This window comes from Python bivittatus, unplaced genomic scaffold (assembly GCF_059951505.1).
Source record: "Python bivittatus isolate LINGU-HERP-01145 unplaced genomic scaffold, Pbiv_v1 ctg000200_np1212, whole genome shotgun sequence".
Lineage (NCBI taxonomy): Eukaryota > Metazoa > Chordata > Lepidosauria > Squamata > Pythonidae > Python > Python bivittatus.
This window is the reverse complement of record NW_028277040.1, coordinates 9,135,462-9,401,140: the sequence shown is the minus strand read 5'-3', so window position 1 is coordinate 9,401,140 and position 265,679 is coordinate 9,135,462. Positions and strand designations below refer to the sequence as shown.

The 265,679-nt window shown below is 39.0% G+C and overlaps 1 protein-coding gene across 2 annotated transcripts; it reads left to right on the top strand.

Annotated features, from left to right (window-relative positions):
- The first annotated feature begins 30,625 nt into the window (after positions 1-30,625).
- PLCL1 (phospholipase C like 1 (inactive)) lies at positions 30,626-251,477 on the top strand. Of its 2 annotated transcripts, none has more exons than XM_088135674.1 (6): positions 30,626-33,483; positions 201,522-203,984; positions 213,034-213,237; positions 221,206-221,281; positions 225,978-226,087; positions 249,118-251,477. In XM_088135674.1, exons 1-6 carry the CDS (start codon positions 33,208-33,210, stop codon positions 249,298-249,300), a joined length of 3,312 nt encoding a protein of 1,103 aa, XP_087991800.1. In that variant the 5' UTR covers positions 30,626-33,207; the 3' UTR covers positions 249,301-251,477. The 2 variants fall into 2 exon arrangements, with proteins under 2 accessions (XP_087991800.1, XP_087991801.1); XM_088135675.1 differs by lacking the exon at positions 30,626-33,483 and adding an exon at positions 122,198-122,271.
- The last annotated feature ends 14,202 nt before the right edge of the window (positions 251,478-265,679 follow it).

Here is a 265,679-nt window from a genome sequence, read left to right as displayed (position 1 = left end):
CTATTAACTATGATACCTTTCTAGTTAAGCTGTTTTACCTATATACATTATTGTACGGTGCTTCTGTTCCTACTTGGACAGCAGATTGCAGAAAGGGTGGTTACTCTGTGGCAGTTACCTATCAGAATTCCTATGGTTCCATTTTATCCCCTGAGCTAATTAACATCTATAGGAACCATGGGGTAATGGTATACAGGAAAATGAGTGAAGATTTAATCAATATCCAACAAAATCCATGACATGACATGATATATAGGACTTCCTGCATCAGAGCTTGAGCAGAGTAATTAACTGGATAAGGACCAGTAACTACTCAGTCCTGACAAGACAGCAGCATAGTCATTAAGTGGTCAGTTTCTCCAGCTCGGATATTTGGTTTGGAGGTGGCTGCCTCTCCTGAACAATCAAATAAGCCAGAAGCAACCCTATCTGGAAAGAGAGAACCTGGCATAATTAAGTCATGTTCTTGCTCCCAGTAGGTAACTATATCATGTGATATATGGGGCAACATTTGAAAATGTACTGGAAACGTCCAGTAGTCTATATGATAGTGCTTTGACAGCTAAATTTAGACCAGAATATCTAAAAAGCAATCTCCCTGAACACGATGCCCTTCATAAATTCTGGACTCTTATAACTATTAGCCACCATGGCCAAAAGCCAAATTTCAATATACATGAAAAGCACCAGACTGCAAAAGCTCCCAACTCCATGCAGCTGCCCAGAGCCTAAGATCATCTTCAGAGGCTTTTCTCCAGGATTCTTGCTGAATGAAGCTTGTTGGGTAACATCAGAAAAAACAGTTTTTTAAGGTGTAATCCTTTTAAAATGCCCACTCTCATTCACATACAATGAAGACTATGCAGTGATACACAAAAAATCCATCTTCTGTCAGTCATTTTAACTCCCATATTTTATAGTTCAGACTTGTGAATTTTAAATACCTGTACTATATTATTGGAATGTTTTATACATTTTACATTTTATTTTTATTCCTTGAGGTATTTATTTATTTATCCAATTTATATGGCTGTCCATCTCAACAAGTGACTCTGGGCAGCGAACAAAGTTAAAATAAAAAATTTTTTTACTATGGTTGGTAATGGGTTCCTTGTTTTAATTTTGTTCAATCTTATGAATTTGCTCAGGAAACGTCTTGCAACTGGAAGTATTAAAAATACAATATATAACATCCAGTAAAAGTTAAGCACTTTTAAGGATTATTCAGTTCAATGGCAGACATTAAACAAATGTTTACATTATGACTAAAGTGTGTTTCTTTGATTTGATCTTGCTTCCTTTATAAAAGTGCATGCTTATATCTTTTAACCAATTTCCTAACAAAATAAATTATTTTTGAGTATCAAAATGTTTTAAAAATTAGCTGTAAAAACAAATAGGGGAAAAGGAGAGAAAGAGACAAGATATAAAAATTATTGTTCATATTTCCTGTTTTTTTGGGGGGTAGTTTTTCATGTATTTGTTTCCTTTTTTGTATTTTGTAATTTTTCTATTTCTTCCTGTAAAGCTTAAGAAATAATAAATTTTCTGCATCTACAATAGTAAGGTACAACTATTTGACTTTAGAAAGTTCTTCTATTTTTTAACTGCACATTAACAATACAGAATTATCCTACAATAATATAAATGATAAAGTGTTTGTAATTTTATATCTGCAAAATATTTTTGGTTTCCCCTATTACTGTGTCTGAGAAATACTTTTAGTGTCCTCCTGAAGACTTTTAAATCAAGCCATTCTTGGTTCGTCTATGTTTATATTCAAATTACAAACGAAAATTCAAACCATTATACAGTATGTCAACTTTGGGGGCAGGCACGTGGATATACACATAAAATCACCAGAGTCAAGCTCAAATCAAAGGAGAATTTGCCTTCACCTACCTCATTAGGAAAAATTGCTCAGCCCCCTAATAAAGAGTTAACACGGCCGGCACTTCTAATGATATCGAGAGTATTGACCTCATGATCATCTTCGACAGAAGAATAAAAGGATGGTTGCAAAAGCAAAGCGAAAGCCAAGCGGCTCCAACCACAGGGAACGGAAAAGGGCAAGGAACGGCAGGAGCCTCGCCGCTCCGCCGCCCGACGGAACCGCGACTCCCCCCTCCCCAACCGCCCTTCGCTGCCGTTAGGGGGCGCGCGCCCAGGAGCGCCGTTACTTTTGCCGGAGCTGGAGACCCCTCCCACTTCGCGGGGGGGGAGGAGAAGCACCTCGAGCAAGAATGGCGGGGAGGGGAGACGAAACGGGGAGGAGGGGCGCGGCGTCTCGCTTGGGAGCGCCAGGGAGGAGGAGCAGCGGCAGCCTTCCTGAGCTCTTGCCTATTTTGGCGGGAAAGCGACGTCAAAGTCATTCGTGGCGTTGGGTCTGAAGCGATTTCTCGCCCTCTCCCCATCCCCTCTCCCCGCGCCATAAACTTTCCACCCCAACGAAGACAGCTCCTCACCGCCCTGTCCATTCCAAGGGCCCCTCTCAGGCCTAGGGGCGCCTTTCCCTCAGGAACCCCCCATCGGCCAATCCCCGCCCTAGGCGGCGCGAACTCTGTTCGATGATGTCGGGGTATCCCTTGAACTCCGCGAGGCTTCGTACTAACCGAAGAATCAGGCTCCATCTTTCGCTTCACACGTACATATACAGCGCGCCTCAAGTTCTGGGGAGCACGTTTCCCGCACGCAGCTCGCCTTCTCACGCAGCTGCCGCGCCTCCGTTACCAAGGGGCAAGGCACGATAAACGGGGTGGGCGGGCGCGACAAGCTCGCTACAGGTGGAGTGGCCCCTTGCTGGGCCAAGAGGTGGGGCTGAGGGAAAAGGCTTGTAGCTACGTTTGGGCTAGCATCCGGAACCCTAAAAGTGAGGTGGGCGGGAGGTTTAATGCCTCTCTGTTATCGATCCCTTCCTGCGTAGAATGCGTCTTTGGACCTCTTGAATTATTTCAAGAATTCTGTTGGCGTAGGAACAGAGATATTTAAGACCGTAACTTTTATTTTTTGTTTTAAATCTGTGTTAAACAATAGCTATGCAAATTGGTGGTGGCAGTAAGGTCTAGGAGACGACTTATTGGAGCATGAGTTGACTTCCCAATTTTATTATGCATGCTTTACGCAACTCTTAATTACAGCAAATTCACATTTTTTGAACGTATTTCAAATTCACATCTGAACCGTTGGGAGTAGAGCGGCATAGATATGTTATAAATACTGTAAACAAATTATTCTTTTCATTTTGCCTTCAAGGATTCCTCCTATCCTATTAGCTGGAGAAATAAATAAATTATCTGTATTAATAAATCTGATTAACTGGTAATTTATGTCTATTGCCACTGTCACGCTTACTCTCCTCACACATCCATGGTCCATGCACCAGGATTCAACTGCTGTCTTACACTGATATCATAAACTGATTGGTTCAGCTACCATTATCAGTGCGTATTTCTCCTCCCAGTTTGGAACTGCAGGATCCATTTGAAGGTGTTCTTTCATTATGGACTATTAAGGGAAAACGCTGGTAAATTTTCAAAGGGAGCTTCTACCCTGCATGTTGTGAGACAGGAGATGAAGCCCAATGCTATAGTGAGGTTTTGGGTAAATAATGCCATGTTTTCAAATCAAACTATCCAATGTAAACTAATTCCTTCCTGGTGTCTTGCAATAATTCTTAGCCAATCTTTTTGCTGTTTTAAATCTCAGTCCAGAGTTGTCCAAAAGCATGCCTTGAACGTTCCCTCCCATCCATCCATGACCCCTCCTTACTTCCTTTATGCTTGGAGGAGGCCAGTGAGACACCGAGTCTTGCTTTTGCTTATCACCGGGCTTGAATCTCCATTATAGTGCCGGACAGAAGAGGTTGGTGCTTGAGACACAAAATTGCCAGTCCTTGTCCCTGTTGCTGCTGTCACTCTCCCTGCTATACCAGCACTTCTGAGACAGAAAACAGTCAACTTTCAAGAGCTGCCCAGACCCCAGTTACAGCCCTCCGCATTCAAAAGTGCAGAGGGAGGGAAGAGCTACTCACCTCTGTGCAAGGCAAAGTATTATACCTTAGTAACAAGGATAATATCTTATTCACAAGCCTGAAGCAGTAAGAGCAACATCTGTGTTGGTTGCAGTTCCATGTGCTGCTTCTTGGCTTTCTAGCAGATACATTCCTCCTCCCCTTCTTGAGTATCATTTTGCTAGCAGTTCCCTACTGTCTGCATGCACACATATCCACATTACAGTACTGAATTCAGCCTAGTTGACAGGTCTGAATGGGAATCACAGCAGTAAAGAATGGTCCCACCTTGATAAGGGTGGTTCTCTTAATTGAGGGTAGCATATAGCAATTTTTAAAAACAGAACAGTGCCAAGAGAAAAAATTGTAATCATTTCATAAGAAGCAGTGTAATCAGCAATATACTGGGTTTTGATCAAATATATCCCCAAAGATTATTCAAAAGATCAGTTATTCCTTATTTGAGTTCATTCAATATACTGTAATCTGATTCCCATCCTTTTACTATGATATTCAAATAAGCAGTAATTTAGCAGCAGAAAGATATATATAGCCATTTGCTCATTTGTCCATTTGTAGGTTTAGTGGAGTGTAATTATTCAACTTACAGCTTCTCAGAATTTATTATCAAATGCTAAATCAAGCAAGTCAGTTTTATATGTGCAGTAAAATGCAATGCACAAAATACTCTTTTAATAAGGTGATATTTGTCTCACTTTACTTTATAGTCCCATTAGTAAATAAAAGTATATTTTCTACAAAAGCAAAGCTGTAGATTCAAATTTATATACTGATGATCATGTTGCTAGTTAGTAAATTTAACTACAATATCAAATAACCTCAAAGTGAGTGTTTCAGAAAAGCAGGACTTTAACAGCACCATCAACAGAAATTGTTGGACTTAGACAAAAGGTTTCAGGCAATCTCAGAAGGACTCAACAAATACAACTGGTTTTTAATACATTACAATTGTTAATTGATAAGGTACTTGTAATCTGCCTCACATGTAAACTGCATCTGCATAGCCAACCTGTCTTCCCTTCCCCTCTTGCCTCACCCCAACTGAAATCCCACATCAGCCTACCCACTCTATGCATTGGATGAAGTGAGATGCAGCTCAGAAAAATTTATGCTTTTTCATAAAATTTGTTAGTTGAAAAAGGTGGTCCCTGACTCCTGACTTTTTGCCACCATAGACTAACACAGCTCTCTTCCTACAATGCCATAATGTGACATGCATACTATTATGTATATGTTGGGACCAGAGAAGCTATTATTGTACCTGCGTATATGGATGTGGCTATGGGAGTATTTTCCTCTTTGTATAGTTTTAATCCTCTCATTCGTTTTAATGGAAGAGGGATTAAGTGCACTAGCTCTTAGAGGGTGTCCTTGAGATGCTCAGCCTTGCTTTGTTTAGATGGAATGGATCCAAGATTGCCAACTTACTGAGAGACAGCCCTATTTGAAGTCTCTCAACAGCAGGAAACATCCTTGTGGTTTGAGACCTGCCCATTGGAGGAAAAGGAGACATTGGGATACGCTGCTCCCTTACCCTTCCAAAAATGCTACTGTCTACTGGCAGGGGGTTATTTCTGCCCCATCTTACCCCTCAGAGTGAGTAATGGTGGGGAATACATTTATTTATTTATTTGTACCAAAAAATGTCTATCCTATAGTCATGACAGTTTAAAACCACAATACTGTACAATGTAGGATTCTTATCTCACACCAGAGAGAGAGATTGAGAAAAGGATGGGCCAAAGAAGAAATAGCTGTAGAATAAACAGCAGATTGAGTGGAAGGAGTAGAAGAGAAAGATGTAATTTGAATCCCAATAAAATGTATTTAATTATGGTCAATAATATATTTAATTACTAGCAAATAAAAAAAAACGAGAAGCAATGACCAACTACAACAAAGACTGTGTTACAAGTCATCTAAAATCTAAAAACTAGAGAAAGGAAAAAATTGAATAAAATTCAGTAAAACAATGAAGAAGAAATCTAGATAGAAATCAAATGAAATAAAATACAATAAAATAAAATAAAAGAGAAAAGATAGACTTTATAATGTTATCACTCCAAGGTTGGGACAACTTATGCCTTATGAAAATCACTGTAGACAGAAACTTAGCAACTGTATTGGTAATGGTAGGGTTGAATCCCTGTAGAAAAAGAATCCCAGAACAACCTGACAGATTATGAAGAGGGACACCTTAAATTATAAAAATGAAATGTGGCACATGTTAAAAATAATAACATATTATGAAAATACAAAAGGAAACACTGAAAGTACAATAAATAACAGTTGGAACTTAGAATAACATACAGAATGTGTCATCCGCTATAAAGGGATTTTAATAAAATTAAAATTGGTGATAGAAATAAGAGGAAAAGAAGAAACAGCAGATTCAAGATACTCTTTTGATTAGGAACTAAAGTGAGAAAGAAGGAAAAATACAATTCAGAAGTAAATACCTGGAAGAAAAATTATAAAAGCCAGAAAATCAATAAACACAGCAACAATCAAAATTAAAAAGGGGAAATAAAGTCTAATTTCATAATTATTATAATATCCAGGATAAGGTAAGTGTGATGAATACTACCATAAACATCTATGAACTACAAGAATCTCAATATTCAAAGGTAACCAAGTATCTGTGAAAGAGAAGGTAAGAAATCATGCTTCAAAAGAAAATTAAAGTTGACAGCTCCAACAGAGCAGCAGTTAAAAGGAGCACTTAAAAACAGATGGGCTGTAAGAAGAGGCAAGAAATCAACTGAAATCAGAATGAGAAATCAGTTTAGGAATGATCACCATTTTCAAAAGATTACCAGAGACTGAGCAGTTAGTGCAGTGTTGTTCACATAAAAAAGGACAAAAATTATGGCTTAATAAATACTGTAGTAAGAAGCTCAGATAGATATCAGCCATGAACAGTAGCACAGTTAACTCTGAAGTAAATCCTACTGAATTCAGTGGGACTTACTTCCAGGTTAGCGCATATCAGATTGCAATACTTTTCATACAGAAGAATCTAGCAGATCTTTATATGCTTCAGATTATCCAGGGCACTACTCTCTTTCCTCTGTTACTTAATATCTACATGAAACCTCTGGGCAAGGTCATCCATTGATATCAGATTAGGTATCATCTATACCCCAATGATACCTGCTTATACATCTAGGCTGCCCAGTGATGGTGTCAGGGTCCTTTTCCAGTGTCTGGAGGCTGTGAGGATCCTGATGGGTTGTGGGTTTTGGGATCCCCTGAGTTTGGGGATTCTCCACCTTTGGCCCTGGATACTTCCCCAGATAGAACTGGTGCACAGTTTGGGAATCCTCTTGGACTTTGTGGACCAGTATAACATCTCTGCTTTGTGAGTTGCAGTAGTTCCCTATAAACTTCTGGATGCAATTCAAAGTGTTGGGTATCTCCTATAAAGCCCTATAAAGATCCCTGAAAGAGAAACCTGTTGAGAAACCTGACCTTGGCTTCTTCTGTTGTTCTTGTTATTTCTGTTATTTCATTATCCTGATGTTTTTATGTTCTGATGGTTTATTATTTGCACTGCATTTTATTTTTAATTCCTTGTCATGTTTCTTCAGATAGTAAATCATCTAGAGTTGCTCCTGCAAACTGGGTGACCATATAAATCGAATGTAAAGAAATAAATACAGCAAGCAATCAAGCATGGCTCAACAACTGCAAGTGAGTCTCACCAGATTTGAATCTAGATCACTTTTTTTATATAATTTAGATTAGTAAAACATGTTAGCATTTGTAAAACAGTAAAGTTAATAGAGTGTAAAGGATTAAGAAAACTTAATTATACCCAAATAAAGTTGGGAAAATAGAAGTTAACTGAAGATCACTGGTGTTTCTGTGATAATCTATATCATAGGAACACCAGTGATCTTCAGTTGACTTCTATTTTCATGCATATGCAGGCACTGAGCATAAGACTGACATTTAACAGTTTCTTGTTCCCCATTAGATTTTAGAAGAATAGATCTTAAGAATATAGGATTTCTTGCAGAACAAAGCAAACTCTCTACTCATTCAGTTTTAATTCTAGCATATACCTTCTTTATTCATTCTGGCTATTTACAGGCTTCCCTTTCCCTGCCTCTTGACTACTGGATCCTATCCCTTCTTGGGCCGTTGAACCACAGTCATGGCTATCAACTGTTGTTTTATTTATTTTATGTATTTATTTGTCATATTTATATGGCCGCCCATCTCACAAACAAGTGACTCTTGGTGGCATACAACCAAGCTAAAAACAATAAATATATACAAATAATAATAATAATTATTATTATTAAAAAACTTTAAAATTATAAAAGGCATCAGCTAAAAAGAAAAATAAAAAATATTAGGTGAAGAGCAGATATTAATTATACTGGAGCCATCTCAGTATTTCACCAATCCCCTGGGTTCCCCAAGCCTGCTGCCACAACTAGGTCTTGAGGGACTTCTGGAAAATTACCTCACTTCGGGGGGAAAAATGTTCTATAAAGCAGAGGCCACAGCAGAAAAGACCTGTCACTTAGGACCCACCAAGTGTAGCTCCCTAGCTGACGGGATCCGCAGCATGCCATATCTGATGGATCTGGTAGGATGGGCAGATGTCACTGGGTAGAGGTGGTCTCTCAAATGACCCAGTCCCATGCCATGAAGGGCTTTAAAGGCCAAAACCAGCACCTTGAATTGGACCCAGAAACAGACTGGCAACTAACGTAGCTCTCAGAGCAGAGGTGTAATGTGTGTCTTCTAGAAACACACATACCTGTAACTACCCGCGCCACTGCATTCTGAACCAGCTGAAGCTTCTGGGTATGCCTCAAGGGCAGCCCCATGTAGAGCACATTACAGTAACCATGACTGCCACCTGCTTCTCATGCAGGAGTTGTGAGTCTAGGAGAACCCCCAGATTGCGCACAGAGTCTGTTTGGGGCAGTGCAACTCCATCCAGCACCAGAGTTGGTATGGTCCTAGAACTGGTGGGCCCCAAAATCCAAAGCCACTCAGTCTTGCCAGGGTTCAGTTGAAGCCTCTTGTTTCTCTTTCAGACCCTCATAGCCTCCAGGCACCAGGATAAGATGCTGACCGAACCTGACATACCACCCCCCTGAAAACAAATCCCCCCCCTGACTTTATTTCGGTTTCCCGGGGTATTTGTTGTAAAAGTCCCGCACTAGGTTCGGCGCTCTTATGTGGGTTTTGCTTACCCATTCGCTGTGGGACTTGGGAAAATGTTTCCATTGCACTAGGAGCTGGACCTGCCCCTTGTGCCTCCTGGCGTCCAGTATCTGGTTGATCTCGAAATGCTGCTCCCCACCGACCATGAGGGGTGGTGGCACCCCCTCTGCCTTGTGCCAGGCGTTCCCCGGCTGGTGCAGCTTTAGCAGGCTGCAGTGGAACACCGGGTGGATCTTCCCGAGGCTTTTTGGGAGCGTCAGCCTGACGGTTACTGGATTGATGACCTCTGCAATGGGGAACGGCCCCACAAACCTCGGGCTGAGTTTCTTTGATGTCTGGTGTGTCTTTAGGTTTTTGGTTGACAAATACACCTGGTCCCCCACTTTCCATTGCCCCTCGGGGAGTCTCTTGCGGTCCGTGTGTTTTTTGTAGTCGGCTTTGGCTCTTTGCAATGCCGCGTGCGCCGCTCGCCGGGTGGCGTCGATTTGGGCGAACCAGGCATCCAGGGAGTTGATTTGGGATTCCGGCTGAGGCAACTCCGGCATGGGGACGAAGTCTCTCCCGGTGGCTACTTTGAATGGAGAAAAGCCGGTACTTTTGTGGACGGCGTTATTGTATGCTACTTCCGCGAATGGCAGTAGCTCCACCCAATCGTCCTGTTGGTGTCCCACGTAGCAGCGCAGGTACTGTTCGAGCCCCCCGTTCAAGCGTTCCGTGGCTCCGTCCGTCTGCGGGTGCGCCGCGGAGGAAAGGGCTTGCTTCGTCCCCACCCACTTCAGGAACTCCCTCCAGAACCGCGCGATGAAGTTGCCGCCCTGATTGCTGACGGCCCGTCGGGGCGCGTCGTGCAGCCGGTAAACATGCTGCACGAACAGCCTCGCCAACCTCTCTGCCGTGGGGACTCGCCAGCATGCTACAAAGTGCGCTTGTTTGGAGAATAAGTCCATAACCACCCAAATGGCGGTCTTCCCCTTACTCTCCGGGAGCTCCACTATGAAGTCCATGGCGATCTCTTGGCATGGGCCGTCGGGGTCTGCTACCGACTGGAGTAACCCCCTAGGGTTGCCTTTGGCCCCTTTCGCCGTCACGCACACCGGGCAACCCCCCGAGTATGCCTCCACGTCCTTCCGGAGCGTTGGCCACCAGAACTGCCATCGAATTAAGTGGAGCGTCTTCACGAAGCCGTAATGCCCCGCGTTCCGGCTGTCGTGGGCTTTTTCCATGACCCCCCGTCGGCACCCCTCGGGCACATACAACTTCCCTTCGTGCCACCACAAACCCTCTTGGCTGGTTAGCATTTCTCGGTTTTGCTTGAGCCAAGCGTCCCGCTCCGCCGCCTCCGCAAACCCTTGCTTTACCTCAGGCGCCGCGTCCCGTCGCTCCCCCTTGGTCTGGCTCTGGGTCACCGCCTTTGCAGCCAGCCTGCTGGCAGGGATGATGGAGTCCACGATCTCCTCTCGTAGGCTGGCGTGCTGGGGCATGCGAGACAACCCGTCTGCTAGGAAGTTGCGCTTCCCGGGGATGTGTTTTAGGGTGAACCTGAACCTCCCGAAGTATTGGGACCACCGCGCCTGTTTGGGGGATAGCTTACGCGGGGCCTTCAGGGCCTCGAGGTTCTTGTTGTCCGTCCACACCTTGAATGGTTCAGCTGCCCCCTCCAATAGATGCCTCCACGTGGCTAGCGCCCACTTGACCGCGTACGCCTCTTTCTCCCACACCATCCACCTTCTCTCTGTCTCCGTGAATTTGTGGGAGGCGTAGGCGCATGGGTGGATGGCCCCCTCCGGCCTGGGCTGGAGCAGGACCGCCCCCGTTGCCACGTCTGACGCATCTACTTGTATGATAAACTGCCGATCTGGGTCGGGATGGCGCAGGATCGGCTCCGCTGTAAACCGCCGTTTTAGCTCCTCAAACACCCCCTGGCATTCCGCAGTCCACGCGAGTGCCATGCTGGGCTTGGGGGGCTTTCCGCTGCCCTTGGTTTTTAGTAAGTCTGTCAGGGGAAGGGCGATTTGGGCGAAGTTCGGGATGAACTGTCTGTAGAAGTTCGCAAACCCCAAGAAGCTTTGAAGTTGCCTCCGGGTTCGTGGCGCTTCCCAGCCCAGAACATCTTTTACTTTCGCCGGGTCCATCTCAATTCCCCGACTGGATATCCGATAGCCGAGGTAGTCCAGCTGCTCTCGATGAAACTCACATTTTGATAGCTTTGCGTACTGCTGCGCCTTCAGCAGTCTCTGGAGCATCATGCGTACCAGGCTCACGTGCTCTGCCAGGGTTTCGGTGTAGATGAGGATGTTGTCCAGGTAGACCAGGACGCCCCGGTAGAGTAGATCGTGCACACCTCGTTTATTAGCTGCATAAAAAACCCCGGGGCCCCTTTTAACCCGAACGGCATCACGGAAAATTGGTAGCTTCCGAGCGGCGTGTTGAACGCCGTCTTCCACTCATCTTTTGCGCGGATCCTGACCCTAAAGTAAGCTTCGCGCAAGTCCAGTTTTGTGAACACCCTCCCCTTGGATAGGTGCGACATTAGGTCCTTCATCAGGGGGAGGGGGTATTTGTATTCGGTGCTGATTGCGTTCAGCCCCCGGTAGTCCACGCACATCTGGAGCGAGCCATCCTTCTTCTCCCGGAATAGTACCGGGGCCGCTAATGGTGACTTCGCGGGTTGGATGAATCCCCGCGCTAGGTTCTTGTCTATGAACTCCTGCAGAGCCCTTATCTCCCTCATTGACAGGGAGTACATTTTCGGTTTGGGCAGCTTTGCCCCTGGCTCTAGCTCGATGGCGCAGTCACTGGGTCGGTGTGGAGGGAGCTGGTCGGACTCCTTCTCCCCGAACGCCGCCGTCAGGTCTCGATATTGCCTCGGGATTCCGCCGCTCGTCATGGGTTCCCCGGACTCTGGCCCTCGTCTTGCAGTTGTCCCGCTAGTCGCTGCTGCCTTCCCACGCCTCGGGATCGTTGCGAGTCTTCGGGTCTCCGGCGCTGCTGTTGCTGCTGTCGCCGCCCGGGTCTCGAGCTTCGTCTGCTCTCGCCTCGTCTCCCCGTGCCTCGGATCCTCCACTTGCCCGTCTGTGGTTGCGGTCGCGTCCGTCGCCACGGACCGATCTCACCTGCTCTCGCGCTCTGCCGGCCCCTCGACCCCGAATCGCACCGCCTCTGCCGTCCAGTCGACCCGTGGGTTCCGTCGCCGCAGCCACGCCAAGCCGAGTACCACCGCGTAGTTGGCCACCGGGACCACCACAAATCTTAGTTCTTCCCGGTGACTCCCGATCATCATCTGGACCAGCTTGGTGTAATACTGAGCTGGTCCCCCCCCGCCAGCGAGCTGTCTAGCTGGCTGAATGCAATGGGTTCCCGGAGGCGCCTCAGCTGTATGCCGAGTCCCGAGACCACAGCTGGGTGCATCAAGCAGTGGGTGCAGCCTGAATCCAGCAGCGCTCGCAGCTGTGCCTCCCCTCCGGATCTCACCCCCCGGATGTGTATCCTCACCCGGAACGGAGGGCAGTCCTCATCCCTGATTGGGTCCGCGTGCCTCGGTTCCCCTGCTTGCACTGGGACGCCGTTCAGTGCGAGCGCGCCTCGTTTCCCGCTGGCTCCGAATCCTCTCCGGAGGACGCCATCTCCGGGGTCGACCACCCCATCCATCCTCTTTCGGTCACCGCCGCCACTGCACTCTTCCGCGGTCGGTCGCCGGCCCTTTTTCCGGTAGGACGCGGGGGCTTGACTTCGGGCTGTGGTGAGGCTCCTTCCCGCTCGGTCGGGCACTGCGCCGCTCGGTGTCCTCTGCCTCCGCACCGGAAGCACAGGTTCGGGGTTTGGGTTGCCTCTCGCCCCCCGGTGGACTGCTGCTGACTGCTCCGCCTCTCCACTGGGGGTTTCTCCCTCGGCCGGTCCCTCGTCTGGTCCCGTCGCCTCGCGCTTTGTTGAATCTGCCGCCACACCGATTCCACCGTTCCGGCCAGCCAGATCCAATCTTTCACTGTGGACGGGTCATCCCGCCCCAGTGCCCGCTCCAGGATCTCCGGATTGAGCCCCCTCTTAAAATACTTCACCCTCAGGGACTCCGGCCAGTCTGTGAGCTTCTCTACTAACCTCCGGAACTCCAGGGCATACTCCGACACCGACTTGTCCCGCTGTCTGAACTGCAGGATGTCGTCCTCAGCCCGCTTGGCACTCAATGTGTCCTCGAATCTGTCCCGGAGCGCCTGCATGAAGTCCGGGAAACTCCGCAGTTCTGCCGCGTTGGCGTCGTACAGTCCGATCACCCAGCTAGCCGCTTGGCCGTCTAACAGCTCGGCCATGTAGGATACTCTATCCTCGTCCCTAGCAAATAGGTGACCACCCCTCTGCATGAAACCCCTGGCATGCGTCAAGAAGTGCGGCAGCTGTTCAGGATCCCCTGAGAACTTCCTGGTGATGCCTCGAAGTCTCAGGGCGTCCGCCGCCCGTTGATCCACCAGCCAGGGCATTGTGGGCGGTGCCAGCTGGGGTGCCGGGCTGCCACCCCTGTTGCTCGTGCCATCGCTCACCGCCGATGGCCCCACCCTCCGTAGCAAGGTCTGGAGCATCGCCTCCACAGCGTCTAGGCGCCGCTCGATCCTCTCTAGTCGGGCAAACTTTTCGTCCCTCTCGCGGTTCCGGGCCCCCGAATCCCGGGTCATCGTGACCCCTGAGCTGTCTGGCCCTTGGTTCACACACATCGACCACCTCTCCGTTGGAGGGTCCCCGGCCCTGGCCGCTGCCCCGTCGCTCCCGGGTGGCTCTGACCGTCCCTCCTTGAGTCCGGGTTCCTCGTGCTCCAGCTGACCAACGGATTCCTCATCGCTGGTCATGCCTGTATTAGAAAGGGAAACGCTCCTCGGTGGCACCGGGTAGTGCTAACGGTGAGTCCTGGCTTTATGTAAGGTTTGCCCCGTTCGACAGAGAAACTCCCGTGACACGTGTGGTTCACAAAAGAGGTTTACTCATGCGTAACGTAGCAGTCACAAGCAAAGCCAGGACTGGCTTGGTACAATTGCATCACTCGTTATATTCCCTCCTTCCTGCGCTTTTTTCGCCCCGCGATCGCGTTACCGCTGCAGATTATCGGCCCCCCAATAATCCCTCTTAATTGTCCATGATGGCAGGTTCGGTCAGGGTCCATTGTCCTTGATTGACAGTCCCCCCCCGGCTTGGGTTGGTCCCCCCCCGTTACGTGCAAGCCCGAGGGTTCTGCGTTGCGCGGCGATCTTGTTTCGCTGCCTGCGGCCCCGTTCATTGTTGGCTCACGCCGTTATCAGTGTAGAGTTAAAACTTCCGCTGCGGTTTTCCTGTTTGGCTGGGCGCAGGTGGCCCATTAATTAGCGGCGCTTTCAGTTCCTCTTTCCCTCGCTAGCTGCCACCGGTGGAGTTCGCGTGGTCTGGCTGCAAGCTTCCCCGAAGCCCCGTGCTGACCGAACCTGACACTAAGGACCCTGTCCACTTCATCAGGCCCAACGGGTTCAAATTGTTCCTAGATAACCAGGCAAGACTCCTCTCCAGGCATCTCCTCCGGACCTGCAACAAGACCAGCATCCAACTGAGTGAATTTGAATGACTTTGACAGATGCTGAACAAATTCTGCATGCCCCTGCAGGGAATTCTCCGAACCTCCTCTACCCAGGAGGGGACGTGTCACCTGAAACAGGGCTGCAGGATGGCTATCCACAGATGCAATAAAGGCAGAGAAGTACTGATACTTCGCACCCTTACCACCACAAAGTAGGCCTTAATAACGGCTCTAACCCGTGTCAGGTCAAGTTCGTCCTCTGTAGAACACCAGTGACATTCTAGATGTCTCTTCTCTCATTTCATCTCCCTTAACTCCTTCATGCACCACAGGGAGTGACAGGATCCCCAAGAGGGGAGAGGTCGCATAGGCACGATCCAATCCAAAGCCTTAGCTGCCCTCTTATTCCAAGTGGCGACCAAGGCTTCAGGTGGACCATGCAGCAGACCAGCAGGAACAACTCCCAGCTCCCTCTGAAACCCATCAGGGTCCATCAGTCACCAGGGGGAGACCAATCTAATGTTTCCAGCCTCCCTGCAGTGGATGATGGCACCAGAGAATCCCATGGTAATCAGGGTATGATCTGACCATGACAAGGGGGACATCAGAAGTTCCACCAATTTCAGATCATATAGCTACTGCTCCAACAGGAACACCAGATCCGGTGTGTGACCACTGTCCCATGTCAGGCTCTGGATGACCTGGGATAGGCCCATGAACTCCTGAGCCACTGCAGACCCCACTCCCAGAGAAGGCAAATTGAAGTCCCCCAGGACCATAAGTCTGGGGAACTCCACTGGCAACTCAGAGATGAAGTCAAGGAGCTCAGGCAGGAAGGTTGCTATGTAGCAGGGAGGCTGGTACAACAGCAACAATCCTAACTGATCCCTAGAGCCCAACTTAATGAACAGTGTCTCATATCCAGTGACATATGGTGTAGTGCCCCTGAAAGTCATAAGTGACTCCCAGATGATAATTGCCACACCTCCACCCCTGCCCTGGGGTTTTGGATGATGTCGCAACCAAAATCCAGCTGTGCATATCTCCGAAAGGGCCAACCCCCCCCCGCCCTTCCAGGACCAGCCAGGTCTCGGTAATACATGCCTGGTCAGCCCTCTCATCAACGTTTAAATCACAGATGAGGGAGGCCTTATTACAGACTGACCTGGCATTTAAAAGCAGCAGCTGAAAGCCAGTTTTGTCAGATTTTAAGAGACTTTGTCTCAGGACAGCAAACCAAAACCTTTACTCACAGAAATCTTTGTTTCTTAGGGATTCTGTGGGCACTTTTCCCTGAGTTAATGTGTTCAATATGTGTTAGACTATACATTTTATGGAGTTTCTCTGCAGACTGGTAAATAGTAACAGTTATTGTGGGCTCATTTTGACCTACTCTAAGCCCATAACAAAATCTAGAACAGATGTTCCAGAAAATCATAACACAGACAGAAATTTCAGAACATATTTCACTTCAACATAAAGATGATTTTTAAATCTATAGTTAATCTACATAATTAAAATTGTATTATTTAATGCAGAATGACAGATATTGCACAAAACATAAAGCACACTTTGTATTCTTAGGGATATATTTATATTTTCAGTAAAGCTGAATAAAGAGTATAAATGTCTACATAGATAAAAATTGCTCTTAAAATAATTGCAGTGTATTTTCATAGAAAAATAGACCTTTCTGCCCTCATAAGTGCCCCAGAAAAGAATGCTCTTGGGAACCTAGGTCTAGTCACAATCACTCATCACAGAAAGATTCCTTTCAATGACAGTAATATGCTTTAAATTCTAGGGTTCCTCCTTGTGAGTCAATAATTTTGAAATAAATGTGTCAAAAGTGAAAAATATTTGATAGCTAAAATTGGGTTTCAGCAGAGATCCATTCTACTTATTTTCTGCTATCACTGGAACTTAGTGGAAGCCCTATGTTCCTTCTGGGGCCCATGGATAGTTTGTAAAGAATTAAATAATTAAAATCAATCTTGCCAAAGAAAGGCAATAAGCTTGCTCAGTTACAATAATGAAAAGAAGAAGAAGAAGCAAGGCAGCCTTCCCCAAACCTTGCCCTCCTGATGTGTTAGACTTCAACACTCTCAGACTCTTTGAAAATTATAAGGATTGAAGTCTAGTACATATAAGAGTCACAAGACTGGGGAATGGTATAAAGGAATCATGCCCAATATATGGAATTTCAGTAAAGAGAACCCATTCATGTGACTGAGTTTATCCTTGGACTGATTGTACAAAAGTAAATGCAACTTGGAGGAAAAGATCCAGGGCCCCATTATGTATGATTAAGAATGGCATTTTATATGTCTGAAAAAGGGCCTATCTACTAAAGCTACCCTCTTTTTTTTCCCAAAAGGAGCTAATCCCAGGAAATTCGCAGAAAATCCTTATTGATAGGATACCTGATTGTGTACAAAAAATCTTTTATCTGAAACTGTTGAGCCAGTGCTGATTGGCATAGATATTACTGAGTTAGAAGGATTGATCAGTTGAGTGGGCATAAGGCAGCATTCTATTTTTATTGGAGTTATTGTCTACTCTCCTGGTGTGATTGGTATGTGACAATGTAGTTGATTACAATTCTGGTTTTAAGCATTTTGAGAGGCTGGGTTCTGATTATGACGTTTAGCATCTGTTTTGTCTCATTTCTAGTTTCACTCAAAGAAGAATTTAAAGCAGCATTTAAAAGCACAGAACTTGCCACAGAGACCCAAGAAAACATAAGCCTGACAATCATACCACAGAGCAGAAGAACACAGAATCAGAACCAACTCAAAGCAAGGGAGAGAGCAGCCCTCCAAAACCTAAAGAAAGACCAAACCATCATCATCCTCCCAGCAGATAAAGGGCAAACCATGGTTGTCATGGACAAATCACAATACATACAAAAAGCTGAAGAATTACTGGAGGACAATAAAACCTACATACCAGTAAACACCAACCCAGTACAGAAACTAGACAACTTGATCAAGAGAACCCTTAATGACCTACCCAAGAAAAGTCAAATCACAAAAGAAGAACAGTGGCGGATGAAAAGCAGTGGACCCATCCTCTCAAGCTTCTATGGACACCCCAAAATACACAAGCCTGACATACCTCTTCGTCTAATTGTATTGTTACTAGGGACCCCAACATTCAACATGTTGAAAGAACTTACAAAAAAGCTTGGACATTTCACAGAGGGGAGTGAATATTCTATCAACTCCCCACTGCAGTGCCTCTAGAAAATCAAGACCTAAAAATAGATGAAGATGAAATTATGGTTTCATTTGATGTCACAGCACTCTTTACATCCATAGACCCAGAACTAGCTAAAGAATCCATGGCAGCAGTACTACACAACACCCTCGACCTAACCAAATACATTAAGACTGAAATACCCCAAATCATGAACCTCATCAACCTCTGCCTCACTACCTACTTTCAGTTTGATGGACAAATATACCAACAAATCAGAGGAACACCCATGGGATCACCACTCTCAGGACTCATAGCAAAGATTGTAATGCAGCGTATAGAAACTGTATACCACTTCCACGCATACAACCAAAAGTATGGATCCAGTATGTAGATGACACCTTTGTCATAATAATAAAGAAGGAACTAAAAAAGACACATGAAAGAATCAACAACATCTTCAAAGGAATAAGGTTCACAAGGGAAGAAGAAAACAACAACACACTATCCTTCCTGCATATCCACATCAGCAGAGGAAATTATGGCAAATTAGAAACACAGGTCTATCAAAAAACAACACACACAAACCAAGTGCTCCACTACCAAAGTAATAACCCAACCTCCCACAAAAGGAACTGTGTAAGAACATTGTTCAGACGAGCACAAATGCACTGCAGTAACTCAGAACACCGGAAAAAGGAAACAAACTGCCTATACAACACCTTCCAACAAAATGGATACCCATGCAACTTTACCAAAAAGTACCTGACCACTCAACCCACTACAGCACAACCAACACAAGCTATGAAGAGGATAACACTGCCATACATCAGAAACATCTCAGAAACAACCAACAGATTATTACAACCACACAGCATCACCATAGCACACAAACCAACTAAAGCCCTCCGAAACATCTTAAGAACACCAAAAGACCCAGTTGCACAAGAAGAGAAAAAACAGGAGTCATCTACAACATACAGTGTAAGGACTGTAACAGCCACTATGTAGGACAGACAGGCAGAAGACTAGCAGAGCGCATCCATGAACACCAACTAGCAGTCAGAAGACACAATGAAAACTCCTTAATCTCACAACATATGGACAGACTCAACCATAGTTTCAACTGGGAAACTGTGAGCATCCTAGGCCAAGCTAAATCAAAAAATGCTAGGGAATTCCTGGAAGCTTGGCACTCAGACACATTAGCCACCAATAGACACATAGAGATAAACCACATTTACACACCATTCAAAAGAGACAATAAAAAAGCTGAGAAGGAAACAGAAAGACCAGAATACATCCTCTCCAGCAGCCAACATCCAAATAAGCAGGGATTAACACCAAAGAAATAATCAAGCAGAAAACAATACCCTAATCAAGGAACTATCAAGGAGAAAACCACACTCCCACCAACATTGGCAGAGCAAGCTACTGTATATAAACAGGGAGCAAACCCCACACTCACTAGCACTGATGATGTCACCTAATTGGGTAATGAAACGTCTGCAAGTAAACAACCAAACTCAGAGAGCACCAAGAATTGCACAGTTTAACCCTGAGCTACATATATTCTCTTCTATTGGTAGTTCAGAGATACCTGGAAGACTTGGATCTTTAAGAGATACTGTATTGGAAATAAAACCAACAATTCAGTATACATGAAATGTAGAAGAAGAAACTGAGGTATCCTGTTTCTGAAAAATCTATGGGTCCAAGTTTAAAGAAATATGAGATATACTTTTCATGATCTAAGAATGAATTAGAAAAATTGGTTGCATGTTTATTGGACTCCTCAACACATGTTTTAAAAAGGCTGGTATCAGATTTCTGATGTTGTCATTGTTAGAAATTTGAGGGCTCTCTGACTCACATAATTTATTTCATGTTTAGCATGCAAGGGTCATTTTTGGTTTCAAGTTATAACATATATTAATATAGTTCTGGGGAAAAGTATAATAGTTAAAGATGTAAATGTAATACTGAATTATTCTCCCAAAATATGAAATTTTGACATTTTATGTAGAACTGTGGCTTGCCAAAGATTTCCTTCCTTCCTTCCTTCCTTCCTTCCTTCCTTCCTTCCTTCCTTCCTTCCTTCCTTCCTTCCTTCCTTCCTTCCTTCCTTTCCATTTCATTTTTATCCTACCACTATCTCATGATTCGTGGTGGTTTTTTATGTAGAAGGAAAGAAATCTGCATTCCTAATTTTATAATGTTATATTATATGGACCCTTTTCCCTTAGTCTCCCCCTTTATATTTATTTTATTTTAATTACTGTAATGTGCATAGTTTTTTTATTTTAATATCACAGATATATTTTATATTTTTTGCTATACTTCACTACTGTACTGTGATAACATTGATTAAAAAAATAAAATATAAAAGACTGTGATTCTGTGGTAACTAACATTCTTTTGTGCACCAGTCTTATGTACTAGGCTTATGTTTTTAATTTTGTTTTTGAGTGGAATAAGAATCCCAGTGTCATTCAGCAGTGTAAGCTCCAGTAGACAAATTTCAATGGATGAATGGGACTGCCCATCATGATTTGTGGTTTTTTAAAGCCTCTTTCACAAGGCTGTTAATTGTTGGAATGTTAGTATTTATTAATTGTAACCTGTATTTTTAATTCTTTGTATCTTGTTTTTGAATCTCACTGAGTGCTTGATAGGGCAAAAAGGTAGAATATCTAAATAATTAACAAATAAATAAATAGTATATCTATTCTATATGTAAAAGGACATATGTTATGATAAACCCAATGTACCTTTGATTTCTGAGACTGAATATTAAGGAATTTTTTTTTACTCTTATTAGGAGCTTCCAGGAGGGATCTGGCAAGTCAGTTGAGAGTACTGTAGTACTCTCTTGGTCTGATTTAGAAAGGCCATTCTTAAGGACTCAACATAAATTTAAACATTTTTTGAGACAATGCCATTCTCTATTTGATTGATTGATTGATTGATTGACTGATTATGTGCCATCAAGTCATTGTGGACTCTTAGCGACCACATAGATAGGTGTTCTCCATGACAATCTGTCCCTAACCTGGTCTTTCAGGTCTTCCAAATGATGTACTCAATGCCACTGTAACTGAGTCAACATTTCATACTGTAATGTTTTAGCATGCAGAGGAAAGAATGCCTTTCAAGGAACAGGTTGTTTCTGTACTGTTGTAGAAGAAAGACTGATCTAACTTCAGTTAGTAGTAATATGGGTAGTTTTAATTATTATTACTATTATTAATTAAATTTATATGCCACCCCAATACTCTGGGTGGTTTACAAATGAATTAAAACATGAAAAATATGACAGGAAAAACAACAACAACAAAAGGGTAGAGATAACAACTGGGTGGAAACAAAAGAAATCAACATAGATTAAAAGGAGGCTTCAGTCATCCCCACCAAAGGCTTGGGCGATGAGCCAGGTCTTCAGGGTCCTTTGAAACACCAGCAGGATGGGGGCTATCTGGATCTTGGGGGAAACCTCATTCCAGAGGGCAAGTACTGTGGCAGCATTGCTTAACTGAACGAACATGGAGTGCACCAACCCTGCCAGGCAGGGCAGATACTATCGGCCTCAAGTAACCAGATCCTATGCCATGGATTAATTCATTAGGTTAAATTAAATTAAATTCCATTCTTATTGGTTGGGCAACATACAAGTTTAATATATTACTATTATTGGTCGCACAGTCAGCCAGATGTTTAGACTGGATTTGGCATTTTTATCCACCTATGGAGTCCTTCCCAAGGAGCTGGGATAGGCAGATGTTGTTTGATGGCATTAAAGGTATCGTCGCAGGATGTAAGCTGTTCCAAGTAAAGCTGCCTTTTGCAATTGACTGATGGTGATTGTGTCAATGGTCTTCAAGTGGTGCTCCAGATGTTTTGGGATTGCACCCAAAGCACCTAGTACTATTGGTACTATGTTTGCTTTCTTTTGTCACAGTTGTTCTATTTCTATTTGCAGGTCTTGATTGGAGGAATATACCTGTGCTGAATGGTAATAATCAGCAGAGTTGCAACCATGATTGTTGAGAGACAATTAAATACCATGGCAGATGCTATCCTACCAGTAGCTTTTAAGATTGGACTGGGGCCACCTGCTGGAAGGAAGATATATGGAAAGTTTGTCCTTCGGATTAGGATCAGTGGAGCCTTGGTGACCCCAGCAATTTAAAGTGAAGTGAACTGGACTGAATTTAGATATTTCCCTGGCTGTATTGACATCTCTTGGACTGAACCAGAAAATATCTAACATGGTGGTGTATGGCTCGTATATTCTCTGGGATCTACTGTAGTGGAAAGAGATCTATTACTGCAGTTTCAAGATACTGTATCCTAGATGCTTTTTCCTATCCCTTTTTGTTTTTCCTGTCTTAAATTTCATAATGTACATAATTAATTGACATTATATGTTAATATACCTTTATAATTGCAAGTGTGTGGAACATTTTAGTGTATTTAATGTATTTACGCACATATTAATCCAGGTTGCACATTTATATGCTTTGTTAAATTTCTTGAGGGATATTAGTTAAAATTACCTATATTCCAAATAGCATAGATATTGATGTATTAGTAAGGTACCATAGAAATAAAGTTATTGCTAATTAAAATCTTGTCTTTGGATAACAGGTTCATATAGTTTTCTTGGCAACCATGCCTTCTTCTAGGATTTTTTAAAAATAATATTTCCCAGTCTAGATGCAACTCTTGTATTTCCTTACTTTTCCAGAAATTTTTAGAAACAACCAATGGATTCTTCTTGTTACATATAGATGTGGTTGTGATCTTCCAAATGGCTGAAGTTCACAGTTAAGAGACCAGTGTGAGCCTAAGAATTGTTCATGAATCATTCTAGAAGATTGAAAAGGTCTGAGACAATTCGTTATTTTTTATTAGTAAGATCTTGTCGGACCACTTTGTGGAATCTCACTGTACTTGAGGTAGCCCCGAAAACAGGGTTGGAGCCGTGTATCGAAAAGTGCTGCTGACTCTTCAGAAGCTCATGACCTACTGACCACAAGGGGGCAGTGGAGTGTAGGGTCGCGACTGTGATTGAGGTGGCCTGTAAGATCAACTAAATACATGGAGAGGTAAGGGTTTAGCCCTCTTTATCTACCATTCAGCCTCTTTTTTGTCTAAGATTACTAATCTCAGGTCACTTCCTTCTGTCCTTTTTTCCCCAGGCACACATGCCCAGAGCATATGCTCCTTGACTCTCCATATAGGATGTTGTCAGTTAGTGCTAAGTTCTGCCTTCCCATTAATGCATTTGCTATAAATACATCCCCTTTCTGTTGTACAGTAGTTATAAAATCTGCTTCACTAATCATTGCTCAGGTCAGATTCTTGCTCTTGGGAATTCCCCCCACCCCACATTCAAGCTAAAACAACAGAAACTTTCATTTATAGCACAGATTATAAATCTGAAATATCTATACTGGCTGCAGGATAAGTTAAGTGCGTATTTTTATCTGAAGCTTTAAATGTCTTACATCCGGTGTACTTTAAGGAGGGTCTTTTCATAAACCTGCTCAGAAAATAGTCGAGTTTGAGAGACATTTCTGTCATGGTGCTTTGTTTTGATAGGATCTTTCCGTGGAGCCTTCTTGGATATCAATTTTGGTGTTTTTTCTTTACCAAGTGAAGTGTTTATCTGCATAGGATTTATTTCTTTGCTATATGGTATGATTTTCTTATTTATTTTTTATTTGCTGTAAACTGTTTAGTCTTAAAAGGTGCTACCAGAGTCTTTCTGATTTTTGACTACCATAGAATAACATGGCACTCCTTTTCATACAATGAAAAGAATAGGTCCATGTATGACTTTGTGTGCATTGCAGGCCAGGATCCTAATTACAAAAAAGACCCCTCTGCCGATGCAAAGATCTGGAGGCATCAGTTAGTGAAATGGGAAGTTTGGATTTCCCTTCTACACTGAAGCCCTTGCAAAGAGTTGAAGGAAGCTCTGAAGGAATACCCAAGGAAGTAATGCAGAGGGTGGAAACAAGTGGTGAAAATTGCCTCCCTACTCATCTAGCTGACCAAAGATACTGCTGGAGCAAACAACATGAAAGGAAATCACTGGATTCAACCATAAGGCATCTGCTAGACTAGCTGAACGCATGAACTTATTGTTTGACCAGGCTATTCAGATGCCACATCACAAACTATTTTTTAAAATGCCAGTCAGCTTCCTTTAAATTTGGGGTGATGTGAAGAGAGTTTAAAGAAGAGTGTCCATGAGCAGGTCAACAGTGTCAAAATAGTGGGTGCGACTGGGTGACTGAAGTCCCAGCTGTTTTTTAGCTGCTTTGCATGCATAAAATTATCAGGGCTAATTGCCCCAATTTTGCCTGCTACTCTGACATTGTTGACCACCTCCTATGGATGCTCCTAACTAACTGAGTTTGGCTAACTCAGATAATAATAATAATAATAATAATAATAATAATAATAATAATAATATGCTAAATTTATATGCCGCCTGACTCCCAGCAACTCTGGGCGACTTATAATTGTTAAAAACATTTAATAACAAAAATCAATATAAAAAACACAAAAAACAACAGAAGACAGAACAATGATGGCAAAGAAAACAAACCCAGAGGGGCATAGAAAAGAAGAAAGGGGCGTCAGTCATCCTTGCCAAAGGCCTGGGTGAAGAGCCAGGTCTTTAAGTCTCTTCAAAACATCAGCAGGGTGTTTTGCTGTTCAAATCTCAGGGGAAACCTCATTCCAGAGGGCAGGCATGCTACAGAGAAAGCATGCTTCCAGGATCCCGACAGATGGCATTGTTTAATCGATGGAACCCGGAAGACAGCAACCCTGCTAGATTGAACTGGCCAGGCAGATACTATGGGAGGCAGGTGGTCCCTCAAGTAACCAGGCCCTATGCCATGGCATGCTATTGTATGTCTTACCTTTTTCAATCCTCGTGTTGGCGTGTTATATTTGATCTTTGCCTTCGATCCTTGCCTCCATGAGAAATCCCTCCTGGATTTTTACTTGGAGAAAGAAATTGAGATATTTAAGATAGCACATGAATGTACAAAAATAGTTAAATATAAATCTCCAAACTATTAGATCAAAAGTGCAATCCTATAATATTTCTCTTCAGACATCTGAAATGATACCTAGTCCTAGGCTAGTTACAGTCCATATGTTCTTAACATTTAACATCAATAACATTTATTTTTGACATGTCTCATGGTTTCAAGATTCATTGCATAATAACAATAGGCAAATCTGAGAATATAAGAACTGAAAGTGACATTCTTTTTGAGCAACATGAATGTGCTAATTTTTTGTGAATCAAAGCTAGAGGGCAATCTTGCTCCTGACAGATTTCCTTTTATGTGAACTCTCTTACATTGTGCAAACCCTTCAAACTTTTTCTTACTGGCCTTCAAAGTATCAAAGTACTAAAACACTGACATTTTTGGCTGGTTAATGAGGTTCAACAACAGCTCTATATGGCTTTTCTTCTTGTGTTTGAATGCAATAAAGATGAGCTGAACCACATGTTCTTTGTTTGCATAGATATATCCAGAAGAGGCTTTTATTTTGCAGTCTTTTCCCTCATTTTGTTGAGGGGAGGCAGATTATATGATCTGGAGAGTTCCTACTGCTTCCTCCATCTTTCCACCTTGATCAATCAATCAATCAATCAATCAATCAATCAAATCCATTAAGGAGAAAAAGATGGAAGAGCTGCATCATCATCATTATCATAATCATCATCAATATTGGCAATGCTAAGATCATTCTATCTGGAAACCCTCTAAATCTCACTGTGTTAGAGATTTTTTACTCAATAAGTGTTTAGATTCCTAAAACCTTCACTCATTTGGTTTATATTGTCTCATACAGTATATTGCTGTTTTGAAAAATAATCTAGAATGCTAAGTTGGCTGAATGGTGCTTCTTTTCTGGATGTATAATTCGAATACTTGAGCTCCTTGCATCTTGTAACTAGGGCCGGGACATGACTGGAATTGTGGTTCAACCATGTTTGGAAGGCACCACATTGAAAAATGCTGGCTTATTTTTCCTGAATAATTCTTCATGGCTGGCGGGAACTCTGAACATGAGCAGCCTAGTACATACAGCGCAACATTGACTAGGTCCTACTTGTAATGCATTTGGTTTACTTGCATTCTTATCCTGTTCAGGATATCTTGTCTTGTAAGTGATTTGCATCAGTTAAAAAATCCAGCCAGGTCCTGCCTTCACGCTACAATTTAAAAATCAAAATATGTAATATATACAAGAGAAAAGAGCATAAGTAAAATGGAGAAGAATGGGATTCAGGGCCAATAAGAAATGATAAGCAATAGTTGCATTAATATATACAGTTCTGGTAGGTGATCTTTCTCTGTGAAGGTTTTGTTTGAATAGCAGTTTATGGCCTTTGTGGCTGAGTAGGGCCAGAATTTATTTGGCTGATAAACTTGGCTATTGCTCATATGTTCCAAGTAGTTTAGCTGGGAAGGAGGAGCAAAGCAAATTCCCTTCAACTGTTCTTCTCTGGCCACCATGAGGATCCTGGTTGTGTCTTGTGGCTATAACGTTCTTCCTGAGTAAAGCCACCCAGTGGTCCACAGGATATAATGACAAGGGCAATCCAACCTGGTGCCATTGATTGTTAAATGGGGTAAAGTAAAACGTTCTTAACATTCTACCAATTAAAAATAATAGAATGTAACATTAATGTTGTTAGGAATATATCCTATGAAAGGGCACTTTGGAATCTCCATATGAAGCTTCCTGTTCTCTTTTTTGGCCAGTGAATGTCACAAGAGGAAAAAAAGTGAAGCTAGTTCAGTGTAGATACGTCATACCTAGCAAACCAATAAGTGCTTACAAAAATGTAATTATAATTAAGCTATCTGCCTGCATGTTCTCTCTCTCTCTCTCACCCAATTGAACTGTCATTACAAAACTCTAGCAAAGTCGGTGGTTTCCTCTATTGTTAGATTTGATGTGTAACATTGCTGACAATCCATTTTTATAGCTAGGTAAAACTTGAGAGTTACCAACTCTTTCCCCTTCATCTGCATATATCAGTAAATGATGAATTATAACCAAACTCTGTCTTTTTCCCAGAAACAAAGCAGCAGCAGGGGGCTCATTTCCCCAGGAAAAACATTGTTTGAATGATCAGTTGCTTGCTGAGGTAAGGGAAAGTGCATGTTGTATTCTCCCACTGGTCATTGGACTAAGAGCTGGTTGTCCCTCCGCCTCTCAGGAAGAGCATCATAGCAAGGGGCAGATGAGCCCAATTCCAACCATAACTAGTGAAGAAAAAGGTTGAGGGCAGAGGCTGAAACTGATATAAAGACCGTATCTTTGTAAACGGTTTTGAAAACATGTTTTTAGCTGAAGAATAAGGGATGATGATTGATGATGATGATGATGATGATGATGATGATGATGATGATGATGATGAACTTTTTCTGTGGGAAATGGTGGCTGGAAACTTGACATATTAGGTATGATTTAGAACATTTAAGAACCATCTTGAATAGCACAAGATATTTATATTGATTTGGAATGCTATAATTGCAATAGCAAAAAATAATAATCAGAAAAATCATTTCATTTCTTGACTGTACTATTTTAAAGCTGTTTAGTGTAATAGCCATTAGAGATTGTCAGTTACAATGCTCTCCATGAATTATTATTAGTATTTTTTCTCCTCCTTATGTTCTAACATCTCTTAGTCAAAGTCTGGCCTAAAATGTATCCTCAGAGAGTAATATTACTGATTTGATTACATCTATGTCTGGTGGTTGGATACATTCTGAATGCATGCTGTCAGGAATGTTTCATCACTGCTATTCCTGTTCTGGAAAATCAATAAACAAGAAGCATTAGAAATCTAGGATGTCTGTTATGGGATCACCCATAGAAAAAATATGTTGCCGCGTGCCCAGTTCTCCAAATGATAAAATGTCTTTTTCACAAGCTGTTATGTTGACACTTCATTTCAGAGTAGATATTTAACCTTTAAAATGCGTATTCCACGAGAGACAGGCCAGGATCAATACATGAATTTTATTCAGAGAAGAATGAAAAATAGCAAGCTAAGTAACGTCTAATTTAAATGTATTTCGTTTTTTTAAAACTGTTTTTGCCCAAATATTCTCAAACGTTCATCTCCTAGGTGTTGTTGGAAAGTAGTTATTAAAAAGCTGAACTAATGCCATTTAGAATGGAAGTTAGTGTCTCACCATTATAGAGAGCTGAGAGGGTCATGCAGACAGATAAGAAAGGAATGAGAAGAAACTGTTATGCTTCTAGCAACAGAGATAAAGCGTGTCAATTAGAAAGTGAGAAATCAGGCTATACCTTATTTGGAAAGTTAAACTTGGGAATTCTAGAATTAGGCATGCGCAAAGTAGTTTTTTTTTTTAAATCCGCACTCAATCGTTACTGATTCTGTGGTGACTGCCTGGATGAGTCCCTGCAGTTTTCAAGGCAAGGTGTTTCGGAAGCTGTTTGCCAGTGCCTCCTTCCTAGAGCAGAGCCCAGCTGGTGAGCGCAGGAGGCGGGGTTTCCATTGCTTCGCGCCTTTTTTGGGTGTGCGCGGCTTCCGCGTTACCGGCAACTGCTCCGGTCTTCTTTGCAAGGTGCCGCCAGCATTTTTCCTCCCACCGGGGTGAGAGTGCCCATTTATCTACTCACGTAAGTTTTCGAGCTGCTGGGTTGGCAGGAGCTGGGGAGGAAGCAGGAGCTCAGTCTGCTGCGCGAAAGCTGGGCTCCAACCGCTGAAGTATCGACCATTTCTGGCCAGCAACTTTCAGCGTCATTAAGCCGCTGCGCCACCGCGTCCCCTCCCAAAATAGTTGTTTATACCTGACTAAAAAAAAGGGCGTTGCACCCCTTGCACGGGGCCGGCTGCGCTCAGTGCTCAATTCGCTTGCCTTTTGTGATATACTGTGTGTGTGTGTGTGTATACTGTATATAAATATATATTGTATATTTTATATACAGTGTGTGTGTGTGTATGTGTGTGTGTATACACATACTGTATATAAAAGCTCTGAACTATGGCATCTGGTGTTTGACCTGAGCAATGAATGAACCATAGGGAAGAAATTCTTCCAACAATGTATTCCTTTACCTAAGAATCTAAATCTCCTATACTGAAGTCACCAACTAACTGATATCCCAACTGCTGGGTTTCTCCCCATCCTTCTAAAGCAGAGTTTACCAACTCTTTTTGTAGCCTGATTGTATCATTGCATTTTATTTATAATTATTGCTAAAAATGTGCAAAATTGATATGGTTCCACCACTTTAAGGTAGAAAGTCTGAAAACAGTAGAATAAACTCTATAGTAAGTATACTATGTTTAAAAATGAAGACTTTATCCAGAATCAAGAAAAAAGAAGAACATTGCTCTATGTGATTAATTTGGTCTTGCCTATTTCTCATAACTACCTAGCCCATTTTGGTCCCCATTACTTTCCGCTGCCCCCACCCTCCAGCAATCATTAAGCGCATCCTTCTAGTCCAGAATATACATCCTCTACAGTCAGAGGTATTCCATTTCTGGGATTGCAAATTAATGGAAAAATATAAATGCAAAAATACAAATCAGGCTGAGTGAAGTTTTACTCAGTAACATGCTCTGCAGCGTATGGTAATCCTATTCTCGTCTATAAAGTTTTGTACTGCATGCTTATTTAACATACCAATTCTTCATTAGCCTAAAATGTATTAATAGGAGATTATAATTGACTCAGTAATATTGGTCTGATTTATGTTATAGTTGCTATCTTGTACCTAGTCATGCCCAAGTCAATCCAAATCAGATCAACCAGATATACTTGTAAGGGTACTTGCATTGCCATGCTGCTAATGGATGACATCCAGACTAATATCACATTCCTATGGCTGTGTTTGCACAACACACTAAGGCTCAAAAGCCAGATTAATATGTGCCATCATTATCCCCCTTCCCCCCATCATATGAAGCTGTTAAAGTAGGTTTACTGTGTTATCTGAACCCAGAGTAGCCACTATTTTGGATTTACAGGAATTGAAATTTGTAATCCATGACAAGAATTTGTTGAAGTCAGAGAGAATTTTAATTTTCTTCTCTCAGGGATTTTTTATAGAACATTTTAATTTTATTTGTGTATTTATTAAACATAGTTCTACTCTGCCGCAATCAAAATGACCCTCAGTGGCTTATAGTCTATATAACCAACATTTAAAACATCCATGGTTAGATTACTGTAAAACCATTCCAAAACATAATGACAAAATATATTTTAAGTACCAACATTTTGCTAGATATTATTTTATAAGTTTTATATTTATTAATGTTTTGTTCATTAAATGTATTTGTATATATTACATTTATTAATGTATTATTTTGACAGTCTTACTGTTTTAAATAACTTTGTAAACTGCTTGGAGAATTCTAGTTATTAGCATAATTAAACTAAACAACGAAAACACAATGTCTGAATCATGTTTTAGCACTAACGCACAACTAACAGGTTAAACTGAAGCTGTAACTGTATTTCCTAAGTTATATGTTGCTTCTTCTTTCTATCTCACAAAAATAGAATGAAATAACTTGCAGTGGTCCATACCCAGAAAGCTAAGAGCACATTATTTTGACAATGTCACATTTCAACATACTTTAATATGTCCCATTCTTCTACTGCTGCTGAATATAAAATTATTATCAGAGATTTGAGAGTAGACTGTGCTTTGGTAAATGAAGGCTGCTGACAGCGGGTGTAGTTTTATGGAACTTGAGCAGTGAGATCTGCTCTGTCTAAAATAATAAAAGAGTCTTGGGGTACCTTACAGCTTTGAGTTTTTCAGCTGCCACAGCAGTCACTGGTTGCAACAGACTAACATGGCTACCCTTCTGAATATACAGTTAATGATGATATCTGCCTGTGGTTTAGAGCCCATGTTTACAGTTCTGATGTGATAACTTTGGTCAAATAATTCTGATCATCTGATCATAATAATTTGCCTCCTGCTCATCTGCTGAAAAGATGACGCGGAAAAAAACTGACAGATCTACAATATTGATGACTTTGCAGTGTGGACTGAGCCCTCACATGATATCCTGTCCCCTCATACCACCATAATTATTCTTAAAGTATAGCATAACTAATCTGTGGGCTTCTGCACGTTCCTAAATGTGGCTTTCTTTTCAACGTATTATTATGTATACTTCACAGTTATTCCATCTATTCTATAGCTGATTTCTATGTGTGGTTTTGTGAACAGATAGGGCAAAGGTTCACATACAATCCACACACAAATATATAGCTTTGGATCATTTTCCTGAATAAATCAATGCACCAGTATAATTTTTTGTCTCATTTGTTTAAATGGGTTCTCTTTACCTAGTTTTAGGACTTGTGTGGAGAACAGATCACATTTTAGGTGATATTTATGCAGAAATATTGAAAATTCAAAAGGTTTCACAAACCTTTAAGCACCACTGTACCTCTAATACAGCACAATTCAAAATATTGGTTCTGTGCTTTGAAGCCATAGGTCCTTTGGTACTTAAGGCTACCTATAAAGATGGTTCTATTAGTTGATACATTTAAGCATAATACTGATTTTTATGGTTTTTTATTGATTTTATGCATGATCATAATTTTATTTCTTTTATTATTGTGTATTATATATTACCCTATTTTAGTACAAAAACCTCTGCAAAGTCACATGAATCAGCAGCATAGCAATCCATAAGTCCCTGAAGGCTATTTTTATACTGTAGTTCCGTTCTGATATTTCTGGCAATGATTATTATACCAAAGTGTGTAACAAATCTGCATTAAGCAAAGTCTAGGAATAAAACGGATATTGTAGTATGTACCAAGCAGCATCTCATTCTGGAAAAGAAAGAAAGAAAATGTACAGGCATGTCTTCCCCCCATCATTTTAAATTCAGCTTTGCCAAGGGTTTGGGTGGCTGTCCGTTACACTAACCTTTTCCGATCTCGTACCAGACAGATGCATGTTGTGTTGACAGGAGACAGAGGGAGGTGCTGTCTAACTTTGCTGGAGTGTAACCGGTTGGAAAAGACCTAGGGGGGAGAATCACCTGATGAAAACTTGAAATTCATCATTGTATTTGGATTGTATTTTAAGTCATTGTGGAAGGATTTGTATCTTTAAAAGCTAAAGACAGCGAGGTACAGTGGGTAGGTACAAGAACGACTTTTCCGTGAGGGCAACCTGTGTGTAGAACGCCCTCGCCAAAGAGGATAATCTGACACTTACTCCGTTCAGTATGCCACCTGTTTCATTGCATGTCACGTTTATTTATTGCTATTATTCTATCGTGCCTTTCAGAATAACAGTTCCTCAAAGGAGCTCGCAAGCAGTATAAATGACGATAAATAAAACCATTGCAAACGAACGCTGAACTACTGAGAACCGCTCTCGATGAAGAACCCATTGCACTTTTTCTATCGTACACGCGCGCCTGTGCGCGCGCGCGCACACACATACGCGCGCACGTGCTTTGGCCACGCCCCGCGGGGCAACGATAGGCCGCGCTGGGTTTGGTCAAAACGCTTCTCCTGCGATTACTGGCCCTGGCTGACGTCTATCAGTCTCGTCTGTCAAAACAAGTCTGGTTCTGTCACAGGCGAGAAGAGTAAGAACGGCGGCACTTCCTGCTGGTTGGCGGGCTTCTCGTTGCTCGGAGCGTCTTCCTTGGCGCGTACTTGCGATCAGTGCGTGTATCTCTCTGTATTTACCTATATATCTCATATATATCTATCTATATATATATATATCCTTTCTATATAGCTATTATTTATATATATATAATATATATATTATATATATATAAATATAAATATAAATATATATATATGTAAATAATTTGAGATGCGCGTAGCGATCTCAGACGACAAGAAAGAAGGTCTCCGTTTGGATGGGCGTGTGAGAGGGATGGCTGTTGCCCTGTAATTCTCTGCGGCTGGAAAACTCCCTCATTGACCAAGTTTAGCGCCTTCCTGCCCCTCCTCTGCCACTGCCACCGCCGCTCTCACACAGCCGCGCCTGGACAACTAGCCTTCGGCTAACCGAGCCAGCCGGGGATTTTGAACCGCGCGACCCCAATGACTCTTCCGGAGAAACTTGGTGTGGCCGCTGCACTGCAGTGAGAGGGTCTGGCCCCCGCCGCTCCCTTTGTCGGAGTGGCCTTCGCCAAGTTGGAACTCCGCTGTGTGGAGCGGGACCCGCCATGGCCCACGGCTCGGGGAGTCGAGAGCCTCCGTCCCTGGCTGCTCCCAAGGGCGAGGAGGACGCGGAGACGTCTTCGGAACCCGCAGCCTTGGAGATGTCCGCGGCGTCTCTGGGGAGGAGAAGGGAACGGAGGACCGGAGTCTCGCTAGCCGGGGTCGCCGCCGCCGCCGCCGCCGCCGCCTGCGAGCGCCTTCCCAGCACCCTGGCAACCGACTCAGACGCCGGGCTCCTTGACGCGGCCCGGGCGACCCCTCGGAGGAGCAGCATTATCAAGGTACACTGCGGGGGCTTCGCCGTGCACAATGCGCCGCGATCCGAGGACGCGCCCAGGGCTGCCCCGACCTGGGCAGAGGTAGCGGCTGCTAGTCCGGCAGCCAGGAGATGCGCGCTGGGCGCTGTGCTCGACCGCGGGGGGAGGCGGATCGTACCGCCGAGCCCCGGAGGGTGTCCTCGCCTTGGAAGCGAGCAAAGGGGAGTGCAGGAGGGCGGTGGGTGGGGAAGGAAGGAAGGAAGGAAGGAACGTCAAACGGCGAAGCCGAGGCCGCGTGTTTTTCCGCGGGAGCGCTGCGGCTGCTGCCCAAGAAGAAAAGGAAACTAGGAGTTTATTTCAAGCCAGGTGGATATTGAGGAATGGAGGCTGAAAGGACGCCAGCTAGAAGCCTCTTAGGAGGCAGCGGCTCTTTAAAGTTTTCACTTGATATTCAGCTCGGTTTGGGAGATGCTGTTTAGGAGAAGGAGAAGAGGCGCTAGTTCCATTCCAGAGAGGGGTGATGGGGGGAACTATCCGAGGTGAACCTCATCACCTCTTCTGCAGATGGCCTCTGATACGGAGATCAGCGTAGGCTCTGGGCCGCTTTGTTTCCAATAAAATTATATGGGATTGTTAAAAAGAGAAAGAAAGAAAGAAAGAAAGAAAGAAAGAAAGAAAGAAAGAAAGAAAGAAAGAAAGAAAGAAAGAAAGAAAAGGAATCTGCCCATGAAACAGAGTCCATCCCTTTCAGTAGAATCTGTCCCTACGGGTCTGTTTTCTTTCTAGGATTGAACAACTAGAACCAGCTTCTCCAAATAAATATCATCCAAATGGGTTGGATTTTAACTTCCAGAATTTCCCACCCAATGCACACCCAATGGCTGGAGGACTGGGGGTGCTGGGGTTGCAAGCCAACACACGGTAGTCCTTAGGAATCCCTAAGTCAGTACAGGGATCCTGAATGTGAGATTCTTACTCTTTAATTATGAGAGTCTATGTGTTACGGCTTTTCATAACACCTTAAAGTAAAGGGGTGAGTGAGAAGAGAATTCTGTGGAGTAAAAGTTTTAAGTTTGCTTTAAGTTTATTGTGGTTCTTGCCTTTATTTCTCTTTTTGCAGTGGTATGCTGTCCTCTTTATTAGTGCTTTAAACAACTGGGGAACAGATCACATTAAACTATTCTGTCTAAGGAAGTGACAGTTATTCCAAATCCTGCATCTGTCCACTTGTATGATGCTGTCCTTTTATTACTTGTTGTTTTAAAGAATTAAGAACATCTGGTACACAGACAGTACTTACAACTTATTTTAAAACCTTTTTAAAACCTTAAACTAGATTTAAGCTTATCATTTTTGAAGCAAGTAGAATCATATCAGAGGTGTTCTACCACTAGTAGATCCACCCATATTCATTACTGGTGTTGCAAAAAAACTAAATGGTGAAATCAATATGGGGATGATCAAACACAAGGATCTTGATAAAATACAGAGAACTAAAATAGTTAAAAAAAAAAAGAAGCAAAGTGGGTGTATAAGTACATGTGTGAAAGACTGTAGAGTAATGAGGAGGCAGAAACAGGTAGAGGTGAAACCATTTGTGTCCTCACTCTACTATAACCTGCACACAGACTCAAGATTCACCCATTTTTCATTATGCACAATCAACCACCAGCTCTTTGGTGAAATCAATTCTCTCATGCAATCTAAATCAGCTAAGGTTACCTTTAAAATAAAGCATGCATTAAAGACTTTATTGATTTAAATATTTTGAAATGTATATTTCACTGAAAATCACTGGAGAGATTAGTGTTGGGAGAAAATGACACCATTTAAAAAGGGGCAATTGGCTGTTACAAATGCTTGAAAACAAAATCTTAAAAATTAATGTATTTTACAAATTATTTTAAAGACAAGTTCAGAAATGCTGGGACATTTCCTTTAATTATTAATAATTTAGAAAAGAAGATTAAAAAAAACATTTTAAAACACTGAATTCAGGTTTTTCTTCTTAATCTATCCAGCCAGTCTGTCTTTCTGCTATATAAAAATAGGGGGTTGTTTCACAAGGGTTTTAGAAGGATTAATTCTTATACTTCCTCACCTTTTTTTCTGAAAAATAATTTGAATCAAGGGACAGTGGATGAAATATTAGATGGGGAGATTCTAGATGAGCAAAGTTGCAGTCCTATGTATATTGACTTGGGAGCAAGAATGACTGAATTCACCTCACATTAATTCTGAGCATCATGCGCTGGATTGCACTATATTTCCCATGCATTGAAGAGTAAGGAGCTAGCCTTCTCCAACAGCCATATTGGTTAAGAAGGTTGAGAGCTGTAGTTTCAACACATCTGAAAAATACTAGTTTGGAGAAAGCTGGCAGAATCACTAGGGAAGAAGGTTTAACAAAGAAATTTAGGAAAATGAATATCTCTTTATCACTTTTCCATACAGTATATGGGGTAGTTTGCTTGCCTGAGAGATCTGCTCATTTGTTTTCCAATATTTGCAGCTAGCGTTAGGTTAGAGTGATTTGGTTCTGCTACAATTCAGATCCTGGTTGAGCCCTGAAATGGTTGACCATAAGAGTCCTTGGTGAACTTAATCATTTTCAGCATAGTAAGAATTTCTATGTTTGCCACCTTGAGTCGTTTATAAAAAATAATAAAGGCAGGATAAAAAATCATATCTATATCTATATCTGGAATAAATTAATGAAGTGTTTAGAACCAATTGCCATGAGGCCTGGTTCTAAGCATTTCATTAATTTATTCCATATATATATATATGGAATCACATATATGATTTTTTATCCCGCCTTTATTATTTTTTATAAACAACTGAAGGCAGCAAACATACCTAATACTCTTTCCTCCTCCTATTTTCCCCACAACAACAACCCTGTGAGGTGAGTTGGGCTGAGACGGAGTGATTGCATTTTGGATGGTATGTACGTATGTATGCATGCATGCATCCATCTGCTTGTCTGTCTGTCTGTCTACCTACCTGCCTACCTACCTATCTAAGCATGGCTCTAATTCCTTACTCCTGGAAAAAGAGCCTGCCTTGAAAAGATTTTGGTGTGGAAATTTTGAATATACAAACCCGCATCCTGTAATACAGCACATGTCATTATAAATATGTACCTGGATCCCATAGGAGCAGGAAAACAGCATGAGGTGATTGTGAATAAAATGAACAACTTCTCACTTACTATATTTGCATTCATTCTCTGCTTCCCAATTTTGGCTTTGTTATTCTTGCATAGAACAGTTTATTTCTGATAACTTATATGAATGATACCAAATCATTGGGATGTTTAGCAGGAAACCCATTCAATTTTCAGTAGCTGGAAGGGATTTTCTGTTTAGGAAAGCAATTTAAGTGTTTTTAATAGACTATTTTGCTTCAAGAAGTTGTATTAATCTCACTGACATTCTTACCTTTAAAAGCTGTTGCTAAAATAAAATTTAATGTTTGATATCATTCTGTTTGCACTATAAGATATTGTGACAGGTCATTAAGAAATTTATGATACCTGGTTTGAAATACAATGAAGCCAGAAAAAAAGCTTATAATGGTCAAGTGTTTTAAAATTTTCTTTTCAATTAAACAAACTAAAATCAAAACACTATGCATACTTGTTGGCAATAGACCCCACTAATTTAAGTAAGACTTCAGAGTAAATATGCTCTGGTTAGATTACATGATGTTGACTGTTGCACCTCATCAATTTATTTGCATATTGCTTTTGTGTGTGCTTGATTCGGCTTAAAACATTTAAGATTTCAGATAATTTGCTAATAGTTGCAAGGCAACAAAATTCAAACAGTTATGTTATGCTTTCCTACGCCAAGTAGAAATGTGTCTGACAGAGGGCCAAGGACCAGATCTTTCAAGACTCTCAGACACATAGTCATCTCAAAATTATCTTTGTAACATAAATGAAAGGCTGGTGACTTTTTTGGGAGGCAACTATCTGCAGCCTTAATATATATTTATTTGAAAATGTTTTATTTTCCCTTTGAGAACATGTTATCTTCAGAAGTTTTAACATGCATCTTTATGAATTTCAACTTGAATTATTGTATGAATTTAAAAATATTAATTTTAGACTATGACCAGCAAAGAATATTTGAGTGAATTATTAATTCAATTATTAATCAAACAGATTGGAATAAAAATCCCCTAAAAGTTTTCTTTGAAAACCAGTAATGATTGATGCATTTCCAAAACTTCAATTTTGACTGGGATAGCTCAATACTGTCCCACCAGCCAATGTCGTAGCTGTTATTGATCAGTCAAATATTGATCTTCATGTTTTGATGGGCTCTTACACATGTAAGCAGTCCTGCAGATAGCATGGACCAAGCTAGTTTAGAAGTTAAAGGCCAAACCCAGTGCCTTGAATTGAATGCAGATTCTGAATAGGTACTCAACATAATCTGTACAGAATAGGTGCAATATACTATGAAATAGCCTAGCTCCTCAAGCATTCTTGCTGCTAGATATTCTATTACTGTATATAATTGCAGTTTTGAACTCTCTGCAAAGGTAGCCCCTTGTACAGAGCATCATAGTAAGAAAAGACTCCTATGTGATGTTAGGAGTTTTTCAGTTTATTATTCCTTATTTGAGCTAATAGATGCTGCTAAAACTGGTGTTGTAGACAGAATGGTTATGGCTTCTGCGTGCCCATTCATCTCCTACTTCAGTGTGATTTACATTCTTTTTGAGAGATGGTGATGTGGCCAAAGTTTAAATGAATTGCTTAGTCCAGTTCACCTCTTTTGAATTAGTCCATCCTGATCTTCTTCATGACTAATCAGTTCTGCAGGGCTTCATTAATCTTTTTTTTTCCACTCAAAAAGCTCTTTAATTCTTCCAATAAGCCAACAGTCTACTCCACATTAAGTCTGTTTCCTCTGATGCCTCATATATCTTGAACCCCCTTCTTCAAACCACTTATCCTTCCAGCATAGTTCCAAACAAAATGAAGTCCTAGCCCATACCACGCTTGCAAAGCAACAAAGGCGTCTTGAAAAACAGTGATACAGTGAAATCTTATGAGTTACTTGGAAGTGTTTATAACTTTAGTTGCTCATCTCCATGCCGCCTTGTATTTACTTTCTTTTTCTTTCCTTCCTCCTGCATCTATCTTCACAACATTTAAGTCTCTAATGTGCTTGAAACAGTGGCAGTACTAAATAAGTATAAAGAGTGTTATAGCTCTTTAAAAAGTAATATATTTAGTGTGACAGAAACTTTTTTGACTAGACTACAGCATATTTGCTTGTAGTATTTTTCCCCCAAGACAGTTTCCTGTTCTCTAGTTTGTCTTGATGTTATTTTCACATATTTATAGAATTAAAAATAGGTTCCAGCTCTGAGGTTGTGTTCTGGGAATATAAAGCATGAATTCTGTATGGCTGAGAGTTTGAGAGAGAAAGAGAGAGATTGTGCATTCCTGGATTTAATAAGCTATTACTCCTCAGAGTTGATACTATAAACTTAATAGTGTGGCACAATCATGTGCTGTGATATAATATAGATCTGGTAATCAATATGGCTTAGTTATCAGAGTGTCAGCTTGTTCCAAATACAAAAGCTGTACTAGTTTGAGACTGGCACTGCACTCTTATTTCACGAGTGCATGCTATGGGTTTGTGGAGAACTTCTCAAAGTGAACCAATTAACTTCTGTCTCAGCTGTTTGCGAAGGAACAGTCCAAAGACAGTTTTGCATTATTTCTTTTGGAGATACCGGGCAAACAGTCCCACCTCATCAAAGTTTCCTCCTCCCTCCTGAGATTGTGGTGTTTTTTCACATGCCACTATACCCACATCCTTCCCAGTCAGTTTGAGTGGTAGTTTTGCCTCTACACCCTTGCTCCTTCCCCCATTTGAAAACACACACGGTGAAGAAAGAACAAGGATAGATGGGGGCAAAGCACAGACTGAAATATTATATTTTGTACAGTCCCATTGATCAACTGGAAAAAATCCTGGTCATGTCAGGAAGTTTACATAGCATCAAGGAGAGAACATTTGTGATGCAGCATGTCTGCATTTGTGAGGTTTGGGAAGCAATGTAGCTATTCACTGAGGCTACAGTTGGGAGCTTCAAATTCGGATCCAAATATAGTAATGTACCTTATTGAGTGAACTTGAATCTTCCACTGTTTCTTAGTTAAAATGCTTCACAAGATTGTTGTGAGATGTAACAACCTAGGTACCCTCATAATGATGGCTGGGGAATTTAGGGAATTAGTCATACAGAGGGGGAGGGCACCAGGTTGGTGAAATCTAGTTGAAAATATTGTCGTATGCGATGTTACCATATATGTCTGAAATTTTTCTGCTTATTTCAGAAAGGTTTTTTTCCTGCAATATAATGTTGAATATGAAACAAGCTCTAGTAAGTACCAAAATGAAAAACTGCACAAGATACCATCACTGTTTTTTCCTTTAAATGGCAATTTTATGATTCCTTGTGCTTTCCACTAACTGACAAAAAGCATAGTGAATATTTCCTATGTGATATTCTTATTAAAAAAACCAAAGTCTTCACACTTATCTGAGAGTGCTCAAGTGGGCTTTTATACATGGAATAATTCCAAGTCCTAAAAAGATATAATTTCATTCTGATCCATCAAAACCTTGGAGATCTGAAGCTATGCAATTCACATGTATTATATCCATGTGGGGAAAAAAATTGATGAAAGCATCCGTGAAGGGTTTTGTTTTGTTTCGGTTTTTTGCTTCAGTTTAAAGTGCTCTTTGAAGTGCCATATAGGAAAATCCCGAAGTCTGAACAAAACAAAACAAAATCAGTGCATGTCCTGGAAGAACAATGCCAGAACAATGCTTTTTCTCTGTACTGCTCACTGCATGACTAATAGTCACATTGATTTCATTTGGAAGACAAATCTATGGGCTACTTTGAGTTTGATTTAGAAGAAAGTGCGTGCATTTTCTTACCTTGTGCCTTGTTCGTGTGGATCTTGCCTTAGTCTTGTTTCTAACCTGATTTTGAAGCTGAGTTGCTATAGATTTGGCTAGCCCTTCCCAGACTGCTTACCAGATGTATCAAACTGTGGAATATCTGGACTGGCATTGAGAAAGACTGGTCTAGATTTCCTCTGTTTTTAATCCTGATTTATGCTTGTTCTGTTAGATTCTTCTCCACTGTCACTGGAATCTTTACTGAAGCAGCGCCTGGCGTAATGGGATATTGATGATGTATTTTTCTTATAGCGGAAGGCAAACTAATAAAGAAATACTATGAGAACGCCATTTTGGGGCTATACCATATGTGCTGCAGAGAAGAGTTGAGTGCTTTCCTTGAAGGAGAAACTTTGTTTCTGAGTATGACAAGGAATAGGTCTACCCCTTATCTGGTCTGTTTCTCCCTTTGATTTGCTAGCTTTCTAAATGCAAGAGTTTCTTTTTTTCCTTTGAATGTTTTTGCTCCATAGAGAAGAATTAGAGTTATTTATTTATCAAATTTATATGGCCACCTATCTCACACAAGGTGACTCTGGGCAGTGTACAATAAAACCAAGAGTTAAAACAGTATACAAAACCCAATTAAAACAAATATCAATTAAAAAAAAACCAAGGTGGCAAAAGGAAACACATCAAGTTATTAAACATAATGTAACCAACGCTGGGCCTCCCTGTTGGCAGGGGATCCCCAGCCTTGCTGAAAAGGCCACATTTTAAGGGATTTCCAGAAGGTTACAAGGGTCGGAGCCAACTTTGCCTTGGGGGGTGGGGGGTGGGGGGTTGATATTAATATCATACGATATCTTCTGTCTGATATTGATTCCACATTATATTCCTGAATGTGTAGTTTGCTTCTTAGGATTTTGCAATATCCAGGATTAAATAGTGCTGATGAACACAATAGAATAAGTTTATGCAAGAGATGCTTAATACTCAGATATGAAATCTTCATTTTCAAATTAAGTCCTCTCTTCCATCCCATATCAGCAGTACTCTAGACAAAACAGCATTTTATTACAATTTGCACCAACTCTTTGCACCTATGACAATTAGGGCAAAAGTTGAGAAAGAGATGGGAAGAAGGGTCCTCACACTCCTCGGTTTGATTCTTATCTCTCCTATTGTTAGTTAAATGAATGTCTGTATGTAAGAGGGAACTTTATGTGTCTCTCTCTTGGGCTTTAGACTTCATCAACCTTTCCTCTCTTCAAAATGCAAATAAGATAGAAATGAAGTTTTCTTCATCATGTATTTGTTTATAACTTTGACTTCAAATAGATTAAATATCTGTTAGCTGTCATGGATAGCTAGGTTAAGCCTCAAGACTGCACCCAAGACAGCTATACTCTTTTGGTTTTTAGCACTTTTTAAAATAGGATCCTCTGCTACAATTACTTGGTATTCTTTCAACTTTGCTTATGTTTGGGAACATATCCCCTAACAAGGGCTCCTGCTGAATTCAATGTCTCAAAAAAATTCTTAATTCTAACTTTAAAAATATTGAGGAAATATTAATGCACCGTGATAAAGTCAAAGCAATATGATTCTTAATGAAGTTTCTGACTAACATTGTATTATAATTTTTATGGCTATCAGCTACTATAAAAAAGAAAAATATGTGCTCTAGGATGGGGGAAAGGGGAAATACTTTCTCATTAGCATAGAACTGCTACATGATATTAAAGATAATAAATAATATACAGACATAAGAATTGGAAAACTATTTAAAGTCATTATTTAGTATGATTTTGATTATTTCAAACATCAGTTTGATGTAGCTCCTTAGATATTTTATCATAACAGAAACCTCAGATACATGGGTTTCTCTCGATAGGAACACTAGAATATTTTTCCTGTAGAAAGAAAGCACGTCTTTCTTCTGAGTTGAAATTTCTGAATGGATAGTGCAAACCTAAGCATTGTTGAAAGGACAGTAATAAAAAGAAGCATAATTAATCATTAGATACAAATAGCATTACACTGAATAGTGAAACAGTTTACATATGAAAATATGTGAGTAGTAACCCTGATGACTATTTAATAATAGTAATATAGATGAAATCAATGCCAGATTTTTATTATATCAGTGGAAATGAATGCCATCAAAGTCATACTTTTTTTTTTTTTGGTATATATGTGGTAGTAATGGCAGTACAAATATGAAAAGGCAAAGCTTGCCTTGTGATGTCATGGTACGTATTTTGTCATTTTGATATCATTGTGTTTAGGAATGGATGCCTCTGTCAGCAATGGATAAATGATATTTCAGCCCTCATAAAGAGAAATTTAATAAAGGATTACACTTTTAGATTTATTTTAATGTAGAAAATTCACACTGTTCATTTGCTTCAATCCTCAATTACATTATACTGGGAAAATCCTTAACTGAAATATCAGAGTAAGAAAAAGCACAGGATACTATTGTGAAGGAATGGCACAGAATAATCTTTCAGTTCATTACAAACAGGAACTTTCCAAAGAAAAGTGGATGTCCACTTTTATCTACCAATTCTGCAGTTTACATACCACTGTCATCTCATCCAGTCCAGGTCATCTCCATCCATTCTATGGTCTTCCCTATTGTTTTCAAATGCACATGGGCACAAGTTGCAGATGCTGCCCATACTACAGTACTAAACTCTCCTATAGTCTCTATATTTCTTGACACCTCTGCTGCAAATTCAAAGATGAAGGAAACTAAAATTTGCCAACAGAAGCAAACACTCTAGGCATTCCCCTCCCCTCCCTTACCTTCTTTACATTTCTAAGTCAATTGCCAGAGGTTTTTGTATAAAATCCAGGAATTTGTGATATATGCTGCTGTTTTAAAATAGAGTGCAAGCTTATATTTCCAATATATGCATGCCTAATTACTGAGCTCACTGGCTGTGTGGAAAGAAGATTGGAATAGAGAACATAAAGTGCTCCTTTTCCCATAAGAAAAGAGTAAAACGAAACAAAGGTTGAAGCTGCATCAGGGATGGAAAGAGATAGAATATCAAAGATTCAGGAAAGAAGAAGCTCATCCGCTCTAAATCTTTATCCTAATACTATAACATCTGGCTTACATATGTGGCACATAATGCATATCACAACCCATTCACCTGATCTGGCTTTTCTTTCAATATTCTACAGTTTCCCAAACAATTGTTATGATTGTTTTGTCCTGCAATTATTACTTCTGTATGCTTCTGAATGACATGGGCATAGAGCTGCTATATTGACTTCAGTTGATGCAGAAGAGGAAGATGGTTGCTTAATAACGTTTGTCCAAAGAAAAGGAGGGAAAAAGGAAAAGTAAAGAAAACTATGGTTGAGTTCACACACCACATTAAACTAAAATATGGTTTGTTTGCTTTTGGCTTTATATGTCAGATTAATTCAGCCATTTTTGTTTATGGCTTAATTCTATGTATGAACCCAGCCTACTGTGTTTTATTTAGAAAACCAGGATTTAAGCATAATAAGTAGGTCCAGCATACTCTTTATCCAGCAACATGTCAGGAGCCCCAACGGGTTACATTCTAGAGAAGAGAATCAGAATTTCAAGGAGGCCAGGTAATATTTTGAGCTTACTAAGGGAGGATAGATTTATGGGCAGGAAATGTGTATGTGTGTATTAGTTCGATTTATATCTTACTCTCACTTCTTTAGGAGCCTAAAGTAGTGTATATAGCACTGTCTTCTCCATTTTTTCCCCCAACAATAACTTGGTCAGGTATGTTGATGTGAAAGAGAATGGCTGTTCCAAAGTTACTCAGTGAGCTTCCATGGCTGAAAGTAGACTTGACCATGGATCTCCCTGATCCTAGACAAACACCTTCACTACTACACTATACTGATTACTTAGGGTGGGTATTTTTCACTGGGAACTGCACTGCTGTGAGCACCATGATTTATTCTTAAATCCATATTCCTGCACATCTGCAGAGGCACACATGCAGTTATTAAACTTCCCTTAAAAAATAATCTGAAACAGCAATAAGATCTCTTTCTCCTCCCACAGTTGCAGTGCTATAGATGTTTGTGTAATACTATATGGTTGCACTATAAACACAGGTGGTAACATGTATATGACTTTTCAGTTCTTCCTATCTAATAACAATAGTTCTAGGAACTGAAGGGTTCCAGAAATTTATTTTATAACTTTTATAAATCTATCTCATACCGTTATGTATTCATTACTATGGGGGTCCAAAACATGATACCGCTGCGTCCCAATGTTCTTACAGATCTCTTCTTTGGCATCCTCCAGGATCCATGCCCTACTTCATTGTTTTTGTTTTGTGAATGGCCATGCTACAATGGTGGTCATTTGGTGAACGGACAAGACCCAAGAACATGTTGTGGATGTCATTGCTCTTGCATTGGAGCAATGACATCCACAACACGTTCTCAGCATTCCAAATGTGCCCATTGGCCAAAGAAGTTGGAGAGCAGTGCATATATGCTTTTAATTAGAGGTGTAGATTTAAAAAAAATGAAGAAACACAAACCAAGCAACAGCAAAAAGCAAGTAAGATTGTTTGGAAGGAAAAACTGTAACATCAGAAAATACTCAAATATATACACTACTTTTTAAAAATACTCTAAATAAATAAATGGATGCTACCCACTCCCCATACTTTAAGGCATAGTGAAAGATAGGATCTTCACTTGTCCTTAGACAAACCTCTAAATCAAAAGTCAAGAACAAGAAGAAGCAGGACCATGAGAAAGAAGGCCTGACTCTTTCTTTTGTGAAAATATCAGTGGCTTCTGTAGGAAGAAATGCATTCATTTCCTTGCATTTGGGAATACAGCTTGTCCTCTGCCTACAGGTATTCTAATACAGGTAGTCCCCAGTTTAAGAATGAGTTCCATTCCCAAGGTCTGTCCTTAAGCTGAATTTGTATGTAAGCTGGAACAATATTATTGTATAATACTGTATAAGTAGTATTGGGTAATGAACTCGAACCATTGGGTATTTAACTTGAATCATTGTGTATTTAACTCAAATTTTGCTACAGTAGGCTCCATTCTTAACTATGAGTGTAAACCAGGCATTCTTAACCCAGGAACTACCTGTATTGTAATTATTCTTCCTATTACACAGGTTTAAAAATCTTTGGGGAAGTAAAGGCTGGGTAGCAATATGAACACTTTTCTAACTATTGTATGTATCATTTAAAATGTTAGAAAATATTTCATACTCCATTTTTCCTTTTTTGGAAAAAAAAAATCTCAGAATAAAACCTCAGCAAAAGCAATTGTCCCTGTTTCTTTTCCACCTGTGCTTTCACTCGTAGCCTGGCAGTTGAAAGGATAAAAACGTATCATGGGTGTATGTCCAAGGAAAAAGGCTCTTGTGTAAATCCTGTCAAAGCTTATTTGTCTAGTAAGTTTCAATGTAGACTTCTTCAGAAGCACTACAAATGAGATCAATGAGCATTTATAAATTGTACGATAATTAAATAAGTCTTTAATGTATTAAAATTGAAGAAAATCTTTAAAATGAATGAAAAAAGGAGACAAATATCTTTATTTTTTATATAAAATATCCATGAGTCTTAATCTAAATAAGCTTAAATGCTAGCTAATACAAATAGAATACGCAGGTACCTTTTCAGACACAGTATATTTTTTTAGTCTGCTCTAAAAAACAGATGAATTCAACTTATGACTATGTGTGATGAAGGCTTTGCCAAATACTGCTTCCAGCAATAGCCCCGTATACTATGTCTAGCGGGAACATAAAGCTTTGGCAAGAGTAACTGACAACCTTGCTACCTCTAGATTGGATTACTGCATCCTGCTCTACCTTGCGCTGGTGTTGAAAACTTCAGAAACTGCAATTAGCATAGTATGCAATGGCATGCATACTGATGGCGAGAATTGGTTAGAAATATGACACCTGAGATAGGCTTCTCAGTACAATTGAGAGTGCTGGCATAGGGCTGTATAGCCCTATAGGGCTTGGGTCTAGGATCTTTTCATCTTTAGGAAAACTGTTTAGAAAAACCTTTTCTGAAAGTTTTTGGAAATCCGTGTTCTTGCATTTAGTGTTGTTGGTTTCAATTCTAATTCTAATTTTAAGATTATTTTTAATCTATTGGATTTAGGAGGTTGTATCACATCTTAATTTATTATGCTTTTGAATTGCTTAATTTGGGCAGTAGATAAATATTGGAGATAAATGAATACAAACCTGGTTCATATTAAGTCAGACCAATAGTATGTTTACTCCTAGCTTGGCAATTGAAAGGATAAATACTGGCCCACACTGATTGACAGAGGCATTCCTGGTGTTCAGACAGGAGTTCCTGATTATTCTTGGAGATGCCAGGAATTGAAAGTAGAGCTTTCTGCATTGAAAGCACTTGTTCTGCCATTGAGCTACAATCCTCTGAAAATAGAGAATACACATGTACACTTTCTTCATGGCAGCTTTTTAGTAAACCGTAGCTTAACACACTCTGTGAACCCGATCTCTTCACCTCAGAGCTCCAGAATTAGCTTAATTCTTTTACTCTTCCTCATAGGCTGTGTTCATACTACATGTTGATTCTTGGTTAACTAAACCATAGTTTATTGAACTAATCCAATTGCCTAAGTCTGCAGAATACACTGAACTATAAACTAGTCACATTGGCTGGATTCCTAGAACAACCTGAGCCACAAATTAGCCAACCATATTTTAACTTAGTGTAATATGTCATCTGGTTGGCTGGATATCTCTTAAATCTTAATAGTTTATTCTTAAGTGGGGAGGGGTAACTTTTCAAAGAGGTACCCAACCAGTTTTCTAGAATAATTGTGAACATGACTCAAAAAAGCTGTTTATGCTCAGAATAGAAAATATAAACCACAGTGAAAATTCAGTTGCAGAAAGATGAAGGTCATGTGAAAAAATTTCCTTAATAGTTTGAAACATCTGATTCTTTATGTAGCGATAGGATGAACGTGGGAACTTTTGGTGAAGATGGTATTGATAATCCAGATGATCACTAAATGGCAGCTAAGTGTTACAGAAAACCAACTGTTTCCTGCTATTTAGTAATCATCTGGATTTTTGCAGGCCAGATCAGGTAGCTGTACAATACATCAGCATTGAATAGTTCTTCATAGAGTCCTTGGACTCTGTTAAACTACAGCTAAACAGACATGTGGGAGGGTAAATAAAGAACTGTGGTAAGTAAAAAAAGCAACCATTTAGGACAAACCATCTTGAAGCCTGCCAGATGTTTTGGACCGCAACTCATTGTGAGTCATTATGAGTTGGGCAGCTTTATAAATTTGTTTTGTAAATAAATAAATAAAAACTCCCAGCTTCCCAATCTACCATTTGCTTTGGGAAGGCTGGTATTGAAAACTATTCAGTCTGTTGTGTAGTGGTAAGCAGATGTTGTTATGGTGTCTGTGCACAATAAAGGCTAGAATCATACCTTGTTACCGGATATATGTATAAATAAAACACATGGGGCTGGAAATACATGTTGTCATATTGTCATTTTATAGAAATGTTTTGTATTTTGTATTGGGAGATAGGTTTCAGATCTACCTGAGCGGAGCACTTCTCTGTTATTCATTAAAGTAGCTCAATGTTAAGGTGCTACTCCTTTAAGGAATTTACTCATTAAAGTTAATGTGAATCTTAATTTGCAAAAATGCCTTACTTCATGCTAGTTCATGATTACTTGGAAATGAATTCCACTATGCTGGTAGGCTTATTTCTAGTAAATATATTGGATTGCAGTGTAAGGATTTCCATATACAGAGCTTTTATTAATCCTAATTGAAAGATACTGCATAGTTACCCAATTTCTATTCATATTTTTTGTTTTGTGAGGAAAAGGAATAGAGAAGCAGGGGGCAATTGATGGGAGCTGATGACCTCTGGAATGTCATAAATTTGGTGAATGGTGTAGGGTAATTTACGATACAAACCTTATATGGATGCAGTTTTGGTTGGAGTGGTGGGATCACAAACTACTAGCTCAAGGTAGTTCACAATTTTGGCTTGGGGTGCCATGTTGACAGTACATGATGAATCAAAACTTTACAATCTAAAAGGGTTAGTGTTAGGGTGGATAGGAAAGAGGTAAGGCCAGAATTGTGAGTTGGATAGCCTTATACATTTGACTTATACATTAATAAATAAGACATAAGCACTGTTGCTCAAAGAGATTGGGCAAGACCTACATTGGACCTACAGACATCTTTCATGTATGAAGAGCTGAAGTGGCAGTAGCTTTTCAGAACACAATTCTTGTGCAGGTGGCATGTGATATGTAACATTAACATGCTGTTTTTAGAATATGAGCACAAGGCACACACCATGTAACTTCAGGAGAAGTAGGAAGTGTTTGGATGGTCATGCAAGTTTGGTAACTGATGGCACTGCAGTTGTATGCTCTAGAAGCTGCCATAATCACTCTTTTAAAAAAATTATATGTTCCACCTGCAAATGTGGGTAGGTTCAAACAATTATCTTTCATTCTTGCATGTTTGATTTAATGTTTATCTTTTTAAAGAAATCAATCATTTCCTGCCCACTAACCCCTTAGGGGAAACAAAGATGGGGGTAACCCTTCCTTCCCATTCCAATAGATGCCTACTTTGGAGTGCAGATCACATGGAAGCTTTCATTCCTCAAAAATGATCAAGAAAATTTATTTTAGAGGGAAAATAACATCAGGAAGATGGATTGGTACATGCATTGCATTGCATTTTTATTTTATTTTATTTATTTATTTAAAAAATTTTTATATGGCTGCCCATCTTAGAACACAACTCTGGGTGTCTCACAACAATAAGTATTCCATGAGAAAGACAGTTGTAGCACTGCTGAAGTATAATGCCTATATACTGTAGATCCAGGCCAGATTGGCTGATTATTGTAAAAGGGAAAAACTGAGGATAAACTGACAAAGCAAAGGTAGTGGTCATTGGCACAGATACCCAATAAATAAAGCAATGTTCCTCCTTCAAATATCTAAGCACTTCCTTTCATAAGTCCCTTGCATGGAGGACATGTATCCATTGCTTTAGTAACTGATCAACATACAGTAAGGGCTATCCTGAATAATTTTTTTATACTCCAAAGAGCAGCAGTTAGTAGTCCCTGTGGTTTGAATGTTTCAGAATACGATAGGTCATATATTGTTTGGGGCTGAGATCTGGGGGTGGGATGTCAAAACTACTATCCAGTTGGAAGAAGTCCAGAACAATTTCCTAAGGAAGATTCTGGCCATCCTTGGGGCACTTCTGCTGCCCATCTAAGGATGGAGGTAGGGCTACCCTCAATCACCATTAGGGTCCACTTTGCATTTCCAAGGTACGATACCACACCTAGTTAAATTTTGTTACGTGTAATATATGGATGGGAATACATGGACCAAACATTTGTCTCATATCCTACAACTGTACTCCCCACCTCCCCATGGGAAAACTTCTTTCTTGGAACAGAGAAAACATTTGAGATTGGCTCCTTCAATGGGATGCCAGTAGAGAACCTGCAGCCCTCTAGATGTTGCTGAATCATCCAACATATGACCAGTGATGAAGGATGTTGGGAGTTATATCTCGCCAACAGTTAGAATTCTTCAGCTGTAACCTGAGACAATCTGGCCTTCCACAAGCCAAAGGTAGGGGAATGTATAGCTACGGGACCAAATGTATTAATATGTGTTTTAATATATAAATTGTCTGTTGATTTGGATTATCTGATTTATCCATATGAACTTTTACTGTATATTTGCTGCACAAAATGGCATGTACAAAATATGCTGATCCCAATATGGTGCTAAAATTTTGGCACCTGTTTTGCTTTTTTGGTATACTTCGTAGTTTACTGTCCAGAAATGTGTTAATTTGATCAGCATTATGGGTATCAGAATGGTTAAAGCTGCAATCCCATCCCCATTTAACTGGATGTGAGCTCCACTGAACTCAGCAGGGATTATTTCCAAGTAGAAATGTGTAAGATTATATTTGAAAATGAGTTTTTTTTAATAGCCTTCTCAAACTTCAGAGCTGTATCCTCTAGGTCTTTCTGCCAACACACTATGGAAATTAAGTCTGTTGGTGATGATGAGGATTGAATCAGGCCCAATGTGATAACTGGCTATGATTTGCATTGCAGCCATCTATGTATTAATATCAGTTAAGGAAAGTCCTGTTCACCCTATCTATACAAAAAGCTAGAGGTTGGGAGAGAGTAATTTTGCATAATGTAATGCCATGATTTTAATTTCTGGTTCTGATGTTAATTTTGGGGTAGTATTCAGGTACTTCCCACGTTGTTTCTAAACACAAAGTTCCCCAGGCAGCCTGTACTGTGTTTAGCCATACGTGCTTTAATGTCCCCTTGATTAAAATGACAGTTGGCTATTGGAATACAATGACTTTCCCCAATGAGTTTGATCAGTGCCAATAACCTTGATTTCTGCAGAGCAGCAAAAACCTATGAACTACAGCTGACTTATGTTCTTTTCCCCATAATGCACGAAAAGACTTCTGTTTATTCTTCAGAATTACTGCATTAAACCTTAAATGTGGTATAATATTAGTTATTGTCTGATAGTGCCAGCAAGACATTATGCATGACTATTAGGGAGTAAGCATATATTAGCTAATGAGACATGGAGTCAAGCTGAAGAATAAGGATCATATTGCTAACTTGCAGATAATCTGCATATGTAAGTAGGAACCATTTGTGCGCATGTACAGTTAGCAAATGAGCCTATAAATAGACTGGAAGAAAGATAGAACACTCATATGTTATGACACATTTGCTAGGCTTTTTGAGGAGCATTCATATCTAGTCTGGTTACAGAGAGTATTGGTGAACCATTTGTACAGATACAGAGATGCTAGAGTATTGCTGGTTCAGTATTAGATAAAAGTCAGTTCTTACCTGAGGATGTTGATAAATGGCTAGAGAACTCTGATCAAGCTTGAATGCTTAGCTCTTTCCTACTCTCTCTCTTAAATTAAGCTAAAGATTGACTGAGTGCCTTTAGAAGATTTCTGTGCCTTCTTGAGAGAACAAGTGGCCCTGAATCTTAGATAACTTCTTAAAAACTTTTCACTGAATCCAGAAGGCATAGCATTCAGAAGGTGTAGGACCCAGGAGCATTGATTGATTATTTGCCATCAAGTTGGTGTCAACTCTTAACCACCACATAGATTTTCTCCAGAATGATCTGTCCCCAACCTGATCTTTCAGGTCTTCCAATGGTGCACCCATCTTTCCTGTAATTGAGCCCATGCACCTTCCTGCTTTTCTCTTTCCTTCTACCTTTCCAGCATTAGAGGCTTCTCCAGAGAGCTGGGTCTTTGCATTGTTGTTACTGTTTTATTAAATTTGCATGCTGCCCAACTCCCGATTCTAGGAGGTTTATAAGTAAAAAATATTAAAACCAAACAAAAATACAATAATAGACAAAAAAGAAGAATAAAATATGGCAAGGATAACATAAACCAGACATGAACAAAAAAGAAACAAACCCACACAATCCAAAGGGGCTTCACTCACCCTTGCCAAAGGCCTGGGAGAAGAGTCAGGTCTTCAAGGTCCTTTGAAACACCAGCAGGGTGGGGGCCATCTGGATCTCAGGGGGAGCCTCATTCCAGAGGGCAGGTGCTACTATAGAGAAGGCTTGTTTCCAGGCCAGATAGATGGCATTGTTTAATCAAAGGAATCAGAAGTGTCCCAATCCTGCCAATCGAAGTGGCTGAGCAGATACTGTGGGATATAAGCAACCCCTCAATTAACCTGGTCCTAATATATCCAAAGTATGATAATTTGAGTCTTTTGTGCCTCAAGTGAGAACTCTAGCTTGATTTGTTTGATAATCCATTTATTTGTTTTGTGGGCTATCCATGGTCTTCCCCAACACAAAGCTCAAAATGATCATTGTTCTTTCCACCCTGCGTCTTCAACTTTTGCTTCCATATAGAGTCACAGGGAAAACCATTGCATGCACGATTTTAATCTTTGTAGGTATACACATCATGGCATCAAATCTTTTCCAAGGCCTTCATTGCTAGTCTACCAAGTGCTAATCTGCAGCATGTTTCTTCACTGCTGGTTCCTTTGCTATTGATTGTTGATCGTAAAAGGCAGAAGCTGTCTACTACTTCAGTATCTTCATTGTCAGTTCTAAAGCTGGTTGCTGTAATTGTTGTCATTAGTTTGGTCTTCTTTATATTTAATTGTAGTCCTGTTTTTTCACTGTGCTCTTTGACTTTCATTGTGAGAGCTTGCAGATCTTTTGCATTTACAGCAATTGGAGTAGTGTCCTTAGCATAGCACAGATTATTGATGTTTCTTCCTTCAGTTTTAAAACCACACTTGTCTTCTTCGAATCCAGCTTCCCTCAATGTATATTCAGCATATAGATTGAATAAATAAGGAGAGAATATTAAACCTTGTGTCACTATCTTGCCAACCTGGAGCCAGTCTGTTTTGCCGTGTTCCATTCGGACTGTGGCTTCTGATCTTTGTATAGCTTTTACATAAGGACAATGAAATGTTCTAGGATTCCTGTTTTTCTAAGCATATTCCGTAGCTTGATATGAATGACACAATCCAAGGTCTTTCTGTAATCAATGAAACACATACTGATTTCTTTTTGGTATTCCCTGGTGGCAGAGCATCCCCTTTTTGGGCAAAGTGTATGGGAGGATGGTGCCAATTTAGCACAGTTACATCCAAATAAAATTAACTGTCTGGTCCCATTTCAGTTGGGGTTTAATCTGAGGTATTGCAGTGAAATGTGAGCTCTAGGTTAGAAGACAATAAGCCTGGTAATGTCTCTTAGCTGCTTTTGATGCCTTTAACCATGGTATCTTGCTGTGCTGACTGTATGACCTAGAGTGATCCGATAGTTTCACTTGTAGGGAGATTTTATACAGGGATTTAGCTTGATCTTATGGCAGTTGAGCTTTATGGTCGTCAAGGTTTCATCTCGTTTCCAGTGCTATTTAATATCTTTATCAAACAATTGAGGCCATTTTGGAATTTGGAGCAAGTTGTCCTCAATATGGCAATAAGCTAACTCATTTTTCCTAACTATTTTAACCCAGTGAAACTTTGAAGATACTGAAAACTAGTCAGCTGAAAGTGGATCTAGGTAAGACAGAGGTTAGGAGATTCCTATATGTGTTTAATGGAGGTTATCTCCTAATAAATGTTTTAGGATTGCATAGTTAGTCCTTTTGAATCCATTGGGATTTGAGGTCCTTTATTTGTGAGAAGATGAAAGCCATTCACGTTTTGTTTTACTCTAGCATCATACTATTATCTAGAAAGTCTTCAACCAGATTTATTTAGTAACAAACTTGTTTTCGCATTCTGATTATCTGTGAGGCTAAGACAGTCCATGCTCTACTCAAATGGCTCTTTTATGCTACTGGAGTGAATGCAGTTCTCAGTTTTGTATGCAGTTTTGCTATGCAGGCCTTTTGTCTGACTCAAGGGTATATGACTGGGCTCTATTTATGCGGTTAGGTGCAAAAAAAGGGATGAATAAATAGTTGGTCTGTAGGAAATGTTAGCACATGGATTAATGCCCATGTGTGAGTTTGCATTCACAGAGGGGGAGGGGGAGTTTGCATTCAACATTGCAGTCACAGAGGGGGAGGAGACATGGAATGGTCCTGCCCTTAGATTCAGTGTAGGCTGGACTAAGTTCAGGTTGGTAGGCCTTTGAATGGTATGCCTGGTCTCCCTCTCTGAGTGGGGTTGTTTTCTCCTTTCTACTGCAACTTCTGTTCAGTTCTTTGCCATATATCTCCAACAGATGCCTAAAGTGGGACACAAGTGAAGGAAATTGCTCCATCTCTTCACTTTTGTTTTCATGGTTGGAGAAGCCAGGCACTATGCTTTTAACAAGTGGCAGAAAAGGAATATCTTTGCCAGTATGATACAGACAGTAAGTTTCTTCAGACATTTCTGTCTTTGATCCTCATATTAAAAAGAACTTCATGGTAACAAAAGCTTCAGTCATGAAGTATTGCTTTGAAAAGATAGGCCTGTTGACTGAGTACATTTTGAAAATGTCGTTATGTGTTTCACTAGAGTGCAGTAAATCATACACTGAGTTTAAATTGATTATGTTTTCTGGCATTAAACAAGCACAAGTGAGATGTAAAAATTTCTACTAATAGAAATTTTATTGTGGGAAGTCAGTATTACTTGGCAATAGAAATCTGAAATGGACTCCTGTGCCCAACAATGACTGTCTAGTTCTGTTGAAACAACTAGGCTTCAGCACAGAAACCTAAAGAAAGTTAACCAGAATACCCCCACACACATGATTTTCAATTAGTTATTATTGGACACTTAAGTAATAGTACACTGATACAGAATCAATGTGGTATAATGGTTAAGGACAAGGAGACAGGGAGTTCTGGGTTAAAGTTCTCAGCCAAGGAAGCTCATTGCATGAAATTGGACTAGTACTATCTAAACTATCTTTTAGCCCATCTTACTCACAAGTTTGTTATTGCTGGAAAAATTGGAGTGCTATATATGCTATCTTGAGATCCTGGATGAAGGGTAGAATATAAATAAATAAGTGTAAAATAAGCAGTTTTTTGCTTGCCTTGGTGAACACACACTCACTTTGAAATTGCATACAGCTTTTTTCTGATAAAATGAAAATGAAGAACTCTAATTCCATGCAGGCATCCTCTTGTTTGCTGTCTTCACCCACATGAAGCCTGATGTTCTTTGTAGAACAAGTAGGGACAAATATTCCTGATTGTTCCAGAATGCTCCTCTTCTGCTCTTTGCACACACACTTTTTTTTCTTCTCTGCACCTTCAACGTTTCATGATTCAACTGCCTTCTGTTAGAGACTTAAGTTCTAGGCTTGCAGAATCTACTTTTATGTACTCCTCCGAGGCAAAAGTGAGAGCTACTTAATAGAGACCCAGGATTATTGAAACTTTTCTCTAAGTATTTTTGCCTTCGACATTCTGAAGACCACAGAAATATTTGGATCCTGGAAACAAATTGGGCTGTTTTTGAATTTTTTTAAAAAAACTTTTAACTTGCAGTGTTTCTGTACATGTTCCCTGAAAATATGTAGACAGACTTACTTTCTCTTCCAACTGATAGGTGTGCAAGCACTATGGGAAGGAATATGAACAACATTTTTTTGTGTGTGTGCCTTCAAGTCAGCTTTTTTGACTCCTGGTGACTTCCTGGACTAGTCCCTGCAGTTTTCTTGGCAAGGTTTTTCAGGAGTGGTTTGCCCTTGCCTGCTTCTTAGGGCTGAGAGAGAAGGACTGGCCCAAGGTCACCCAGCTGGCTTTGTGCCTCAGGTGGGACTAGAACTCATGGTCTCCTGGTTTCTAGCCTGATGCTTTAACCACTACATCAAACTGACTCTTTATGGACAACATTGCTTGGTGAGAAATAGCTGACTGGCTTTTTAAATTCTATATCAGAAAATGTTCCTACTGAAGTCTTAATATATGCAAATCCTCACTTCCAAAAATGATATAGAAAAGAAAAAGAAACCAGAGGGTATATGCACAAAGAAGCACCTGGTACTGCCTACTCTTTCTTTTTGACACAAAATGCATCATTCTACCAATATGAAATGGCTCATTTTTATACACTAAGGGCTCTGTGTTAGTATTTTATTGAGACCCTTCTGTTCTACATTGTATTTTTTGTACTGCTACTGACAAAACACTTTATGTAAGCCAAGTGTATGTTTAACATAATCTAACTACAAATGCTTGGCTTATGAAGTCCAGTCATGATGATGTAATGTGCCCTCAGAAATGCTCTTGCAAATTCTGTTGCTTGTATAATGTAAATTGACATAAAATGAGATGGTCCAATCCATAGTTTGCCTTTTCTCATTGCTTCTGTTGCCTAGTACAGTAACAAATAAAATGAAATGGTTTGGAAGTTTAATTAACTCAGTTTAGTATCTGAACTTATTCCTGAGAATTATATGAATTGAGCTATTGCTCTGCCTGGCTTTGTATCCTCCTTTGGGCTGCGCATCTTGCTTAGACAAGGAATGAGAAGAGCTTCGATGTAACTATGTGCAAGCGTTATGCATAGCACCTCAGTGGAATGGTTTTGTTTCTCTTTTAGGATCACAAAGAAGAGAGGAAGTAACTTGCATGTTGTATATTTATACTTATCTACCAGCAGTATCTCTATCTGAACTTTTTGAGAGTATCAGTATGAGCTTCAGGCTTGGAGACCATAGCTCAGAAATTTGTGCATATACTGTGAATATTGATTGGTTGATTTTGTGTCATCAAGTTGTTTTCGACTCCTAGCAACCACATAGATTTTCTCCATGATGATCTATCCCTAACCTGTTCTTTTGGGTCTCCCAGTGGTATACTCATTGCCTCTAACTGAATCTATCCACCTTGATGCTGGTCATCTTCTTCCTTTTCTTTCCATCTTTCCCAGAATTAGAACTGTTTCCAGAGAGTAGGTCTTTGCATAATGTGTCTGAAGTAGGATAAGCCTGGTAATTTGTGCCTCAAGTGAAAAATCAGGGTTGATTTGTTCAATGATCCACTGGTTTGTTTTCTTGGCTGTCCACAGTATTCTCAGGAGTCTTCTCCAACACCAAAGTTCAAAGGCATCAATACTCTTCCTATTCTGTTTCTGTGTGCTGTGAATATGCAGAATATACAGTATATATGAGGTGAATATACAGAGGATACAGCTTCTATATACTGTGAATATATAGACAGCTAATTCATATATCCAATCAGGACATTTTTCTTCCTCTAAACTAACCTTAGGAAGTCTAAAGTAAAGACTCAAGAAATGTTGCTGTGTTAAGTAAAGCAAGAAAAGTTGTGCCTATCTTGACAGGGCATTTTGGCAGAAAATTCCTTCTTTCCTCAGCAATAAATATATATCCGTATTAGGGTTACCAGATATCTGAACAGGCAAAGGAGGACATGGACAATTGGAAGGGGGGGAAAGGAGGACACATTAACTGTTTAACTTCCTTGGCATTCGCGACAAAAATTATAGCGCAAAACTGCAAAAAAATGTACTTAGGCCTACATGTACATGAAATTACTTTTTCTAGCATCGGAAAGACTAGTTTTTCAATTGCAATATTTTTCCAAAAAAATCTTTATTTTCAAGAACATATGGTGCAATAATATAGAATTGACAATGATGCACTTTTCAAATTTCACTGTAGAAATGTATGACAAGTCATGTGATCTACAGACTACAGTGATCATAGATTTGAAGGAGTTGGACTGAACCCAATTGCTGGAATCAGGAAATAAATTAAATAATGGAAATGTAGGTTGTCGAGCCTGTCGATGGATGAGGGAAAGAAAGAAGCAGATAATTTACAAGGTCACAGTACCCGAGAGTTTGAATGACTACTGTTATGAAAACAGGCCAAAATAAATTTTTTTAAAAATCCAAGATGCTAAAAAAGCTGGACAATATTTGCTATGCCTGCTGGAAAGAGGACATGATGACAAAAAGGAGGACATGTCCTCCTTTTGCCGGATATCTGGTAACCCTAATCCATACATAACTGAAATAGCTTCTCAGAATTCTCCATATTATTTGCAGGTAGTAAAAGGTGGCAGTCACTTAGCTGAATTTCTTGTAGAATAAAGCTGATGGTGGTGAAAAAAAATCGAAGAAATTTCCGCTTGGCAAATTTTAAATTAAATGATATTGTTAATACATACTGGTGAAAGAAATGATGCAGCTTGCAAAAACAGGATTAGGAGTAGAGGCCAAGTGTATTGCTTTCTTCACTATTAAAATCATATTAAACAAGTTTAATACACTGTCAACCACATGTGAAATTCTATACCTGTTCAGAGACAGAATTAGGGAGAATGCTTTGCTGAAAATTGTCCAAGGGAGGACTGAAATTTTTCAATGAATTACAAGAGCTTGAAAAACAATTCCCTCTTCCTCAACTGCCCAAAAATGATCATTTCTTGTCCTATATTATGATTGGACAGTTAATGGATCACATGTATCCCCTCTTTTTTTTGGCCTATGGAATCCTCCCTAATTGGAACACCAACTTGTGATGGAAAAATTCAGCAATATAATTTTGGGGATGCAGCTGTGGAAATAAGAAGCAGAAAAGGTGTATTAGGCCTCCGCTGTTTTTGAAAAAAAACACACAATGCCAAATTGGTACTACCCCTTCTGATGACATCATCATGCCACTATTCTCTCTTTGGAGACTTAAAAAAAAGATAATTGTGGTTTCTCACTGCAAAAATGTAATGTGTCTGCCTTAGATGGTTATATTGAATGTGAGAGTGGATTCCTACACTGATAAAATTATTAGTATCTATTATGAAAGCAGTGTCTAGGTGCAGTCCAGCCTGCTCAGAAGAAATAGGCTACTTCCCAACTGTACTGAAGACATGGAAGAAAGCTAGGGAGAAACTGACTGCTTTAAATTCCATGTATACAGTATAAATTTCACCTTTGAAAGCAAAAGGCTCAATGGAATTCTTGTATTGTCACCTTAATTTTTGTCTTAATAAATCTTATTAATCAAAATTCAGAAAGTCTTGTCTCTTGATTGTTCATTTCCAGTCCTGATTTCTGCTAGAGGGTCCTAACATTGAGAAACAGTAGGGTATTCTAGCATGTACAAAATTAAAGAGAAGAAAACCCCAGTGGTTATTTTTGCTTTTGTATATTCATTTTCCTTTACTATTTCTTCCTGCATCTCTCCTTCCTCTACCTCTGCTCAGGGAAAATTCTACCTCAATAGTATTTCAGCAGCTCCTGAAAATATTTTGATTTCAGACTTGGCTCATATCTTTTTTTTTTTTTTTTTGGTAACATACTCTTTTGCTTCTTTTTTATTCTTTTTTATTTTATAGTTACTGTTCAGTTTGATTTGAATCTTTTAGATGGAATTTCTTGAATATTAAGCTGAAAAGGGGGAGATAGATAAAGATCCAGTGATAGCCCAGCTTATGTTGCAGGAAATGTATAAAGAAAGAAAATGGGTAATTTTTTTGTAAGTGGATTGTCCCCCAAGATTTAGGGACGTATATCATCTTTGCTTACAGGGTAGAAAGGCTGTCACTCTTGAACATTTGCCAAAATCTGAGGAGGAGCAGCAATCTGATTCAACATCTTGAATCATTAATTATCTTTCCACCATAATTTAGCCACGATTCTGTGAAAATGCATGACAAAACATTATGCACATGGCTGCCTTCAATAATTTCTCTAATAAAAAAGCATCCATAAAAGGATCTAATTCTGAGGTAGCACAAATAGCATGTCTCATCTTTAAGAGGATTCCTTGTTTAAATAAGCAGTGATTATTTGAGGGCTTGATGCAAAAGATTGGATCCTTTCATTGGAATATTCCATTGAAGCCCATGTTTCTAAAGCCCAAGTTGTTGCTTCTCCAGTCTTGTAAAATGTGAGCGTGTTGCTTATGGCTCAAATCATCCATTCATCAGTGGTATGATTAATCATTCCATTAATTGCACATTTATATTTTGAAATGTTATTATAGGACTTCACTCCTTTTGTTCATGTATGGGGTGGGGATTGGTATAATTGTCTTCAGGATTGTAGTAAGGGAGCATTACATTTCCCAGTGTTTGAATAGCCAAATTAGGCAGCTATTGCTAAGGGCTTTTCCTCATGGCTGCGTTAAAGGGCTGTAACACCAGTCTTTGAGTTAGAAGACAACTGTACTGGCTTAAAAGTGGATGCCTCCACTGGCAATCCTTATCATCCCTTCCCTTCTACTAGATGTCACTAACCAGTGGGAAAACATCTTCCTTAACATAGCCTGGGGCTTAGACAATAAATGACAGGCACAGAGAAGATTGTGCCATGACAGAACAGAGAGAGAATGACAGTGAGTGAGTGCTGCCTGCTTTCCCCGCTGCAGCCCCTGCTGCTCCCCCACTACACAAAACAGAATGACTCTGCACGGTGCCTAGGGATCCAGAGGGGAGGGGGCACATGCAGAGCAGCGTAAAGTGGCCAATAGGTGCCAGGTTGCTTGCACCCTCTTCACCCCCCCGCCAGGAGTCATCTGATTGCACCAATGAGAGAACAGTTGGTGAAGTCTATCAGGTTGCATCCAAGACAAAGCTTGTTTTGAGATAAGTGAGGAAACACTACTTTAACATCAGTATCGCTAAAGATGATGTAAAGCTCCTTCAGGTATGGTCTGGAGATCAGGTAAAGGCAATGTCCTGAGGAAGGAACAGAAAAAAAGAGGCAGGTTTGTGCTGCAGTTAGATGCAAATAAAGAGGCTGTTTAATGAGTATCTAGTTAATTCTGATAGGTGATCGTTCCATTTAGGTTTTCTATAGTACCATCTGGGGCAGTAAATTTAAGCCATTAACACACAGTGAAGAACATTATGCTTCATCTTTTGCTGCAGAAGATCTGTGGGCTAGTTCTTTGTCTTTCAGCTTAATACTGTATGCAAGTACTGAAAAATCCCCAGACCTAAGATATCTATTTAACTCTGCTCATTTTGGGATACAGAATTAAGAGACCATTTTGTGTACATAAAGACTGCAAAGTTATTTCAGTTTGTTTTATTTTTTACATGCCCACCCAATTATTTCTTCCTTTTTATATACCTTTCTCTCTGTATAAACAATTAAGGTAGCTTTGTATTTACATTGTTGTTAGCTTGCATTATAAGGTACTTTTGTGTCAATGTATCAAAAGCAATATATAATTAAACAATTAAAATAGCAAAATAACATTGTGGTATAGTTCTCACAAGCAGATTGGTGGCCTCTACAGGATCTGAGAATCATTCTGCCTGGACTTCTTTTACACCTTCCCTTCAGAGCTCTTAGGTATGAATTAAAGTGGACTGTGAAGCGTACTTAATGTGGTCATAGCTGGAGAAGTGTCATGCTGTCCCCTGCTGATTTCTGTCCATTTGGGGAAAGAAATTGAAGGCTCTGCAGACTTTCAGTTCTTCTCATAATGTGTATGGGATGATGCTAAAGCTCAGAGGAGTCATAGGTGGACTTGCATGGGGATTTGCTTCAGAAAACTCCTTATCTTTAGACAGAATATTGGATGTAGAAGTCTGGTTTGTCACATGGCTTGGCTTTCACATAATGTTAAGCTAATATTTATATAGCTTAACTATGCCTTGATTTTTTTGAATCCTCACCAGTCAAAAAACCCTAGTTTGTTTTAGGACACCAGATACCTGTTTTTTCATCAAAGGTTGAAGGTGGTCTTTGAATCCCAGTTTGCTTAAATTGTGGTTGATATCATTGGATCTGTAACTGAAGCTTTATTTATTTCTGTGCCCCATGATGCCCCTCCCCAATTCGCAGATATGAGTAGTTTAAAAATAATTGCTTCTCACATTTAATTGCTCTTGTTTGTCTTTCTATTCTCTCCAAATCTCTCTCAGTTGTTCACAGCCAGCTCCACACTGAACCCAGCACAGAGATGGGGTTCAGACTCCAGATGCTATAACATTTATTTGTCTCCACAAAACACAATAGAATCCCAACTTCAAAGAAAGAAAACTGCAACGTTTAGGTAATATTCTTACCCATCTGTTGGTGATGATAGTGCTTGCATATTATCTAGGACTGGGGATGAGAATATTATTAACAGACATGTTGTTAGATTGGAAAGAAAAAATCACAAGAGAGACCAGAGATGGAGGAAAAAAGATACACCCATAATATAACTAATTTAGTATTTATATTTAATGTATTTGGTAGGGCAAAGTAGTTCATCCAGTTATAAGAGGAAATGCATTTTTTTCTTTTAAAACTATTTTTTTACAGTAACTTCTGGAAAGATAGCTATCCCAAATGTTTTAGGAAAAAGAGTGAACTGTGATATCTTAAATATTATAAATATCAATGCTTATAATGGATTGCTGTTTCTGTAAGGAGGCATGTCATGTACAGTATCGTAACAAGATATATAAATATTGTCCTGAGGTCAAGATTTTGGCTAGGTTCACTCATACTAAGCACTATTTCCTAATCAAAGGATGTTGAATAAATTACAGCTATTTTCTAAATTGAAATAACTTAGTTATATACTGTGTACTGAATGGATGCCATAATGGAGTGGATATAGATTAAAAAACACTAAATATCTAACAGATATCTAAAGAAACATAATGGCTCACCTTCACTGTACCAAGTAATAAATCAAGGCTGTGGTTTGAGGTTGCTCTGTTAGTCAAAAGGTCCACTTGTGATATTCTCAAATTCTGATCCCAATACCTACAAAGTATTACATTATGCAAAATGATATTTAAAATAATATTTTCAGTCCAATGATATAAAGGGTTGGATTCATGCATGCATTAAGCAATAAACCAGGGCTTACAAAGCACAGCACGCTAAGCCTAAATCAGACAAATTTCATTATGACTTAGCATGATGTGTGTATGAAGGGATATTGTTTGTTATCGGAAGCCTGCAGTTTTCAGATAGTAGTTTCCAGATATCTCCAATCAGCAAGACAACAGAATGTGTATGATGGCATTTGTAATCCAAAGCATCCAGAAGGCATCAGGTTGATAAGCCTACTTTATTTTACAGTTATGCAGAAAAATATTAACGTGTGACTACCAAAGAGAATGAACCACAAAAGTATGTATTTTTATGTTATGTTAAAAATCCCTGATAGTGGTTTTACACAGCGACCTCATTCACACATCCTAAATTAAGTTTTCCTTAATTGTGGCTTATTAATTGGCTGAGTTTACACAGCTTGCCTTTGTGTTTGATTTACAAATTGCAAAGCCTGGTTTAACAAAAACACATTAAGCCACAAACACATTTTGGTATAGCATGACATAGATATCCAGCTAGTGAGCTTCTTTAGTAGTGTCATGTTTTCTTGATGTGTTAACTCAGATAACTGAATTGAAGACCTGGCTCTTCACCCAGGCATATGGTGAGGGAGAGTGAAGATCATTTGCTTCATTCTTGTCTGATTTGTCATTCTTGCCATCTTTTATTTTTTACTGGTTAATATTATGTTTCTGTTGTTCTAGTTGTGAGCTGCCCAGAGTCACTGGGAGTCAGATGGCATACAAATTTCATAAATAAATAAATAAAGATAACTTATAAACTGAGGGAAGGGAAAGCATGGATATGAAGGTTCCATAACTTTGCTGTGCAAGTCCTGAATGCATAAAGCATTATATCATCTTGTTGTGAAAGAACAAGTTTGCTGCATTTCCTCAGTCTAGATGGGACCTAGTTTGACCTTGATTAGGATTCTGCCAATCCATTCATGTGTAACGTAGGCCAAGGCGAATTTCACTTTTCTTAAGTGTCAGATGTCTATATTTAGATAGTACAAAATTGAAATATAGTAGGATTTGCCACTCTCTTGAACAGCATGGACTGAGTCAGAGAGCAATTATAATTAACAGTTTTGTTCAGATAACGCTACCAATATGTGGATGCTGTGGAGAGTGAGAACAACTGGTTTCGGATATTATCACAAGGAACAAAGATTGATGAAAATTATCGGTGCTTCCATTTGGCTGTACTAGTGGCTGTTAAAAGAAGAAATAGACTTTGTGGTTGGAAGTAAATGGAGAGGATTGGAGATAAGCATCTCATACAATGTTAGCCAAGCCAGGCACTTTTCTCCTTTATTTTATCCTGAGAATTCAACACACAAGCACAAAAAAGGCTCTAGAAAGCAACTGCTCAATGCAATGTTTCTTCAAGTATGTGTCTTGAAGCCATATTATTGCACAGCATAGTAATTAAATTCATTAATTAAATACATTTTGGGACACTGATGCTTAAGATGGAAATACATGAGGAGAATTAGCATATTGATCTACTTGGTGCTAACTGAGATCAGACCAATCCAAAATAAGCTTCTGCTGTATTGTTTTTTTTTTTTTTGCATCATAAATGTACTGAACCTGATTCCAATATGGCTGTCGCAAAATTGAATTTTAATTATAGTTAATTGTAAATTTCATCTGAGTTATATATAGGCAGTGGATGCCATAACGGAGTGGCTTTAGGTGAAAGGAAGCTAAATATCTAAAGGATATCTAACGAAACATAACAGGTCACCATCACTGAACCAAATTATAAATGAGATTGCTATGTTATTCAAAAGGCCCACTTGCAGTATTCTTAAATTTTGATCTCAAAACCTAGAAAATATTCAGCAAAATGCTCTTTAAAATATTGTTTTCTTTTCTACACTGAATCAGAATGTGGTTTGCTTGTTTGTGACTTAGAATATTGGATAAACACAGTTACCATGGTCTATAAATCATGGTTCATGGCTTAGTTTGATGTGTAAACCCAGCCTGTGGTAGTTAAACAGAGTTAAGTTATGGTTCAGTGCTTCATGCTGATTGAATCTGTATGTGTATATTGAAGGACAGCTAAGAGCCAGGAAATGAGCCCGTCTTAGCCCTACATGTGTTTACTGGAAATTCTAGAACATGTGCTAGAGGCCAGTCTTTGGAGAAGTTGTACAGCTGGAGGACAACTGGGAAAGGCTGCTCTGTAGTGTTTGGCTTTCTATGCTTATGTGTCAAATTCTTCACAGTCTGTCTTTCTACCCTTGTTTTCTATTATGTCCCTGCCATTACCTCTGCTTCTCTAATCCCATCATTCTCAGTCTCCTACAACTCTCTTGTTGCTTTTTTAGCACATATTTTGGCGCGTTTGTAGATTATGACATTAATGCCTTACAGCCATAGATATCTGCAAAGGGGACTAAATGATGAAACATGTGTTACACCTGACTGATATTTGCATCCAACATCATTGAACAATTATGAAACAATACTCATTTCAATGTCATTTTTTCACTCTGGTTTATGCTGGATGCATGTGTAACTTCTCCATATGTGGTTTGAATGAAATCTGCAAAGGTTTTGCCTGCAAAAATTTATTTTGTTACAACTACAATATATAAGAAGTCAGCAACCAAAGTTAGGCGCATGTGATCTAAATTAATCTAGACAGTTCAAACCAAATATCCTTCTGTGTCCAAAGGGGAAAAAAAAAATGCAGTTCTGCTTTTCAACTTGGAAATCAGCCTGTCCAATTGTTCAACTCAGTTCCAAATAAAAACATTCACGACAACTGTTAAGCTACAGTTTGTAGCTTGAAAAAAATAATAGATTTGAAGTTAACAGTACAAATAATTTTTTTTTTGTTTTCTAATTTATTCCTGCTTACAGTTTATCTATGCACATCTGTCAATTTAGTTATTTAAGGTGATAGGTATCCGTAAGTATCACGCTGCTTTCTAACAATCAGCTTCTCAGCAAACTTGCATCAGTAAAATTGATGGCTGACTTGTCTGAATACCAGGCTTCCAGGAATTCTTTATCTCTATGTGTCTATTGATGGCTAATGTGTCTGAGTGCCAAGCTTCCAGGAATTCCCTAGCATTTTTTGATTTAGCTTGGCCTAGGATGCTCACAGTTTCCCAGTTGAAACTATGGTTGAGTCTGTCCATGTGTTGTGAGATTAAGGAGTTTTCATTGTGTCTTCTGACTGCTAGTTGGTGTTCATGGATGCGCTCTGCTAGTCTTCTGCCTGTCTACCCTACATAGTGGCTGTTACAGTCCTTACACTGTATGTTGTAGATGACTCCTGTTTTTTCTCTTCTTGTGCAACTGGGTCTTTTGGTGTTCTTAAGATGTTTCGGAGGGCTTTAGTTGGTTTGTGTGCTATGGTGATGCTGTGTGGTTGTAATAATCTGTTAGTTGTTTCTGAGATGTTTCTGATGTATGGCAGTGTTATCCTCTTCATAGCTTGTGTTGGTTGTGCTGTAGTGGGTTGAGTGGTCAGGTACTTTTTGGTAAAGTTGCATGGGTATCCATTTTGTTGGAAGGTGTTGTATAGGCAGTTTGTTTCCTTTTTCCGGTGTTCTGAGTTACTGCAGTGCATTTGTGCTCGTCTGAACAATGTTCTTACACAGTTCCTTTTGTGGGAGGTTGGGTTATTACTTTGGTAGTGGAGCACTTGGTTTGTGTGTGTTGTTTTTTGATAGACCTGTGTTTCTAATTTGCCATAATTTCCTCTGCTGATGTGGATATGCAGGAAGGATAGTGTGTTGTTGTTTTCTTCTTCCCTTGTGAACCTTATTCCTTTGAAGATGTTGTTGATTCTTTCATGTGTCTTTTTTAGTTCCTTCTTTATTATTATGACAAAGGTGTCATCTACATACTGGATCCATACTTTTGGTTGTATGCGTGGAAGTGGTATACAGTTTCTATACGCTGCATTACAATCTTTGCTATGAATCCTGAGAGTGGTGATCCCATGGGTGTTCCTCTGATTTGTTGGTATATTTGTCCATCAAACTGAAAATAGGTAGTGAGGCAGAGGTTGATGAGGTTCATGACTGTGGGGATTTCAGTCTTAGTGTATTTGGTTAGGTTGAGTGTTGTGTAGTACTGCTGCCATGGATTTTTTGCTAGTTCTGCGTCTATGGATGTAAATAGTGCTGTGACATCAAAAGACCAAGCTAAAGACCAAGCTTAATCCAAAAACAGGAGGAAATTCCTGGAAGCAGACAAATCAGCCATAGACTGACACAATAGAGGTAAACAACATTTACACACCATTCAAAAGAGACAATAAAAAGCTAAAAAAGGAAACAAAAAGACCTGAACACCTCCTTGCCAGCAGTCAACACCCAGATAAGCAGGGATTAACATCAGGTTTAACACCAATCAAGCAGTAAACAACAGCCTAATCTAGGAACTACCAAGGAAAAAAAACAACAGGGCAAGCTATTGTACATAAACAGAGAGCAAACCCCACTCCTTTCTAGCACTGAAGATGTTACCTAGTTGGGTAATAAAATGTTTGCAAGAAAACAACCAAGCTCAGAGAACTCCAAGTACTCTACAGTTCAACTCTGAGCTACATATATTCTTTTCTATTTTTACCCTGAAAAAAAAGATGTGGCTGTTTTAAGGAGGTGCTGAATTCCTCCCACACACTCTGAAATGATTCTTCTGAATAATTTTCAAAGCATACATAGCCCAACTGCATTCCATAAGTGGGCACAGCTGAATCTGATAGTTGGTGGGATCTAGGCTAGCTGTAGGCTATTCATTTTCTTTGTACAGTATATAATCTTTACCTTTCCCTCTTCTATATATATTTTCCCTTTCCTTATCTGCTGAAAATCTCCAGGGTATATTTAGGTCCTATTTCAAATGAGTAGGATTTTTTGTGCAGGTTATGTGAAGATATTGTTGAGAAGTAGATAATTTTTAGTATCATTTGGCAAGATTTGTAGAATGGTTTGAGACTTATGAGGAGGAATGCAGGGCTATGGGTTGCAGGCTTTCACCTTTAATTTAAAGAATTTTTCACTAAGAGTAGGATTTGTTGTATGACTTCAGAATATTATGGATTTATCTGACTACTAAAACAGTTTATAACAGGAATTGATTGTCTCAATTTGTCTCCTCAGATATTGCATTCACAGCATCTATCTTGCCACATGGTATAAGCCTTTGCCTAGATATGTTTGTGGTTGTCATGGCACTGATTCTTGAGTGGATTATTCAATTATTGGATTCAATTGCTCGCTGCACTTCTCTGTACAGAGAAATTGGTTGAATTCTTGCATAATCAGCCTTGAAAATGCACATCTTAGTCCTTTCAGTTGATTTTCTTATGATATTGCTTTAGACAATAGCATTTTCATAGTACTGTTGTGGATCTACAAATGGCATTTCATCAGAAGTCTGCTGGAAATTGGAATGGTGTGATATTCAGCAAAAATATTTTAAAAGCACAGTTTCCTCAGAATATTAGTTGGATTTTTTCTTAGACTTCCATGTCTGTCTGGGCTTCAATTATTGAAGGAGATTTACTAGGAATATGGGAAAATCTTGCTATAGCTGCATTGGTCTTATAAAAATCTGTAAATTAAAAAAATAGTGATTATTACAACACTTTTAAAAAGATCACTGAGGCTAGCTTATTTTTATGAGCAAAACAGGCACAACTCAGCATACTGCCTTCTGCCATCTGAATATTACCAAAATAAGTACATATCAGTGAAAAAGTATCACTGTATTTGTGATGGTATATAGTAGTTCCAAACACTGGTTTTACTTTGAAGATATAACGTGCATATACTTTTGCCACACACCAATATGTAGCTTTGGATCATTTTCCTCAATAAATAAATGAACAAGTATAATGTTTTTGGCTCATTTGTTTAATTGGGTTTTCTTTATCTAGTTTTATGATCTGTGTGGAGAATAGATCATGTTTGAGGTCCTATTTATGCAGAAATATTGAAAATTCAAAACTTTTAAGCACCACTGTATGCAGTTCAAAACATGGCAGTGATTTTTGTTCCTTATTTTTAGAATTTCAAGTCTGCAAAAATGAGGAGCAAGCTGCTTTTGAGGAAGTGAGGGGAGAAAATGAGGTCAGTGTGGAAATGCCTTAAGGATAGGTCATGTAGGAGGAGGGCCTACATAAGCGTTCTCTAAGTCTTATGAGACTTTGCCAGAGGCATGGGAAAAACTCATGAGATGTGGGACAGCTTTACAAAGTCCTGCCATTAAAAAGCAGCAGATTATGGGGTGGAGGCAGCAGCCTCAATGGAAAAAAAGACTTAGGCTGTCATGGACTATTTAACTGCGTGTCTCTAGGACAGTGTTTCTCAATGTTGGCCACTTGAAGATGTGTGGACTTCAACTCCCAAAATTGAAGCAGCATGGCTGGCTAGGGAATTCTGAGAGTTGAAGTCCATACATCTTCAAGCGGCCAAGGTTGAGAAACACTGCTCTAGACTTTCCCTGCTTTTGAGGCAGTGCTGTCCACTCATCATTTAATTGGTGGAAGAGCATACTTGCTGTAATTTGCTGTCCTCATTTCTGACCTCTGCACTGCTTTGATTGCCTCTCTTTCAAGTCACTGCTAATCCCCTGACTTCCTCCCAAGGTAATGCGGGACAGCTTAACAGAGTCAACACTTAGGTGGTATTAAATAAGTGGGAAAATGGTACTTTATTGCTGATACAACTAAGGGTGATGTGAACCAGCCTCACTCATGGGCTGGAGAGAGAGAAAGAGAGGGAGAGGGAGAGAAACCCTGTTAAGGTATGTTTGTATCCTGGGTAAATCCAAGTGGGAATGGTGCTTGGAACAGTTCTACTCCAAAGTCAAGCTACAATCTCTGCATATTATTTTTATTTCCTTGTCAAGTAACTTAAAAGATTTACCTGCAGTGTGTTATATTTTTTCTCTTTATGGATTAAATGTGTAATGTGACTTTTTAACTGGATACTCCTTTTAACTCTCAGAATTAATTTAGACTTGTTTTGATTTGCTTCTGGATTTTTTGTTGATGTTTTAGGATAGAGGGAGACAAGAAATTATGGATAAAGAAAAAAATCAACTTGGGATACTACTCATAAATGATGCTTGGGGCTTTTCTGTGTCAAGAAAAATTATGCATAGTAAACTGCCTCATTGAGGGTTGTGTAGGCAAAACATCAAGGATTGCTGCAACCAGATATTAAAGAAAAAAAAACATGCTAGTTATTACAGTCCAAATATAAAGGTCCAGAAAATTTATTTTATGTGTTTTACTAAATGTGTGCAGTTTGAAAGCTGATTTATATATTAGACAAATGTATTTGGAATATGGCTGTGAAAAACTATTGTTGGAAAATGCTGATATGGAAATGGTTTCTATGTAACTCAAAAAAGCAAGATGGCAAAGAGAAGGATTCCCACCCTTTGTTTTTCCCTTTCTGTGGAAAACCTTTAATAATAGATCATCCAGACTCTACTTAGACTAAAGTTATAAGAGGACAGTCCCACATGCTTATATTTGAAAAACATTAACAGACCAAGCCAAAATGTTGTCATGAAAACTCACAACTGACAATAAACATCCACCTCTTTCCCCTAAATCCACTTACATGGACGACATCAGAGGTTATACAGAAAATACCTGTTTTCTTTTGATAAGTCCCATTCCTCATGTGATGAGCCAAACCAAAGTCTTTATGGACTATCTAAGGGGATTATTCCTCATTGTTCTCAAATATGCAGAAAACTAAGTGCTGCTTATGCACAATAAGACAATTCATGTAATCTTTCCAAGGAAATCCTTATTAGGGAAGTTCTATGCCCAAATGTGTGTTAATTTCTGTGTTATCTCAAACTACCCTGCCTAGCATAGATTGCCCCAATCCTAGTTGTAGCTATTAAATCCTAAATCTTCTTAATTAAGTCTGAATGTATCCTGATCCAGAAGAGATCCCAGAATCTTGTACCAGACATCCTGGGATCCTCTGTTATGTATTTATTTATTTTAGAGGCCACTCAACTCCAAATGACTTTTTATTTTGTTGTTGTTCAGTTGTTAAGTCGTGTCCGACTCTTCGTGACCCCATGAACCATATTGTGCCAGGCCTTCCTGTCCTTCACTGCCTCCCTGAGTTTGCTCAGTTTCATGCTCAGACTTTTTATAATTTATAGTTATAATTAAAATAGGAAAGAACCATAAAACCAAGCAAAAAGAACCATGCACATCCAGAAAACATATAATGAAAACAACCAACAAAGGCTTGGAACCCGCCCTAGCCCCAGGACTGGAGAACAGCCAGGTTTTCAAAGATTTTGGAATGTCATCAGGATGGGAGCCATTTGGATCTTGGGGGGCGGGGGGATGGTGTTCCAGATGCAGGTGCTGTGACAGAGAATTGATAATTGAGATGTGATCAGCAGCTGTCTATGTTAGCTAAACAACAAACACTTTTTACCTTGTCATTCTGTATATTCATACAATTTATCCATTTCACCACTTCAGTTCTCTCTGTAACTAGTACCTGCCTTCAAACTGAAAGGTTCTTTATTTTACATTTCTATTTTACAAAAGCTGAATACCTTCATCTTGAATTTCCTATAATGAATAAAATTATTTTTGGACTCTAAAAATATACTGGAAGGATATGAATTAATGCTATCTGAATAGTGAGATTCCGTATTTCAGATCTACATTCTTGCAAGGTCAGAATTAGAAATACATTTTTGTTCCTTTGCATTTTTCTTCAGACAGGCATAGAGAAGATGAATTATGATTAATAGGGATGAAAGAAATCTTTCAGATCTGTGTAACTGAGACACATGTTGCCTTCTCTTTAGCTAAATCTTTGCTTTAACTAATCATGTGGAGGCTGACACCAGTAAAGTTGTAGTATTAAGTACATGCAGTGCCCAATTCTAGTTTAGAATAAGGGTGGGTTTTTAAGAAGCAACAGTTAGAACCGGTCATGGAACAACTGATTGGTTCAAAATAGGGAAAGGTGTACGACAAGGCTGTATACTGTCACCCTGCTTATTTCACCTATATGCAGAGTACATCATGAGAAATGCCAGGCTGGAAGAATCACAAGCCAGAATTAAGATTGCAGGGAGAATCATCAACAACCTCAGATATGCAGACGATACCACCCTAATGGCAGAAAGTGAAGAAGAACTAAAGAGCCTCTTGATGAGGGTGAAAGAGGAGAGTGCGAAAGCTGGCTTGAAACTCAACATTAAAAAAACTAAGATCATGGCATCTGGACCCATCAATTCCTGGCAAATAGAAGGGGTAGAAATGGAAGTAGTAACAGACTTCATTTATTTGGGCTCCAAGATCACCGCAGACAGAGACTGCAGCCATGAAATTAAAAGACGCTTGCTCCTTGGGAGGAAAGCTATGGCAAGCCTAGATAGCATATTAAAAAGCAGAGATGTCACCTTGCCGACAAAGATCCACATAGTCAAAGCTATGGTTTTTCCAGTAGTAATGTATGGCTGTGAGAGCTGGACCATAAAGAAGGCTGAGCGCCGAAGAATTGATGCCTTTGAACTGTGGTGCTGGAGAAGACTCTTGAGAGTCCCCTGGACTGCTAGGAGGTCAAACCAGTCAATCTTAAAGGAAATCAACCCTGATTGCTCATTGGAAGGATCGATAATGAAGCTCAAGCTCAGATACTTTGGTCACCTAATGCGAAGAGAGATATCTTTGGAGAAGACCCTGATGCTGGGAAAGATTGAAGGCAAAAGGAGAAGAGGATGGCAGAGGATGAGGTGGTTAGATAGCATCACTGAAGCAATGAGCATGAAACTGAGCAAACTCAGGGAGGCAGTGAAGGACAGGAAGGCCTGGCGCAATATGATTCATGGGGTCACGAAGAGTCGGACACGACTTAACGACTAAACAACAACAACAACTGATACTGAAGTTCCCTTCCACATCACAGATTACACACAGGTGCACTTGCATATAGAAACTGTCATATGAACAAATCTGGTGTGACAGTAGTGCAATGGCTCTCAAGAAAGCTTGCTTAATAGCTGACATTGCTCTGGCAAATGTAAGAAAGCATATTTTGGCAGCAATTACACTGTCTTTATGTTTTGTGAAACATAGGTACATGGCTCTTTAAGATGGAGACTTGCCATTCTTAAAACCCCATGTAGTATTTTCTACAAGACAATCTGCTTTAATGCAATGCACTTTGGAAGCAATTTGTCTCATTCACTTGAACAGGTCAGATGTGGACTTTCTTCTTTCCCACTCTTCATTGTGTTTTATCTGAGTTTTTCTTTTGCCATTGTTTAATATTGTTGTACCCTATCTCTGCCAAGAAACATTTTCTTCTTCAAGCGATGCTTGTAAACATGATAGCATTTCTTTGCAGCAAACCAATAAGCTTTGGACTCCAAATTACCAGCGGACTGCTGAAATATTTTACTTTTTCTGAAACTATGAAGTTAAGATCATTTGGAACCATTCAGCATCTCTTGTGAAACTTTGCTTTTGCTCTTTTTTGCTTCTGTGACTTTAAACTTCATTTTATTGTTCTAGGAGAAAGGCTCTTCACAGGATGAAAATAGCCAACTTTGTTCTGTGGCTTTTCTTGGGAAGCTGAAGCAAGCCATCAATCAATGTTGTATAGACAGGAAGATAAAAACAAATGAGGCTATACTGCCATCAATTCCAAGAAAACATTTTCTACACAACGGGTCAGGATTTCTTAGCTATGCTTCTGATACAATATCACGTTAAGGAAGTTCTGAATTGTGCCTTGAAAATCTAATGTACCTTGAGTTAGTATTCATTAATTTATTAATGATATATCTATATTGCTTCCCATTGAAAGACCTCAAAGAGGTTAACAATCAAAAGTTATAGTTAAAAACACTGGGTTAAAACAAAAACATCCATTAAGACATTTTAAAAATATAAGACAAAATACCAAGTCAAGTCTCCTCCTGGGAAGATAACATGGCTGATGAGCTCAGGGACATGAAGTAGCAAAAGAAACGCCTTGAACATCCCTAGAGGGAGAATTATCTCAAGTCTGACTGGACACTGTTAAGACCTCATGTTCGAGCCTTCACAGTGTCATTTCAAGTGCGTAAGGGAAATATTTTGCTGCTGTTATTGTTTGTGGTGAGTGCCACCCAGCATCCTTTTTAAGGGAACAATCACCAAAAAATCTGAAGGGCTGCTGTGAAGAATTTTTGCAGCATTCGGTGGATAAAGCTACTCAGATTTGAATGGAGGACTCTAGCTGGACATTGCCAATGAAGATAATTGAGGCTTCAGCCTGAGAAGTAATCTGGGATCATTTAGAGTCTGTGAGTTCTGAGGAACAGAACTCTCAGTTGGATTAGCTTCACCACTTCTTAGTTGGATCACTGCCTTCATGGTTCTTTAAGGCCTCTTGTGAGGTTGGAGGAGGTTGGGTTTGATGGTGTTTTATTGAGGTCTTATCTCTGAAAGAGCGGTGGTGCACCTCCAGCTCAAGAAGCCTTCATTGAATCTGACTATTTAGGATAATTTTACATTTGCTAACAACATCCCCTTTTAAAGGAAGGTTGTATAAAACATGGTGGCCCTGCAACTCTAGAGGTCCTTAGAAGAAATTGATTATTTGGACCTTTAGCTGCTGGGTTTCAGGCCAGTGTACTGCACAGAAACTACATTGGTCACACTTGGGAATGACCTTTGGAGAGACAGGAATTGATGAATTGCAGTCCTCCTGGTCCTCCTTGATCTCTCAGCAGCCTTCAGTACCATTGACCATAGTATCCTTTTGGACTGCCTCTGCAGAGTGGGAGTACTGTTTTGCAGTGGTTTTCCTTTCTGAGGGGCTGGCAGTCAGTGATAGATCTGCCTAGAGACCTATTTTGTGGAGGGATTTAAGCTGTATACTCTCTCCCCTTCTTTTAACATCTACATGAAACCACTGGGAAAGGTCATCTGTCGGCATCAATATGCTGATGACATCTTGGTATACATCTCAGCCCCAGGCCAAAGAGGTAATGCAGTGGAAGTGCTGACCCAGGGTTTGAATGTGGAGGAACAAACTAAATCCCTCCAAGATAGAGTAGCTTTGGGTTTGTGGGCCACGTTATTGCAGGGAAGTACCATCTTTGACTTTGAATGGAGTTGTGCTCCCCCATTCAGATGTGACTTGCAATTTGGGAAACTTCCTGGACTCACAGTTCCTGCTGGAGGAGCAGGTGGCACCTGGGGCCAGGAGGTCTCTTGAACATGTTGTGCACTTGTAGCCATTCCTGGATTAGGGGGCCTTGTTCACAGTCATTCATGCCTTAGTTACCTCCCACTTAGTTTACATTCTACATGGGGCTGCCCTTGGAAAGCTTTCCAAACAAAATGTGGCAGCCTGGCCAGTGATGGGTGTACACAATATACCTGGTGACCTCACTGCCTTGGGAGCTGCATTAGTTGCTTGTTGGCTTTTGATTGCGATTCAAGGTGCTGTTTGTCACCTTTAATGTCTTACATGTTTTCATACTGGTTATATGGGAGACCACCTTCTCCCATGTTCATCTGCCTGTCCAAACAGTTTAAATAGGGTCATCAATCTCCTGTTCTCATCTATACAAGAACATTTTTGATCACCACTCCCATCCTCTGCAGTTCTCTCTCCAAACATTTGGAGCCCAATGATTTTTCTGGTGTGTTTGGGCAAATGGATAAATACTAACACATATGAAGTTAGCAGCTGTTTTCACATGATTGTAACAGGGCAAGGTGAGGCAGCCTGACTTAGTCCATTGGCTTGGCCAGGGTAAATTGTTTCTGCTCTCTTATTCTTGTGTATGAGTCTTGAGAAATGGGGGTGTATTTTTCTTAATCTTTGTATGGCACTTAAAAAACTCCAGGTTTGTTTTTGGTGGGCCTAAGGGCCACAGTAGGCAGATGTTGATACAAAGTGAGCAGGGCTGTATTTCACATGCAGGCAGAACTGGGAACCCCCCCCCTCCCCAATTTAGTGGATAATTTGGTTTTTCCTTTGTTTGGGACTTTTTTTTTTTATGCTGCCTTCAATTTACTTGAGGGCTTGCGCTATACCACTGGCATCTTAGAAAACTGTTTTGTTCGTTTTCAGTAATTGGGCTGCTGGAATTTGATGACATGCTTGGTTGCAGTTTTGGGGGCACAAAAAAGGAGTTGGGGTGCACCAGCCATTGGACTGAAAATTATTCATCCCTGGTGTAAACACTAACCATGTTAGATAGGCCAATTGTCTGGCCAGTATAAGATAGCTGCTTCATGGCCAAAAACCAGGAAAACAAAATGTTGCATTGTATATACTGGGATGTAAGTGGACATACAGCCTTTACATCTGTACATCTGATGTAAATACTTCCTCCGTTCTCAACTTTTGTAAGCGCTGCCCCTTGTCTATCTTACTTATTAGACCAGTGTTTCTAAACCACTGCATTAGACTGTAATTACACTGCACAATTGATCCATGCTATTAGGTTCCGAACTCATTGCTCCATAGCTGTCTGCAATTCAAAACAAATTACTAACCTGCTATTCAGAAATGAATTGCTCCATGGTAGGTTGCTCTGAAGCAGCCCTGATTATACAAGCAAAATAGATGACATGACTGGATTGCTATTTCTGAGTGCTCCTTTACCTTAAACTATGGCATCTATTCTCACACCAGCTTCCAGTCATCTATTGGCAATCTTCCTCCCTCTCCCTCTGGTGTGGATTTCAATCTGTTGAAACTAGAAATTTTGGCACGGAATGCTGAAGTTGCTTCACTTTGCATAAAATGAATAAAGTAGCAACAGTACCAAACATTTATGAGGGGAGCTCATAAACTATGAAGTGGAAATATTAGAATAAATTCTATGCCCTTCATACAGTATATTCTTTACTTTCATGGAGCTTTTATCCATAAATCTGGTTCTGAGTAAAACCACAAAGAGTTGATGATTACTAGATCAATGGAAAAAGCAGGGTGATAAAACCTGTTTTAATGCCACCATGAGGACAGAATGCTGAAATTTACCTTCCCCATCAATGCTAGACTGTTGTTTTCTTTACAAGTGCTTGTGGGTGTGTGAGTGGGTGTGGGTGGTAGCAGTGTACATATACGTTTCTTGCAACTTGGCACAGAAAAGCAACATAAACTGATAGCAGGCATGTTTATGGCTTAAGGATGATTGCAGCACTGGGTCTCTAAACCCTCTGGAGGTGCCTGAAACATTCTGAAGTACAGCTCAGTTAAGTACCACATCAAATAGCCAGGTATAACTTATAGTCCATAGGAACTACCACACATTGGATAGTAAGCCAATATTTAATATCTTCCTGCTGTCAGTACTGATCATCTGGAAAATCCAGATGTCCTTTTCTAATTAATAGCAGAAGGTGTTTTGAAAACAGAAGAAAAGAAGCTGTTTATAAAATCTAGCAGTCTTTTTCAAAAGCTGATGATATACCTGTGCTTGCTAGGATTGCCTTTGGGTGTGCGTGTCTGAATATATAAGGACATGTCTGCATAGCTTGAACTAAACTAACCTACTCTTAATTGGCCCAGTCCATCCATACACTCCCTATTTGGCTTGCTCAGCCCTGCTGGCTATGATGGCGGCACTAGCAAGAGCAGGGAGGGCTAAGCTTCTGTGTTAGTTGTTCTGTCCATGCTTGGTAGAAGGATTAGGCCTGTACAAGCCTGCTGTCAGCTTCTTATTCACTTGTTTTGCCCTACTGCTCATATGCTTGTATGATTATCCTGGTAGCACTCAAGTCCAGCAAGGGGGTGAGGAGGAGAGATGTCAAAAGTTGCAACCCAGGTGAACAATAGAAATGGTCAGGTCAAAATATATATTCTTGACTGAAGCAGCTTAGAAATTTATAAATAAATTCATAAATAAATGTATATTTTTTTAAAATGTGTGCACAAAAAACTAATTCTGCAAATTTGTGTGTTTGGACATCCTTTGTTTATCAATTTATTGCATGAAAATCTGTGAGTGTTTATGGAAGGAAAGGATGTGGTTTGGGGGGGCTGATTCTTAAAAAGAGGTAAATGTCTATAATGTATATTGTTCCCTCATGTAAATGTGATTTGGCCTGCGTTTCTTTGGTTTATTGTCAATAAAGGTTAGTCTGCACTTCCACCTAGACAGACATATTTTAAAGTTAAATAAATAAAATTTCCATTTCTAAATTGTGTTAATACTTTCTCAAATCAAATCCAGTAACAAACTCCCTTTTCTGAGATCAGCTCTTATCATAGACAAGCCAGCCATTCATTCATAACTGGGAGATAACATCAGGCTTGGGGAACCTCACCGTTTGTAGAACTATAAAAAATGTTCATGGGGAAGTGGAGGCAGGAGGATCCCTGGGCTACCCCAACAAGGATTGATTATCCTCAATTGGCAGAGAATCCTGACTGGCTAGGTCAGAAAAATCAAAATTGGGATGGCAGCCAATTGAAAGTTTCAGTTTGACAAAAGATGTTCTATTATCAAATTAATTTATTTGTCCATGTTTTAAAGTGCATTTCCCAACATGCTATTCAGAGACCAATTGCAGCTGAGTGTGAAAAATGCAGCCTGGAACACAGGAATTTGAATAGAAGGTTTCTACCCTGCATCATTATGTTGCTTATTTCATATGCTTTTGTGTGATTCTTTTAATAAACAGAAGAGAACAAATTCCTCACTGCACCCATAGGGAAGAGGCATTCAGGCAGTGGGTCAGAATACTGCCAAATGCTCATTCTAAGCTCCCCATCCCTCCTTCTAACATGTTAAGTGTAATGGAGCATATGCACCTCACCCTGTGTTTCCCAGTCTGCACATTCAGTAAAACACAAACACAACACAAGAGAAGAGCAGAAACGCGCACACACACAGACATATAGCCAGGTCAACACATTTGCACCCACCCAGATTTGACCCTCACAGACACACAAACAACATGTAAACACACACACCTGAGTATACTGTCTCTGTCTCTCTCTCATACACACAAGACACAGACATATAGGTAATATGTATGCATACACTATGATTAGTTATAGAAAGTGTAAACACACAAAGAGACAACATGTTACTTCATTATACAGAAGAAAATGCATATACCACCTACGGCCACTGTTAGTAAAAAGGTTAGAAAGAATTCCAGATGCCCTAATGGCTTCTTACTTTCTTTATTTTATGCTGCCTGTGTGTAACTTGACCAGAGTATGTTGGCCCATTTTCTTGAGCTCTACACTGTACCCCTTTTTCTCCTTTCCAGTTTTGAACTGGATGGTCATATGCGTGAGTCTGGAACACTTGGAGCTGTGGAAAATCAAGTACAGTAATGGGAAGAAGATGGAAAGGTGGAACATTAACTAAAAATGCAACTTATGCATTGGGCCCTGCTCAATCAAGGCTCTATCCTGAATTAAACATGTTCCACTATGCCCCATTTTAGTGGTTCAAAATTCCTTTTTTGTCCCAACTGTAGTTCTCTTTCTGGTTCATGTTAATTTCTAATTCATCCAGTTCAGTTCTGCCTTTTGAGGATTTCAGAGAGATTCTTCTATTATTATTTTGACATTATCTTTGCAGAGAAGTTAGAACAGGGATGGGCAATCTTTTGGTCGCCAATGGCTGCAATTCTAACAGTTTGGAAAGCCAAGGGTTGTAAAATCATATGTTTGTGGGACAGGCATCAGGGAGAAGTTTTGGGGTGGTGGTCCTTGGTGGTTTTTGTTTGTTTTTGTTTTTAGTATACCTTTCTTTTAGGCCTTAGGATATTTTTTTCTGGGCTTCCCATCCCCAAATACCAAGAAACTATGCTGTCAGTATTCAACTATCATGATTACAGTAGGCATCAAAGATCACACAATGGCGGCTCAGGAGCTGGAGATTGCTCATCCTGGGACTAAATATTTAATACAAAACAAGATCATGAGCTTTTGATTGTTGGATGTTCTAAAAAAGTGCTGCTAGCTACAGTAATTTGGTTGCTGACATATTTTGTTGTATAGTATCAAGAAAAGTTTATACAATTTTCTATAGATAATGGAGGGAATATTAGAGCCCTTCTTCTCATCCTATACTTTGCCCCCTCCTCCCTTGTTAGGGGTGATTTCACGATGTTCATTTTTGTATTTTCCAGTAGACATTGTCCTTCCTCTCTGAAACTGGTGGCATATAAACTAGTGATGATAAATGAGAATTTAAACTTCCTTCCACATGGCTGTGCAGGAGATTTGGGGCTTAATGCACCAAGCCATGAGCACGGATAGTACGTGATGCTTGTCTCTGCATGGGGCAGCCTTCCCTTTCACCTGCTGCTGCCACCGCTGCTGCTGCGGCCAGCTCTCCCACCTTTGCACGGGGGATTAAAGGGGAGAGCTGCTGCCACATTTGAAATGCTAATCATAAGTGAATAGTTAAATACAGTAGGTGTTCCTGTCACAATACACAACCATTGCCATAACATTCCTGTCTGATATTTACGGAGTCAGTGTGCTGAAATGGGAGATAATATTTTGTAGAAGTGAATGAACTTGATTGTGATTGTTTTGCTAACCAAAGATTTTGCTTTTCTGTTTCACCACTATTCAGCCTTTAACAGCTCTTAGCCTGCTTTTCATTAAAAATAATTCCAAAGCCAGGCACAATAAAACCAGTGAAGTCACACAAAATTACAAATGTTAAAATTATAAAGCAGGTCTGTGACAGTAACAGCAGAAATATAAACTCTGAAATAGGCCTGGACAATTGTGGTGCTGAACTAAGAAGTATTTTTCTCAGGATTTCTTTTTCTCTCTATCTTTGGATAAAGACAATATATATTATTCCTAAACAGGTTGTATTCAAATAGTTTAAAAAGGTATTTTTATCTTTATCAGACAGCAAAGCATGTGTCCAAACCCTGTCTGGAAGGCTTTGTTCAATTTTTTAAAAGCAAGTGTAAAATCATTCTGGCCAGTTTTCAAATTATTCAGCATCACTACTATTTCTTTCCCATTCATCATGGAGCTGAAATATGTGATTGATTACAGTACTCTTAATCTGGCTGTTTCTGATGGTAATTTCTGGAATTTCAAAGTAACCAATGCTTTTGATTTCCAACAGTAAAAGTCATGGTGAATTCTAGTTTTAAACCTAATCTTCAATTTTTAAAAAATAAAACAGCTGTTTGAATCAACCTGTATTTTTGAATATCTGTTTCTGAGCATATAATTATACTACTTGAGAAAGATAAAATCCAAGTGTGTGTGTGTGTGTAAGTGCTTGTGTGCTTAGCACATACTTTCTTAGTGTAATGTAACTGCTTCTCCGTGTATAGTTAGATGCAACAAAGACAATAGTAAACCTGGAGTTAAATTTGCTGTAATGGAATGATTAAGTGAAATGGTTAAATAAGACACCCATTTTAAATGTGCAAACTATCAATATTCTTTTCATGTTATTAACAACATAAATATTCATATGATAATTCTGCGTAATTTAATTCAGAAATAAGATATTCCGATCCATAGGCATGTGGGGAGGGGCAAAGGGGGCAAGTGGCAAAACATTGGAAAGCAAATACAAAGGGCTAAGGTTTACATTGTGAAGTTGTGATGCACATTGCATGATGTTTTCATTACTGAGGTTTGTAGCAAATGCATATATTCTTTGTCAGACTTTGTAAGTTCAGTGAATGTAGTGGTGATCTCTCATTCATACTCAAATCAGTCTTTCTTTGCAAAATTGTGGTATTTTTATTTAAAGTATACTTCATTTCAATCTAGGATTAAGAGACAGAATTAAACAAAGCCATTCTGATCCCAGGTCTACCATTGTCACTACTGTAATGTGTAATATTTGAAGAATAGGAGAGAACTAAACAACCAGTATTGTACTTAGCAGTATTGAGATTCCTGGCTTGGAATTAAGTCAATGAAAAATAATTTTTTGCTAGGGAATGGGACAATGTCCTTAGCTACCATAAAGCTGTGTAACCATATCTGCTGCTCTTGGTAGATTTAAGAAACGCTTTGAGATCTTCCTTTGCTGTATATGCACATACTGTATGCATATTTGTGAATAAGGATAAGAAAGCAGAAGGGAGCCACATTTTAAGATAAATATACAATTTAATCAATGTATGGTTTGCATTTGATGCCTGTGAACATGCAAATGTGCAAAATGATGCCTGTGAAGATGTTCAGATAACCAGTTACTTTGGTTTTGGACAGAACATGAGCAGAAGTGATTTTGGAGAGTACAGTCAGGAATTTAGCTGTTCAGTCTTGGATTTATTGTGTAGCAATTTACTGATAGATTAATGTTAGCAATGTTCTTAAAAAGTTAAAAATGTGCCTGAAGCTCATTATTCTTTAGCTGTAACTAGAAAGAACAGTGTTACAAAGTTGTTGACGTCCAGGGTTGCAGTTGGTGCCAGTTTTCTTTGCAACAAGTTTAGTTGGGAATAAAAGGCGAGGAAATGCCCTTGACAAAATGGCAATGATCAAAAGCATGTTTAAGCTTCAGTGCTTGGCCTCTGCAGTTCAAATGTTCTGATACTCATTTGCGGACTCTTATACAACAATTGTTTCATTATCTTGTCTGTTTTGTGATATTGTAAATGGGAACACTGATAAAATACACTTAGAATGATGTAAAAAATAACCCACAAACAGTTTACCTGTTTTTAATAATGTTTAGAGGTATATTTTGGAAATAAGTTTGGATTCTTCATTCATCATAAGATTCTTCTCTGTCGCTCTTTTAATTAATATAGCTGCATGGGGAAAATGCCCCAATTGAATGAATGAAAAACAAAATCATTTAATTCTCACACCTTTGTAAAAATTAGTCCATTAATACAGTAAAAGACTAAACTAGTGATGGGTAAATACAGATCTGGAAACCTTTAATCTTCTGGAAAGAAGAACTTTGTCAGGTTGTTTTTATTTTTGGTAAAACTGTGTTTGGTAATTTCTGCAGCCAGCTCATACCTTCTGGCTTACACCCTAGAATTGCTTTTGAATAAACATGCTATAAGGCAGGGTATGGATCTGATGGCTTGAGTTTATTATAGTTTGTATCTTGCACCTGCATTCTAGAGGAAAGAGATTTATTTCAGTGGGAAAGATCTAAATCTGTGTCTGCCTTTTATATTGAAATCATGTTATGCTCTTAAAAACAACAGTAACAGATTGAATTTAATACATTTTAAAAACATAATATTTTTCAGTAAGGTCACCTCCTCTCCCCTCACCGCCCCCCCTTTCTTTTAGTACATTGTTTGAAATCAGACATAAACAGGCAAGGCTTCTCTTGGTAACTGCAAGGTATTCATGATAATAGTTATTTGCCTTGACATTTTAACACAGACTGTGAAGCATGATAAAGGTTGCAGTATGTGGGAACAGCAAGCAGATAAGCTGGCATCAGGGCTTCTGTTCATCAGGCATCTATGAGAATGACGGTGCTCCTTGGTTCAGTGCCTGTCCTTGAAGATGTACTACTCTCTTGCCTCCTACTGTTTTATCTCTGTCTGCAGGTGGAGTGTGAAGGAAATGAAATGCTGATTGATAATATTCATTCTGTTGTGCATATTTTAGCAGGCTCACCTGGATTACTATGTCTTTTCCTTCTCATATTTGTTGATCGCAAGCTGGTGACTAAGGTCGTGTGTTGGAAGTCTCTGGTTCAAAGTTCACATTGATCCTGAATGCTTTAGTTTTATTTATTTATTTAAAAGATTTGTATGGCTGCCTACCTTAGAGCACAACTTTGGGAAGCCCACAAAAACAATTGTGAGAAGTTGTTGCTCTCCTCTTTTCAGAACTACCTTACAAAGTTCTAAATATCAGTGAAGTAAGTTATGTTTATTAGTATCCCAGGTTTGCCTGTCTTGATGCTTGCTGCAGATGTGTTAGACTACAGCTCCTGTTACCTTCCAACCTGCATATTGGGAAAAGCTGATATATAATGATAGAATTATATTGTGCCTTTCCTTCTGCTGGTATATATCCCTCCTTCAGTTTTAACTCCATTTGTGAGATTAATTGATAATAAACCCAGATCTGAGGATGTTCCATCTTTGTCCATGTATGGGATAGCACTTCCCCTTCAAGGTTGGTGTGCAATCTGGGGGTCTTCCTGGACTTGCAACTCCTACTTAAAGAGCAGGTGGCAGCTGTGGCCAGGAAGGCCTCTGCACAATTTCATCTGGGTGCATCAGTTGTGCCCTTTCCTACATTGAGGGGCCCCTCATGCCCTAGTCACCTCATGGTTTGACTACTGCAACACATTGTATACGGGGCTGCCCTTGAAGACCATCTGGAAGCTTCAACTTGTCCAGAGTGCAGCAGGGCAAGCAGTGATGGGCAAGCCTCATTATGCCCATGTAACACCTCTGCTCCGCGAGCTGCACTGGTTGCCAATTTGCTTTCAGATGCGATTCAAAGTGTTAGTTGTTACCTATAAAGCCCTACATGGCATAGGGCCTGTTACTTGAGGAACCGTCTGTCTCCCATAGTATCTGTCCAACCACTTCAATCTTGCAGGGTTGGTGGGTTCTGGTTCCTTTGATTAAACAATGTCATCTATTGTGACCTCAGTAGCGCACCTTCTCTGTAGCAGTGCCTGCCCTCTGGAATGAGGTTCCCCCTGAGATCTGGATGGCCTCCACTTTGCTGTTGTCCAGAAGAGTGGTAAAGACCTGGTTCTTCACCCAGGCCTTTGGTAAGGGAGATTGAAATCCCTCGCTTCATTCCATCCAGTTGTCATGTTTTGTCTTTTATGACTGAGAGAGGCATCAGAAATCTGTCTAAGTAGCTTTCCGTGTTCTTTTCTGACACAATTTTTAGAGTGCTGCTGAAAGCAGATTTTCACAGAGCCCTGAGTACATGGAAAAATATGTTCATGTGCATAGTTTTGTCACAATTTAAATACTGTGATTTTAACCCCCAGATTTCTGAAAATGATCTTGGGACTTTCTCAATAGAGCATCCATTTTGGGGACCATTCCAACCTGATTTTATAAAGTGGCATTGATTTATTTTAAGAAATACATTCAAGGAATTATGATCTAGATATTGTAGTGCACATGTTTCTCATTTTCTATGATTATATAACAGAGTATAAGAAACATTTGAATAATAGAATGTAAGTTTCTTGGAGATGATCTAGTCCAACCCCCCTCCCCCAGTATGGGAATCCAATACTGTAGCATCCCTGAGAGATGGCCGTCAAGGCTCTGCTAAAATGCTTCCAGTTAGGGAAAGTCTACCACTCTCTGAGGCAGTCTGTTTCATTGTAGGACAGCTCTTACTATTAGGAATTTTTTTGTGATGTCCACCAAAAACCTACTTTGTAATTAAAACCCATTGTTTTCTTCTGTCTTCTGGAACAACTCTGATCAATTCTCCCCCATCTTCTACATGACAGCCCTTCAGAGACTTCAACAGTTATCACATCTCCCTGTTATCTTTTCTTCAAACTAGAAGTGCTCAGTACCTCCAGGCATTCCTCATACAGTTTTCTTTTCAGATCCCTTATCATCTTGGTTGCTCTCCTCTGGACACACTGGACACACAGCGTCTTTCCTAAAATGTGATAACCAGAACTGGATGCAATATTCTAGATACAGCATGCACATAAAATTCAGAATAGAGAGGAATTGATATTGATACCATACTTCTGTTGATGCAGCCTAGGACTGTATTTGGGTTTTTTTTGGCAGATGCATCACAAAGTTGGCTCACATTCAGCTTTTGACCAAAATACCAAGATCCTTTTCACATGTACTGTTGCCCACATAGTTTCTTCCATCATATACTCAAGCCTTTGATTTTTCCTATCCAAATATATATCTTTATATTTGTTCCTGTTGAAATTCATCTTGCTGGTTTCTGCCCATTGTTCCAGCTTGACATAATCCTCCTGAATTTTGGCACTATCCTTTAGGTGTTTGCTATTCTCCCTCTCTTTGTGTCATCTTCAGATTTAATAATCATATATACCAACCCATTACTGAAGTTATTTATAAATATGTCAAACAGCACAATGCCTAGAACAGAACTCTACAGTATTCAATACTTCTCTCCAACTTGATATGGAGTGATTGATGTACCTTCACTGGGTATGTTTATTCTGTACCCATCCAGTAGTAACATAGTCCGGCCTGCATTTTGCCACCTTCTCTATTATAATCACATTGGAGACTTTGTCAGATGCTTCGTTGAAGTCAAGGTACATTATGTCTACCACATTCCCATGGACAACCAAACTAATTATTCTGTCTGGAGATCAGTTTGGATTTGCATGATATAGACTTAGGAAATGTATGCTGGCTACTGCAAAGCAGTACATTATTTTATAAATTATGAAGATAGATATTATTTTATAAATTATGAAGATTGCCCTTCTCCAATCCTCTTGTAAGAGCTGGTTCCCAGACTGATAAAGGCTCAAGAGCAAACTTCCCTGTTATCAGTGAAGAGACCATTTCCTTGTCACTTCATAGGAAATCTGTGGAAAAGTATCTTTCTCTCTGCCCTAATGTACACATATATTGGTTCTAAATGGGAAAATATTTCACTTGCTGAAATTCTTGTATCCTTTACCACTTTAATCTCAGTAGATATAGTTAACTCTATGGGAATTTTATTTGGAAAAAAATCACTTTTGCCTTTGAGCAATTGACCAGGAGCCTGATACCTCTGGCCGATGCCCATCCTTCATTATTTCTTACAGAAAGGGACTCAGAGATCCACAAGTTCCATCCAGACTTTCAGAGGTAATATGTCTGGTCCTGGAGACTTAAACTCATTCATGGTAGTCAGGTATTTCTCTCACCATTTCTTTACTTAGCTTGGATTGCCACTCCCTTCTTTCATCAGTAGTTTTGCTCAGGTCTGTTTGAACCCAGTTTCCTTTTGAGAAAAAAGAATGAAGCCAAGTAGAGACTGAGGAGCCCTTTTTTTTCCCCCCAGTCCCATGTTACTAACTTACCATCCTCTCCTTTTTCTATTGACATAGCCACTAGTTGTTCTCCTAAAGATCATGCCTCAAAAAGGTCTGAAGGGAAGAGACAAAAAGAAAATGCAGCAGCTGCCCCTCTCTTTCCTCCTTCAGCTCTTCACCCAGTCTTTTCCTACTTGTTCATAATGAAGTAAATAGCAGAGTTACTGTCCTGCTTTCCATAGCAGATGGAAAAAAAATCTTGTCTATAAATGCTCTAAATATACTAAAAATCTGTTTGCGTGTTTCAACAAATTCACCATTCTACTTCTGAACAGATTTTTCTGTGCATTTCCCATCATATACCCAATAGCAATAAATATAAACAGTAAATCTCCGAGGAAGGATCAGTCTTCTTAAAATCAAACACTGCTCTCCCTTTGTTAATGCAGTTGGGGGAATGCAAGTAAGTTTTGCTTCATTGTGGTAGAATAATAAGTTAGGTCATACAGCTTTTAAAGTGATGCACCCCTTCTCTAAAGCCTGTTTGGAGCACTATAATAGTGCATAAGATTCACCTCACTGCTTCTTCGTTTCAAGCGAATAAAAGCATTCAAATGATATAAGTGCTAATGACTCTGGTGTAAGATTATAGGGATTTTGTATTTATTTGTGCTTCCTGGTTGTTTAGTTGCTGTATAATGTGTTTTTAGGATGTTATATTGAATGATATACCATATAGCAAATCCAATTTCTGATGTTGGATGGGAATTACATTTATAGTATCTATTTTGCCCTGAGGTTTGCAATTACTCCACTGCAGTTTCACAAGTTTCTCTGGAGTGAAGCAATAACTGTCTGTGAAGTAACTTGTTAAGTACATATGCAGAGAATGGTTTATGTGAATTTAGTATTTTTTTTGGATCCAAGGCATAAACCCGCTGCAGATTCCCATTTTATTTTTTGCGTAATATTCATACTGTAGCCACATTGGTTTTCTTTGTTTACCTTAACTGTTTTAATGCCAGAAGTAAAGAAATAATTGGATTTGAAAGCATATGTTAGTATATTGCATATCTCATTGAATCTACAAAAAAGAGAACTGAATAGCTTTGTTTTTCACCAGGAGTAGTAATTTACCTGGAAAAGAAGCTTTAGTGAATAGGATACATAACAGCAGTATTAAAAAAGACTTAAAACCAACATTTACAATTATAAAAAGAAGAATGTTGAAACCATTTCTATTCTGGTAAGCTCACTTCAGCTCCCATGTGTATATTGCATTGATTTCAGTGGAGCCTTGTCAATTCAATCCTTGATTTCTAATCTTTTCAGTGGATCCAATTATTTTCAATATCCATGGATATTATTTTTCTTTAAAGTACATCTCCATACACAAATCTATGCTGTTCAGAAATTAACATAGTTTACTGTCAAATTCTTGAGATTTGAGCTGCTGAGTGTTTTGTAGCTTTGAACCTCGGACAACTTATCAAAACACATAACAGCATTTTAGAAGTTTTAAAGTTTAAAATCTCCCCAAACTGAGTCTAATCCTAAATGTGTTTCTTGGCTTTAGTGATGATACATAATATTCTGAATACTGTATCTCTTGGTATGCCAAATGCCAAGTGCTGGTTTATCTTCTGTAATAAATAACAGCTTGAAAAGACAGTGCTAACATAAAAATGTTCAATAATTAACAAGTTGCAAATGACATTTTCCATCTTCTCAATTCATTCTGCATCTCATTACATAAGCCCTAGGACAGCAGGAGGAATGCAAAACTGTTAGCCATCTAAGACTTCACTCAGTGCAAAGAGGATGCATGTTTATTGGCTGTTCAAAGTTTACTAATTTATTCACTTGACTAATTCATTTTAGATAGATTGATAGGTCGATAGATAGGATTATGGAATCTTGGATAAGAATGTGTTTTTCTACATGCTCCTAGCAGCCACCAGGATTGTTATCTAGAGGAGGAACAATCAATTGGATTAGGTAGACCAATTGTATGTGTAGTAGAATCACTGAACTCCAAGCTTGAGCTGGAACCTGTCAATTAGAGCTTGCTCTTCACCTGGGATCTCTTACAACAACACTCCTGGGCTAGGTTCCCTTTTGGATGGTCCCCTTTTACACCAGGTAGCTTCTCTTTCCAAGCATCAACTCATCAGTGTTCAAGGAGGAGGCTGAGTGAATGGTGACCAAGTGCTATGCTCAGGTCATAAATTTACCACTCTAAGTATCCATATTCTTTAGGAAGGGGTGGTACTTTGAAAGAGAGATTTTGCTGGAGCAAATTTTATGTCTGGAGCTATTAAGATCTTGTAGTCCATTTGCCTAAGCTGCCCAAAAGTTTGTTATACCCAGGAGCTCCTGCTTCTGTTAGGACAGGATATGTGTGTATAAGGTGTTTGAGAAGGAAGGAACATAGAAATATTCATCAAGTTGTGTAACTCTACTCCAACATAGAACATTAACCTTCTGTATAAAGTTTTGTTATAATTGCTATTTATAATTTTAAAAAAATTGTTATTACAAATGAATACATGCTAGGTATTGTAGTGAGCCACCAGATATTGAAACTGGCATGGATTTTAAAAAGTGTTATAGCTTCTCCATATTTCAAAATGGGTAAAATGTGCAAAAAGTAAAATGAAAGGGCACCATACTTTTCCTCTTCTGGTATGGCTGATATGCACTGCCCTTATACGTTATTGTTTTAAGTCCTGCTTCTAGAATTCTTTTGTTTCTTTCTATTAAAAACAAAGGAAACGAGGAGCCACTGTACTAATCCTATTGCACTTTGTGTAGTTGCACAATAGTCATCTTTCTTTTTAAAAAAATTCAGTTGTGCAGAGTTATGGAACTAAGTCCGGCTGACAGATTAACGTACAATGAAGAGAAAAAGCAGGGAGCCTAGCATGCACATTGTTAAGTTCAAGGTCTGGATTTATTTTTCCTGCTTTTTTAGTTTTTGTGCTCTTATCCTTTAGTTAGATGAAAGGGGGCTGAGCTGAAAGAAGTTCTAACAGTCATTTGGGGTGCCTTCAGTGGCAGTATTTCTCTACCGCTGGCCCGGTTACCAGCATGACTGAATTTGTGTCATGCGTATCCTGAACTATTACACTTAAGCCAAAAACTATTCAGTTTTCAGTCTGAGCTTTATTGAAACATTATTATTAACATGTGTTCTAGATCAAGCCGTTTTTGCAAAGTATCCAGAAATTAAAATTGGGTCAGAAGGTGAATACATTTTACTGGGGAAACCTGCCTGAAATATAATGTCCAGCCAGTTTCTGAAGCTATTGGAACATTCTGATTTTTTAATGCTTTAAATCAGTGATGATTAACTCTTAGGCGTTAGGTTTCTCCTTAAAAGATCTAAGCAGTCCTGTCTTAGAGCATTTTTGTGCAGCTCCAGTTCCATTCCCCAGTTCCTGCAAACCATTTTAAAGTTTGATGCATGATCATCTTGACTCCTGCTAGCTTGGAAATGCAGTGAACATGAAGAGATCAGCACAAACCAATCAGTGCTCCCCTTCAAGTGACCAATAGAAGAATGCAAAAAACCACAATTTAGCACTGCATCTTGAATGAATGTAGGTCTGCCATAACAATAGTCCCTTTGCCAAAACATCACAATACTATAAGTAAATTTAACAATAACTAATGCGAACACCCTACATGTTTTGGAACAGATGTGCATTTGTGTGGTGTAAATAAAAATGCCTGCATGTGATGCTGTTATTCTTCCTGCTTTAAAGTCCCATTGACCTGAGCTGATGAACTGACAAGGACAAGGATGAAGTGCAGGGAATACTTGCATCTCCCTCCCCTCCTCTCACCCTGGGTGTCATGTTGTCACTCTTCCTGTATTTAAAGCCCCATTGGGAGCTATGAGGATAAAACCTAATTCTCATCAGCAGGGGGTTAAGGCAGTGGTGGGAGGGGGTTAAAACTTACTAGAGCTGCAGAGTTACCACTGTTGCCGAAGATTCAGCTGTGAATGTATTCCAAGCAGGCTTAGCCATAATGGCTGGCTTGTACCCAGGAGCTGGGAGAAGCAATGAGATGAGTACAATGCCAATAGGAAAATGGGCTGCCCACAAGTCCTAGCTCTGCAGAGAAAAATAGAAAAGATCCAGCTTTAAACTCTGGTTTCAAAGAATAGAGCTGAAATATAGCTGACTCAGTTCTAAGCGTGCCAATATCATGTGAAGTGATAGGGCAAAGATGCTGTGTGGAGATACTGTGCAGATTCTGTGTGGTGGTACTGAAGCCGTGTACCTTAGGAGTTTCCTTAGTCTCTCCTTTTTTGATGTCAAGCCAAAATTCCTTTCTTCTGGAATCCTCTTGTGTTTCTGTGACTATCTTAATAAATGAATATTGCTTTTCCAGAGAAAACCTGTTACCTGTTTTCACAGCTATAAGATTTCAAACCATGTTAAGAGCAGTGGCTTCATGTGAGGTATCCTTCTATACCATGGGTGCAAGAATGCTGAATAAGTGGCCGATTGCAAGCTGAAGATCTGCCTCAGTATTTGCTTCTAAAGTACAGTCTCCTTCAAGTCAGGCTTGGCTCCTGCTCATGTCAGAGATATGTCTATATAGGGTTTGTTGGCAGCAATACAGAAGTGGTTTGCCATTTTCTTTTCCTGGGATGTTTTTTCGTCTTCTCGGTCTGCTGTTGTTCTTGGAGGGCAGTCTTCCATCCAAATACCAACCCAGGTCTGACCCTGCTTAGCTTGTCGAAGTGGCTTTTGGCTATAATAGGCACCTCTGTAGGAAAACAAAAAAAAACTTTAGTCAGGTATTTCTCTTCTGTCAGATAGATTCCAGATTCAGTTTATTGTTATGATTAAAAGGCCAGCTAGATTTGTATGAGAATGAGGTCATTTTCATGTTATCAGTTGAGGATGCCCAGATCTCCCTATGTATATCTTTTGCTGAATCAGCCTTAGGGTTACAGTTGTGGATATCAGCTTTACAGGGGATATCCTTAACTAATACGGAGACCATTCTTTATTAATTTGGTAATCTGGTAAAAACATGGTACAGGTAATTGCATCTTATTATCTGTATATTCTGTGTAATGGTCTACAGCGTATTGCTTATGCTACATTTGACATCTCAGGTTTAAGGCGAAAAACCTTGCCCAGACCAAGTTCCAATTTAACACTTTTTAAATATTAAGTAATTTTTGAATCCTATCTTATGCATCTTATTATCTGTATATTTTGTGTAATGGTCTACAGCGTATTGCTTATGCTACATTTGACATCTCAGGTTTAAGGCGAAAAACCTTGCCCAGACCAAGTTCCAATTTAACACTTTTTAAATATTAAGTAATTTTTGAATCCCTGACATTAAAATAGGATATAGCAATGTTTCATATTTATTGTTCTCTGTTAGTTAGGTGTTGCTTCAGTAAATTGTCTAATTGGTAATTAGCAGTAGAAGAAGACATTTTGCTCAGTCTCCTGATTCAAGACATTGTTCCTGATGTAATTATGGACAAGAGGAAAAATGAGTTTCATCATACATTGTAGGGTTGAAATGACTATAAAATGCAATTCAAGGTTCTGGTGGTCACCTTTAAAGCCCTTCATGGCTTGGGGCCAGATTATTTACAGGACTGTCTTTCCCAGTTGTTTCTACCTGTCCCAGCTGGCCAGGCACCACGGAGTATTGGCTGGAGGAGCCCAGGAGAAGAGCCTTTTCTGTTATGGTGCCCACCCTTTCGAATATCATCCCTCCAGAGATCCAGTTGGCCCTGTTCCTGTTGGCCTTCCGGAAGGCCCTGAAGGTGTGGTTCTGTGCTGAAACCTGGGGTCCTGCATGTATGAAGGAGCCTGTCTCCTGGTTAGGTTGATTGTTCTTTATGGTTTATTATTCTCAGCTGCTGTGGATTTTATGTTTTTATAAGTTTTCATTGTTCTAATGTAAGTGCCCAGAGTCATTTATTTGAGATAGGCAGCTCTATAAATCTATGAAATAAGTCAGTCAGTAAGTAAATTAACACTGGAAGCTGGAAGCATAGATGAAGAAACAAAAAAAAAAAAAAAAAGGGTAAAATTCAAGGCAATAGGAACCTGCAAGGAGGCTGCTCCAGGAAATGAAATATTTCTTGACTTTAGATTTATTTATTATGTCAATAATTTATATGGACGCCCATCTTGCTGCACTGACTGTAGTCAACTAACTTAAAGTTCATAATAATAATAATACACATAATGGCAGCCAAGGACAACACCAACAATCACAAATAACAATTCATCTCATGAGCCCCATTAGTCTCCTGACCCCCCATGACTGGAAAAATAGTCACAGGTAGTCCTTGAGCTACAACCATTCATTCAATGACCATTCAAAATTACAATGGCACTGAACGAGGGAGACTTATGACGGCACCTCAAGAGTTCCAGCCATTGCAGCGTCCCTGTGGTCCCATGATTGTGATCCTAGAGCTCGGCACCTGGCTCACTATTATAATGTTGCAGTGAGCCTTGGTCACATGATCACAATTTCTGATGTTCCCTGCTGGCTTCCCACAAGCAAAGCCAGTGGGGAAGCTGGCAGGAAGTTGGAAGTCACAGTCACGTGAGATCCTTGCTTAACGACCCACACAGTCCTTGTTTAATAATGGCAACCAGGACTGCTGGAATTGCCATCACTAAGCAATGCGGTCAAGTGATGTTGCACTTTATGACTGTTTCACTTAGCGATGGAGTTCCCAGTCCCAGTTGCCATTGTAACCTGAGGACCACCTGTATATTTTTAAAGCTTTGTGAAATGCCAGCAAGGTTGAGACCAATTGGATCTTGGGGGGTATGGTGTTCCAGAGGGCAGGCGCTGCAACAGAAAAAGTTGATTCAATATGAAAGGTTTTAAATCTTGTCTGCTCTTGAACCCAGCAAACTCCTTGCTGTTCATACATTTTATCAGAACAGCCATATTGATAAAGCTGTGTGGAAGCATTTTATTAGAAATTCTTATAAGATTTTTGTACTGCTTGTTTATGCAATTTCCCTTTCAAAGACATTTCAGTGATAGACACATCATCTGTACTTTTTTACATTAAATCATACATTTTTAATTCCCTACTACTGCACCTGAATATATGTAAATAAATACAGCAAGTATCTGCACAAATGAATATATGGTTCTGAGTCTACATGGAAATTCTGCTTTCCCTAGGTTTAATGTAATTAAGAGTGTTCAGGAAGTGAACTCCTAAGAAGGATTATTGTATCCCAAACGTACCTGGCTTGCCCTGTAAATGGTTTGTTGTTGTTGTTCAGTCGTTAAGTCGTGTCCGACTCTTCACGACCCCATGAACCATATCGCGCCAGGCCTCCCTGTCCTTCACTGCTTCCCTCAGTTTGCTCAGTTTCATGCTCATTGCTTCAGTGCTGTAAATGGTAGATCATGTCTAAGTGCCCCATTTTGGGACACTTTTAGTAACTATGACAGCCTGAATACCAGTTACTATTGTTCATTTCCTATATTAAGGAAGAGATGTACAAATGCATAGTCTTTAAGTTTTCCTTGTTTATATTGCCTTTTTTAGATATTCTACTTAAAATGCTACCAAATTTAGAGATCTAGATTAAATGCTACCAAAAAAGCCTAAAATCAGTTTTCTGGCAGTTTTCTTTTGGGAAAATGTTTCAGGCAGTGGAAGAGGGAGAAGGCAACTGAGAAAGTGCTGCAGTGGGAAGGGACGATTTTCTTCTCCCTGTTCTGCTGACAGAGATAATTCTGTCAGTGCAAGTCCTATGCTGTATTTTCTACTTAATTTTCTACTTAAAATCAATATTTGAAAGCCTACTTAAAAAAAAAAAAGGCTGTACAATAAGTGGCTCCAAAATTATATGGCTCCCCCCTTTTGGGGGGGCTCTAAAGACTTGCAAAATTGCACTGTTAATACGGCAATGACAAATACTGATTTTCAGTTGAGTGATTTTTTCCCCCAGCAGTATAATTTATTTACTTATTTACTACCATTGCAATAAAATAGGTGTGTTAAATACCTCCTAGTCTTAATGCGCCCATTTGGGGTTGGAAGAAAATAACAAGAAGCCCCCCCGCAGAGTACAGAGCTGGGAATGTTAGGTTTCCCCCCGACACCCGTACCCTAGTGAGGTCATTGGCCACATCATCTGCAGCTCTTGGCCAAAAATAAATGAAAAAGAAAAAAGAAAGCTCCCCCCCCCCCCAGAAGTAAAAGCACACTCTACAGCTGCAAAAAGGTTGCCTGCTGCTGTTGAAATCTGTTCTTCAATTACCTGGTGAGGTCTGCCTTGCTTATTGTTCCCCTGGGATTCTTTCTTGCATGGTTACTCACAATATACTGAGAGTTAGCTTACTTAAAATATAGCATCTGTGAGTGGTGAACATATTGTTCACATGTATTTACATCCATTCTTACTTTGAATATTGCAGGATTGGGGATTATGTGTGTTTTTCTAATGCCAGTATAAACTTAGTATAGAATTACCCTGTATTTATCAGTTTATCAGTGGTATTCTTGATGTTTGGGGAAATCTTTTATGGTTCTGCTCACTGTTTCTCATGAGCATTATCTGGCAGATAGTTAGTGGTGTTTCTTTGGAAGACATGATGTTTTTGATCTAGCTGTGGACAAGAACACATGACCTCAGTGAAGCTGTTGTCTCACAATATGAATTTACCTTGATTTATAATGGGGAAAAATATATTTTCCCTCTTTTATTAGGCAAATCTTTTATTCTACATTTGTCAGTATCACGGTGCAGCCTTTCTTCAACCCTTTGATGTTACCAATTCCCAGCTGTGCATATTCATACTGTATTAATATCAATATCTCTTTTCAGAGACTCCTCTGGGTTCCCTCAGTACTGATGTGCCTTCTGGAATACCATACCCTCTGAGATTCATGGAGCCCTAACCCTGCTAACATTTTGTAGGTCCCTGAAGACCTGGGTAATTCCTCATTGCTGTGATTTTATGTTTTTCATTATCTCAGTTGGGTTTGTCCCTAGCCGCCATTGTTTCATTATTGTTTTTGTTTGGTTTTATGTGTACCACCCAGAGTTGCAGTTGTGCTATATAAACTGATATCACGGTAACTATAATATAGTTGTGCAGTTGGAAGATTTACAGATTGGAGGGCCAGAGCAGCAAGCATCAGCCACTAAAATACTGAGATGCTATGAGATTCAGGACAGGCAAAAGGAGCAAAGAAGATCACACTAAACAGTGAGTATCTGAATGAGAGTGGCCTGTATTATTACAGGTCCATTTTCACAGTATTTCACAATATTCATTTGCTTGTTAGAGTTCTTACGAATTGAGGATTTATAAGATAAAAATTAGAGGACAAAAATCACTTTTAAATTTTCTGACCTAATTCAAATTGAAATTATTGTACTCTCTTCTTAAATATTACAGCGACATCCTTGCACTTCTATTTTCAGCCTCTTTTTCTCCACTGTGGTAGCAAATCCCTGCATTATTTACTTTTTTACAATATGGTTTGTCATATCGGGGCTTGTGGCTTATTTTTCTAAGTAGCTCCCTCCTTGGTCATTGGTGGCTCAAGTGGGGAGATTGCTTTAAATAAAGTCTGCTTATGAAAATATTTTTTATTTCCAATTAAGTAAAATGGAATCACTTGAATATCTTTATTGCAATTTTACATGAGAGCAAAAAAAAATGTATCTCTCACTTAATAAAGATACTTTTAGTAGGTTAGTAGCTTGCCTTCCTATCAATGTCATTTCATCGCTAGCTGCTTTCTTAAACTTCATTCTATTAAGCACGTCTTCCTCAAATGGGTCCCCTCCAAATGTGTGGATCAACTGCCAGTATTCCTTGGCCTTTGCTGAAAATGCTAGGACTTGAAATTTAGAGGGTGTAAAGTTGGGAAAGTTTGTACTAGTGTTCAGTAGATATAATTGTTCCTAACCATGTTAGATCTATTTTTTCTATTATTGGCTTTCATTTGGAAGGTGACATAGTTGGTTGACCAATAAATCTTGATTAATTGAAAATTCAGTGGCAATATAAGTACTAAGTACTAGAAATATGAATACAGCATAAGAAGGGAAGCTGTGGAATCTAAACACCTGTGTCTTTGTTCTTTGGATTAGTTAGTAGTTTGGGCATTTGCCTTTAAATATTTGAGACATCCTCGAGCAATCAAGTGCTTCAAGGATCCCTGAATAGTTGGCTGAGCACCATCTCTTGATAGCCTCATGAATCCATCCATTTTTAAACAGAACATCTGGAGATAAAACAACTGGATGATAAACAATCAGGTGATAGGAAATATATTTTGGAAGATATATTTCATATTTGTCATGGCATAAAGGATGTATATTGTTTAACCACGGAATTTTTGAAGAAAATCTCCCGAGACATTCTCTTCCCCCCACAGTAGTCAAGCACAACAATATTGTCAGAGGTTCCATTATATTGTAAATCTGCACAGTCCTACTGAGGGTCATGCTGTTTTCCTCTAAATGTAGAGGGGAATTGTTGAAGGACAGTTGAGACATTACCCTCATAAGGAAAATTCACATATATGAGAGCCTGCTTATTTGAAATTCTGAAAATCCTCCCTCCCCACAAAAAACAACCCTCAGAGAAAGCTATTTTCAGAATAGAATTTTCAGTTCTAAGCAGCTAATTTTCTGAAGTATTGATGTGGGATGAAGATTGGGGAAAATTACCTATTCAAAAGAAAGAAATACCCTGTTTTCACTGCCTGCAGATAGTATTCTAAACAGACTTTTGATGGAAAAACCTGAAGTAAACCTTGTTCTGGATCATATTACTTCAGACTTAGTTCTGCATTTCTGTAATGGTGGAAGGGGGTGTTTCTCCATATAGAAAAGAGATGGCCAACTAGTTTGTCATGTGAAGCATACCTTGAAGTCTGTTATTCAAAGCATATGCTTTATAATCTCTATGAAGAAAAAGGAAATTATTCAGATGTTTCCATTCTAAAGCAGTGGCCATGATCCAGGAAAAATGAAAGGCATCTAGGTTTTTGTTTTTTCCAAAGGGGCTCCCTCCTGCTTCAGACAAGCTTTCACAACTTGCTTGGGATCTGGGGTAAATCTAAAGTCTTTTAGTTTGGAAACATATAAATTGCTGTTAAAAATCTTACATCAGAAAAGTTATAATATCAGTCTTACTTGCATTTCAGTGCTCCATAAAAATAAAAGTTATTAGAATCCTTAACATATGTTAAATGTACAGAAACTCATGTGTTAAAGGCATTATGATTATAGAGCCAGAAACTAAAATACAGTCACTAAAATTTGAGTTCTCTGTTCCTCCTTGATTTAGATACCTATTTAAAGCGAATTATTAATTGGTTTTTAATATTTTTATTTGAAGTCAGCATGTCTTAAGAGGTTGAAAATGAAGATAGAAGTTTGCAATAAATGAAATATTTGTGAAAAATGCTCTGTGCTTGGTTATGATTGCTGTCTATTTTTTTATTTACTCCTTTGGATGGGCTGAAATGGTTAAAAATAAATAAGCTGCTGTGCACAAGAATACAATGAAGGTTATGACATCAACCCATCTTTTGCCAATATTAATACATTTGTTTGTTTGTTTGTTTATTAAGTTTATATGGCTGCCCGTCTTGAGGCGTATAACTCTGGGTGGCTAACATCATCAGTAAAAATACGAACAGTAAGAACAGTGCAACAAAAAATCAAGAAAAACCAGGTTCCCAATCCCTCAACCGCACCCATTCATCTGTGCAATCCCCCAGCTCCAACCTTACTATCCCAGCACCTGGGGGAAAGGCCAGGTCTTCATGCTTTCTAGAAGGTTAAAAGGGTGGGCGCCTGCTGGATCTCAAGGGAAGATTCCACAGGCAGAGGCATACAGAAAAGTAACAGAAAAGGCATACTTCCTAGGTGCTGGGGATCCCTGAGAAGGAAAGAGGATTCATTGCTACCTTGTGGAGAGCCATGAGGAGAAGAGAAGGAAAATGAGGGAAACAGGAAAAAAAAAAAAAAGGCGGGCTCCAAGCCCCTCCCACACAAAGCAGCAAAGCTAGGCCGCAGCGAAGCCGCCCCTCCCTTTGTGCTTGTGTGAGACAGGCTTGGTTGAAACCCCATATTTTCTAACTCTAGATCCCACTTGTTGTTGTTGTTTAGTCGTTAAGTCGTGTCCGACTCTTCGTGACCCCATGAACCATATTGCGCCAGGCCTTCCTGTCCTTCACTGCCTCCCTGAGTTTGCTCAGTTTCATGCTCATTGCTTCAGTGATGCTATCTAACCATCTCATCCTCTGCCGTCCTCTTCTCCTTTTGCCTTCAATCTTTCCCAGCATCAGGGTCTTCTCCAAAGAGATCTCTCTTCGCATTAGGTGACCAAAATATCTGAGCTTGAGCTTCATTATTGATCCTTCCAATGAGCAATCAGGGTTGATTTCCTTTAAGATTGACTGGTTTGACCTCCTAGCAGTCCAGGGGACTCTCAAGAGTCTTCTCCAGCACCACAGTTCAAAGGCATCAATTCTTCGGCGCTCGGCCTTTTTTATGGTCCAGCTCTCACAGCCATACATTACTACTGGAAAAACCATAGCTTTGACTATGCGGATCTTTGTCGGCAAGGTGACGTCTCTGCTTTTTAATATGCTATCTAGGCTTGCCATAGCTTTCCTCCCAAGAAGCAAGTGTCTTTTAATTTCATGGCTGCAGTCTCCGTCTGCGGTGATCTTGGAGCCCAAATAAATGAAGTCTGTTACTGCTTCCATTTCTACCCCTTCTATTTGCCAGGAATTGATGGGTCCAGATGCCATGATCTTAGTTTTTTTAATGTTGAGTTTCAAGCCAGCTTTTGCACTCTCCTCTTTCACCCTCATCAAGAGGCTCTTTAGTTCTTCTTCACTTTCTGCCATTAGGGTGGTATCGTCCGCATATCTGAGGTTGTTGATGATTCTCCCTGCAATCTTAATTCCGGCTTGTGATTCTTCCAGCCTGGCATTTCTCATGATGTACTCTGCATATAGGTTAAATAAGCAGGGTGACAGTATACAGCCTTGTCGTACACCTTTCCCTATTTTGAACCAATCGGTTGTTCCATGACTGGTTCTGACTGTTGCTTCTTGGCCCGCATACAGATTTCTCAGGAGACAGGTAAGGTGGTCTGGTACTCCCATCTCTTTAAGAATTTGCCACAGTTTGTTGTGATCCACACAATCAAAGGCTTTTGCATAGTCAATGAAGCAGAAGTAGATATTTTTCTGGAACTCTCGTGCTTTCTCCATGATCCAGCGAATGTTGGCGATTTGATCTCTAGTTCCTCTGCCTCTTCGAAACCCAGCTTGTACATCCGGTAGTTCTCGGTTCATGTATTGCTGAAGCCTAGCTTGTAGGATTTTGAGCATAACCTTGCTAGCATGTGAAATGAGTGCAATTGTGTGATAGTTTGAGCATTCTTTGGCGTTGCCCTTCTTTGGAATTGGAACATAAACTGACCTTTTCCAATCCCGTGGCCACTGTTGCGTTTTCCAAACTTGCTGGCATATTGAGTGCAGCACTTTAACACCATCATCTTTTAGTATTTTAAATAACTCAGCTGGAATACTGTCATCTCCACTAGCTTTGTTGTTAGCAATGCTTCCTAAGGCCCACTTGACTTCACTCTCTAGGATGTCTGGCTCAAGGTCAGTGATCACACCAGCGTGGACATCAGGGACATTAAGATCTTTCTTGTATAGTTCTTCTGTGTATTCTTGCCACCTCTTCTTAATCTCTTCTGCTTCTGTTAGGTCCCTGCCTTTTTTGTCCTTTATCATGCCCATCTTTGCACTAAACGTTCCTTTCATATCTCCAATTTTCTTGTAGAGATCTCTAGTCTTCCCCATTCTATTGTTTTCCTCGATTTCTTTGCATTGTTCATTTAAGAAGGCCTTCTTATCTCTCCTTGCTATTCTCTGGAGATCTGCATTCAATTGCTTATATCTTTCCCTTTCACCCTTGCTTTTCGCATTCCTTCTTTCCACAGCTATTTGTAAAGCCTCATCAGACAGCCATTTTGCTTTCTTGCATTTCTTTTTCTTTGGGATGGTTTTAGTTGCTGCCTCCTGTACAATGTTACGGACCTCCGTCCATAGTTCTTCAGGCACTCTGTCTACCAAATCTAATCCTCTAAATCTATTCATCACCTTCACTGTGTACTCACAAGGAATATGATCTAAGTCATACCTGAGTGGTCTAGTGGTTTTCCCTACATTCTTCAATTTAAGCCTAAATTTTGCAGTAAGAAGCTCATGATCTGAGCCACAGTCAGCTCCTGGTCTTGTTTTTGCTGTCTGTATAGAGCTTCTCCATCTTTGGCTGCAAAGTATATAATCAATCTGGTTTCGGTATTGACCATCTGGTGATGTCCATGTGTAGAGTCGTCTCTTGTGTTGTTGGAAAAGAGTGTTTGCTATGACTAGCTTGTTCTCTTGACAGAACTCTATTAGCCTTTGCCCTGCTTCATTTTGTACTCCAAGGCCAAACTTGCCTGTTATTCCGATTACTCCTTGACTTCCTACTTTAGCATTCCAGTCCCCTATGATGAAAAGGACATCTTTTTGGTGCTAGTTCTAGAAGGTGTTGTAGGTCTTCATAGAAGCAGTCAACTTCAGCTTCTTCAGCATCAGTGGTTGGGGCATAGACTTGGATGACTGTGATATTGAATGGTTTGCCTTGGATACGCACTGAGATCATTCTGTCGTTTTTGAGGTTGTACCCCATTACTGCCTTTCCCACTCTCTTATTGACTATGAGTGCAACTCCATTTCTTCTAAGGGTTTCTTGCCCACAGTAGTAGATATAATGGTCACCTGAATTAAATTCACCCATTCCCGTCCATTTCAGTTCGCTGATTCCCAAGATGTCGATGTTCAATCTTGTCATCTCATGTTTGACCACATCCAGCTTGCCTTGGTTCATAGATCTTACATTCCAGGTACCTATACAATATTGTTCTTTACAGCATCGGACCTTCTTTTCGCTTCCAGATACATCCACAGCTGAACGTCCTTTCGGCTTTGGCCCAGCCGCTTCACTCTTTCTGGAGCTACTTGGAATTGCCCTCCGCTCTTCCCCAGTAGCATATTGGACACCTTCTGACCTGAGGGGCTCATCTTCCGGCGTCATATCTTTTAGCCTTTTAACATTGTCCATGGGGTTTTCTTGGCAAGGATACTGGAGTGGGTTGCCATTTCCTTCTCCAGTGGACCACATTTTGTCAGAACTCTCTGTCATGACCTGTCCGTCTTGGGTGGCCCTGCACGGTATAGCTCATGGCTTCACTGAGTTACACAAGCCCCTTCGCCACGACAAGGCAGTGATCCATGAAGGGGAGATCCCACTAGGTTGCAATATTTAAGGGAAAGGAGCTAGAATGTGGCCACTCCATCCAATCTAGTGGAACAGACAGATACCCTCAGGGAGAGGCAGCATGCAAATAACCTGACCCTGTGCCATGTAGACCTTTAAAGGTGATAACTAGCACCTTGAACTGCACCAGGAAGAAACTGGAAGCTAATGCAAACTGAAGGGTGCCGGTACTGCACAAGCTGCCATGTTCTGGACCAGTAGTAACTTCTGGGTGGTCTTCAAAGGTAACCCCATGTTCAGCATGTTGCAGTAGTTCAGCCAGGAAGTGATCAAGGCTAATTAAAGAAAAATTATCACTGAAAAGAAAACAGTAACTATTTCTGAGTTATAAAAGTGAGGCATTTTTGACTATTCAGCCATTTATATTGTAGATTTTATCTGGTTAGTGGAGAAATAATTATTTGTCTTCCTCTGTATAATAAATGGTTTTTTGCTTATCCTCCTCCAATAAGCATGATTTCTTCTTAATAGAACTTTGTTGTTCTCTGAGTAATTCTTCATTCTGTCAGAAAAAAGAACTAAAATGCAACTGTAAGCATGTAGATTGGCCATTACCCATAATTCTTTTCTTTAGTAAATGTCTCTTTCTTAATTATGCTCTTTTTTCCCTAGTGATAAATTTCTCAATAATCCTGCAGGCCTTTATGTACTGAAAAGAACTGGGTATCTCATGAAATTATCTTTCAAGTTGAGGTTTTGATGGTGGCATTAGTCATGAAATGGCTTTATTTGAAAAGAGATAGTAACAGAGAACATGACAATAAGTTAACCTTCGCAACCTGATGTCTTTCAGATAACTGCAACTTCCAGAATGCCAACCTGCATTGTTAAAGTATTGGTGTTGAGGTTTCTGAAAACCACAGTCCTACTTATCTGGATGGAATCAGGTTGGAAAAGCCTGACCAACTGGCCAAGTTCATAGGAGAATTGTTGCAGTTTCATCCAGAGTAAAAGTTTAATGTCTGTTTGCAAGATAATTTACTAAATTTAAACTCCCCGTGAGTGACAATATTGGCTGTCTGCATTTACAGTGGTACCTTGGTTCACGAACTTAATTCGTTCCGCGACTCTGGTCGCGACCCAAATTGGTCGTGACCTGAATCAAATTTTCCCATAAGGTTCAATGTAAATACGGTTAATCTGTTCTGACCCGTCCAAATTTGGTCGCAACCTGATTTTGGTTGTGTCCGGAATCAAATTTTCCCATAAGGTTCAATGTAATTACAGTTAATCCGTTCTGAACCATATGTATTTTTTTTAAAAAACCACAAAAATATGAAACAAAATACAATACAAAGAGAGAGAACGCTAACTTTGCTCGACGCGACTCCTGGCGTGGAGGACAGGAAGGCGGGTGGAGAGGCGGTTATTGCTTGGAGGGAGAGTCCCCCTCCCTACAAGAAGCCACGACCACGTGTCACGGGAGGGAAAATGGCCACGGATCCTGTTCGTCACCCGATCCGTGAACGGAAGCAAAATTTTGCGAACGGTGCTGTTCGTGACCCAAATTGGTTGTGAACAGAAGCTTCGTGACCTGAGGTACCACTGTAGTGGTAGGATATTGTAACTTACACCATAAATGCATATCTGGATTAGAAAGATAGTCAATAAAAGATACCAGCTATAAGCTGTTCAACCATTCCAAAGCTGATGGTGCACTGTTCTAATATATACCCTTAGCACCCATATCAGTATGGTGCTAAGAATTGGGAGGACTTTTTTGTGAATCAGCTGCAACTAGCATTAGCTTATTGTCTTCACAAATTTCTTAATGAAAATACATTTATAAGCAGCGCTGTAGTCCAAACAGGTCTTTAATGTACTGCTGCTGCTGCCAGTCACAGCTTTGCCACAGCCAGTTGAGTGAATAGAAGGAAGAAATTGAATTACTGTTACCAGGTAAACTGCCATTCTTTTTAACCAAGTTTGGATAGACTGGGGGATAGAGCAGAGGAAAACATTAACCAGGGGGATAGAGGAACAGAGAGACTCAAGATCTGTGGATTGTGCAGGGGATGCATGTAGCTTGAGTTAATTGTGAGAGGAAAAATGCCATTTACAAGGCTCGTATTGCACTTTTCCTCTCTGTTAATGTAGGTGAAACATTCTGAAACAATCCAAATATTAGATGGCATTAGGAGGATATCTGAGTTTAAAAAATGAATGATTGACTAAAATCATGCTAACCTTTGCTTGCTACCTCACTTGGGATTCATTTTAACACCACTGACCATTTTTTAAAACAGTCCCCCAGGTCTGTGAGGTAATGGGACGGGCAGTTTTTTTCATAGTTGCAGGCCCTGTATTATGGGATACTTTGCCCTCTGGAAATTACGCTGGTGCCATCATTGTTGACCTTCCAGAAACTGTAGAAGACACAGCTGTTCTGGCAGAACTTTGGGTAGTGAATGTCACCATTGTGCCTATCATATTATGGCAGATTTGTGTTTTATCTTGGTTTTAGGTTTTTATGATGTTTTCTGTTTTTAGGATATAAACCACTGAGTTATTTTTTTGAGTCTGGCAATATACAAATGCAATAAACAAATAAATAAAAGGGGGTATTTGTAGAAATATACAACAGAGACTACAGTATTGTACAAAAGAAATGTGCAAAGAAGTTGAGAAAAGTGTGACTTCTGTAATATGATACAAAATAAATGTATAGTATAAAACTTAATATTGTTTTAATAAAACTTAATATTGTTTCCCATATCTCAAAATAGGATTTTGCTTTGATCCTTTTTATTGAGCAAAGCTGTTTAGCAGACTTAGCTAAACAAAATTATGGAAAACCTTTTCAGTTTCTTTTTCAATGATGTTTGAATCTGGATCTATGACTTGTTCCTTTTTTTTAAAGTACATATCAGAGGCCATGTTTTGTTCTTGGCTTTTGATTTCTGCCTTCTTTTGAAAAGGCAAACAAGAAATTCTGGTTGACACATCATTGATAAATTGATTGGTAAAATGACTGCATAATATAGTGGAGGTGGTGCTGTGAAATACTCAGAAAACAACAAAATTAGCCAAGCTATGTGATTCTTTAAGATTGAAAAACAAATCATTAAAAAAGTGCTATCAATGGAACAGCTGCTAGTTGTTAGGCACATAATAAATATTGGCTAGGATCCAAAAAAGCACACTGTTGGTTTTTGTTTTATTGTTTTACTGTTTTATGATTGTTTTATAGTTACTGGTTTTATTGTTGTTGTGAGCTGCCTAGGGGTACTTAAGATAGGTGGCCATATAAATCTTATAAATAAATAAACAAACAAACAAACAAACAAATAAATAAATAAAACATGATAAGCAAACCAACTAAAGAGTCTCCATGGTTTACCTAATCACTCCTCTGGGAGGAATAAGTAAAAAAAAAAACTTACTTATCTTATTTATTTCAGTTTTATCTCAGTCTTTTCCCACAAGAGGGCATGTATTCCATCAAGCAATTGTGAAGAGCAGGATTAAGTGACAGCATTGAAGCTAGAAACTGATACATATATTATTTTATACATTAGTTAGAGAATATATAATTATTAATTAATTTCAATTTTCAAATTCAGATGAAATGCCCTCTAGGGTACTGAAGGAATTTGATGATGGGCTGGTTGAAGATGTATTATCTTTGCAAAATCCCAGAATGCCATGTGAATGGAAGAAGGGAAATATTATCCCTATCTTCAAAAAAAACCCTGGAAAATTAATATCTAGAAGCAGTCTATGGTCAACAATATCTTGCTTTTTAAGGAGATAATAAGGTAGTTTGTAAAGCAATGCAATAAATATCAGAAGCCAGCATGAATTTGCCAAGAACAAGTCTTGTCAGACCATATGGTCATATTTTGTGATTGGACACCTTCTTTAGTAGATTGTAGGAATCCTTTAGATGAAATATTAGCCAAAGCATTTGATAAGGTACTCCATGACATTATAATTAGAAAGTTAGTGAAATATGGGCTGTGTGATAAATAAATGGATATAGTTTTTTCATACTCAGAGTACTCATCAATGATTCCTCATCAAATTAGAGTGAGGTATTAAGTAATGTGGTATTAATGAGGTATTAAGTAACATCTAAATATGATTTAGACTTAGATTTTGTATTCTTCAATATTTTTATTGATGGCCCAGATGAAGTGGTGGAGGGCTGCTTATCAGATCTGAGGAAGACACAAAATTGATTGGAGATTTTCAAGACAGAATTAAAATTCAAGACAGTCTTGATAAGTTACAGAAATGGGCTGAAACCCAAGGAAGATGGGGATACCTGGTTTATCAATAGCGCCCATGAGAAAAATCTTGAAATAGTAGTTAATTTTAAACCGAACTTAAAGTGCAACTTAAAAAGTGAATTGAGAAAAGCTGAACTTGACAAATTCACAAAAATAAGAAACTAAGGGAAATCAAAACTGATTCATCCTTGACTACCTTTCATCTCTTCTTACCTGGTCTCTATACTCATGTCCTGCTGATGCCAGTTAAATCAGGTTTATAATTAAATTATATGCATATGATTTTGTTGACTTTTCAGTTAAAAATTCATTAAAGAATGAATTGAGAAAAGCTGAACTTGACAAAAATAAGAAACTAAGAGAAATCAAAACTGAACCACATTTACTTTAGCACATAAATAGCCTTTAGCCTTCCGCTCTGGAATACCTAAGTCCCTTTGAAATGGATGTAACAACCTCAAGTACATTAAACATGCATTTACTCAGCTCCTATGTAAATCATGACTGGGCAGGGCTAGTCTTCTCACAAAAGGGAGTGCATGGTAAGGGAGAGCAAATTTTACCCCACTCTCCTTATCACACCTCACTATTTTTAAACAATATTTCCTCATCTGTCTCTAACTTCAGAAATGAGACAGGCAAAGAAAAAAAAGTGCTAAAAGCTAGAAGGGAGAAACAGACAGCTATCTTGCTTGTATTACAACCCTCATAAACTAAGCCCAGGTACTTTCTGGCCACTGCAGTTTTGGAACTTCATGAAAACATACTCTTTCTTCTCATAGTTCAGTGGCTGAAAGCAGTATATACTCATGTTTTAGAGTTCAGAGGTCATATAAAACAAAGCCTCATGCAGCCCCTTTCTCATATCTCCGTATTTTGAATATGTCTGTGATGTGTAGTTTTCACTTTTGAAGTAAGTGAGTCACAAGGATCACCTCCAGGTTTGGCCTCCAGGTTTTGGCGTCTGTTGTGATCATGTGGATGAACAGCCTTGTCTTTCCAACATGCAAATAAGTAGCAGCCGCCATTTTCTCGGGCATTGCCAATACATTTTATGACACTGGTAGCAATAGGAGTTGTTATTGTTGTTGGTAGTATTTGCATTAATGGTATTTATTTATTTAGGCTGAATGCCAGGTTTCCAGATAAATGTAAAAAAATCCAACTCCTTTCAGTTGAAATGAGTATTTTGCTTTAAATGACGCTGTCACTTATGAACCTTCTGGCAGAGCTCTTGGCAGGCTGAGTGCTCTTTCTTGGGCAGTCTGTGCGTGAACTTAGCTGCTTGGGTTTTTCTCCTTTTTTTTCTTGCTGACAATCATTGTGAGGAAAAGTACTGAGTTGTGCTTCCTGTGGTTAATACAAACTATTATTGGCATGGAGCATTTTTTTCCTGACCTCATTAATCAGGAAAAGAGAGGGGAAAAAGAGAAAAGAATAAAGAAGCGTAAACACTGTGCTAAATTGGGTCTGAGAATTGGACGCTCTTAATTAGTTGGAAAGGTGCTGTGCATACATGTTGATGTTACTGCCAAACAGGCAATTTATAGCACTGTTAACATGTTTAATGGATAATTATTCTTCCCTTATTTCAGGAGGGCTGTTTGGTTCTCTGTCTCTCCCCCACTCCCCAGGGCTGTTATCCTTTTAGTAAATTAATCATAATAATACCCATTACTGTTGGCAGTTGAATTTTGTGCTCTGGGCCTGGAACTAATTCAAAGTTTGGGTCAGGTTTGTAATATAGAAATATACTGCCTCAGAACATTGATGGAAGTCTCCTCTCTCCCCCCAGATATTCACCTACAACTCCCATTATCCTCAAGCAGCGTGGCCAGATATAAACAGGCATGTCTTTGCTGATGCCTACTAGCAAGCTGGGATTTGAAATGCATTCTGTAAAATGGAGCCAAATCAGAGAAAGCCTTTTTAAAAAAAGTGTAGAGTCCCTGGAAGAAAGTAACAGCAAACCACTTTCATATTGTTGCCAAAAACAAGCAGCATGGGTGTGCCCAGATAATCACCAGGAATTGAGCTCAAGTGGAAAGGTGCTTTACAGTAGCAGTAGCCACCACAATGACATTGTAGAAATGACAGGTACATGGGACTGAAGTTTATTTGATGAGATTTTTTACTGAGTATTCTTAGAAGTAATTATCTTAGATTAAGAGAAGTCTACTACAATATGTATTAAGTGTCTAGAACTTCTTGGAACTTCAGTACTGGCCTTTTGTATAGTACAGAATGACACTTTGTCCATTGAGTGAGGTACTTTCTGTTTCAAAAAGCTGAACTTTTAGAACAACCTGAAGTTGTTATAGAAGGCACCTACAGATTAGGATTTAAAATGTTATGGTTTAGCATTTGAGTACATGACTTTAAGAGAGCCTTGATAGAGCTAAAGCAACTGATCCTTGATGATGACATCAAGAAAGATCACAGTACTTTCCCCATTTTGTATGGGGTGGGTCTGTTTGAAAGACTTCTGTACTATCTAGCCAGTACCTTAATGGATAGGAGAGTCTTCACATTCGCTAATTTCTGTATTCTGCTGCTTTAATTACTGGAAGGAAGATTCAGCAATATTCCTGTGCAAATTTATTTTTTTATTTATTAAACTTGTATGCTGCCTGACTCTCAAAGACTGAAATGTGACTATGTTCCTGCCCACTGGAGGATATAAAATCAATCTCACACATACTTTGGTGCTACATTTTCTTTTAGGTTAGGTAAACAGGCTAAATGAATACCCCTCGTAATTTACAGTCATGTTAGCTCAGAGAAGGAGAATATTCTCTTAGCTGAGAAGTCATCTGTGATGTTTAGAAAGGTTGCAAAATTTTGCTCAGTTACTGTTCAACATTTAATAGTATAAGTTACCTTGATAAACTTATTCACAGATTGTACATCTTTTCATGTATTCAGTCTGTAATATTTAGTTAACTGTAAACATTTTTCTTTTTTTCCTTTTTGGTTTTTGGTAGTAAAACAGATAAACTGACTGACTCTCCAGTTGCTACTAAGGTTGGCAATTCTTTTTAAAAAATCTTGGCACTTCCAGTTGAGGATTATCTTTTCTCACTGCCTGGAAAATATGTTTATTCTAGGCATGTGCAGATATTTTTTTTCTCCTTTTGGAAAAAAACAATTTAATTTTTTTTTAAAAGGGTGAACATATGCAAAATGATTACTGAAGGATATTATTTAAAATATGGTATCACTTAACACTCTTGGATGTATTTGCTAACACAAAGTATTGCTGAACCAACAAAGATTTATATATGCATGAGAGAAATTTAGAGAGATTGGGTACAATTTGTGCATAACCAGAATAATATTTTTAATGGTAGGATATCATTGTTTATATACATAAGTGTGAGGGGTGGGCTTTTTAGATCTTTAGTGATGATATGTGCATATTTATTTGTTTAGTTATTTATCATATTTATATAGCCGCCCATCTCATACATGATTTTGCTCTGGTCCTTGGACAAAAACAAAACAAACAGGAAAGCATGTTAACGTTGAGATCACTAATAACCTACTCCTCATGCCTGAATACAGTTTGACAATGTTTTTAGTGAGATATAGGCAAACTATGAAGACATACTATCTTTTTAAGGTCGAGAGAATGGAAGAAAAGGAAAAAAAATGTTCTGCCAGTGCAGTTTGGGAAAATGAGACAAAGAAAATTACAGATTTCTGGATGACAAAAAGGATCCATCAGCATTTACGTATTTATTTCTCTGTATTTGTCATTGATTGTCCCAAGTGGAAGAGGCATTTCTATGAACATCTTCCAAGATCCTTTTATCATAAAGCTGGTTAATTGTTCCACATTTTACTTGTCTCAATAAAAAATTAATTCAATTCATTTACACCCATTCACCAGTACTGTCAATACAGACAGACATGTAAAAGAATAAAATAATAACAGCCATTATGATCTAAGTAAGCAAAAAAGATTGTTGCATGGCCCTTTCAACAAAACTTGCTCAATGTATATGGCAGTTGAACAAAATTTAGCTGCCTCTTATATAACCTTTGAACAAGAGTAATATTGTAAATGGTAATAAATGTTCTATCTTTTTTGCCCAGGAACTTTTCTTAATAGGGGAAATTAAATCTGCTTCAGATCCTTATAAAAATTGCAATACAATAGGACAGGGATCATATTCCCCTGCTATCTTCACAACACAAGGGCAATGAACCTCTATACGGAACTGTTTTGAATCTTCCTCCTTATAGCAGAAGGTGAGGCATCATACTAGTTCACAATAAAGGCCCTCTGATATTTAGGTATTGCTAAGGATTTGTAATAATCTGCTGAATTGGAGTAAAGTGCTTACCTCCAGGCTCCAGTATATTGTAAGCCTGTACTCATCTCTTTTTGTGGGGGGGGGGGGGTTGTACCAACAAAATCTTAAAGGTTATTTATTTCCCAAACAATTTTGGATCAAAATCTGCCCCCTCTGTTCAAATAACTCCTTGTTTTAGCACAGTATCTTTAGGAAGTACATAGTCTAAAAATTGTAGTCTGGCTAGATTTCTCTTTCATAAAAAGAATAAGAGTAAGTAGTGGAGTAAGAGTAAGACGGCTTCATCAGTCAGGAAGAAACACAGACTGAAAGTAAAAAGAAAAATGAATGGCTCTACTATTTTTTACCAACTTTGTGAAGTGCCATCTTAGCATTTAAATGTCTGAACTTTTTTCGGATCAAAGGACTAATTCACAGTTATTTAAAAGTGGCCTGTTATGAGTAATGATAGATTATGTTGAATTGTGTAACAATAGAATGACTCAAGTTTAATAAATTACATCCATATGGTAGGCTTGTTTGGAAAAGCAATTTGGAAATAATATAGGCAAGAAAATATGCTTCCTCCTCTCTCTTAACATTTTATTCCAAGGCAAAGAACACTTTAAATACTGTACAGAGTCGTCTTTTGTTTTTGTTTAAGAGTGGATACATAACCTGAAAGTACAAAAACAAGACATTCTTTTTAATGAACTATACATCTTAGTGTTGTGTCCTGGATTATAAATAGCTTTGAAGCTATAAACTAATATTGAAAATATCACTCTTGATTAAAGAGAAAGTTTAAAACTGCCTTAATTAGATGGGCAAAAATAATCCCCCCAAATTGAGTAAGAGAACATTCTTTCATTAACAAAACATAATGGTTCCCTCCTCTAGTGATTTTAGGTTCTTGTGCAGAGATATGAAGTAGTACAAAGCAAGATAGATGCTAGATGAAAATCTGAGGTTTGCAGAAGTAGCAAAAGAAAACCCAAAGATTCCCCCCCACAAACTTTACTTCAGTAAGGACTGGCAGATGGAATAGCATATAATTTTGAGTGTTAGCTGTTTATTTGAATCTGATTTGTGGCCATTTTCCACCACAAAAAAGATGAAAATCTTAATGTAGACGTAACTATAAATAATTTTCATGTAAATAAACTCTCATCAGGAAGATACAAACAATGTTTGACTAAGTGTAGATGGGTCATGTATTTGGTCCTTTGTTGAGATATCATATGATTGGTTTTTTGAATTATCTAAGAAATTCAGGGTTCTGCATTTTTCAAAATTCAAAATTCAGTGACCTTTTCTCCAAACTGTTTTTGGGATAGCTATTTCTATTTTTTAAAATTCTTGGATCTTCCTTTTGTATTTGTTGTCTTCAAAGGTTATGTTTTTTAAGCATTGTTCAGTACTTTTTTCAGTACTATTTTTTTTTAATATGTTCCCATATTTATTTATTTTAATAAATTTACAGTACATGGCTGCCCATCTTGCAACAGCAGTCCCGAGGGCCTAAGAATTTTAAAAAAATTTTTTATTAAATTATTTGAAAAGTAAATACATATAGTCACAAAAAAAAAGAAGGAAGGGAAGGGAAGGGAAGGTACTGATATGCAAGAAAAAAGGAGAAAAAAACCTCTTTGGTTACAAATTATATCTTCCCTAGTAAAGTTAAAACTTAATAAAACAACCAAGGACAATAATAACAACTATACATATACAGTGGTAGTTGAAGACAACAACAGTCACAATAACACCTGTCTTATGGGCCCTATTAACCTCCCAACTCTTATGCTTAGGAAAATAGGTATGTTTTTAAGGCTTTCCAGAATACCATCAGAGTTGGGGCTGGGTGGATTTTGGGGGGTATGGTGTTCCAGAGAACAGGTACTGCAACAGAAAGTTTGCTTCCTAGGTCCCATCAGATGTCATTCCCTGACAGATAGGACCTGGAGCATGCCCCTTTTGTTGGACCTAGTAGGGTAAGTAAAAATAATTGGAGTGGCAGTTCTACAAATAATATAGTCCCATGCCATCTCCTATGCATCTTGTCTTGCAAGTTGGCAACGTATATCCAATAAATGGCACAGTGTTGCTGTTCTTCATCTTTTGGGGCTACAGTACTTTTTTCAGACATTTTTGTATTGTGTTTTGATTTGTGGTGTCTAAATGAATTTTGTTCTTTTGGTAAATGCTGGTGTAGTGGCTGTCACAGTGTATATTGGTTTGTTATTTTTAGGTTTTGGTGCTTTCATTCCCTTTTGGGATTGTTCCTGAAGGCTTCTTTTGTATTTTTCCTGTGCCTCATCTTCCATTTTAGTATGCATGGTTTCTTCCCTTAGCTTAATACCTCTTATTATCTCAGCCATCTTTCTGGGTATCTGAGTGGTAATTGAAGTATTGATTGGTGAGGGTTGGCTTTTGTAAACCTCAGTGATTGGTTATAGTTGTTGTTTAATGGTGACATTCAGGAATGGTAGGATATTGTTTTGTTTTTTGTAAACTTTATTGCTGAATTTTGTTGATTTAAGTGGTACAGAAGCTCTTCTAGAACTGTTTTTCTTCCTACTACTCTTAATTCAAGAAAAGCTTAAGTTATAAACAAAATTCCAGCTCACCACCCACATTTATGGTGGGATTAACTACAGACTTAGCTCAAATACTTCAGCCAGTATTCAGGAGAAGGTTCCTCTCTTTTTCCATAGCATTCCCTCCAAAAGGTGTTTTCTGATCTCTCTCAACCATTACTTGGACCATCATTAGGGAACTTTTTCATGCCACTGGCTTCTCATTCTCTGGCAGTGGTGGCAAGAAGGGAAGCACATGTGAAAGGGCACATCCTTTCCCACTGCTGGGCTCTCCCAGTCACTCATTGGTGGGAAGCAGTGGGGAGAACCCAGTGGTGCAGAAGGAGGTATTCCACACCAATGTCCTTTTTTCCTTGGGTAAATACTCTAGAGGAAGATTTTCATCATTCTGCTCCAGAGCTGGTCAGCCTAGGAAACCCCTTGGCCAGTACAGCAGAAGGTTCCTCTCAGCCTTCTCCATAGCATCTGCTGAAGAAAAGATCTTTTCAGCCTTTTCCTGTAATGCAAACTTTCTGAAACAGACCCCAGTGAAGTCAAATTTCATTTTAGAAGAGAGAAACCATTATTTCTCCGGGAAGCTGCTTTGTTGAAGGGAAGCACTCCTTTGAAGCTTTGCACAGTCCTATAGCACATAGCTAGGGAGTTGCAGCTAATTTCTATGGTTGAACTCAAATAACTAAACAGAGTCAGACCTGGTTAGTATTTGGATAAGAGGCTACCAGGAAATCTCAAGATTGTAAACTAGACTGGGAAGTTAAAAGAACATTTCAGAAGAAGCAGTGGCACTTCATATTCTTACCAAGAAAACTACACAGATGTGTCAATGAAGTAACCATGCTTGAGTTTGACTCAACACCTGGACACATATGGGGTTGTAAGCATTGCTGAGGATGTTTGTTTTCCAATCAGTTTCCTTTATCCATATCCTTTTTAATTAGTTCCATAATACTAATATAGATTTCTTCTTTTTTTTAAAGATGTTCAGATCTAAATTGGTTCCACCATGCATAAATTAAGGAGGATTAGACCTTCTCTACTTCTGAATAGGCTGTGTGCCTGATCTCTTCTGCAGCCCAAGCCAAAATGGTCATGGATGGCAATCCCAAGAAACTATAGGGGAGGATATAGTGACCAATAGGAGCTAGGCAGATCTCACCCCTGACCTTAGCAACCATTACATTGTTGAAAAAGTATGTTAGTTTGTATTCATGACAAAAACTGTGTCAAGAGAAGAGGGGTCAGGAGAAGAAGGAAAACACAAGCCTAACCAGCTAAAGATGCCTTTATGTTGCCTCATCTGTGGGCTGGGAACAAGATGAAAGCAATGTCATGAAGACATGTCATATGAAATGGTTTCTGGGACATGCTGATGTCATGGATGGGAGGATGTGTGAGAATGAGCTTTGGCAATCGGGGGTCTCTCTGCCTGATGTTTCTTCCTGGAATGGGTCCAAGGGATTGCTTGGATGTTCACCTATGCAAATTGGCGATTAAATCCTGGGCTAAAACCAACTGGCTTTCTAATATTGAACTGCTCTTGGAATAAAAGCCATTTCTCATTTGCTTAATGTTTAAGGAGGAGAGGAATAATAACAGATGGAAAGTTTGCTGCTTATCTGTTTCTATTTAACAATACAATTTAAATGCAGGACACACATAGCAATAATAGCATAATGCAAAATGCTTTACTGGCAATCTTCTTTTAGTAACTGATGAGAATGCTACATAGAAGTAGCGTGGGTCAGCTTTGACTCTCATTTCCTGTGTACTCTTGCACAGGCGTGGGAGGTCTAAATATAGGTCACCTTCTTGGATCCTTGGGATTTTTATCCACCGTAGCGAGCAATATGAAATATATTAGGTATTGTGTAGCTCTTTTGTCTCTTTCTTTTCAGTGTTTTTTTCTCTAGATGGAAAGCTGATGGAACAAGTAGTTGAGGTATGACATCCTTTGGAGGTTTGTTTGTTTTTTTTCAGTTCCATGTGACTGCACCAAGCCTGGAAGCACCATGTACTTCAAAGGATCTCTTTACTCACATAGGGAAAAACTAAACAATCTTGTGTTAGCATGAGAATTGGTAATGAATGTCTGCTGCACCACTAGATGGTACCCACTGACCATAACAACAACAACAACAGCAACAACAACAACAGAAAATCACAAAATATAAAGACCTGCAAATAGAAGTAGAATGACTGTGGCAAAATATCCTGCAACAATACCTTTAACACCATCGAACCACACCATCTGCCTGTCTCAGCTCCTTGGCATTTTTATCCACTTGATAGGTGGATAAAAATGCCAAATCCAGTCTAAACATCTGGCTGACTGTGCGACCAATCATCATCATCATCATCATCATCATCATCATCATCATCATCATCATTATTTACCCCCAGTGAGGCACTACCTTGACGTGGTTGTGGGGCTTGCATGCTCCGAGGAGAATGAGAGCTATGCCAGAGGTTCAACCATACTGGACAGGTCTCATCAGAGGAGCTAGATGAAGAGTGTCTGTCCCATAGACAATATGGTGGGACATAATTTACAGAAACCTATACCGGATCAGCCATTGCCCGGGTCAACAAGGACCGCACTAGGTGTTCTAGTTCCTGGATATCTGCTGACAAATGGGCTACAGGACTCAGGACTGTTGATTGAGCAACCAGGGCCAGCAGCTGCAACTGGAAGAAAAGTTGTTTACCGGTCACAAATATACAAAGACTGAAAACAAAGAAATAATGATCTGCTATTACAAATCAAGTCCAATGAGAAGAGGATATCTGAAAAGAAAGCACCAGTTCTGGAAAGAACAATATCCGGAATCAGAAATAACAGAACAGAGGCTAGCAGGTCAATGTTGATTTATGATATGAAATAAAATATTCATAGAAGTAGAATTGGAAGAACTACAAAGGTCTACCCAGGGCAAAGAAATTGAAGCCTTGCCAGAAGTAGCTCAGACTGTAGAGGCAAACCAGGGGAGTTGGCAGTAGAGGAAGCCAGCATAGCAATTGAATCATTTTCATTCCCAAACCAGGCACCCTCTCCTCTCCCTTCTCATCAGAAAGAACAAAGCCCTCTAACTAAAAAATGAAAGGAATTGAAACAAAGAATAACTGAGCATCTAGAACAGCACAAAAAGGACAGAATAAAGTTGTCTGCATTGAAGCTTGTTACAAAGAAACAGCACAAGTATTAAAAGATGCCAATACTGTAATATCAAATATAAGCACCAGCCCACTTCAAGAAACAAACCAACTAATGTACAGCATGGCTGCAGTTATAACTGATTTTGGGTGCAAAATCAACAAACTAGAAAAAAAGCCAAACAGTGCACCACCAAAATGGAAGATGGGGTTGGAAAATAAGATCAGAATGCTAAAATCAGATGCAAGCAAGCTAGAATAGATGAAAGAAAAGAAGCTGAAGAACAAGAAGTCCAAAGAACATCTGATCAAGAAATATCAATAGAAACAAGGAAGATCAAAGAAGCACTGGAAATAATAAAGCAGTAAATAACAGCCATAGCCAAGAAAATCAGCAGATACGAAGCTCAAATTGCACAGTATAGGCAGAATCTCCAATTTCAGTCGAATCAGAAATGTTTCTACCAATCCATCAATGGAGAGACTGCAATGAACCTGACAAAGAAGAAACAGTGCAGTTCTCGGCGTAGCTATGGGACAACCCAAAGAAATACAACAAGAATGCAGCTTGGATAAAGGAGGTAAGTAAAAAAGAAGCTGAAATGAAAGAACTTGTAATAACAGCAGAAATGGTGGAGAAAAGGGCAAAGAAGATCAAGTATTGGTCAGCACCAGGTGAAGACGAACTGCATAGCTTTTGGTTGAAATGTCTGACTGGTCTGCACCCACTCATTGCCAAGCAGTTTAACAACATACTGCAAGGAAGTGAAATTGAAGATTGGTTAACATCTGGCAACCTATCTGATAATGAAAGATCCAACAAAAGGGGCAGCACCAGGCAACTACAGGCCAATTACCTGCTTACCAACAACTTTCAAATTGCTAACTGGTGTAGTAGCTGATGCAGTCCAGCAGCATCTAGTTGAAAACAAGCTCTTTCCATCTGAGCAGAAAGGAAACTGCCCAAACAACAGAGGAACAAATGATCAGCTCCTAATTGACAAGATGATTTTGGAAAACTGCAAGAGAACTAAGACCAACTTGAACATAGCTTGGATTGATTACAAGAGGACATTCGACTCCCTGCCACATGACTGGATAATCAAGTGCCTAGAAATAACAGGAGTCAGTAGAAACATCAGAAGCTTTGTGCAAAGATCAATGGCACAATGGAAGACACAGTTGCTGGTCAATGGTGATAGACTGGGAGAGGTTAACATCAAGAGAGGAATCTTTCAAGGAGACTGACTATCACCATGACTGTTTGTCATTGCATTGATTCCTCTATCAACAATACTGAACAAGAAAGGCCATGGCTATCAAACATCAAAAACATCTGCCAGGCAATCCCACCTCCTTTACATGGACGATCTGAAGCTGTATGGAAAAACACCATCTGAAATAGAATCACTGCTCAACACTGTCCGAATATATAGCCAAGATATTGCAATGGAGTTTGGACTGGACAAATGTGCCACCCTTACTATCAACAGGGGAAAAATAGTGAAAACTGAAGATGCCCTATGGAAATAACATCACGTGTCTGGATGAAGAAGATCACTATAAATACCTGGGCATCCTTCAAGCTGACAACATCAAACACACTGAAGTCAGGAAGAAGATTAGTAGTGAATACATCATGAGAGTGAAGAAGATCTTAAAGTCCAAACTCAGTGGAGGAAATACTATCAAGGCGATTAACACCTGGGCAATTCTAGTCATTAGAATCACAGCTGGAATAGTGGATTGGACTCGAGCAGAACTAGAAGCCCTGGATAGGAAGACCAGAAAAATAATGACAGTGAATCATGCCCTTCATTCACGCAGCGACGTTGACAGACTCTACTTACCAAGGACCATAGGTGGATGTGGAATGTTGCAAGTACATCAGACAGTTGGAGAAGAAAAAAGGGCATTAGAAGAATATCTGAAGGACAGTGAAGAAGATGCACTGAAACTAGTACACTATGAAGGCTTACTGAATGCTGAAGAGACCAAACTGGCTTACAAGAAAGACCAAATAAAGAATAGAAAAGAGACATGGCAAGGCAAAGTATTACATGGCCAGTACACAAAAAAACAAACAAAAAACAAAAACAAAAACAAAACAAACAAGCAGGCAAAGCAGATAACAAGAACTGTCAGTGGCTAAGAGCAGGAAAGTTCAAGAAAGAGACAGAGGGGCTAATTCTGGCTGCACAAGACCAAGCCTTAAGAACAAATGCATACAAAGCCAGATTTGAGAAGACAGCAACAGACAGCAAATGTTGCCTCTGCAAAGAAGCTGAAGAAACAGTGGACCACCTAGTTAGCTGCTGCAAGAAGATCGCACAGACTGACTACAGACAGCAGCATGACAAAGTAGCAACAATGGTGCATTGGAATATCTGCAAGAAATACCATTTGCCTGCAAGCAAGAACTGGTGGGAGCACAAAACAAAGTAATAGAAAATGAAGAAGTTAAAGTGTCTGGGACTTTAGAATTCAAACAGACAAGCAACTGCCATATAACACCCCAGAATTAACAATTCTTGATAAGAAAGACAAAAATGTCTGGATAGTGGACATTGCAATACCTGGAGACAACAGAATAGAAGAGAAAGAACTGGAGAAAATCACAAGATACAAAGACCTGCAAATAGAAATAGAACGACTGTGGCAAAAGAAAGCAAAAATAGTACTAATAGTTATAAGCACCTTAGGTGCAATCCCAAAACATCTGGAGCACCACTTGAGCACCATCGGCATTGACAGAATCACCATCAGTTAATTGTGAAAGGCAGCTTTACTTGGAACAGCTTATATCCTGCAACGATGCCTCTAACACCATCAAACAACATCTGCCTATCCCAGGTCCTTGGGAAGGACTCAATAGGTGGATAAAAATGCCAAATCCCATCTAAACATCTGGCTAACTGTGTAACCAACAATAATAATTTAAAATACCTGAAATCTATGAGATAGCCAAGTTTCTCAAGCTTTCAGTGTTCTTACTTGAGATCTCATCATATTTTGGGTGAGACCGAGAGTCCTTTCTTTTGTTGAGGGGCAACTTCTATATTGGAGTCTAAAATAGCAAGGGGAGCAGCAGGGGCCTCACTCATCAACACAGCATTTGGGCAGCAGCAGACTGAGCAGGTACCCAGGTCACTTGGTCAGTTTTTCCTGCTGTGAGATAAGCATATTTCTATTCAAATTATAATAATAAACAGTAATTTACAAGTATACATATACATTACATAGATTAATTTTAAATAGTTCTGTCTTCTTTTGACCATCTCCATTCTGGAGATTTTGAAGAGGTTATCCCAAGTAAGATTAAGAAAGCACGGATAGACTTTCAGTGCCAGAGAAGGGAACAGGAACAATGGGAAGTTAAACAGTGAAATCTGCATGATGTATACACTGGATGCTTCCTAAAGACATGCAGGAAAAGTCAGGGACCAGGTTTCATTACAAGAGATGTAACGGTACAGCCAAACTTATATGGGTATCTATAAAAGACAGTTGCTAGGGTCACTGAACTTCAGCTAAACAAATCCATCTGCTGTACTGCAGATTTGATGTTAATGTAACTTATAGAGGATCATGATTATCTACATATGTGAACAGTTGGGTCATGTTCTTAAATAGATTGTGCTGTTAACTAAATTCTCCCAAGATACTCAAAACATAGATTATTCTTTGGACCAAACAAGTGAAGCAAAAATGAGGTGAACTGTTTTGTGTCCTTCTAGCCCTCCAAAAGATCAAGAGAAATAAGATTAATTTGGCAAGGCCCAAGTGACATGTTTGGAAATCATTCTTGTTTAAATCTATTTTAGAAGGAATATCTCCTCTTGACTGGTCTAGAGTGATACCATTCAAGAAAGATGTACATATTGTTCGCCAATGGTACGCCCTTGAATAAAGATCCTTTCTGATGAGCAGTCAGAGGCATGTAGAGGATTTCCTGCATGAAACTTGGCATGAGATAATAAATTGCCCTGTATTTTGCAGCAGCTGCAAGAAACACAAATAGGAGTATATGGACATCTCTTACCATGGAGTGGCTTTTTTAAAGCAACATCCAATGATAAATGTAAGTCCTAAGTTAAACAGTTTATTCAAGAACTTTCTTTATATTGTCCTGATTCTTGTATATTTCTGTGTTTTTGTTTAGTTCCTTTCATGACTAGAACATTATTCTTGGCTCTAACAACCTAAATACGCCACTGTTTAGCCCTTGTTGTCAAAGTGTTATATTGAAGCATACATCATTCTGGCAGATACTCGAAAGCATGACTAAAAAAAAAAGTGGTGTGTGTGTGTAAAAGTACCATAGTCTAAACCTTTCATACAGCTTGCTTTGTTTGAGCCCAATATCCAAGAAATGCATTGTGGTCTTGGAAACTTGTAAACAGTCCACCAAAACAATGAAACCCTGGCTAAGGGAACAATGAAAGCCTGGAAGGGATTTATTTTATGAACGTCATTCTCAAGGTTTTCTTCATTTATGCATGTTTATAACTTAGTGACTACAGTAACAATTACAATTTGTGCTTGTGAATGAATTGTCATGGGTTTAAAACCTCCACATCACTCTTTCATTGCTTCAGAGACAATGCATTTCAATGTAGTTTGCCTGTTAGAAGTGAAGACTATGGAAATTCAATGATATATATTCTTACATGAACCAACTCTAAAAAGCAAGTGTAATTAAGATGGGCTGCTATACTTTGTACAGGCTCCCATATGCAAAACTAATTAAGAGACTTTTTTGGGATGGGAGGGATGAAACTATGTATGATTTAAGTTAATAATTAGAAGAAGAAACTTCAAAAGTGTACACGTGTGCTAAACCTTTCAGATTGCATCTTCCACATAAGCATAAATCATATTGTGCCGATTGATCTTTTTCTGCTATTTTAGTCTCCTAAAAGATGAAGTTTAGCACACTTATTTATACCTTAATCCTTTGAACCCATAAAGGGAGGAAAAGGTCTGAAAATTCTCCCCCTTCCCTAATAGTATCATTGCATCACTGGCCAAACTTATATTGTCCTCCCCAGTAGCAAAGAAGTTATATATTCCCATTACAGGTGGAATCAAAAGCTATTCTTCAGGTATTTGTCTATCTCATCAGAACAAATCTATGATCCACCAACATAATCTGGCACAACTGAAAAGGAAATAGTTTGCAAGACCAGGACGCTCTCATGAGATTCAGTGATAACAGGAAGGGAGTGTTCCTCTGCCTCCTGACATCTTAATATGAATAACTTCCTCAGAATGGAGGCAGCTTGTTGATCCAATGTGAAAATAAAGTCACAGTGCTTTCCCCTTCACATCTTTGTTTTCTGTTACTTTCTCTATTCTGTGATGATTATCTAACCTTGGCTGTGATTCTAAACACATTTTGTTCCAGCTGTAAATGCTATACAGCTTGCACAATGTAAACATATACCACACACAGTCTCTTTCATGTGTCATCAAAGTGTTGTGCATGTGCATGCTAATATTGATTCTATATCCTCAGAGTATGAAGCTCAACAGATTGGCGGCATAATCTTAAAAAAAAAAAAAGTTTTTTGAAGATTGCAGCAGAACTCCTGTTTTGGTTATGCAAAATCTTAGTGCACTGAGTCACTTAATACCAAAATACTGGTTTGATAAACTGCTGAAATATTAAAATACTCAAGCCATGACCCTGTTAATCCATTAATAAATCTCTTAATTACACACCAGTAATAATATTTAAATTATCATCAGTGTAATATGCTAAATCAAATAAACTGTATCTCATTAATTTCCTTACAGTATAACCATGTCACCTTTAGCATGTTGCTGGACGAAATTTCACTACTTGCTACATTATTCTCTGCAAACAGGTATTTGACGTACATACAATCTAGAGCTATGAGACTGGGTGGGGGAGGGGGAACAGGAGGCTATCGGACTTCACCTAAACAGGTGACGCTACAAGAGGAATGGGCTTTTGGCTAAGAGCAAGAAAGCTAGTCACCAAATACTTGGTCACTAATTTTGGTAGCCTGATCTTAGAGGTTTGCAACTGATGAAAAAGGATTTGGAGGTTGTCTGCTGCCTCAAGGCCACAGCTCCCTTGCCCTAGATTCAGTATTGTAAGCAAAAGGGAATTTTCTGGCAGTAATAGCCCAGATATCCTGACTAGACCTCTTGCAGACATTCTTCCTCTTTCAGTTTTTTTTCCAAGATGCAGTTTGGCAGTTTTGGATAGGGTCAGCTCTTGCATACTATGGTGCAGCTTCTTTGGCGTAGGTGAGGTAAATAAAGTTGATTGATTCACATATAACTGAAAGATCCCTCTCTTTGCCAATAACTTTTCACATTTTTTCCTAAAAAATATTGGTCGGAAGAGATGGATAGTTATGGAGACTGCAGTAGATATGTAGGCAAAACTGCTTCATGCTGTAATTTGAAGAAAATTCCCATAAATAAAGGATTGTTCCTACGTGGATACAGTAGTACATTCAGAGGAGCTGTTCTTCTCAGGATTGTGCAGGGGAAGAAAGAGTTAAGTTTCCCTTCAAATCTACTGCAATCTGTAAAATTATCTAGTCTTCCAAATTGATGTTACTTGCATTTTAAAAAATCCTGCTAAATGCAAATATGCCTTTAATGTTATGTCTAGTTCAGTTCTTATTTACAGCTTATCAAAAATTGGTATGCAAGTAGTCTGGGGCACAGGATATTTATTATTCTCTGTCAAAATCCGAACATTGGAACAGTTTGGATGATATAATCCTCCTACCTTTCTGTATACTGAGGTCAGAAACAAGTCTCACATGCTTCTTTTCTTTTTCTGTATTGACATACGAAGAGGTTGAGCTTCATTTCCAGACAAACAAAATGACTGCATTAGAACTAGGAATGCTGATGAATATTGCTCCTCCCCTTTCTGAGTGAACCTGTCACTCATACTTCTTACACCAGTATATAGATCTGAATGCAGATATTTCTTAGATTATGCACTATTCCAAAGTTTGCAATACAGTATTGTTCTTTGCTCTTTTAGGATAAAATGTATATGAAAGCAATATTTTAGGATAAAATGGATTTAAAAATATTTAAGTATTCTGCTAAGGATAAGAATTTACATGAAACAGTAAGTGGTTTTTGAAAGTAACTGCAAATTGATATGACTTAGCAATGAAAATTTCACTCACTTATCTTTTAGGTAGCTTTTCCTACATTCTGTGTCCAAGCATCTTAGTTAACTGGGAAACTGCCAGCAAACTTTCTTTTAGTTGCCACTAGAATGAATGAGCAAGGTACTCTATCTTGTTTCTTAGTTTGTCCAAATCTGACTTTTGAAATAAACAGTTTCTGTTACAAGGTAAATATTAGGGTAATCTAAAATAACCAGCCACCTCTGGTGTTCTGAAACAAAAAGTGTTGCTTAAACAACAGCAACAACAACCAAAAAAGGAGGAGTGGGGGTGGGGGAACCAGGATAAAATAAAATACAAATTTAATGCCTAGGTAAAACTTCACTAGAATGGACTAAAATACATACCGACATAGTAGGACATGCACTTTTCTTCAATAAAGTACAGATGAAAGCAGAACTATTGAGACTCATAGTCTCAAAACTGTTGAGATTTCTACTTTTATCCTAAAGACAGAAGAATGCATCAGTGGCAGCTTGGAATTGCTCAGCTAATAGGAAGGTAAGTATGAGAAAGCTCACCTACTGTACAAAAAGAAAAGAAAAGAAAAGAAAAGAAAATTGTAGTAAGGTGGAATGGGTAGCCTGTAGCTCCAGGAGAACAAATATCCCTGAAGCTCTTTTTTGTGACCCTGTAACTCTAACTGATGGATTTTTTTTGAGATAGAAGCAGAGAAAACTACATGCATGATGTAAAATAGGGTTAGTGTATTGTAGCAATTACAGCTTCATTCATTTGGGAAGAGTTAGGATTCTTCGCTGATTCTTGGGATTCTTGGCCCTAATTTAACTTTCTTCAACCTGATTTGATGCCATTCAGCACTATTTGATGGAAACTGTACTTTTAATACAGTGGAGGATTACAAGGTCAAGGAAGTCTAAGTTAAACCATTTAATTTTATGGAGCTTTAATAAATAGACTTCTTGGTCTAAGAAACTTTTAAAGAGGCAAGCTCACTTAGGCCCCAAGGGCCACTGAGCTATCCTGGTAGGCTGGAGGTTCCTCATTGTCTTCGTAAGCCCTTTGTGATAGATATAGACTGGAAAGAAAGATATTTTTTACCCCTACTTATGACAGTGGTCTCCTTTATGCCCCATCAAACAAGATGTATAGGTGTGCTAGAATGTAGAAGAGTTGCCCTTTTCCATCCTTGAAGTAGTTGGTGGAAATTGGCAGTGACAATTAGAACACATGCCTAAATGGTGAACATACTGTATGTATTAAAAGTTTTCATAGTTTTGGTTTGGGACAGAAGAAGATTTTTAGTGTCAGTTATGCCCCAAGAATGCAAATATATTCCCAAGTATTAGGTGGCTGTTCCAATTTCTCACCATCTCCCTCCCTTCCTTGCTTCCACCCACTCTCTCCTTCAATTTTCACAGAATGGTAGCAGCGAACTACATTGGTTCAATTCTTAGCTGGCTGATTTTATAAACACTATTTTATAGTAGCTCATATCAAGTAGCTGTCTACAAATGGATAAACAATTCCAAACAAATAATAAAAAGAGCTTAGAAGCTGTGTTTATATAAATTGATGTAAATATTGTTGGTGAGAACTGCCCTGCATTTTCAGTTCCTTCTTTGTGACTTCTCTGTGTGAAAGTTTTAGTGTCTTGGCTGTCTTCATTTAAAAGGAGGGATTTCGAAGGTCAGTATTTTTTTTTAATATTGTTCTGGATCTCTGGCTCCCCTTATAGGTAGTCTACTGCAATTGGGACTCGGCTTGCCATCACTAAATGATGCAATCATAAAGCACCACTTCATGTGACTACATCGCTTAGCAATGGCAATCCAGGCAGTCCTGGTTGTTGTTGTAACCCAAGATGCATGTGTCCTTAACCAGGAAGCAGAGGGAGTCCCAGGTAAGGAGTTCCGGGGTGCCATGTGGGGGGAGGCCCTGGGAAGCCTGGTTGAGGCTAGGTGTGAGTTGGGGGAGGGGGTGCTCAATGTGGCGTGAGCTCAGAAGGGCCAGGGAATGAGGACGTGGGATGCATGCAGTCACAAGGAGGCCAAGGAAAGAGGGCACGGGATATGTGTGTGTATGTGTGATTGCAGGGATGCCATGGAAAGAGGGCATGAGGTGTGTGTGAGGGAAGAGGGGAAGGAGAGTGCAGTGGGTGCAAGTGAAGAAAGGCTGGTTGGAGGAGATTTACCCCAATAAACATGTGACCTTCCTTGCTGGGCTTCCCATTGACTTTGCTTGAAGCTGGCAGGGAAGGGTGCAGATGGTGATCACGTGACTGTGGGATGCTGCAACTGGTCATAAGTATGAGTTGGTTGCCAGGCCCCTGAATTTTGTTCATGTGACTGCAGGGGAGCTGCAATGGCCGGAACTTCGAGGACTGGCTGTAAGTCCCTTCGTTCAGCGCTGTTGTAACTTTGAATAGTCACTGAACGAATGATTGTAACTCAAGGACTACCTGTACTTAGAATACGGAATATCAGAGAACATTTCTTTTGTAGCTAAATGACTGTCAAGTCTGATGGGCATGGCAAAGCAAGGACAAGAGGATTCTAGTGCTTGTCCAACAATTGTATTTCTCTATCCCCTTCAGCCAACCCTCATTAAGGTCTATAATACTTTGCCATAGAGAACCCAGGGATAGCTACTGAAAATTAGTCACAACAATCTTACTTAATAGAGCAAAACCCTATTCAAGGGCTGTCTGCTCCAAGTCCCATTTAAAGATAAAAATTGTTTTAAAAAGTAAGGAGGAGGAGTGTACAAATTTCCCAGTTGGATGTAAGCAGAGTCATAAATCATCCAGTTATACTTTTCCCTATATTGATAAAATATATAGTTTTACTTATTTAAATTATAATAATTCTTTCTATCATAGCTGAATCTTATGCAGGTCTTTCCCCTTTTTCCTTTTTTCCAGCAAAATATTTTCCTTAAAACTAATCCAGAATCTCATTGTCTCAGCATATTTTTCCTGTTTCCTAACTAGTGGCATCCAAAAGGGGCTTGTAAAAAGCTGGTGGTCGTGACATTGTGATCCAAGCCTTGCCCCTCTTGTGTGCACTGATGTCATACCCACCATCTAGGAGTTTTTGACAACCCCTCAATGGATACCCTGTTCCTAACACATATCATGGTGGATGGTGCTGAACATAGGATGGGTGGAAACATGTATTCTATCTTTAATGTCTGGCAAAATGCAGTTTGGTCCTGTGTTCTTATTTATTTTTGGCTAGTCCTTTATCAATGGCTTCAGAATGGTTAGAATTTTAAAAAATACAGTAATACAGTTCCATTTTAAAAAATACATTTTTATTCTGGCTTTTACCCATCAGGAAAGGCAAGGGAGTTCCCGTGGGCTACCCATGGGGTTTCTTATCAAGACTGGACAAGTTGTTTAGCCTCAGAAGGTGGCTAAATCATGATTTACCATGAGACTGTGATCTCATTGTTCATTCTGGTATGGGAAGAGTTCAGCTTGTATTTTGCCAGTTTGGGTGCAGCAGAGAGTTGTGAGTTGCTAGAAGAACTAGCGAATATGGAAGGATGGAAGCATGAAGCAAACCTTTACAGTGCCACACTGAGCTGATTATGTTGGATGGTGACCAAAGTTTTTTGGCAACTCAGTTGGTCGGGCAAGCTATTATGATTCCAGAATATATTCTAACAACCTGATTCAAATAGATAGTAGATTTCTCAAAGGAAGACATATTTACAAATCATTAGAATTTTGATTAAAGGAACTGGTTTGCTTCTCTGCCAACAGAAGCTCCTCTAGAGGGGCTAATTGCATCTTTGGTGTGTAATTTTCATTAAATCATAGTATATGGAGAAAGGGTTAATATAATCTGCTCTGATCTTGCTGGAACATTGCAACTGATATTTGTGGTGCAATTACCATGCATGTTAATTGTATTCCATACCCCTAGCATCACATCTAGTTTGACCCTTTTATATTCTCTTTCTTGATAGTTGCTTTCTTTTCCTTTTTAATTCATGGCATTCTATTTCAGATGTAAATCTAGATTACTTGTACCCTGCTTGAAGTATAATTGAACAACTGATTTGTTTATGAGCATTTCAACAACAGAAGACAGCAACAGCCCTCCAGTTGATTCTATTCTGAATCTAATAATGGAGAAATTACAGACTCATGATGCTTAGTAATATTCTGATCCTTAAGCAGTCATTTTAGAACAAGCACCATTTTTTCTTTCCCAGCTAATAGGCACATGGCAGATCCTGAACAATTGCGCCAATCAACCAGAACTTTATTACACATAGTACATATTATATAATAGTACTTTTGACTAGATACATTTGAATTTGTCATTTAGAGGATATGTAATTCTCATGCATGATACATCTGACGAAAAAGTTCAACCCCATACTGATGGCTAAATTATAGCATCTGAGAGGTTCATGCCATCATAGAATATGTGAGGTAAGAACATGGAGATTTTTAACATTGACTTGTAGAAAAAAGAACAAAGGTTTTGAAAAAGTAATCCTGGTCAAGTCAGCTTCCTTTCATTGTTCCTAAATGTAAACCACTACATGAAATCTGATAATTTAGATGATAAGATTGCAGTTCAGTAACAAGGCACTTACTTGCATTGAAGTAAATCTGATATATTCAGTCCTTAATAAAGAGCTATTTCTTGGTGTGCAAGCTGGGGAATTTCCTGCGTGAGACTCTGAAAACCCATTCCACCTGGTGTGGAATTGGCTGGCACTTTTTGATTGCTCAGAGAACCAGTAGGCAGAGTTCACAAATGTACCCAACGATGGGGTTGTTACAAGATCAAGGTATGGAAGCTGGAGGACAGACGTTATTCCTGTAACAGATAACGTGAAACTATCTGTTTCTCAGAGAGGCCCTTCTCTTCTGACAATTGTCTGATGTTAGTTCTTCCTAAGGCTCGGTGGATATTCAGCTTATTTCCTCAAAGTGAAGAGAGGGATTTCCATATCTCAGAGCCACAGGTCTAAGAAGTTTCCTTGAGTATTCCTTAGCCCTAGCCTTCCTAGGATCAAAATGCTCTGAAGTGGAGTCCTCTTGAGGAGGAGTGATGTGATATATTGCTGATCTCAGCTGACAGTACTGGGCTAAATCAACACAAGCTTTAAAACACACACTTAAGATGCTTCCAGAATCAGATTTTTCATTGTGCCATTTCTTTACCTAATTCATGGAATTATATAATGTTTTAACTATGTCAGCTTCTACTCACAATCCTCCTGGATTTCCACACCACATTTGTCTTTTTCTTACCAAAAAATAAAAAGAAACTCAATTTAGAAGAGAAGAAGATAATAATTGTGCAGGACCTTTTCAGTGATAGCTTCAGGAGTGGCTGTCTGACAGGACTCAAAGAAGGAAGCCTTCTGAATGCCATGGGGATGGAAGTCCAGAAACAAAACTGGGCGTGAGATTCTGCTGCCAATTACTAGCTTGCTATGTAGCAGCTTCATATGTTCATGTGCTGTTTGTACCCAGCCAAGGGACACACTGAAATTCATTGACATTGAGAATTATCATTCTATCCTTAGAACTACTGGACCTGTCTATTTGTCATTTCTGGAGGAAATGGATCATTAACCAGTTGCCTGGGCATTCTTTAAGCTGTAGAAGTGGGCCAAGTTCTGAATCTAGCAATGGTGAATCATCTCGTTACAAGCTTAATCAAAACCAGTTTCCGGGAACAAGTGAGAACTGAGTATGGAAGTTGAAGGAGGAATGGTTGACCTTTTGACAGTTGTGTTCAAAAAAGAGATCCCATGAGATATTCATGAACTGATGAATATAGACAGAGAAGCATTATTTTAAAATATCTGCTACTGGAAATGAAAGTTAAGCAATAGTGGATAAATGCATTAATTTAATTTATTCTCCATTGGGCAGAAGGAGGATAATAAGGATTAATATATTTATTAAGGTTTTAAATTTTGTTACAAGCTATTCTGAGTCCAGTATCATGAAAAAATATTCATCAGCTGGAAAATAGTCTAGAAATGCAGTCGAGTAAGAGGCTATACAAACTTTATGATGACAAGAAAACAGCTATGTAGGGAAAGGTGAGACAGAAGGAAAAGAAATTTTAAAAAAGAACTTTCTCATAATACAACAGTTTGTTTCATTCATGTCATTTTGAAGTATATTTTTATTACTTATTGATAATAGAATTTCCTTGGAAAAATAATTTTATTCAAAACATGCTGGGAAAAGAAGGCAATTGCTTCTTTTTCTGCAGAAATTGCTGCCTTTCCTATATAATTTTTGTAGGTCTTACGGCTGTTTTTATTGCCTCCTTGCTTACCTTGAATTATTATTCCCCTAGAGCATATCTAAGTGACCTTTCCAGGCACACAGGCATTTGATTGGGGAGCAGAGACCCCACATTCTTGCACACTGTCACATGTGCGCATGACACATTGCTCTCCACATTTGGAAGGCTGCTGGAGAAGTGTGTTGGTAAGAGCATGGCAGAGACACCATGATTACCAAAAGGCTGTATTGTAAGAAAGCAATCTAGAACTGAGTGGAAAAAGAGTTTTCTGTTAGAAAGAAGAATCAGGGGTGCAAGGTACCATTGCTTTGGGAAGATTGAAGCTGATTTGGAAACCATATTTCCGACATCAACGCTTCTCTAATCCCCATCTGCTCTGCCTGTGCCTTCATAAATAAACAAGTTTGTTATGTAAGTCTCCAGCACTCTCTCCTCCCAAAGAACCACCTGCTTATCAGGAAAGTAGGAAGTGCAAAACAATATTGATCATATTTTAACAGTGTTGTTTCTATATGGTAATGGGATGAGCATACTTACATTACATGACTGATTTAAAGAAAAGTCATTAAGGGGTTACTTAGTTAAGACGAAATGGCTTTTCCTCTTCACTAGTGAACAAAGTGAAAAGAGGCACTGAAGGTAATCTCTAGGGATACCTCTATTTTTGTGATTTGCCTTGCCTTTTCTGAGAATGCATCACAACACACACTGCTATTGTAATCCGTTATCCTACCTTTGGAAATTTCCATCTGGGCAAGACATTTCAATTTATTTATTAAATTTGCAACCCTCTTCCCTTAATTATCCTTTTTAGATGGAAAAATTCCCACTGTTTGCTCTACAAGCTGCTGTCATTAGTATTTACTGTACCACAAGCTCAGCTCAGCTCCTATTTTTTCCAGATTCTTGAACTACTTGCATAGTAGTAAGTAAGAAACTTACTTGCTTGTTGAACAATAATTTTAAAATACTAATATAAATAATAAATTGTGATTGAGAAAGTAATTTTAGAAGGACTTGGTGCATACAGATGGACTTTGTTCAGAAAGAATATGTGCGTACAGTGAGAGTAAAATACACCCATGGCTGTGGGTATAGAACTGGAGATGAGATCTTTATTTTATTTATTACAATGATTTGTATGCCATCACGTCCAGACTTGCTGGAGCTGACCATTTAAGTTGCTTTTGAGTAGGGAAAAAGAACTAGTCTGCTCTCTTACTGTCTGTCTGTGGAAAGTATTATGTATTATGTCCTGGGTATATGTGTTTACAGACAAAAGCATGATAGCAATTCATGCTGCATGCTTGCAATGTCTGCTCTTTCAAAGGAGGCTGCAGTGTAAATGATGGCATGAAGCATGAGAACAGACTCTCCAGGTGGCTTGGGAGATAAATCTGAAAGAGTTGCATCAAGAGATATGCTACTGCCAGTATGATGCTTGAGAATTTCTAAGGAATGACAATAACATATTGTTAATGAAGTGATTTTTTTTATAGTCTCCGCAACCTAGTGCCTGCCAGATGTTTTTCAGCTCTCATAATCTCTAGACAGATGATTATGGTAGTTGATCCAATTCATTTGGAGGGCACTGAATTGGGGGAGGCTTTTTCTTGCATTGACTAAAGCAGAGAGAGCTCTCTGATTTTCTATAATCTGTTTGATGATCAACAGTAATATTTTATTAAAGATCATCAAGAAAGATATTTGAAGCTACACATATTTGTATGGTAAAGCTGGATGAACAGATTGCTGGAGATGACCAGAGGAAGAGAGAGGGAGGGACGAAGCTCCCTTTTTAAATGAAGAGGTGCTGCTGATGTTATTGGAATTGTTTCAACCAGGGCTAGTCCATTTTAGCTTCTCTATGTATTTACTTGTTGCTACCTATTCAATTTGTATATTTGCAAATTAACAGTTTATTGCACAGGGCATTAAACTCCAATGCTTCCAAATCCAAAAAGAAACTGATGGAAAAGAAAAGCTGGGACTTCCTTATAGAAAGCTATGGCAAACATGGAACCATGCTTGTATAAAACAAATGACCATGTTCAGTTCTTGCAGTGAGAGTTAAGCAGCATGTATTAATACAAAACTTCCTTAAAAGGAAGTTGGTACTGAGAGGTAGGAGATAATCCATCATAGTTTATTTCCCCTGATTACACAAGCAGAGAAACTAAGATTCTTTCTCTAGTTTCATATCCCCAGACGTATCAAAGAAAAACATAATTAAGGGTAGATAGCAGTTACATTCATGGAAACATTTGTTTTCCTTGTACCAGTGGTCAGTGTACACTGATTATTTATTTTAGAATGTTCCATCCAAACAAATTAAAGTGCAGCATAGAGAAGACATACTCTTATTAATCTATATGTATGGAATACAAAGCATATTCTTTATAACTAATTGCAGCTTTTTTTGGCAAAATAGTAAGCAGAACTTCTTAACAGAATTGGTGAGGCCCCCTTTTTTTTTTGAAGTAGTTAAGCAATAGCTGGACAATCATCTATCAGGAATGTTGTAAGCAGCATTCTGCATGGCCCATCTGACTTTGAACAGAGATCTGGACTAAAAGATCAACTTTGTAACATGGAAGGCTCAGGCTGGCTTTGGTCCATGTGAATGTTGCTTGTACTCATGTATTTTAGGGAAAATGTACAAGTAGTCCTCGTTTAATGACCATCCGTTCAGCAACCATTCTAAGTTATGATGGCACTGAATGAATGGTAGTTATGACTGGTCCTCGAAGTTACAGCTGTTGCAGTACACCTGCAGTCAAATGATCAAAATTCAGGCGCTTGGCAACCAGCCCGCATTTCTGACTGCAGCATGCACTTCAGCTTCCCCACCTGCCTATCTCCCCCCCATCTCCGTCTTTTCAGCTGCCCTGTGCTCTGCTGCTGCTGCCTACCCCTGCTGCTCCCTGCCGCTTATCTTCGCCATCTTCTTCCGCTTGCTGCTGGCCTGGGATTCAGGTGCTGGGTGAGGGTGTGGCCATGAGATGTGCGTGGCAAGTGCAGCAGGGTGGAGGAGCCTTGTCTGCCAAAGGGAGCTTGCCAGGCCTGGCTGGGGAGGAGGCAGTGGGATGGAGCTGACAGAGGCAGGGCGGCGGTGTGGGTGGTGACTCCCCAGGTGAAGGTGGTAGCTACCAGCACTGGCACAGCACTGCCACTGCACTACTGCCCTGCCTCTGCCAGCTCCATCCCACTGGGCAGGGATAGTCAGTGGTGGTGGAGTGCAGGACAGCCAAAAGGGTAGAGGCGGGTGGGAGATAGGCAGGTGGGGGGAGTTGAAGCAGAGATGAGTGCAGCAGGGCGGCAGAGCCTTGTTTGCTGAAGGAAGCTGGCCAGGCCAGACTGGGGAGAAAGCAGCAGGATGGAGCCAGCAGTTTGTGCAGGGCAGGAGAAGTGTGAGCTCCTTGCTGAATGGCACAGTCCTTGCCTAACTACCACAACCGGGAATACCAGAACTGCCTTCACTAAGCAGCATGGTCATGTGATGTTTCACCTAATGACTGTTTTGCTTAGCAACAGAAATTTTGATCCCAATTAGGTTCATTAAGTGAGGACTGCCTGCATGGTTTTTTTCACCCAAAACTTAATTGAAATTTATCTATTTTTAAGAAAGAGATACCTTAGAATTGGTAAACTGTAGTCAGTGCTCGCTTCCCTAAGAATAAGTCCCTTAAAGATAGAGTGACATATGCTTGCATGTATAAACTTGCACACACACACACACACACACACACACAAGTTTATATTATTTATGCAAATTTGGATTTCTCTGCACTTGGCTGAAGTGGATATACATAGTGGCTGTACACAGGTCTTGTACACCTGAGCTATAATGTGGTTTGTTTGTTTATTTGGTTTACAGAACAAACCATATTTAGAAAGTTCTGGCTAAGCATTATATTGAATGTATCTCTTCAAGGTGACCCAGTCCTTGCTGGGGAGGGACAGATCACAGGACTGTTTGCAGGACCACCAGGAGGAATATTTGCTATTTGGCAGATAAAGTTGCTCAGAACTGCTCAGAGGTATCATCAATATGCTGATGATAACCAATTATGCATCTTGATCCCAGGCTGACCAAGTGATGCTTTTGAAGTCCTGACCCAGTGTCTGGAGGCTCTGGAGGCTGGGATGGCAGACTCAAGCTCAATCCTGACTTGACTGAGTGGCTTTGTTTGATTGACCCCCCCTGGTTCTGGGGACCTTCCATCTTTAGTCTTTAGTAGGGTTGCATTTCCCCTTGCAAGACTGGTGCACAATCTGGGTGTCCTCTTGGACTCACAGCTCCTGCTCAAAGAGCAGGTGACAGCTGTGGCCAAGAGGGCCTTTGTGCAGGTTCAGCCTGTGTGCCAGTTGCGCCTGTTCCTGGACTGCGAGGCCCTTCAGAAGTTGCTCATGCCTTGGTTGCCTCTCAATTGGATTACTGTAATGCATTTTACATGGGTCTGCCCTTGAAGTCCATTGGAAGCTACAGTTGGTCCAGAATGCAGTGGTGCAGGAATTGACGGGCATGTTACAATATGCACATGTCCCTGCTGCCTGTCCAATAAGATCATCTAGAGTGGGCACACTCCGGGTCCCATTAATTAGGCAGTGTCATCTTGTGGGACCTAGGAAGCTTGTCTTCTCAGTGAGGGCTCCTGTCCTGTGGAATGATATCACCATGGAGATTTGTATTGCTCCCACCCTTTTGACTTTTCAAAAATTGCTAAAGACCTTGTTGTTCTCCCAGACCTTGGGCTAGGATGGTGTTTAAGCCCCTTTGGTTTGTTTTTTACTTTTGCAGTTTGTTTTTTGGTTCTGTCTTCTGGTCAGTTGTCTTCTTTTTTCTTGATACTTCTTTTCCTTTAAAATTTTACATGTAAGCCTCCCAGTCATTATGCAGTGGGAGGTGGGGTGGTCAAAATTGAGTAAATAAATAAATGTAGGAAAAACAGATTTTTATGGTGATTGTGAATAGGAGTGGAGATCGATTTTTCTGAGATATATCAAAATCAGGAACAAAAGGATTAATGAGCAATAGATAGGCCGTATGCAATCTGAAGACTATTCTCAGCCCAAGAGATCTGTTCTAGTGCTACTGTATAGTGGCATACTTCTGAGATTGTGAGTTTTCATAGAGATACAGCTGAAAATCTCAAAATTTATAAACTTTAGACTATTTAAGTTTTAGGCCTCCTAATGGATATAAATAATAAGAGCTTCAGCCATATGGTGTTGTGTTTTGTTATGAAATCCTTCTTTTCTTAATGACCCCATAGTGATTACAATTTTTGCCATCTGGTTAGATAAACATTTCACATACAAGTTAGTTTGTGTATTATCTGTCATCTATGTACCCATAAAATGCCAGCAGTTTAAGCAGTGTGACAAAATGTCTAGGCTTATTGGTCTGAAAAACAGTGATAACCAGCATGGAATTTGGGGTACATGTTGAGTGCTACTTTTGTACTCCTAACACTACATATCACGATCCAGAGAATTGGTTTTGGTATGTAACAGATATCACTGCGTCCTTTTCAGATAGGCCATCTGCCTTTTTCCCTGACACTCTTCATAATTTTGTAGTTCCATCAAGGACATTTTCTATTATTCTGAGGCGCGTTGCCTTTGATTTTATTTGAGTGATAAGAATAGAGATGAAGGAGTAAGAAGGGAAAGAGGTAAAAGGCTCTTCCAGATCGCTGCATGAAAGTGCTGTCTTCTAGTCCTTGAGCTGGCAGAAAAGTATGCTGGTATTAATTGTGCTGCCCCAATAGCAGATCCCTGTTTTAGATTTTGTTTTAGATTTTTGTTTTAGATTTATTTTTTATTCTGCCTTTATTATTTTTATAAATAAGGTGGTGATCATACCTAATACTCCTTCTTCCTCCTCCTATTTTCTCCACAACAACAATCCTGTGAGGTGTTGGGCTGAGAGATACCCAGCTGGGTGACTTTGGGCCAGTCACTTTCATGCCTAAGGTGGGACTAGAACTCATAATCTCCTGCTTTCTAGCCTGATGCCTACTGCTCATCACAGTAACAAGGCCAGTTAATGGACCTTACTGGTTTAAAAAAGGCCAAGTTAAAGAGGGCGATTGGTGAAGTGTCCTGCTTCATTTCTTTTCCTGCTGGATGTCACCTGCTGGCTAGAAAAACCACCACTCTCTTTAATGTTTGATGGGGTGAGATTGGATGATTATAGGTGGATAGTTGGAAGAGCAGTTTTAGTGACCTGTCAAGTTGCATGACTAACAGAGGGTAAGTACTGGAGGGGTGTGTGGGGTGAAATTGGAGAGAGGTCTCTCAGTGCTCCTGCTTCTGAGGGAGTACTAAACATGTTCAAAAAGAGACCACCTGACAGGTAAGAGTTATGAAGATGGGTGGTAAGTGAAGTGGGAATGAGTAGTTGACAATGAATGAGTTCTGCCATTGATTACTGGAACAAGGGAAGGACAGGACAGGGCTTGCGGTAAGTGGTAATTTTGATCTTGTGGCTGGCAGGATGCAGAAGTAGCTGGTAGGTAGCCAGAGAGATCACGCAACTGTTGTAGCAGATTCTGTAAGGAGGGTTTAAATTAGAGCAACAGAGAGAACTGTTATGTCAACATAGACCAGGCACCTCTCATGCCCAGCAAGAGAATGGACAAATATCCATTGATTCAGAAAGGGAGCAGGAAAAGGCCTAAAATGTAACTCTTGGAACACAGAGCTATATATAGGTTTTGATTCCTGTACACTACAGTAGGCAGTTTTTCTATGTATATACGATTTCAGCCTTGTCTGTAATAGAGAAACCATCTGTATGCCTTCTGCCAGTAAACCAATTCCTGAGTAAGGGGTTGGTGTCTGGAGAGCTACAAAGAGATGGCTGGCTACTAACAGAAAGATTTCAAGCATTGGTTCCTTGGAGAACTTGGTTCCTCTTCTCATTTGACTCTAGCATTTTAGCATATAAAACAACAGTACTAACATTTTATGTATTATTTTATTTGTCATGTACTCACTGGTAGTAAAACTAACAAGCTGGCAGAACATGGCTACCCTTTCTGGTTTGACTTGACTTGCTGGGCAGCACAGGACTAGCATTGTCTCAAAACACGCTCATAGAATGTCTTTTTGGCCATAAGGGTTATTATTGCCCCTGTAATGGCCCCATCCCTGTGGAATGTGGAGAACTTTCTCCTGAAACCATCGTTGTTTGAGAGCTTTGGAGATGAGGTGTCAGAAGTACTTTTTCTCTGTTGCTTTGGATTATGTGAGAGCAGGTTTTTGTTTAAACTTCTGTACTAACTGACAACACAAGCAAACTGTTAAATTGTGAAAACCTTGGTAATCTGAGTGATCTACTTGATCACTTAGGGATGATTTATGCCTTAATAGAACTGGTGGATTTGAGCAAGAACCCCTAAACAAAACAGTACCATTTGACAGTATATTTATGAACTGCTCCATTAGAGTAAGCTAAAAGTGGGCATCAGAACAGATGAAAAGAAAAGGGCAGTGTGTGTTGAAAGGAACAGATTTACATTAATGATGCCTGTAGGAGTACCTTGATTGCCATTTTGTTAATGACAGAATTGCAAATATATCTCAACTAGCATGTGGGAGACTGAAGAGTTGTTAAGAGTAAACAACACCTGCTTATATAAGACTGGTTCCTTCCCCCTTTTGGGAACTGTGTAGGAGTAAGTAATAGGGCAATCAGGATTAGAATACAGCATTGATTGCTGAGAGGTTCCTCTGGCAATGATGGGATACTAATGGCTTGCAAGGTAGTTGCCTGTGCAAAATCCTCAGTTGGGCCACAATTCATTCCTCACCATCCCCTCTGACAATTTGGCTGTAATTGCACTGCAGAATGGCCTTTTGGGTCCCTCCCCCCCCAGTCTGGGGAGGGAAGGGTTCACTTTCTCTGTACTGTGACCCTCCAGTTTCCAGTGGAGTAATTACAATTGAATTCCCCCTCCCTTGAATGTATATGTATGAGATTGAGAATAGGAGGAGTATGTTTTGATCAGAAATAAGGAACAAGCCAGATATTCCCATCTTTGAAGACCCCCGATCCCAGGGAAATTTTGATCAGTCTCCAAATTGAAGTAATGAGAATAACTATGTGAAAAGTTCTGCATTTTGTGGTTTTAACTATGTTAGGTTGAAGAACAAAAATAGCTTGTATTTTGAGGCAAAAACCACAGGAAATGTTTCTAAGAGCTATGAGCATCTTTTTTTTCCTGTTTGTAAAATGATAGAGAACAAAAGTTGATTGTTGTTGTAATTTTGTTTTGTTTGGGTGAAAAATACTCTACATACGCACTGATGATTTTCTAACTTAGCAATGAATAATTAGAAGTGCTTAGGCTGATAAGAAATTCCATATAACTGTAAAAGGACTTATGCTTGACTACTAAATTAGCTTTCTAATTAAGCTTCTTTAGAAAGAGGAGAAATAATATATTGGCTTTGGCAATATAGGCTTTTAATTCATTTTAATATTTGCATGATCTGTTTGATATGCTCTGATTTTTTGTAGTTTTTACAGCCTTATCTTATATTCTGAATAAGATGAAAAGAGTAAGCTTCTCTGACTTTTCCTTTCACTTAATAATAATAATAGTAATAATTTATTAAACTTGTATGCCGCCCAACTCCCAATGTCTCTGGGTGGCTCACAACAATCAAACAGAGAAATTACAATCAAATCAATAAAGCATAAAAGATAAAGATAAAAGATGCCAAGCCCAACAGACCAGATGGAATGAAGCAAGGAGTCTCACTCTCCCTCACTGAAGGCCTGGATGAAGAGCCAGGTCTTCACGGCTCTTCTAAACAGCAGCAAAATGGGGGGGCCATTCAGATCTCGGGATTAACTTCATTCCAAAGGGCAGGCGCTGCTATAGAGAAGGCATGCTTCCAGGGTCCCAACAGATGACATTGCTTAATTGAAGGTACCCAGATGCACCCACCCTGCAAGATTGAATTGGCTGGACAGATACAATGGAAGACAGGTGGTCCCTCAAATAACCAGGCCCTTTGCTACATAGGGCTTTATAGGTGATGACCAGAACCTGAATCGCACCCAGAAGCAAACTGGCAAGCCATGCAGCTCACGAAGCAGAGATGTTATATGGGCATACTGAGGCATGCCCATTACTGCGCTCACCACTGCATTCTGGACCAGTTGAAGCTTCTGGGGGGTCTTCAAGAGCAGTCCCATATAGAGTGCATTGTAGTAGTGACTAGAGTATGAATGACTATCTGAAGGGGCCCCCAATCTAAAAAAGGGTACAATTGGTGCACAAGGTAGAGTTGGGCAAAGGCCTTCTTGGCCACAGCTGCCGTCTGCTCTGCAAGCAGGAGTTGCAAGTCCAGGAAGTCCCTCAGATTGCACATCAACCTTGAAGAAGGAAGTGCTATCCCATCCAAGGTCAAAGATGGAATATTCCCAGATCTGGATAACCCAAACACCCACAGCCACTTGGTCTTGGTAGGATTGAGTCAGAGATAGTTCTTCCCCATCCAAACCTAAACAGCCTCCAGGCACTGGGACAGAACCTGAACAGCCTCACTTGGCCGGCCCAGAGTTGAAAAATGTAATTGGGTATCATCAGCAAACTGATGATACTGAACTGGAAACTGGCAGATGACCTCATCTAGCAGTTTCATGTAGATGTTGAAAAGGAGGGGAGAAAAGGTAGAACCTTGTGGCACCCCACACAGAATGGGCCTAGGGAGTGATCTCTCCCCCCCAACTAACACCAACTGGAACCAGCCCCAGAGAAAGGAAGAGAATCACCAGAAAACGGTGCCCTAATCCCCAACCCACAGAGCTGGTATTTGTCAAAAACTGTTGGGTCCTTTCAAGGCAGGAGGTACCACCCCCCCCTTCTTTAGAGAGACCAGTAGCACAACCTGGACCCAACCACGGGTCACCTCCCTGACAGATTTTGTGACCCAGGAGAGGCCCAGATGCAGTCACCAGCTCATCCCAGATCCCATCTCCAGACTATGCCCCAGTCACTTTAGCTGCCCTGCCCAGTCAGAGGCCATGTCAGAGTGAACGTAAGTGACTTAATCCATCAGATAGCCTGAATAATCCTCACAGTGGCCCAATAGATGTTCGAAGAGGTCCTCCCTACCCAATAAGGACTGGGTCACTGTAAACAGAGCTGCTGTGTAGCTATCAGTGGACACAATAAGGGTGGAGAAAAATTAACATTTTGCTCCCCTTATCACCATGAGGTGATTTCTGATATGGGCTCTTACCCGTGTCCAGTCATACTTACTTCGAGTCTCCCTCCAACAGTGCTCCAGGTATCTCTTCTGGAGTTCCATCTCCCAGAGCCCCTTGAAAAACTAAGGATTTACTGATTGTTCGAAGTGAAGATCAGATAGACTGTTCTTAATGTGGGGACTATTTTGGGAGTGATTATCTTTACTCAGCAAATCTTGGAGTATAAATCCCAAACACATTTGGGTAAGATTTAAATTTCCTGGAAAAGATGAGGCCTTCATCTGCATTGCTTTATGCATCTGGATGGGTGAAAGAGATGTGCCCTTGGCTCTCCCCGACACTCCCCAGGGAATCTAACTCTTCAGGTGAAAAATGTTGCCAGGGCATCTTTCCTCCCTTTCCAGTCTGGAAGCAGCTGCTTGTGAAAGAGCGGCAGAGAATATAAATCCCAATTCAGTAACTCTAGTTGCCTCTTTCTATATCTTTTTTATTTATTACCCATTAGAATCAGTGAGCACAGGACAAAAATAGAAAAGATCCTACTCACAACTAGAAGACAAACTGTGTTAGATGACAGAGACCTTAACAGAGGAAGAGTAAATAAAGGTGAGGATAGTTCAGTAAATGAGTATAAATGCAGTTACAAGAGTTGCAGTTGGAATTGAGATGGAAGGGAACAAAGCCAGAGGCTTCACAGAAAAGGGATCCTATGAAGTAGGTCACATATGTATACAAGTTATGGGCTGGGAGAAGGAATACTTTCTGATAAGTCCAAATACTATCTCTGAATGAGCAGGGCATATAGATGGTGGCTCTCCATATCTATGGGAGCATGGAAAATGATACTCCCAAATTCCGAATGGCTACTAATCTGTGAAATGAAGCATATTACTTATATATTCATCATGCTGTTCCTGTATGGGATTGCCAATAGAGTACAGAAAAAGAATAAGAAGTAGTAGGCCAAAGAAATTAAAGTCCTGAGATAAGAAAAATTAAATGAAATATAGTTAAATCTAGTTTACACCAACACAATTCAGTATTTTTATTTATTTATCAAATTTATATAGCCGCCCATTTCATGTGACTCTGGGTGGTGTGCAATAAAATAAAACAATTAAAAATAACACTTTAAAAACCATTAAACAATTAAAATATAAATATAATTAAAACCATGGGTGAGTGCCTTCAAGATCTTACATATAATATAGCTATTTCCTGGGGTCCCCACTTCCATAGGACCCCCAAGCCTGCTGACAAAACCAAGTTTTAGTTCTGGAAAATTAGTAGGGTTGGGGCCAATCTCATCTCAGGTGGGAGATGATATTCCACAGGGTGGGTGCCATGACAGAGAAAGCTCACCTCCTGGGTCCTGTCAGATGGAACTCCTTAGCAGATGGGACCCATAACATGCCCCTCCTACCAGACCTGATGGGATGGGTAGATGTAACGGTAGAAGTGGTCTCTCAAATAATCTGGCGCCATGCCTCATAGGACTTTAAAGGACAAAAACAGCACCTTGAATTGAACCTGGAAGCAAACTGGCAACCAATGCTTTCTATACTTTCTATACCTTTCTGTCACTGCAAACCATTTTTGCTTCCACTATTTCTGTACACTGCCTTTTGTTCTTTCATCTTCTCACCTCTTTCTTTTTGAGGTTCTCATGAACTTCCTCTAACCACAGCATCGTTGGTCTTCTTCTTCCTCTACACCCATTAATTCTTACTTCACATATTTATTTTATGATTTCATTCTATCTGTATGAATCCACCTCAACAGACTTGTTTCATACTGGTTACTCACTTTTGTTTTTATTGTCATTCATTCATTCATTCATTCATTCATTCATTCATTCATTCATTCATTCTTGACCCTACCTCTTCTTTTACTCTCTCCATATATCTAAGTATCCCAATCCCACTGCATTCAGCTAACTTTTATGTTTCATCTGACATGTCTGATTCTTAGTTCCATACAACAAAGTAGGTAGAAGTGCGCTCTTATATACAGCCATTTTTTTCTTCTTGTGACAGAAATTCTTTCCTAATGACAGTACGCATATTGCCTACTACCTTTCTACCAACTTTTGCACTCCTATCATTCCCATACAAATTTCTAGATTATCATGAGCATGCTTGGGGCAAAACCTGGCTTTAGTCGTGTTTGTAGCATAGTAGCAAAAATGTGCCTAAATTGGAAGGGAATGCTGCATATGGCAGAGTAACCTAGACTGTACCTTCTCTATGTCACTAACAAGCATCAGAAGTTAAGTCCAGAGCGTATTCGGTATATATACCTGAACATACAGACATATACTTGAGAGTATGAAATTTTTGCTGTTTATATTTCAGTTGAGAACCATTTCCAAATAAATCTTGATCCAATGAACCCTAATCTTGAAATGTTTTAGAACTGGCTATGACATATTATGTCATAATGTGAACATATTAGTTTGTGGGGCATAAAAATGAGTAACCTATAGGTCAACACTATTTCATACAGAAAACATGAGGTTCCTGGAAAAAGATTTTAATTAAGATGTCAGTTTAACAATTGGGTCATTTAGAACATTAAAAGATTTCCCCATAACTGTTTATGTCTGTTAAAATATTATTGTAAAAAGATGTCACTAATTCACAAGATCAAATCATAGGAGTCAATACCCCTCAAATTTTCTACATTGCCAACAAAGAAAATCTGATATCATCCTTTCAAATACTTTTCTTGGAGTATCCAGTAGTCTCAAAATAAAATCTTTTGATAAATCAATTTTAGCCTTAAATCCATTTAAACAAATTTGATATTTTTTATGATCTGCAACCATTGTCATTCTATTATTGGGTGTTTTATTGTATCTAGGGTTTATGAGACTCCCCAAAGAATGTATCTGAAAGGATGGACATCAATACATTTATTTTTTTTCTTAGTTTGTATTCTTAGTTTGTACTTTTAATATTTGAAAAAAAATAAAATTTTAAAAAATATTAGATGTTCTACTTGTTTAATCCATGATCCAAAAATATCATTAATATAAACTTTAAAAATATTCTTTAGTTTTGGATACAAATACAATGTGGGTTCATCGTACAATTCTTCCTACCACTTCAGATGATTCACCTTGGTTTTCAGAAAGATATGAAATTCCTCAGTTAGTAGAGCATCAGAATATGCTTCTCAGTAGGCATGATAACTTTTGTCTTGTTAGTTGTTTCTTCTTTCTTTACTTAATAACAACCAAGTGTAAATTACTCAACTTTTTCCTCTAGAGCATGATTCTATAGCCAAATATTTGCATAATCCTACAAAATGAGAGGTATCCTGTCAAAACCTGGTAACTCTCTGTATGAATTTCCCCTGGTTCAGTGTGGTAGAACTTGGCAAGCTGTCAAATCTGCTGTTGTGTGTTGGCTTTATCATATCCCACAAGAGCAAAATGAGATTGGACAGGCATTTTATTGGAAATTTTGAAGTTAAGTGTGCTCCTAGAAGCCACAAGGTAAAAAGCAAATAGAAAATTAGCCACCATAGAAAAGGCCAAGAATATTTGTTTGTTTGTTTGTTTACTGTTCCAGTTGTCCCATTGTTTTTTGGCATTGGGCCTGATTCATCAGTCCAATTGCATGAAATCTATTTTCTTGGGTGCCTGCTTTCTGTAAGACCTCCAGCCAAGACTCTTACAGAGAAGAAAGAGAAATTCCCTCGCCCCAAACCTCCTGAGAGAGGACTGATTTTATTTTGAGAATAATTAAAAGTCCCTTAATCAGCTAACAGGCTACTCAAAATTAAGAATTCCCAATCCACAACACATTTCAAACATCTTATTAAATTAATTTAATATGAGCATAGTCAGAAACATGAAACCATTAGTGAGGTTTTCTAAATATGTCTTCCTTTTGATCTGAAAAATTATTTCCAGAGACTATGTTTAATGAGATGATAGCTGTTGAAAAACAGCAGGCAATAAAATGCATCTAGAGGAAATGTTGAAAGGAAGAAATCTCAGATATATACTGCTTGCCTCTTTTTGTATTTTTTTTTCTATTGCATGTACTTCTTCAGTAGAGCTGGTTTGTTTTACAAGGACATTGGGACATGCTAGCACACACAGGGAGATTTCTAGGGTGTGGGACAAGAAAATATTGGTTAGACAACAAGTAGATAGCATCAGTCTGAGCTCCATTCATGGAATGCAGCATACTGTATTGGACATTGCCTCCTGGGAGGGCCAGAAGGACTCTTTTGGTCATACATTATTTTAATAGAAGAATGTTTTGTTTCAGAAGCCCTTGAAATTTCTTAGCCATGTGTTCAGTTGTGTATATTGATGGGAATTAATTTGAAACCCTTGGTAGCTGTTGTTTAAAAGAACAGTTGAAAGATATCAGTGGAAGCAGGCTACTAATCCTTAGTTTTCTAAATAACTTATCCAATGTTCCTTACATTGCCGAAGATTATTCTCCCTGTATTTGCATGACATGCAAATAAGAACAACAACAATATGTTCTTATTTTATGAATCTGGCAGCAGGCAAGTGCTTATGTTTTAATCCTGAAATACATGAGAAGTTGGCATTTTGGAGTAACCCAGACTTGAAAATGACAGGGAAGATGTTTTATTGTAATGCCTAGTCAAACAAGGGGTCACTACTTTGAATCATGGTTGCTTTAAAGATTTGAAGAGATTGTCTTTTGAATTTAATTTGCCCTCAACATGTTTGGCAACGTATATAACTGAAGCACATATTAACCAAAGAGTATGGCCGGGATGCTTTAGCAGCTCCCGAGTATATGCTTTTAGCTTCTTTAAGAGATGCTGAGTTTGAATGGAAACCAACATGATATTAAAAAGTAAAATGAAAGTTAGTATAAATTTTATATTTGATCTGTGGTAACAAGAATTGGAATATCCAATTTTAGAAAATGAAAAAGTCCAGGCATTAAAATATGAAATATACTTGTAATGATTAAAAAAATGAAACTAGTTCATAAGAAGTATTCTTTTGGGTCTACTGGACCCCTCAAAGAATGTTTAAAAAGGGATGGACATTAAACTTTTCATGTTGGCCATGTAAGAAATCTGAAGATTTTTTTTAACTCACATGATACAGTCTGTTAGAGTTTTGTTTTATTTTCAAATTAATATGTATGTTAACTTAATTTGGGGAAGAAATATATTTAAGGATCTCAATGTGATGTTGAATTATATTCCTAAAATATGGGAATTCGTCATCTTATGAACAGTTTTGGATGTATCTGGGTGGAGTAGAGCAAAGAGGATTATTTTACATAGCTGGAAACAAAAGTCACTCTCCTGATTTTAAGGAATGGATCCAGAATATGAGTTTCTTATTTATTTTTAAAGAGATCCTGTGCTCTAAAAATGAAAATGTGACATATTAAGCTGCTATATGGTCCAGATTAAATAGGGTTAAGGATAGAATTAATTTTATATCGATCTGTATAGATACTATATAGACTTCATGTATAAGCGCCATTTATTTATTTATTTATTCTCTGTTGGCACTTTTTTTAATTTAATTTTTTTTTAATTCATGATTAAAAATAAAATAAAAAAAATAAACTATCTGGTACCAAGTACTTATGAATTACATCTTCTTAGGAAAAGGAGAGATGAGATAGAATATGCAAGAAGTTTGCTTCTCCTTTCCCAAGGGCTGGGTCTTGTTATGCGGTCATGGGATAGCGAGCCTAAAATTCACTTCTCAGTCTGGAGACATGCCACTGCTATTAGAGAAACAGAATGAATGAATGAATGACTCCCACCCTACCATTTTTAGAAATATATTATTGTATTATTTTTGTCTGATAGAGGAATTCATAGTTCCATAGTAAAACTAGATCCAGTTCACATACAAGAAGTAGTTTCAAGCTGATTAATACCAGAAATTTCCACAACAACTTCTTGGGAGATTGCTGTTACAAGAATTTCTTGCAAGAAGATATGATATTAGCTCTGTGAAATCTGAGCTATAATTTTCCAGTAGCAACTGCAGACTTTTACTATAACTTTAGAAGTACTGAGCAGAATCTTAATTGTGATGTCAACAGGTACAAAGAGGAGAACCTGGTGCCTTCCTGAAGAATAAGAACAACAACTTTCAGAATTCCCAGTCATTATGATCAGAAGCCACACTAGTCACAAATACTGGGTTTTGTAGTCCCAGTGTATCTGGAGGTCAAGAAAGGAAGCTATAACATGAAATGTTGGTTAGAGGAGCAATGGCTGATGGACACTGTCCCTTTCACAAAAAGTTTGGGAAAGAACAGTCTGAGTCAGGACAATAAATATTGGGAGCACCATTCAGACCGCACTATGTTTATTTCCCCTGACTTTTTACATTGCTGTACTGTATATTTTCCTATGTGAATGAGAAAGCAAAAGGGTGAATATTTTGACAAAGGGAAAGGCTTAAGGAGCCCTTTTGCCAATGTTCCTCTCCTGCTGATTGTCTCCAAAACCATTTTTCAGTTTAAAACTTAAAGACAGGGAAAAGAAACATGCAACTCACATGTAGCAACCCACCTATATATTGGGAATAGACTGATTTGGATTGTACTCACAGAATATTTGGAAAAAATCCATTTCAAAGATCCTCCTTTCTTTCTATTTTTTTCTGAAATAAAATGCTATTTAGATGAACTAGTAATGAATGTGGAAATGAATAAACAGATTACAAAAATATATAAAATATCAAACCAGTAGAGAATGTGCACATCTTGTTGATCAGAAAGCTGTGCCACTATAAGAGAATTGGTCCATCATCAGAGCCATGACTTATGACTCCCACCCATGTCCAAAGAAAACAAAGCAGAAAATAGAACTGCACTAGAAATAATAAAACTTGAAGTGCAAGTGATTCATTATTCAAAAAAGAGATAACATGTTTTATGGAATATTCAGGCTGGATTATAATTGCTGTTTTCTGGTTTTTGAAACCTATGGCTCCACATCCATTAACAGTTTTAAACATAAAGAGCACACTGTAACTGAAATCTAGCTTCTTGCTACACTGAGAAAAAAGGGGAAAGCTTTGGTAAAAAGTCCTTGAAAAGAATTCCGCATGGCACTGTTTTTAGCAGACTAAATGGTACCTGAGGAATGGGAAGCAGTAAAAAGGGATAAGCTAAAAATATGTTTTAGACCTTTGCAGCTAATTTAGGCTTCTGATTTTGATCATACCTCTTCCTAACCTCTTCATTCTAAACAACTAGTATGTTATTTAAAAGCATTATAGTTGTCATCACAGTCTTTATTTTTTTACTTTGACACATATGAAAGTGTATTGGTATACTCCCCTGATGAGGTATCCCAAATAATGTTTCAATAAGTGTATACTAAAATACTCTGAAGTGCATTTTAGCTTGGCTGAAGAGTCCATACATCTTTACGGCATGAATAAACATGAAACTAGTCAGCCTTATTATTATTATTTTTTTTAAGTTCCATTGCTCCTTATACTAGTTGGTTTCCAGACTCAAGATATGCCTTTGATGCAAGCTTTGTATGATTAACATAGTCATTCCATTGCTTCTTTCATGGAACTTTTAGACTGTAGTTTTTTTGAGAAATAGAGAAATAGAGTCAGGCTGGCTTAAAACCAGGGCTTTGGAGTATCTTTTCTCTCCTCCAACAGCTCAGTTCCAGACTGGTGAGTTGATGGAAACCAGTGCCGCAATGGTGTCAGAAACGGTCGATGGAATCCATCCAATTTTGCTAAATCATGCTACACCACTTCCCATGATGCCTCTGGTTGGATTCAGATGTATTGAGGGATAGGATTTGTTTGCTTTATGCCTGGATCTGTCTGCCCACAAACCAGATTCTGAAACCACAGTGGAGGTGGCTACAATTGCCTTTCTAACAGCTGTGCTTTGTGGTTATGTCTGAATTCACAAATCATAGACAAACCTTAGTGAGGGTTGTTCACTGGTTCTGAACAGATGGGAGGCAAAAGCAGACAAGCATCTAGCTGTGCTTCATCCACTAAATGACTGGAAGTTTAGATTTTGGTGTGGCTTCTTTGCCAGATAATACAAATCATGGTCATGTCAGATCATTGCCAGTATCTGATAGAATATGAATCTGGAAGGAAAGAAAACATTAATTCCAAGATATCTTGGCAGGATTTTAAACCATGATTCTTCTCCTTGAGATACAGAAATGACAAGGGCATTTTAGAACACATGGATGGGGCAAAAGTACTGAATGCCACTTTCAGATACTCCTGATTCTATCACCATATACTGTGCCTGCTGTGGATCACTCCAATGCCTGTTTAGTCCAACAAAGTCTCCCTTGATTATGGGTAATTATTTGTTCCCAGTAGCAGGCTATTCAAAAATGTCCAGACAGTTTAAGGCAGAATGGAAATTGAAATAAGAAAAATAAGTACATCTTTGAATGTGAGAATTTCATGAGTGATTTGTATTTTGAGAAACACAACAGCCAAGAACTGTTGTTGTCGGTATTGTTGAAAACCTTTTAAATTGGAACAGCTGAAAAGTTGACTTTTCAGTGGGATTTTCAGGTTCAAATGAGAACTTCACTGTAAGGAATGTTATTGCTGTCCTTAGATCCTTATTTTGTGGCCTGCCTTTCACTAGAAATGTTAACAAGTATGCCTTTCTCCAACTGCAATAAAATGTCAAAGAGTTGGAAAAGATCAGACAACCTCTTCAAGACACTGAAGGCTGGAGGCAAACATCTCAGAACATTTAGCAGTAGACTGTGAAAATGCACACACACACACATCCCGGAAGGACTAGTACTAGCGCCGATATGTTAAAATAGTGTTCGATACAGTGATACAGTGACACTTGGCAAGTAAGTTGGTGTAATTAGCATTTCAGAATTAGATCTGGAAGAGGGAAAAGATTTTAACACAGCAGTCGGAGCACTCCTGTACATTCTTTTTATATTTGTATTACATTAGTATCTGGTTTTATTTAAAAGATTTTTCACACAAACATACAAGCGAAAACTGTGGTGTAGTGGCTAGAATTTTGTCCTTAAAAAAGAGATGACTCTTCGTGTTGTCATTCAGCCAAGAACATCATGTGGAAAAACAAAACAAAATGAAGATAGTCATGCTGATCCATGAGGAAAAAAAATACAAAATCCATAGTTGGGCTAAATCATTATTAGGACAAGTCAGAATACTACAAAACAGTGTGCAAGTTTTTGACTTTTCCAGAACTCTTCAGCAGGCTAAGTGGGATGAAAAGCAGAGGGATGGAAGAAACTGAAAAGATGCAAATGTCATTTTCAGTCTTGGCCCAACTTATGACCACATGTGGACCATCTTTATTGTCTGCCTTTATGAAGTGTCTTGAAGAACAGAAAAGTTTGCATACAATTTATAACATTTTTGTAGGTTATAATAAGGGATTACATAAGCATATGTTCTAGCTAATGTAGGAAAAATCCTTGAAAATAATTCCAGGAAATTTTAGAGAGCCAGTTTGGTCTAGTGGTTAAGGCTCCAGGCTAGAAACCAGGAGACCGGGAGTTCTAGTCCCACCTTAGGCATGAAAGCCAGCTGGGTGACTTTGGGCCAGTCCCTCTCTCAGCCCAACCCATCCCACGGGGTTGTTGTTATGGGGAAAATAGGAGGAGGAAGGAGTAATGGATTAGGTATGTTTGCCACCTTGAGTTATTTATTAAAAATAATAATAATAAAGGTGGAATAAAAAATCACTAATAATAATAATAATAATAATAAAAAAAATAGTTCTGCCACTCCTCAGCCTTTCCTGCTTCAGATAAAATTGGGGTGAGAGGAAATCATGGATGCCAGTGGCATAGTGCAACAGAGTTTCTGGAAGAAAGGATGAGAAAAACAAGAAATTATGCGATTTGCTTGGTTTTATCCAGGACTTGCGACAGTGGTGGCTGATTTGGGGCAGGGATACACTTAGAATTATAAAATTAAGTGTTTTGCACATATTCAGCCCATTAAATTGAATTTAATACTACAACGAACTCACAGTCCTTTTATATAAAACCCCTCCTGGTCTTTCCACTCCTCTTAGCTTTCTTGCTTTCATCAGACTAATTTAAGGCTATTTAAAGCAAAGAAGAAAAAAAAAAAGCAGCAGTCAGAAAGCCTTGCTGATTTACTGCAGCTGCCCCAAAGATCTATCATGGAGCCCAGTGTACCTGCAAAAGTTCATTTTATTCTGTCACCTTCTGCTTCTCTTCCTAATAGTGAACTTCAAAGGCAATAATCATCAAAGAACGTGCTGACCTCTATGTTGGTCAGCTTTAAATAATCACCATGCTTTTCATAAGAGTACAGGAGATTGGAACATAAGTGTTCAAACTGCTGTACATTTATTATGTCCCTAATCTCAATAAGCTGGGGAGTTCTTGGCTCACAGCTATGCTTTTGAGCCCCACGAGTTTGCCAGACAAAATAATAAAGTTAGAAGGCTTTAAAGAAGTCGGCACATCATCACTTTTGAACTAGGGAATTCAAAATAGCAAAGGACATGACCCAGACATAGTTAAGCCCTTAAAACTTAACAATTTCAGTAGGAGAGACTGAGACAAATCACTGTTTGGTGTCTTCCCTTTCCCTTAGCTTGGGGGAACATTGAATCCTGAGAAACTGTAGAAAGAAGAGAGAGAGAGTTTTCAAGTTATTACATGTTAATTCTAGGTCTTTATATAAACTTTTCAAACGTGATGGCCTCCACAGGTAATAGGCTGCTCTTCTCTTAATTCCTAGCACTTACCACTCTCATAATGCTAGTGTAAGAGAGTTGCTATACAATACAACTGGAGACCCGTAGGTTAAGAGCAGGTGATATAAAACAACAAAAACAATTATGTCTTTTTTAAAAAAATCCTTTCATATATCACTTAGGTATTCTTCATGTAATTATTGTTCATTCTGTTTTTTGCTATTTGTAGTAGTAGTATTACTAATTACTAATAATTATAATCTGATTCTTAATAGGCTTAATCAGATAGGAATTCAGTAGGTGCTTAGCCTTTTGGGTATTAAGAAAAGAATGGGATTTGCACAGTTCTTAGGATGGAAAAGGAGAAGGTGAGATTGTACAGGGGTCAGGAATTGTGTGGAATGTTGCAAAACATTTACTAGTTGATCTGGTTTGGCAGTGAGAACTGGGATTGGCATTCCTGGCTTCCTCTCCATTCCCTTTCTGGACAGAGTATGTATTGATGATGAAAGGGAGCTGTGATCTTCTCTGATCCATAGGTATGGAGAATTAATCCTAGTAAACTTAACTGGAGTTTTAAGAGCCTTCCCTTCATCCGATACCCAGGCCATACTTGAGGAAGCCTTAAGTCATCTTTAGCTGTACTATTATAGTGTCTTCCCCCTTATCCCAACACAGTTTTGCTGTGGATGCAATCTGAAGTGTTTCACTGAGCCTTCTGGAATTTTTCCCACCCTTGGAGAGCAGCAAGTTCAACATTCACAACAAAATAATTTTCATAAGAGAAATAGAGTAGAATAGAGTCCATCACAAATTAATTGAAGGCCATTACAATGGGTGGCTTGAAAGCTTGTGATGTGTAAGATTTCAGCCCTAGAATGTTTAATATGGAAAACATACCTATTTCCCATTTGTATGTATGTATGGGAAGAATTGTGATTCTGATGGAGCAACACTGTCATTAATTCATAAGTCCAGACCAGGTAGCATTTCTTGCAGAATGTTTGAATTTTTCTCCTTTCCTATTGACCATCTAGGCATCTGGTTGTGTGTATTGGGCTTAATGTGGCCACACAAGTAGCAGATATGGAGCATGTACCCTCTTTTGCACTTCAAAAATAATATATGCAGCTTTGACATGTATAGGACAAAGTCCAGTATCACTCTTTATTATATAGTACTTAGAAGTTTCAGATCTTTTTCTTTCAACTCCCTTTCCTTGTGCAGCAAATATATAATCTCCTATCCTTTCTCAAATCCTTGCAGAGTGGCTGACTATGTACCATCCTTGTCACTTGGGCTACCATTTGTCAGCTGTTTTGAGGGAGGCCTGAGGGCCACACTGGGCAGGGCATATATTCCAAGTAGGGGGAACTAATTTTTTGGGGTAAGTTGGGCAGAGGGGGTCTTAGTTTTAAAAACCTGTTAAGCCTTTTATAGGACTTGCTTTATCATTTAAAGTGTTTCTTGCCCCAAAATGGTTAGAAACTATGCAATCAATTTTCAACAGTAGAGATGAACAAAAGACTTCAGGGACCTTCAAAGAAGAGGCTTCAGCCAGTTGTGACCTTGGGGCCACAGATTGCCAGTCTCTGCAAGAGATGATGATAATCGTACTAATAGTGAACTAGAGTACATATATCCCTGTAATAAGGATATATTGTGGGAAAGTGAATTCTAAAAACATTCCATATAATTAAATGTTAAATGCCTGTTGCAGTAATCATTAACAAATGAGATAGGAGGTTTGAATTGGCCAGAGCAACAGTGTTGGATCTGGCAGATTCAGCCATTTTCTCAGACTGTATTTCTTTTAAAATCTACTTTGATAGGCTCCCAGAAATTTTCCCTTCCCTTGGTGAAATCTCTGTACTTTGGGGGGAAGAATGACAGAAAATGATGAGCAGAATCCTGTGAAGGGTGGCAGTTCTCCAAGATTACATGTGAGGTTGAATGGGAGGAGGTGTCTCTATACCATCTCAGCTTTATATGCAACATTGTCCCTTGAATGAACCTACTGACCTTTTGGGAAGAACTTCTATTTGACAGAAATAACCAGCCTAATTATAAGTCTAGAATAGTGACTCTGACCATATATTGTAGTCCTTAATTAACACAGCGGCTTAATGATGCTGAAAGTTGCCGGCCAGAAATGGTTGACGCTTCAGCGGTTTGAGCCCAGCCTTCGCGCAGCAGAGTGAGCTCCTGCCTCCTCCCCCAGCTCCTGTCAACCCAACAGGTCGAAAACTCACGTGAGTAGATAAATGGGGACTCTCACTCCGATGGGAGGAAAAATGCTGGTGGCGCCTTGCAAAAAGGAGTTGGGAGCAGTTGCCAGTAAGCGCGAAACCGTGCTCGCCCGAAAAAGGGCGCGAAGCAATGGAAACCCCGCCTCCTGCGCTCCCCAGCTGGGCTCTGCCCTAGGAAGGAGGCTCTGGCAAACCACTTCCAAAACAATTGCCTTGAAAACTGCAAGGACTGAGGGCGGAGCTGGTGTCGCGGCGATACAGCAGGCGATTCTGGGCTCCCAGGATCGCAGCCGATATCTCCCCCCCCGGATGGTCCCGATGGACCTAAGCCGTCCCGTAGAGACGGTGATTGCAAAGGGCGCGTCCTGCGGATCTCAGGGACACCACAAGTCCCAGATTGATCCCAGGAGAAGCTCTTGAAGCCGGCGGAGGAGAGGCAGCCATTTAATGACTGCGAAAGCCGGGACAGCTCCAAAGGAAGAAGGAGAGGGGTGTCAACCGGGTGAGATGGACGTTTACTATTCAACTATTCTTAGAGAACACCTTAAGTAACATAAAGAGATTTTTAAAAGTGAAGAAAAGTGGATTAAGCGGCGAGATTGAGCCTTATAAAAAAAAAGTGGAAAAAAATCTTTGTTTTTTAACTTTCCCTTTTTAGTGGAATTGGCAAGATGTTTTTCTTTTAAAAAATATATTTTTAACTGGACTGGCTTTTTCTTTTCAATACTCAATAATCTTTTATCTCAAGCTTTTTTTTTTATTAAGATTTTTTTTATTGTTATAAGAAACCTATATTTTTTGTTTTGGAAATGGGGAAAGTGGAGTTAAGAGAAAGTAAATGAAAGAAAATTGCACTGCCATCTAGAGGCTTGATATAGTGTCTTTTTTTTTCATTGTGACATATACTCAAGGACTTTGGGCTTTCTAAAAAGATAGTGGGATGTGCATGTTTATACAGGTGCCATCCAAATAACTATAAATAAGAAAGCGGAGTTGAAAGCGATTTTGCAAATATTCAAGATGGAAGTTTGAGTTAGTCACAAGAGCCTTGTTTAGTGGCAGTAGCTCTTCTTTCTGGTAGAAGCTTTGCTTTGCTCTCTATTCCCCCCCCCAGTTGGACTTTTAAAGAGACCTAGCCTTTCCCCTCCTCTTCTTCTTCTTTTTTTTTCTCTTTTTTCTTTTCTTTCTCTTGGCAAGAACAAAGATAAAGAATCCTTTGACTTAATGAAGGTCTATACAAGGGGTTTGATAATAGACTATACGAGAAGCACAATGCAGAAAAAGATTTTTAAACTATCAAGGATGACTATAAAAAACTGGAGGAAGAGCTGCAGAAATTCCCGCAAGAAAAAAAAAAAGACATCAAAGCTAAAATGGACTTAATTAAACATAAAACGGGATCAATGGAAAAGGAAGAAATAGCACAAGAAATCAGAAACACTAAACAGAACTATTTTGAGGCTTATAAACTGAGAATCAAAAAGGGTTAATCAATTGATAAATGAAGAGGGACAGACTTGTTCTTGGTAATGAGGGTGAGAAAAAGATTATACAAGATTATAATGGAAAATTGTACTAAGAGAATACTTAAAAAGAAGAAGTAAAACAATATTGAAAGAAACTACTCCAGATGCCTAAAGAAAAAACGAGGGGAATACAACAATGATGGAACTGACAGAAGCTTCAAAAAGCAGAATGTTTGAAAGGACATTTATTATTGCTTTCTCTTATCCAATAATATAGAAAAAGGAATAAACAGCTAGATATTTTGGGATATTGAATGAAAAGGGTGAACTTAAAACTATGCAAGCGTTTGAATAAGGTATAAAATTGAGATATATAGTAAAGAATTGTATTTGATTGTAAATGTTTTAAGATATTAGACTAAAATTTATACATGGTTGGTCATAGTAACATATAGATTTTAAACTAGAGATATTCTTGTTGAAACATGTAGTGAAGAATGAAGTATGTTTTGATAGTGGTTAGAACTGTAACTGTAACTTTTAAGAAATGGAAGAATGAAAAAGTACCTATGCAGGAGGAAGTTATTGAAAATTATGGAATGTGCAGAGATGAGTTAAATTGATATTTGAAATTAGAGCAAGAAGATAAGCAATTTTATATGACACGGGATTTGTTTTATTAATGGTTAGATGAGAAAATATAGTAATGTAATGGATTAGGAAATTTTATAATAGAAATTTGATATTAATTACTATATATATATACATATATAATCGATGGATAAAAATGTATTACTAATCCTATAATGAAAGCTAAAATTTCTTGTAATAAATGATTTTATAGACTGGCTACAAATGATTAATAATTGATAATTGATAAGTATACAAGTATATTTTGAATAGATGATATGAGAATTTATATAAATGAGTGAAGATTATGAAAGGGGCACCAACGATTTGGTAACTGGTTGACACATGGTATAAAATGGAAGATGTTTTCTTTTTATGCCTTTGTATGTTCTTGTTTGTTTATGTATGTTTAGTGTTTGTTGTAAAGAATAAAAAATTTTATTAAAAAAAAAAAAAAGAAAACTGCAAGGACTTGTCCAAGCAGTCACTGCAGAGTCGGTAACGACTGAGCGCAGACCAAAAAAAAAAATTTTTTTTTAGATGACATTCTGTAAGTCTTGCAGTATAAGGTATGCTTTGAACAGCCCATTCAATATTTTTTCAACCACATGTGTCAACTCTGTGTCCACCAGGGGTAGGGCATTGCTATGGATCTCTGTAGGTGGAAAAATCCTTTTGCACAAAGAAATGGTTTTTATCTGTAGGGAAAATGGTGGATGGAAATCTGCCCTGTAATTGACTTTCCTTTATAATCTCCTTCACATCTACCATATCATGAAGTAGGTACAGTATCAGTCATTTTTGGAGTGAATCACCACAGAAAGCCCAGCTATGGTGGCTGAGATCTGCTTTAACATTTAGATGCCCAGCACCAGTTATGGGGGGCAGGTTAAAACAGGTCCTGTAATCTATTGATATCCTGGAGGGTCACATTTATAGCATATTTGGCATATTTTTATTGTGACAAGGGCTGTATTTCATACTATGGTGGTTTCCAACATGTGTTCTGTAAACCACCAGTGCAGTTTTCTTTCTCTTCTGCCTCCTTCAGATACTTCATCACATCAAAAGTCTTCTAAAACTTGTCTGTAAAATATTGTAATATGCATAATTTCTCAAAGGGCCACAAGGATCTTGGGAATTCTTAAAACTTAAACGTGGAAGTATCACTCATGGATGGAATGTATGTGTCCTTAACAAAGATGAGGTATGCATTCTGAGAGAATCTGTTGACTGTGACTTTGGGAAGTTTGTAGAGCGAGAGGCAGGTTTAGATAATTGGTTTACTTCCAATCAGCATTACTTTCACAGGTGCTGATACACAAATCTATGCTATCTGGTTTCCACATTAATCTGCATATCTAAATTACAGTAAATGTAAACATGCATTTTGAGACATAGATAGCATTTTGATTTTAATATATTTGATATAGCTGTTGAGGGAAGAACTGTTTTCCTACAAATTCAGTTCTTGGCCTGAATGGTGTAAATCACGCCTATTCATAATGAAATTCAGAAAATAATTGAATTCCTTAAACATCTTTATATTCAGAGGCAGAATGTTTTATAATGATTCTGTGGAAGTGAGGTTGGTTTGGTTTAATTACTTGGCCAGGCATTTCTGGCTTTTCATTTGTGGTACCGGAGAAATGAGCAAGTGTTGCATAGTGGCGATAAGACTTCAAATTCACTTGTTTAAAGCATGCCTTTGCCATGAAACCAGTAGGCAGTCTTACCCAAATTTGTCTCAGTTTCATTTCCCATCTTGAGAATGAGGGTTAATATTGTCATGTGTAGTTTGACCATTTGAAAGAACTGCATAAATCTCCTCTCCTGCTCCTGCTCCTGCTCCTCCTCCTCCTCCTGTTGTTGTTATTAAATTTCAGTCCAGCCATGTATTTGAATATGAAAAATTCAGCCTCAGTTTTAGAAGTGTTTTTCTTCTCCACCGTAAATGTACTAGCAAGTTAGAAAATGGCAGAACAGCAGGAAAGTGTAAGAAAACAAGAGAGGTGCCTCTTTGCACTTTCAAGTAAGGGAAAAAAGAGTTTGTCTTCACAGGTGAGTTGAAAGCATCATGGGCTGTGGAGGAAATAGAGAAAGAGCAGCCAGACATCTGTCTTTCTCCAGAGCAGTTTCAAAATAATAAGCAAAACATTTTCCTGACAGCTGTTTTGCAGAGGGCTGACACAAAAGAATGTTGTGAAGCAGCAAGTTCTGAGAAACACCATTAAAGAACTAGAACTATATTTTCTGTTTATTGGTCCAAAACAGAAATGAATGCCTTTGGTTAGTAAGTGTAATATGCTTATATCCCTTCATAGGAACCAAGGGCTTGGTGTGGAAACTGATTTCAAAGAGATTGGTTCAATTAAAACAACACTTCACTGGATTTTTTTTGAGGTTCTGGCACTCTCTTGATGATTGAAAATTGGCCAAAAATAGACAGATCCATGCATGCATGCATGCATGCTTTTTTTGGTATTAATGACCATCAGTTGCATGTGACTCAAGTAAGAAGAGATAAAAACTTTGCCTATTGAGATACAGCTTTAATGGGCCATTCATACATGAAATCCCTTCTCAGGTTTTTCATTACTTTAGTTTGCCTGAGACTATTCAGAATGAGGAACGGGGTTTGACACTAAGCAAAATTTAGGAAGGAGGAATGCAAGGTTTGAGAATTAGGATATAATGGTGAAAGAAATCCAAAAAATGGTGTTGGGGAAAAAGGGGGATCTTGAATATTCTCTAGATTTCCTGCAGTTAAGCAGTGTTTGGCAGTATCAAAAAGAGAAAAGGGAAAGTAATTCACTCTCATCTCAAAGGGATTGGGTTAAAAGTGTGAGGAAGCTCCACTTTGGAGACAGAACTGTCCCTGGATACAGAAGAGCAGGTTCAACAGATTACTTTTCCTAAGGATCCTTTTGGTCATTTTGAAAGTAAATGGAGAGCAGCGGTGACCTGAAACTTGGACATGTGATAAGAAAGAGTTCAACATGAAATGACTGCAGCACTCTGAAACCTTTCCTTTCCTTCCTTGGCTGGGACCTCACTGCTCTAATGTGCTTTTGGACCATAGGCCTCAAGAAGCTTCTCTTCAATTCTGCTTACTCCTTTTGGGAGAGGCACAAAGATTTAACCTTTTGGAGCAGGAGGCACATATTACTCTATTTGGGAAAAACAAATACTGGTTTTACAGATATCTATCTCCCTGTGGACATCAAACCTTCCACAAAAGCAGTGGTTTGGAGCTTCAGGTTACAGTCTTTCTGGGTTTCTGTGAAAGAATGGGGAAAGGGGGTACTTTAGGACAGTCACATCTACTTGGCTAAGAATATTGGTTTGCCCACATATAGTAAATGGATGAGTGCCAAGTTATTGATCTTGGGATGCTGCAGACTAAGAAGAAAAGGGGAGGAAGACCTGGAATGCACATGGTTTGGATTTACCCCCCAAAAAGAAAGGATGGTGATGAGGTGGAGGCAGAAGAAGAAGAAGAAGAAGAAGAAGAAGAAGAAGAAGAAGAAGAAGAAGAAGAAGAAGAAGAAGAAGAAGAAGAAGAAGAAGAAGAAGAAGAAGAAGAAGAAGAAGAAGAAGAAGAGGAGGAGGAGGAGGAGGAGGAGGAGGAGGAGGAGGAGGAGGAGGAGGATGATCATCGTCATCATCATCATCATCATCATCATCATCATCATCATCATGATAAAGGTTAAATATCTTTCATACTTAACCTTAACTGAATTGGCCCATTAGCTTCTCTTGACTGAATTAAAACATGACTAAGAATATCAGTAAGGCTGACCTAATGAGCCTCCAGGTGCTCCCCTGGAGGTACATTTGCTTCAGCAACATGCAGAGATTGAATTAAGGTTTAGGTTTATTTGTTTCTTTCCCAGAAAGAACATTTAAACATTTCTTTAGAAATGATAACAAGATGACACTCTTTACACTAAGTACATCTCCTAATTCTTTGAAGTCAGTCAGAATGATCTTTTTACATTTTAACAGCCCTTTTCAGTAGGAAGAACTTTTAAAAATCCAAGGTGCATACTGAAATTCAGTACTTTGTGCAAATATACAGTGTTGTCTTAAGAACAGGGTACTCTACCATAGCTGAAGACTTCCACAGCCAAATAGGGCTGTCTTGCAAGTACTGGTGGACAATAACTATTATTATTAATAATTATAATGTTACTAAACCAAGCCTTAAGAACAAATGCATACAAAGCCAGTACTGAGAAAACAGCAACAGATAGCAAATGCTGCCTCTGCAAAGAAGCTGAAGAAACAATGGACCACGTAGTTAGCTGCTGCAAGAAGATCGCACAGACTGACTACAAACAATGACAAAGTAGCAACAATGGTGCATTGGAATATCTGCAAGAAATATGTACCACTTGCCTGCAAGCAAGAATTGGTCAGAGCACAAAACAGACAAAGTAGTAGAAAATGAAGAAGCTAAAGTGCTCTGGGACTTTAGAATTCAAACAGACAAGCACCTGCCACATAACACCCCAGACTTAACCATTGTTGATAAGAAAGACAAAAAAGTCTGGATAGTGGACATTGCAATACCCGGAGACAGCAGAATAGAAGAGAAAGAACTGGAGAAAATCACAAAATACAAAGACCTCCAAATAGAAATACAACAACTGTGGCAAAAGAAGCAAAGATAGTACCAATAATAACAGGTGCCTTGGGTGTAATCTCAAAACATCTGGAGCACCACTTGAACACCATCACCATTGACAAAATCACCATCAGTCAATTGCAAAAGGCAGCTTTCCTTGGAACAGCTTACATCCTGTGACAATACCTTTAACACCATCAAACAACATCTGCCTATCCCAGGTCCTTGGGAAGGACTCAATAGGTGGACAAAAATGTCAAATCCAGTCTAAACATCTGGTTGACTGTGTGACCAACAATAATTTATTAAACCTATATGCTGCCTGACTCTCGACAACTCTGGGCAGCTCAACAACAATCAGACAAAGAAATTACAATAAAACATAAAATTTAAAGAAAAAAGATGGCAAGCATGATGAAATGAGAAGTCTCACTCTCCCTCACCAAAGGTCTGGGTGAAGAGCCAGTTATATCACTGGCCCAGACCATAAATCAGGGCATACTCTTGATTTCATATTTGCAGCATGGGTGAAGAGGATGATTTGAAAGTGAAGAGGGTTGTCATGTTCAATCATTTCCTATTGAGGTCAGTACTGAGAATCATCATACCTACCCAGTGGTGTGCTGCTAAATGCTTAAGAACTGGCTCTGCCAGCTCTATTGCCATAGCTGCGCCTTGCAGCTAGCCTTGAACAGCTGATTGGCACACTAGGTGATCTAGACTCATCTCTGCTGTCAGCTGGCTCACAAAATTCCAGAAAATGTAACAATTGTCACTCTTGAGCTGGTGTAAACTGCTTCCCTGACACCACTTTTCCTACCTGTAAATGATCTTGTTGATTCTTCTTGATTTCTCAGCAGCTTCAGATATCACTGAACTCAGTATTCTTCTAGAACGGCTCTGTAGATTGAGAATTGGGGAAGCAGTATTACAGTAGTTCTGCAAGCCCACATTCAAAGAACAGCATTGGGTATGGCTTCATAGCAGTAAAGCTGTGGAATTCCACAGATCAGTTCTCTTGATGTAAGAATTAATAAGGCCACTTCATCTGGATACTGTTGTATACGTTCTGAAGGAGCAGCTGTATAACCTGGGTGGTGCTCCTAGAGCCATCACTAGTAGTGGACATACAACTAGCTTCTCTGGAAATGAGAGCTTTTTCCTAGTTTGGTCTGGTATGCCAACTGCAGCCATTCCTGGATAGAGATAACCTGGCTACCATGATCTAAGCATTGGTCATCTCAAGACTGGATTATTGCAATGTGTTTTGTATGAAGTTCCATTCTGGAAGTATACTTCATACAAAAATGCATTTAGCTCATTGTAAAATGTAGATGGCTCAAGGATACAGCCTACCATGATGATACAGTATGATATCTGTTTTGAAAGCATTGTGGTGGTTGCTAGTTTGTATTGGCTCAAACTCAATGTACATGTAGTGATGCAGTATTAAAAAGTTTAGAATGTAGATATCTAATGGAAGATCTGCTGCTGAATGTGTCCAACTACATTTAGTGAGGGTGCCCTTCTGGGAGTGATGCATCAGCTAGCAGTTTACTATGCAACAAACTGAGAGAGAGCAGCCCTAAACAAGCACCGTAATTGTGGTTGGTGCCAACTTAAGAAGGATCTGTACATAGGTGTTGGCTCAACCTGTGTTGCTATTCCTTTGGGTCAAATTTCTTATGAATGTCCTTGTGTTCTGTTGTCGTGTTGGCACTGTTATGCTTTTAAATATGACTTTTTAAAGGGGAATTTTATTGGACATATTCATAATAAAAACCTTTAAAATTGTTTTAAGTTTTTGGTAAATACTGTTGTCTTCTATTATGATATTGTTTGAATAGATGTGTTACTGCCACAGTTGTGTAAATAAATATGTGCAATTCTGAAATCATTTACAATTGTCAGGTTCAGCCCAAAGAACTCCATGAGACAGTGCAAATACAGTTCTGTTGCGTTTATTAGCTTCCACCTCAAGACAGAAATCTCTCCAGACTGAACCTAAGTTCCCAAGCCAGCAAGCCACAACACTGTGAATTCCTTAGGGTGGTGCCAGTCTCATCTTCTTAAACTTCCCACGCTCCTGTTGAGGGTTAAGGAAACGCCTATCTCCCTGAGCGTGGCCTTCATAACACCATTCCATCACACAATAGCTATAAATGGTATTTGCAACTTAATCTGTAGGGAGGATTTTCTACTTGATGGTGGGAGATGGGCTCCAGAAATGTCTGCAGAAGTCAGAAATGGGCATTATGCATCTTGCTTAAATATCACTGCTCTACCTTCAGCAAAATATAGGAGTAGTAGACAAGAAAGTTAAACTAATATGGTCATGTCTACAGCATAAAAGGGTGACTTGTGGATGTGAACCATCACAGACTCAGAACGTTTGGGTGTATAATTACACTACTGGAAGTTGTAGTTGCTTTTGTTTTTGATGTACCTCAGCTTCGTACAGTTTTGTCACCATGGCAGCTAGACTTTAAAGAACGAGATGTCAGTGATTTTACTGCACAAGGGTTAAATTTTTTTGGGACCAAATAAGAATTGTGCATGAATAACTGCATAGCTATAAACAAAGTACTCCAAGACTCTTGCTTGATTTATAGATGCTTTTCTATATAGTTAATATCCTGTACTCCTTTGTTTTGTTTTAGATTCTGGCTGTACGGTTATTATAAACAGCTAATGTCCCACTGTTACCATTCTTTCCCCTTGATCATCTTTTTTCCCTCCCTTTCTGTAAGTGACTTAACTTCTCCAAGTTTTTTCCTCTCTGTATGTGTGCATGAATGCACAGAGGCACCATCACACCCATCCACACCACATGCTAGTGTATATGAAAGATTTAGATCATCCTCTGAAAATGAACACAATGAAATTACGCCAAAAAAGTTTGAGGAAAGGGGCATTTGTTACCCACCTTCCCTGCCTTCCCTTATGGCACCAGAGGGCTGTGTAATTTTGGCAGTGATTAGAAAAAGACTAGACTCTATTGCTTTGGCAGCTGCTCAGTATTGCTCCTAACTTAGACCTAATGCCTCTCAAAAGACGGTCCCTCTCTGCGGTCATATGAGGTTCCTGCTGGCTGGAGGGAAGCAGAGGAGGAGACTGGGAACAGTGTACCCTTTTCTGGTATGCCACTGCAGTATGTTCTCTTTAGGTTGTTGCTGAGGGTGCCAGGTCAAAAATTCACATGCAGGAGGTGCAGTGAAAGCCCAGTTTTTGTTTTTGTTTTTGTTTTTTAATGTGGAGAGCTTTACTTCTTGAGATAAGGGACAGTCACTGAAGTCTCTTGTGATTTATTAAAAAGTATCCTGCCAAGGAATAAGCTGTTTTTTAAAACATTGATTACTTACTTCTTCCAAGGTCTAACCAAAACCCAGTCTGAATGGTCCAAAGAAGTCTCAACAAACTTCATCTCTCCCCCTGCCCCAAAGAGTATATTATCCTTGTCAATCTCCTTTCTCCCCCACCTGGCTTTATTTTAATTTACTTTTTCTATTGAGCTTCTTCATCCTGATGTACCTGGTCTTTAGTCAGAGGAAGGATTAGGATCAGGATCATCAAGGGAGGACAGGAAATTGGGAGTTGTCATGTATATGCTTTTAAAAAAGGAGTTAATGTTTATGAAAACTCTAAAAGGCTAAGCAGTTAACATATGTTAACATATTTCCTAATCTCAGTGCTGAAGATACTTAAGTGGAAATGAGATCATTTCTCTCATGTGATCGTTTCTCACAATATACTTTTTTCTGTTATCTTGAATGGTGGACTTATAAAGTAGTATATTTCAGTGTGGAAAAGCTGTCTCAGCAGATAGCTCAGATTAAAAAAACTGACAAAATACTCCACATTTGGAACCGTATCCATTTGACAGCAATTCTGAAAAAGCTCTTCATTGGACTCAGATCAGATCATCCTCAGAATCCATGCTAGCTGGGAGATTCTGGGAGTAGAAATTTAATATGTCTGGAGGACATCTGCTTGGGGAAGCTCTGGGCCTTTTGCTCTCCTGCTTGTCACAGTTTGAAGATGTGGACTGCACTGAAATGAACTGCTCAGCTTCCATTTATTTTATTGAAAATATATAGGTGACATTTTCAGTCTCTCAGGATGTGGAAATCCCATAATTTTTTCTTTAGAGTATATGGCCTAAACTCGAGCCAGAGAAGCTGAAATAGCTCTTGAATGTGTTTATTTACAAGGCCAGCTTTCTTCATTGGCGATAACAAGCTACCACCTATTTACTCCAGGCTGTAATTTTCAATAATTAGTTGCTTTGTTGAACACAGTTTTTAATTTTACCTTCATGCCCAGCACTGTATGAATAAACAGAAATCCCAGGAATCTCTAAATTGCACAAGCAAGGCTTAGAGAGCAGCATTTTTGTTTTGCCCTTTGAGTGAGAATGCTCATGACAGTAAGAATCATAACCTGCATATTAGAGTCATTATAGTACTGATGAATAAAATGTCAGAAAAACAAAACATCATTACTTTTCTTGTGTGGAGCTAGCTAAACACAGAGAAACTATTTAGCAGACAATCTCATGGAATGGTTTGGTTAATGTTCCTGATTGAAATTGAATTGGGATTTGAGCTGTATAAGGTGAAGCCTTCTTATAAGGAATAAATAAATAATAAGTTGTCAACTTTCCAGGGCCTCAGCTGGTTAAGTTGTACTATAACCGAATATATTGGACTTTTAAATATATACCCTTCTTCTCTGAAATGAACTGAATAGCTGGGAAGAATTATAACATTAAAAGGGAGCACCAACAAACATATGCTGAGGCTATTCCTATGTTATTTTAATGTAGATCTTATTACTCACTTTTGACCAAAGCTAAAAACAACCACCACCACCTGCTTTTCACTTTGCAGTTGTGCTGCAAAGGGCCAAACCACTTCAGTGTACAGTTTAATCACTTACATGGATTTTTTTTTAATTTCGTTTTTGGTGGGACTGAAACAGAACAAAGAATGGATCACTGAAACAAAAAATCAATCAGATGTACAAAAAAGATCAGAGCATTTACTGATCGCCGCATCTCCCTTCAAGCTCTGCAAGTATGAGGTAGAACAGGAAGTACTTAAAACAAACCAGTTTCCTGCATTTTTGTTATTTTTTAGGAACCCTTCAGAACCTTATCCTTTTTGGGTTTTTTGATAGGCAAGTCTCATATGAATTCACCATGAACGCTTCTATATTGGTTTTTGAGAAGATGCATTCTGAACTTTGTCACTCAATAAAACAATAAGAATGATCTTAAGTAAACTTCAGAATTAATTCTGTTGAGATATCACACTAGAGTGTGCAGCTAGGACTAAGCTATAGCATTTTGTTAACCTGAGGTTTTCTTGGCTGAATACCTCTTTCTTCTAATCTGTTAGAAAAACCTCTGCACCTGCTTTGTCTCACCATTAATCATCCCATTTCATTTGGATATTTCTATGCAGATACATCTTGGAATAAATTAGTTTTCCTTATTTTTTCATTTCTTTTCATAGATAATATGCCATTAAGCTGGCATACCATTTTCAAGGGATTTCAGTGATTTAGAAATTGCTGATGTGTGTAATGGTAATATCTAATCTCTGCCTGTTTCTCTTGTCCACATTTTTCCTTCTCTTTCTGACCATCCAACTGGGCCTTCTTTTATTAACCCTTCCACAACCACAGCTCAAGTTCAAGACTGCTGTAGCTTTTATGAATAAATTTCAATATCTAGTATCTGGTATTCCTACACTGTGGATGAGATGGTGAACAGAAGTTTTTTTTTTTTTAAAGGAAAAATTATTCATATATTATATCTATCTAATTATCCATGTTGCTAAGATATGCAACAGTAGTTTAACATTTGCTTAACATTCTGCTGGGATCAGACACTGTTAACTCTAATTTTGTGGTTCAGATGTAATGGGAAATCTGAACTGAAGTGCTTCTAGCTCGTTTGCTCATTCTTCTGAAGGGAGGAGAAAAATATTTGCCTAAGAGTACATGAAGTTCTTTCAGAATGTATTGCCTGAATGCATAGATTGTTTGGTCAGAAACTAATAATCAAGGAACTATTAAATGTAAAGCCTTAGGAACAGCATCTGCAGAAGATTATTAACTACCACCTCTCATAAGACTGACTTAGAGAAATCAATTAAATTCTTGCAATGAATCCTCCCAATATATCATAAGCTACTGTCCCTACTTTTCCTATTCTATGTTGACAACATTATGACCAAAATGTAAGTAATATATAAGAGTTATAGTTGCTGATGGGAATTTTGTACCACAAATTCATGAGAGGCAAACCCCTCTCTTTGTCTCAGTTTCCCAACAGCAATATGCATATACAGTAACAAAACTAGCCCATCTTTTAGGGTTGATGCAGTTTGGTAACTATAGAAATATGAAAAATGATGATCCAGAGACTTGGCAAAAATTGGCCACAGCTTGGGTTGCATGTACTTCACAAGGACTGAATAACATGCTTTCCTTAATACTTTTCTGCTTAAGAGTTGGGCTTATCACTTGAGGGATTCTCTGGATCTGTGTAATATTTGCTTCAGGCGTGCCAAGTCATGCTGTAATGCTGCCCATCGGTCCAAGTCCTACATTGTCCATTACACTGAAGCTCTGAGGACATTTCTGCTTGGAGAGTGGCAGAGAGTTGAATCACATTGGTATTCTTGCAGCTTGATAGCATCCCTTATCAAGATAAAGTTCTGGATAAATGTATTGCTGAATAGTCTGTTAGCAGAGATTTGGAAAAGTTCCAGAGGACAAAAGAAAGAGCAAAAGTCAGTATGTTCTCAAGAATCCATTAAATAGATCTCAAGCTTATTGTATTATTCTGGATGAAAAACAATACTTTGACATTCCAGTTATTTGAACTGTAGTTTTGTTGCCTTTTATTCTTTGTAGCAAGTCCCCATCATGCATTAATTGTACAGAGGGGTTCTGCCAAGTCACCAGCAGTAGGGCCATAATCATACCACTGGCATCAGTCATACCACTGCCACCTGGCCATTTTTATTTTGGTACTCATATGATTATTGCTTGAAAAGAACTACGGAGCAATGGAATATACTATTATTTAGCCTTGCAAAACTTTGTCCTGTCCAATCAATTCTTTAGGGAAAAAATGCCAGTAATAAAGTTTGTGAACATAAGTTTGTTTTCCTTCAAATGTAAAAGATGACACAATCATTTCATAACTGCTGATATGTCTCAACAGGTGTCAGCAGGCTTGGTCAGTAATTGGATGGGAGACCACCAAGGAATCCTAGGGCAATAGAGTGACTGGGAATTTGAAAAAAACATCCTACAAGAAGGCAGTGGTGAATTACATCAATATTGTTGCCAAGAAAACTGCATGGATGTGTTGTTACAATCACATGAAAGTTGAGCCATGCTTTTAGACCTCATATATATTCCCTCTGCATCGCATTGAATCAACATACTTCATGTGGTCATGTATCTTTTAGGGAAAACTGGTTTGAAAATCTTTGTGCTCTTTTGTGTAAATATTCATTTAAAATGGATGAATAACTTAGCACTTGTCTTTGGCTTCCATGAATGGTGGTATGATTTAAAATATGAGCTTTCCCCAGATAAACATATTTGCTGTGAGATTTCCAAAAGCTGTGTTCATTAGCAGTATCCGGCCAGTGAAAAATCATTTTGGGTGATTTGTTGGTACAATAAAGTTGTCACCTAGTGAAGTTCAGTTACTTTCATTAATCACACTGAAAAGGAGATCCAAGTGGAGGAGGAAGCCCCATGCAATTCTTAGCACGTTATATCTGACCAAATAAAAATGAGATATATTTTGAATTTTGCAAGATTTACATGTTCAGTAGCAAAACATCTACAGGAGTTGCATTCTGAAAACAGTTGAACCTAAGAACTAGAAATATTAAGAAGTATTTTTGTTTTTATTCTTGCCATTTCACCAGAATTTTGGAAATTGATTATGTAAAGGGGGTTGGATGCTGTCCGTCAGTAGGATTAACTTTGAAATCGAACAGACAGGACTAAAAAAATTAAGTTTGAAATTAGCAAGATCTGGCTAGCGGCTACAGAGAAAAATATCCAGAAAGAATTTCTCCGGTGCATCCCTATGCAAGTGGTAGTTAGGCAGTGGCTCAAAATATTTTTGTTTACTCCATGGTAAGCCCCTCTGCTGTGTCTTGGTTGTGTGATTCAGTATGGAGTGCATGCAGCTCACCAGTGCACACTCATTGCAGAGGCAACACATGTCACCCATCCTGATTAGATTCTCAGACACGTATGCAACATATCCAGATAATTTGATTAGTCCCTGGGGAGAATGTGAGGGTGCATGCAAACATTACTACATTACAGAGAAGAAAATAAAGGTTCAGGTAAAAGAGTTAGAAAAAATGCCAAAGGCCATTGATCTACATGCTTTTCCTAGCTTGCTTGCCCTAAATAACTTCATATTGAAAGCAAATACTGAAATTTGAATTTGGGAGGAGATGACTTTTACTTATTTGTTCGATTTATATCCTGCCTTTTCTCAAGATAGCTTTTATGGAGAGTTTCCTTCATTTTATCCCTACAATAAGAGTCCTTTAAGGCAGGCTGAGCTAGGAGAGACAGACTCGCCCAGTATCCAGTAAGCTTCCGTGACTGGGAGTAGATTTGAACCTTGCCTTCCCGGTCCTAGTCCAACACTTAACCATTGCACCATCCTGTCTGTCTACTTGTATATCCTGCTTGCAGTTGATCTCTCTTATTCCAATCAGTGGGATGTTCCTAGTCCTGTTACTGAAGATGCCAAGATGCATTTGTTTGTTCCATGATGATAAAAGAGTAACCCACAATGAAGAGACCTATATGCCACTGAATCTAATACCTCAAGTAAAGAATGACTCAGTGAAAAGAGCTACCAGTAGATTATAAACAAATACGAGAATGTATTCTTTTAGTGTGTATTCTCATTAATACTGTATTATTCCCACGCTTGTGTGTAAAGAACTTGATGAACTCCTTTCTGAAGAAGTGGCAATGGTTGCTAATTTTAGATGTCTTCAAGAAGGATTCAGCAAACAAATGGCTTTTAGCTGTAGTCTGTGTGAAGCTACAGATCAAAGGCAATTTTATCAAACATCCCTTTTTGGAATTTTTCAACTGAATCAGTTCTTCTCTGTTTTTGAAAAAAACCGTAGCAGCCCATTAATTCGAAAGAAAATGACATAAGATGACCCCCCTCTCTCAAAGGAGGTTTAAACAGAAAAAAATGTCTGCCTTCATGCTAAATTGTTTGGGGAGAAAGTATCTTCTTTTGGAATAAATCCATGATCTGCACAGTGTATTCAGGGTCATAGGTAGCATGGATTCAAGGGTTGCCTGCTTGTTAGTAAAAAATAAATAATTCCCTGGGAAGCAGTGGTGGGGAGGGGAAACAATAATGTGCAATAACGGAAAAATTAGAATATTTTGCAAATGTTTGTAAGGTTAGGGGAAGAGACAGTCTCTTCCTAGATACACGTGAATAAATTTCCAAATTACAGACTGTTCTCTTCAAGCTTTTAAAGCTTTTATTTACTTGATTGTGGTATCCCTTGCCTCCACATACTCTTTTTTCTGTACTTTCAGTGTTCTTTCTGCATTCTCCCACACTGCTGCTTGTGAGCTTTTCTCACTGCTGAATTAAAGTGCTACCCCTTGCCCTTGAGTTAGCAGAAAAGCACATGAGCATAACATTTGCTGCCTCTGTGCTGATTCCTACCTGCCTGTATTGTCTGTGCTGACTTGCCACCAAGGGGTTATCATGTGCATGGCTTGTTAAGTAACACTCTTGGAAGGCCCCTCTAACTTTGTTTCCCACTTCACTTATCCCAAATATCATCAGTCAGGGGGAAAATATCCGCCAGTCATGACAGCCATGTGTGGATGAGGTGAGATCTGATGGCTTTGGCAGAGTACTCTGGATACATTGGGACTTTGAACAAATTTATTGGGAACTATGGAAGTTATACTTTAAATACCCTTTGAGGTTGGGGAAGACTACTACACATAATCAACAAATTACTCTTGTTGAAAAAAATCCATTAATTGATACTTAATACATGATGGGGCTTCAGGTAAGGGAATTACTCTTTATACATTGCATGCAAATAGAAACACCTTCCATCTCTGCCCAGATGATGGGACAATAGGGGCCAAGCTCATGTCACTATCTCATGTGGGGCTCCCAGTATTCAAGAGGAAAAGGCACTCTGCATATCTTTAAATATGGTTTCCTTCTGTACTACTTCATGAATAATGGACTTTAACATTAAATATAATGCCAAGTTAAGCTTTATCAAATTCCAGCTTCCTGAAGATTGATGTGGAGCTGGCACAGTTTTCAGTGGACCTGTGGAGATACAGAGTTGAGAAAAATGGCTAGACCCACACTTCCCACTTTACTGCATTCTCAGGTAGGATTATCAGACATCTGGCAAAAGGAGGACATGTCCTCCTTTTTGGCCTCACGTCCTCTGTCTGGCAGGCATAGCCTTAAAATCAAATATTGTCCAGCTTTTTGAGTGTCTAGGTGCTTTTTTTCAGTCATGTGTTGTGACCTTGTAAATTGTCTCCTTTCTTTCTTTCCCTCATCCATCAACAAACTCAACAGCCTAGATTTATGCTACTTAATTTATTTCCTGATTTCAGCAATCGGCTTCAATCCAGTCCCTTCAAATCTATGATGACTGTAGTCAGTAGATCACTTGACTTATTGTTATCAGTAAAAGGTAGGCATAAAATACAATCACATAATACAATGTAATGTTAATATAATACAAATAATAGTGGCAATCACCAAGATTAGCACTAATCTTCAGTGAAAGGTAGGTTGCATGGAACAAATAGAGGCACAGAATCTGGGAACCTGGAAAGATATGCCAGAATTCTGGTCAGATAGAAGAAGTGACAAATAAGCATCTGGCTCTCTGCCAGAGAATACCAAATTTTGACAGCCACAGAAACCAAACCTGTCTGTAACTATAAGGCAGCATTCTTGATGCATCTCAGAACTGCAAGGATAGCTCTTATAAACCTGGATTGGACAGCATCCAAGGCATTAAACTTTGTAAAGGTACAAATCTGAACACCATAAAGAAACTGAGAATTACTGTAGCAAGAAAGACCTTGCAAGCTGTGGGAATAAAATGTGCTCCCTTTGAATGGAAAAATCTCAAGACAGCTGAGGAGCTACTTTGAGCAACATTGGTCTGATAGGAGAAATGTGTGCTCCAAGATAAGGAAGGCTGGAACTGTCAGTTTGGTCTAATGGTTAAGGCACCAGGGTAGAAACCAGGAGACGGTGAGTTGTAGTCCCGCCTTAGGCATGAAAGCTGGCTGGGTGACTTTGGGCCAGTCACTCTCCCTCAGCTGAACTCAGCTCACCGGGTTATTGTTGTGGGGAAAATAGGAGGAGGAGGAAGGAGTATTGAGTTATTTATAAAAAATAATAAAGGTGGATTAAAAATCTAAAAAAACCCTGCACCCCAAGATATTTATAACCTGCTTTATTGGAGTCCTGTTAATTTGCCAGTTATGCATCCTATAGTTGTGTTTTGCAAAAACTAATACTTTAGTTTTTTTTTAATTTATTACAAGTTGTTCTTCTAGGCAAAAGGAACCCAATGCCATAGTGCCCTTCTCATTTCCATGGAGACAGACAAAGTTACTTCATCATCTACATATAGCAAAGCTGGAATTGCATGATCAGCTAATACTGGAGAATGATGAACAAATGACATGAGAGACTGAATTATTGAATTATTATACAGATTGAAAAGTAGGATTTCCTACTTTTCAATCTGTATAATAATTCAATAATTCAGTCTCTCATGTCTTCTGTTAGGTTATCTTTATCCTGTTTGGGTGGAAAAATTTCCAGAAAGATGCCCCCAAGGGAACATCTCAATGCAGTTTTAGTATAGTCTGGATAAGAAGGAGCAGTCTTTTATCCATTAAGGATTGCTGTATTTTTTTCCCTGTAGCTTCTCCCTTGGAAACAACTCAAAAGTTGATTTGAAATCCTGCAAAAGGCTACAAAAAAGGGTGCCTTTGGGCAGTAAGGTGTATTTTTCAGGTAAACAGTGCAGGATCAAACAGTGGTCCAAGGCTGAACAGTCCCCTTTAAATCCTGCCTGCTCCTTAGCAAGGATATTTTCATTTTGGACCCAGTCCATTAATTTGAAATAATGGTATTGTGCATATAGCTTCCTCATTGTACTAAGCACACTGATAGGTCTGTAATTGGCAGGGTCAAATCTATTTCCTTTATTCTTATAGAAAGGGGTGACTATGGCCTCATTCCATTTGGGTGGAAAATGTGCTGTACTGTTAATATAAGTAAATAAGGCAGCCAGCACTGGGCTCACCAGTCTTTATTTTTCCTTTAGAAACGTTAAAGCAGTATTTCTCAACTTTAGCAAATTTAAGATGTGGACTTCAACTTCCAGAATTCTCTAGCCAGTATGCTGGCTGGGGAATTCTGGGGGTTGAAGTCCACACATACAGTATTATATTGCCAAGGTTGAGAAACACTGTTCTAGAGAGAGGAAATCACTTCCATCTCTTTCAGCAGGAAGAAAAACAAAACTCTGATGGAAGAGAAGGTCCAGGATCAAAGGTGAAAGGGCAATGTGCAGACCAAAGTGCCAGTAATAAGGTCAATAAGTCTGATGCACCCCCTATGACTCCCCTGATTGTTCTGTCAACAGCACTGGCAATGAAACATGTAAAATGTTATGCAGTTTGCTGTTGGTAGCTGTTGGCTTATGGAAGAAACACAGCTTTAACTTTGGTCCAGCCCATTGCAAGAGTTGAAAATTAGATGGAGGCAACATTATCGGGATACAAACTGCCAGAAGATATTTGTATGGAGGTCAGATGCAAATGATGGAAGGCCCTGTTACTCTGTTAAGATACGGATTAGGATCATGTGGTTGCCCAGAGAAGAGCAATTCAGAGTTTCATATATGCTTGAACCCAAGCTTGTTCAGATTTAGTGAATGTGAAAAATGATGCTTCCTGCTTCTCTCATTAGCCATCACACTGTTCCTCCCCCTCTTCACCTTCTTTGCTGCCCAGTTTGTGCAAATTGTTGTATCTGATGCAAATTGTGATCTACCGTGCCCTTTTGTCTATTAACAAGGTGCCAGCTGGAATCCTATGAACTCGCATGAATGATCTTGTGAGAGCCAATGAGCTTCTGATCATCTAGAATGGTTTTCTTTTTATTTGCCCACCTATTTGCCTTTCTGCTTTAGAGCACTCTTTATATGGCTTCACCATACAGTATTTGTACTGTCTACTGCAAAATTCTCAGGTTGGCTGGGGGAATTCTGGGAGTTGTAGTCCACCCATCCAGACATCTAGATAATCCTGGTTAGAGAACACTGCTTCACCCTTGTTTTCTCTGTGGGAAGATTAGGACCCCAGTGGGCAAAGACCATTTTGTTTCTCTTCCTATACAAATCAATGCTTAGCTTGGTTTTGCGTCATATTAATATTAAAGACAGGGCAGATTGCAGCCAAGTGTAAAAATAAAGATATAAATAGCCAGGCCCAGAACCTGAGTGCAAAAACAGTTAACGAAATTCTAAACAGAACTAGGGGATTACAGAGATGTCAGTAATAGGTAGGTAGAAAGTTGCAGATATTATATTATTCCTTTACCTCTGGCCATATTAGCAGTTACCAGGGCTGTATAAATTAAATAGCACTAAAGCTCTTTGCAATGTAGAAAGATGTTTTGAAACATGAGACTGAAGGTTATTAAGGCCAGTGGGAACTGGGAAAAGGGATCCCAAGAGAATCTCTTAAAAGACCTTCTCCTTCTAATTTTTTAAAAACATTTTTTTCCTAAGACACATAGGGAAAGGTTTAGGGAAAAAGAAGCTATCCAACATGTTGATATTTATTGGCTGACTGTATCTAATATGTGCAGGCATTCTTTTTGTTTGTTTTCATTTCCTGTGTTTTTGAGATTAGCAAGAAATTTGTGGAAAAGAGTTGTATTTGCCATGTGGCTGCGTGAAGTAGTGTAGATAAGAATAAGAATAAAGGATAGAGTTGTGTTTCATGTGACCTGCTTTAGAACCATTGGATGGAAATTGGAAGTAGTCTACATAGCAGAATTCTCTCCACCCCCCAATAATTAACAGAGTTAATTAAAAAATTTCAATTTTCTCTCCTAACTTTGGTCTCCTTCGACACAAAGGATGTGATGCAGGCTCAAGGGATTTTTTTTACAAAGGTCACTGAGTCCTAAAACATTACCAGAATAAAGAAAAACATAATTTGATTCTCTTTGTCTCACAGAGTCAACATAAGGCATTTGGCTTGGCCACAGACATTAAGGACATACAAGGAAAATACAAGATTGGATGGTAAAATGGCCGGAACAGTAAAAGGCCGTGCTGGCTGAGAGGAAATGGGAACTGAATTCCCACACGTTAGGGGGCACCAGATTGGGGAAGGCTGGTGTAGACACTGGAAAAATAAATTGACAATAATAAGTCATTCTTCTCTCAGATGATGTAAGAAATGAAGCCCTAGATTCTTCATCATCCTGAAGTACAGCCCTAAGCGGGGTGAACAGTGGGTTGTGCTGCTGCAGCAGGATTTGGCCATTTGGACCTTGGTTTGATTTTTTTGAAATACTGTAATTAGAAGAATTAAGAGGCAAAATGGGGCCTTAAGTTTTGCAGCCCCACCCACTCCTGGAGTATTGCCCTTGACTGGCTGAGCAAAGCCTGGTGCATCCCTCAACATTAAAGGAATCGCTGCACTCTGGGGAGGAGGCAAAGGTGCCTTTAAAGGGTCCCCATTCTCCCCTTTATTGGCTATGCTGCATAACACTCAATAACCTTGGTTGTATTTTCCCTGTCCCATCCTCAATTTTGTACTTCCTTTCAAGAGGAGCTTATCTTTTTTAGCTGTTCTCACATGGTGTAATGATTGGCGAGTGGAACTGTTACACGTATTGTATCAGAAGGTAGTTTTTACTGGATAACAGCTCTCTCCATGTATTTCTGGGGCATCTACTTTTTCACCTTTTTTTGCTGCATGTGAATAGTAGGGTCCCCATGAGTCACATTGTTGTGGAGATGAGGCCTTTTGATATTGTCTTCCTCCAAGGATCCAATTTAATCAATAGCACTCATCTTCTGAAAAAGCTTGAATATCTGGTGTTGGTGCGAAAGAAAACTATTCCTGTTTTGATTTATGACCTCTTAGATTTTGCTATCATTACTGGGCTCATGGAAGTAGCAGAAAAACATCATTTTATAGAAAAGTTCTTTCAGAGCACATTTCATCCTGTACGTTCCTCCAGGTATGATGTTATACCAAGTTATCAAGAATGGATTATCTAGTTTCGAAAATCCTTCATTCTTTGCTCTTTATTTTTTAAGATATTGAGCTTTAAAAAGTATTTTTTTAAAAACCGGGACAGTACTGTTGAATGAATTTCAGAAACACATTGGTATGGACGTTATAAGAGGGGAAGCTTGTATATTTCCAAACAAATAATTTGCAAAAGACTTACTGCAAATGATTTTTCTTGTAGACACTTAATATTGCATCACTTGTTTGAATATTTTAGAACTGAGGAAAAAAACTACAGAGGAGGAGAGAAGTTACATGAAAATATACTGAAATAACTTAGGATGCAGTCTTATACCTCACTTTTATGACAGTTAGCCTCCTTGAATTCGCCTGAGTTTACTTAAGATCAAAAATGTATAGGACTGCATTGTTAAGGTCTTTAGAATGTCTGTGCAAAGCATTCAGAAGGGCACTTAACAGTGGGTCTTAATGTGAGAAAGGGACTTCTTCTCAAAGTATTAAAGTAGCCATATCTTGGCTGTTCAAAGAGCAGGTGGCAGTCGTGGCTAGGAGGGCTTTTGCGCAACTTCGTGTTGTGCGGCAATTACGCCCCTTCCTCAATCAAGAGGCCCTCTGCACGGTCACTCATGCCCTGGTCACCTCCCAGTTGGATTACTGCAATGTGCTCTACATGGGGCTACCCTTGAAGAGTATCCAGAAGCTACAGCTGGTGCAGAATGCGGCGGTGTGCCCCTAGGAGGGCACATATAACACCGCTGTTACGCGAGCTGCATTGGTTGCCAGTTTGCTTCTGGATCCAATTCAAGGTGTTGGTCATCACCTTTAAAGCCCTTCATGGCACAGGACCAGGTTATCTGAGGAGCTGTCTCGCCCCTGTTACTTCAGCCCGCCCCACTTGATCCAGCAGAAGGGGCATGTTGCAGACCCCACCAGTCAACGAATTTCGACTGGTGGGATCTAGGCAGAGGGCCTTTTCTGCTGTGGCCCCCACCCTATGGAACAATCTGCCTCCCGAGGTCCAGTGTGCCCCCACTCTCATTGCCTTTAGGAAAGGTGTGAAATCCTGGCTATGCCAGGCCTGGGGGCCGGATGGGGGCTTGCATCAGTGGAAGTGGCTGGTGGGGTAATTGATTTTGCCCCCCTTCCGTCATCTTGAAATACATAGTATTTATGTATAGGGTTTGGTTTATAGGGGATTTTAATGGATTCAATTTTTAATTATTTATGGGTTAATTTAATTGTTATAGGCTTTTGGTTTTTTAATTGTGAGCCACCCAGAGTCACCCATTGGGGGAGATGGGGGTCGTACAAATTTAATAATAAATAAATAAATAAATATCTTCCTGGGCTTTGATACCTTTGCCCAGTTTGCACACATGTGTGCATGAACACCTCCTTGGGTTTTCAGCAAAATGACTGTGCACGATCATGCGTATGGAGATGAACTTGTATCAAATACTATACCAAGTCTTTCAGAGGACATGCTACCCAAAACCTAGTTCAGTCTTCAGGGGTGCCACAAACAGTAGCCCCAAGGCTGCATTCATCTTTCCATCTACATGATTGGGATGATTCACACAAGAGGATTTGACTGAGTTAGTGGCTGACTTGGTTAAGCATGTTGTAGGAATTTTTTTTTTTTTATCTGCACTCAGTCGTTACCGACTCTGCAGTGACTGTTTTTTTTTGGGATGAGTCCTTTTGCAGTTTTCAAGGCAAGGTGTTTTGGAAGTGGTTTGCCAGTGCCTCCTTCCTAGAGCAGAGCCCAGCTGGTGAGCGCAGGAGGCAGGGTTTCCATTGCTTCGCGCCTTTTTCGGGCGAGCGCGGCTTCTGCGCTACTGGCAACTGCTCCCAACTCCTTTTGCAAGGTGCTGCCAGCATTTTTCCTCCCACCGGAGTGAGAGTCCCCATTTATCTACTCACGTAAGTTTTCAAACTGTTGGGTTGACAGGAACTGGGGGAGGAAGCAGGAGCTCACTCTGCTACGCGAAGGCTGGGCTCGAACCGCTGGCCAGCAGCTTTCAGCATCATTAAGCCGCTGTGCCACCGCATTCCCGTTTTTGGAATAGGGCCATGTTATTAATTTTATTTAATTTGTAAGGCCATCTGATTCCACTGTGACTCTGGGGACTTCCAATATTAAATTAATTTGAAAATGCAAAGAACAACAGTGTCCAGAAAAACTCACAAGCTCTAAAAAGAGACATATAACACATAAGAGGCCCACAACCCATTCTAGCCAAGGCCTGGGAACAAGCCAGGTTTAAGAGCTCATTTGAACAAGGTTAGGGTAGGGGCTAAACAAGTGTCTAGGGAGATGTTCCAGAGGACAAGCACTATGCAGAGAAGGCATACTTCCTAGGTCTCATCGGATGACACTATTTAATAGATGGGACCTGGCGCATGCCAATTCTGTCGGATCGTGTAGGGTGGGCAGAAACCACAGAATGCAGCTTCTCATCTACAAGGGCTTTATAGGTAATAACCAGCACCTTGAAGTACACCCAGAAGCCTGTTGGCAATCAGTGCTACGCACAAAGCAAAAGTGTTAGATGCGCATGCCTGTGACTTTGTATTCTGGATCAGCTGTAACTTTCAGATGGTTTTCAGGGACAGCCCCATGTACAGTGGATTGCAATAATCCACATGAAAGGTGACAAAAGCATGAGTGACTGCCCCAGAGACCTCCCACTCGAAGTAAAGATGTAATTGGTGTGCAAGATGAATTTATGCAAAGGCCTTCCTGGTCACAGTTGCCACCTGCTCATATATCAGGAGCTGTGAGTCCAAGAGGATTCCCCAAATTGTACACCAGTCTAAGAGGGAAAGTGCAGCCCCATTCAGGACTAAAGATGGAACAGCCATTTGGTCTTGTCAAGACTGAGCTTACGTCTCTTCTTATCCAGGCCCCCACAGCCTTCAGACACTGTGACAAGACCGCAGCAGCATAATCTGGTCAGTCTGAAAGATATACAACTGGGTATCATCAGCATATTGATGGTACCTGACCCCAAACCAGTGGATGACCTTATCCCTGGCCTCATGTGATGTTGAACAGGAGGGGTGAGAGTGTTGAGCCGTGGAGCATCCTACACATCAGGGGTTTGGGGCTCAATCTCTCCCCCACTGCCAACATTGACTGGATCTGACCACAGAGAAAGGAGAACCACTGCAACACTGTTCCCTCCACTCTTTATCCCCCTCCATGCAGTTCAAAAGGATGTCATGGTTAATGGTATCAAAAACCGCTGAGAGATCAAGGAGAACCAGGATGATTACACTACCACCATCACAGCTCTACCAGAAGCCATCAATAAGTGCAATCAGTTCTCTCTCAGTCCTATGTTCTTGCCTGAATGTGACGAAGTGATCGAGATACTCAGTTTTCTCCAGAGCCCTCTGAAGCTGCAACCCAACCATCTTCTCAAGAAAAAGGGAACGTTGGAGAGTGAATGAAAATTGTTTCGCAGAGTGAGTGCAGGCCCCCTGGGATGGGAGCACACCACCACCTCTTTCAAAGCAGCTGGAACAACCCTTCTCTCAAAGAACCAGGTAGTTCTGCATGGAGCCAACCACATATCACCTCCTGGGTGGCTTTCACCAACCATGAGGGACCTTAGGAGTTACAGTCAAACCCATCCCAGCTAACCACCCAAGCCCTTAGTTCTGCCAGCCTTGCAAGGTAGTCCAGACAAGAAGCACATCCAGAAGTACTAACTTTTATAAGGTTAAATTAATAGAACCTTGCAAGTCTGAAAGTACATCTTGGAGTTACTGTGTTGGGGATTGGATTTAGGCAGGTGAAAAAGACTTCACTTGAAGCTATGAGGCTAGCTAAGGAGGCATTGTGAATCATATTCAGCCTGCAGGCTAGAAGTTCCTTGTGCTTCCTTTGGATTAACCAGACAGCTCTCCTATTTTCTATATATCATTGGAGCAGCTATAAATCATGTCTAGCATTAGTATCTTGCATGAACTTCTTGCTCAACCATGAGTCTCTTACAATCTATTTTTAGCATTTATGCTGTAAAAGAACCTCCCATGGTTACCATTCACTAAGGTTGCAGATTATATTCTTACAATGGAAAGACCTTGGCTCAGTGATTTTCAGTAGAATGGGAATTTATGGAGCATTTTGAATTAGAGGAAACATATGTCTCTTGGAATTATTACATCATGACGACTAATATTCTGTGCAGAGATATTCTACAGCTATAAAAGTGTTTTTTCCTTGTGCTTTCAAAAGAATATCAGATATTTGAAGTAACTGCTTTTGTGCCTCTCCATCAGCATCTGTCACCTAGACAGCAGCTCTAGAGGTTCTAAATTGTTTATTTATTTATTTTACAGCATGGGAGGTGCCAATGAGGAATGTGGAGGGATTGTTATGGCCTCTCTCCCAAAAACTCTTAATCCATTTCTGATCACATATGGTTTCAGAGATGTAATGGGGTGTACATTGGCATGCATGGGATGTGGTGACTTGGGGCCCCCTAACACCCAGGAAGGTTCCAAATCTATTCCCATATCCTTGCTGCACCCTCCCTGCAACTTCTGGGGAGATCTAGCTAGGCAGGCTGCTACCAGCCACTTTACTACTGCAAAATTATTTATGCCACTAGTTTACCATGGAGAAGGTAGGTGGTAACCCTCTTCCTTCATTAGCCTGGCCTGGTAAAAAGGCATGTGCTTAAAGCTAGGCTTCTTTCCCAGAATGGTAACACTGGTTCAATAAGAATTTGTAAATCTTTATTATATATAATGTATATATTCATTCTAGAACAAAGCTGAGAAAGAACAAACAATTTGTTTCTGAAGAGATTGATTGGGTATAGCTATATGCTTGGCTCTAAAATCTCCCACAAACGTGCACACAAATGTATACAGCCTGGACTTCAATTGTGGCAAGAATACACAGAAGAACTATACAAGAAAGATCTTAATGTCCCTGATGTCCACGCTGGTGTGATCACTGACCTTGAGCCAGACATCCTAGAGAGTGAAGTCAAGTGGGCCTTAGGAAGCATTGCTAACAACAAAGCTAGTGGAGATGACAGTATTCCAGCTGAGTTATTTAAAATACTAAAAGATGATGGTGTTAAAGTGCTGCACTCAATATGCCAGCAAGTTTGGAAAACGCAACAGTGGCCACGGGATTGGAAAAGGTCAGTTTATGTTCCAATTCCAAAGAAGGGCAATGCCAAAGAATGCTCAAACTATCACACAATTGCACTCATTTCACATGCTAGCAAGGTTATGCTCAAAATCCTACAAGCTAGGCTTCAGCAATACATGAACCGAGAACTACCGGATGTACAAGCTGGGTTTCGAAGAGGCAGAGGAACTAGAGATCAAATCGCCAACATTCGCTGGATCATGGAGAAAGCACGAGAGTTCCAGAAAAATATCTACTTCTGTTTCATTGACTATGCAAAAGCCTTTGATTGTGTGGATCACAACAAACTGTGGGAAGTTCTTAAAGAGATGGGGGTACCAGACCACCTTACCTGTCTCCTGAGAAATCTGTATGTGGGCCAAGAAGCAACAGTTAGAACCGATCATGGAACAACCGATTGGTTCAAAATAGGGAAAGGTGTACGACAAGGCTGTATACTGTCACCCTGCTTATTTAACCTATATGCAGAGTACATCATGAGAAATGCCAGGCTGGAAGAATCACAAGCCGGAATTAAGATTGCAGGGAGAATCATCAACAACCTCAGATATGCGGACGATACCACCCTAATGGCAGAAAGTGAAGAAGAACTAAAGAGCCTCTTGATGAGGGTGAAAGAGGAGAGTGCGAAAGCTGGCTTGAAACTCAACATTAAAAAAACTAAGGTCATGGCATCTGGACCCATCAATTCCTGGCAAATAGAAGGGGTAGAAATGGAAGCAGTAACAGACTTCATTTATTTGGGCTCTAAGATCACCGCAGACGGAGACTGCAGCCATGAAATTAAAAGACGCTTGCTCCTTGGGAGGAAAGCTATGGCAAGCCTAGATAGCATATTAAAAAGCAGAGACGTCACCTTGCCGACAAAGATCCGCATAGTCAAAGCTATGGTTTTTCCAGTAGTAATGTATGGCTGTGAGAGCTGGACCATAAAGAAGGCTGAGCGCCGAAGAATTGATGCCTTTGAACTGTGGTGCTGGAGAAGACTCTTGAGAGTCCCCTGGACTGCTAGGAGGTCAAACCAGTCAATCTTAAAGGAAATCAACCTTGATTGCTCATTGGAAGGATCGATAATGAAGCTCAAGCTCAGATACTTTGGTCACCTAATGCGAAGAGAGATCTCTTTGGAGAAGACCCTGATGCTGGGAAAGATTGAAGGCAAAAGGAGAAGAGGACGGCAGAGGATGAGATGGTTAGATAGCATCACTGAAGCAATGAGCATGAAACTGAGCAAACTCAGGGAGGCAGTGAAGGACAGGAAGGCCTGGCGCAATATGGTTCATGGGGTCACGAAGAGTCGGACACGACTTAACGACTAAACAACAACAAGTGTAATTTCAGTGATGCTAGCTTGGGGCCAGCTGGGGAACTTTTCCTTCTCCATTTCGGAGGACAGAACACCAGCAGCAAAATAAAAACAAGGGAGACTGCCCTGTTACAAAGCCCACCTGGGAGGAGAAACCCACCTTCCTGATTGGCTTCTCAGCATTTAATTTTCCTTGGTGTGAGTCGCCTCCACCCGTTAGCTGAATGGACAAGTCAGCTAACTTTTGTTTAATCCTGTCAGTATATGGATCTCTTGAAATAGAATCTCTTCCCATTCACTACAGGAGCTTTGCTGAAAAAGAAAGACAGGAAGCTCAGCTGAAGAAAAATGAAAAGAAAGAACAGAAGCTACATTCCCCATGAGTTCACTCCTTTGGTTAACATCAGAACCATACTCCACCTCATTCCTAATCACCTCTCCATTGTGTAGTTTAGTTATTCCACCCTGAGTTCCTGGGGTAAAGGGTTTGGTGCTCTGAGAGTGGGCTTTTGAGGAAGGAGAAACAGTTGTATTGTTTTCTGAGACCCTAGTTTGTTTGTTTGTTTGTTCGATTTGTATAGCCGCCCATCTCACATGCATGGCTCTGGGGGGCTTACACTAAAATAGATAAAGCAAATAAAATTCAGTACATAATATAAAATAAAAACACATAGCAGCTGAACATCATAAAATAAGCATCAACAAAGCCAAGAGACAGGCTCTATCACGCATCTAGGGCCCCAGGCCTTGTCACAAAACCAAGCTTCTAGGGCCTTGCAAAAGGCCAGCAGGGTCGGGGCTAACCCAATCTCAGGTGGAAGGATGTTCCATGCTCACCCTCCAGGCTATTCATTACTTTCTTCTTGTCTAGTCTAACTGTAAATACTTGCAGACCAGATCTATGTTTTTGCATGCTGGTCTTATATGCTTTTTGCCTCTGCTTATCTCCTCATCTACATACTTGCCACTTTTTCAATCTAGTTCCTTGCCTGATCTGAACTTTAGCAAGTTTTCTGGGTATACTTCTCAGCTCAGATTTTTGCTGGGAAATAAGAGCCTTTAGGTTGCCTCTTTCATAGGTCTGCTTCAGTGAACCATCCAACTATGGTCCAGATTCTCCAATTCCTGCTCCAGCTCTTAAGCTGGTTAGCTCCTACAAACACTGTACTAACAGATACTGGACTTCACTGACTTCAGTTCTTGTGCTATCATAAAGCAGAATTCATATCCCAGTGTACATAAACGATTGAAGAAGGCACAGCATTTGGTAATAATGTTTGACTTACAATAGAAATTGGGTATGTTTTTTTTATGAGTTCCTGCTCCAATATAAACTCTTGTGGTGACACCATAACTTTACCATGAATTTACAGTACATACTGTTTCTTAATATTAAGCTTTACAACACAAATGACAATGAATGCCATATTATTCAGAACAAAAAATAGTTTTAATTAGAGTGTGCATTTACAATAAAACGTCAAGCCAATAATAACATAACAAAGGGAAGACTCAAGTAAAATTATAGGAATGTCAGTGAATACTTGGAAAAATTTCTAGAGTGGAGAAAGTTGCAAATTTGCTTTTAAGCAGTTCACCTGCAGATTATGGTAGTGGAGATTATAGAGTTAGATGCAGCCCTTTATCTGTAGAGTTACTGTTTCCTGAAATTGCTTTCAGTTTCATAGTGTCAGTTGGTGTGAAATATTTATTTAGCAAGATACACACAAGCTTCTTGAGACAAATTTTTAAAGCTGATAAATAGAAGTCTCCAATAGAAGAGTATACGTAACTCAGGGTTGAACTGCGGAGTCCTGTTCAGATGAGCACACATGCACTGCAGCAACCCAGAACACCAGAAAAAGGAAACAGACAGCTTATACTACATCTTCCAACAAAATGGATACGCACTTTATCAAAAAGTGCCTGATCACTCAACCCACTATAGCACAGCCATGAAAAGGATAACACTGCCATACATCAGAAACATCTCAGAAACAACCAACAGACTATTACAACCACACAGCATCACTGTAGCACACAAACCAACTAAAGCCCTCCAAAACATCTTAAGTAAACCAAAAGACCCAATAGCCCAAGAAGAGAAAAAAAAAACATACAGTGTAAGAACTGTAATAGCCACTATATGGACAGGCAGAAGACTAGCAAAGCGCATACATGAATACCAACTAGCAGTCAGAAGACATGATGAAAGCTCCTTAATCTCACAACACATGGGCAGACTCAACCATATTTTCAACTGGGAAACAGCATCCTAAACCAAGCTAAATCCAAAAACACTAGGGAATTCCTGGAAGCTTGGCATTCAGACAAATCAGCCATCAATAGATACATAGAGATAAACAACATTTACACACCATTCAAAAGAGAGAATAAAAAAGCTAAGAAGGAAGCAAAAAACCCAGAATACATCCTCTCCAGCAGCCAACACCCAAATAAGCAGAGATTAACACCAGGCAAATGATCAAGCAGAAAACAATACCTTAATCAAGGAACTACCAGGGAGAAAACCACACCCCCACCAACACTGGTAAGGCAAGCTACTGGGAGCAAACCCCACACTCACTAGCACTGATGATGTTACCTGGTCAGTAATGAAATGTCTGCAAGCAAACAACCTAGCTCAGAGAGTGCCAAGGATGCCAAAGTAGAAGTCTGTTCTAATTTGCTCAGCTCTTAGTACTCGTGAAATGTAACAAAGCATAATAAAGCAATGTGTGGCAATAGGCACAAGGCACATGTTGGTTTTTATAGAGAGAAATTAACTTCTGGAGTTTTGTTCAGTATTCCTTGATTTTTAATGCAGGGATTTGTAGATATTCCTATACAGTATATTTATCTAGAAGCAAAGAAAATAGTGTAAATGATGTGTTGTGCTAAAACATTTTTTATCCACACTAAAGCATCCCTGCAAATCTCTTCAGTGCAACATTTTACATCTAATACTCCTTAGAGATCTAATAATAGTAGTCAACAATTATAGAAGCTAAAGGTAGAATAATGTGAAATGTGTAAAGTCAACAAAAAATCTGATTAGGTATGATTAGAGTAGTAATTAAACCAGCTCCATTTGAAAGGATTTCCTATGCAGATCTCCAATAATGCACTTTATGTGGGGCTGCACTTGAAGAGCATCCAGAGGCTTCAACTGGTGCAGAATGTGGCAGTGCAGGCAGTTATGTGTGCCCCTAGGACGGCACATGTTACACCTCTGCTCTGTGAGCTGCATTAGTTGCCAGTTTGCTTTTAGGTTCAATTCAAGGTGCTGGTTTTGACCTTTAAAGTACTATATGGCATAGGGCTAGGTTGTCTGAGGGACTGCCTCTTCCTGATTACATCTACTCGTCCGGAGGAGTATGCTATAGATCCTGTTTGCTAAAGAGCTCCATCTGATGGGGCCCAGGAGACTTTTCTGCTGTGGCTCCCGTCCTCTGGAACATCATTCCCATTGAGGTGAGATTAGCCCCATCCTTACCAGCCTTCCAGAAATCCCTTAAAACATAGTTTTTCCAGCAACCTTGGGGATCCCATGGGAACAGGGAGCCTGTGAGATGGTTGTATTGTGTTTAGGATGTTGTCCGTTCTTCCACAATCCTGGTTTTTATTTATGTTTGTTTTTAATAATTGTTTATATTTGTTTTTAACTCTCTGTTTTGTTGTATGCCACCCAGAGTCCCATTTAGAGAAATGGGCGGCTGTATACATTTGCTAAATAAAGAATAAAGAATAGAGAGCAGGGACCTGAAGTTGTAAGGACAGTGGACATTTAGGCATAGTCTTCTTTTCTGTGGTAAGATTAATTATAGTTCTGTTTGAGTTGTAATTATTGTAAAATTCATCTGTACATTTACTGTACATGAAGACATTCACATTTTGTGAAATTCTTGTTTTGTGTTATCTGTACCTGGGATCTGGATAAACTAGCAATTGTGGACACATAGTCTAGCTATGTTTCAGTGTAATCAATATTATGCTAAGTTTTATGGAGATGGATCATGTTTAGAAATGGGTTTTCCAGCTCTTCTATGTTGGCTTTTAAGAGGTCACCTTGACAATGTTGTAAGAGGTTTATGGGAAAGCAGTATTGTTTTATCTTGCAAATTAATGCAAATGGTGGTTGACATTTCAAAAGATTTCTGGATAATCTGCTGCTGATCTGAACTTTAGCCCAGATGTTGAGCTGTGTACAGAGACTGCTGAGAATGGCAAAGTTAATAAGCATATTCCTCATCAAATAAACTACTTGCTGAGAGACAGCCCTTTAAATTTCAATAGAAGTCTTGCAAGGATATTTAGCTCCCATAGACAATGTCCATAAGACAGCATGTATGAAATAATAAAAAGGGTTCATGGGAAAAATATGTGACGTGCTCTCATTGACTCCTAGCAGGATTGTTATTTTTTGCACAGGAACTCTGAACCTTTTGTTTAGAGAATGTAAGAAAGGAAAGGCAGAAACAAATGTGGAAACAAAAAGATATTAGCTTTTTCAAGGGGTAGAAGGAGCAGAAAGAGCATGCAATTTACTTCAAACAAATCTGTTGTGCTTAAATTGAGCTTTCATTACACACTGAACTTTGTACTTTGTGTCAGTTGACATACATAGCGTCATGTTAGGCTGGAATTTTGATGACGTTTGTACTCAAGTGGTTTCTTTAACAGGGTATTCTGTTAGAATGGGAATAGCAGCTACATCAATGTTACAATGGGATGAAAATGGGTTAATTTTCAGTTCACGTATATTCATGGAAGGGAGGAGTCATTGGTTTGCTGCCACTCCCAGACTAACATGTATATTTCAGCATGACAGAAGCTTCTCCCTCACAACTCTCACAAACAGCTCTTTATAATCCAACTCCATCAGAGATTTATATTAAAATAATATTGTATATCACCTAGGTAATAATTCTAAACCTAATAAAGATGTTTACTTTCTACATCAGAATCATTTGAGTGCTGCTGTATCTCATTGATAAGTACCCTGTGCTAGACAGACATACTCTAATTCTATTTTTTTAATATAATTTTGAAAGTTTTAGAAACAGCAGTAAAAATAAATACAAACTAAAATAAAATAAGAAGGAAAAAAGGAAAAGGAAAAAAATCAAAGGGAAAGCTAAAGTGCAAAAAGAAAAAAAGTAGAAGAAAAATAGAAAAGAAAGAAAAATATAAAGAAGTGGCTTCTGATCTTCTTTGCAGCAGTTATAAGTACAATTGTAGATTTACTTCTTTCTCTAAAGTTACATCAGGACCCTCTTCTTTCTAGAATCTATCCTAATTGTCAAAACCATAGATCATAAGTTCATTTTTTCCTGTTTTACGCAAAAAGCCCATAAAGGATTTCCAGTCAGCAATAAAAACATACTCTAATGTTCCTAATATCTTGGGTTTTATTTTAGTTTCATCCTTGCCTTTCTTTGTAGTTATCTTTTATTTTTGATACTCGTTTGGATTTAGTTTATTATGTTGCAGTTGATGTTTTGCTTTGATGTTGAACACCACTCAGAATCCCTTGGGATTGGGGCAGATTATAAACACTGTAAAGTAAATAAATAAATGAAGTTCTATGGTACTTGGTGCCATAGGAAGTCTGTTGTTTATCTCATGTACTTCATTAATTGAAGAAATTTTGGGTGGAAGTTCCCCCACACCCAATCCCATGATCTGAAATAAGAACATTCACTTTTCTGTTCAACCTTTTCATGTTACTTTTCTGCCTTCCACCTGGGAAAGGTTTGGATTCTACATTTTTTAAGATGTCACATGGATAATATTTTACTCTAAAATAAAGCATAGCATAAAACAAAGCAGTCTGCCTAAACCTGCTTTCCTCTATCTGAGCTGGATTATAGCACCCAGAATTTTCAGCGATGGGCTATTGGTGATGGTAGTTATGAACTCTATAGTCATAACCCCTGTGAATATGGAGAGTATGTGGTTGTGGAAAACAGAAATAAAGCTTAGTACATCTGTCTTTTTTTTAGTACTTGTGTATATATTGAGGCTAGCTTTCCACATTTTTATCTTTCAGAATTCAAGAAGGTACAGTACTAGGTTGTGTGGTTCATGACACTGAAAAATAAGGGGAAACCATTCCAAGATATGGACAGTATGGAAGACAATTGTTGCTTAAGTAAATCGTCTACCTTAGAAATCAAGATACACAAACATAGGTGATCAAGGCTTGTAGAAGCCATAATAGTGACATCATAATTACAGTATTGGAATTAGGCAGATTTTCAGTCAAATTTTTCTGTACGGTAAGTTAAGCCCATCAGAACTAGATGTATGTATTTGTCTTTATTTATTTCTTACTGAACATTAGCAGAAAGTTATTCTGCCATTTTGAGAATTTTGATGGCATAATCTTTGGGCCTCCGAGGTTCATAAAAAAGATGTTTAGAGACTTCATGTGATCTATGTACTGCCCATCCTTTAAATACACACACTTTACATTTTTTTTATTTCTGTTGGTCTGCATATTCCCAGAGCTTATATTAATGTGAAAATAATTTTCCAAGCAAAGGGACAGAAAAGCGAAAGTACCTAATACGTGCTTGTTTTGATTATACCTTTAACTTGGATTTCAGTTAAATTTACTTGGTACAGAATATGTTCATTATTGGACAAAAAATACCCTCCCTCCCTCCCTTTTTTCATTCATATATGTCAGATTATTACATGATAGTTAATAAAGTGATATGTTTGGCTATTTGTTGATGTAAAATTTATTGTATAGATTAATATGTACTGAGAGCTGTGTCCTCAAATTACGAGCTGGATATTGGTTTGAATTTCTTGTGATTTCAAGCAGCTAACACTGAAGAAGACAGTTACTGCTCAAATGCCAAAGCATAGTCTTAATTAATTAACAATTTATTTGTGCTAATAGGTTTCTTCTGTGTTGTCATCCCAAAGCTTTGACATCAAATTATTTATAATGCTTTGTTATAATAAATACTTAATTTCAGTACATTTACAAAGCCCTTGAGTTGGAGCCTTGCTAAATTGGCTCAGATTTGTACTAGACAGCCCATTAGTGGACTGAAGATATATATGGTTATATTCTACTTATGCTTTTCCAAAAAGCTCTTGTTAAAAGATTCCTTAAAAATGTTAATTTACCCTCTTAAATTTTAAGTTATTTTTATATATGTGTGAGGATTACTTCTTTCTATCATTCGAATGATGTATTGGAGTGCTGTTCTCCACTGAGTTTGATTTACTATACTGTACAGTATTAACTTTACTATGGATAAATAGAGACAATACTTTAAGCAATAGCTTATCATTGACTAGTAAAGTGCTGTCTTGAAATTAAGTACAATCTGGAGAATTATGTGGCATGGCTGATGCTGTGTTGTACACTTACATTTATAGGGTAGGAACTGGATATTTGGACCTTGGGAAAAAGAATAATGTTCTTTATCTATGGAACTATCTAATGAGGGATGTGAGTTTTAAGGTAACCTTCCTGGTGTGATAATTTTCTAGGAACAAGCTGTTTCCTTTTGTCTATGAGCAGGAAGGCCTTCTCTCTTGCAGTCTGAAGCGGTACTGGAAAAACAGCACCAGCTGATCTCCAGAAGGCACAATTTAACTCTCAAGTACATCCTAGGAAATGGAATGAGAAACTCAACATAATCTTTTTCCTTTGATACAAAACCACAAACAAGCAGAGACAGCGTGTATAGTAGACAAAATGTTTTCTCAGGACAGGCAAGTACCTGGATCAACTCTTATTCAACTATGAAGCTCATTGGCTGACCTTGGAGCACTTCATACTTTTCAGGTTAACTAGGGTTGTCAAAGGTTAACATGTGAGGAGGTAGAGGAGAGGGTCACTGATTTATAGAAACTGCCTTGAGTTCTTCAGAGGGAAAAGAGGGCTAAATGTGGTTTGCAATCAACCAGTCAATCAATCAATAAAATACTAGATAGTCCGTGTTGCTAAACTTGCCAGGATTAATAATAAATATTGTATAATACTGTTGTATCTAATTATTTTTTCACCATCACCATCATCAACTCGTTTTCACCATCACCATCATCAAGGAACTGGGAACTGGATTCAGTTTAGAATCTCTGAGACGTAGCTTCTTTTCGCTGCAGAAACTTCTTTGTTGAAGATAATTTATTCCCTCATTGATTAGTCGGTTCACTTGGGATGATGATTAATCACGTACAAATAATGCACTTGTAGTGAAGCTGTGTTAATTTTGTGTAAAAGCACTTACCTTTGCTTCTAGTCAGTGCCAAATTAGGTTATATGGTTTTATAAGAAAGGGGTGGATAGCTGCAGTATATTGTGAATCATTTCGCTTGCTTTGCTTGAAAGATTAAAAAAAAAAGCTAGTAGTAATTTTCTAATGAGCAAACTGAACCTTTTGATCTACAACAATGTCTCCTGAGCGACAATGTGATTAATGTTCTAACCATTAGTTGTTAGAGAATGGTTAGAAAATTACATTTAATATGTTCTTTGCTGCTGTTAATGAGCACAGGAGCATATATCACCCACTGGCTCCATACATATGTGCTGTTTCCCATTATGGCAGCCTACCACTGGCAACCATTTAATGTTGTTGTCAAAGGATGGAAGGGAGGAAAGATCCACATGTTTTGGACACACCCACGTGGCTGTGATGTTAAGGTGCTTATGGCAGGGGTGTGCTGATATGATTAGTAGCCAGTCAGAATAATTTGCTAAATTCTTTCAGGGTTTTTTTCCCCCTGCTTATCAGTATTGTCAAAAGGTTTGGGTAGCCTATGGAGTATGAGTATTGGAGTTCTCTTCATAGCATTAGTGTTGAACTAGCTCAGTCTAATTTGTGAAAATCATATCAGAAGTAATACAATTATGGATATGATCTATATATTTATTATAGTTTTTTATCTGTGGCATTTCTGCAAGGGACTTAGTTTGAAAAGTTGATTCCTACTCTACTTCCATAATTTGTTTTGTCTTTAAAATTAGTCTGGTGCACTGATAATTGATATTAGAAAATAAAATACAATTCTTCTGCAGGAAACCTTTGGTGAGATTGGAGATTTATATTGATCAGTCCAAGTCATTAGTCATAATGTAATCAACACATTTGAAAACATTTCCTCTCATAAAACTCTTAATCGCCTTACACAATTTGTCAGGTTTTCTTGCTAAATAAATTACAGAGTTATTCCACATCTTCAGCACAGGTTGGAATAGTCTTGTTGTTTCCATGAGGGTAAAGAACATTAAGGGATGGTATAATTGATAATAGGATAGAAGACAGATCTAAAATTATTATCCATTTTTGTAGGATCAGATATGTTGTTTTGTTGTTGTTGTTTTGGAATTTTGCTTTTCAATTCTTCAAAGTATTATATTCATAGTGATGAAATTATATTGTTACACCTAATCAGAAACAATATGGAATTCCAGAGTTTGCCTCATGGCACAATCCTATACATGCCCATTCAGAACTAAGTCCTTTGAATTTAATGAGACTTACTTCAAGATAGGTGGTTATGGGAGTTTTGTCCTAGTTTCCATAGCATGAGAAAATACTGGAGACTTCATAGGTTTTTTTCTTCTTCAGTTACTTATAGATATCAGCAGTTACAGTGGGAGGCAAACAGAGACCTGAAAAAGATTTTTAAAGAACAACCTGAATAAATTGCATTCCTTCTCCTCCTACCTGCAGTTAAGGTTCAGCGATCTTCTCAGCGAATACCAGTTATACATGCCCTTCCTCTATGATACTCCAAACATCTCTCACCACCGTTTCAAGATAGGATTGATCTTAGATACCAGTCCTGCCTGTGATTTTCCCATTTAGAGGTTATCTGTAATAATTAAGAAATCCCAATATTCTACTGTCAAGATCCTGGCCAGTTATTCTGAACTGGTTTCAGAGATTTGAAGATCCCTGAACATGCTGCTTTTAACAAACCCTTTTGCTTAAGTATGTTCTTGTTCCTCTTCCTCCCATATGTCATTGACACAACCTACACTTACATGGTTCTCTGGTCTTCTTCCTGGTTTAGTAGAGGGTTGCGCCTAGCTGATCTTGGAAGCTAAGCAGGGCCAGTACTGGTTAATATATGAATGGGGCACTCTTTGGGAATTGCAGGACAGTTGGCTAATCTTTGAAGTTGAAAGAGCACCATGGCAAATACCTTCCAGCGCCACCCTTGATCAACTCAAGTGATCAAGCCATTCAAATTCACAACATCATTTTTGTGATCAAAGGACAAAAGAGTCCAGGGAGATAATGCTGAGCATCCTTTTTGATTCTTCTCAGCATTTCTCACCGCCCCCCCAGTGGTCATAAGTTCAGTTGTTTCCTGCTCTAAAACAGCTTAAAATGTGTACCCCTCTATGGAAGAATTCTTACTGCCTCTAAATCCACATACATAGTTCTAATCCCTGCCAATACACTGAGAATACCATGTCTCTTGCATTTTAGGCCCTTTGGACATATGCCACTGGCACTGTGTGGTAAGTACAGAAAGTAAAGGTAGTGACTAGGTCTGCATAACATAGTCTTGAAAAAAGATGGAGCTGCTTTGAGAAGTTGCTCAGAAGTACAACATGAACATCCTGTGTGCTCCAAAGCAATTTTTCCTCTTCAGATCTGAAGTGGTGAATTGCCCTAATAGTCTCTCTCATGCTCCCCTCAAAAAAAAGGGGGGCTGTAATAGGATGCTATCTTAATTAACATATTCAAAACAGTGTAATTTTTTTCTGAAAGCTTTCAGCAGCCAAGGTAAAAACTTGAGTTTGGCTGAAGAACAGAGCAAAAATGCTTTAAATTTAAACACCTGAAAAAGGCTAAGGCCATCTCCTGCTTTTTCCTTGGCAAAAATAACAATATCACTGAATAAATTGATGCAAACCCTCGCAGTGTATCACAGATAGCCAGGGAGTCTTATAATTAAAATGATGTGTATATTTACCACTTGACTGTACAATCTGGTCAAAGATTGGAAGAAGTCAAAGTTTAGGGAAACTATGCAAATAAGGCCAAAATCCCTTTTCTCATGGTTGATTTGTTACATATATACAAACGATCTCACAACAACCTGCTTGAGCTGAAATTCTTAGATTTAAGCACAGATTATTCATTGCAATCCATGTGACTTCTCTGGCTTGTGTCCAAATAATTCATCTGAACAAACTAGTAGACTTTAAGTAGTTATTTCTATTATGGAGGTAATGTTGGCAAGAATACTTTCCCATTCTTTTTGGCATTTTCACCATCATGCTTGAATCATATTAATATATACTTTTCTGTACATATTCACATGTTATATAATATTATTGTACTTGTGATTTAGAGGAGACAGGGATGATACATTTCTGTATGCAAAAATAGATATTACTTGTATCATTCTTATAAATTCTTGTTTTTCAGAATCCTGAAGTAGATAGTTTTCCTTGAGCAATTATCTCCAGCATATTAGGTTTTCCTTGACATTAAAGGCATCTCAGTCATCTTTGTCACTCCTTAGAATTTCTTAAACAAATACCATTATGTGTATTGCACTGAACTTGTTACTTAAAGTAGATTTTTTTTTGACTTTGATTTTGAAAGAATAATACATTTCGGTACATATATCTAAGGCCATTATGTGCATGTTTTTATATTTGATATGTAAATCTGAGATTTTAAGCTACTATATTCTTATAAACTGCTTTTTCCTAGTAATGGGACTCAACTGAACTGGCATTCAAGATATTGTTTGACTGTACTCCCAGATTACATCACCATTAGCAATGTTTGCCCAGATTGCTATGAGTTACAGTTTAGGAACATCTGGAGGACTGTTGTCTTTGGGTAATATAATGAAGACTGCTCTAAGAAATGTCTACATCCTAATTTTGGTAAAGTTTTTGCAGATAAAAATTTACAAGACAAGTTTAAGATGGTATTTTTTTTAGTGTAATGTATACTGGAATTCATTTATTTATTAAAATTATTTATAACCTGTCTTTCTGAATAACAATCATGCCAAAGGGGCTTTAGCTTCAAGGAGTTCAAGGACTACAGTATTATCTTTCCTACACCTATTTTATCCTAGCAACAATCCCATGAAATAGTTCAGGTTGATGAGAGTTACTGGCCCAGGTCACCCAATCAGTTTCATGGAGACTTCAGTATCCTGGTCCAGCTACCTTATTCCACTGGTTCTGGCAATATTTATGTGTTGTGCCACTATTAAAAAGACACATACTTATAGATAAGTTGTTGAAACTATGAAAAATGAAACTAAACCCGAAGGTATCTTCCCTACTTTCAGAAAATCTTATGAAATTATAAAGGCAGCTCTAGCCCCTCGCAGTGTAGCACTGCATATGCACTTGGACAAGCCGAAAGTGTTATGGCTATTTTCATGCTTCTAATATGTTCTGTAGTCAGTTGATCAGTTTTGTTATAGCAGTGTGTGTGAGCATGTATGAATGTGTGTGTGTTTGTATACATAATAGAATCATGCAATCATAATTTGCCTTAAATATTGAGAGGGAGTTTTTATCTTGGGTGACTACATGCATCGATGTAGATAAATGAGTTTTATCTACACCACTGAAAAATATGTCGCAATAATCACTGGTGCAAATTAAGCATTTGGTTGCTCCTTGGTAAATAGTTTTTAGACTATTTTACACTGTATTTATTCAACAGTTGTGATGTCTGATTTAAGTCTGGGGTCATTTTAAGATTCTACTGTTTTTCTGTAAAGACTAAAGCATGGCCATCCAAATGTGCCTCTATATAGGTTGAGACAATGTTTAGAGGTTATATATACACACACACATTTTAATACATGACTTAAAATTTAACTTTGGTCCTTTTGAGCTCACTTCTAATCTGCTGAGTTTGTTCCTATTTCTGTGATCGTTTTCTCAGATATGACTGTGTCACATATTTGTTAACCTAGGTTCCCAGAGCAACAGCTATATTTAGAAAACATACAACATATAGGATTTTGGAATAGATCCTGCCCTACGTACTCCTCCTCCTTTAATAAAATAATAGCACAATCCTTTATATGTCTGTTTGGAATTCAGTCCCATCTTGAAAGTGAGCACTGGATTGCAGCTGTCAGGATTTTTTTTTTTATCCTACTTCATCTTTAGATGTGATGAAAAGAAAGAAAAGCTGATTCACTAATAGATAAATACAGTTTTGAGAGCTGCGGGAAATGTATAGGCTTATCCTCTGGGAACAATTTACTGATGGTGCCAGCAGAGTTTGACGTGAATAAAGCAAGGACTAAGCTGTGGAAAATCCCTGTTGCATCTGTTTTAGTACTGAAATTTGTCTGAGAAGTTAAATGTAGAGTTCTCAAAATATACTTTGTGGTCTCTTGGAGATTAAAACTATAATAATACTAGGGATCATGATGATAATGATAAATGCTGGAAAGAGCATTTTCAGCTGAGCCTCTAAAAAAAGCTTGTTCAAGAATTTTGGCTTCGGTACTCTGGATAAACATGTAATGGGATGTTATTATTTCTAGAACTTTCTTTTTGATTAGCTGTTTATTAGATTGTCATCAAAACACATTCCATGAGCAGGCATGCATTAATAATATTTATTATCCAACAGAGTACATAACATGGAAGTAGCAAGCAGTATCTACGTAAGAACCAGAAGAAGCAGCTGATCCCTTGTAAGAAATTATTCCTGGCTCCAGAGTAAATGGGCAAATGATCACTCTCTCAAAGCCCCTTTCTGGAAAAGTTATAGAGTTATTACTCTATTATTAAATATGGTGCATATGGTTTTTCCTCAAGGTAATCTTGGAAAAATGGAATGTACCTAGCATTCGAAAACAATCTTTGGTTGCCAGAGTTGCTGCTCACCTCTTAAAATTGTGTGGAGTGTTATAGTATACAGTAAGTGTTATACTGTAGTTAGAAGAGTGTCTTTTACTTTGCTTGAATTCAAGGGAAAAGATACACAAGTCCACCACACATAATATTTAGTAGGCATGATGTTTACTTCCAAGTTCTATTTTAATACTTCTACATCATAAATAGAAGCAATGGTACTCTTTAATGCTCTCAAGATCCATGTTTCTTTCTTCTCTGGTTTTGCTTTGTATTCACTGGTTTTCTAGGACCAGAAATCCCCAGTATTACATCTCCTTCTTGACTTGACACTCATGAAAATTTTTCTCATAATGACCCAATTCATTTATTTAGTAATGTCAAGGTTTGATCTCGGACCAGCTATATCCAGAGCATATGCTCCATCAGTGAGCTATGGCTCCTTTGCTTTCACCATAATTCTACCCATATGAGCAACTTCTCTGTATAGACATGATTACAGGGATATATCTATTTAAAAGATACTCCTTCATTCATTTAGGTGCTGCTCGGGAAATTTCTGACCTCTCAGGAACTTTTTTTAAAGGGTGGGCTTTGATGGTGTTGGAAGAAGGAATATAAAAAGTCAGCAAGTCCAGACCACTGTGCTTTCTTATTTCATGTGCAAAGTCTACAAGCTCTCAGTTAAAATCTTGTCTTCCGTATACTATGTTCCTCTATTGTACCATTTTCTTTAGCGCCTGGCTGCATTTTCTGCTCCTTTTCAAAGTGACTGCCATTGACTTGATATATTCCTTTAACAACAACTCTGTATCACTGTTGACATTTAATTTTCAGTTAAAATGTTTTAATTAAAATCTGACAACTTTTGGCATGGTATATGAAAATGCCCTGAAATTACACTTGCAGATTGCATTTATGTGAATTTATGAATTTGTTTCAAGAAAATTGACTTTACATTAATACCCGTAGCAGCAGTAATTTGGTTACAAGAGAATGCTTTCGTGGAGAGAGGACTAAAGTTTCTAAAAATGTTACAAATATATTAGACTACAGTAGAAGCAAAGTAACTAATGTCACTTATTCACCTATATTAACTGTGTTTTCATGGATTAAGCTTATGCTGAGCTTCAGTCAAAAATGTAGTTATTCAAATAATTAAGAGCCTCTTCAGTGCTGAGTCACCAGCTCATTATATGAATGCAGGGTGGCTATCACAGTTTCCTTGCCTCACTCACTACATTTTATGTGAGTCCAGATTATAATGATCATGGCAACCATCATATTTCCTCACCATTTCTTGGCCACTTCCCCTACCAGTATTGAAAAAAAGCAATTAAATGAGAAAAGAAAACAGAGTACCTACCCAATGCCTTTTGGCTGGTAGCTCTTTCATAATCTGGACTATCTCAGGAAACATCTCAGGAGTGCATAAGATTCCAATCTTAAATTTGCTTAATTATGAAATTTGCTTAAGTACAAAATAAATCCCATCAATTTCACTAGGGATTGAGACTGTAAATAGGTGATATGTTCTAGTGAACAAAATAAAAGTACTACTATGTACACATTACTACTCCACGTTGTGTAAGGGTTTAAGAAAAACAATGTGTTGATTTAGTTTTGTTTGAAAGAAAATATATGGAGACTTCTATCGTATCTGCAATATTTATGAATATACAAAGATCAAAAATCCATGTGATAACCTACAGTGAAGAAAGCTATCATTAGGTCTGATTGGTAAGCTTAACTAAGAAAGTTACTTGAAAAAGCCCTTCTGACTGCCTTAACTTTTTATTTTTGTCTTGAATTGGATTCATTTGCAGCAATAAATTATATCCACATATAATTTGAAGAGAAATAAGGGTGTCTATATATGTAGTCTACTAAATGATCTATTAGAGCTTTTTCAAGATAGTTTGAAACAGTGAGTCAGAACCTACAACTGTAACTAATGACACTTGGAAACAGAAACTTAGTTGATGACAGGTAACTCATGCAAGACTTGAGAGGTATCATCCCATAGAGTGTTAGTACAGCAGAAGATATAATCCTTTTTTGAAAAGGAACAGATGAATTAAAGCAGCAGTTATCATCAGTTGAAGGACCTGTTAGCTCAAAGTGTACCATTCTGCTGCTGGGGCATGGTAACCAGTGATTGTGGGGATGAGTAACTCACTTTGGGTTACATGTTCAGAACAGTAATTGAAAGGTGATAATACAGAAAATATCATCATGATATTCAGAGAGGCAGGTTTCTGTGCCAACGTGCTTGATATTAAGAAAGAATATGTTCTATGCATACCTCATCACAAAGATGACTCACTTGGAACAAATAGTAAATACATTATAATAGCCATTAGTTATTAGATATATGTCTCCTATTTTTTTATGGTCCCATTTCATACAACAGCTGGGTGCCTGATCAATTATGTGAATGCAAAGACAAGTAGAAGCAATAAGAGAAGATTCACCTTTAACTGGAACCATACTAGTGTATCTTGGATGCTTAACTTTCCTTGAAAGGTTAGATCATCTTCCTGCTTTTTACCAGCATTTCATTGGCCAGAATATTCTTATTACCCAAGTGACCTTGGCTGATTTTAGAAAAGAAAAGAAACTAAGCAGGGTCAGACCTAGATGGAAAATCACCTGGGAATTCCAAGACTATAGGTTAGACTAGAAACCTGAAAAAACTCAGAAGAAGGCAATAACCAACCACTTCTATATCCTCCCCCTCCCAAAACCTATTCAGGCATCTTTACAATAGATATAAAGTACTGATATACTGTATTTTCTATGGAAGCTGTGTCCACATATTTGCATTTCATTGATAAATGCATTCAGCTTCTGTTTGTTTTCTGGTGGGCAAAGTTTTACAGAACTGGCACAAATATAAATAAATATGTGTTTGTGCACACCTCAGCATTTTATATTTAAAAAATGAATACTAGATTGTCAATCTAGCACTACTTATACAGTGATTATCAAAGGGAAGACAAAGAATCCATTGTAGTTATTTGTGCGTGTGCCAGTAACCAAACTTGACCATAGGTCATAGCCCCAGATTTCATAAAAGAAAATACAATATGTAATACGAAGTACATCAAGAAATCAACCCTGACTGCTCATTGGAAGGATTGATAATGAAGCTCAAGCTCAGATACTTTGGTCTCCTAATGCGAAGAGAGGACTCTTTGGAAAAGACCCTGATGCTGGGAAAGATTGAAGGCAAAAGGAGAAGAGGATGGCAGAGGATGAGATGGTTAGATAGCATCACTGAAGCAATGAGCATGAAACTGAGCAAACTCAGGGAGGCAGTGAAGGACAGGAAGGCCTGGCGCAATATGGTTCATGGGGTCACGAAGAATCGGACACGACTTAATGACTGAACAACAACAATACGAAGTACAAAGTAGCACGCAGCCTGAAAAGGCCTGTAATCATGCTTAGTCAACAGCGTACAAATTCTGCCAGCTACATATAGAAACTTGGCAACTGCAAGAGATATCTTGGGATCTTTATCTGCCAAAAGAAGCTGCACAAAGATAGAAATGGACTAAGAGGTGTTAGTAACCCATTGCAGGTATTTTGGTAACAAGGGCAGTACAGCAGGACATGATTCCGTGATTCAGTGCTTCCATCCTTGCAGGGACAAAGCATTTCAGCATAAGGGGTTTTGTGGTATTTACCTTCCAACCCTACTGATAGTAAGATATTAAATTGCAATAGTGTAAAGGCCCTCTGAAATTTATTGTTTGTAAGTTAGGTCAGATATAATGCTGGTTTAAAATGAAATTTGCTGTGCCTCAATTGAGCTCTAACAGACATCTTACAGTAGTACATTCTGTTTGTAATTCTACGTCAAGAATTCCTTGTTTAAGAGCTACTGTTGCCTGCTCTTATGTCAGGGGCATCAGCATCTCACTGGAGAACCCCAATTTATGTAATTTGTCATTTATTTGGAGTTTCTAAGAGAAAATAATGTTCATTTGACAGGATAGGATGTATCAGGCCTTGGGGCTGAAAGTAAGTTTTTAGCTAGTATCTGAATGCACATAGGCACACTCTCATTTCAATTTTTCTAAACCTTGCCTCCAAACATAGAGCAGGGTTAGGGACATATTTTTCTACTTGAAATAACTTTTTTAGGAAGCCAGTTTGAACTCTAATTTCTCATAGTTGACAGCTGGACTAAGGTGCTGTCAGCCTTGCAAGGTAGTCCAGACAAGAAGCACACCCAGAAGTATTAGCTCTAACTTTATTGTAAGGTTACATTAACAGAAACTTGCAAGTCTGAAAGTACATCTCTCTCCTCCTGCCCTGTCCCCCCACCTTTACAGTCCAAGAAACTAGGGCGGGTCCCTTCACAGATGTTTGCCATGTCCCCATTCCTTCTGAGGACTCAGCTGCCCCTTGTCTGACTGTTACCTAGTCTGCTGGTCTTCTACCTGTCTCTCAAGGTCATTCCCACATATCGTTACAGGTGCAATCCATAGAGGAGCTGTGCCAGTGCCTTGGTTTCCAAAAGCTTCAGAGCAGCTGGTACATAGGGCACTCCTCTAGTGTTCAGGACACAATCTCACCCAACAGCTGAAGTGCTTCAGTTGGAAGATCCCCTTTTCTTAGACATTTCCCAAGATTATTTTCTTCTCATTCTCAGAAGGTCTGAAGAATTTCTGAAGAACATCTCTTAGGGGCAAAGGGTTTATATTTTGGGGAAAGAATATCAGAGAAGTTTCTCTCTTGCTCTCTTCCTTTTAATTTAAACAGTTTTATGATACTGACCTCTCCCATAACAAAATGTAGCAAAGTTAAAGATGAGTGCTATTTCCTTGGCATCTTATTTTAAAGTAGGAAGCACACAGGAAAGACAATCAAATGAGGGAAAGCAAAAGATCAAATTTTTGAAAACTGCATAGGGTCTTCCTAAAGCAAGTGCCAAGTAACTCTTATTCCATGGGAAATGCTGGAAAGGTATCAAATAAAGAAAAAGGAGGCTTTTTTGAGTGAGCCCTATTTCAAATTCATTTAACTTTTTTTTAAATGCAATATTTATTGTTGTGGTCCTGGTTGCTATTGATTAGGAGTTAGAAACTACATAAGGGATCAACATTAATATGTAAAATGACAAACAAAATTTTAAAAAATCATACTCTGGCCAATTCCATCTCCCACTGCCATAACTAAATACCAAATAACTTGGTGCCTTTTTCCCTATGGATAATATATTCCCTAAGATACATGATAAAGCTGACCCTTCCAGTCCCTCTCTCAATCTCCCCCATCCCCACCCCCTGTGGCACCTTACCTGGGAGTCCTACCTCTTCCCGCTTAACGACCCATGCGACTTGGGGTTACAATGGCGACCAGGACTGCCTGGGATTGCCATTGCTAAGCGATGCGGTTATGTAACATCACACTTTATGACCACATTGCTTAGTGATGGCAATCTTAGTCTCAATTGCTGTTGTAACCTGAGGACCACCTGTATGATGCTACATAATGATTATGTGTAAGAACCGTGGTACTCAGTTCCCAATGAAAGCAACTCCCATTGACACTGTTACAGGTTCAAAGAAGAATTTGTTTATTGGAAAGTAGTGCACAACTCTAAGGCAAAAGCTGGAACCAAGTTCCACGCGCGCCAAAATTCAGTTTTACCCTCTTTCCCTTTCACCTCCCCCCTACTGTCTTGGAGTGTCTCTTGCGCATGTTGAAGATTCTCTCCAGGTCTCATGCTGGTACGACCTTGGGCATTCCTGAGAACTAGATAACAGTCCATCTGCGCCTAACGGCCAACCTCTCCATTTCCCCCCCTTCCTCCCCATCACTGTAATGGCAGAAATGAAGCAGGCAAATTAGCAAGGCAGTTGATTGATTGCAAGGATTCTGACATTATGCTACAGTGAAATGTTTAGCCTAAAAATGAATTGTTGTTTATATACCAGTTGCCAGCCATGATTTTTTTTTTCTTCACTATGATTGTCACCTTTATACTTTGTATTTTATTTATAGGCTTGTCACGTGTATTGACTTTTTTTTTCCATTTCCTTTACAGGATCCTTCAAAATGTGGGCGCAAGAAAACCGTCTCCTTCAGCAGCATGCCCTCAGAAAAGAAAATAAGTAGCGCAAGTGACTGCATTAGCTTCATGCAAGCTGGCTGTGAACTGAAGAAAGTCCGGCCGAACTCTCGTATTTATAATCGATTTTTTACTCTTGACCCTGACTTGCAGGCACTTCGCTGGGAACCCTCTAAAAAAGATTCTGACAAGGCAAAACTTGATATTTCTGCGATAAAAGAGATCAGATTAGGGAAGAACACAGAAACATTCAGAAACAATGGACTTGCAGATCAGATTTCTGAAGACTGTGCCTTCTCCATAATTCATGGGGAGAATTATGACTCTCTAGACTTAGTTGCCAATTCAGCAGATGTGGCCAACATTTGGGTGTCAGGTTTGCAATATCTGGTTTCTCGTACTAAGCAATGTTTGGATTTGATAGAGAGTAGCCAAAATACCCCACGGTTTGCTTGGCTTACATCTGTATTTGAAGCTGCAGATATTGAAGGCAATGGGATTATGTTGGAAGACACAGTTGTAGAGTTAATAAAACAGCTGAACCCTGCCTTAAAGGAGTCAAAGATCAGACTGAAATTTAAAGAGATTCAAAGAAGCAAGGAGAAATTAACAACTCGTGTAACTAAAGAAGAATTTTGTGAAGCATACACAGAGCTTTGTACAAGACCTGAAGTTTATTTTTTGCTAGTACAGATATCTAAAAACAAAGAATATGTAGATGCCAAGGACCTCATGCTTTTTTTAGAAGCTGAGCAAGGGGTTACACATGTCACTGAAGACATTTGCCTTGATATCATTCGTAGATATGAATTTTCACAGGAAGGGCAGTTGAAGGGTTTTCTTGCAATCGATGGATTTACGCAATATTTGTTGTCCCCAGAATGTGATATTTTTGATACCACACATAAAAAGGTTGTTCAAGACATGAGCCAGTCTTTATCACATTATTATATTAACTCATCTCACAATACTTACCTGATAGAAGACCAGGTCCGAGGGCCAGCGGATATCAATGGCTATATCAGGGCACTGAAGATGAGCTGTAGAAGTATCGAACTAGATGTTTGTGATGGGCCAGATAATGAGCCCATAATTTGTAACCGTAATAATAGGGCATCACCTTTGTCCTTTAAATATGTAATTGAAGTAATCAACAAATTAGCCTTTGTTTCTTCAGAGTATCCTCTTATTCTCTGCTTGGAAAACCATTGCTCCATACAGCAGCAGAAGATCATGGCTGAATATATGAAGAAGACTTTTGGGTCCAAACTCTACACTGATGCACCACTACCATCAGAATCATATCTTCCATCTCCAGAGAAACTGAAAATGAGGATTATTATCAAAGGAAAGAAACTGCCTTGTGGTAAAGATTTATTAGAAGGAGAAGTCACGGACGAAGATGAAGCTGAAATAACTCGCAGAAAATCTGAAGAATACTTAGGGGATCCAAAAATGTCCTGGTTATGCAAAGAGCTTTCTGACCTTGTAACTATATGTAAATCAGTCCAATTCAAGGATTTTGAGAACTCAATGAAAAATCAGAATTATTGGGAAATGTGCTCCTTCAGTGAAGGAGAAGCCAGTAAAATTGCAAATGAATATCCAGAAGACTTTGTCAATTATAATAAGAGATTTCTGTCTCGAATATATCCAAGTGCCATGAGAATAGATTCCAGTAATGTAAACCCACAAGATTTTTGGAATTGTGGTTGCCAGATAGTGGCAATGAATTATCAAACACCTGGGCCAATGATGGATTTACATACTGGATGGTTTCTACAGAACGGGGGATGTGGTTACGTCCTTCGACCTTCTGTTATGCGAGAAGAGGTGTCTTACTTCAGTGCAAACACAAAAGGCATAGTGCCAGGGGCCTCGCCACAAGTTCTACACATCAAAATCATCAGTGGACAAAACTTCCCAAAGCCCAAAGGAGCCTGTGCCAAAGGGGATGTCATAGATCCCTATGTGTGTCTAGAAATTCATGGCATTCCTGCAGACTGTACAGAACAGAGGACTAAAACTGTTCAGCAGAACAGTGATAATCCTATTTTTGATGAGAGCTTTGAGTTTGAGATCAACCTGCCAGAGCTTGCCATGATTCGCTTTGTAGTATTGGATGATGACTATATTGGTGATGAGTTCATAGGCCAATATACTATCCCTCTGGAATGTTTACAGTCAGGCTATCGACACATACCTCTGCGCTCCTTTGTAGGGGACATCATGGAGCATGTTACACTTTTTGTGCACATTGCAATAACTAACCGAAGTGGTGGAGGGAAGGCCCCAAAGCGTAGCCTGACGGCAAGAATAGGAATGAAAACTAGAGACTATACTATGCTGAGGAACACAAGCCTTAAGATTATAGATGATATCTTTAAGCTAGCAGTACACCCACTGAGAGAGGCAACTGACTTGAGGGAGAACATGCAGGTAAGGAAAACTTTGACTCCTTTTTTCTTCCATAACTGAAAGCCTGATTTCACAAAGTATCATATGCAATACAAGTATTATTGACATTCCTGGGCATTAGAAGCTTTTTTATATAGCAAGGGTTGCAATCACCATTAGTAAAGATTGTAGTAATTAAGTTCAAAGAAATTACCATCTGCAACTTCTGTCTTTCTAGTGTCAAAAAACTGAAGCTTAGGGTTTTCTGCTTGCCTTGCAGTTGGAGGTTCCCAACTTCCCCATGCTGTCCTTACTCTTACTCTTCTGGATTTCTCTGTAACAATGGGCTATGTTATTTTTTTTTAAGTGCTCTTCTGTGGTGGTGGAGAAATTGGATTACTGTGGATATACAACTATCTGAGATGCATTATTTGTATATATATAATTCTTATAACGCCCTTCCCATTTTTCTGGAAAGGAGGATGCATGTGTATGGGATAACACAGTTGTATGTTTGTGTGTGTGAAAGAGAGGGAGAAAGGGAGAGACAGACATACTGTACATACAATTTGCCCCCCCCCAAGGAATTCAGAATTCTGGAAGCTAGAAAATATTACTATATTGCAGAACATTCCTATTCAGAGAATATTATTATTCTAATTATTTACAACTCCATGAAACAGCTATAAACCTATACTTATTTAGGAATAAATCCCCTTAAATACAGTGAGATTACTTTTGAATAATAAACTATTAATCTAATACAAGTTTATATTATTAAACTTTTCCTAACTCTTCTCAAGCTAGTTCCCATTTATACATGGCCTTGCACATATAAATGTCTTTTTAAAGCATCAATTCAATTGTTTAGATAAGTTGTTTCCTCTTCATTCTTCATTTCAAGATATTTAGAAAACAAGGCTTTCTTGTAGAAAAGTAATGGAAATTTTTCTGTCACGAGAGCAAATATATTAGTGATACATTCAGTTACTGATATATAACTTTTTTTCCCCCTTACCACAGTATGTAAGCTTTACTTTAGTGATTTATGGTTGGAGACCAAATAAAAAATAGCAGTATGACACACAATATAAAAAAAACAGCAAGATAGATTAATGACAGAATTCTACGGTTGTTCTAGGCAACTTCTTTGCTAAATGGTGATCAGGCCCAATACCTCGTGATGGTAACATTGCTACATTCCGGGAGATTTTTGGAGAGAAATCTCCAAGTAAGAAGTAGTAATTTCCATATCTGACCAGCTCATACAGTAGGAGAGGTGGGAATATAAACTCTGCAAACCAAGTACAGAGGAGGGGACAGTGGAGTATGACATGTGTTGCTGACTCAGTAGTGGCAGTGGCATCAGAACAAATACAAAACTGTACCACGTAAGGGATGTTATTAAAACTTCATTACCAAATCTTGCAAGCATGAAGCACTCTTCTGGGTAGCAGGTGTGAAGCACTCTTTTGGGTAGAAAATATATTGTTCTGAAGATCCAGATGCCTAAAGACTAGAAGTGGTTTCTGACCATCACAGTCATTAAAAAGGGTGATGGTTAAAGGTCTAACCCAATATGCTTACTAACAAGCAAATGATATGCCAGGAATCTTTATGTAAAGCTGAATATTGGTTGGCTCAAGAAAAGTTTTTAGCTATGGAACAAGCTGGTTTTAACTCAGGCTTTTTGATTTTGGGGCAAGGCATCAACCTTTGGAAAAAAAATGTTATATTGTCTTCATTGACCTGAAGACAGGTTTCTATTCAATCTCTCCTGAGGCAAAAAAACAGTTTCTTCCTCTATTGACAATCATTTATAACAGCTAATCATTATGCTCCATGAAGATACCTTACTCAAGTCAAATGTAACACTCTGCCACCCTCACACTCCCAATTTGATGCAAATAAGAGTTAAGCAAGGTTATTTCTTTGCTCCTTCTTATTTCATGTCTGTGTTAATGTATTGTATGGACCATTTCTAAACATGAATCTCAGTGTCTGCTAAAACACAGATTAATTTCCATGCTTCTTTACACTGATAACACAGAAATCTTTCCTTGACCTAAAGTGGCCTTTTTGTTCCCTGTGGGTGTTAATCAAATACGACCTGGCTGAGAATTTGGAATAAATCACTCCAAAATGAAGGTGCTCCTTTTCACTGAGAGACAATGGCAGTAGAAATGGTGAATCGGTGATTTTCAAATTAAGCAAGTAAAGATGTTCAGATACTTAGGTATTTTCTTCCAGCCCTCTGCTTCCTGGACTCATGAGGTCACAGCCCTGACTCAGAAGGCTGCCAACACAATTATGACATTTGCCAACTGCAGTGGGAATACTTCAGTTCCTGCTGCAGCCAGAGTAATGCAAAAGTTCTGAGGTTTGGCTGGTGCGGGTCTTCCGGGCTGTGTGGCCGTGGTCTTGAAGTTTTGTTTCCTAACGTTTCGCCAGCACCTGTGACCGGCATCTTCAGAGTGCAGGAGCACAGACAGGAGCAGTTCTCTCTGTGCCCAGGGTGATGTGACCCTTTTTGTGGGTATTTATAGAGATCTGAGTGGGGGGAAGGAAGGGGGAGATTGGGGGTGTGTGGGTGGGGTTGGGTTACTTGTACAAGCAGCCAACCCCACCCACACACCCCAATCTCCCCCTCCTTCCCCCCACTCAGATCTCTATAAATACCCACAAAAAGGGTCACATCACCCTGGGCACAGAGAGAACTGCTCCTGTCTGTGCTCCTGCACTCTGAAGATGCCGGTCACAGGTGCTGGCGAAACGTTAGGAAACAAAACTTCAAGACCACAGCCACACAGCCCGGAAGACCCACACCAGCCATCGTATGCTGGCTGTGAAAGCCTTCGACAATACGTTCTGAGGTTTGTTGTTTTGGTGCTCAGTTTTGCACTGATTCTGACCTATCTCACTCTGAAATGATTTAATCCATATGTATTAGGATTCTACTGCAACTTCCTTGCTCTATTCCCAATACTTTAGTTAGAATTAAGATGCCCCTCTGTTGCAGCCTGAATGAGAATCTGCCACCTTAAGTATTGGCTGACTCAGCTGACTTTTGATAAGTTTATTTCTGCTTGGAAAAAAACCCCCAACTATTGCCAAATATCTTTTCTTTTGTGGCCTTTCTTTTCCATTTTTATTATAGCACATCTTGACAAAACTAGGCTATCTTGATTTGGATAACAAGAGTGATATTTTGTTATACAATCAATGTGTTCCAGTAGTAATGTATGGCTGTGAGAGCTGGACCATAAAGAAGGCTGAGCGCCGAAGAATTGTTGCCTTTGAACTGTGGTGCTGGAGAAGACTCTTGAGAGTCCCCTGGACTGCTAGGAGGTCAAACCAGTCAATCTTAAAGGAAATCAACCCTGATTGCTCATTGGAAGGATCGATAATGAAGCTCAAGCTCAGATACTTTGGTCACCTAATGCGAAGAGAGATCTCTTTGGAGAAGACCCTGATGCTGGGAAAGATTGAAGGCAAAAGGAGAAGAGGACGGCAGAGGATGAGATGGTTAGATAGCATCACCAAAGCAATGAGCATGAAACTGAGCAAACTCAGGGAGGCAGTGAAGGACAGGAAGGCCTGGCGCAATATGGTTCATGGGGTCACGAAGAGTCGGACACGACTTAACGACTAAACAACAACAATCAATGTGTATGATGTATTACAATTTGTATCACAGAAGTACAGAAGTCATTATATGCAGTTTACACTTCAGGATTAAAAACAATAACATCATAATAAAAATAGATAAGCAACCTTCAGAAGAAATAATAATAATAATAATAATATGCAGTAACATATTGGGGGGACAACAAACAAAACTCAGTCACAGTCATAAGACAAAAATCCACTACCAGAAGGAGATCATACTCTCCCCTATTCCAGAGTCTGCTGGGAAAGCCAGGTTTTTAGATCTTTACAAAAGCATAGCTTGTATGAACCTCAGGGGGAATGTGGTTTCATAGCATTTTACAGCCACAGAGACGTTATCACCTAGGTCCCACAAGATGATGATATCTCAACTCAGGCAGTTCTTATTGACTGAGCTGAGAGCAGGAGAAAGTTGATTCTGTAGGCATCCAAGTCTGAAGCTATGAAGGGTTTTATAAGTGACAACCAATCTCTTGAATTGCACCTTGAAGGCCACCAGTAACCAATGCAGCCTGCCAAATAAAGGTACTACCTGGGCAAAATGGGAATGCCATAACGCACTGCTGCATTCTGGACCAGCTGTAACTTCTGAGTGATTTTCAAGGCTAGTCCCATATAGAGTAAACTGTAAGAGTCAAGACAGGAAGTAACTAAAGCATAAGTGATGTAAGAAGGGCCTCACAATCCAGGAAACATCACAATTGGAGCACAAGATGAACCCATACAAAGGCCCTTCTGGTCACAGCTGCCACCTGCTTGTTGAGCAGGAGCCAAGAGCCCAGGAGGGCCTCCAAATTATGTAAAGTTCCTCCTGTGGGACTACTGCACCATGAACTAAAAGTGGTGAGTCCCTGGAAATGGACGTTCCTTAATCCCAAAACGATTTAGTCTTGTTAGAACTGAGCCTAAGGGTGTTTTTCCCCTCCAAGTCCTCTCAGGACCTGGATGGCATTGCCTGTACAGCCAAATCTAAAATCATCTTCTTCCATAGCTCTTTCAAATTCTCTAAGTGTCTTTCCAGTATGTGAGGAATCTGAAGCTGGTGCTTTTCCAGTGTATTGGCCCTGCTGGCTGGGAAATTCTGAGAATTGCAATTCCTCAAAATCTGGAAAGCTCCAGGTTGGGGACAGCTATGTAAAACATTAGTTGTAATTAACATAAAATGAATGAGCCTGTAAAATCTGCATTTAAATAGCAATGTTCTGTTAACATTTGTAGGTCAATGGAGAGAATGGCTTGCAAGCATTCTTTTATTTAGCCATAAATGTGAGGTTTGCCTAAGTTCTTATTGGGAAATTGTTGGATTTCCTCCTACAAAGAAAGCTTATTGTAAACTAAAAATAAATGTTAATATTGCCAAACAATGGAAAGTTGCCTCTTCTACTTTTATAGCCTGTAATCAGTTCCATACACACAGATGTTCCATGCAGTTTCTGTTCTATTTGGATTACAGCTATAGCAGCCAAATGTGGGTTGTGGGCCAATTTGGCCTGATGCAATTCAGGTGGCTTTCTCAGTACTCTGTAAAGTATCTGTAAAGGAATGCTGCATCCTGGCCAGATTCCTTACTGCTGAACACACTGTGATAAGCAACAAAAAGTGCTTGTCAGAGGATGAGCTTAGATAGGGGTTAAAGCTTATAATAGATAATAGTTCAGTTCAGACTTCTTCAGTTCTTTTGTAAACCCTGATCTAGAAGGGCCTGTACAGTTTCAGACCTGCCAAGTAAATAGTCCATCAGCAAAAGCCTACTAGCCAGCTACTAGAGATCATCCCTGCATTTGTTTTCTCTGACATACAATTAAAAACAAGCTCCTTGTGAACTGGATGGTGGGTTGAAATCAGCATGCTGAGTCTGAATTATAAATGGATTATGATAAAAGCAAATATGTGATTAATTACTAGAGGCTCAATCATAAACACAGTTCACATTTGTTTGAGTTTGTGATTAATCATTTATTGTGGTACTGAATAAAATTGCCCTGGGTTAACAAAGGCAGTAAGCTCAGAACCATCATTGCCATCAGTGCCATAGTGCTCCTCTCATAGAAATGGCCAGGCTGTCTTCTGACTTATTACAATATGACAGAAAAGGGCACTACTTGTTAAGTGCCTTCTTTCCCCTAAAAGTAGGAGCGGATAGCCCATGGGCCATATATAGCTCTGCAGCATCCAGAGACTACACCACAGAAACCCACAGGTACATCAGTTTTCAGAGGCCTATTGAGTTTTTTCCTTTACTTTTATTTTCAAAATGAAGGGTGGAAATGGAAGGGTTGGGACAGGAGTAGAAAGCCTCTGGAAGACAAAGTACTGTAATCTCCACCTTTAATTTTTTTCTCATTCCCCCAAATGGCTTAAAACCATGTCAAAGTCCTATGCTGTTTGGGGAGGGGTTGAAGGTTATTATTACAGATGGAAATGGGAGCAGTTTGCATACCAGAGCTTTCTGCTCCCATTCCTACCCTTAAAAGCTCAGGAAAAACAGGTCAGAAATTAGCCCCATCCCTTCCTGTGACTTCACCACCTTTCTTGTGACATCACCTAAAAAAATTGCTGCTCTGACCTGCTCCTGGACTAGAGTATGATTAGAGTAGGTTTCCCAATTTTGGTCACTTCCCATTTTGTTAGACTTTAGCTCCCATAATTCTCTATCATCATAGCCAGAAGCACCATGTTTGAAATGTGATTTGGAACAAGAGTTTTTCCATGCTTTGGGTTGAATTATTACTTTCAATACCTGAACGTGTATGAGCATTTTGAATATGAATGAGTGTGTTTAAGACTGTTGTCATTTGCAAGAAACACATATACAGAACAAAGCAAAGAACACTTTTTTTTTTTTTTTTGGAAAACCCTATTTTACATTGGACTTAATCTGTGCACTAGAGGATGGCAGATAGCAGTTTTTCTCTTACCATGTTGGTTTCAGTCATTGGCATCTGCAGCAAACCACAGTGACACCAGTATGATGATACATGCATGCTGATGTCATCGCACACATGCTGCTGTTACATACTTGCATCCTGGTGTCTGATGCAACTATGCAAGTCATGGCATGTGTATGATGATTTTATTACTCATGTTTTTGTCATTTGCCTTCTCTTGCCCTCCATTCTGAGCCCATGGAGTGTTGTTCCTTCAGTACTGAAGCCCAAATTAATCTCTGGCTTTAAATAAAAGCTAAAAATGCCAACTGAAGATGCTAGGCATACCATTTCTTTCTCTCTTCAGTGGGATATTGAATACATTATGGTTCTAATTTTGAGTACCTCAAGTTAAAGTACTTGGCTTTTTAAGTGTGCTATTTTGGTTTGAAAAGAAACGCACAGAAGTATTTTGAGCTTCATAGAAAAGGGTATGTTACTTTTGGTAAGACATAGTTCTCTTCAAAGTTGTCGGAAATAAAATGAATTGGTATCAGTCTGATGTATCTCTCTGTGAAAATTCATTCTTGAAACCTTGTGAGTCCTGTATGAGGTATCAGCCTCCAGAAGTCTTACCAGTACTGAATGTGGTAGCTGTGCCTGTCATCTTAATGTATAAATAAAAGTATTCTGGGGAAGTTAAGATAGCTGAAGCCAACTGTATGTTGCCTTCTATCTCTGCTGGTACTTGCAATGGCACTGTTGTCCAGACATGGGGACACTAAGACAGCTGTAGGGAGAGGGAAGAAGAAACCTTATTTACGTCCTCTTTAAACCTGAAGTCAGCTGTATCATTAAGGAACACATTTCCAACGTGGTAGAAACTCAAAAATTCCTCTACTGTGTGTGGATCTGGGCCTCCTGTATCTAGTTGTGCACAAATATACATCATAAAGAATCATTTCTGATTAAATGATACTACCTGAATCATTTGCCCAGAGATGTCAGAGTATGAGGGGCTAGCAACCACAGAGTGAAAATCAACACCATCAAGGTTGTAAATGTATCCCAACCTGTTCAGAATAAGAATCAGTAAGGTACGAGCAAACAGATATAGCTGAGATAATACTGGATTATTCCCTGTGCGAATTCCTAGTTTTAGGGAAATGGTAAATCTCCCTGTTCAGAATGAGGTCACATTCCCCCCAAATGAGCAGGTACTCAATTTGTACTGCTTCTGGATCAGAAACTCACTTTGGTTTCTCTGATTAAGGCAACAACTAGCAGCTTTGGTTGATACATAGAAAATATGGCCTCCTCAAAGAAGATGACCTTAAAACTGCAGTGTATATGATGGCTTGACTACTATAATATGCTCCATATGGGTTTTTCAAAATTATTGTTCTGGAAGATTTGGATAGTACAGAACTCAGCAGCCAGGTTGGTCTGTGGAAGAAAGCAGGGAGACAAAATTATATCTTGAGTAAAAAGCAGCATACTGGGTCCAATTTTGTTTCTAGTTGAATTATGAAGTGCCAATGTTACCTTTAAAGGCCTAAATGGCTTGGATAGAGGCTGCTTGAGATATATCTCTATTTGATCCTCTCTTCTCACTGAGATAATTTTTTTGGGGGGGGGTGTTTGCTTACAATTGTTACACATTTATTTCATGCCAATTCAGAGTTAAGACTTCTCTGTAGCTGCCTAAAGTCTCTGGATATATTCCATGAGTTCAGGGACTTCTTTCTTCACTTTTTAAAAGGCTCTAAAAACATACTTTGCCACTTAAAATAGGCTTTTATTTATTGATGTGACTTTTTATTTGTTTTTTATTTATAATTTTATTAAAAGTTTTAAAAACAAAGGCAAAATCTTATACAAACTAATATAGAGTAAGGAAGAAAAAAGAAAAAGAAATCAGAGAGCTAAAAGTGCAAGAAAGAAAGAAAAAGAAAAACAGAAAAGAAAGAAAAATGATACAAAGAAGTGACTTCTGATCTTCCTTACAGCAGTTATAAGTACAATGATAAATTTACCTCTTTCTCTAAAGTTACATCATGACTGTCTTCTTTCTATAATCTATCTAATTGTCAAAACCATAGATCATAAGTTCTTTTTTTTTTCTGTTTTATGCAAAAATTCCATAAGGGGTTTCCAGTCAGCAATAAATATAGATACTGTCTTTTCTCTGATCAAACAAGTCAATTTGGCCATCTCAGCAAATTCTGTCATCTTCACCAACCATTCCTTCGTTGTAGGTATTGCCAGATCTTTCTTTGTGCATACAATAATTTGTATTTGTAATTGTTTTTAATATTTTTGTTTTAGATTTGAATTTATATTTTATTTACCTATCAAGGGACCTTGATCATTAGTAGAATAATGTTTAATAAAAGTAATAGTAGCAACAAGAGTATATTAATTCATATGTTCATTTTTTGATATATTAAATGTATTAATCCTAAACTGATTCTCAGTCTCAATAGTCTATAAAATACACAGTGATGATAGTCTGCAGTGAGAGTAACTGTTATTTTTTTTTCTATTTTCAATAGAATTCAATTCTCTCTGTAAAAGAACTTTGTGGCCTCCCACCAATTACCAGTCTGAAGCAGTGCATTTTGACCTTGGTTTCACGGTTTGTGAACAGTGACAGTGTCCCCTCGGTGGCTCTCTTAATGAAGGACAACTTTCCTTATCTAGAACCATTGGGAACTCTGACAGATGTGCAGAAGAAGGTTCTAGCTGCTTATGACCAGGTTTGAGCTTGTCTTTAGTTTTGTGTGTTTGTATTACAAAAAATACTTGAATTCTAAAGAAGCAAGCAGGCCATTCCATCTGTCTTGCGCAGTACAGAAGAGGAGTATACTCCATTAGGTTTTCTGTTAGCTTGGCAATAAATAAGCTTTCTGGGAAGCAAAAGTCCAATTCTCAACCACATTTTAATAAGGGTTTTAACAACCAGTCAACAAATGTTTTAAAGAGCTAGATATATTTAGCTTACCAAAGAGAAGATTAAGGAAGATTTGATAGGCATCTTCAACTATCTGAAATGCTGTTGTGCAGAAGATATGAAGAGGGAAAAGGTTAAACAAGATTAAACCCAGTAAATGGAAATTGCAGGAAGCATATTTTCACGGAACATTTGGAGAAAGTTTTTAACAGCGCGATTTTTTTTTTCAGTGGAATAGACTATTTTGAATGGTGCTAAGCTGTTTTCTGGAAATAATTAATTAAACTCTGGGTAGTTTAATTATATTTTGCACTGAATTAGGAATTGGAATAGCTGGTCTTGACATCAATATCCAATTCTTTGACTCTGTGATTCAAATTGTCACTGAGATTACAACTTTAGGATACAAATGGAACAGTTAGCAGATGTAAGAGAATTAATAACAGTTTTATCAAAAAACTATATCTCAAGTTGGTGAGATTTGGGGAGTTGGTGGGGAAGGCTAATGGAAAGCAGTGGAGAAATTGTGACAATGGACATGGATAAGAGAGAGATGCCTAGATGAACACCAACTACCAGTCAGAAGACATGATGAACTCCTTAATCTCACAACAAATGGACAGACTCAACCATAATTTCAAGTGGGAAACTGTCAGCATCCTAGATCTAGCTAAATTCAAAAATGCTAGGGAATTCCTGGAATCGTTCAGACAAATCAGCCATCAATACACACATAGAAATAAACCATACTTACACACCATTCAAAAGAGACGATAAAAGTAAGGGAATGAAAAGACCAGAACACATCCTCTCCAGCAACCAACAGCCAGATAAGCAGGGATTAACGCCAGGCAAAGAATCAAGCAGAAAACAATATCCTAATTGAGGAACTATGGAAGGAGAAAACCACACCCCCACCAACACTGGCAGGGCAAGCTACTGTATATAAACAGGGACCAAACCCCACCCTGACTTGCACTGATGATGTTAGCTAGTTGGGTAATGAAACGTCTGCAAGTAAACAACTAAGATCAGAGAGCACCAAGGACTCCACAGTAATGTAGATCTTGTATACTTTAGCTTCAGCAAAACGTCTGACATTGCCTCATGATGTGCTGATTAGCAAGCTAGTTAAGTGTGGGCTAGATTCCATGACTATTAAGTGAGTATTCAGAAATGCTCATTGATCATTCCTCATCAAATTTAAGGGAGGAATCAAATAAGATACTACAAGGATCAGACCTGGGTCCTCTATGCTTTAGTATTTTTTAGGTGGTAAAAATGCTTATGGAGTTTGCAGATAATACAAAATTGGATGGGATAGCTAATGCTCTGGAAGACTGAAATAAAATTCAAAATGAACCACTTGGAGAAAAGGGGTTGAAGGTAATAAAATTTAACAAAGACAAGTGCAATGTTCTTCAGTCAAATCCAGGGATATAAGGTGGGAGTCATACTGGTAATAGGGAAAAAGATCTTGAAATAGTAGTTTATTGCACACTGAATCTGAGCTAGCAGTAGCTTCTCAAAAGCTTTAGGAAGGCAGGTTCCAATTCAGCATTAGAGAAAAATTCCTTAAAGGAAGAGCAATTTTCCAGTAGAACCAACTACCCAGAGAGGTTGTGAGCTCCCCTTCATTGCATATCTTTAGGCAGAAGCTAGGCCAGTGTTTCTCAACCTTGGCAACTTTACGTTGGGTGGACTTCAACTCCCAGAATTCCCCAGCCAACCCATGCATGGGTCCACCGATCTTAAAGTTGCCAAGGCTGAGAAACACTGAGCTAGACACTCTGGGAGGTTTGAGCTGTCTAGAGTTTTTACAAGTGGGTGACATACAAATTGCTGCAAATAAATAAGGATTCCTGCACTGAAAAGGGAGTTGGGTTTGGTAGTCTAAATGTATGCAATATATAAACTACAGTTTGGGAGGGTGAGAAAACTGGAAACAGAAAAATGGAATGCTGGAGTTCTTGGTGTTCTCTGAGCTTGGTTGTTTTCTTGCAAACGTTTCATTACCTGGCTAGGTAACATCTTCAGTGCTAGAATGGAGTGGGGTTTACTCTGTTTATAAACAGTGGCATGCCCTGCCAGTGTTGGTCGGGGTATTTTTTTTCCCCCCTCTCTGGTAGTTCCTTGATTAGGGTATTGTTTACTGCTTGATTGTATGTCTGGTGATAATCTTGGTGTTAATCTCTGCTTATCTGGGTGATGATTGCTGGTGAGGAGATGTTCTGATCTCTTGTTTCCTTTTATTGTCTCTTTTGAATAGTGTGTAGATGTTGTTTATCTCTATGCGCCTGTTGATGGCTGCCTTGTCTGAATACCAAGCTTCCAGGAATTCCCTCGCATTTTTGGATTTAGCTAGGTCTAAGATGCTGACAGTTTCCCAGTTGAAACTATGGTTAAGTCTGTCCATGTGTTGTGAGATTAAGGAGTTTTCATTGGGTCTTCTGACTGCTAGTTGGTGTTCATGGATGCGCTCTGCTAACCTTCTGCTTATCTGTCCTACATAGTGGTTGTTATAGTCTTTACACTGTATGTTGTAGATGACTCCTGTTTTTTCTTCTTGGGCTACTGGGGCTTTTGGTTTACCCATCCATCCATCCATCCATCCATCCATCCATCCATCCATCCAGAGATGGAATGCTCTTGTATGTCATGATTAACAAATCTAGTATACACGAACCAATTTTTTTGTTTTTGTTTTATAGACCTCACTTTAAGATCATAGGCAAATCATTTCATATTGTTTAATAATCCTCTATGGATTTAACAAAATAGAGTAATTAAACTCATTATTCCAAAGCTTAATTATTCCATTATTCCCAAAAAACTTTAATATAGTGACAATGCCATAAGTGATAATGTTAATTCAAGACACAATTATTCCTATTGTTTTACCCAAGGTTTCCTCTCAAAAATAAATTGTTAAGATTATTGCTCAGATATTTTAGAATGGAGCTGTGAATTTTTATACAGTAATTGGCATATTATTGTTACTCACAGAGGTTAATGATAGATCTGATGTTTTAGAATGTAGAGGTGATTTTTTTTTATTGATGTTGTTTTGAATTTATATTCTGAACTGCCACAGATAGGCTTGACAGGGAGCAAGCAGGATAGAAATATAGATAAATAAATCACCAACACTTAGATTTTTCTAAATGGCTACTGTAACCCAGTGACCTCAAGTAGGATATATTCCAATTTATAGATAATCAGACAGGATTCTAAACTCATGTATCAACGATATTGGAAAAAATACTTTTGGTCTATTTATAACTATAAAATATTGGCATATAATCAAATTTCATGTTCTCCCCCCTTCCCCTGAGTTGAAAATATCCTCTGATATTTTCAGAAAATATCCTCTGATATTTTCAGAAGTTCTGATTAGACAGGCATGGGATTCTAAAACCAAATTAAGAAGAAAAGGCAAAAGAAAGCATCGTTGATATGCACTCAATATAAATGTAATGAGAAAGCATGTGATTAATAATCACCTGTGATCCAGGAGCTGACTAAAATACATCAGTCCAAAATATAAAGCACTGCAGAAAACCAAAATAAATCAAAACCCATTTCAAAAACTGCCAAGAGGCCAGTTCAAAGGCTTTCTTGACAGCCTATGAAATTATACTGCTGGGCCTTGCCTGTTTTGAGTTAAAGCAAGAACATCAATTAAAAATCTGATCTTGTCAGAAGCTTGATGGCCACGTATAAACACAGCCTCATCTTGTGCACTGTAGTTGGGAGAGTAACTTGTAATATGTGGACCAACGTAACTTTTAAAATCTTAGCCTCCACATTTATCAAGGAAGCATAACACACATAAAAAAAGAGAGAAAGAAACCCATTTAAGTCATATTTGAAAGTGACCTTATCTACTTTTTGTATTTTTGTAGCAATATACAAAGTAAAAATTAACATTCAAACTTCACACTTCCCTGAATTTAGCAGTGCAGTTTGCCAACAATTTAAAGATGCATATACTCATAATGTTCAAAATCCATGGTATTAGAGACAGTTCTTTATAAAGTTGTGTAAACTAGGCCATTTTTTAAATTAACAATGCATATAGTGTATTGAGAAATAGGTGCCAAACTACATGAGAATTTTACCACAGCCTTTTTTTGTAAAAAAAAAACAAAAAAACCCCCTAATGTTTGATTAATAGAACTTCACAAATTGCTAACATGAGAAGGTGGGGGGGGGGGGAACCATGTCAAAGGTTTGGATCATAGTGGACAGGAAGTAGAGGCTTCATTGTTCCCATCCCAGTTCTATCTAAAATCTTCTCTCTTCCCCCATTTCCTCACTATAGTTAGAATGAATAGAGTCCAGTTGCTGATGGGAGGCTTTGTAAAATTCTTTGCTTCAAAAAACGAATGCAGCATCAGGGTGAGAAGATGATTTTAGGATGGACATGCCACCCAAAAACCCCTCACCTCTCCATGCACTATGATACAAATTGCCCTCTACACCACTATGGGGTGGTGATTGGGCTGTAGAGCTAGGATCATGGAGACAGAGGTCCAAGTCTACTTTCAAGCCGTGGAAGTTTGCTAGGTGATTTTAGGCTGCTTGCCCTCTTTTAGCCCAGACTACTCCTGGAATGGTTGTTGGGTTAAGATGAGAATAACACTCAAGGTGGTTTACAGTAAACACAACACATACTGGGACAAAATAAAAATAAATACAGAATTTAAAAAGTACCAGAACAGATCAATGAAAACATGAATAAAATAAGGACTTTGACCTTTAGTCACACTTCTGTTCTTGTCTGAGACATTACTTTTAAACATTATACTTACTTATTATGAATGTTAATACAAAATAACTTGTGAGGCATCCTGTTTTCCATGATTTAAAAGTATTCTGGAAAGACATCTATCCTGACAATCCAGAATGGGCCAGTTTGCTTGACCAGCGGTTCATTTTTTTTGGGGGGGGGTATCTTTTAATGGTCCCATTTAGAGCCTCACCCCCGGACACTTTGGTCCAGCATTTTGGTACATAGGCAGTATAAACGTCAGGTTTCCTGTACCCCAGAAAAGTAAATATGTGTATTTACCTGGAGGGAGAGTCAGTTGTAAACAATCTATTTTTAAAATCTTCCTTTGGAATCTAGATTCAGAATGAAGACTTTGTTTCAGACTGGATGTATTCTTTTGCCTTTTATGAACTCTACACATACTGTATATATGCAGACATGGAACTCTGGCATATTTTTATCTTATGCTTTGGGTTCCCTTAACACCATCTTTCCATTGCCTTCCATGTGAGGTTCTTCACTGAAATGACTCTGGATTCACTGGCATTCCAATTTCTCAGACCATGCAGTCATCTCCTTTAGTGGGTAGACTGAGGAGGGGGCTGGCAGCAAGGTCCCATAATTAATTTCGCTCTTTTTAAGGAAAGGGAAGAATTTATGGGGGGCGGGTATCCCGGTAGGACAACATCTGGCCCATAATTGCTCTCTCGCTTGTCCTCCAGTTTCTCCCTTAACAAAATACCATTTTGGTCAGATTTGTTTTATTAGGGGTTTGTTTTTGTTTTGTTTACAATTATTATTTCATTGCAATTTCCAGAATTATGTTTATTCCAAGATAGTAATGTAACTTGTATTGATGAGAATGTTCTCAGAGCTGTAGAATCAGTTGTGCAACGTCCCACCTCAGAGGGTGGTTGTTGTGGGGAAAATAGGCAGCAGGAGCATTATGTTCACTGCCGATGGATGGATGGATGGATGGATGGATGGATGGATGGATGGATGGATGGATGGCAGGATAAAAATCTAATCATCGTCATCCCATCCCCTGCCCAATCTTTGTCCCAGACTGGGGAGAAGATATTTGTAGGCAAGACACTCCTTCTTTTTCATTTCTTCTCTGAGATCGCTATAATTGATGGGGGATTATTTGGAAATGACTGGGTCACATCTTTATTTTAAGATTATCTAGTATGTATTTAATATGTAATATTTATTTAATATATTAATGCATCAATATTTTAAGCAGATTGGGGTTTCTTAACTAATTTATATCTGCTGCCTCTGCTTCTATTGCATGTATGCTGTATATTTTAGCCATTATTTTTAACTTAACATTTTAAATTATGATAGTAAAGTGTTTGGATGCAGTTTCAGAAAAATATTGTTTTAAAGGGCAGCATGTACATTTTTAAAGTAGAAATAATGTATTGTAGCAGTGAAGTGATTGTTATAGTCTACCTTGAAAGTTCCTGAACGATGCTAAAAAATATTTTAAATTAAATAAATTCATGCATGAATACATTAAAGAACAGGCTTTACAAAAGAAGAAACCTGAAATGGCCTATAACGTCTCCTCCTTCTCCCACAGTTATAGGCACTGTGGGTAAATGACACGTCATCCAGATATAAAGACAAATGATAAATCTCATGTGACTTTTTGAAATCACCGTATTTCTCTCTTTATTACAACATTATATATTGTGTAGAACATATGACTGTGTTATAAACATGATCAACACTGTACTGTACCAGGGCTGTGTGAAAACAAAGGCTGTAGCCTGGGCTCACTGGAGCTCTGAAAACTCTTTTTTATAGCTCCCCAAACCCTCAGAAATTATGCTTTCACATTTCAGGGGCTCAGTGCCAAGAAACAAATGCTGTTTCCCGTTGTTTCTCAGCTGCTCCGTATATGCAAGAAAGAGCCGGAGCTGCAAATTTTTCCCACGGAAGCTGCAGTTATGTTGTAAAGATACTGCATTTTCCTTCCACTTAAAAGTACACTTTTAAAAAATATCATAACAAATGACTTTAAAAAATCCCATAGAGCGTACACTGTTTTTGTGGTTGCTAGAATGTTTGTCTGGAATGTAACTGAGCAAGAACCTTGGTGTCTATTAATGCTTCCTCCAGAACACTGCTCTCTCTCTTAATTATTGCACTTTTATATTGTGATAACAGTTATTGGAGGCCATATGCTCCTCTATTAAGTAACCTCAGTATTTGGGCAACCATTCAGCATCATTTTTTAAAGTGACAAACTGCTACAAGATTCCCCCCTTCCTCCTAAGGAAGAAGGTTTATATTTATAGAGAGAGTTTATTTATAGCTTTTAATTCTTTGGAGGTGTTACATTCTAGTTCCTTTTTATTTTTTTTAATGTCCTGTTTAAAATGGGGGCAAGATAAAAACAGCCTCATGTGATATTGGCTTTGTTACATTAAATGAACACCGATTAATATGCAATTTTTTGTAAATATTACAAAGGCTTACTTGGATTCCCATGGATTTGGATGAAACAAACCCCAAAGTGCTACATTTATCATCATGTGGATGAACTTCCAGTTGCTGAACAGGACTTCTCTCTTCTCTGCTGGACATCTACAGCACCTCCAAAATTTGCTTTGAAGGATTCCTTAATACGGGGACCATACTGAGAAGCTCAGGATGTATGGAGGATTCCATTCTCCACACAACCTGAAGTACAACTTGTTTTGAATTGCCCAAGAGATGGATAACTATGTAATTGTCTCCAGCCTTCATCTCCTATCTCTGTTACTTGTTGCATTTCCTCCTAATTGTCAGGATGATGTCAACTTGGCATAAAGCAAAGGTTCATTGTATATCCCTCATCAGGTCTCATTTAATTGGTTATTGAATGGCAAACATTTTACAGAAATGAAAAGAAGACAGTGTTTTTGACATGCTATGTTACATTGTACAGCAAATAGTTGAGACAGAGATGATCAAACTGACATTTTCTCGTTTGATTTTCCCTAACAGATGATTCAAGAGAGCAAGTTTCTTGTAGAAACAGCAGACACTGTTTACGACAAAATCATTCAGTGCCAGAAAGCAGGTAACACTCTTTAATTAATGTTTTGTGTGTGTATGTGTGAATAATAATAATAATACTAATGACAAAAAAGTCTGGATAGTGGACATTGAAATACCTGGAGACAGAAGACTAGAAGAGAAAGAACTGGAGAAAATCACAAAATACAAAGACCTCCAAATAGAAATACAACAACTGTGGCAAAAGAAGCAAAGATAGTACCAATAATAACAGGTGCCTTGGGTGTAATCTCAAAACATCTGGAGCACCACTTGAACACCATCACCATTGACAAAATCACCATCAGTTAATTGCAAAAGGCAACTTTTACTTGGAACAGCTTATATCCTGCAACAATACCTTTAACACTATCAAACAACAACATCTGCCTATCCCAGGTCCTTGGGAAGGACTCAATAGGTGGATAAAAATGCCAAACCCAGTCTAAACAACAGGCTGACTGTGCGACCAACAATAATAATAGTAAATGTTTACCTATGTCAGAGAAACTTTATGCCTCATAAGGAGCCCAAATCATTTCATAATACGTTTGCACTACCAAAGGCGTTACATTCTAAAAGCTTGGATTTCAGAAAATAGCACGATTATTTTTTATTTCTTACAAGGGTAATAACTAAAGAATTGGAGGTGAAGTGGGGTGGAAAATTTCTCAAAAAGTTTAAGAGTTTTTATACTTTGTCCTCAGAAGTTCCTAAGTTCAGCTGCTGGTATCTGGGAATGACTCCTATCTGAAACTTGAGGTCAGGAGAGTGAAAAGTGAGATTGTACATTCCCAGTGACAAAACACTGTGTTTGTCAGAGTGTGCATGCTCAGTTCCCAAGTCCAGTAAATCCTCAGGAGCCTATTTGGTTCCAGTAAAGATTTCTTTATTGAGAAGTAACATACAGCACTCCATAAGTTGCTGAGACTGACCCTCCCCGGCCTTTCAGTAGTTGCTTGCGAAGATCCTGACAGTGTTTTTCTGCAGTGGAAGCACAATAATCAATAAATACTGATTAAGCTACCCTGACAGCTGTTCAATTAATGCATAGTTCACATAAAGCTAAACCTTTTCTTAAGGACGTGCTTAATACTCTGTCAGCATGATCCCTGGATTGCTATATGTATGTAATGTCTACCTGTTTTTCTACCTGTATTAAATGGAAGATATTACCCTGGCCATGTTCATCTGCCATTTAAAGCCATGGTTTCACATAACATTTTCAAAGGTTAGTATTTCAAAAAAATAATTCTTGCTTACTCCTTGAGATCTCACATGTGATTTTGACTGATTGTTTAATGTGGGGGTTCCACATCATCTGGTGGTGTCTTGGATACATTGCCCACTCCTGAATGGCAGACAAACCACAATAAGCCTTGGGCATGCAGACTTCTCCCTCCTCTCTCTTTTCTCTGATTACAGGAAGAAAACTTTCAGTTTTAATTAATCAAGGTGTCATCTGGATCTGGAATTGTAGCTAACACTAATCATTTGAAATTGGTTTCTTTAAAATTGCTTGTGGTTAATATTAATCCTTTTTCGTTGCATCAAACAAATCCACTACATTTAACTACAACATTTGTTAAAGCTTCTGAAGTCGTTGCTCTGCCCTTGCAGGTAATAAAAAGAAGAATGTGGAGCATATCCTAACAGCTCGCTGAAATGTATTGTACTCCTGTGTGCACGCTAAGCTGTTGTTTAAACACCCCTCTACAACTTCCTAAGTAACTGTACATAGTGAGACTTCATTACAGGATCTTGTATAGGATAGTGTGCAGTAATTTGTAGAGCCAGATGGTGAAGTGCAATAATAGTCAGACATAATTATTAAAACTTGAAGGGAATTAGGCAATGGTTTATATTCTTCAAACAACCCACCCTTACCATTAATACTCCCTTTCAGATCAAACGAGCAGAAATAAAGCAACTTTTCAAGAGTAGCATCAGATTCTGTATAGATAAAAAATATAGATAGATTAAAAAAAATAAGAATAAAACAGATTGCATTAAGCCATGTTTTGCTGAATACTTGGTCAAGTTTACAAAACGTGCTAAATCATGAACAATTAAAACTATAGTGGCTAGGTTCATCACAGCACATTGAGTCTGCCTTCCCAAACTTGAGAATTCTGGGAATTGTAGTCCCAGCACACTTGGAAGGTGCTAGGTTGGGGAATGCGTTGCTAAGAGAAGCCCAAATAAGCTATATTTCTGCTTAGTGTAATTTGTGGAACCATCAATTGTTGTTCTGGAAAATTAGTCAACAGTGAAGTTAACTTTTTTAATAGTTTCATTTACATCTGAAACAAAGCAATATGCTACTCAAGAAATATGACTGCCTTCTTTAAAAAATTAAAAGCCTTTTTCCTTCTCTGCTATTTATATGTGTGTGCCTTTTAAGTCACATAATTGGTTAGAGATTACTCTAATGAAAAAGTAGCATCTGTTTAATTAAATTGATTTTCATTAATTTAAGTTTTACAAGTCTCTGTAACAAACCTGATTACTTTATTAAATACTTACTTAAACGGACTTAATTACACTTTAGCAACCAAATTAATATCAGTGTAACAGCTAAAGAAGACCCAGATCATATAACTATGGCTTGAATTGATTTCAGTGAAACCAGTATTTAGCATACCCATTCATACAGCTGGAGAAAAGTAACTGCTTGCACTACAGTTTGTTTTCATTTTGCTCTAAAGTGTTCATTTTAATTTTTTCCAGAAGTAAATAAAGAAGAATAAATTACTTTATTCTGGGAGAGACAACTGGCAGACCTGCTAATTGAGGCTATGACTCTTCATGAAGCTCAGGGACAATCCTCATGTTTTCTGTGATAGTCTCTGACTAGGATAAAAGACTAAGCCAAATAGATGTTAGGGCTGCAGAAGGACCAAGAGTCAAAGGGAAAGAGGTGATTCAGAGCATGGACAGACATGTGCATAGCGCTTTTTAGAAACATCTTTAAACCAGAGACATCTTTTTCCTGAAGTGCAGGAAAAGGTGCTGTTGCTTTCAGGTATATTTACAGATGCGCACACTCCAAATCACCTTTTCCCTTGCCAGTTTGGATTGTTGCACATGCCTAAAATATGTGATTATGTCAAAGCATCTATGTGGGTAACAGCAGACTGAGTGTCTTGTTCATTTTCTTTGGTTTTTTTATCTCCTTGATGTCACACCTAGAGCTATTCCCAAGTGCACTCATCCTTGGGGACATAAAAGGGATAAAAAAGCCATTAGCCTGGGAAAGGACACATCACCAGGAAGAAGTCTTGGGTGTAGGCCCCTAAGGGCAGTTTCTCTGTTTCCCCATGTTTTTTCCCCTGCACAGCACTTGCTATTTAGCTGCTCTTTCCTTTTACTGTAGCTGTCTTTGCCATTTTCTGAAAAAGGTAAATATTTAGAAGAGTTACAGACTAGGCTGTGGCTGTTCTGGCACCTTGATTTTTTTCACTGTCAGTAGGTTCAGAGGGGCTCTGGAGGCAAGATGCAAGGCAGAGTTGCAGATTCACAATGCAGTGTGTCCAAGGCAGGAAAGAAGCAAAGGAAGGAAGGGAGGAAGGGAGGGCAGAAAGTCATTCAATATTGACAAGTGAGAGAGAACAGGGAAAAAGTGAGGTGTAGATGAATGGGTTGGAAAACTAGAGGGTTGGATGAATAGGTGAAAAGCAGTGAAGAGTGGAGCACATGCTGAGGGCCTTCAGCCGTGGCAGCTCCACTAAGAAAAATCTTCCTCTGTTAATCAAGTAGTAGGATGACTAGGAATAGGCAGGGGAAATTAAGTTCCAACTCCTCAGGTTCCCAAGTCCACCCTGAAACAAATTTTAAAAATTGAATTCCCGTTTCAACCTGTGATATTTTTATTAAACTCTACTACATCTTTCATTCCTTCAAAATATACTGAAGTAGCTTTGTATATGTTTGCTGGATATTTTAGGTTTCTTCCTGGAAAGGTTGCTTGATTCTCTCATTGGAAGAATGACTACCCAGGTTATGGGAGTATGCTTCGATATCTAGAATAACTACATACCTTAAAAGGACATTTGATGTAGGACACAAAAACCAAACATTGGGGTTTTTACATATAGAGTTTATATTTTCACTTCATGCAATATTCTAATTAGAATACATTTTCAGTACTGATTCAATTTATTATAGATTATAATTTCAGTCTAGTGTTTTATACTAAATTGACCATGGTTCCTAAAATGTATTCTGAGTTTAAAGCTTTATAGCGAATGGTTGTGATTATGTGGAGAAGTAAATACTGGCAACAAGAAATCTTATTCCAAGGATTATTTTCTTGTTTCATTTATTAAAGTGTCCCCATTTAAACTAAAGTTATGAGGTGCAGCCTTTACTTTTTTTCAACCCTTGTAGGTTGCTGACTTACATTCCCCAGGACATTTGTGGGGCTAGAGGTATTACTGCAACTATATGATGGTAGTTGCTGGTATTTTGGAGCATGCTGGTTTTATATTAATTATTGTTTTATTAAACATGCTTTTAAAACTCATACAGGACAGGGAAGCTGCTGGCCACTGAAGGTGATGTCTGAAGGCACATGGGTCCCTACCAGCACCAGATGGCTTATCCATGATATACATACCTTGTCTGTAAAACTTCATGGATCATAGTAAATAGTTACATCCTTCTGAAATTTACTTTCCTTCAATAACTGCCTGTAATTACTGTGCCACATATTTTGTTAGGGATGGAGCTCCATGAAGAACTTCATAACTTGGGAACGAAGGAAGGCTTGAAAGGAAGAAAACTCAGCAAAGCCATTGAGAGTTTTGCGTGGAATATCACTGTGCTGAAGGTAAATGTAAAACTTAACATTTTCCTTCTCTAAAGAGTCTGTTTTGGCTATGTAAGATACTGATACAGAACTTTTTTTCAACAAGCAAATAAAGAGTATTGACAGAATAACAAGAATATGCTTACAGATAACAAGCATAATGAAGAGCAGCCTTTTCACTGTATTACACTACTAAAGCAATTCTTAGTCGAATAAAACTTTATTGGCTTGGTTGTAACCATGGTATAGTTCAAAGCTGAATCAGTTGTCTTGCTTCAATTGATAGCAAGGAGTAGGCTTCTGTTCTCTGTGCAACAAAATTACTTTAGGGACTCTCTCTCTGAGGTCTACCATACCTAGGCAAATATCTTCTTTGTTGCTAAAGCCACCCACAGTGCTTTCATGCCATCGCCAGCAATGCAGCCGTAGCTCAAGCAAGCTGACAAAAACATTGGCTGCTTTGCAATTGCTAGAAACCAGCTTCTTTGAGGAAAAATGTGCTATTTAGTGTGTTTCTCTTATGTTTTGCTTCTTTGCAAGAACAGTCAGACCTTCTATCTGGCACTTCTGAATGTGTGCTGCTCTTTGGGGTCCTTTCCAGAAAAGAAAGCTTGATCAAGGCTATTAAGATGAAGTCCGTGGAAGTTGCATGTCATAACCTGCTACATTTTTGCTCTCAAAAAATAATGGAGAGCCCACCTCTTTGAAGCCATTTATTTTGGCTAGATTTTTCCATTTGTTGTGCCAACCAATCTGGAATTACAGCAGGTATATGATTTCTAGCCATAGAGCCCTTCGGATGTAATGGTATTATCACAGCACTGAATACAGATAGACTCACCAAATTTAAATTAGCATGAGAAAAAAAGAAGCAAACTTTATTAGGCAATTGCATTCTGCATCAGTCCACTATCCATAGAAAAAGGAATACATTCCTATCACCATGGGTAAAAGTTTCTGAACTTTTATACTCCACCCACCAAAAATTTTTGTCAGAAAAAGGAGCACTTTCAGATAATACAGAAATGTTTGTACAACCCACTCTTTCAACGTGGTTCTTACTAAGATGGATTACTCTGATGAATATGGACAAATTTACTTGATTGGATTGTGGGTTATTATTGCCCAAGTCTGTAACTCATTACAGGTCAAAGTACCAAGTCTTTAAAATGTAACCAGTTTTGTGGTTTTTACTCTTCTGTATTAGAACTGAAAAAAATCTGCTCTTGTAGATGATTTGTGTACTCTGTCTAGCATTCATTAGAGAGAGTGGAGCCCCAATGGCAATATGTTTTCCTTGTAATCCAAGTGAGAGTCAGATTTTATAAGGAAAATACATTTTTGGTTTTGATCATATTTGTACACAGACCTTCTCCCTTAAATACCCAGGGTAGCTCCATGGAAGAATATGCTTTCTAAGAAGAAGAAAAAAAATCCCTGATTGGATGTTTTCTATGTCTATTTAGCGGGGAGTAAGTCCAATTGAAATTAATGGAACTTGTTTCAGAGTAAGCATGCTTAAGATTGCACTGTAACTGTTGTTTTCCTCATTCATCTTTCTTTTGGATTCAAATCATACTCAATTTCTGGAATTTCCTACCCACGAAGATTTTGAGGGAAACGTTTAGGAAATAATTCTTCTTGGGAAGGCAGCTGCCAGTTTGAATAATTCCAGATGGGGAACTGCTTTCAGTCTAAGGGCCACTTGCTTGTCCTGATAGCTTCTTGGGAGCCCTATGCTGAGGGAGGGGGGAGGCATGCATACATTTATCTCTTAACATCATACAACCTTTTCTCCCATTATTTCTGCAAACACATACATATCTGTCTATGCACTCTTCCACCATTGTCCTCTGTACACTTTCATGTTGTGTACATCTGTCTCCATACTTTTCCCTATTTGTAAATACCTTTCCACACCCACACTGCCTCCATATTCTCATCCCTGAAAAGAAAGACAAGCCTAATTTCTTGGAGAAAGATCCCAAATACAAAAAAGAAAGCAGTGAGATAGATTTTGAGGAAATGAAGATGGGTGGAACTACCAGTAGAAGTTGAAGGGTTAAGGGAGGAGGTAGGGCTGGTGGAAGGGAGGTTGTAGCATGGACTGGAAAATACTGTGGGCCAGAGATTCCCCATTACCAGAGTAAATATTTAGAGGTGCTCCATTGAATTTATTCACTCTACAGCAGGATGACATGTAGAATATTTTTGTAGCATATTAAAACAATTGAGTCAAGACTTTGAAACGTTTCTTTTTAAAAAAACAACAGCAGTGACAAAGTAGCATTTTATTTCCAGAAATGTACAACACAGGGGTCCAAGAACAAGAAGCATCCAGGTTGCCTTGCAAAAATGCCAGTAAAGGGGATACAAGTGTCATAATGAAGAGAACAGGGTGAGGAGAGCTGGATGTGGCCTTCCAAGTCATTTTCTGTGGCCTACCACAATACTTTGTAGGCTCTGAGGACCCTGAGCAGCAAGGCCAGGGTGCTAAGCCCCATATAGACAAACTCTTTAGGCCATGGAAAGTGTTCTGGAAAGAGGAGCAGCATGGTAGAAGCAGCACAAATGCTCATGTCAGCTCAACTTCTGCATCTCCTGGTAATGGGACAGAACAGTGCCTCCTATCTTCCACAGTTTTCTGGGCACCAGGCTTGCTAGGAAAGGCAGGCCAGGAAGAAGGAAGGAGGTGGTAGCCCAGCAGGAGGGCTGCGTGTGGCCACTCTGCACAAGAGTCTGTCCATGAGAAAGACAGCAAGCAAGCAAGATAGATCTCTTCTAGGTGAAGGCAAGAAAGATTGTGCCAGGAAGAAGGAGGAAAGCAAACAAGTAAACGGAAAGAAAGATCTCTCTGCTCAGCAAAGAGAGAGAAGAAATAGAAAAGCAGGATTTTGGCAGCTCTCAGTAGGTTGAAATTCCTAGATTATAGCCTCTTAGATATGATCTTGAAAAAACATTACATATCAGCTCAGTAATAAAACCAAATATTGATGTCCTGATTAATGAAAAATGCTCCCAGCTAAGTCATCAAAGTGAAATGGCTGTCTTTCACAGCTCTGTTTTGCAAGTAGCTCTGTTTTATTCAATGCCTTTATACTTCATGGCCTACCACACTATTCATTTTCAACTTACTAGAGATTTTTGAATCAGTGTATGAAAAGGCTTCAGTGTTGCAGCCCTGAAGCTAATGAAGTAGTCCTAATGTGGCAGTTGTGACAATTTGCACTTGGTGGACAGTATCTCCTCATTCAGACTTAAATCAAGTTTAGTAAATCATTAATCAGTCTAGCTACTTTCTAGAATGTAGAAAATGTCAGAATCTGGTGATTTCCACTGAGCACCAGGAATCATTGTTCCAGCAAATAGCAAACTGTTTACTCATTGCAATAAGCATATTTTCTTCAAAAATGATGGTCTGTCTCAAGCCATATCTACACAGTTTTGGCTGTCTATTAGTGTCCCTTTGACAAGGTTGTGGTTTCCAAGATGGGAAGTTAGTTTTGAAATTGTAAGGCAAAGAATGTGGAGGGGAAAAGATCTGTGCCTGAGGCTTGTTTTATGTGGTCCTGAGGCTAAGATCAAATCTCTTCTGCAAATACTCAAGATCAGACATTAATTAAAAGTAATCCTTCCCCTGGTGAGAATGGAGAGGAGTGAGAAAAAGAGAGAAGGGAGTCTTGAAGGAGGTGAGAGGAGGCAAGTTTCTGCTAATGGTTGGCTTCAACTCCTTATAGATTATCCTGGACAGAACTTTACCTTAAACAGAAAACAGGGTCCAAGCTGTCTATAAATAAAAAACTGTGGAACATGTCCCTCCCTCTCTTTCGATAAATTAGGTCAATAAATGCATAAATTCTAATTATAAATTAATGAGGAAGAGATCGAAAGGGCCCCTCTCAGAGACCTCAAATGTAAGAGAGGAAAGATCATTTTTCCCCTCATCACTTCCATTTAGGGAAAAGGAGGAGGAGGAGGAGATCTGTTTTCAGATATCTATCCAGATAGATTTTCTCTCAAGGAAAAGGGGCTCATTGTACTTTGATGCTAACGAAAAAAGGTGAGGAGAGGAGCCAACTTTTGCAGTTCTCCTTTGTCTTCTCTTCCCCTTGCGAAAATCAGTGCATATTAATGGGGAACCCTTTGGAAAGTGGAACAGGAGGGGGGGCCTCCCAATATTCTATTAACAGGGGCCTTTAGTGGATCACAGTAATTCATGGAATAACTTCTGCTGGGCATAGAAAGAAAACATACCTTGAATTTCAACCCCTTAATATAAGATTGAGCAAATCAGTTACTATTACTGTCTGAGACAGATTGTTTTATTGTAAACAGTTAAGTATAGTCTAGCAGAATATTCCCCTGGATTTACAAACTCGATGTTGATTATCCATGTTCGAGGCTTGTCGAGATAATGTGTCTAGCTTGGGGAGATAAACTAAGGCCTATATGTTTTGTTTGTTTTAGAAAGAAAAAAATCTTAACCCTCAGATAGTCATTGAATTAATTTATTTTATACTTAGCACATACCTGTAGCAGAGTTTTTCTTTGGGAGAATGAAAGGTCACATCTGATAATGAACTTTGAATTATTCATCATAACCAGCCAAACAACAAGCTAAAAAAGATTCCTAACAAAAAGCTGATTGCATACATACAAAAATGTTGCTGATCCCTCAGCTACAATAAGGGCTGATTTGCAACTGTTTACAGGAAATATTGCTTCCATTTGGAAAGCTGGGGTCTGTTCAATAGTAATAAATGGGTTTAATCTTATTGTGTTATAAAAGAACGGTCTGAATCCAGCAGTTTGTCCACACTGGATGGAGTTGGAAGGACAGGGTGTGAGGCATGCATCCCCCGTCCCAGGATCCAAATGTAGCTCCCAGCACCTTTTTGGTGGCTTCCAGAGCAGGCTGGAGGAAATGGAGCTAACAATGTTAGTTTTATTTTGCATGCTAAAGTGGGGGCCATGATATCCCTGTGGCTCCCCAGAATGGGGCATTTTTCATGGGGGGTTATGAAGCAAAAGAATCCATTCCTACACTAGAACAGTTTCTAACCAAGGACATTGACTTGTGCCTTTTAAATAGCTGCAAAGATAGTTAATACAATTACATTAAATGGCTTTCTGTTGACCAGTTTACAAACACCCCCATGAGAGCTTCTTTTTGCTTGTTGACAGCACTAGACTATCATTTACAAGGCTAAAAATAAGCATGTTCCTGCATGATTTTATTCATGTGCAAGACAGGGTACTCAATGGGCTTTGAGTTGATTATTATCTAGCTGCAGGAAATTCTGGATTAATTCTTCACAATAATTTCAAGGTAGTATCAGTTTCCCCAAGGTGGTAGTTAATGAACCTGAGTCACTTCCCCTCCCCCCCCACGATGTCTCCAGGCTGCCAGTGCCAGCTATTGTGCTGTAAAGCAGGTATCACATCAAACAGTGGCCTTCCTTCTGCTTCAGATAATGTCAGTCCATCAAACTTTATTGCAGATCATTGACCCAGACTTCAAAAGAAAGAAAGATACTGTATATAGTACAAATTACAAATTTAATATCCATAATAAAAAGGCCTGTAGTTATGCATAGCCTACTTTGCTGTCAACAGTCTGCAAAGTCTACAGGCTACAAATACAGACTTCACAACTGCAAAAGTTATCTTGGGATCTTTTCTGCCTAAAGAAGCTGTACGTAGAATTCTTCTGTCTGAACTGGAAATGGGCTAAGAGGTGTTAGTAACTCACTGCGGATATCTCAGTAAAAATGGCAGTACAGCAGGACATGATCCCATGATTCAGTGCTCCCATCCTTGCAGGAACAAAGCATTTCAGCACAGGGGGGTTGTGGTTTTTACCCTCCAACACTGCTGATGGTAGGTTGTTAAATTGCAAAAGGCTCTTCAAAGTTTGTTATTTTTAAGTTGGACTAGATATTATGGTGGTTTAAAAGGGAATCTGCTCTGCCCCAATTGAGCTCTAAGTGACATTTGCTATATTCTGTTTATAAATCCACATCAAGAATTCCTTGTTTAAGAGCTACCATTGCTTGATCTTGTCCCAGGTGCATCAGCATCTCACTGGAGAACCCCAATTTATATAAGTTGTCATTCATTTGGAGTTTCCAGGAATAATAAAACACAACAATATTCATAAAGCCAAACTATTAAAACCAATTAATACTATTCATAAAATTACTAAAAATGCTGCTACTGCCAGTCAGATCTCAAGGCTCTTCTGAAGAGGACTGTTTTTATTATTTTACAAAATGCCATTAGGGAAGAGGCACATCTGACCTTGGAACAAGCTGTTCCAAAGAGAGGGGGCTGCTACTAAGAATGTCATTCTCTGGGTCCCAATGCCCCAATTTCTTTCAGAGTAGGTAGCTGGAGGATCCTCACCCTACTAGATCATGTGGGGTGATTAGATTCTACCTTAAGAGATGGCCCCAGATGTAATGAGGTCCCAAGCCATAAGGGGCTTTATTTGGATATGAAAGCCCCAAACCAAAGGAGTTCACATGACAGAACTTTTGATTATTTTGCAAGAAACATTTGCTCTGCAAAATGCTGCTTTATAAAACAAACAACTGTATTCTCTAACTTGGTTCTCTCCAGGTGTATTGGGACTACTGATCCAGGAATTTCCAGTTGGTGTTATCCACATAGACCTAGAACTGGCGAAGTTGTAATCTCCAGCACACTTAGAGGACACCAGATTGGGAAAGTTAGGCTTAGGATTTGCTGTTTGTGATACAGGTAGTCCTCGACTTATGATCACAGTTAGGACTGGCACTTCCGTTGCTAAGCGATGCGGTTGTTAAGTGAGTTGCCCTCAATTTTATGACCTTTTTGCTGCAGTCAGTAAACGAATCACTGCTGTTATTAAGTGAATTATGCGTTCATTAAGCGAATCTGGCTTCCCCATTGATTTTGCTTGTCGGAAGCCCCCTGGGAAGGTCGCAAATGGCAATCACATGACCCCAGGATGCTGCAACTGTTGTAAATACATGCCAAATGCCCAAATTTTGATCACATGACCGCAGGGACACTGCAATGGTCATAAATGCAAGGGCTGGTCATAAGTCACTTTTTTCAGCACCGTCGTAACTTTGAATGGTTGTTAAATGAATGGTCATAAGTTGAAGACTACCTATAATTGAATACAATAAAACAATGTGAATCCATGAAATAATCAAAACAATGACATTATAGTATCTTTCTTACCTTCCATACCTGTGCAAGCTGCCTACAGGGAGTGGCAGTAGTAGTGGTGGTTTGGAATCCTGCTGAGAAATGTCTTGATGCAAAATTGCTTTAGTCATATAAGGAATCTGGGGTTTGTAAAGAATTTTGTGAATTATAATAAGTGAATCAAATACAGCTTCCTTCATATTTTCTAGGACATAGTATCAACTCACTTTTTTTGTGGGTTTTTGCATGATGCTGTTTAGGCTCAAAATGGATATACAATATAGCCAGGCATATTTGAAATTATTGTGTCCTGTTTGTAAGATTCTCATTGGCAGTGACTGGCTAATATAGAAAAAGAATGGTTACTAGATAAACTCTAAATCTGATCAAGCAGGTTTCTTCTGATATTGTTATAGTTATTGGTTTTTGCACTCATCCACTTCACTCAGCATGTAGTCTTTATCTATGTGCCAGATCTCAAACAAATCCTTCCAGCTCTTAAGGAAGAAAATAAAGGAAGTTGCATCAGCTGCCCATTATTTTCCAATTGTTTTCAAAAGAAAAACATGGTTTGGTGGATTGTTCAGACATTTCAACATTCTAGCTAGAGCAGATCTCTTTTTATCAGCAATAAATTCCATTTTATGTATTTTAGAGAGGCAAACCTATAGTAGCCGATAATCTTACATTACCTTACACAACATCTAAATTGAAGGATAGTATATAATTGTGGTTGAGAAGGATTGGGTGCAATCACATTGTTCTATACTTGGAGAAGACGTGTGTGTCCTTACAGCCAGTTATACCAACCTTGTTAGCCACAACAGTTTTTAAACAAGAACTTTGACCCCAAAACTTTCAGAAGCATAATTCATCAAGTCTGTGTTTTAGTAAAATAAACACTTTTCCTCTTCCCTTCCTATCATTTTTATCTTGTCTCATTCCTTTAGATTATAGATTTAGATTATAAGCCTGAGAATAAGCCACCATGGGAAACTTTTTAGCTAAACTATAGGAAAAAGATGCCATGAATAAACAAGAAATTAGATGGAATCTAGCCTCAGAAAGGCGTCTGGAGAAAAACAAAAGTTTGAAACATAGGAAGAAGAGATCTGTGCTGCAATAGACAAAGTCTTGAATCCACAGCTGCTACTCATCGCATTGAAAAGACAGGGTTGAGATTGATCCACACAGACCTGGTGTTCTGCCATCCTGAGCTGAACACTAAAGTAAAACAAGGCATAATAACTTTAAATTTCCCCATTTATTAAGACAAATTATATCATGGATCTATAGCCTTTTTGGAGTAAGGAATGCCCTTGGCCTTCAAGTATTAGGGGCTGTTGTGTAAATTTATTTGTTTATTTATAAAACAAATTTATATGGCCGCCCAACTCATACACAGTGACTCTGGGTAACTTACAGAAATCAGACCCCAAATACAAAACCCACTACACCCTCCACCTCCCTGGTGACAACAACACATTTAGACTAGGCATTTGATGAGCTCTGTATCAACCTGGGATCCCCAGGTTGATACAGAGCCTGCTGGCAAAACCATGTCTTCAGGGCCATTCAGAAGAGTACCAAGGTGGGGGCCAGTCTTGTCTCCAGTGGTATGATGTTCCATAGGGAGGGAGCCATCATGGAGAAGGCCCTTTTTCTTGGTCCCACCTTAATGGGGGGACCTGTAACATACCCTGCTTTCCTGATATGGTGGGTCAGGTAGATGTAACTGGGAAAAGGTGGTCCTTCAAATAATCTGGCCCCACGCCATGTAAGGTTTTAAAGGTGATAACCAGCACCTTGAATTGGACCTGGAAGCAAATCGGCAACCAATGCAGCTCCTGCAAAAGAGGTGACACATGTGTAAATCTAAACTTGCACAAAGCCATGCAGGCCGCCATTTTGAACCAACTGAAGCTTCTGGATACTCTTCAGGGGCAGCCCCATGCAGAGCACATTACAGTAGTCAAAATGGGAGGTGACTAGGGCATGGGTGACTGTGAGCAGGGCCTGTTGGTCCAGGAAAGGAGGGGACTGTAGGAGGGGCCAGCACAAACGTAACTTAATTTCATTTTTATTAAAACTAAATTAATCAAAGTATATATCATTACGATGTTTCTTCCCAAACAATTTGCTACTTCTGGCACATTAAAAATTATAATTCAGAAATAAGTTTTGGAGCAGCTCTGGTAGAGAAGGGTAGAGATTGTGTTCTGGGGACTGAAGAACCCAATAATTAAAGAGACTTCCTTTCTCTAGAATACCTTTCCTTGGTTCCCTTCAGCTAGAACTCAGCAATTTTGAGCTTAAGAAACAATCACGGCATTTTGTCTACGCTCACAATTAAATAAAATATATTTTATTTGCTATTAGAAATGTAGCTGGATTGTTTTGTCTGTTGGTGTACTTTTATTTTATTTTATTGCTTTGTTGGTAATTTATCTTATTGCTGGTATGATATGTATCTTCCATTTCCCCCCTTCCATAGATTGATCTATATTTAAACCACCATAATGAAAGATATACTGTGTGAGACCCTGGAAGTAATAGATGTTGACATCAATGGGACATAATTTCCTAGTAAATGTGCTAAGTATCAGAGGGCAAATAGCATTTGCCAAAGAATCAGTTACACTGCTGATGTTTCAGTAATAGCAGAATAAAAGAAGGCCAAATATTCATTTCATCCTTTAATTTGAGCAATTAGGGTTCCTATACAAATAGGAGCTGGGCTGGTGAGTTTAAATGGATTTGTGTTTATATTTAAAAGTCTCAGAGGAGATCTTGCAGATTATTTAATAACCTGGAAGAAAACCAGAAATTGGTAGCTGAAGGGAATGCCGTCATTGGAGGAAAAATCCTTCCTTCCTTCCTTCCTTCCTTCCTTCCTTCCTTCCTTCCTTCCTTCCTTCCTTCCTTCCTTCCTTCCTTCCTTCCTTCCTTCCTTCCCTATGTGTATGGGTTGAAAGGAAAGGAAATTATCACTCTCTCTGAAGGTGTGATCTTTTCAGCTATGACACAAACATCAGTATTTTCTCTCATCCTGCACAGCATTTAATTAAAAAAATGTTTATAATAAGAGGCTGGTTAATCATCTGGTCCAGGCGCTTTCTCTATTTTACAGACTAGAAAGATACCAGACAGTTGGATAGAGGCTAATATAGCATGAATACTTAAAGAAGATCAAGTTTTAACTTCACCAAAAAATTACCACCCAATATCATTACTGAATAATGATGATAAATTATTTACGATGATTTTAGCTGAGAGGATGAAAACAGACTTTAGTCATGAAGATCAATGTGAGTTTTTACCCAAAAAATAGTTGAGAGATAATATTAGAAACATATTGGATATTTTGGAATACTTAGAACAACATAATGAAAAACAAACTGCATTGTTCTTTCTAGGTGCAGAAAAAGCCTTTGATAATTTGAACTGGACATTCTTGTTTAAAATTTTGGAAGATATTAACTTTACATGGGTAAAATCAATATATACTTCATGAATGGCACAAATAATTGTGAATGGGGAACTGACCAAGCCCTGTGAAACACAGGGACAAGACAAGGATGTCCCTTGTCACCATTGTTATTCATCTTAGCTCTGGAAGTATTGAATAGAGACATAAGACAAGACAAAAGAAATGCTGGAGTGAGGATTAAAAGGGAAACATACATTATGGGTGTTTGCTGATGATTTGGTGATAATTCTGGAAAATCTTTTGGAAGGAATAGAAATATTAACAGAAAAATTAAAGGATTTTGGTGTGTTAGCTGGACTTAAAATTAATAATGAGAAAACGAAGATGTTAACAAAAAACATGAGGGAAGAGCAAAAAGAATTGATGAAAAAATGGTTTTAAGATTGGGAAGGAAATGAAATAGTTGGATATTACTATGACTAATATGAATTGTATGTTATTTCAAAACAATTATGTTAAGCATGGAGTGGAATTAAGAAGGATACGCTAAGATGGGAGAAATTACAATTGTCATTGTTGGGGAGAATTTCTGTGATAAAAATGAATGTATTGCCTAGAATGATGTTTTTGTTTCAAACAATACCTATTTTAATAACTGATGTACTATTTAAGCAATGGCAGAAAGATATATCTAGGTTAGTATGGCAAGGGAAAAAGCCAAGGGTTAAATATAAAATCCTCCAAGATGCAAAGGAACAAGGAGGATTGGGACTGCCTGATTTGAAATGGTATTTTGCAGCCTGCTGCTTAGTTTGGATGAAAGAGTAGGTTTTGCTGAGAAATAAGAGAATTTTAGAACTAGAAGAGCATGACCTGAGATTTGGATGGCATAGTTTTCTGTGGTACAATAAAGTTAAGGTTAATGTAAATTTTAAAAATCACTATGTCAGAGGTGTCATATTGAGAATATGGAATAGATATAAACCCACATTGCGCCCGAAAATGCCTCTATGGGCACAGGATTTTATAAAAAAGAAACAGCAGGCAAAGAGGGATGGTTAACCTATCGAGAGTTGTTACAACAAGAGCATGGAGAATATAAGATGGAATCAAGAGATCAAATGACTATAGAGGGATTTAATTTTCAATGGTTTTTGTATGCACAGTTAAGAGAAAGATTTAAGGTAGATAACAGGACATTTGGAACAGAACAGCATAAGACAGAATTTGAAACCAAACTATGTACAAAAGGTGAGCATGTAATTGCTAAAATGTATAAACTTTTGTTGGAATTTGGAATGGAAGAACAAGTGAAAGAATGTATGATAAAATGGGCTAAGAACTTTGGACATAATATACTGATGGAACAGTGGGAAAATATGTGGCTGAAAGGACTGAAATTTACATTACGTTATCATTTAAAATAGCACTTTTATAAAGTGATGTACTGTTGGTAGATGATTCCAGAAAAATTATCTAGAATGTATAAAGGTACCTCAAATTTATGTTGGAAATATGGAAAACATGAAGGGTCATTTTATCATGCCTGGTCGACTTGTAAAAAAGCCAGAAAAATGTTGGGTTCAAATGTATATAGTGATACAAATAATTTTAAAGATTAATATTCAACTGAAACCAGAACTCTTCTTTTGGGGACTAATGGATAGACAATTAAAAAAGAGTTATGAAAGATTGTTTTTATATACTGGAAATTTCTTATGGACTTTTTGCTGAAAAAAGGAAAAAATGAACTTGTGATTTATGGATTTGATAATTGCAAATGGTAGACAATGGAAAGAAGGAAATTATGTGGTAACTTTAGGAAGAGAGGGTAAAATATAAATGTACTTGTAACTGCTGTTCAGAAGCCTGGAAGCCACTTCTTTATAACTTTGCCTTGTCCTGTCTTTTCCTTTCCTTTCCTTTCCTTTCCTTTCCTTTCCTTTCCTTTCCTTTCCTTTCCTTTCCTTTCCTTTCCTTTCCTTTCCTTTCCTTTCCTTTCCTTTCCTTTCCTTTCCTTTCCTTTCCTTTCCTTTCCTTTCCTTCCCGTCCCTTCCCTTCCCTTCCCTTCCCTTCTTTGTACTTTTTTCACTTACTTATTACTTCTCTTTACTTTCCTTTTCTCTTTCAAAATTTGTATTGTTTTTATTCTTTTAAAATTTTCTTTTTGGTATTTTAAGGGCATTATATTAATGCTACTTTTTCCTCTTATTTTCCAACAAATGTAGCCTCCGCAGGTAGCAGCCCCTGTCCACCCTTGTCTGGGCTTTGAAGTTAAGCAGGGTTGGGTTGATTAGTTCTTGGATGGGGGACCACCAAAAATCTCAGGGCTGTAGGCTAGATGGGGAAAAACATCCCCAAAGAAGGCAATCCCTGATTTTCTGTTGCTGAGAAAACTGCAAGGATGTGTCTGTGTGTCCACCATAGGTTGTGCTTGATTAGAAGCAGACTTTATTTTTTGCAGTGGTAGCCATGCTTCCCACTCTTTTAAAGGGAAGGAATCTGTGCTTTTACTACAGAAGCTCCTTTCATTTTTTGGTAGTAGGAAGTTTTTAACTTCACATTTCAAATCTTTTGGCTGATTTTGTACACATTATTCTTGGTTTGGTGTGTTTTGTTTCATGCAGCAAAATGTTTTGGGCTGGTGTCACCTCCTGTTTACCTTTCCTCATACTGACAAATTCTGTTAGCTTTAACATTGCTGTCACTTTCAAGATTCTCATCAATCATTCCTCGAGAGAACTTGTCTATGCGCTATCCATCATCTTTGAGTAGAAAACTGGATTTAATTAAACCAGAGACTGCCACATTTTTCATTTTTAATTCCTGATCTTGGATAAACCTTTCATTTTAGATGGCTTATTATCATTCCAAGGCCCTCTGAGGTGTTTAACTGTTGTGGCTTATGGGACTGACCATGACTGTGGATTCCCCATTTGAAAACAGGCAGACCAAATTATTTATGTAGGTAAATTGTGAAGCCAAGGTGGCTTGGGTCAGAAGAGCTGTTTGTTTTGCAGCTGCTTATTTCCATAGGCACTGGTAGGCAGGCAGCTTTTCTGAGCTCTTAAGGTGTTGAAAAGGATTTGTACAAGAGCTGTCAGAAGAGCTGAACTGCTCAAAGGATTACAGGCTCTCAACATGAATTAGGCTTTGCAATAAAAACAATAGATGAACCTCCAATGAGCTGAGCTTGTAACCTTGACAACTTAAAACTACCTTTAAATAGGTCAAGTGCGCTGGAGAAGATGGGGACGAATGTAGAGCGTTGAAACCTCTCTTCATTCCCTTTTCTAATAGGTGTTTCTTGGTTGGGGAGGTGTTTGCCAAGATTTCACATAGAGGTGATCTCTGAAGGTTTTACTTTTAGAAAACAGTGAGAAAAAGTTGACACCGTTTGCGTCAGAACAAAAAAGAAACCCTGCTCCCAGGAGGGGCTGATCTAACCCACACACTAGTCTCTTCTCCTGTTGAGATGTACCATTCTGTCATCTAATAGAAGAAAAACATAGTTGAGGATAGGTAGAGACCAGAAGGCACAATGACAGAATGATGGATGGTTTTAGTAAATGTGATTTGCTCCAAAATGAACAGAGTGAAGGAAATGTCTCTGGTTTCACTCAGTTTCTACCTGTTTCACACATTAAGTAAATGCCAACCTCAATTTGCCACATAATGTACCATCAGCAAAAAATTGTGGTCTATCAGAATGGAGTTGTATTTCCCCAACTTGATGTCATCCAGATAATAAGGGGAAGATGGAAGCTGTAGTTTACCCATCAAGAGGGTGCCTGTTTGGGAAAGTGGATATGCATAATTATTGTGCATTTTATTACTACTACTACTCTTACTACTAATTATTGCTATATTTATATGCCATTCCTCCAACTCCCAGGACTAGTTAGATACAGTTAAAATACGTGTGAATTTAAGTTTTCTGAATCTGAAGTTTTCTAGCTGCTTCATCTGATAAATAATATCAATGTTTCTGTATTGTGGTAATAGTGAAGGACGGGTTAGGAAAGAATTATGTTAAAAATTTGATTATGAGGTTCAAACTCTTTGTGGCCTGCCCAATATCTTGGAGGAGCTTCTACTTACAGAAATTTTCCTGAATCACTGGCAGTCCAGTCTGGTTTGAAGGTTCCTACACAGATGTGTGAAAAGAGAATCACTATGTGAGATGGGTGGCTGTACAAATATGATTAAATAAATAAATGGGAGAGAGAAGTCTCAGAAAATGCTGAGCACTCGGATGGGAGACTACCAGGGGATGCTGAGGCTGTAGGCTAGACCAAGAAGTTGAAAAAGCACGCTAAAAGAAGACAGTGACAAAGCACTTTGATATTGTTGTCATGAAAACTACAGGGATGCGCCCCTGAAGTCATCAGGAGTCAAGGAGACTTTCCTTTTTTAAAGTTTCTGTCTAAGACCTATTGATGTAGATGATTTAATTCTGATCACTTGAAAAGAATCTGTTAATAAAAGTCATTCCATGTGTATAAAACCTAACAAAGTGTTAAAGGCTATCCTTTATTTTAAAAGATGAATTGCCTACCTTTAAATCCAGATGCACAGAAACTGTCATGCTTGTTTAGTCTTATTTTATGGGAAGCCAGAACCAACTTTTCATTCAGCTTCCAGTTGATAACATACTACGTATACAGGATGTTGTCAGACTCTTAAGTGCCAAGTCCTAGAATCTAAGATTTGACACATATTATCTTGAGAACAAATTGCCAGGTGGTGAGGTAAAATGCTATTGCTTATTGTTCTGGTGTGAGATATGAAAGGATTTGAATGGGTAGACTGTGGGATGTTCCAAGTGGATTCTATTCAGAATATCTGAAGTTTAGAAAATTCTGTTCTACATATCTGTCATTTAACATCAGAGTAGCTCTTTGAAACGGTATTGGCAGGTCATCATTATGCTCATCAGGGAAAGACAAAATGTCCTGTGTTTTTTGTTTGTTTGTTTTAGGGTTTTAACTCACTGGGTGACTTTGGGCCACTCTCTCTCAGCCCTGCTTATCTCTCAGGGTTGTGGTGGGGAAAATTAGGAAGCAGTGAATGCTACATACACTGCCTTGAGCCATTGCAGGAGAGATGGGATGCAAATCTAATAAATAAATAAACTGATGAAAAATATTGGCTTTATGCATCCCATCCAAATATAGTGATTTTTACTGACTACTCTGTGAATTCTAAACAGCTATTGGGATTACCCAGATTAGAGATGGTCATCTTCCTCTGTCCAATCCAGATGTTTTTAGATTTGGCTCTTTCCAACATTTGGAAAAGAAGCCATGAGATGCCCTGATTTAATTAACTGGTGGTGCTACAGCTACAGATTAGGAGAGCTGGACTTTTCTTTCTCTGCCTCTTTAGTTGCTCACCCTTTTTTCTGGAGGCCTTGATATACTCAGATAGCAGTACAACAAATTTCTCTAGACCAGTGTTTCTCAACCATGGCAGTTTGAAGATGTGTGGACTTCAACTCCCAGAATTCCCCAGCCAGACCGCTGGCTGGGGGATTCTGGGAGCTGGTCCACACATCTTCAAGTTGCCAAGGTTGAGAAACACTGTTCTAGACTGTAACAGAACTAGTTAAACTAATCTCAGCCCTCTTTAATCATAAACTATTCTCCTGAATTTTTAAATTTTGAGAAAAGCATAAAGACTCGTAATGAAATAATGGAGGATTCTTTTGTTGTAGGTCCTGATTTACACATTAAATAACATTAAGGACTATTATCTGCAGAACATAGTGATAGCTTACTTTTATCATGAATCCTACATGAATAAGTAAAAAGTACTTTTAACAATATAAAGAAAGATGTAGAGATAGTTACATATTTTTGAGGCAGCAGCCATTCAAGTGGGAGATTGTTGACAGCGTTGTTCATGATGCAGTTCCAAGTATGCTCTAGGATATAGAGGAAATCACATCTGACATGTAAATCCATATGTATGTAGAAGGAGAACTTTCCCATCTTTATTACAGATTGACTTTGTCTCATTAGCCATTGAATTTCATATAGCTTTATATTTATTGTAGTGACTTACAAATACTTGTCTGAAAACTGGTTGGAATTGTTTTCCAATATAGAAGAATGTTATACAAGGTTATGAGATTGAGAACCCAATCTTCAAATATGTAAAGGAACTATCTGACCTGTACTTCTACTGTGTTGTTTGTTTGTAGCCTTTGTCATTAAGATATGCCCTTGACGATATTTGGCAAGCTTCCTTATGAATGAGAGAAGGTTGAGCCAAGAACTTTCCTCTGCTGCAGATTTTGCTCTGACATTGAGAAGAATCCAGAGTTCAATGTCTACCTCTTGTTTGAAGGTGGGCAGTACAAAGTCCTTCTCCCCACCACCGCTCCATTTACCTGAGCTTGGGATCATGAGTTTCAGCAGCATCTCTGACTGGAACTATTTTATGGCCCAGATGAGCCTAGAAATGTAAGCAGCCAATTCCATTCTTTCTCCAATTCAGGGTTGTAATTTCCCTCCTTCTCCCCATGTGTATCTCACAGATTGCCTGTAAAGCTATGCCTCCAGGAACTCAGGCGGCAGCAAATGTCAGATATGTACCATGATCCAGGTGCAACCATCTGAAAAATGTGCCCAGTGCTTGGTGCCATTGTAATCACAAAGTAAAATCAGAGCATTTTCCCCTGATTCTCCTGCTTTCAAAATTTACCTCAGCCAGGATAAGCTATGGCCTATTGGCATTGCAGCCTCTGTAATATGAGAAAATAATATTGGTCCTCTGTGTTGATATTAAGCTGTTGTAACGTAATATGAAATAGTGATTCCTACATACATATTTACCTTTGGTGGGCTGGGCTCCAAGATGTCAGGATTCCCCCCTCCCCCTTTTAATGTTTCTTTCCTACATGTTGATAGTACTTACAAATATAAGGCCTTGGCACAACCTTCATGTAGTCAGATTGGATTAGCTATATAATGATATCTCTTATTAGGAAAAAAAAACTATTTAATCAACAAAAATGGTGCAGAAGAAGTTTTCTACACTACCAGATACATTTACCTCGGTGTGCATCAGGGAAAGTCTTATGAAAGAAAAGGAGAAAGCATTTTATGAAGATGCTTGTGGAATGCATTTCACTTTCAGATAAGCTCTTTAATATTCTACTGGAAGACCTGATTAATGGCTTTCAATCTTATGTGGCATTCCACCCAAGACTGACTTGACCTTTTTCCTATGCTGATTTAATATTTATTTCTAGAGTCAGTGATAACAGTGGTAACAGAAGGAAGTAAGCAGCAGCCTTGGAAGGCTAAAATATAGAAATGTGCTTTTTCTTTGTTCCCGAGCACGAGCTGTTTGTACATGTGTGCCAGGAAAATGGTCCTGTGCTCTCAGCTTATTGCAGCAATTGACTGATTTTCCAAGAATGACTTGGGTTTAATCAGATACTTGGAACTGCATGATTTCTGGTTTTTGGTTTTGTTTAAGGTGTTGGTATAACTTTATTGGCATTTTTCTTTAAGTAGGTTTTGTTCACAACCTATTTTTCATTGCAAGCAGATTGCTTCTGAACAACAGTATGGGCGTAGAAATGTTTCTCTGCAGATTCTTTGTAGCAGTCTGACAGTACTGTCACCTGGTTTGCCATTCATTCTTCTAGGCAGTGCTTCTCAGAACTGTTCTTTGCAGTTTCATCTTGCTCATATGAAGCAATGGTAAGGGTTCTTTTTCTTTAAAGGCCAATGAAACTGTAAGGAAAATATAAAAGTTTGCACATCAGCTGCAATATCAATAAAGCATTTGATGATAATGATGTAACAAGTCATAGTATCCCATGGGAAGGGAGATCCTGCATCATTATCCCCTCCCCATGGGATACCATGGTTGCTACATATTTGGGGCAATGGAGGGGTGGGAGAGGGAGACAGAGACAAAAAGGAGTCTTTTCCCCCTTTCTTTTGTTGATCCTCCACTACTTTTAAAAAGAGGGAAAGGAGAGTGGGAATATTTGGGGGCTAACTTAGGTCTAGACCTATTGGGATTGCTTTGTTCATAGGCAAGGGCAGTGGAAAAAGACTGGTAACATAGTAAACCTTCTGACTTTCTTTGAGGGGCTTTGAGGAACATTTTCTCATATTTGTAATTTATGAGGAAAGGGCGCTCAGGAGATCCTGAGACAGTTTGAGGAAAGCCTGAGCTCCCTTTTGTTACATACACTCCAGTTCAAAGTACACCAGCCTTTGGAGACAAGAGTGGAAGCCTCAAGAGTGAGGAAACCTTCCCATATTCCACTGGAACATGCCTGGAAGAGAATGGGAAATGTAGGAAAAGAGAGAAGAGAGAGAAGAGAAGAGAAGAGAAGAGAAGAGAAGAGAAGAGAAGAGAAGAGAAGAGAAGAGAAGAGAAGAGAAGAGAAGAGAAGAGAAGAGAAGAGGTTGGATCTGATTTGTAGATTCTGTAAGCCTCTCAAATACCTGACCATTGATACCCCTTTCACATATCATTCTGTGACTAATTTAAAACCATAGAGGGAAGAAGGAAACCACAGGAAAACAAAAGGAACATTCTGTAAAAATTTCTTTTCCCCTCAAGGCTAAAGAACCTTGTTGTTTCCATGGGCATATGACTGTACAATCACTGAGTGACAGAAAGCAGCAATGTGCCTTGCAATCTTTCAATTGGGAATTCATATGGATTTTGTACCCACACCCACACCCACATATTATAAGGCAGGGTCACTATTCTGGCAAATTTGTAATAAAACCTGTTCCAAAACAAGATTTATCTAAGAATTAGAATATCAACTGATTTTCCCTTCAAAAATTGATGTATTGAGACCATCTGATGTAATTCAGAAGCTCAGTAAATTGTACTGTACTCCAAAGATAGGCCAGTTTGTTTTGATGTCTGGAACTAGAGCAAGGTTCAGAAAAATTGAGCTCCATTCTCCCAGAATCTACTATGACAAAAAGCCCAGAAATAGCTGTTACTTCTTTTGTTGTTCTTCACCAGAATGGAAGGTACTACTGTATATACTCAAGTTAGAGCTTTATGTTGGGGAGAAAGCATGCCTGATTTCTTAGAGAAGGGGTGGGGGTGGAGAATTATGTTCCTTTAGAAGCTGACATTTTGGTAAAGTACTCCTTAGTCAAAATGGGATGATAACCCTAGACTTGGGAGCTTTCTTGCAAAATTTCAAATAGTTATCTTGAGAAGGTTTTATGCAAAGGAAAGGGTGTTTGTAAGACATGATGTTGGCCGTTTCTAAATTATTGGATTATTGGAAATCGAGGTGGGTATATAAAAAGGGATGTTACTGGTTACTAGGCCAAGTTAGCTAGCTAGCATAGCTCACAAAATACTGTCACACAACTATTTAAGAGTAGAAACTGAAAGACAATGAGATGAACGGGTGAATAAAAGATCTCCCTCAATCCCCAGAATGCTGTGATTGATGCAACCAACAGTGGCTCAAATGTAAGGATTTGAGGGCGGATCTGTCTATTACTGAATCCTATACTTACCTTTTCTACATATTATCTGAGCTCTCTCTTCCCACTTCTCTCTCTGTATAAGAAAACCACTGCTATACCCCCTTGGAATACAGTCCAGTTCTGAAAGACAAGTCAGGAATAGAATTTCATGGAAATCCAAAATTAGATCAGCATTCGGATGTGTCTGTCCTATTTTATCCTGCTCTACGTAATGATTCATGTTTCAGCAGAATCCAGCACAGATCCTGACTATAAACACCATTCTAAGTACTACAGATTACAGAAAGATAAATGTATGTTATCCCAGTGTGAAGGATTTGCACTACATTTTAAATTTGTTGCAAAAAAGCATAGCCCTACTATTTTATAGTGTTCAAAGCAAATGATAGAACATTCCTTTATTATGACTGAGTTCTTGTTAAAGTCATCACTTGACCTCCCCCCCCCCAAAAAAAACATCACCACATTTCATATGTGATGCAGTGCCATTCCATCTGTCTATTCCATGCTATTTTGCTTTGTTCAACTTAGGAAAGTATGGCAAACATTTATAATTGTCAGTTTCATATATGTTGCTCAGGTAATTTCATGACGCATTCTGTGGCTGGCAGCATTGGAACAGGATGACTTGCTAGAAAGTCACTCTGAGAAACAGAGAAACCTAAGTTGCAAAAATGATAACCAATGGTTCATAATATGTGATGATTACTTATGTGATGTTCCATCCATCCCCTGAGGATTATGTTGTTGCTGTTTTTAAAAAAATCTACCCACAGAAATTAGTTTTATGGCTCCTTAAAGACTAACATTTATTCGGGCATAAGCTTTCATAAACGATAACCTAGTTTACTGAATGCATGAAGTTCACAAAAGTTTATGCAATGATAAATAGATTAATCCTCAGTGTTCCACAACACTCTTGTTTTTAGTGCAACAGACTAATCCAGTTACCCCTCTAGAAAGTATTTACAGGTTTTGTGTTAATTTCTGTACTGCTATCTCTGTAGGAGTTATGAAGGAGTCCTGTCATTCAGATTGTAAAGCTACTTTAAGAGTCTGATGCAAAAGGTTGGCATAGTGATCCTACCAAGGCCTCAAGTTGAACAAGGGCTCCATTGTGTCATTAAGTCATCCAGCAGAATAGCTGACTTATCCCAGATGTTATCAACTTGTGATGCAATTCTCATTGACACTGGTGTTCCCAGCTGCTTTTGTTCTCAGACATTGTTGACTGGTGCTGAACCTTGCCAGCTACCATTGTCTCTCTAAACTTGTTTACCAGGATGGGTGCAATACAGTGAATGCAAAATTACTTGGCATATGTCAGTAGATTAAATCATAGCAGGTTGTCGTCATGTGTCAAATTCCATTGGGAGGCAATTGAGGCTGCATGGAGAGTAACATATAGAGGTTTGCACTGGAGCATATCACAGCATTATCTTTCATTTGTTTCTTGAAGTGGTTTAGCCATTTACCAGTTCACACATTATAAAAACGGGAAATTTTTTAAAAGGGAAATTATTTATGTTTGCGATTTTATGTTCAGCAGATATTTTAGCCTACCTTTATATTTGTGAACATTGCATGTTGACAGATTTCTTAATTATACTTTTGTAAGGCTTATTATTGAAAGTCCTTTTACCTTTCATCTTCTGAGTTTGTAAGGTATTGACTGCTCTCCTGAGAATATTTTTCCTGTCTGTGAAGGTGCTTACAAACTTTTTTGTGACATGAATTTCTCTCTGGGTTATGGGGTTTCAAATGACCTGATTTTCCCTCCAAACCAATACCAATGCATAACTGGCCTGCCATTTTTCTGGTTTTGAATTGCAGAGTCACTATTATTTTCAGTATTTTTTCTAACTATCTAGAACTAACTATCTATTCCCTTGTGCCCCAGTGAATATGTCTTCTGAATAAATCACAGCACAAAAAGGAATATTGGAGAAAGAATGCATCTGGTTTCTCTCAAGCAGTCTGAGCTTACCTAAGGAGTTTATGGAGCTGCCTCAGCTAGCTGCACATCCCTGCCAGGTGCAAGCCCCACCTGCTCCTTCTCAAGGCCCTGTATTCCTCTGCTTGAGAATGGTTTTCATGCATACTGGTATGCACAAAGGGCCTTTATGTGGGGGAAGCCCTGGCCGACTTAGGCTCTTCTCATGAACATTGTATCTCTTAGTGTCCTTATGGTAAGCAGAAATATTGTCACGCTCCCCATATGATTGCACAATTGCACCATGGTTCCTTTCTGTACTATAATTTATTAGACAAGAAGCGTATGCCCTGATGCCCCTCCATAAACTGCATCAGAACAAGCTATATATGTTCCAGTCTCCCCAAATTAATTTTAGAAATTCAACAACCTAGACCCAAAGTAAATAGAAAAGGAATGCAAGGCAAAGATGTGCCCCTCTCCAGCAGGTTCAGTTCAGATATCTCTTTAACTGACCTGGGAAACCATTGCTAGAACAGGGATGCCAGCTCAGTGTGTCACTGATTAACCAATCTCGACTTTGAACTATTTCTTGATTGGTTCAAGGCATGTTCTAAAAATCTGCTGTCGGCAGAATTATCCACCAGAACCAGGCTATCCTAGCTTTAGTAGTGCCGTTTCCAAAGAATGTAAAGGTCTGTTGTCATCCCTGAAGGGGTTCCAAGAGATTCTGGGTGACTGATGTGCTAAATCAGAGATTAGATTGCCAACCCAGCTTCATTGTAGCCTGGGAAGACCCTGATGTCAGCTCAAAAGGAAGGACTGGTCATGGAGCAGCTGCTTCTCAAAGCAGGCGCCAGATCAGATGCGTACAGGACCACTTTGTTCTCTCTCCAAAACCCTGTCACTGCAAGGGAAGGAAAGCCAGCTACGAAACCTTTATTATTCATGGCTTTGTATTTTATTTTGTTTCCCTATATTTCTTGTGTATTCTTAGGGACAAGGGGATCTACTGAGGAATGCCAAGAATGAAGCCGTAGAGAATATGAAGCAGGTCCAGCTGGCTTGTTTATCATGTGGACTGAGCAAAACTGGAAGTGGGAACTCGGACACCAAGGCCAAGCGAGGTCTTGAGGCAATTGAAGGAAAAAAGACAAGCAGCGAGAATGCCAGGCTCTGAACAAAGCCAATGGTGTCATATATTTCAATAGTCCCAAATTATTTTTTTAACACATTACAAAAAAAAAAAAAAAAGGTCACACTAGCACACCCTCTACAGGGCATCAGAAGTATTAAAATCCTCACAGGTGCCAGTGTTTTACTACTGTTAATTTGCCTAAATGTAAACTCTCTGGCAGTGACATTCTAATAAATTCCAGCTTTGTGTGAGTCTATTTGTGCGGGGAGATCCTCTAAAATTTTGCCATGAATTACGTTATTGTCTTTTTCTTATTTATTATTTTATAATTCTGAAGACTTATGTGGACAGGGAAAGGCAGTACATAACACTTTGGGTTTATACTTTGCTCCACCAGCTTTTGACAGTGTGCTGTTTCAAGTCTGTAATATAGGTTTTACCAGCAAAACAAACAAAAGACAGAAAAATAACTCAATCTTTTATTAGTGTGGATTAATAATGGATTCCTCAGCATAGAAGAATGATAAATAATTAATTTTCTCATTAAATTAAGTTGATGAATTATTAAACACTTTCTCTTTTTTTAATGGAAGTCAGTAGGATTTCTGATGTACATTCCATTGACTTTTGCTAATCACGATTTGAAATGCATTCATCTAATACTTATTAATGGAAGAAATTGGTCGCTTTATTTAATTCAGAAAAGTGGCCAGGGTTCATTATGAGCTCTACAAAATATGTTGTAGCTCTGGACAAAATGATTCCAGGCTTTGGTTATGAAATGCAAGTTTATAGAACGGAACAGAAAATATAAAGGTAATTTAGTAATACTGAAATATTTTTCACTGCCATTAGCTGAAAGAAGGTAATAAAAACAACGACCTCAAGATAAAAAGATATATTAATTTTGCTTCATACAAACAAATCTGCACAAGTCACATGAGCAAAGGGTGCATCTCATGATAGATGCCAAAGCACAGTCTTAATTTACAGAAGTTACTCCTCCAGCTTTGCATACCAGGCAGAGTCATATGGAATGGCAGCCTCTCGGTTCACGGTGAGAAATGAAGTGTGAATTACAAGACCCTACACGTTCTCTAAGCACCACCTTGCAATTGTTGAGCCTTTGGGCTTAGGTGTATGTAGTTTTTTCAGCATTTGCCATGTTTCTTTAGTTATCCTGTTGTGAGAATACTTTCACGTCTTTGAAATATATCATGAGAAACAATGCTAAGGTAGACACGTAATAGTCTTCTTTTATCAGCTCCAGGGGAAATTAATGCAACCAAACTGAACTGATTAACATGGGATAAGCAAATTGGAACTGAGTGGGTGAGTTGAAGCTGCCATTTGACTACTGAATAGATACCACGTGATTATATTTACCATGTTACTAAGCAGAGCACCATGTGCATTGATGTTGTTATATTTAACATTTCTATCACAAAGCCAAAAATAAGTCACATGGGTGGTGCAGCATAGAGGAGTTAACTGCTAGCTGTGCTAATAGTGAGTCAGACATGTGGTGATCCCCATCATTCCTTCCTGTTTGCCCAAATCTCATTTTTGTCACATCAATTTCATTGCGAGAGTTTTACCACAGATTTGATAGGCTGGAAATGTGAACCATCGTAGAGAGTAAGAGCTTGAAAAACTGAATTCTTATCATAAATTCTCAGTATGTTCCATAAAAACTTTGAATGTTGAGAAGAAGACAGCTGTGTTCTGCTGTTGTCTTTCCCAATGAAGCTGGAAGGTCAAGACAAGTGAGAATGCCTCCATGTTACCATCCTTCACAGTGCGTGGCTCAAATACTTTAGCAATGTTTGTATATTTCAGATTTCTCAAAGCTTCAATATGTATTTGCATTACCTCTGTTAGAAGCAAGAGTTCTATGAATATAAGAGACTGTATTTATTTAAAGCATTGCTTTTATTTTGAAAAGCTACCTTTTAATTAATTTGATTAACAAATGTGCTGATTTTTCTCAATATAACAAAAGGCCAATTGTTAAAAGTTTGTCTGTCTAAAACTATTATATGCATTAAGTTATTTTTTTTTCTGATTTCTTAACAACACTACTATGTTCATGTTGCACATTTCTGAGAGAGTAAAGCTATGGGGGAAAATGACCTATGTTTAATTGAGTGTATTTATTATTATTTTTATTTCAAGGACTAATATAGCCACCCATGTTGTAACCACAACTCTGAGCAGTTCACAAGACAATAAAAATAGTAAAAAAAAGTAAAATGTTATTGCCCACTAATATAACATACATTTAGAATTAAGCCTTTGCTATCATATGACACAGTATACAATGTAAACATCTCATAAATCATTTAATAGAAATTGTACGGATATGTTTATGTGCATGAGTATGTGCATGAATTTATCGACCCATTCAATTTAGGGGTTATGTGAGTAGAAGAACTAATCTACACAACATTAGGCCACTGTCCACCCTCATTCAGGATGTGCATATCATCTGGCACTGAAGAGAGCAAAGTACATATTTCCTGATCACTTCCTATATTTTCCAAAAGAATTTTAAAAATGTTCATAGACGGTGAAGGTTTTGCATATTTTCCAGGATCGGTTACCAGCAGGCTTTAGAGAATACTCATTTCTTGATTGTGTATTGTACATTTTGCTGGGCAGTAGTGTTCACTGCCAACAGGCCTTTCACATTTCCATGAGAGGATAAGAAAAAGTTCTACTTTTTCCCATGGGTGATGGATCACCACCTGCACGCTCAGCTGTATTAATGCAGAAAAGAGACTCTAGTGGCACTTTTTCTCCACTCTTCACACAAGGCAGGAGAGAGACAGTGGCTACCCTGAGCCCTTTTTCATTATGAAGTCAAAGGTGTGTTTCTGGGAGATTATGTATACTGGCTAATGAATATGCACATTGCCCAAACAAGGTATTAAGTGCATATTCAAAGATGGGAAAGTAAGGACCTTGACTAGGAAAGATTCACAGTTCCCTCTCCTTGAGGCACCATCAGTATATATGGTGGTTGATGGCCATGCATATTAACCATGCGATTTACTTTGCCTCTAACAAAACTGATTGAGTAACTCAATCTCTCGGGCCACTGGGCATATCTGGAATTTGGAAAGCATTCACCCAATATGGGGGCAGGGGAGGCTTAATTTCTCAAAATAGCTGCCATTTTTCATTGTTTGCCAGTCACAAAACACTCGTTTTCTAAAAAAAAAACAAATGTAGGAGCTTATTGCTTGCTTCTCTTCCATTCCTTGAGGTCAGCAGGAAGCTCTATACCACCCCCAGTTTATCTCTTTTTCATGTACAGATGGCACACTTCTAAACAAAGTACTGAAATGCTGCCACCCATTGATTTTATTTTTAAAGAATGCCTTAGGGGGTTCCAAGGCAATCTTGCAAATAAAAATAGGGCTAGATGTTGGTGTCTTAAATCCTTAAGTGGATAAAAATAATCTCAGCAAAAATAACTCAGCTGGGCAGGTGCAGAGGGAAATGCTTGGAGGCACACTGGTGCTCATGTTGGAAGTTCCAATATTATAATATGGGGGAACTTGATTGTCAATGGTAACATGCAAGAAGCATCTCCTAATTTAAAAAAAAATGTTTTCAGTACGTGCAAGAGGAACATTAGAAACTAAGCCTGATAATATATTTGCTGGATCAGCACGGTTAATTTACTGCATAAGTTTCTGAAAATTCAAAGTCTGAGGAAGCTAGTGAATAATTCAGGAGGCTTCCTTCCTAGTCAAAGACCTCTTGGTGATGCTTTCTTGACTCCTGGTGTATTCAAAGGATAACAAAATCATCACTGAAACTGAAACATAAATATATAAGTTTTATATCTCTTCCATACAGAATTCTTTAAAAAAAAAAAAGACAGCATTTTTCTCCAGCTTCTGAATACAAATTACAGAATTATAAAACAAAGCCAAGAGCCTTGATTTGTCCCATAGATATTATTAAGCAGAACCATGTTAAATCAGCCACTTTGCAAGTTGAGGGCAGCACAATCAACTGTGTAAAATGCCCTGTATTTGTAAATGAATGTTGGCTGATTTGAAGCTTTGGAAATTCCATATTTTGAAAGATTATTGGAGGATAATCGATTCATAGAGTATAAGATTTGGAAGTGACCTTAGAGAACATCTAGCCCAACCTCTTACCCAATGCAGATGTGTATTACTAGAGTATCACCGACAGATGACCATCCAGCCTCTGCTTAAACACAGCTGGTGAGGGAAAGTCCACCACCTCCTGACACTGTTCATTGTTGAGCAGCTCTTACCATTAGGAAATTTTTCCTGATGTCCAGCTGAAATCTACCTCTTTGTAATTTAAATCAACTGTTTCTTGTGCTGTCTTCTGGAACAATTCAGAACCATTCTACCCTATCTTCTGCATGACAACCTTTCAGCTACTTGAAAACAACTGTCATGTATCCCTGCAGTCTTCTCCAGGTGGGTTAAAAGTATCCAGCACCACCAACCATTCCTTATATGTTTTTCTTTCCAGGCCCGTGTCATTTTAGTTGCTGTCCTCTGGACACACTCTAGTTTGTCAGTGCCTTCCTAAAGTTTAGTGGCCCAAATATTTTATAAAATAATACCAACATTATCAGTGTGATCTGGCTAGCACAGAAGAGGACATCTCTTGATTTTGACACTATACTTCTATTGATGCAGCCTAGGATTGTATTTGAGGTTTTTGTGGCTCGTGATCCACCAAGACTCCTAAATCCTTTTCACATGTATTGTCGCCCAGTATGATTCCTTCTATCTTGCACTCAAGCCTTTGATTTTTTTTTCTATCCAAATGTATGACTTTGCATTTGTCTCTGCTGAAATTCATTTTTCTGTTTCTGCCCATTGTTCCAGTTTGTCAAGATCATATTGAATCTAGATAGTAAGATGTTTGCTATCCAGCCTTTCTGGGTGCCATCTGAAATTTGATAGTCATATTTTCTAACCCTTAGCCAAGTCATCTATAGGTAAGTTAAACAGCTCAACCATCCTTCCAGCTTGATGTGAAGCCATTGATATACATGGATACAATTGTTCAACCAGGTCTGTATCCAAATAATGGGAGCAAAGCCCAGCCCACAGTTTGCCATTTTCTCTACAAGAATCCCATGGAAAACTTTGTGAAGAGCAATATGGGTCAGCTGAAGAGATGTTTATATATGCTGATGAGAATAAAAGAGGTGCTTGAAATGAAAGCAATTAGCATGACATGCAAATAGCAGCAAATCTCCTTGACGCGAAGCCCAGATGCCTTTGAAGATGAACTGTTGCATGAGAGAGCTGCTTGTTTGGTAACTAACTTTTTGTAAAGCCTAAGCAGAACTTTCTTCTTGTCTTTTCTTCTGTTGGGCAGACATTACACCGCGGAAAATTGAACTATTAAAATCAGTTGCTGGATGTGCTGTTCAGACCACAAAGCTATATTGGGCATTTGATTGTTTGTGGTTTGAATAATTTCTTAATAACATAACACTATTTGTACTTTCCTTAGACTTCAGTAAACATTAGGATCTTATAAACTACAGTACTTTGACATTATTAAAATAATTCTCAAAAATATTTGGATGAAATCATTTTGTGATGTTTTAGTAGGTTTGGAAAAGGGACCTCTATAAATTAACTTCTCTGTTAGGATTTGGCCTTTATGGGTATCTTAGAAGTATTCTTTTTTTCCTGACAGCATGTTATGATTTTAAGCAATTAGTTACAAAACCCAGTGAATGTTGTCCAATCAATGGGATTTTTTAAAAAAATTAAAGCTATGCAGTTCTCTGCCAATAGACGGATGATAGATTCAACTTCTAAATCCATTTTTAAAGAGGGACTCAGTTCAAAGACAGCAGCCCAACATTGAGGAGGTGTGTGATACTGAGAAATTGTTTTGCAGTTTAGAAAGTAACGTAGCTAAAAGAGCTACCATGAAAAAAAACTTGTCAGAAGTGAGGCCAATCGCTCATCCTGGTGACCAGTATCCCATTTTCAGGCCCTGTCCTTGTTCACACAACTACAGTAGTGCTTTTAAGCTCCCGTGCTGCAAGTTATACAGGCAGTCCTTGCTTAGCGACAGCCTCATTTAGTGACCATTTGCAGTTACAACAGTGATGAAAAAGTAGTGTTGTGACCAGTCCTCGCATTTACAATCTTCGCAGGTATACTGATGATACCTAACTCCATCCTTGGACCTTTCCCTGCCATCAACAGTGACTGAAACTGGCTCTGGTGGAAGGAGGACAAACACTGCAACACCATCCTGCTCCCCACCCTCCCAGCGGCCAAGAAGGGTACCGTGTTGTCTCAAATGTATAGATCCAACTGGCAAGGACGTGATATAATAAACAGGTGGTTGGGTTCACAACTTCAAGAATCCTGTCCACTTCCTCAGGATCAACAGGATCAAACTCTTCCCAGTTAATCACACCAGCCTGTGTCTCAGCCATCTTCCACAGCTGGATTCTAGCTCAAAGCAAATCTGAGCAATTTTATCCCATAGATGCCTCAAAGAAATCATCAAATACTACCCCAGTGTGATCTTTAATAAAGGCTTTTACTCATGTTAAGTCATATTTGCTCCTTTTTGTTTTCCTTTCCACTCTAGGCACCTCTTCTGCTGTTTATCTCCTGGAGTTCTGAATGCCAGGGGGCCTTCCTGGATCTGTGTACTGCGAGAGTCAGAACGGGCACAATCTGATGGAAGACCACAGCCATCCTCTCACTGCAAGACAGACTAAGGCCTCAGCTGAACTGTGTCAGGAAATTCCCCAAGGGCTCTCTGAAACCCATTGGGGTCCTTCAGGTGCCAGGGGGAGACCAGTTAAATCTGTTCTACCTCCCTGGGACAGGGAGCCAGCTGGAGAGCTCTAAAGCAGTCAAAGAGTGAACTGTTTGTTACACAGAAATAGCTCCTGACCCCAGTTCATACTGTCCTGAGACAAAAGCTAGGTCCAACATGTGACACCCTATGTGTTGACCATGAAATTCTGAGCCACTTCAGACTCCGCACTCAGGGAAGGCGTTGAAGTCTTCTATTACCATAACTCCACTACCAACCCAACCGGAGAGTTGAGCAGCTCAACACAGCAGAGAGGCCAGTACAAGACAAGCAATCCCATCATTTCCTACAGCTCAATTTCACAAACAGGATCTCACGTTCACTTATCTGCACAGCAACGCCTCTGAAAGCCACCAGAAACTCCCAGATAACATTAGGCACCCCCTTTCCCCTGTCCTGGGGTCGCAGCTACTACCACACTCAAAATCCAGGTGGACACATTTCATATATGTGAAATGTGTGTGTGTGTGTATGCGTGTGTGTGTGGAATTTTTATTAAAGAAATTTTTAAAAGAGTAAAAACAATACAAATTTTGAAAGAAAAAAGTAAGGAAAATAAAGAAAAGTAATAAGCAAGTGAAAAACAAAACTGCAAGGAAAGAAGTAGAGAAGAGAGAGAGAGAAAAAAGGAAGGGCTTTGGATCTTCTTAACAGCAGTTACAGGTATTTTGTCCTTTATCTGTAAGGTTACAGCATAATTTCCTTCTTTCCATAGTCTACCTTTTCTAATCATCAAACTCATAAATCACAAGTTCATTTTTTCTTTTTTCAGCAAAAAGTTCATAAGGGGCTTCCAGTCACTAATAAATGTAGTTGTTGATCTTCCTCTAATCGAACAAGTCAATTTTGCCATCTCTGCTAATTCTGTCACCTTCACTAGTCATTCCTCCATTGTGGGTATTTCGGGGTCTTTCCATTTTGTGCATATCATAATCTCACAGCAGTTATCATATATAAAAAGAATCTTCCATAACTCTTTTCTAATTGTCTATATTACATTTATCTCTTTGTTTTGTAAAATCACCAATTGTCTTTTCCCTTTGATGTTAAACAATCAACATTCCCCCAAAGGTATGGTCTGTTCATCTAATTCTTTCCAGCTAATCCCAAAAGCACTTTCGTCAAACTGTTAATCCTTTAAATTCAAAGTGTCCCTTTGTCCCTTTATAACTTGTTTGATTGAGTAGATTATGGAAAGAAGGAAAATATATTGTAACTTTAGAGAGAGAGGGCAAAATACAAATGTACTTGTAACTGCTGTTGAGAAGACCAGAAGCTGCTTCTTTATAACTTTTTCTTTTCTTTTCTTTTTTCTTTTCTTTTCCTTTTCCTTTCCCTTTCTCTCTTTCTTCGTACTTTTTTCACTTATTACTTTTCTTTACTTTTCTTACTTTTCTCTTTCAAAATTTGTATTGTTTTTATTCTTTTAAAAATTTCTCTAATAAAATTTTTTATATAAATATATCTTCTTTCTTTCTTTCTTTCTTTCTTTCTTTCTTCTTTCTTTCTTTCTTTCTTTCTTTCTTTCTTTCTTTCTTTCTTTCTTTCTTTCTTTCTTTCTTTCTTTCTTTCTTTCTTTCTTTCTTTCTTTCTTTCTTTCTTTCTTTCTTTCTTCTTTCTTCGTCAAAATCTGATTAAACTTTTTGCTATTAGTTCTAAATTCTTAAAATTATTATTTTCTTTTTTTCTGTCTTTGATCTGGAATGAAGGCCAGGTGCTTTTTTTCCCTTCCTGCTAGTCCAAAAATTTCTCTTTAATTGTAAATTGATTGTTTCCCAGAGTGATTAAGAAGATGAGGCTTTGAGCAAACCTGGTGCCCTTTAAAGGCTGCACTGCAGGTGTGAGCACGCTGGCTCTCCCTCAATTCCTGGCCATTCAACTCACAAGTTGACCACAAGAATGTTCAATTCCATCTGTCTCCCCACGAGGAGCAGCCATCTGGAGTGCAAGTGGGCAATCTCTCGGTCTCTTCTTGTCCACAGAGACTCCACAAGTCAGAATTTGATATCTGGCTGCTGGTCACCACCACAACACTGTCTCCATTTCTTCAGAGACATCTTAGTCCACCATGAACCTCATCCAGAAGCCTTGGGTGGACACATTTCCAAGAAGAGAACCATCCCTCTGTGCCCATTCAGGTGTTGGTAATGCATGCCAAGTTGGCCCTCTCATCCATAATGAGATCCTGGATGAGGAAAGTCTTATTACAGGCTGACCTGGCATTAAGCAGCAGCAGCCTGAGTTCAGGGGCACTGATGACAGGCATTCCAAGGTGGAACTGGTTCAAGATACAGAATATTTCTTCCCTGAGAATAACCTGACTCCTACATCTCCCTTTGTCCCTCATGAGATGTTACTGCATGCTTCTTCTTCCCCAACCAAACCAATCCTTCTCAAACCCTTGCCATCTCTCCTCCATATCCAAGGATCCCATTCAGGTGTCAGCAGCTACTCCAGGCCAGCTGGTATGTCAGAACCTTAATTCACTTCTACTTATGCCTCAGTGGACTTCCAGCCTAACTACACGAGCTGGCTCACCATCATACCGTTATTGGGACTATTCAGGCCATAAAAACAATCCACTCAAACCCAAATACAGAGATATTATTGCCCTTCACTCCATTGTCTTATACACAGATAGAAAACCAGTGAACTCCAGCTCAGTTGTTTCCAATCTCAGAAAATCATCCATCACAATCCTTCAGAGTCACAGAACCTAAATCTTAATCCTCACAGATCAAACTTCCTCTGATACTGTAGATATAACTAACATAAAAGGCACTGCCAGCAGTAGGAGCAGACAGATGAAGCTCATGGTTGCAATGGCACAACATCATGGAACAAGGTGGCCACTGTCCAGGACAATGAACCCCTGTCAGCCTTACCAGGTAGACCAGACAGGAAACATGACCAGATAAGCTAATTCTATTTTATTGTAAAGCTACATTAACAGAATTTTGCAAGTCTGAAAGTACAATTCTCCTGTTGTCTCCTTTACAGCCTGAGAAATTAGGGAGGCTCCTTTCTGAGCCTCTTGCCTCACCCACTTTCCAGCTGTGGGCTATGCTGTCTCTTATCTGACTGTTCCCTAGACAGCATCTCTTTGTGCCATCTCCCAAGGTCTTTCCCACATACCACTACAATCCCATAGAAGCCTCAGGATTCAAACCTGCATCCAAGTTGGCTCCTGGCCTGATCCCATTCTCACTGCTGCTTCCTCACCTGATCACCCCAACACTCTGGCACACTGACACCAGGTATATCCACTTTGCCACCACCACCACCACCACCACCACCACACTATCAAGAGAAGGTATTGCTGCTGCCAATATAGAACTTCTTGCTGTTGTAGCTGCTCTGCAGTCCAACCCTAAACAGCTCATTGGAGATGCCTCCAGGCAAGTGGGTGCCAGCATTCAGCAGCTAATTGGTGGTGGTGCTGTTTCTGGACCTGGAGATGGAGATGGACAGAACATGCTGACCCAAAGACTTGGGAAGACTGTTCTTCCCTCTTAAATAACTGCCAGCATGTTAGAAGGAAGAGGAAACAGAGAAGCACAAACACATTCTAATGGTGCATGTTATAGAAAGAATTACTAGCGAATGAAAAGAAATATGAAATTTAAAAAAAAATTACCTCTTCCTGGATAGAATATAGCCTAGCATATCTATCTGATAAAATCTAATATAGTGCCGGAAGGCCAAGCTTACCATACAAGTGGAGGCTGGAAAGAATGGCACAGCTCCCAAGCACTGTCAGAATATACACAGGATATGCTATTGAAAGCAAGCAAGAAAGCAGACCTAAGCCAAATGACCAGGAACAAAAAGTTATAGCCTTCTAAACACACAGGCAAAAGGCAGTGATAGCATTGGAGAATCAAGGCACCCACAAGGATGGAAGGCTTTCAGTTAAGCTAAGTCAAGGATCCAGTCACAAAACAAGGCTGCAAAGCTTTATCAAACTGACCTGCAACAGGTCACCTGGAGACTAAGTATGGATTATCTCAGAAGAAGCAACCAAGGTTGAGGCCAGTGAACAAACAGTCATGTGCATCGAAAGTGGATCATAACTCAGATTTCTAAGGTCAGGGGTTTCCAACAAATGGGGGTGATGGACCTTTTTCTTAAGCAGAAGAGAAGGGGAAACAGACAGAACCCTTAGTAATTTCATTTCTGCTCAATCAGTCCAGCGTTCTCCTAAAAGACCTCCCAGGCCAACTGAGGCTCAGAAACTGGGTGGAGCGATGGAGCAAGAGTTCCCTCCAATGACTTTGCGTCAGCCCAATCAATTAAATCTTTATTACGGTCCTAGACCAGCATAAGGAGGGTAGGGTACAGTCAATAAAAAGCATAGAAGATACATCAGTCTAAAAAAAGCTTATGAAAAGCTAGAAGATACCAAAAAAATACATATTAAAACAGAAAGCATAAATAAAAAAAACGAGAGTCTAAAAGAATCTAAAAGGAACATTAGATGGTATTGGTTCAGCCCAGGTATTTTTAGGTGACATACAGTGCTTCTTTCTCCTCAAAGTTTATTTTCTGTTCTTACATGCTCACTGTGAAATCTCTCCCCTTGCTTAGCAGTGTTAAAAAGCTTGGGAAGCCACATGGTTTCCTGGTTGAGTATCTTTTGAGCAGCCTTTTGGCACCTTTTCAAATTTTGCTTGATTTAAAAATATATAACTGTAGTATAAAATAGAGCTCATGGAGAAAATCTATCTATGTGGTTGCTAGGAGTTGAAAATGACTTTGATGCCACATCATCAGTATCATAAAATAGAGGACAAATGGGAATCAGATCTACTATCCTGAATGATTGGAAAAAGGTTGGTCCTGATCCTCCTGGTGCTTAAACCTAACCATTTTCTGGCCTTCCCTAACTTTCTCTTTGGACCCGCCAACTGTTGCTTCTTACATGGACTCCACAGAACTTCTCCACCAGCTGCAGCTGTATAATGCAACCTTGTTCACTGCTAAGAGATGCTGTTCTTTGGAAGATAGAAGATCAGTAACATATGAGATCAATACATTGATACCATGTATTTTGCACTGTAATTAATATATAATATGCTACATAAAATCTAACTTCTAAATAACTATACCTCCTAGCTTTCTAAAATTAGGAGCATGTAAAATTAGGCATGTAAGCTGTTTCATTCCTGTTCTCCTCCCTCCACAAGTTGATTCACTTTTGGGTGTTATCTGCCTAATTGTGATGGAATTATTTCAAGTCTTTATCTAGAAAGATGTAATTGTGCATATTCCATATGCTTCTTGGCTGGGTAATATAGGCAAGATACATCAAGCAGTTCATCACTGGTGTTTGGCAGGAATATATTCACTGAATGTTCCATCATTTTGTCTTGAAATTAAGGTATCTGGCAAAGGTTTCCAGAGTTAATAATGGCAAGGCTTTTAAGACAAGTATGAAGAATGTTGAACCAAAGTGAGTTCCTTTAGAGGCGGATGTGGAAATGGCAAAGATGTGATGCTAATCAGTCACAGAGAGAACAAAAGATGCAGAACAGAGAAAGGAAGTCAGCTCAGGGGGCTAAGACAGGGAAGGGCAGAACCAAAAGGAAAACTTTGTCACATTTTCTCTGTTATTTTGAAGTCAGTAGCATCGCTGTACTAAAGTCATTCCTATAATTAAATAGTTTTTCCATAACTGTTACTAGCGGTAGAAAAAATAAGGATAATTGTTCAATTTATTTCTTGCTTAGGAAAGGCAGAAGCTTTGGAATAACTGAATATCTCTTCTCACTTTCCATGGGAGACTCATAAAGGAAATGATCTGCCTTTCTGAGTTACTTTTTTGCCTTTAGTTCCATCTTTCGACTGCCTTTGTCCCTGAAAGACATGATTTTTAACAAAGATCTGTGTATTATGATTCAGTGAGAGACTGTACATATGGGGAAGAAGACTCTTATGTGGGGAGAGCAATCATGTATGCAAAAATGTTCTGTAAGCATGTACAATTGTCCAATAAGCTGCAAATATTTATGTCTAATGTTTAAAGAAGTGTATGGAAAATTGGATTTAGTACCTTCCTTTTCCTCCTCCCCTCTTCAAAATAGATATTCAAGGCAAATGCATCTGAACTGACAGAACTAGACTCATACTAATACAAGATACATTATTGTGGGCTTGTGTGCCCTTAGGTTTGTCAAACTCATAGAGTTTCAGCCTGACAATTTGGGAAGCAAGGTCTGTTGAACACTTGGAAGATATTTCCAAGGAGCAAGCAGGGGATTCTACATGGTACATGGTGTAAGACCAGGTTACTTGTGGAACCACCTCTCACTGAGGGTATCTGCCCATCCTACTAGGTTAGATAGGGTGGGTGTGCTCCAGGTCCCCTCCCTTAAATGTGCCACCCAATGGGACCTTGGAGACATGCCTTCTCAGTGGCTGCCCCAACCCTTTGGAACAGCTCCCACCTGAGATCCAAGGGATCCCTACCCCTTTAGCCTTCCAGAGGGCTGTGAAGACCTGGCTCTTTCCCCAAGCATTGGCTAGGAAGGGGGTTGAGCTGGAAGGCTGTTTGGCTGGTGCCTGTGGGGAAGAGTACTTTTCTTTTTAGTGATGTGTTTTATGGATTGTTGTGAGCTGCCTAGAGCCATTATATGAGATAGGCGGCCATCTATGTCCTATCAATCAATCAATCAATCAATCAATCAATCCAATACTCAACAGTAGGAAAGATCTAGAAGACCAAGCCAGAAGCCTGCAGGGGCTTGAGATGTCTAGAAATAACTTCCCATTCCGAGTAAATAAGACAGAGTCTGTCAAAGTTTGCAGTGGAACATTCCAATTCAAGATTCTACCCAACTTCCAAGGTACTCCATTTATCTCATCCTTCTTTCTCTGATAGTCAGACAGCATCCTGCACTCAGTGGTCCTTCTGTCTGCTGACTAGAATGGATGCTTTCTCTTGCTAGAGTCTTCCTGCTAGATGTAGCATAGGCCTCACTGATTCCTCAGGTGAGAAACCTTTTTCCATGCCTTGCTCTTCATGCTTTTAACAGCAGCTCAGAACATGCCTCCTATGGTCCAAGGAGTTTCACGATGTGTGGACTCTCTGAGTGTGTGCAAATGCTTGGATGTTCCTGCACTGGTTGGCTCTGTTTCTGCAATGGGCTGGCAGGCTAGTTAGTGCAAATAGTAGCTGTTCCTCTGAAAATTTCCATGAGCTAAACAAATGAAAATTAACCCAGCAGATTAGCAAGACCTAGTTTCATGCTGTACACATGTCAGCCTCAAGGATAGGAAAATTCAAATGGTGTTGGGATGGATTCTAATGGATCAGACAGCATGTTGGCATCACTGTCATTTATTAATTTTTTAAATTGTCATGGGTTCCCTTTAAAAACAAACTGCATCGCTTTTTCTGTTGTTAACCATCATACTGCATTCTTGTGAATGCTTTTTCCATATTGTTAACAATCTCCCCATCTATCTCCCCTCTGCTTTGCTACCCTCTTGAGAAGTTGTTCTGCTTTTTTTAGCAGAACGCTTATTTGGGAGTCGATGGGTTCACTGGGGCTTACTTTTAAGTCCATGTGAATTCTGCCTTAGGTGAAGGGTTGCTGGAGAAGTTTGCAATATTTGCTGTATTTACAAATATGTAAGCATAGTGTAAAAATAAAGTCTCCTTTGACTTGAGCTCAGTACCGGGTGAGTTCTCCTGGCAACAGGATGGAAGTTGTTTGTAGGTTTGTACGGCAAAGAAGTAGCTAATTCCGGTGCCAGCCTATGTTCCTTCTTTTTCCTTGCCTTTTCCCCAAATGCTGCTTCTCCATGAAATCAGCAGAGGCACCTGGCCCACTTAAGCTCCTACCCGCTGCTGCCTTCCATACCCATAATGCCCTTAGGATGCCTTGCTAAATTTAGGCATCCCTCTAAAGCAAAAGCAGGGGATAGACCAGTTCACATCAGTTCAGGCAAAAAGCCTCCCAGGACCGGCTTTGCGAGAAACACAGATCAGCTGCTCTTTTGGCCCTAGATGGAGTTGGTTGATTGCATGAATCACATTGTTTCTGACCAAAGAAATAGTAGGGCTCCAGAGGAACATACTCGCAAGGGGTTTACTCCCTGGATTAGACAAGTGCACTCCCTTCTCTTCCTAGGCACAGAATATAAGCACCTCCTTCCCAGCCTTGTGCTCCTTTGGAGGAGCTCTGTTTCACGGGGAGTCACTGCTTTGAATACAGATGACCCTGGGTGTAAGTGGTGACATCTCCAGTAGAAGGAGCAGGTAACAGGTGAGAGAAATGTGAGATATGGAAGAAAAGGTGCTTTCCAGGCGGGTTGGCTTTCTGGACGTGCTACAGATCCTGGAAGCTGAAGGGCTGCACAGTTGGAGGGCAAAAGACAGAGAAATGACTGCCTTTTCCAGATGACTGGTTATATTATATAATCAACCCCAAGCTGTTCTTGTGGGACAGTGTAAATATAATAGCTCCTGTTTATAGTGGTTCTGCTCCTGTGCTTTTAGCAGTGGCAGCAGCAGCAGCAGCAGCAGAAGAAGAAGAAGAAGAAGAATGATTTGTCAGAAGAAGCTTTTTGTCCATCAAGAGAGGGAAGGAAAAAAACCCCTTGCTGAATTTCCATGGAGCTTCTTTTGGCAAAAGTCCTTGGAAACTAAAGCCAATAGAAGTGCTCGTAGCACGTATATGATATATGAGGGTAGGTGTTCTCATTAAATTGAACCCCAAGTCTTTCAAACAGAAAATAATGGTAGTTATCCTTTATCCTGCAAGATAATGGATTCTGTCCTTTAGGGAAGTGAAATGTGCCTGCCATCTAGTGGCATATATCGCCAAGCCCAAGCACATCCAGCCTTTCCCTTATTCTCCAAAGGGGTGACAGGCAGGACAAGGTATTCCATTAAGAGCAAAGAGAGGAAGAAGATCTCCCCCAACATCACAGCTCGGTGGAAAGAGCCACATATGATGATAATGATGCTGGGCTCGTTGGCATCATCTTGAACCAGCATGATGAGGGATGATGGGATATGTAATCCAATAGTAACAGGGGACCTATGGTTGTAGAAGCCTGCATTGTCAAGAGATTTTTGAGAAGTGGAAATTAATATCAGGTTATTACTGAGCCTCTTTAGAAAAAAGATGATGATTTGGGCTCCCAGTGAGATCCATAGTGGAAACCCACGCGCGCATGCACACACACACACACACACACACCTAGTTAGAAGTAAACTGCATTGAATTAAATCAAACTTACTCCTAAGTAAGCATGTGTACTGTCTACTTCTTAAACCATCATCCAACAATAGTGCACTCTCATTCCCGGGTCCTATGTGCACTATTCAGATTCTGCATTAAGCCATAATATGTTTACCATTGTTTCATGAATTAACCACAGTTGTCTGAATCTTACAACAAGCTAATGAAGCAAACTACAAAAACCTTATCATTCTTGAACAGCGAAAGTCCATCAAGGGTTACCAGAGATAAAAACATCTATTCTAACCTTGATCAAATAAACCAACTTTATATTCCTTCCTTTTACTTTTAACAATTTTGATCTTTAGT

Excerpts from the sequence above, each read along its gene's own strand:
- PLCL1 (XM_088135674.1), top strand. The coding sequence starts at position 33,208 with ATGGCCCACGGCTCGGGGAGTCGAGAGCCTCCGTCCCTGGCTGCTCCC. Across the intron at positions 203,985-213,033 it reads ACTTGAGGGAGAACATGCAG|AATTCAATTCTCTCTGTAAA; the intron begins GTAAGGAAAACT and ends TATTTTCAATAG. Across the intron at positions 221,282-225,977 it reads CATTCAGTGCCAGAAAGCAG|GGATGGAGCTCCATGAAGAA; the intron begins GTAACACTCTTT and ends ATATTTTGTTAG.